The sequence below is a fragment of the Heterocephalus glaber genome, unplaced genomic scaffold (assembly GCF_053883595.1).
Source record: "Heterocephalus glaber isolate CG9 unplaced genomic scaffold, H.glaber_assembly_v1.0 deba00001509, whole genome shotgun sequence".
NCBI lineage: Eukaryota > Metazoa > Chordata > Mammalia > Rodentia > Bathyergidae > Heterocephalus > Heterocephalus glaber.
In genome coordinates this window covers 45171262-45396437 of record NW_028258325.1, presented here as the reverse complement: position 1 = coordinate 45396437, position 225176 = coordinate 45171262, and the positions used below count along the sequence as shown (strand labels likewise).

General features: G+C 37.7%; 3 protein-coding genes, 1 long non-coding RNA gene and 4 pseudogenes across 16 annotated transcripts; 5 read left to right on the top strand and 3 right to left on the bottom strand.

Moving 5' to 3' along the window:
• Positions 1-14891: 14891 nt before the first annotated feature.
• On the top strand, positions 14892-134756 carry Clock (clock circadian regulator). 10 transcript variants are annotated; one of them, XM_021262330.2, is made up of 25 exons: positions 15203-15341; positions 16260-16343; positions 50845-50978; positions 65906-65996; positions 66155-67056; positions 76605-76694; positions 79106-79165; positions 80118-80266; positions 83224-83315; positions 95296-95385; positions 99548-99668; positions 103415-103528; positions 103663-103781; positions 106345-106427; positions 106634-106740; positions 107674-107821; positions 108370-108445; positions 112958-113099; positions 114167-114267; positions 114773-114862; positions 118150-118302; positions 119330-119539; positions 120464-120669; positions 126190-126505; positions 129671-134756. In XM_021262330.2, exons 6-25 carry the CDS (start codon positions 76648-76650, stop codon positions 129848-129850), a joined length of 2604 nt encoding a protein of 867 aa, XP_021117989.1. In that variant the 5' UTR covers positions 15203-15341; positions 16260-16343; positions 50845-50978; positions 65906-65996; positions 66155-67056; positions 76605-76647; the 3' UTR covers positions 129851-134756. The 10 variants fall into 10 exon arrangements, with proteins under 10 accessions (XP_021117987.1, XP_012929407.1, XP_004849760.1 ...); XM_021262328.2 differs by lacking the exons at positions 15203-15341; positions 66155-67056 and adding an exon at positions 14892-15048; XM_021262329.2 differs by lacking the exon at positions 66155-67056.
• Positions 69534-74430, bottom strand: LOC147825157 (chromobox protein homolog 3 pseudogene; annotated as a pseudogene).
• Tmem165 (transmembrane protein 165) lies at positions 116640-165333 on the bottom strand. 3 transcript variants are annotated; one of them, XR_015441368.1, is made up of 8 exons: positions 164951-165333; positions 149759-149984; positions 145370-145545; positions 144646-144828; positions 139773-139878; positions 138946-139054; positions 137352-137424; positions 116640-120805 (listed from the first exon to the last, which is right to left on the bottom strand). XR_015441368.1 is itself a non-coding variant. In XM_087187677.1 (7 exons), the coding sequence occupies exons 1-6, from the start codon at positions 165242-165244 to the stop codon at positions 138978-138980; spliced, it is 1062 nt and encodes a 353-aa protein (XP_087043803.1). In that variant the 5' UTR covers positions 165245-165333; the 3' UTR covers positions 136622-137424; positions 138946-138977. The 3 variants fall into 3 exon arrangements, 2 of the variants coding, with proteins under 2 accessions (XP_087043803.1, XP_021117992.1); XM_087187677.1 differs by lacking the exon at positions 116640-120805 and having other exon boundaries at positions 136622-137424; XM_021262333.2 differs by lacking the exons at positions 116640-120805; positions 137352-137424 and having other exon boundaries at positions 138292-139054.
• LOC106009796 (ribosome biogenesis protein BRX1 homolog pseudogene) lies at positions 140751-142737 on the top strand (annotated as a pseudogene).
• Positions 144288-144405, top strand: LOC147825156 (U2 spliceosomal RNA; annotated as a pseudogene).
• LOC147825155 (U2 spliceosomal RNA) lies at positions 154309-154484 on the top strand (annotated as a pseudogene).
• A 35-nt stretch (positions 165334-165368) lies between the features above and the next one.
• LOC147825154 (uncharacterized) lies at positions 165369-187552 on the top strand. Its single transcript, XR_015441369.1, has 3 exons — positions 165369-165534; positions 184892-185135; positions 186870-187552. It is a non-coding gene; the product is annotated as an uncharacterized LOC147825154 (long non-coding RNA).
• Positions 180508-197206, bottom strand: Srd5a3 (steroid 5 alpha-reductase 3). Of its 2 annotated transcripts, XM_004849707.4 has the most exons (5): positions 196927-197206; positions 192105-192247; positions 187546-187743; positions 183737-183871; positions 180508-182895 (listed from the first exon to the last, which is right to left on the bottom strand). In XM_004849707.4, exons 1-5 carry the CDS (start codon positions 197145-197147, stop codon positions 182636-182638), a joined length of 957 nt encoding a protein of 318 aa, XP_004849764.1. In that variant the 5' UTR covers positions 197148-197206; the 3' UTR covers positions 180508-182635. The 2 variants fall into 2 exon arrangements, with proteins under 2 accessions (XP_004849764.1, XP_021117993.1); XM_021262334.2 differs by lacking the exon at positions 183737-183871.
• Positions 197207-225176: the final 27970 nt, after the last annotated feature.

Below are 225176 nucleotides of genomic sequence, written 5' to 3'. Positions count from 1 at the left end.
AAAATGCAAATATTATAAGTCCTCTGTATTGTCTTCTCACTTCCTAAGAGACTTATGAAAGAAAATAATGAAAGAGAACCAAGAAATTTTATTTAAGTAACATGTTTTTAATTCTACTATTTGGGGACCTCAAGTAAAAATTCTTATTTACCATTTGATTTTTCTTTGAAGTATCTTACCTATTAAAAAATTAACAACTTAATGACATAATACATTTTAAAGACTCTGAAAAGTACATAAGAAATATCCCTGTCTATTATTGCTTTGAATAGTTCTGTTAAGGTAGAAAATTACTAAGTCTTGTCATTAGTAAACTGTAGAATTATTAGAAGAGTATGACATGTAAGTTTCCAAATCCTGAGGAGAGGTGAGAAAAATACATTGTGGGACTTTTTTTTTGGTACTGGGGATTGATCTCAGGTCCTTGCGTTTGCAGGGCAGGCGGCGGCACCACTGAGCTAAATCCCCAGCTAACCTATGTTTTAAGAATTTATCATGAGAAAACAGAATTTTAGGACACTGTAGAAGACTTAAAGGATATCTCCTGTTGGCCTAATAATGAGCATCATTTATAGAGGAAAGGATGGTAAATCCATCACATAACAGTTCAGCAATATATTTTATTCTATTTGGTTTGTATTGGTGACCCATAATTCTGAATATGGATGTTCACTGATGCTTCTGAGAGAATCTAGACTAAGTTTAAATGCTTAGATTACAAAAATAAATTGGTGAGAAAGAAGACTTAGTTTTACATGGGGTCAACAAAAGGCTTTTTGTTACTACCAGTAGGGTAAGGAATCTTACATTCTGCAGAGAATCATGAAGTGGAAGGAGATTTGAGTAATACTTTATTTTACCAGATAAAGTAAAATCATGTCAGAGGTATAGTTACCCAGTTACATTGATTCATCTCCTAAACTACTTAAGAAATAGGTGGATAAATTCCTATCCAGGAATTATAGTTGTCAAATAAATGGTAGAGCCATATTATCATGAATTTACAATATATCTCTAATGCACATAAACATGAACGTTATTTTCCCCTCAAAACCAAACAAAAAATATTTCCCTAAGTGTAACCTTTTTCTTTTCTTTTCTTTTTGGTAAATATGTATTTACTAACCTTTTTAAAGTTAAAATTAACAAGTTAGTTGAGATAGAACATACATATTTCCCTCTGAACTCAGATCTACTAAGTGGCAGTTAAGTTTTTATCCACAAACACAGTTCTGAACACTTTCACATTTGGACAACAGAGACGACCATAAATAAACTCCTGGGCCCTCAACCTATTTTTTCATTGAAAGCATGATTTGTATTTTCTTTTGAGGCAGTCAGGGATATAAAAGAGGTTTTTGTTAAAAACAGTAACTCTTCACTTTGGGTACAGAGGCCCAGTAGGTAATTAAATGCAGAACAAAGCTTGACCTTCATTTCATAAAACTCTAGATCAAGTCCTTTTCAGCTCTGCATATAGAATGTTAGTCATTTAAGAAATTTGTCTGAAAGTTGGAAAAACAAAGCTTTTAATCTCTAAATTTACCTAGCCTACCTCATTACATTTTATTTTTTGTATTAAATTCTTCTATTGGTACATTGTAGGTATACAACACAATTACATTTCTCATTGGGAATTGTACCTTTACATAATGCATCTTGGTTCTTATTTTTTCCCCATTCCTAGCCCTCCCTTCACCCCCTCCACCCTTCCCTATTTACAAAGACTTTATTTCCATTTTTTCCATTTCTCAGCATTTTTCCTTTCCCTTCTTTCCTTTCCCCTGCCCCTCCCAATACCCCTACCCCTTTGGACCTTTTCTTACTATTTTACATTATCGATTATTCATTCTAATCATTGGTACATTTTAGGAATACAATATAATGACATTCATCATTGGAACTTTGCACCTTTACATAGTCTCTCTTGGTTCTTATTTTTCACCCTTGCCCAGCCCTCCCTTCAACCCCTCCAGTCCTCCCTATTTACAAAGATTTTGTTCCTATTTTTCCATTTCCTCATATTAATCTCATTCCCTTCTGTCCTTTCCCCTAGCCCTCCCACTTCCTTCCCCTTTGCCCCCTTTCTTCCTATTTCACATTACCTATTATACATTTAGTCCTTACTTACACTTTCAGTTTCTCACACCAGAGAAACTATTCAGTATTTACACATGTGTGTCCTATTTATTTCACTTAAGAGTATCGCCTCAATGTGCATCCACTTAGCTAGAAATGTCTCTAATTTCTCATTTTTTATGGCTGAGTAGTACTCCATTTTATTAAAAAAACACATTTTCTTTATCCAGTCTCCAGTCGATGGGCATTTGGGCTGTTTCCAAGTGTTAGCTATTACAAACTGTGCTGCTATGAACATGGGTGCACATATATCATTGTGGTATGATTCTTTTAATTCTTTGGGGAAGATCCCTAGCAGTGGAATAGCGGGGTCAAATGGGACTTCCAGTCCTAATTCTTTGAGGTATCTCCATACTGATTTCCACAGTGCTTGCACCAGTCTACACTCCCACCAGCAGTGGAGGAGGGTTCCTCTTTCCCCATAGCCATGCCAGCATTTGTTATTGGTTGATTTCATGCTAGCAGCCATTCTTTCTGGAATGAAATGCAATCTCAGCGTTGTTTTCATTTGCATCTCTCGAATGACCAGTGATGTTGAACCTTTTTTCATGTATTTATTTGCTATTTCTACTTCTTTGTCTAAGAAATGTCTGTTCATTTCAGATGCCCATTTTTGGATTGGGTCTTTAAAATTGGGAGGTCTGATCTTTTTAAGTTCTTTATAGATTCTAGATAGTAGACCTTTGTCTGAGGAAGAGCAGGTAAAGATTTTTTCCCACATTGTGGGTTGTCTCTTCACACCGCTGGTGCTTTCTCTTGCTGTGCAGAAGCTTTTTAATAAGAAGAGATCCCATTTGTTGATTGTTTGTGCTAGGTCACGGGCAACTGAGGTTTTGTTCATAAAATTGTTCCCTACACCGATGTCTTCAAGGGTTCTAGCTAACCTCTGTTCCAACTGGTTCAGATTTCTATTTTAATATTTAGATCTTTAATCCATTTTGATTTTAGTTTAGTGCATGGTGAGACATACAGGTCTAGTTTTAATCTTTGGCAAGTTGAAGCCCAATTTTTCCAGCACCATTTATTAAAGAGGCTATCTTTCCTCCAGTGAGGGTGTTTGGCTCCTTTGTCGAAGATGAGATGGCTGAGTGTGTCTGGTGTTGTTTCTGCATCTTCTAATCTGTTCCACTGGTCCTTGTGTCTGTTTCTTTGCCAGTACCATGCTGTTTTTCTCACAGTAGCTTTGTAGTAGAGTTGCAGGTTCGGGATTGTGGTACCCTCTGCCATGTCTCTGTTACCTAGAATTGCTTTTGCTATTCTGGGTCTCTTCTTGTTCCAAATGAATTTTTGGATTGTTTTCTCGAGGTCCATGAAGTAAGCTGCTGGGATCTCAACTGGAATTGCATTAAATCTATATAGCAGTTTTGGAAGTATGGCCATTTTCACTATATTAATCCTTCCTACCCAGGAGCATGGGATGTCTGTCCATTTTCTGATATCATCTTCAATCTCTCTTTTCAGAGTGCCATAGTTTTCAGAGAAGAGGTCTTTGATTTCTTTCGTTAGGATGATTCCTAGGTATTTCAGTTCTTTGGATCCTATTGTGAAAGGAATTATTTGCCCTATTTCTCTCTCAGTAAGTCTGTCATTGGTGTAGAGGAAAGCTATTGATTTTTGTGTGTTGACCTTCTAACCAGCTACTTGACTGAATTTGGTTATTAAGTCTAGAAGACTTTTGTGGCATTCTTGGGGTCTTCTATATAGAGTATCATGTCATCTGCAAATAATGACAATTTGACTTCTTCATTACCTATCTTTATTCCTTTTATTTCTTTCTCTTGTCTAATTGCCGTGGCTAATGTTTCCAGAACTATATTGAACAAGAGTGGTGATAGTGGACATCCTTGTCTTGTTCCTGATTTTACTGTGAAGGATTTCAGTTTTTGACGATTTAGTATGATATTGGCTGTTGGTTTTTCATAGATGGCTTTTATCAGTTTGAGGTAGAGACCATCTATTCCAATTTTTTGTAGGGTTTGTATCATAAATGCATGTTGGATTTTGTCAAATGCTTTTTCTGCAACTATGGAGATAATCATGTGGTTTTTGTCCTTGGCTCTATTGATATAGTGTATTACATTAATTGATTTTCATATATTGAACCATCCCTGCATCCTTGGGATGAATCCCACTTGATCAGGGTGTATGATCTTCTTGATGATCTTCTGCATTCTGTTTGCCAGTATCTTATTAAGGATTTTTGCATCTATGTTCATTAGTGAGATTGGCCTATAGTTCTCTTTTTCAGTTGGGTCTTTCTCTGCTTTAGGAATCAAGGTGATGCTTGCTGCCAGGAATGAATTTAGGAGTATTGCTTTCCTTTCAATTTCATTGAGGAGTTTAAACAGTAGTGGCAGCAGTTCCTCTCTAAATGTCTTGCAGAATTCAGCAGTGAAGCCATCAGGGCCCGGGCTTTTCTTAGTTGATAAGTTTTTAATTACATTTTCAATTTCATTGGTTGATATTGGGTTGTTCAGAATTTTTAGGTCTTCTTCGTTCAACTTTGGTAATTCATATGTATCTAGGAATCTGTCCATTTCTTCTGTATTGTCCATCTTATTGGTGTATAGTTTCTGGAAGTAGGTATTGATGATCCTCTGGATTTCTGCTGGGTCTGTTGTCATTTCACCCTTTTCATTCCTAATTGCATGGATTTGGGACTTTTCTTTCCTTTTTCTGACAAGATTGGCTAAAGCTTTGTCAATTTTGTTGATTCTTTTGAAGAACCAACTCTTGGCTTCATTGATATTTTGTATCATTCTCTTACTCTCCATTGCATTGATTTCTCCTCTGATCTTTATAGTTTCCTCCCTTGTATGAGCTTTGGGATTGTCCTGCTCTTCTTTTTCTAGAAGCTTGAGGTTCAGCATCAGGTTGTTTAATTGGGCTCGTTCTGTTTTCCTAATATGCATATTCACTGTTATGAATTTCCCTGGTAAGACTGCTTTCATTGTGTCCCATAGATTCTGATATGTTGCATTGTCATTGTCATTTAATTGAAGGAACTGTCTGATTTCTTCTTTAATTTCCTCTGTGACCCATTGGTTATTCAGAAGTGTGTTGTTCAATTTCCACGTGTTTATGAAATTTTTTAAGTTTCTTTTGCTATGGATCTCCAATTTCATCACACTATGGTCTGATAATATACAGGGGATAACTTCAATTCCTTTGCACTTACTTAAACATGTTCTATGTGTGAGTATGTGGTCTATTTTGGAGAATGACCCATGTGCAGCTGAGAAGAATGTGTATTCTGATTTTGTGGGGTGGAAGGCTCTGTAAACATCTGTTAAGTTCATTTGTTCAAGAGTTCGATTGAGTTCTAGTATTTCATTACTTATTTTTAGTCTAGTTGATCTATCTATTTGTGACAGTGGGGTGTTGAGGTCCCCCACTACAATTGTATTAGTGCATATATGACTTTTCATGTCCATTAGTATTTGTTTTATATAGTTGGGTGTGCTAGTGTTTGGTGCGTAGATATTTATGATTGTCATCTCTTCCTCTTGGATTCTTCCCTTTACAAGGATGTAGTGTCCTTCTTCATCTCTCTTAATCAGTGTTGGTTTGAAATCTACTTGATCTGCCAAGAGGATAGCTACTCCTGCTTTTTTTCGGGTTCCTGTCGCATGGAGTATTGTTTTCCACCCTTTAACTTTCAGTCTATGAGTTTCCTTTTGAATTGTGTTTCTTGTATGCAGCATATTGTAGGATTTTGCTTCTTGACCCATTCTGCCAGTCTATTTCTTTTGATTGGTGAATTGAGACCATTAACGTTGATGGTTATAACTGAAACGTATTGACTTGTCATTGCCATGACTTTTTCTTTTTGTTGGGTTCTCCTCCTTTACATTTAATTTCTTGTTGCGTCAGATGGGTTCATTCTGCTTTGCTTCCTGGGGTTGTGATCCTCAGTGTCTGTTCCTAGGATATTGTGTAAAATTCTTTGGAGTGCTGGTTTGGTATTCACCAAGTTCCTAAGGTGCTCTTTGTCATGAAAGTATCTTATTTCTCCATCCATTTTGAAAGATAGTTTTGCAGGGTACATCAATCTGGGTTGGAGGCTGTTTTCTTTTAGGGCTTGGAATATGTCACTCCAAGCTCTTCTTGCCTTGATGGTTTGTGTTGAGAAGTCTGCTGTGATTCTGCTGGGCTTTCCTTTGTATGTGATTTGTTTCTTTTCTCTGTTTGTGGAACTTTGTTCTTCTAGTGAGTTTCTGGAATCTTAAGTATTATATGCCTATGTATAGATTCTTTTTGATCAAGGCTATTTGGAGTCCTATATGCCTCACTTATCTGTATGTCAAGTTCTTTTCCCCTGCTTGGGAAGTTTTCTGCCATTACTTCTGTGAAGAGTTTTTTTATGTCATCTGCACTCTCTCCTGTTTCTTCTTTGACTCCAATCAGTCTTATGTTATTCTTCTTTGCATCATCTAGCAGCTGCTGGATTGATTTCTCATGGTCCCTTATAATTCAGAAGCAATTTTTCTTTTCCTGGTCACTAATTGAAATCTTATCTTCTATATCTGAAATTCTGTCCTCACATTGGCTCATTCTGCTGTGTAGACTTTCAGTGGAGTTTTTCATGTCCTGGAAATCTATTTGCATCTGTTTTATGGATTCCATTTGTTTCTTATGTTCACATTCCATCATGTTCCTTAGCTCCTCTCTAGGTTTATTAATCATGTCTTGCACTAGGGGCACAATTTCTCCTGTTATCTGAGAAATTATTTCTGATTTCATTTTTTCCAGATCCCCTTTTTTTGCCAGTTCAGTGGGTCCAGGTGGTTGAGTATCAGCGTGTTCCATCTCATTTCCCTTTGGGGTTGCTAGGTGATCTGGAAGTCTGGTTTTGAGACTTATTTACATGTTTTCTCATTTTGACTGGGGCGGGGGGGCTGTTAGTGCCTGCACAGATTACCTCCTCTGAGCTGGGTGAGGTGGGACAGGGGCCGGGAGCAGCGGTAGGGATGGTGACCCAAAAGCCCTTTTCTGTGGTCTGAGAGCAGCCAGAGGGATGGTGGCTGGGAAACCCCTTCCTCTGGACCAAGAGCAGTGGGATGTTGGCCCCGAAGCCCCTTCCTGTGGGCCAGGAGCAGCAGGACAGAAGGTGGCCCAAAAGCCCTTTCCTCTGGGCTGGGAGCAGCGGGAGGGATGGTGACTGGGAAGCCCCTTCCTCTGGACCAGGAGCAGTGGGAGGATGGCTCATAAGCCCCTACCTCTAGGCCGGGAACAGTGGGACTCAGTACCTTGGTCTGGTGGTCTGGTGTCCTCTGAGTCTTTGTAGTGTGGAATCAGGTGGCTGCCTGTCTGCAGTGGGGTGATTCGGTGTCTTCTGCGCAACTCAGGACCTCGGTAGGGCATGTACAGACCTGCCTGTCTGCAGCGGGCTGATTTGGCGTGTTCTGTGTGACTCAGGACCTCCTACCTCATTACCTTTTAAGACTCAGAACATCAGGTTAAGAGATTCAAGGGGACATTCAGCTTTGCTCTATAATCTCCACTGCCCTATACCTATGGTCACGCTGAAGTCCAGAGAGCCTCACATGACTGAAATTGCCCCTCAAGTCATGAAGATTCAGCTACTGGAAATCGAATAGCCACTCAAGCAATGCCAATTCCTCCAGAGCTGCAAAACCAGGAATGAGATAATGATCAATTGAAACCCAGCACAGCACAGCATCCCATAAAAGTGGTCTTCCTTCTTTTGTGAACAGGGCCACCTGATCCTCTTCATCAGTGTGTATACCCTATAGCTGCTCAAGCTGGAGTCCTTTCCCTATATTCTCTTAGATTGTTAGGGCACTCCTTGATCTTTGTCAGCTCTTGAAGCCAAAATCCCTTACCATTTTCTTACTTTCCAGTTAAAGTAAGTTAAATTCATGCTGTTGCTTTAGTTTTAACTTCCGTTAGTAAAATAGGGACACATGCTAGCCAGTGACAAAATCATAAAATTATACATTTTAGAACTGGCTTCCTGTTACTTCAGCCCTGCTCTTCTGCAAATGCATACACAGATTCTTCTAGCAAGGACTCATGCCTGCCATCACAGGTCACAACTACTTCCACACACTGCTTCATTTTATACATTCTCATTTAAGTAGGATATGAATATTTATCAGAATGTGAGAAAATATGCAATAATTTTCCATTTTATTGAATGAATTATTTGATGGGTAATATTAAAATGGTTGATATTCAACCTTTTTTTACACACAAAAATAGTTTATATATCTCAATTTGATATTTTTGTCTTGCCAACTGTGTTGTCTTGAAACTCTCTTCTCTACTTTATAGTGCTTTGTGTGGTCCTGGAATTAGCTGCATTTCCAGGGAGCTTGTTAGAAATGTATAACCTCTGGCCCTATCCCAGACAGAAGAGGAATTTTCATCTTAATGAGATCCCTAGGTGATTGGCATGTGAATTAAAATTTGAGAAGCACCAGCCACCAAATCCCTTAAAACTGGTTTTAGCTTGTTCTTCAGCTTTTACACCACACTGTAGATTATTAAATCTATCCAATTTGAAATTCCAATCTCAGTTCCAAGCTAAACATTCTCTGGTTGAACTTCTGACTCAAGGAACTCTGAAAATGAAAGGTGGGTTTTGTTTTTAACCAACTTGTTATCAGTCCTTTCTGGGCCCATCCCTCTAGTATTGGGGACTGGGAGGCAAGATAGAGATGTTTCTCTTAATTGTATAATCCACATCGCATCTAAATGCTTATTATTTAGTAAGGTACACTGAGTTATCCTGGAAATAGAGGCAACCTCCCACAGCACAGTCTCTCAACATGGGGGATCTATCAGTGTTAGTCTCCTACCTAATCTCTCAGATTCCTTCTCCAGGAGTTTATACACACTCTGCTTGCTAAAATGTCCTTCTCTCTCAAGTGTCAAGATGGTTCAAACCTGGACAGCACTTTCTACCCAGCATCATCAAACCATAGAAATTTACACATTCTTGCCATACCAAATGATGGATGTGCGGACTGTTTTACTTCAGCCCACTCCCTGGCCAGCTTTTTCTCTCCAAGTATCTCTCCTCCATTCAGGTAAGTACAGGCAATACCAACAAATCTGCTGGTCAATGAGCTACGGGGCTCCCCTTCTTTCAGTTACCTCATTTCTCTTGTCAATCCCTTTGGAACCTTATTCAGCTAACTTGGAGGGAAATGGGGCATATAAAGGAAAGGAAAAGCCATAGTATTTACCAGGAACCTAAGGTGTCAGTTCTCCCAAGTATTCCTCCCCTTTCCCAATATTGTGCCTATAATTGGTCTGTGAGTGAGTTGGAGGTTTGGGCTATGATAGATATGGTTTTGTTAAACTTTCAACTCTGCCTGAAGGAGTCAGTATCTGACACCAAATGTTGGCAGCTATTTAAAAGGCAAAATAACTTGATGCTCATCACTTCCTACTTTGTATTCAGCAACTTATACAGATATTTGCTCTATCTATTAACAGTGTTACATATTCTTGGGGTCCTCAAATACTGTTACAAGCACAGTATTAGTTGTATCATAACTCATGAACTGATTCCAGTTTGCCTCTCCATTATACTTTCATACATATTATTAAGGTTGCTTCTTGACAACAATCTACCTACAACAGTAATTTGGGATATAAATATGATCCTAAAATATTTTTTTCTAGAATGCTTTACTTTTCATTTCTATCATCTAATAATTTACGGACACTGTACACTGGTAAAACACGTGGTTCTTGCCTTTCTGGATATCATGAGGTAGTAGGAAAGAAAATAACATCAAACAAATACATAAATTTAAAAGTACAGGGAGGAATAATGGACATAATAAAAGGGAGTACCAGATATTATATGGGGGAAAGGTAGAACAGTGACCTACTTAAATAGTAAGATCTTTGAGACATGAAGGTTAAAAAGGTAAGAAGGGGGTCCTGGCAAGGGCACAGGAAGTGCCAAAGCCTGGAGAGATTAGCAAGAAATTGAAAGGAAGTTTCTGGGTGGGAGTATTATGGGAAGAAGAGAAAATGGTCAGATAAAAGGTTGGAGAGGAAGGTAGGGGCCAGATCAAATGGCCATAATAACAGTTTGGATGGAATATAAGTTTGGATGGAAATGATGTTTGTTTTTAAAGAAGAAACGTGACTCCACTTATATTTTCAAAAAAATATTGTTGAGGTTCTGTGAACAGATTGAAAGGAGCATCTGTATTTGAGATACCCTAAAAGAAGTATCAAGCAGGTAACTGGACACATGTGTTATGGCTTGTATCTAGATGTGCCCTCCCCTCTGAGCCTCATGTGCTCATAAAGTGGGGCTTTTTGGAGCTTGCTGGATCTAAGGTGTGTAATACTGGGATTACGTATGTGTGGTATTAAATTAGCCCACTGATTGGAATTAGCATAGTTCTGGTTGTGGCTGAATGGATTTACTGAAGACAGAAGCCCCACCCTTGGTGTAGGTGGTACCCAAAAAGCTTGTACCCTGTATCAGACAAAAGGGAAAGGCAGGCTTGCTATTTGCTGCTTCCTACCTTCTGCTTGCTACACCATGAACTGCTTCTCCTCTGTGATGTCCCTCTGCCATGCTGCCTTGCCTTGGAACCAGCTGATTATGGACTGGAACTTCTACAAACCACAAGCTGAAATAAACCTTTCCTCCTTTAACTTTAGGTGTCCGATTTTTGTCCTAGCAATGACAAAAGTAAGACAGATTCCGGGCACCAAAATCTGTCTTAGTTTCTTCTTTGTTGCTGGGACAAAATACCCAAGGCCCCCAAGTTAAAGGAGGAAAGGTTTATTTTAGTCCAGTTCGTAGATGTTTCAGTCTATGGTTGGCTGGCTCCAAGACAGGGCGGCATGACACTGGGACATGGCAGAAGAGAAAAGAGTCCATGGCAAGGGAAGCTGGAAGCTGGAAGCAGCAAGCAGCAAGCAGCAAGCAGCAAGCAGCAAACAGCAAACAGCAAACAGCAAACAGCAGCAACAGCAGCAGCAGCAGCAGCAGCAGCAGCAGCCGCCAAGATTCCCTTTCCCTTTTATCCCATTCAGGCTACAAGCCTTTTGGGTGGTACCACCCATGCCCAGGGTGAGGCTTCTCATTACCCACACCCAGAACTATGATAAACCAATTAGTGGACTAATCTGGTACTACACACCCTTAATCGCACTATCACACCCTCAACCCACATTCAGACACCATAGATTCAGCCACCTCCAAAAAGCCCTACCTATGACTGCATGAGGCTTTGGGGGAACATCTAGATACAAGGCAGAATAGTATGGAGCCCTAAGGAGAGGGAGGTATAGGCTGCAGGTAAAGTTCTGAGCCACTATAACCATTCCTAGAGTTCCAATTGGCAAAACTGCAAAAATCTACAACCATTATGCTTACCACCCAAAACACAATTTTCTGAAATGCTCATTCTTGTAACTTTTAAGTACTCCAGGGCTCAAACAAATTACTTGGTTTGGCATCCCTGTTTAGAAGCATTAGTGAGGATTTAAGACTAGACTTTTAACTATGAAGTCCATAATCCAGTATATTATATTGTATTTCCCTCTAAAGGATCTAGAAGAGTAACTGACTGTCATGTATGCTTTTAAAAAAAAAAAACCAGGCCGGGGATTTAGCTAACAACAAAAAAACTAACAACTTACCTTGTATATCCTGTTATGCATATCTCAAACTTTCTATTTTCTGATTCAACCTTAACTATAGTGGTAAAACTGGGAATGTCAATGAAAGGATGAAAAAGATAAAAAAGAATATACACTACTTTGTGACTGATGGAACACTGGGAGCTAAAGGAAGAATCTAAGCAAAGGAGACTTATTACCCAAAAAGGAATGTCAGTGATATAAAATATCAGGTCCTGTTTTACACACATACACACAAATATCAGTGGAAAAAGGAGTAGGAAATGCTCAGTTTAACTGGGGTAAATAGTTGAAAAAGTTAGAAATTCTCAGTTTTAAAGATACAAAGGCATTCTAGGAGTGAACAGAATGAATTGTGTTTAAAGAGAGAGTTTAGCCCGGGGAACATGTGAGTACAGGATCTATGAAATTATCTGGCAGGATTTCTGTTTTTGGAAACAGAATGTGGAAGAAGGAAAAGCTATTAGAATTAGCGTTTTTTTCTTGAAGAAATTAGGGAGGAAAAACAGTGGTTGTCAACTGAACTATGGGAAATATTCACACAGTAGCAGAGGGCGGAGTAAAAAAAGGAGATTATCGACAGGCCTTAGTAAATAATTAAACACAGAATGTGCAAGAGGGAGGAGTCAAAGATGAACATAGTTTGATCCTAGTAACTAAAAGGACAATGAAACCATTAAAAAGGGCAAAGGTATTTTCGAAGATCCATGTTCTAGAGCATGTGGAATATGAGAAAGGATCAATTTTCCTAGAATAAAATGCAAACACCCATCCTAAGAAAAGCATTCAGGCCTTGTTGGTTGGCTGCAAACTACTTTATCAGTATTATTATCTTGTCTCCTCCCTTCCTATCTACCACTGTCAGTTACTACTCTTAAATGAATCCCATTGATAGAAAACCTCTCACTGGTTGAAGCAATAAAACAAACACATCCAAGAATTTATTGAACTGAAATTTTCAGAAGAATTTAGTCCACATTGATTGTAGGGCATCAAACATGTCTACACTAAACCATCTTTGGATCTGCTTTTTTCCATGGTGTCTTCTATCTCATTAGTCCTGGAAGGAAAGAAACTCCAGGCTTCTCTCTAGATGTAAGTCCCCTGGAAAAGACCTAACACCTTCGAAACTAAGGCAGAGTTCAACTTTCAAATATGCTTTCTTCCTGGTGTACCGCCCAGATCTTATGGAGTGAGGGGAGAAGGGTTAGTTCTATGGGAGCATATTCAGAATGAACAGCAATGTCTACCAATGTCTACCAAAATCCCTTCCACCATGCAGTGGAGTAATTGACAAACCATGCTTTCCCGTTCCCCATGGAAGAAAAGATATCAGATGAAGCCAACTACTTGGGAGGCTGAAACAGAATTACAAGTTCAAGGCCAGCCTGGGCAACTTAGTGTGGGAGCCTGTCTCAAAATTAAAAAGGAAAAGGATAGAAGGGAATGGGATTAATATGAGAAAATGGAAAAATAGGAACAAAATCTTTGTAAATAGGGAGGAATGGAGGAGTTGAAGAGAGGGCTGGACAAGGGTGAAAAATAAGAACCAAGAGAGACTATGTAAAGGTGCAGATTTCCAATGATGAATGTCATTATATTGTATACCTAAAATGTACCAATGATTAGAATGAATAATTGATAATGCAAAATAGGAAGAAAAGGTCCAAGGGGTAGGGGTAGTGGAAGAGGCAGGGGAAAGGAAAGAAGGGAAAGGAAAAATGCTGAGAAATGGAAAAAATGGAAATAAAGTCTTTGTAAATAGGGAAGGGTGGAGGGGGTGAAGGGAGGGCTGGGAATGGGGAAAAAATAAGAACCAAGATGCATTATGTAAAGGTACAATTCCCAATGAGAAATGTAATTGTGTTGTATACCTAAAATGTACCAATAAAAGAATTTAACAACAACAACAACAACAAAAAAAATTAAAAAGGAGGGAGGGAAATGTAGGTGAGTGATACAGTGCATGCCAGCAAGCCCAAGGCCAAACAAAACACTTCACATGAAGGATCGGGATCTGATTTAAGTCCATCAATTTTAATTTTAGTTTTATTTTGAGTCAGGGTCTATGTCCTGGCCAGGAACTTGCTATCCTCCTGTCTGAATCTCTGAAATTTGTGTTGGGATTACAGGTGTTAACTACTAAACCTGGCGAGCTCCTCAATTTTGATGTCTTCTCTGAGAATACAGTAAGAATTTGAAATAGTTACTGGGATTAATGTTATCTTGGAGGATTTTACAGCCCAAAACCAGAAAAGCGCTATTTTTTTTAAAAACAAGATGCTTTTTACTTCAAGTCTAGATTCCTTAAAGCAAAAATTACTAAGAATAGAATCCTTTTTCAGTAATTTAGAAGCACATGACACGTGCTTTCCCACAGGGTCCAAGTGTGGGTAGCAAGGGAACCCCCGGCCAAGTTAGAAGTATTTACATGTCCCAACCAAGGGAACAGTGCAAATTAGGGCCCTACTTCATCCCCGTTGCCTCACCTCCCACCATCCATAATAATATGATTTGGGTTTTAATAAAAAGCCAGAGGTAAAACTACAAGTGAACAAATACTGTACATCTTGATTTTCCGTCTTCCCCTCCCAGCCCAGGGCGCCTGCTTGATCCCCAGGCCCAGCCACCTGTAAAGAAGCTACCCCAGCGGCGCTCCTGCCGGGAGCTGGGGAAGGGGTGTTCCCGGCGTTCAGGGACTTTCCCAACCTCCAGGGAGGAAGCCGAGTGTTGGGGACGTTTCCAACCAACTCTGACAAAGTGTAACTGCCGTCGGCAAAGTGTTTCGCTTTTCGAGGGAGCGAGTACTCCCTTTCTGGCCTCTAAATGCAGGAAGGGAGCTCTTCTCCTCCTCGCTCCCGGAATCCGCCGTAAAACCAAAGCCACTCCAACCTACCGCGCCTCCACCCCGCCAGGCCCCGCTTTCCCGATTTCCAGTAACCGGCGCCCTCCAAGCCGGCAGGGAAAGGGGTCTCATAGCTCCGAATTTCCCTGAGCGGCCGCAGAGTCCACCCGAGGGCCCGGACTCTTCCGCGCGGCTCCGCGGTGGCCCACGGAGAAAATCGCATGCGCACGGAGCCGCGGCGCGGAGGGCGAGCGCGAGGGGAGGAGCGAGCGCCGAGCGCAGGAGCCGGGGTCACTGACGACGCATGCGCCGGGAAGGAGCGCAATCACGGACTTGACCGCGGCTACCCGCTTAAAAAAGGAAACCCCGGACGGCGAGGGCGCGAAGGAAATCTGGCTGCCGCCGCGTGCGCGCTCCCGGTGAGTGCGCCCCACCGGGTGGGCCGGGGCCTGACGTCTACCGGTTGGCTTGCCTTGGCGGCGCATGCGTGCTCCCAGTGCCGGTGGAGGAGGGGAAGGGAAGGGAGGGGGAAGAGGAGGGCGGCAGTAGCGGTGAATTTGGGGGCAGGGTGGGGGGGCGTCACTCGCAGCCCCAGGTGCTGCTGGCGCTGGGAACCGCTTTGTCTCCGGGACGCAGCCGGTTAGTGGTTTCGAGGCGCCGAGGACAGTCCTGGGTGGTGAGGGAAGAAGCAGGACCCGCCGCAAGCCACACGGTGAGGGCGCGGGCCAGGGGAGGGAGCAGGGGGCGGTGTGTGGGGCCCGGGGGGGGGGCGGCCAAGGCAGGGGAGGCGGGTGCAGAAGCCCAAGTTTTGCTTCCCGCTGTAGCGTAGCTTTTCCCGGGAGTTGGGGCGAGGCCCGCCCGGGCTGAGGGGCTGTCGAGGGCAGTTGGGGTTACCTGCGGGGCAGGGGCGGGATTGGGGTGCGCGGCAAGGCAGGGGGCCAGAGGGCGCCCAGGCTGCAGCCGATTCCAGCGTCTGGGCGGCGAGCAAAGCCAGAACCGATGCCTACAGGGCTTTCGCCCGGGACCCGCTAGGCCTGTGACCCACTTTATTCCTGTCACCGTTCGGGCACGTTTGGAGCGGCGCCCAATGGGGCGCTGGGGCGGCCAGCTTCTCCGGGGAACCCCCGCCCTCCCGGCGCACGGCCCGCGCGCCATGGTGCGCAGTCCGAGCGGCTGCCGCCGCCGCCCGTGGGCTGGTTCCGTTAGTGGTCGTGGTTCCGGGACTTGTCTTCGGGGAACGCGCGGCTCGGGGCGCGGCGCCGGGCTTCGCTGCTTCCCTGGACCGGCGCCTGGCGCTCCTGGCGCTCGGGTCGCCGGGGCGGCTGGCGGTCTAGGTCCCTTTCCGCCTGCGGAGTTGGCCTCTCCCGAGATGGTCCTGGCGCTCCGGCGGTGTGTGCCATTTCCAGCGCGCAGCGTTGCAGAATCCCTGTTCTTTAGGGTGTTCTTCCCTGGTGTCGAAGCCGTCCTGTTAAAAGTAGTCAGGAGAATCTTTAAAGAGAAAGAGGTCTTGGCCTCTGACCTGGCAAATGACAGATCAACTCGTGCGCGGTTTCCTACTATTAGAATGCCATTCTGTGATTTAAGGCTTTCTAGCCTTCTCAAAAAACAAAAGCAGTGTTTTCTTTTACAGCCAAAGAAAAGCACAAGAAATAAAGAAACTTTTGCACTCATTGTTAATTCGGCTAATGTGCTGATCCCCGAAATCAAAGTAAAGGTAATTATGTTCGTAGATTCCGTTCTGATTTGTAGTTTAAAGTGATCAGAGCAAAAATTGTGTAATATTTCTCTTCCCCTACATATTTGAAAATAAAGTCTTAAAAGGATGTCTGAAAGATATTCCTTAGGACATCTCAAATCAAATTTGTTTTATAATCTTGTCGGAGGAAGAAAACTATTGTGTGAAGTAGTTGACTGAACAGATTGACATTAAAGGTTGGTTAGTCTGAAGAAGGTAGACTGAAAATGTGGTACAACTAGTCGTGATCAGTGATGAAAAAAGAATGAGGAAGCTTACTGTGTACTGACATGAAATGATCTCAAAAATCTGTCAAAGTGAAAAAAGCAAGGTGTAGAACAGCATGAATAGTGTTTTCTGTGTCGGGGTAACTACAGGGTTAAACTTGTTTCCTCTGCTTTGTGTAAAGATCCTGGGAGAATGATTACTGGAAAACTGATTTTTATAATATGTTCACTATTTTTCAGAAACTATTTTTACAATAAGGTCAAATATTAAGACAAAATTTTCCCTCTTTTTTAGAGAATTTACATTTAATCAGGTGCTTACCTTTTTAATTCTCATCATAGTGAAAAAAAGTATAGGTTGATTTACGTTCAAAATTTTGTGTACTAAAAGTTTGTATTAAAATATGATTTTATGTAAATAGTTAACTTTTTTCTTAATCTCTTCCCCTCAGTTATAAAAATGGCACATCCCACTGTAGAAAACTTACGAAACACTAAAAAAGTACAAATTAAATTTTAAAAATATTGGAAGCCCTACCACTGAGAGTACTCAATTTTAGTCTCCTGGAATATCTTTTTCCTTTCTCATCAGCCATTAGTGTATATTAAATGTATGTGCACTAACAGACATATAGGCTTAGAATGGATCTACTATAGTGCAAATTGTTCTACTTATTTAACAGTGAATCAGCATATTTTCATGTCACTATTTCTCTTCAACATTATTATTTTTAATAATTATGTAGTATTTTTCTGCGTTTTTGTAATAATTTATTTACCAGTGTTTCTTGGATACAAGTTTTCAATTTGTAAACTAGTACAAAATCAGGTAGATACTTAAAAAATTTCAATAGGATAGTCTTTGGAAGAATTAAAATTCAAATAGAATGATACTGAATTTCTATGGATAACATGATTAAACAGAAACTTTGTGCTTTTTGTTGAAAAAAATGCCATAAGTATGTAATAAGTTATCTAAGAATGATCCCTAATGATGAACTGAATTCAGAATTTTTTGTGATGATATATTTTACTTCTAAAGTATGTTTTGTTCGAATTGAATTAAACTAACTTTTCATTTCATAAGCATAAATCATTTGAGTAGCATGGCAGTCTGTGACATAATCTGAACACAATTAAAATTTGAGCTCTAACATTTCTTACAATGGCCTAAGTTCAAAGGAACTTTTTTAAAAGAATTTTTTAAATTGCTTGAGAAGCACTTCCTTAAATGGAAAGCCTAAATACCAACAAATAATCCTTTACCATCCAGGGGATTGTCATTAGCATTATGTGTTTCTGTGACGTTTCATTCAACTCCAGGGTATATAATATTAACGTGTGCTACATCTTCAAGTTTAAATTGGGAGAAAAAAAAACATTTTCAAGAGAAAGTACATAGGGTCTTAAAGTTTGATACAGTAATGTTAATGCATTGTCTATTCTTGGAAATTAAACACTTTGTCATTTTTAATAGTGACTTCCTTTTTAAAGCTTTATCAGGAAACTGGAAAATTTTTAGATGCTCACTGTTTTCTCTATTCTCAGTGACACTAACTACTTGTTAATCTGTTTTATTCTGAGTTGAGCTTCTTCTTACTTATTATCTGAAAATTAGTAGCAAAGAACAAACTAATAAGACCTTATGCTTACTTATATTTATAGCATGGTGTAGTGATTAAGAACACAGTGTTCTATAGCTAATCTGCTTGGTGTTCAAATCTTGGCCATATGTGGCTGTGTGACCTTATAAAAATTTTGTGTCTTTGATACTTCAGTTTCTCATCTGTAAAGTGAGGATAGAACAAACGATGTGGCTCAGTAGCTGCATGCACAAGAACCTGGTTTTAATGCCCAGCACAGATTCCTGAGGTGATGAATGATAATTATTCAAACAAATGTTTCTCATATAATTAAATGTTCAATGAATGCTAATGATTATTCCTATTGTTTTGGTAGTGTGTAGTCTAAGTAAGTTGCTTAGAGTTATATATTTGCACTGTGTAGCCCAGGCTGGCCTCAGACTCATGGTGATGCTCCTGCCTCAGCCTCTGGAATGCTGGAATTACAGGCAGGGGATATTGTGTATCTTTTTAAAACTTTTGCTGCCTGAAGTTTTTATTCACAAGACTGATATTCTTCTATGTTTAAAATTTAAATTGAAATAATATTAAAAGTCATTTAGGAAAAACACTTTCCAGGGTTTTCAAAAGGTTAGGACTTAAAATTTGTTTTGGGTGTGGTGGCACACACCTGTAATCCCAGCTCTCCAGAGGCTGAGGCAGGAGGATTGGTGTAAATTGAAGGCTAGCCTGGGCTACATAGTTAAAGGCCAGCCTGAATTACATAGTGAGACTCTGTCTCAAAAAAAAAAAAAATTGTTTTGCAACTTAAATAGTTCACTAGAAATTTCACAGATTTTTATTAGCACCAAGAAGAGAAGTCAAAGAAATTTTAGTGCTATAGTTTGAATCTTAAGTGCCCTCAGAGGTCCTTGTAGTATGTAGGCTTGCTGTCCTCAGGATGGTGCCCTTGGTGGTGCAGTCTGTAGGAGGCAGGGCCTAGTGGGAGGGCTTAGGTTGTTTGGGGGCTTGCCCTTGAAGGAGGTAACAGGAGAGAAGAGTTGTTTTCTGCCACATGTTCCCAACCATTGCCACCTGGCACCTCCATCCAAGCCTAAAAGCAATGAATTTTCTTGTGTGGAGTGGAACCTCTCAAATTGTGAGGCAAAATAACCTTTTTCTCTTTATAAGTTGATTGTCTCAACTATGTATTTGTTACAGTGACAGAAAGCTGGTGAAATTAGTGAAAAAAATACTTGGCTGAAAACTTGTATTTTTCAGAAAAGATGATGTAATTATGAAGGTGTCTTCCTTTCACCAATGTTTATTGTGTGAAGTAATTTAATATTACATATGTTTCTGAGTCTGTTACTTTGTTGGAGTTGATCATTAGGAAAATTTATAATACTGATCTTTTTCTTTTGGAAAAGGTTTTGTAGTTTTTGTAAAAGTGAGTTATGCAATTTAGAAAAAAGATAAAGTACCAAAAACTATTTTAAAAATCTGTGATGAAAAAAAAAATCACCTAAAGACTCAAGGGTAAGCTGCTATTTTAATTTTTTTTAAGGATTTTCTAAGGAGTGTGTGTGTGTGTGCGCGTATGTGTTTAAATATTAGCATTTTATAACAAGTGGAGTTTGTATAGATTTGTAAAAGTTTTCTTATTTCCTGAGTGCTGGTGAATAAACACATTTTTATTATTTTTATCTAGTTTTACTGTAGTTCATTTGCCTTTTTGCTAGTAATAGTTGAGTTTGTAACTACCACCAACTTTAAGATCATTATATATTGTCTCTTGAAAATTGTTTTTCTTTTTGGTTCATCTGCTTTTTATCTTCTTTTTAATACTGTAATTAATAGTGTCGTATAAATTAAGTTTTAATAGTTTAAGATACGTTAATACTTCTGCCATTCCCCAATAATCCCAGTTCCTTACGTACTTTAATTCCGTGTACAGTTTTTTTGTATTATTATCGTTTTGTGTTTTACTTACACATATATTCCCACAGACATTACTAGTATGGTTTTGAACAATGTTTATTCATAGTTACCTTTCCAGGGCTCTGGATATTTTCAGTTATAAACTTCTAAGTTGGTAGTTACTTTTTTAAAAAACGTTTAAAAACTTTTTTCCTTTCTTTTTTCCTTTCCTTTCATTGCTTTCTTCCTTTGTTTCTGTTAAAGTTAGCTATCAGTCTTTTTGAAAATAATGTGTCAGCTAAATGCTGCAGAAAAAAAGTATTTTTCTTTGGCTACTTTTAAGACTGCCTTAGTTCTGTAGCTAAAACAGACTCTTAGTTTTATGACTATTTTGTGTAAAGGTGTGGTTTTAGATATATTAGTTTATGTTCATACAGTTTTTTAAATCTAGCTTTTGGTGCCTTGTCGTTTTGGACAGTTCTCTTTCATTACCTCTTCAAGTATTCTCTGTCATTACCCCTTCTTCTTTTAGGATTTTAATTAAATGTAATATCTAATTATAATGTTATATACGTATGAAAAATTTTTTCTCTAAATTTCTGTTTGGATGGATATCTTCTATTTGCCTATCTTCTAAGACACCAACATGTCTCTTTAGTTCAAACCAATCTGTTGTGTTCTTAATTTTACATTGTAATTTTGAATTGTAGAAGTTCATTTGATGCTATTTTATAGTTTTGTTGTTGATCCCCCCAACATTGGGATTAAACCCAGGGCCTTGGCACAGAGGGGGCCCCCTGCCTTGTTGTTTTTTTTTTTTTGAGACAGGGTCTTGCTAAGTGATAAAGTTGCCCAGGCTGGGCTTGAACTCAAAATCCTCCTGTCTTAGTCTCCTAGAATGCTGGCATTATTATTTTATAGATTTTAATAGATTCTAATTTTCTTGGACATAGTTATTTAAATGCTTATTAATTCCAATATCTGCATCTTGAATTAGTCTGTTTATATTGTTTTTCTATTTGTTATTGATCATGGGGTGGTATGTTTCTGTCTCTTCACATATCTGCCAAGTTTTTCAAAGAACTTGTCCATTTCATTGAAGATATTGAATATACTGGAATAAAGCTGTTTTTAATAGTCTGCTATCTTTTTAATACCTATGGAAAATACTGTATAGTGAGTCTAATATTTGTATAACTTGTCCAGATTTAATACTGCTCCCGATACTGGTAATTTTGGTTTTCTTTTTCCTTTAGCAGTCTAGCTAGAGGTTTACTTTATTGAGATTTTTTTGAGTTAGGTTTTGATTTAACAGATTTTCTGCTTTTTATTTCCTTATTTCTTTCTGATCTTTAATATTTGCTTTCTTTAGTTTTCTTTGGGTTTAGTTTTTCTTTTTCTAGTTTCTTTAGAAGCTTAGGTCACTGATTTGTGGTATCTTTAAAATGTAAATGAGCTATTAATTTTGCTATAGGTGCTTATAACTTTTGATATATTGTTTTCAATCAATTCAAAATACTGTCAAATTTCTCTCTTTCTAAATTGGAAGCAGTCTTTGTAAATAGGGAGGGGTGGAGGGGTTGAAGGGACGGCAGGGGAAGGGGGAACAATAACCAAGAGAGATTATGTAAAGGTGCAAATTTCCAATGATGAATGTCATTATTTGTATACCTAAAATGTACCAATAAAATAAAATTAAAAAAAAACAACTTCTCTTTCTCTTTTTTTGGATGAGGTTCCCACTGTGTTTCTCAGGTTGCTTTCTAACCCCTTGGGGTGAAGTGATCCTTCTGCCTCTGTACTCTGCAGTAGGTGAACTGCAGACACATGCTATCAAGCCTGCCTCCCCTCCCCTTGTCTTTTCTTTCTTTTCTTTTCCTTTCTTTCTCTTTTTTCTTTCTCTCTCTCTCCCACCTTTTTCTTTTTTTGAGACATGGTCTTGCTTTGTAATTCAGGGTGGTTTTGACCTCACTGTGTTACCCAGGCTGGCCTCAAACTCACAGTGATCTTGCTCAGCCTCCCAAGTGCTGGTATTACAGATGTGTACCACCACATCCTGCTGATGCCTGGTTTTTGATGTCTTCCTTTATTTGTGGATTACCTGTACTGTAATTTTTGCTGATTGCACTGCACAGTACAGTACTGTAGTTTTATGTTCTGTTACACATTACAATGCTGCATGTAAGAGGCAAAGAAGAGCAACATCATCAAATTGGAGTTTCCTTTGATCATTTCTTTGTTCTGAATATTGTAATGTACATAAGATATACAATTCCACATTAGCGACCAATTTATTTAACCTAGTCACAGGAAGGGAATTGGATCCTTAAAGGAGGAATGTCTGTATTTAGCAGTATGTTACTTGGTTTCCGCTAGAGATCTTTCCCTTGTTCTTCATTTATTCCATTGCAATGAGATCCTTTTAAATTTATTGAGATTTATCATATAGCCCAGAGCATGGTCTATCATGGTAAATGCTTCATCTTTGAAAAGGATGTGTATTCTGTACTTACTGGGTGTTCTATAAATGTCAGTTAGGTCAAGCTGGTTGATTTGTGTATGCCTTTAATGAATGCCGGATTGTTTTAGACAGATGGAATAGGGAGTCAGTCACCTTAAATTAAAGGGATACTAGGTTGCTACTTTAGAGTTTGGTGTAACTATCTCTAATTTGCTCATTTCTCAAATATCTTTATAGAGCTTTCAGTTGAAAGCTTGGTGGTCTTTGTTCCTTTATAATACCAAATGTGGAAAAATTCACTTTGCTTTTTAAAGTTTCTCAGTTAGCTATTTAGCCTTTTCTCTGTAAGGCCTCAAACCCAGGGCCTCAAGCATGCACTTCTACCACTGAGCTGCCCTTCTTATAGGGAGATAGATCTTTTGCAAAATGGAAGAGCACCAAGGTGGGGGGGGTGTTAAAAAAAGAATTAAGATGTGTTATGTACATGTACCTACTCCCCATGAGGAATGTAATCATTATGTACTGCAGACATGTACTATCAGGTTGAGATTAGATCCTTCTATGCTTATATTCTTCAGGGTTTTTATCTTGAATGGATGTTGGATTTTGTCAGAGGCTTTTTCTGCTTCTATTGAGATGATCCATATGGGTTTTGCTTTTTGTTTACGTGGTACATTACATTTATTGATTTATGTACATTGAATCATCTTTGCATCCTGAGCGTGAAACCAGCTTAGTCATGGTTATGATCTTTTTAATGATTTGTTACATTGTTTGCCAGTCTCTTGTTGAGAATCTTTGCATCTGTGCTCATTAAAGAGATTGGCCTATAGCTTTTTTTGTTAAATTCTTGTCTGGTTTTGGTATCAGGGTAATGCTATCTTCCAGGAATAAGTTTAGAAGTAATACTTTCCTTTCAATTTCATTAAAAGTTTGAGAAATATTGGCAATTTATTTTCCTAAAGTTGTTGCAGAATTCAGAAGTGAATACATTAGGTGCTATGCTTAGTTGCTATACTTTTTATTTCTGTCTCAATTTCATTGCCTGTTATGGAGTGTTTAGTGTTATATCTTGGTTCAGTTTTGGCACTTCTTATACCTCTAGAAATCTGTTTATTCTATGTTTTCCAATTTATTGAAGTAAAGTTTTCAAAATAGTTACTTATAATCCCATGGATTTCAGGGGTATCTTTGCAATTTTTCCTAATTGCATTGATACTAGTTTTTTCTTTCCTTCTCATAAGTTTGGCTATGGTGTGTCTTATTTTGCCTGTTCTTTCAAAGAACTGACTCTTGGACTCATTAATTCTTCATTTTTTTTTAGTCTCAGTTTTTAAATTTTCATTCTACTCTTTATAATTTCCTACTTTGTACTAGTTTTGGATTCCAATTGTTCTTGTTTTTGTATGGACTTGAGTTCATTGTATGTTATTTGAGATTTCTCTGTTTTTCTGATGTGGCCATTCACAGCTATAAACTTCCTTCTTAGAGCTGCTTTCATTGTGTTCCTTAGGCTCTAGTATGTTTTATTGGCACTATCATTTGATTCTAGGAAGTAATTGACTTCTTCTGTGACCCATTGATTATTCAAGAGTGTATCATTTAATCTTCGGGTATGTACATAATTTCTGTGTTTTTTCTTGCCATTGATTTCTAGTTTCACTGCACTATGAACTGATAATGTGCATGGGATTCAGTCCAGTTGATCTGTTTATTTGTGAAAGTAGAATGTTGAATTTCCCCTCTATGATTGTTGACATTTATATGATCTTTTGTGTTTGGTTTTGTTTTATAAAGTCGTGTGTCAGTGTTAGATGCATAAATGTTTACAGTATTATCTTTTTCTGTTGAATTATCCCCTTTACCAGTATGTAGTGATTTTTTTTGCCTTTTCTGATCAGTTTTGGCTTGAAGTCTAATTTGTCTGAAAATAGATAGCTACTCCTGCTTGCTTCCAGGATCTTATTGTATGAAAAATTGTTTTCCATCCTTTGATCTTTAATCTGTGGGCTTCTTTAAATACTGTGTTTCTGGTATACAGTGTACTGTTGTGTTTATATTTTAATCCATTTGGCCAATTTGTATTTCTTGATTAGAGTACTTGAGACCATTTACACTGTTATTACTGAAAGTTCTTGACTGATTTCTGTCATTGTATTTTTTCTCTTGGTGATTCCTTTACTTTTTGCTTTTGCTTAACTGCTCACCCTACTTCTTTCAGTGGGTCCTCTGGCACTGATGTCTTCGTTGTCTCTGTCTAGGATATCGTTGAATATTGTTTTGTAGTTTTGGTTTAGCAGTCATGAATTTCCTAAGGTACTCTTTGTCACAGAAGGGCCTAATTTTACTCCATCAATTTTGAAAGGTAGTTTTGCAGGATAGATTCATCTGGGTTAAAAGATTTTTTTTTAAGGTTTGAAGAACTTCTCTCTAAGCTTTCCTGCCTTTAAAGTTTGTGTTGAGAGATTTGCATTAATTCTAGTAAGTTTACCTTTATAGGTGATTTGTTGTTTTTCTCTGACACTTTTAAAAATGTTGTCCTTGTGTTGGACTTCTAGGATTTTGAACACGATGTTTTATAGAGAAGTTCTTTGATTGTGGCTGTTTGCAGTTCTATATGCGTGTCTTACTTGTATGTTGCATTTTTTCCTCATACTTGGAAAGGTTTCTGCTGTTTTCTGTAAACAGATTTTTTTATGTCATTAATCTGTCTTCTAATTACTCTCTAGTTACAGTTAATTTAGATGAGTTTTATTTGTGTTATGTAACAGTTGTTGGATCCATTTTCCATGACCTCTTGTTTTTAAGGTATCTTTGAGTATATGGTCACCTGTACCAGCCCTTCTACTTTGTGATACTTCCCATACTGATCACTTCTCTTGACCATATTTTGAATAGAAATTTTTATCTCCTGGATTTCTGTTTGATACCTTTCATGGACTCTAATTCTTTACTAAATTTGTCATTTATATGTTATATCATTTTGGTTAGCTCAGCTAGATTTTTCTGTCTTCATCAATTAAACTTGCTGATCATTTCATTAATAAGTCCAATATCTATTTAATTATATCATCTTTGAGCTTGCTGAACATGTTATTAATCTGTTTTTGTTTCTTTTATCTCTTTGTACAATTCATTCGTTTAAGTTTTTATTTTCTCACCATCATTCCTTAATTGGATCACCTTTGGGGGAGTTAGGAGTTTTTTGGAAGCCTTATGTTAGCTTTTTTCATATTTTTTTTCCTTTTTTTATGTTGAGGATTGAGAATTGATTAGAATGGGAAGACTTTGTTGCTAGATCTTTTTAGTTAGCGTCTACTTCCCAGTGATGTGATTTTGGCTTTGGTTATGTTTTGATATTTATCTACCTTCTGAAATTACTCAGTTTAACGAGAGTGGACCTTGTAGCAGCATTGCAAGGTGAGAATCCTACTAGTTATATCATTATCAACAGATCCAGTCATATCACAATCCTGTACATTAAAAACTTGTTTTAATAATTGTACTGTTTTTTCAGTTCCCCATACAGACTATCCTGTACAACTAATGACAGGGAGACTGGAGTGTGATGGGAGGAAAAAGGTGGAAAGAAAGGAAAGGGTAAATCAGTAAATAGAGAGAAAAGAGAACTACCACTAGATGCAAAAACAGACAGGAGATCAGACTCTGTTGGAATTATTTTTATAGCTGGAGTAAAGAGCTCATGTTGAGGGTTTGAGAGAATATTTATGGAAACAGGAAAAGGGACACAGAGGGAGGCAAGTATAATTAGAGATTGAAAGAAGCTGCTAGAATGTCAGAGCCTGTTAATATGTTGATAGCCTATGTTTGGATCCTCTACACAGTTTTGGTGAGGGTTACTCTGACTTGTCCATGAAAGGTATTATTTAAAGCACTGCTTGTACTTATTCTTTTTTGCTGATGCATAGACAACTCCTGTATATTTGCTAGATGAAAGGAGGAAAAGAAGAGAGAGGAGATAAAGGGTAAGAAAGACAGGAGAAGAGAGAAAATAAAAATAAGAAAAACAAAACCCCACAGTTCTGTTCTGCAGTATGAGTTCAGCTGAGTGTCTCCCCCTCATTCTACCCCAGTTCACAAGTTGGGAAGCTTTGGCATGTAGGGAGGCTTGGGTAGATCCCTGGCTTGGCTCTTTCCTGCTCCCCTGTCCTCTGAGCATACTACAAGTTACTTCTCTACACCCTTCCCAGTCCACAACATGCTGTTATTGGAGGTCTCCAAGCTGGTCATCTCCTCCGAGGTACCTGTGAGACAGAAGGCTGTGGATCCTCGTGATTCTCTGAGCCTGCCTCCTTGTTGCCAGCCGCACTGTGGGCATGACCACCTGTAGGTCTTTGCCTTTGTTTTAGGATCCACCCTGCTCAGTTAATTGAAGGACAAGAGAGTACAGTGTGATTGGCTTAGTGTCCATTTTTCTGCTGATTTCTGCCAGGTCCTCCTTTTTTCCCATGCTGCTTAGCAGATCTTGTAGCTGCTTCCTATTCTTTCTGCACAAACCTTCTCCTCATGTGCCCCTGAACAACCTGTGGCCGGGGTCTACGTCTCTGCCCACATTGTTTCCTGTTTACTCTTCTCAAAGCAGCATTCTGCCACTTGAAAACTCTATGAAGCTTTAGGGCTTATTGTGTTTAGTATCCCATAGCAAAGGGTGATGAGGGCTCCCATGCAGGCACCTGATGGTGGGCATTGAGCAGGATGTCCCATGGGCACAGGACTCTCAGTGAGTCCTTTGGTTGAAGACTGGGCAAATGCCTATTCTAGAGTCAGTTTGGTCTGCTTTCTCCCCAGGGTCACATGGATCACAGATGCTGCCCACTCATACAGACTCTAAACCACAGTCTTGTTAGCAGTCAGATCAGGGTTTCTAATCAGCACTGTGTGCCTGTCTTCAGCTTGCCCAAGGTCCTGCCAGTGCCTTCAGATGCTGCTTACTGGCTTCAATTTCTCTGATGCCCTGGCCTGCAAATATCTTACTCATTGTGTACCTCTTCCTGGTGGGCCAGGCAAAAAGTTAACAGCCTTTACCAGCGGCCTGGCTGCTGTTGAGGTGCAGCTCCCTCCCTCAGAGTAAAACATACATCCTCTCCCAAGATGGTGTGTACATTGGACCCCAGGTATAGGGGTGCTAGGGTCCAGGCACAGTCTAGCTGTGTTTTTCTAAACTTCCCTGCTACTAGATTTGAATCTTGTGAGTTTCTCTTCCTGTTTGCCTTCCCATATCTGGCTTTCTTAATTTCAGTTTACCTGAGTGTTCTGGTGTACATCTCATTTTATAGTTTCTCCTTATATGTCTAGTGATACTTATTGTTGGCTCATGTTTATTGCTAAAGGAGTTTTTTGGATTTTTTTTGGTAGCTACTATTTGATTTCCTTTCTTGGGTAGATTTGTTTTCTGATTGCCATCTCGGAATGAGAAGGTGGACTGGCAATTCTTGGTACATAGGTGGACCATCTTGTTAGCTGGAAAGTTTAGATTAAGGGCACAAGATCAGGGAGCCTATTGTTAGAGTTAGGAGCATACCATATTGAGGTGGGCTTTATGCATACTAACATACACAACAAAAACCCCAGTTTCTTCCTGTATAGTTTGTTAAATGTCTTTAGCAAAGTGTACAGTCATCCTTCCATATCAGCAAGTTCTGCATCTGCAGATTCAGCCAACCATGGATAGAAAATATTTGGAAAAAAATTGTCTCTGTACTAAACATATACATACTTGTCATTCATTCCTTAATATTAGGTATTGTAACCAATAGTGTACAGGAAGATCTACGTAGATTATGTGAAAATACTACCCCATTTTACATGAAAAACTTGAGTATCTCTGGATTTTGGTATCTGGGGGTAGAACTAATCCCTTGTGGAAACCAAATACCACAGGCAACTGCATTTCAGTTTCTATGTATTTGGACTGTGGAAATCTGTGGAATTTGTGAATCTATAAGTTTGGGTTTGGGTTGTAGGGAGAGGTCTTTTATTTTTATAAAGATAAGTGCAAATATTTACAGATTAATGATATGACACAAGGAATAGCATGCTTTAATATTAGAAGAGGGAAAGGGGTTAGGGCAGTGATGGTGAACCTTTTAGAGCTTTCAATGATATAAACAGCCAGCTATAGCAAGTGTGTGCCGTAGGTTCACCACCACTAGGTTAGGGTATAGATAAAACAAGACAACTTCCTGAGTTAAAAGTCTTTGACGATAGTTGATAGGTATAGGAGAGTGGAGAGTTCATTATAGCAATCTGGATATTGATGTATAGAGCCCTTGCCTAGCATGCACAAGGTTCTGGGTTCAATTCCCAGTACTGGGGACAATTCTGTAGAAAAGAAAAGCATGTATTCTTTGGAGGAGGCTTTGGTTTCTTAAGAAATTAGAGAAAACTAGGTAACATGTAGTTGGCTTAAACATTTTCTGTCAATCACAAACTGATGTCATTCCTCTTCTAAATATATTTTATGTCTTAAAAGAAATTGTGCCTCTTTTTTGAGGGCCACATTCTGTTTTCTGTATACTTTAAATTCTGCCTAATAAGCCTTTTTATTACTCTTAAAAAAATAAAAATAAGACTGCCAAGTCTTTGAAAATTTGGAACAATTGACTTCCCTTCTTTTCTCTTTTATCTTCTCTGTTGAAGGAGAGAGGTCAGTTATTGTATATAACATTTCACACTTGTTTCATTGCTTCCTTTTGATGTCATTTTCCTTGTTCTTTCCTGTGTTAATGTAGACGAAGTTTGATCTAAGGCAGTGTTTCTTAACCTCATTATTTCACACTTAAGCCCCTTTAGACATTTTCCCCCTTATTATTTATCTCTTCCCCTCCCTAACCTGGGGCCAAATATACCACTGTGATTAGGAGGGCAAATTTAATTGACTATTTGTGTTTTGGTTTTTGTCTCTTTTGGTGTGACATTGCTGCTGTTAAAATTCTGGGTTCCTCCAGAAGAGACTTAGAATAGCAAAAGCCATTCTAGGCAACAGAGACATGATGAGAGTATCACAATCCCCAACCTGAAACTATACTACAAAGCCACTGTGATAAAACCAGCATGGTACTGGCTCCCGGCCCAGAGGAAGGGGCTTCTGGGCCACCATCCAGCCTGCCTCCCCCGGCCCAGAGGAAGGGGCTTTTGGGCCGCTGTCCATCCCACCACTCCCGGCCCAGAGGAAGGGGCTTGTGAGCCACTGTCCCGCTGCTCCCGGCCCAGAGGTAGGGGCTTCTGAGCCCATGTCCCACTGCTCCTGGCCCAGAGGAAGGGACTTCTGGGCCATCATCCAGCCCGCCGCTCCCAGCCGAGAGGAAGGGGCTTCCCAGCCACCATCTGTCCTGCCACTCAGCCCAGAGGAAAGGGCTTTTGGGCCGCCATCTGTCCCGCCCCTCCTGGCCCAGAGGAAGGGCCTTCGGAGCCGCTGTCCCCCCTCTCCCAGCTCAGAGAGGTGAGCCACGTGGGCACCAACAGCACGCCCCCTCCGCCCTAGGTCTAAAGACACATAAATAAGTCTCAAAACGAGACTTCCAGATCACCTACAACAGCCTCAAAGGGAAATGAGATGGAACACTCTGATACTCAACCACCTGGACCGACTGAACGGGCAACAAAAGAGGATCTGGAAAAAATGAAATCAGAAATAATTTCTCAGATGACAGAAGAGATTGTGCTCATAGTGCAAGACATGATTAATAAATCTAGACAAAAGCTGAGGAACATGATGGAATCCCAACATAGGAAACAAATGGAGTCCATAAAACAGAAGCAAATAGATTTCCAGGAGATGAAAAACTCCATTGAAACTCTACACAGCAGAATGAGTCAATGTGAGGACAGAATTTCAGATATAGAAGATAAGGTTGCAGTTAGTGACCATGAAAAGAAAAATTACTTCAAAATTGTAAGGGAACATGAGAAATCAATCCAGCAGCTGCTAGACAATGCAAAGTAGAATAACATAAGACTAATTGGAGTCAAAGAAGAAACAGGAGGGAGTGCAGATGACATAAAAAAACTCTTCACAGAAGTGATGGCAGAAAACTTCCCAAGCAGGGGAAAAGAACTTGACATACAGATAAGTGAGGCATATAGGACTCCAAATAGCCTTGATCAAAAAAAATCTCCACATAGGCATATAATTGTTAAGGTTCCAGAAACTCAGCAGAAGAACAAAGTTCTACAAACAGTTAAAGAAAAGAAACAAATCACATACAAAGGAAAGCCTATCAGAATCACAGCAGACTTCTCAACACAAACCATCAAGGCAAGAAGAGCTTGGAGTGACATATTCCAAGCCCTAAAAGAAAACAGCCTCCAACCCAGATTGATGTACCCTACAAAACTATCTTTCAAAACTGATGGAGAAATAAGATACTTTCATGACAGAGAGCACCTTAGGAACTTCATGAATACCAAACGAGCACTCCAAAGAATTTTACACAATATCCTAGGAACAGACACTGAGGATCACAACCCCAGGAAGCAAAGCAGAATGAACCCATCTGGCATGACAAGAAATTAAATGTAAAGGGGGAGAACCCAGCAAAAAGAAAAAGTCATGACAATGATAAGTCAGTACATTTCAGTTATAACCGTCAATGTTAATGGTCTCAATTCACCAATCAAAAGAAATAGACTGGCAGAATGGGTCAAGAAGCAAAATCCAACAATATGCTGCATATAAGAAACACACTTAATTCAAAAAGAAACTCATAGACTGAAAGTTAAAGGGTGGAAAACAATACTCCATGTGACAGGAACCCGAGAAAAAGCAGGAGTAGCTATCCTCTTGGCAGATCAAGTAGATTTCAAACCAACACTGATTAAGAGAGATGAAGAAGGACACTACATCCTTGTAAAGGGAAGAATCCAACAGGAAGAGTTGACAATCATAAATATCTATGCACCAAACACTAGCGCACCCAACTATATAAAACAAATACTAATGGACATGAAAAGTCATATATGCACTAATACAATTGTAGTGGGGGACCTCAACACCCCACTGTCACAAATAGATAGATCAACTAGACTAAAAATAAGTAATGAAATACTAGAACTCAATCGAACTCTTGAACAAATGAACTTAACAGATGTTTACAGAGTCTTCCACCCCACAAAATCAGAATACACATTCTTCTCAGCTGCACATGGGTCATTCTCCAAAATAGACCACATACTGACTCATAGAACATATTTAAGTAAGTGCAAAGGAACTGAAGTTATCCCCTGTATATTATCAGACCATAGTGCGATGAAATTGGAGATCCATAGCAAAAGAAACTCAAAAAATTTCATAAACACGTGGAAATTGAACAACACACTTCTGAATAACCAATGGGTCACAGAGGAAATTAAAGAAGAAATCAGACAGTTCCTTCAATTAAATGACAATGACAATGCAACATATCAGAATCTATGGAACACTATGAAAGCAGTCTTATGAGGGAAATTCATAGCAGTGAATACACATATTAGGAAAACAGAACAAGCCCAATTACAGAACCTGATACTGAACCTCAGGCTTCTAGAAAAAGAAGAACAGGACAACCCCAAAGCTCATACAAGGGAGGAAATTATAAAGGTCAGAGCAGAAATCAATGAAATGGAGACAGAATGGTACAAAAAAATCAATGAAGCCTAGAGTTTGTTCTTCAAAAGAATCAACAAAATTGACAAACCCTTAGCCAACCTTACCAGAGAAAGGAAAGAAAAGGCCCAAATCCATGCAATTAGGAATAAAAAGGGTGAAATTACAACAGACCCAGCAGAAATCCAGAGGATCATCAGTACCTCCTTCCAGAACCTATACACCAATAAGATGGAAAACAAAGAAGAAATGGACAGATTCCTAGATACCTATGAATTACCAAAGTTAAACGAAGAAGACCTAAAAATTCTAAACAGCCCAATATCAATCAATGAAATTAAAAACGTAATAAAAAACTTATCAACTAAGAAAAGCCAGGCCCTGATGGCTTCACTGCTGAATTCTACAAGACATTTAGAGAGGAACTGCTGCCACTGCTGTTTAAACTCTTCATTGAAATTGAAAGGGAAGAAATACTCGCAAATTCATTCCTGGAAGCAAGCATCACCTTGATCCCCAAAGCAGAAAAAGACCCAACCGAAGAAGAGAACTATAGGCCAATCTCACTAATGAACATAGATGCAGAAAAACTTAATAAGACAGTGCCAAATAGAATGCAGAAGATCATCAAGATCATACACCCTGATCAAGTGGGATTCATCCCCGGGATGCAGGGATGGTTCAACATATGCAAATCAGTCAGTGTAATACACTATATCAATAGAGCCAAGGACAAAAACCATATGATTATCTCCATAGACGCAGAAAAAGCATTTGACAAAATCCAACATGCATTTATGATAAAAACCCTACAAAAAATTGGAATAGATGGTCTCTACCTCAATCTGATAAAAGCCATCTATGAAAAACCAATAGCCAATATCATACTAAATGGTCAAAAACTGAAATCCTTCACAGTAAAATCAGGAACAAGACAAGGATGTTCACTATCACCACTCTCGTTCAATATAGTTTTGGAAACATTAGCCATGGCAATTAGACAAGAGAAAGGAATAAAGATAGGTAATGAAGAAGTCAAATTGTCCTTATTTGCAGATGACATGATACTCTATATAGAAGACCCCAAGAACGCCACAAAAGTCTTCTAGACTTAATAACCAAATTCAGTCAAGTAGCTGGTTGCAAAGTCAGCACACAAAAATCAATAGCTTTCCTTTACACGAATCACAGACTCGCTGAGAGAAAAATAGAGCAAATAATTCCTTTTACAAAAGCATCCAAAAGACTGAAATACCTAGGAATCAACCTAACAAAGGAAATCAAAGACCTCTTCTCTGAAAACTATAGCACTCTGAAAAGAGAGATTGAAGATGATATCAGAAAATGGACAGACATCCCCTGCTCCTGGGTAGGAAGGATTAATATAGTGAAAATGGGCATACTTCCAAAACTGCTATATAGATTTAATGCAATTCCAATTGAGATCCCAGCAGCATACTTCAAGGACCTTGAGAAAACAATCCAAAAATTCATTTGGAACAAGAAGAGACCCAGAATAGCAAAAGCAATTCTAAGTTACAGAGACATGGCAGGGGGTATCACAATCCCCAACCTGCAACTCTACTACAAAGCTACTGTGATAAAAAAACAGCATGGTACTGGCAAAGAAGCAGATCTGAGGACCAGTGGAACAGATTAGAAGATGCAGAAACAACACTAGACACACTCAGCCATCTCATCTTCGATAAAGGAACCAAACACCCTCACTGGAGGAAAGATAGCCTCTTTAATAAATGGTGCTGGAAAAATTGGGTTTCACCTTGCCAACGATTAAAACTAGACCTGTATCTCTTGCCATGCACTAAACTAAAATTGAAATGGATTAAAGATCTAAATATTAAAACAAATGCTGAACCGCCTGGAACAGAGATTAAGTAGAACTCTTGAAGACATTGGTGTAGGAAAAGATTTTATGAAGAAAACCTCAGTTGCCCATGAAGTAGCACAAACAGTCAACAAGTGGGATCTCTTCTTATTAAAAAGCTTCTGCACAGAAAGAGAAACCACCAGCATTGTGAAGAGACAACCCACAATGTGGGAGAAAAATCTTCACCTGCTCTTCCTCAGACAAAGGTCTACTATCTCGAATCTATAAAGATTTTAAAAAGATCAGACCTCCCAAATTTAAAGACGCAGTCTGAAAATGGGCATCTGAAATGAACAGACATTTGTCAAGACAAAAAAGTAGCAATAGCAGATAAATACATGAAAAAATGTTCAACATCACTGGTCATTCGAGCGATGCAAATGAAAACAATTCTGAGATTCCACCTCACTCCAGAAAGAATGGCTGCTATCATGAAATCAACCAATAACAAATGCTGGCGTGGCTGTGGGAAAGAGGAACCCTGCTCCACTGCTGGTGGGCGTGTAGACTGGTGCAAGCACTGTGGAAATCAGTATGGAGATCCCTCAAAGAACTAGGACTGGAAGTCCCATTTGACCCTGCTATTCCCCTGCTGGTTATCTTCCCCAAAGAATTAAAAGAATCATACCACAGTGATATATGTGGACCCATGTTCATAGCAACACAATTTGTAATAGCTAAAACTTGGAAACAGCCCAAATTCCCATCAACTGGAGACTGGATGAAGAAAATGTGGGCTTTTTTATAAAATGGAGTACTTCTCAGCCATACAAAATGAGAAATTAGAGACATTTATATCTAAATGTATGCACATAGAGGCGATATTGTTAAGAGAAATAAATAGGATAGACATGTATAAATACTGAATAGTTTCTCTGGTGTGAGAAACTGCAATTGTAAATAAGGACTAAAACGTATAATAGATAATGTGAATTAGGAAGAAAATGGGCAAAGGGGAAGGTGCAGTGGGAGAAGTAGGGGAACGGAAAGGGTAATGGAATTAATATGAGAAAATGGAAAGACGGAAACAAAATCTTTTTAAATAGGGAGGGATGGAGGGGTTGAGGTGAAGGCTGGGCAAGGGTGAAAAATAACCAAGAGAGTTTATGTAAAGGTGCAAAGTTCCAATGATGAATGTCATTATATTGTATACCTAAAAGGTACCAATGATTAGAATGCATAATCGATAATGCAAAATAGGAAGAAAAGGTCCAAAGGGGTAGAGGTATTGGGAGGGGCAGGGGAAAGGAAAGAAGGGAAAGGAAAGATCATGAGAAATGGAAAAAATGGAAATAAAGTCTTTGTAAATAGGGAAGGGTGGAGGGGGTGAAGGGAGGACTAGGAATTGGGAAAAAATAAGAACCAGGATTCATCATGTAAAGGTACACGTTCCCAATGAGAAATATAAATGTGTTGTATACCTAAAATGTACCAATAAAGGAATTTAATAAAAAAAAAAAACCTGCATGGTACTGGCAAAGAAACAGACGCACGGATCAGTGTAATAGATTAGAAGATGCAGAAACAACTCCAGACATACTCAGCCACCTCATCTTTGACAAAGGAGCCAGCCATCCTCACTGGAGGAAAGATAGCCTCTTTTTTTTTTTTTTTTGGTACTGGGATTCGTACTCCGGTCCTTGCACTTGGGCAGCAGGTGGCAAAACCACTGAGTTAAATCCCTGGCCCAAGATAGCCTCTTTAATAAATGTTATTGGAAAAACTGGATTTCAACCTGCCAAAGATTAAAACTAGACCCATATCTATCACCATGCACTAAACTAAGATCGAAGTGGCTTAAAGATCTAAATATTAAAACAAATACTGAACTTGCTGGAAGATAAGTTAGGTAGAACTCTTGAAGACATTAGCAGAGGAGAGGACCTTACGAACAAAACCTCAGTAGCTCGGGAACTAGCACAAAGAATCAACAAGTGGGATCTCATCTTACTAAAAAGCTTCTTAGGGCCCGGAATTTAACTCAGTGGTTCCACCGCCTGCCTTGGAAGTGCAAGGTCCCGAGTTCGATCCCCAGTACCAAAAAAAAAAAGACTTCTGCACTGCAAGAGAAACCACCAACAGGTCTAAGAGACAACCTACAAGGTGGGAAAATAATTTTATCAGCTCAGACAAAGGACTACTATCTAGAATATATAAAGAACTTAAAAAAATCAGACCCTCCAAATTAAAAAAACCCAGTTCAAAAATGGGCACATGAAATGAACAGACATTTCTCAGACAAAGAAGTAAAAGCAGCAAATAAACACATGAAAAAATGTTCAACATCATTGGTCATTTGGAGATGCAGATGAAAACAACACTGAGATTCCACCTCACCCCAGAAAGAATGGCTGCTATTAAGAAATCAACCAATAACAAATGTTGGTGGGGTTGTGGGGAGAAAACCGTCTCCATTGTTGGTAGGAGTGCAGACTGGTGCAACCACTGTGGAAATCAGTATGGAGATAACCTCAAAAATTAGGATTAGAGGTCCCATTTGACCCAACTATTCCTCTTTGGTTATCTTCCCAAAAGAAGTGATATATGCGCACCCATGTTTATAACAGCACAGTTTGTAATAGCTAAAACTTGGAAACAGCCTAATTTCCCATCAACTGGAGACTGGGTAAAGAAAATGTAGTGTTTTTTAAAAAAATAAAATGGAGTATTAGCCATAAAAATGAGAAATTAGAGACATTTATAGCTAAATGGATGCACATTGAGGACATACGCTTAAGTGAAATAAGTAGGACACACGTGTAAATACTGAATAGTTTCTCTGATATGAGAAACTGAAAGTGTAAATAAGGATTAAAATGAATAATTGATAATTTGAATTAGGAAGAAAAGGTCTAAAGGGGTAGGGGAAGTGCGAGGGGTAGGGGAAAGGAAAAAAGGGAAAGGAAAAAATATGAGATAAGAAATGGAAACAAAGGCTTTGCAAGTAGGGATGGGTGGAGGGGTTGAAGTGAGGGCAGGGGAATGGGGAAAAAATAAGAGGCAGGATACATTATGTTAAGGTACAAGTTCCCAATGATAAATGTAAATATATTGTATACCTAAAATGTACCAATAAAAGAATTTAAAAGAAAAAAAAATCTGGGTTCCTCATACTGGGTCACAGACTCCTATCCATACTTTTCTAATGAAAATATGTACTTTAGCATAATGGTAGCTGACTGTTCATCTCAGTAGCTGGGCTGGGGGAATATAGGAAGCAATCTTTGTGTTTACTCCTTTGATGCAGTGAATAGCAAGGTGTAATACACGTGTGTCAAAGTGTAAATGGGTGAGTTTTATGCACATTATGCACCGTGTTACAGTTTTGTATATTTATAATTTTTTATTACATATTTTCTTTCAATTTTTCACATAGAATAAGCCCATTTCAGCACAATATTGCACAAAAATGTGCTTTTACAACTTTGGGAGGAGGTTGAAAGTGAGTCAGGAGGTGACTCAACTTCCGATGATGATTTGGATCATATAAGCCAAAGAAGTTAGCAATATATGATAAATATGACAGAGAAGTACATAATGAAGACCTTGATTCAGATGAGGGAGAAAACAGTAATGTAAATAAATATTTGACTAATCACAATGCTACAAATTGGTCATACATACCTGAATGATACAATATTAGAACTAGGTGATGTTATTAGGTCTTTGCCAGGAGTGAAACCTATTGGACAGAATGTCAACACTGTGATTCAGTGTTGGAAATTGTAACAGATGATATGCTACAAGATGTTTTGAAATATACTAGTAATGAAATATAAGAAAACATCCTATATGCACCAATAGTAATACTCAAAATATATTTATCATGACACCTCTCTGTCTGTACTAAAGTCCTTCATAGAAGGACTTTATCACTAATTATCAGCTAATTATCAGCATCTAAAGGATTTATAGAGAAGTGACAGATGTGCCATTGAGATTTTTAGAACAATAACACTTAAGAGAGTTGGGTTCCTTCAGAATTACCTATGTTTGATGAAAAAAAGACCCACAGAGAAAGAAAAAAATCCAACAGTTTGGCTGCTGTTTGCTCATTTGTTGAAATCTTTGTTTCAAACTGTCAAGCAATTTATATGCCATCTGCATACATGACAGTTGACAAGCAACTTGGATGATTTTGTGGTTGTTGAAGCTTTGGGCAATGTATGCCAAGTAAACTTTCCAAATATAGTATAAAAATATATTCCCTGGTAGATGTGAAGCCATTTTACACCTTGAATTTAGAAATTTATTCTGGAACTCAGCCACCAGGTCTTTCTTTGTGCAGTAATAAACTGTATAACTGTGAGAACAGACTCATTGCACCAATTTCAGAAAGAAACTCAAACATCACAGTTGAAAATTGGTTCACTAGTTATCCATCAATGTTACATTTGCTAAAAGAACACCAGTTGACCAGCACAGGAACTATTCATAAGAACAAAGCAGAGATTCCTGAAAAATTTTTGCAAATTCATAGTAGAGAAATGTATAGTGCAATCTAGGGATTTCAGAAATATATAAATTGGCCTCCTCTATGGGGAAGAAAAAGTAGTATTGATACTATCAACATTACACCATGATGATAAAATTGATAGTGAGGCTGGGTATGGTGGTACATCCCTGTAATCCCAGCACTTGGGAGGCTGATGAGGCAGGAGAATCCTGTGAGTTCAAGGTCAGCCTGTGCTAAACAGTGAGTTCCAAGCTAATCTGGACCACATTATGGTGAAGAATAATAAAGTAATATTGATACTGTCAGTGTTACACTATGATGATGAGATTGGTAGTGAAGCCAGGAGTGATGACACATGCCTGTAATCCGAGCGCTAGGGAGGCTGAGGCAGGAGGATCCTGTAAGTACAGGGTCAGCTTGTGTTACATAATGAGTTCAAGACTAGCCTGGACTCTCAAGACAAACAAACAAAAAAGATTGACAGTGTATCTTCAACACAAATGAAACCAGAAATGGTCACATTTTACGACAAAACTAATTGTGGAGTAGATGTTGTTGATGATTTAGGTACACAGCTACTATGATGTCACTCAAAACACAAAATATTGGACAATGGTTATTTGACTCGATCCTAAACATGTGAGACATAAATAGTTTCATAGTTTACAAAGAAAATAACAAGCACAAAATACCACGGAGAAATTTTCTTAGAGCATTGGGACTGGAATTGATAAATGATCAGTTTACAACAGTGGGAGAATAGTATGTATCTGCCCAAAGAACTCCTCAAAAGAATCCTGAAGCAGATTGGTGAACAGACAGGTAAGACATCACAAGACCCTCCTAAGGAAACAGGAAGACCAGCAAGATGCCAAGTATGTCCTACCAAAGACAGAACAAAACACATGTCGTGTCATTGTAAGTGACACTTGTGTAGGGAACGTGCTGTTCTCTTCTGAAGACTGCCTGATGATTGAAGTAAAGATTATTTTTTGTGGAAGAGTTTTATTTGTATTTTCATTGTAGTTCACATAGGAATTTTTTTCTGCTGTTACTTTTTAGTAAGCCAACAGACAATTGATGTAGAAAATGTTGATGCTTATTCTGAACACTCAGTATGTGGTTGATATTTTATTTTATTGATATTTCATTTTCCTGCTAAGTGGACACTGTATAATATAATAGGAAATTCCTGACAAAAGAGGAAGACGAGAGAGTTGACAATTGTGATCTGCCAGAAAGGAAAGCTAAGCACACATGCTGTCAGTGTAAGCCAGACTTGTACATGGAACGTGCTGTTGTCACATGTGAAGACTGCCTTAGGTGTTAAAATTGAGGTAAAGATTATTTCTGTGGTAGAATTTTGTTTGTATTTTCGTTGTAGTTCACATGGGAATTTATTTCTGCTGTTATTTTTTAGATCCTGTAAGTAGGTAAAAGTTGATGTTGAAAATGTTGATGTTTATTCTAAATACTCATTACATATTTGATATTTTATTGTATTGATCTTTTAATTTTCTGCTGAGTGAACATTGTTTAATATAATAAAACTCATAAAATTACTAATTTATCAATAGAAATACTCCGAAAAATTAAATGTAGGGATTGCACACCCCCATAATGTGCCTTCCTTAAAAATTTGCCATGATGCCCTGGGAATGCAAAATCTAAAGGGTGCGTGAATTGTGATTTGATTCTTCTTTAACAAAAATATTCAGTATCTACAGTATATATTCACTATGTAGAGTGCCGCATATTTCTGTATAATAATTATCATTCTGTCTCACTCTTAGAGATGCTAAGATTAACCAGCAAGTTCCTTTGGTGACATTATGACCCATTGTGAAATTTCTCATCACTTTTTTAAATAATGGTTTTAGCATACATTGAGGATTATTACCTATTTATATTTTTTCTTTTGTTCTTATTAGTTGAAATTCTTTGAAGGATTAGCCCTCACTAATTAGATGTTTTTGCCTACCTTGAAATACAGCTGACTAAACAGGCAAGCAAAGTACTTTCTAAAAGTTCCTCTTACTTACAATTTTGATTAGCCCTTGGAATACCATCAGTAACTATTGGGTTTAATTTTATTAGTTAATTTTCTAGCAGTTCTAACTATTCAGGAGGACTATTTTATGAGTATTATTCTTTCTTAGAGGTCTTCCAGTGAATGATAACAAAATTTACTATTTAAAATGAGTAAAACTCATTCTCTCTTGCATTAGTTAATGTACTTCTAACATGATGATTTTATCATTCTAAAATTTTTTTATTACTCCTCAGTTAATTCCATTTTTCTTAAAAATACAATGTGGAAATGGAGAAGAATGATCAAATCATCTAAGAGAGAGTGGTAGAATATGGAAATGAATGCCACTATTGTGTTATTTTTTAGTTTTTAATATTTTTTATTGCCCAAAGTATTGTGTAATCTTTCAAGAAGTCAGAAACCTAGAAAGCTGGGCATGGTGGCACATGCCTATAATTCAAGTTTGAGCCTAGTCTTGGCTACATAGTGAGTTCAAGGCCAGCCTGAACTACATAGTGAGACCCTCTCTCAAAAAGCCAAAATCAAACAGACAGACATAAAAAAGAAACCTAGAGACATTATCTTTGTAGGTACCTTTTACCTATCATTGAGCACATTGATAATTTTGAAATTGTCATTTCTGCGTATTACAACAAGGAAGAAAAATGACAGGAAGATGTTTTATATCTCCTTGAGAAATCACAAGTTAATATACAGAGAAAAATAGCATTTCAGACTTTGTCCAGTAGACATTTAGTGTGAACCTATGGACCAGCATTGTTAATAGAAACTTAATGTGAACCACAAATGTAAGCTATATATGTAATTAAAGATGTATAATTAAAAATTTTAAAATAGGTCAAATTAATTAAGCAAAATCTTAGACTGTAATTGCTCAGATAATGATATCCAGATGAATTTTCCCAAATTAATCAGTTTGAATAATTATATTTCTAAAAATGTAGTTATGCTTATCTAGTTACTCATTTAACAAAAAGGAATATTTTCTGATGAGCCTGTACTATCTTATGTTGCTAAAACAACACTGATACTATTCTTGCATCTTTATGATGTTTACACACTAATATTTACTTGATAAATTTGAGGCTGACGTGCTTTTTATACACTAAGGTGATTGAAAAGAAATGATGTAAAAAAGAAAAGTTGTATTTTTTCTTTTAATTGGTGTTTATAAATTTAAATACAAGAAGTCTTATGATTTTGGAGCACAGAAGATGGTATCCTCTCTTTAACAAAACTTTAAGCCTTCATAGACTTACAGAAATTCTTAAACTACTGCATTTTGATGATGCAAGTACAAGAAGAGCTAGAACTGATAAGCTGGTAGGAAATTAGAAACATTAGAAATCTGGAGAGGTGTCAGATATACTTGAAATGTAGAGCTGTATCTGAAGTAGAGATGTATCTGGAGTAGAGATGTGTTTTGAAGTCTAGAATCAGTATAAGGTGAATATGCTAAAAATTTATCCATGAGCAATTAGTTGCTTTCAGAAGACAATACTCATGTACATATATTTTCAAAGTATGGAAAAAATTGAATAAAATTTTGCCTTTGATTTGTTGAATATTTTAAAATTTTAAAGTTTTTTATTTTCTCCCTTTCTTACATAAATTATTCATAAAATGATTTAAATTGAATAATTAGAATAGTACCCTTCTACTACTTAAAAAGACTTGAGAGGAAATAAAACTATGTATTTATGTGCACATTTGTTTACTTTAAATGTATATTATAAAATTATGTAGTTAGAGCAGTGGGATTCTTATGGTCTACAGTTTCAGTGGTTAAACAATAACCCAGTGATGGCGAACCTTTTAGAGCTTTCAGTGATAACAAACAGCCAGCTGTGGCATGCATGCCATAGGTTTGCTACCTCTGCAGTAACCAATGAGTAACCCAGAACAAGAGAGATCCACCAAGAGCGATAAATTATCTCTTTTTTGCTATTCTCACCTGGTGACCATGTGAAGGCACAGTATTTCCATAGTTATCTGGAGATTTCCTGCATGACTGAAAAATTAGCTGTAATTTTTAATGAAGCAGTAGATATTACAGCACTGCAGCACCTTTTATTTGCTTGACCTATTTCCTTGATTTGCTTCCCCTAATCTTGCTCCTCTGGAATTGCCAACTCTTCCTCCCCCAAATCATTAATCCGTAAATTTTGCCTGAGACTGTTTACTAAGGGATCAAGTCTGAAACATTTTGTACCAAAGCAGATCCTTGTAATGGTATTTTTAGTTGAATTGTTCACTAATTCAATCTGCATAACAGGGAAGTGATTACTGGTAGTAAATGGGGTGGTAATGACCCTTGGATGTAGTTGGCATCACAGTTCGAAAGCTTTCATCTGTGATTAATTGGTGTGAGGTTCTTGGAAGGCAGAGTGTTAGGGAGAAACAAGTGCTTCACTTGTAGGTGTGGAGGCAATGATAATTGTAAGGATTATGGTATAAGGTAATTGCTTCTGATTACTTGGTGACCTTACAAAAGAGGTCAGATTTAGGACAGTTTAAGGCCCACTTTGGAAGCCAGAGGGCTTCAGTGACATTTTTACAGATTCTTGTACTTTTGGCCTCAGGGAGATTGTGCTAGAAAACTGGCCCTTATATACAAATATATAACCTTGATAGGTCTCCTATGTCTGATTCAGGGCACTCATAGGGAAAGATGAGGACTCTGTGCCTAAGGATTTTGAACCCCACATTTCCTGCTGAAGTTTCTTGGCTAGGAGAAATATTTCCTTTCCCTTTGGCAGAGGATGGCACCCCCTACTCCCAGTCAAATCCCCAGTCACTGTTGAAGACTGTACAGTGATCTCATTCAAAGAAAGAACTTTGTTCAATGAAGTTTATTTTCAAGATCTGCCCCCCACTTTTAATTACCTTCTGGCCAGTGACTACAGCTAGAGTCTTAAGAGATCTGCAAATCCTACTCTGAAAATCTATCCTTTGTATGAAATGAGTTAGAGCACTGAAGTAATAAATACTAAGAGAAACCAGAGAAATGGGTGTGAGGAAAGTATTGGAGAGAGTAGGAGCAGGTTGGATAAAGAAAATTCATTGACATGAGGATTCTCATTGAAGACCAGAGGGATTTGTGATTCTTTAAAGTCATTGGAACTGCTTCTTATAACTTGTTTGTTGTCTTAATCCTTTTGCCTGCTATAACAAAATACCTTGGTCTAAGTGCCTTTTCCCCTCAATACTGGGGGCCAAGAAAGTACTGGGCATTGAACTAATTACACACTGAGCTACATCCCCAGCCCTTCTGAAAATTTTTTTTGAATTTTTTGATAGGGTCTCACTAAGTTGCCTGAGCTGAGCTTGAACTTGCAGTCCTCCCACCTCTCCCTCTCAGAGTGCTGGGACTACAGGCATGCCACAAGAAACATGCCTGGCTGATCTGCGTAATTTTTGTTTTTGTACTGGGGATTGAACTCAGGACCTTGTGCTTATGAGGCAGGTGTGGTGCCATTGAGCTAAATCCCTGGCCCTGACCTGAGTCATTTATAAACAAAAAAAATTGTTGTACACAATTCTGGAGGTACGGATGTCTAAAATTAAGATGCCAGCAGGTTCAGTATCTGGTTACGACTCATTTTCTGCTTCAAACATGATACCTTCTGTCTTTCTCAAATGAAGAAAAGGTAGAGTAAGCTTTTTTGGCCCTTTTTGTAAGGGCAGTAATCCCATTGATGAGGTTAGAGCCTTCATGACCTAATAATCACTCCTCAAAGTCCCATCTCTTAGTACATTGGAGATTAAGCTTCAGTATAAGAATGGGGGGGAGGTGTGCATACACATTCAGACCATAATACTGGTATAGTTCTTCAAAATGTAGGGTAGAATGAATACCTATAGTCAATCTTTTATAAAACAAAAACAATTTATGTCATGAGAAAATAAGAAATATCTGGAATTTCTCTAAAAAATTAACACCTTGTGTGAAAAACTTCGTATCTTCCATCTCCTCTCTGGCACTGGTTGGATAAATTCTCCCTTTTTTTCACCTGCCTGCATTCACTGCAATCAAGCCACATTGTCTTGTGGCTCTGCAGAAGGTTGGCAATGTACTACTCTTGATTGCTTTGTTTCCTTGTCTGCCTGGCATTCCTTTCACACTCTTCATATCCTGGCATTGAACCTTCTCTTCTCAGTGTCAGCATGCTGTCTTTCCCTTAGGTTTTCTTTTTAGAGCTGAAATGGTAGCTTCCAAAGGTCTTTGATCACCGCCTATAATATGAAATACATTTTATGTTGTGATCCAGTATACACAATACACTGGTGTATCTGAAACAATAGTTTTAGGAAACACCCTTAGCATTACTAGGTATCCTGTATGTACTCCCCCCCCCCCCCGCCCCGAGGCTGGTTATGATGGTCTATATATTGCTAGGGCAAAGGGCAAAAACATTTGTAAGTTTGTTAAGAGCCTGGATATAGTGTTCTCTATAAAGTTTGTACCAATTTATACTCCTAAAGGCAACCTAAGAGAGTAATGCCAAAGCCGACATTGTAAGTGCTTTGAGAATTCTACTCCTAGAACATATGACTTATTGGTGTCCTTAGACCTATATAACACCCACACTGCCTAGGGTTAGAGTATCTTGTGCTCAGCTTGCATCTTGTATCTCAGCTCTTTTTTCAGTTGTAGTAAGAGCATGAGAAAGAAACCTTCAGCTTTCCCTAAAGTCTTGCATCTTCATTTTGTTGTTGTTTGTTTTCATTAAATAATTTTCCAGTTTTTTTTCTTAAAGTATCCTAAAAAAGAATTTTGAAAAAAATTACTCTCTTATACATGAAATACGTTTAAATACTTTATTTGGATGTAATTATGGAATCACAAGAAGTTGCAAAGATTCTTTATAACCTGTACGTGGTTTTCCCACAGTTTACATGCTATGTAGCAGCAGTACAAAATAAAAACCAGGAAGTTGACATTGGTAGAATGTGTGTTCCTACTTTAGTTCATTTTATCATACATGTGGATTTGTACAACCACCATGGCAGTCAAGATACAGAATCAGTCTACTATCAGAATACTCACTTCGGTTACCCCCTTCTTCCTCCAAAATCTCTAGTTCCTTCATCTCTGTCACTTTAGGAATGACTCATAAATGAATCACATATGAAGTTTTGAGGTTTTTTTTTTTTCCACTCAGCACAAGGTCCATGAGGACCGTCCACATTGTTCCATGTATTGTTCTTTTAATTGCTGAGTATCATATCATGGTATAGGTGTATTGTAGCTTGTTTACCTATGTTTTGTAGGACACTTTCATTATTTCCAGCTTTTCATTGTTAAAACTAAGTTACTGTAGACAAATTGTTGTTTAGATCTAGTTTTCATTGCTTTGAGATAAATGCCAGAAGTATAATTGTTGGGTTGCCTGGTAAGTATATATTTAGATTTTTAAGAAACTGTCAAATTATTTTCTAGAATGACTGAACCACTTTACATTCCCAGCAGTGAATGAGAGATCCAGTTTCTTTACATCCTTATTAACATTTAGTATGTCACTATTTTTTATTTTTCTTCTCTAGTAGGTGTGTAACAGTAATAGTCCATGTAGTCTTACCATGCACTTCCCTAGTAATTGTTGAAGCTGAGCATCTTTTCATGTGCTTGTATGACATCCTTGTAATCTCTTCTTGTAAAATGTTTCATGTCTTTTGCTCCCTTTTTAATTGGACTGTTTGGTTTGTTATTATTGAGCTTTGAGGGTCCTTAATATATTCTATGTATGAATCTTTTTTTGTCAGATACATGCTTTGCAAGTACTTTCTCCCAGTCTGAACCTTGACCTTTCATCCTCTTAACTGAAACTTTCATAGAGCAAAAGTTCTAAATTTTGGTGAGGTCTAATTTGCTAATTTTTGTTCTTTTGTGCATTGCATTTTTGGAATCATGCCTAAGAACTTTTCACTATGTTCGTGAGGTCCTAAGATTTTCATCTTTTTTTCTAGAAGTTGTACAGTTTAATGTTCTGCATTTAAAGCTATATCGTATTTTGAGTTAATATTTGTATAGGGCTTGAAGTCAGATCAGGGTTCCTTGGGTCAAGATTCCTTTATTTGCTTATATCATTTGCTTCAACACCATTTGTTGAGGAGACAGACTGTCCTGTCTCCATTGAATTGCTTTTGCACTTCCACAAAAACTTTTCAATTTAATGTTAGGCCTATTCTATTTGACTGATCCACATGTCTGTCCCTTTGCCTTTCCATATAAATTTTAGAACAATGTTTTCTATATCTAAAAAATATCTTGGAATCTTGATAGGTGTTATATTAAATTTGCATACTATTTAGATTCTTTTTTCCATTCGTTTTGTAAAAGCTTCCAACATGGAAATCTGTCCTGTGGATGTTTTATTAGACTTATAACTAAATATTTGGTGTTTTGAGTGATTGTAAATGGTATTGCATCATTAATAAATGTGGGGTTCACAAAAGATTAATTTTTGTTAAATATATTGATTATAGTAGAATTTAAAGTATATACCTGTTATATTAATCTATATCAAATCTGTATAAGAATGAAAACGTGAGAGGAGAAAAGAGTGATGGTACATCATAACTTGTACTCTGGGTAAAAAACAATATAGATTTACTAATGAAAATATTTCTTAGAAATGTTCAGGGCCAGGGATTTAGCTCAGTGGTTCTGCTGCCTGCGTCACAAGCGCAAGATCCCAAGTTTGATCCCCAGTACAAAAAAAAAAAAGAAAGAAAGAAATGTTCAAAAAAGCACTGACTTTGATGTATGTTACTTTTATTTAAAGATATGACGTTGATTTGATACAAATAACAGTTCTTTTTACGTCCTTCATATCATACAAAAATCCCCAAGTTACAGACACAAGACAAAAGTGACTAATAGAACACATTTGATTTTATTTTTCTGAAAATGGTGAAAGCATACATCTTAAATTCAAATTCGAGATGCTTTTCAGGTCTTGACTTGTAAATACAGTAATTATAAAGATAAATTATTTAAGAGTCTGGCCATAAGCTTTTTACCTGAATGAACTAAGAAGTAGTTACCGCTAGTATTTATTATCATCATCATCTTATATTTTCATTAGATTCTTCCCAGATGAGTTTGTCAATGTAAGATTTTTTTCTAATTCTTGCTTTCCGAAGTTCTGATGTACTAGGCCAGTACCTACATTTTATTGTTGGGTATTGCCCTTAATAGTGTGTGGAACAAGGAAAATTAAGACTTTACTTTGAATGTATGATACCTCAATTGAAGTGTTTGAAAGTATTCCTTTGATTGGTGTTCTGAATGATGAAAAATTTAGGAAAATGCACTATAATAAAATTTTAGATTTGTGAAAGGGTTCTGTCTTTTTCTTGTGAAGCTGAAGGAGGAATATAAACTAGGGTTTAGGGAAGAACCAACATGATGACCTTGATATTCTAGTAACTGGCCAGTAACTATGGAAATTAAGGATCTGGACATTGATTCCCTTAAAACCATCTGGACCCCAGTGTGAAGACTCTTGGATTAAGATTTAATCTTTTATCATCAGGTTATAGATTTCAACTCTCTGCAGTGTAGTTTTCATCTATTATTTTCATAACTTTTACGCCCTTTAAAAGCTTTCATCATTATGCATTTCTGTGTGCTTCTTTTCTCTGCTCTCTTAAAGAGTCTTTTCCAGTCTTCCTATATTCATTAGAGCAGTTTTTTCTTTTTCTTTCTCCTTTAACAGGTGTGTGTATTTTTTTTATTTATGACCCACTCCTCTCAGTTTTTTATTTTCTTCTGTTCTATCACATTTTGTCCCATGTGGTTGTGGTTCCTTCTACATTCAAAACACATCTTAGGATATATTACAAAAATGTAATTGCCAACTGAAACAATCCTCATACTTTAATGACTAAAATGGAATGAGAGCCAGGTATGGTGGTACATGCCCATAATCTGAGTACACAGAGAGGCAGGAGAATCGCTGCAAGTTTGAACTGTATAGTGACTTGTCTCAAAACAAGACAAAACAAAAACTGAATGAGAGCAGAAATTTGATACATATTTTTCTCATTACAGGACATGTCTAACTGATCATAGAGAATGAATTGAAAGAGGAACGTAATTTCCTCAACACCATCTTTAATAAAACTGCTGGTTAAAAGAGAAATGTCCAGTTTCTGGTTTCTAGTCAGGCATGTAAGGAGCCCATCCCCAACAACAATGAACTGAACAAACTAAAAACTCAAGTGATCTTGTTAGAACCCTAAGAACACTAAAGTCACATGAGAAACTGCTGTGTTTCTACAGTTGGAGAGATAGAAAACCAAATAGAGAATCACAACCTATCAAAGTACAAACCCCTGTGGGGATCAATGACAAGGTAGGATAACCTAGGCAGTCATTGAGAGTTGCCAGAGGCTTACTGTGGACAAGTCTCAGGGACAAACCAGGGAGCCAGTCATGAGGTGATCCCTACACTTAGGAAAGTTTTACCAGGAATTCAGCCAGGTTTGTCATAGTAAATATTGGAGAGAATTCTGGTCTCCTTGTGCTTCTGGTAGGAGGAGATGAAAAGTAACCATTTTGAAATATATGAGAGGAGCATTTTCTTAACAGAATCTGACCATGGGAGAAATTGTTTAACCAAACTGTAACTGAAGTTGACCTGAGGAAGGAAAATTCCAAACTCCAGCCAATTCTTTCTGTGTCAAGAAAGGAAAACATCCAATTCCAGCTTCCTCTGGCTTTCTGAGCATGAGAGGGAACACCTAGCTTCAGCTCACTCTTAACCACGCTGTCCTCCCTAAGGTGGTGTAGGAGAAACTTGAAAGTACTTGTGAAGGTTCATAGTACAGAAGCACAGGTTCACTGAAAGTCTAAGACCTAAGTGTACTCTTAACCTCTCCCACCCTCACATGTACCATACCATAGTATCACGAAGGGCCTGTTTATGCTAGTTCAGTGTAAATAGTCCAGTACATATGTTCGACTGTTAAGAAAAATCAGCCTCAAATGAATTCAAGAGCTAGTTCCTTGAAAGCGTAAACAAAACAGACAACCCCCTAGCCAGCCTTACCAAAAAAAAGGAAAGAAAAGACACAAATTCATGCAATTAGAAATGAAAATGACAATCAAAATGGACACTGCCAAAATTCAGAAATTATCGGTAACTACTTGGAGAACCTATACTCTAATAAAAACTGAGATTTCAGAAGAAATGGGTAGATTCCTAGGTACATATGAACTACTGAAACTGAATCAAGAAGATATAAAAACTCTGAACAATCCAGTAATAGGCAGTTAAATTGAAGAATAGTAGCAAAACCTACCAACTAAGAGAAGCCCATATCCTGATGGATTTACTACCAAATTTTAAAAGAACTTTAGAGACCATTTAAGACCAATGCTCCTCAAATAATTAATGAATTTGAAAGTGATGGAGTACTCCCAGAGTCATTCCTAGAAGTTAGTATTACTCTGATTCCAGAACCAGAAAAAACAAACCAAAAGGAGAACTATAGGCCAATCTCTTTAGTGAACACAGATGCAAAAATCCTCAACAAGATTCTGGCAAACAGAATGCAGTAAATCTCAAAAAGATCATAAATCATGACCAAGTAGGATTCATCCCAGGGATGCAGAGATTTTTAAACATATACAAATCAATAAATATAATACATCAATCACATAAACAGAAGATTGTATTCACGCTTGCATTAAATGCCCCTCCTTTAGGAAACCTTTTCTAACAAACTCCCAGCAGACTAGTTTGTATTTCTATCGTGGTTTCTCTTCATATTTTTAGGGTCACTCAAGCTTTTCATCTCCTTTGGAGTTCCCCTCCAGATTGAGTTCTTCTAAGGCAGTGATGGCAAACCTTTTAGAGCTTTCAGTGCTGTAAACAGGCTGCTGCAGCACACGTGCTGTAGGTTCGCCACCACTGCCTTAAGGGTTGATAGGATCTGATAATGTTGATTGCCAGTTCATGACATATAGGAGTCTCCCAATAAATATCCTATACATGGATGAATGCACACACTGGATGCTGGGTGCAGATGCTTATAATCCCAGCTACTCTGAAGGCTGAGGTAGGAGGATCACAAATTTGAGGGCAGCCTGGGCAGCATAATAAGACTTTGTTTCAAAATAAAAATTTAAAAGGCTGGGGATGTAGCCCAGTGGTAGAGCATTTGTGTGGCACATAGGAAAACCCTGGGTGCAATACTCAATTTTTTTTTTAAAAAAGAAAAGCTTCAATGTTACTTAGAATTTGATTAGCATTATTTTAGCGACTGCCTTTATTTACAAAGTTGTTGTTTTTTCCAGTGAAGCTGCTGAAGCTCAGAAGCTGATTCTGTCACATTCTAAGATGCCTTCAGAAGATTCTCCGCACTGCCTAAATCAGTCTTTAGAGATTGGTGAATTTCACTAGATGTCACCAGTCTTCATTTTGAACTCAGGTATGCTAGCTTTTATCTTATAGTTTTCATTCTTATGAGGAGTAAAAATGTTACTGAAAAAATAATGGAAATCCACATGTATTTTAATTTTAGCAATTTCTGAAATTTCTCAAAGTTACTGCTCAAAAGTTAGAATTACAACTTCTTCTCTTTTCTGAGATATAAGAAGGTGACTGAAAAGTAGAATAAGAATCATTTACTTCCTGCCAGATTTTAGGTTCAAAGATAATGTGTCAGTTGCTGAGGTAAAAAAAGGGATGGTCACCTGCCTATAGTTCAGTATATAAGTGAGTTTCCATGAGGATTCTGCATACTACTAAATCCAGCCACCCATCTAATTTTGTGTGATTCATGAGCTAAAAAACAATGTTAATATTTTTAAATGGTTGAAAAAAATCCCTCAAAGAATACTAATTTGTAACATAAGAGAGTTTAGGTGAAAGTCAGATTTCATTGTTCATGAATAAAGCTTTATTAGAACATAGGCAGTTTTTTAAAAAATTGTGTTGTGTATGGCTGCTTTCAAGCTATAGTGACAGCTAACTGGGTGCCGCAGAGTCTTAAAGGGCCCAGAAAGCAAAATAAAACAAGAGCAACTAAAAATGTACTATATGGATGCTTTCTGAGTAAGTTAGTTGACGTTTTTTGTTCTGTGCAGTTGGAGAAGTATTTATAGTTTGAGTGCAAGGGTTTAAGAGATAAGTTAGGGAAACTTCCAGGGAGATGAGAGTTGGTTCTAGTTCTTAATGACTTCATTATGCCTTTTTCCACCCTGGAAAGTATAATCCATATGCTAATCGATTAACATGTACTTTTGTAAATCAAGAGAATTGGATTTTCCTATTATTTTTCTTTTAAAGTGGTTGTACATGGGAATAAGAAAGAAAATTAGTATAGTATTTTCAGTTTTACCAAGTTTTAATGTTATCTTAGTATTTGAAAACACTTAAAAAGGCAAAATATACTTTTTGTACGGTTTGGTTTTTTTACTGATGTATAAAGATTGCCCTTTATTTTTATTTATTTAGTTTTTATTTTGGTACTGGGGATCAAACTTGGGACCTTGCGCCTACGAGGCGATTGCCCTTTATTTTTATTTGTTTTGTTTTGTTTTTGGTAGCGGGGATTGAACTCAGGACCTTGCGTTTGTGAGGTATGCGGCGGAACCACTGAGCTAAATCCCTCGCCCTTGCCCTTTATTTTTAAATGGGAGAACTAATGTTTTATTTGGCAGCTAGTTGACTGATTCATTGTATCAGGACTAATGCTTCAAGGATGAAGGTACACTGTCCCTTTGAAGTGCGTGGATAGGCTCAGAGGGTAATGTTAAGGAACTCTTTGCAGACACAGGCAGGTTAAATAGTGTATTAGCAATGGAAGACCACAATTTTAGTATTTGCTTTCTTTTGTTGCTCTAGAACACTTATTAGTTCATGTGACCTTGAGCACATTCATCACTCTGTATCAGTTGCTTCATTTGGATAAAATAGGAGAAAATAATAACTTTCCTGTCTGAAAGCAGGAATTTTAGGATTTGCTAAATTGTAAATTTTCTGAGTAGACCCTCACGGTTAGCATAGGCCTGTGTTTGTTGAGTAAAAGAACAAGATCTATTTTAGTTCCACTCTCTTTTATATCTGCACGTAATTGCAGTAATTCCAGTTTCTTTAAGGATTGGTTTGGGGTATTTGTTAAGTGGAGGAAAATTTTTATGAAAACAGTAATTATCTGTAGATACATTCTTTATAGATACTGTCAAATCATTGGCCTTAGCCAGGTATGTGAACGTACACTTTTAATCCTAGCACTCAGGAGGCTGAGGCAGGAGGATCACAAGTTTGAGTCCAGCCTGGACTACATAGTGAATTCATGGCTGGCCTGAACTCTGTCTTTAAAAAGAAAACAAAACAAGCCGGGGATTTAGCTTAGTGGTTCCGCCACCTGCCTCGCAAGCACAAGGTCCCGAGTTCAATCCCCAGTAACAAACAAAAAAGAAAACAAAATTTTAAAAAAGCATTAGCCAGATGTGTTTGTATAAGTTGATTATATATTACTATTTTTTAAAAAATCTTAGTACACAAGATAAACTGCCAAGAGTTATTAGCCTTAAACCTAGAAGCTGCCTCATTGTAAAACTAATACACACACACACATACACACACACACACACGCACACACACAGGAACTCTTGGATAGGAAAGCTTTTGTGTATTTTCATCTAAGTCTTCTGAACTTTTTCCAGCTCTTCTACTGAACCTTTTTTCGTTAATGGAACTTTTGTGTATAGTTTCTTCAAGAACTCAACTTTTAAAACTTCATAGGATGTCATGATATTGTATAAAGATAAGATAGCATAAAATGTAGTGGAGGGAAACTGTTTCAGATTAAAGGGATCTTGGTTGACATGATAGCTAAAAGTGACACCAGACTTGACTAGATCTTGTATTGAAAGAGGAAAAAATTCTTGGAGGACACTTTTGGTCAGTGAAAAAGTTTAGAAAATAAACATTACATCATAATTTTGTATAATTGTTAAATTTCCTGAAGTTAGTAATTATACTCTGGTTACTTAAGATATGGTCTCTATTCTTAGTATACATTGAAGTATTGAGAAGTGAGAGGGCATTATATATTCATCTACTCAAATGATTCAGAAAATATGTGTATGTTTGTAATAAAGTAAATGAAACAGCATTAGCAATTGATGAATCTGAATAAAGGGTATACAGGAGTTCAGTGAAATATTCTTACAACTTTTCTGAAAGTTTGAATTATTTCCAAGTAGAAATTTTTAAAGAAACATCTTTAGCAGTTACACAAAAACCTGGAAATTATGTCCAATTACAATTACTTAGACTTTACCATTTACTTCCCTTAAAAATGTGCTTTATGATCCTGATATTTTTTTTCCAAAATGCTTTCACACATATCTTGACTATATAAAGGTACTGTTACTGAACAGAATTCTTTTTTGTTGTGTGTTTTATGATTAACTATGTGGTCCCCAGTGTGGACATCTTGTTCTATGATTTTTTTATTGCATTTAATACATTTATGACTTATAGTTTGCAAAATAGGTTTGATTATATTAATTTAGAGATAAAATTAAATATAACTTTCACATATAAAAATGCTCTGAAAAAATAAAAGTCTTTATATTAGTAGTATTCCTGATTATCTCCTCAATTTTTAAAATCATAAACCCATAAATACCAGTTAGAGTAGTTTAAAACTTTAAAATTGAGTGTTTGCTGTTAAGTTTTCATCTGTCCAATACTTCTTTTTAATATAATGTTTACTTCACTTAGTTTTATTAAACATTTATTACGTTTCCTTAGCGCCACAAAAATACTGTTTAACTGTTTGAGGGCCTGGCATGGGGGCATACTCCTATAATCCCAGCTACTTTGGAGGTAGGGCAGGAGGATCCTAAGTTGAAGGCCAGCCTGGCCAACCTAGTAAGACCTGTCTCAAAATAAAACCTTAAAGAAGGGCTGGGGATTAAGGTTAGTGGAAGAGTGCTTACCTAGCATACATGCAGCTCAGAGTTCAATCCCCATTGCACACATGCACGCACGCACGCATGCGCACACACACACACACACACACACACAGTGAGCCTGGTTTTAGTGTCATACACTTAATATAATATCAAAATTCAAGAATTAATATCTAATATAGTGTTTCTCAGAATTGTATTTATAATTGCAGACATTTTTGAGCATTTTCTTTCTTCAAGACAGGATATTCTAAGTACCTTACATTTAATAATTTACTTCATTTTCATAACAACCTTATGGTGACATATTTCCTTGATTTGAGACTTTTCAGTTCTGGCTAAAGCTAAGTTTACATCTTGAACTTTCATAGCCTCAAGATTTCTTCTTTTTTCAAATGTAGAGTGTGAGAACTATTGATCTGGAATTTAAGGTAGAAAAATTGATCACATATTTACATGAAGGAAGAAAAGTTTGCCATGTTGGAATTTTTTAATTTGTGAATATTGGCTTTAAGCTACGCTTTCTATCACTCTTATGATCCAAACACCAAACAGTTCTTCAGTAACTTGTGCTGAGAAAAGAAGTAAATATATGACTTTTTGTACTCAAGTAAGAGGCAGACTAATGTAAGAACTAACATTACTAAAATTTTCAATTTCACTGGCAGGTAAAATAACCAAAAAATTAAAATTTAAAAAAAATCAAGGGCCTTTTTATTAAATTGTAACGCAGATATAATAAAGTGCATAAATCCTGAGTGTCCCGTTATGAAGTTTTTTGAAGTCAACATCCATTTAACTGATATCAAGAACAAGATATAAAACATTTTCATCAATACCCCCCATTATTGCACACTCCCAAAGGTACTTTTACTCTAATTTCATTCACTATATACTATTGTCTATTTTTGAGTTCTGTGTCTAGCTTTTTATGATCTTGTTAATTATCCATGTTAATACATAAAGCGAAATACCTATTTTTTCCATTGCTGTGAGTACTTCATTGCATGGAGATAGCACAATTTATCCATTTTGCTGCTGATGAACATTTGGGGTGTTTACAGTTTTTGGCTATTATGAAAAACACTGCTGTGGCAGGTATGGTGGCAACTCACCTGTCTCAGTATTCAGGGAGGCTGAGCCAGGAGGATCGAAAGATTGACCCTAGCCCATGCAACTTAGTGAGACCTTGTCTCACAATAAAAAAAATAAGAAAAAACTGGGAAGCTCGGTAAAAAGGTCCTGGGTTCAGTCCCTAGTACTGCAGAAAACTAAATACTGCTGCAAACATTCTTGAGCATGTTTTTTGGTCTGCATATGTACATGTTCCTATTAGGTAGACATCTAAGAATTAAATTTCTGGATCAGAGGATATTTAGCTATTTAACTTTAGTAGGTTATTGTAGTTTTACAAAGTGTTTAAATTAATTTACATTCTCATCAGCAGTGTACAAAAATTCTTCTTACTTTTCATCCTTACCAACACTTGAAATTATTAGTATTTTTACTTTTAGCTCATCTGGTGTGTATATAGTGAGAATTTATTCATGATTTTATGAAGATTCATCACATTTTTGTATACCTGTTGCCCATTTGACTATTTGATGTCTTTTGCAGATTTTTCTTGTAACTTTTTATTAATACACATTTATAGTATATAATGATTACATTTATCGTGGGGGGGTTGGTGCATGTAACACATTTAAATTTTTTTTTTCATCCCCTACTTCTCCCATCTCTCCCTGCTCTTTCCCAACTCTTGATCCCTTTCCTCATTGGCACAAGCTCTGTTTTGTTATTTTTTCCATCCCCATTCCCTCGCACTATTATTTCCCTTCCTATTTGAAAAATATCTTCCTGCTTCCTCTTATCTGTCTTTTCTTTTGCTGTTTATTTGTATTTTGGGTTTCTCATATAAGAGAAACCATGGGGTATTTAAGCTTGTGTGCCTGATTTATTTCACTTTAATATTATGGTCTCAAGGTGTATCCATTTTTGTGATTCAAATTTATCCTTCGTTATGGCAGAGCAGTACTCCATTGTGTATAATAAATACCATATTTTCTTTATTCATCTGTTCATGAACATATAGGCCATTTTCAAGATTTTACACATTTTTCTGTTGGATTGCTTGTCTCGATTACCCCAGAAAGACGCCATTTTGGTTTGTTGGATTATATATTAAAAATATCTCCTATAGGATTTAGGTTGCTTCTTCACTATTTCAGTACTGTGTATTAATTTCTTAATCTTAGTAAAGTTCATTTTACCAAATTAACATTTTATGGTTGGTAGTTTTTGTGTTTTAAGAAATCTACTCCAAAGCTAAGGAGATATTCTTCCGTTTCTTTCTATAAATTTAATTGTTTTAACCATTACATTTAGTTCTATAAGATAGGATTCGTGGTTCATTTTTTTCTATATGGAAAGTCAAATGTTCTAGTATTCTATATTAAAAAGACTATCTTTTCCCTAGTGAGATGCGGTAGTACCCTTTGTTAATAATTCAGGTGACTTTTTATTTATGGATTTAGTTTTGGAATCATTTATCTTTCATTGGTCTGTTTGTCCCAGTCCCATACTTTAAAAATCATTATATTTTCATAGTAAGTCTTGATACCTAATAATTTAAATGTTATATTAATTTTATAATTTAAATCTTCCAACTTTGTTCTTCAGAATTGCCTTTGTTCTTAGTCATTTGATTAAGTTTAAAAATTTTGCTCTCAGCCTGTCTTTAGTCTCCTATATACCACTCCACCTCACGACCATTGCGGGGAGGGAACCTTGCTGGGATTTTGACTAGCTTAATGTAGAATTTATAAGTCAATTTGGATATATTGGACATGTTTCAATATTGAGACTTACAGTACATTAACCAGATTGTTACTACTGTATATTTATTTAGTACTGTTATAATTTCTCTCAGAATGTTTTTATTGTTTTGAAGTCTTAATGTTTTGTTAACTTTTTAAGATATGATAGTTACATTGTAGATATTTTTTAAAAACATGGACATTAGACCATTTACAGATGAAATGATACAGTGTTTGGGATTTGCCTCTAATAATTTAGGGAAGGGGTAAAAGAGTCAAGATTAGGGCCGGGGATTTAGCTCAGTGGTTCCACCGCCTGCCTCACAAGCACGAGGACCTGAGTTCGTTCCCAGGTACCAAAAAAAAAAAGAAGCAAGATTAGCCAAGAGTTAAAAATGGTTGAAAAAGTAGGTGATGGATATATGAGATTAATCACATTATTCTTTTTTACTTTATGTATTTTGAGGTTTTCCATAAAAGTAGGTTTAAGAAAATGTAATGAGGCCGAGCATGGTGGTACATGTCTGTAACTCTAGTCACTTGGGAGGATCACTTGAGCCCATGAGTTTGAGATCAGCTTGGGTGATACAGCAAAAGGCATCTTAAAAAAAACAGCAAAGAAGACTGTAATGTATGTAGTTTACCGAAATGTATAAATGTATGAGAAACCAAGAGTTCACAGTCATTCTTTAAAAAAAAAAGTATAGGCAGTATTCTGAAAATAATTGATAAATTAAAAAAAATCAACGATTTACTCATCTTTTTCTCTGCATATTATATTCCAAGATTACCAAGTAGGGAAAGTTTGTCTTTAGAAGATGACAGGTATTAATAAATTCTAGAGAAAAATAGGCATAGAAACTCATAATGCAACTTCCATTAAAATAATGATCAATGATTTATAAAGGTGAACATTGGTTGGAAATGGGTAAAATATAATGTATAAGTCAAAATATAGTGAGTCTGTCTCTTTGACTGCTTAGGATTAAAAACTCTGGGTAGAATACAACAGTCAACAACCTGAAGACTAAAAAGTAAACAGTAACAGACAGATTAAGAATGGAAGTCAGAACTTTAAGAATAGCTGTGTAGTGGTAAGCTTGTAAGTTTTCCTTTCTATGATCCAGCTTTAACAGAATGGGGCTGGATTGTAGCACTACCCACTAAGTAGAGCATTTGGCAGGAACTCTTTAAAGAGAAACCTCTTCTAGCCAGGGGACAAAGAAAAGTGAACTCCTCCTTTTTTCTGTTCCACCTGCCCTGAGACCACCTTATAAAGTCTCATGATTATGGTGGCACAAACGCTTAACCCTGAGGGGGGAAAATGCTCTTTCTTGCAAAGGGAATTTGGAAAGAACCTCTAGGAAGCTGGAGCATGATTTCATAACCCTAGAAGAAAGAGAGCCCTAATTGTATATCTGAAACCTAAAAGATCCCACTTCATCCAGGCTACTCAAGCTCAGAACAGACCCAAAGAAGCATAGCCAAGACTTAGTGAACTTGACTACAGTATAAACCATGGCTCAAATTCCAGATGGATCCCTGAGTGCTGCATGCAGAGAACGAACCTGAACAGCAACATAAAGGTTTTGAAAACTGAGCTTACATTGGAACTACTACCCACAAAAGGCAAGGCAGAACATCTAGCCTAAACTTAATTAAAAAATCAGATTCTCTAGTTGTTAATAGAACTAGAGCTCATGATCTTATTCAGAGTGTCTAGGATATAATCCAAAATTGCTTGGCAGGAGAATTTGACCATTTTTAAAGGGAAAAGGCAATAAACAGATACCAAGCCTGGGAAGATTCAAATGATGAAATTAGCAGAAAAAATCATCCAGTAGTTCATGCTTATGAAAGTAAACTTGAAATGAATGGACAGACCATGAGTTCATGGGATTTCCTTTCAATAGATAATTCCAAATCTTCCAATGAAAAATAGAAACTAGACAAAAAAAAGAATCAAATAGAAATTTAGAATGAAAAATACAATATATGAAGTAAAAATTTATTGTATGGACTCACTAGCAGAATGGAGATGACAGAGGAAAGAGTCAGTGAACTTGAAAGATAAATCAGAAGTCTCATCAAATCTTGTGTCATCTGTATCAAGAAAGAGTATCTTATCTGTTCTGTAATACTTGCTAAGCCCATATTGCATATTGAAACCTGGTCACAGGCCTTCTGGCTGTCACATTAATATGCCATCAACACATCATCATAGTCCTTATAATTAATTCTACTCACATGTTGCAAAGATCTATCTGTTCAGTTTAAGCATCTGCCTCACCACTTCATAGATTCAGTGTCTTTTGCTGTTATCCCAGACCTTTTCCTTGCATCGTAATGACTAAGTAATCTATCAGTGGAGTAAAATAATAATTAATCATCTAATGGACTAAATATATTCACATATATATTTCACATATTTTTTTTTTATTTGAAAGCTTTTCATATTCTTTTGGACATTAACAAATTTTGTCTTTCAGAAGAATATAGACCGTGTTACTACATAAAGTAGTGATAGATGTTAGTTGTGGTTGAATTCATGTAGCCTGAATATCCACATTATTTTTCAGTTCCCTTGAAGAAACATGGTACAGATAGTTCAGAAGTTAGGGACTTAATTACATAGAGATTTAGTCTTTTAACTATTAATAAATTATTCTTTGATGTTTTAGCTTTCCTTAAAAAATTTTTGCTTTCACCAAGAGAGACTTTTTTTTTCACTTTATTAAATTCTTTTATTGGTACATTGTAGGTATACAACACAATTACATTTCTCATTGGGAATTGTACCTTTACATAATGCATCTTGTTTCTTATTTTTTCCCCAAGAGAGACTTCTTGATTTGTGGTTTGTGGTAGACAAAATAAGGACCCTCCCAACGTGTCTCTGTTCTGATTCTCAGAACCCATGACTGTTAGGTTACACAACAAGGAAGAATTGAGGTTGCTAATCAGCTAGCCTTAAAATGAGGGACATTGTCCTGAATTATCTTGTATTTATAATCACAAAGGTTGTTATTAGGGAAGAGAGGGGGCATAAGAGACAGCAGCTTAAGGACTGGCTTGAAGATGAAAGAGGGAAACCATGAGCTGGGAGGAATGTAGGTGGCCTCTAGAAGCTTGAAAAGACAGAAAACATTCTCTGTTAGACCTTCCAGAAAAGAATGCAGCCCTCCTGATGCCTTGATGTAATCTCAGTGACTCACAGAACTGTGATGTAATAAATTGATGTTATTTTAATTCAGTAAGTTTGTGATAATTTATGATAGTCAATGGAAGCTAGTATATGGTGCCTCTGCTTAATTTTTCACTAATAATATGAAATTTATGTAGTGATTAGTTGAATTCTGATTTGAATGACAATGATTTTCTGTGAAGATCAATTTTAGTTTATTATATTAAGACATTTATGATTATAATATTTTGGACACTGATGTACAAGCCTTTGTCTATCCAGAGATCTTTGTTTTGTACTTTATAGGAATGGTGAGAAGTTTAGTGTAGCTAGAAAGAACCTGGTATGTTTACAGTGAGGGTAGAATGGGGAATGAAGCTAGAGAAATATATTAAAGTTAGAAAAGAAAGCATAAAACAAATGTTCAGACACCTTGGTTTCCCTTCAGCAAATTCTTCATTTTGTGTTATATGTACCTATACCAGTAGATAATATAAATTGGAATTACTAGTTTTTATTGTCTGCACTACATGAGCTATGTTAGAGTTCTAGACTCATAAATAATAATTACATTTGCCCTGGAATAGCTCCTGGAATGGTTTGTCCGACATGATAAATGTGCAAAGGATTCAATGGCCAAAAAAAACATGAAAAAAAAGAAAAGTAGCATTTCTGATAGAGAATGTTGACAACCTGACCAATTGTAAACTGTCACTGTGTTTGATTTTCCTGACCATCTCAATTAAACTCACCTTGCTCCTTTCTGCCTATACTGGGATGAGAAACTGATGATCCAACAAAGATAAGGAAAGTAGGAGAGGTGTTTTGGTGTTTTTTTGTTTTCTTTTAAAGTACAAAGAAAGGTCACAAAAAGCTTGTGTTTTTGTCCTTTTACATCAAATGAATCACATGCTATCCCAATTTATAGGCGGGGTTAGAGAGTAAAGTACTTGAAATTGAGACTGATAGGTGTGTGATTATTGGTAATGGTGAGTTCTAGGGTAACATCAGGAGAGTGGATGGGAGATAGAAGCACAAAATTGAGATTGAGGAACTGACTGACCAAGGTATTGGGGGAATCATTTTGTGTATTGAAATACTATACTAATACAGAACAGATTTTGAAGAGGGTAACATCCTCACTCAGGGCGTGAGACAGCTTATCCTGGGCATATGTGAATGGCCAAGATGAGTGGATAATTGCTGATACAGTCTGAAATTCAAAGCTGGGGTTTCAGGAAAGGGCAAAAGGAGAATAATTCAGAAATCAGAGTGAGTCCACTCCTTCCAGGGCCTGTTTATCTGAGACATGCAAGAGAAAATGTCCATCAGTTGAAAGGGCTTGAACAAGAACAGAACTCTTAAGAGGAAAGTGAGATTTCAGTGGTGAAAACAAAGGAAAGAGGAGATGTGGCAGAAGACACAGTGAAAGGATTTTGGAAATTAAGCGAGGAAGGGAGCGGGAGTGAGTGTCAGGATATATAGAGAGTGTTTAGGGATGAGAGTCCAGATGATACGGGATGATCTGGAAGTCTTGGGGTCTTGGTGACTGATATAAAAGGGATGTAGAGCATAATAGAATTTATTTAAATGATCTCCTAGGCAGATTGTTGTAAATGTTGAGAGAGGTTTGTGAGCAGCAGATTGATCAAGAGCAGCCAAAGATTTTAGGCCTATAATTCTGTTTCTGCCATATAAATTACCACAAACTTAATAGCTTAAAACAATACAGATTTATTGTTTTCAGTTTTAAGGCTCAGATGTCCAACAGGTATCTTGCTGTACTAAAATGAAGGTGTTTCAGGGCTGCATTCCTTAAGGACTCATGGATTACATGGGACCCACCTGATAATCCAGGACAATCTTGCCGTCTCAGGTTCCTTTATCTTGATTGTATCTGCAGAGTTCCTTCTTGCTATGTTGGCTAGCATAGACACAGGTTCCAGGGATTTACGGCATGAACCTGTTTTGAAGGCCATTATTTTGCATACCATAGAGTTCCCTTTTTCTTTTTAGTGGTGTTAGTCTGTAGAGGCTGAGATGATACAGGTATAGGGTCACGCTACCTGTCCAAGGTGTAGCTCACTCTGAGAGTTGAGTTCTTGAACCTTCAGGTTTATGTGGGGTGAATCAGAGACCAAGGACTGACTCAGGCCTCAGTGTCGTCTCATAAAAGCAGATTAAGGTACGTGTAGTCTGAGAGCCAAAACAGTTTACATGAATAGGGAACCTAAATATTATTTGCAGAAATGCACATAGTTGGAATAGGCTTATGGCACACTAAGAAAACTGTATTTTTTAGTTTTTGTAGCTCATGTCTTGACATTTGACAGGCTAGAGTTTTAGTGTCATATGATGTTTGTTTTGGCCAGAATCTTCTCTGGTTCTTAAAATTCATTTGGGAAGTGATTCTTGTTTTCACAGGTTAATTTTTAAGTTGGTTTTAGAAACTACTGTTGAGTCAAAAATGTTTTTAATCTTGCCAATATTTTACATCATATGTAAAGGTAGGTTAATGTATAGTCCAGTTTGGTGTCAAGTAAATTGAATACTGTTGCCTAATTTCATTTTTTCTCATACATTAAACAAGTAATTTTAGAAATACTTTACTCTTTACAAATTAAAAGTGCTCTTACAAATAATGATCTTTTCTGTTACAGTACAAAGTTAATTATCTGCAGAACCAAGTTAGAATTTTTCATAAATGGTGGTAAATGTAGTTAAGGATTATTGTTTGGATTTTATATACCAGTAAGTTAAATTTCAGCACTACTTTTAATTAATGTTGACAGATCCATCTGTCCTCAAAATATCTTATGATATTAAATTTAACAAATCTAGACTTCAAAGTAGGTTAATGGGTCAACAGGTTTTTGGGTTAGAGAAAAAAATTGTAGTTTCAGACTTTAACATCAAGTTCTTGAGTTAACCATTTTAATTAATTTAAAGAATTAGAAGAAATTAAAAGGGGTTTTCCTTTTAAATTACATGAGCAATAAACAGGAAAATAGTCTCTGTTACTCGTATTTTTGTTTTCTGGGATAGTTAACATGTATTTTATCTTCTTAGCCTTCTTACATATACCCAGAGCTTTTAGTAGTAGAATATTGAAAGCAAAAAGACACTATTTAAGTTTCTGATTATAAAAGTAATGCAAGGTCATCAGAGAAGTTTTAGAAACTACAAAATAACTCAAGAACAACCATTCTTCATACTGTGGGCATTTTTAGGTTTATTTATTTATGGTGTTGAACCCAAGGCCTTCGAAGTAAGCTACATCCCAACCACACACACACACCTAGTTTAAAATTTTGAGACAAGGTCTTCCTAGGTTCCCCAGGCTGGGCTTGAACTTACCATTCTCCTCTTTTTTTTTTTTTTTTTTGGTACTGGGGCTCAAACTCGGGACCTTGCACTTGCAAGGCAGGTTGCGGAGCCACTGAGCTAAATCCCTGGCCCTTAATGTTGGTTCCCTTTTTTTTTTTTTTTTTTTCCGTTCTCCTTGCCTCCACCTCCCAGAGTGCTGGGTTTATAGGTATGCACTACCATGCCCAATTAGGTTGCTGGCCTTATAGAATGAGCTTGCAAGTTTCCTGTTCAGCTTTTTGGAAAAGTCTGAGGAGGTTGGTGTTACTTCGTTCAGTGTTTGGTAATCAGCGAAGCCATTTGGTCCTTGGCTTTTCTTTGTTGAGAATTTACAAGTTAAGAGATCTGTTCAGATTTTCTGTTTCTTCATTATTCAGTTTTAGTTATCTATTTTGAGAAATTTGTCCCTTCTAGATTATCAGCTTGTTGCTGTATGATTTTTATGGTAGTCTTCTGCAATCTTTTCCCTTTCTGTGGCTTCAGTTATAATGTCTCTTTTTCATTTCTGATATGATTTGAATCTCTTCTCCTTGTTTCTGCTAATTTTGTTGTTCTTTTTTAAAAAAAAGTCTTAGTTTTGGTAATTTTTTTCTCTATTATATTTTCTCTGTTCTGGTCTTTACTTTTTCCTTTCTTCTGCTGACTGTTGGCTTAATTTGTTATTATTTTTGTAATTCTTTGAGGTACAAAATTAGGTTATGTAAGATTTTTCTTAATTTCTAATGTAGACATTTACTGCTATGAAATTCCCTCACTGTACTGGTTTTGCTGCATCTCATAAATTTTGGTATGTTGTGTTTTATTTGTCTCAAAATACTTTCTAATTTCACTTTTGATTTTTTTCCTTGACCCTTTGATTATTTAAGAGTGTGTTATTTAATTTTCATGTGTTTGTGAATTTTCCAGTTTTCTTCTATCTTGATTGCTGTTTTCATTCCATTGCAGTCAGAAAAAATACTTGGTATGATTTGAGTCTTGTTAAACATTTTTTGTGAACTAACATGTGACCTGTCCTAGATTATGTTCTCTGTGCACTTAAAAAGAATATGTATCAGGCTACTAATTGGGTAGAATGTTCTGTATATGTCTGTTAGACTTTTGGTCTGTAATGTTGTTCAAGTCTGTACTTTATTAATGTTCTGCCATCTGTAGATTGTTGAAAGGTGGAGTATTGAAATCACCTGTTGTGTAATTGTTTCTCTTTTCAGTTATGTTGACATTGCTTCTTATGTGTGGGTTCTCTGATGTTAATGCATGTACATTTACAATTGTTGTAACTTACAAATGAATTTTATATATAATATCCTACTTATGACAGGTTTTGACTTAAAGTCTATTTTGTCTTATATAAGTATAGCTAGCTACTCATGCCTTCCTTTGGTTAACCATTTTCATGGAATATTTTTTTCTATTTTTTTACGGTGAGCCTAAAATAAGTCTCTGATAGGTAGCATATAGCTGGGATTTTTAAAATCCAGTCAGCCAGTGTCTTTTGATTGGGGAGGTTAAATTCACGTAGATTTAAATTTGTTGCTGAAAGGAAATGTCTTGTTTTCTGTCTTGTAGCTGTCTTCTTCTTTTCCTTTGTTCCTTTTTTATCTTCCTTTACATTGTGTTGATTTTTTGGTATTATTCTTTCATTCTTTTCTCATTTTCTTTTGTATCCTCTGTATTTTCTTTGTGGTTACCCTGGGGCTTATATTTAAGCTGATAACTTCAACTGAATATGAAAACTGTACCTTTACTCTTCCCCCTTTTTTAATGGATGTCACAAATTACCTCCATTTATATCATGCATTTATTAACATATTTTTGTGATTATTTTTTAATACTTTTGTCTTTTAAATTATATACTAGAATTAAAAGTGATTTAGTTCATTCATGATTTTAAAGTTATTTTATTTTCTCTCAGAAGCAATTTATAGAACTTAAATTTTGTTAGGCATTTTTGTGACACAGCTCTAAATTTTGTTTAAAATTTTATACAAGTTGGATAAATAATATCCTTTTAAAATTTTATATAAGTCAGATAAATCTAACATTATCTTTCTTGTTTAAACAGAATTCTGAGATTGATGGTTGGTCATATAGAAGAAGCCCTTGAACCTATAGTTTTCTGAAAAATCAGTTCAAAAGACTGAAAAAGTACAAAGGTAAAGATAGGTGCATCTTAGAGGGCACCATAGAATATAATTTTTCCAAAATAGTGTATAAAAGAACCTATGAAGTATTTTGATGCACTAACTTGAGGAATGCTTAACAATTTTTTTCTTTTGTGTTAATTTATCCCAAAATGTTTGTTGTGCAACAGTTATGTCCAGGATACTACTTTAGCTAATTGGTATACAGTGATGAACAAGAAGATAGAAGCCATTCCTGCTCTCATGAGGATTGTGTTCTAGAGGAAGACAAATAGCAAACAAATGAGAAATTTGTGATTAGTATTGTACAGGGAATTGAATGATGTGATAGAGACTGGTGACTGCTTTTCATTAGGTAGTCAGAGAAGGCTCATTCAAAATGAGTCATTATATTTGAGTATAGAATGGCAAGAAGGAGTTAGACATGTGCAGATCTGACAAAAGAATAAGTATTCACACTCAACCATGTTTCTCGGTAGTGGAACAAGAGTGGTTATGGTATGCTTGAGGAACAGCGAGAGCAAATGTGACTGGAATATAGTGAGTAATGGGGAAAGTATAATAATCAATGCTTACTAGAGTCAGATGTAGAAGAGTGCAAGAGATTTGTCCACACTAGGGACCCGAAGAATCCAGCTGAGGGCCTGGATCCCACAGCAATGTCTGCACAAGTCCAGTGAAAGTCCTAGAGCCCATGGCAATGTGTTCCATGGGTCCAGCTGGAGGCCTAGGCCCCACAGCAATGTCTCCTGCAAGTCCATATCAAGGATCTGCACCAGGAAGGCCTAAAGGCCAGTGGTGGAAGCAAATTTGCACCAGTGAAGTGTAGAATCTGTGCCAGAAGTCCAAGGGATCTACACTGGAGCCAGGAAGCGACATTCAAGGTGAAGATCAGAGCTCCCCCAAAGAGAACAGCAGCCACCTCAGCAACAGTGAGGACCTGAGCTCCACCGATGACAAGAACAGCTGAGTTTGTATCAGGAAAACCAGCTGCGGCAAGCTTCTCCAGGAAAATCAACAGCATGCAATCTTCTCCCATTCTCCCTTTATGCCGTCCGGCAACAATCCTCAGGTGGGTCTTCCACGCCCAGAGCCACACTTGACTCAGTTCAACTGGCCTTCCCACTTAAGTTTACCAGTAGTTAATCCACAACAGAAAGTATATGGAGAGGAGAGTATATGGAGGTTAGGTTGGAAAAATTGAGGTGCAAATTTACTAAAGAGAGTCAAATATTTTGATTTGGCTATGATACTTAGAATACCTTTAAAATCTGTAGAAATGTTACAAAGATAGTGTGGATATATGACTACAGTTGAAAAATCTGCTGTAAGATCATGGATTTGAGCACTGGCAAATAGAAGTACTGAGAGTCAAATTTATGGATTAAATTGTCTCAGAAGTATGTATACAGAAATTGATATGGCCCTTCACTTGCCAATATTAATCAAAAAAGAAGCAGCAGCCAGTAAGATATGTGGCAAAGCAGAAAAATGTTCTGTCACAGAAACCAAGAAGAGAATATATTTAACAAATAGCAGCACTCATCTGTATCACATCTACTAAGAGTTCAAATAGAGTACAGTAAAGTAGCCATTAGATACGGCAACATGAATGTTTCCTATTAAGAATGAAAAATCTCAGTGAAGTGGTAGGAATGAAAGTCTAAGACTGATGAGTAGTGAGGCACTTCTAGTTAGATATGGCAAACAATACAATTAAATTTCATTTCTTTAAACACCATTAAAGCTTTTAGCCATAAATAAAAGGAGTTCTGCAAATGATAGACCCTCACAGACATCTGAAACTGAATCATTCTCAGAATCTGTAGCATGGGCAAGTGTGACTCTAGCTAGTGCTTCTGGATTGAAAGCATGAGTCATAGGGTAGTCCCCAACCAAAGTGTTTTGGCTATTCTTTTATTTCCACATTGTTTTGTTAATTTGATACCCTTTAGAGAGGTTTGCTCTGAGGGTACTCATTGTGACCTACATAACCATATGTCACTTCTTTTACCTTTCCCTTAAGTAAAGCATGTCTAATAATTGACTGGAAAAGTAGAAAAAAGATCTGGAGCTGAACTGTGAGAGATAATCTGAGGTTGTTCTGTTAGAAGGACCAAAAATAATTTGTGAACTATTGTTTAGCAGCAGCAAACCAGCCTAATAAAAAAATCAGTCTGTCTCTTAAACTATTTTGGATTTGCTCTTTTTATGGTCAATAAGGCCTTTCATAGATAATATAAACCCTAGTTCTTGAGGCAGGGTATCTTAGTCACTTTGTCACTGCTGGGACAAAATACTTAACACCCACAATTTAAAGTAGGAAAGGTTTATTTTGGATCATGTTTTTGAAGGAATCAGGCCATACATACTCAGCTGGTTCCAAGGTAGAAGCAGCATGGTAGAAGGGCCTAACCAGAAGAAAGTTGCTCCTCCCATGGCAGCCAGGGAAGCAGAGAAGGGAGGATCCTGGGATGGAGATATAAACTTTCATTTCACAGCCCCCGCTTTCTGACTAGGCCCCACCTCCTAACAGCACACATTCAGGTATGAACTCATCAATAGATGAGCACCCACTGATCAGCACCCGTGTGATCTATTCACTTTCTAAAACCCCACTTTGGAACATACATGATCCTTTGGGGGGAATATTTTCAGTCTAAAACATAAGGAGGAGGTGTTTTGTTATAGTTTGTCCAGTTTTCTACATTTTTTTTTTTGGTACTGGGATCAAACTCAGGACCTTGTCCTTGTGAAGCAGGTATGGTGCCACTGAGCTAAATCCCTGGCCCCAACTTTGTACCTTTAGAAAATCAAAGATACATGTTGATAGCTTATATGCATGTTAAGGTGTCTTATTAGCTCATATCTGGCCTTTTAAGTTTAAACTAAAGCTATCCTTTTTTAATTTACCTAAACTGGCTCTGTTACCTTTGTACCATTTTGTTTGTTTGTTTTTTCCTAGTGATAGGACCTATGTTATTACTGTATTTCTTTTGGACCAGGTGATCTTTAAATTTTCATGTAATTCTAAAATTCTATAGTTGTGTGTTCCATCTGCTGTTACCACAGACACTTAAATCACTATATTTTTCATAGTGTTAGTCCTTTTAATTCTTATCTTTGACTCACCTTATCATTTGAAGAATTCTTAGTCCTTCACAATCCCATTTCTGCAGCCATAACTACAAGTTTATTCTTCTAATGAAGGTTATTCTCTATTCCTCTTGTAAAAATACATTTAAAAAATTGGTAAAATTTTTTAGAATCTTCTGGTCTTAAAACACTTTTAATCTTCCCTATCTTAGAGTTACATATTAATTTACATTTTCTAAATTTTCAATAAAGTCAAAACTGTTAGCATATTTATCAGAATCAAGGTGATTATTCAGCATTTAACTCATGATTGTAGAGCATAAGAATTTTGTGTAAGTAAAACCTGCCTTATACTTTTCAGAAAGACTATACAATTTAGAGAAACAAAGTTTAGGCTTGTGATTCAGTTTGGAAGCAGCATCAGTCTATAAAGGTAACATGGTTCTTCTCTGTTTAACATATCTTCACCTCTCTGTCACTCCGGTTCTCACTTTATGCTCTAGTAATTAAAACTTCAAATTGTAAAGCCTAATTTTTCTATAAGGAAAATGCAGAACCTCTTGATTTTCCAAATATGATATTGTCTCATCTTGTGCATCTTGTGAAGACCTGTGCCTTTGCAGATTCTCATTCTTTTTGACTTAGAATTCTTTGAACTATTTGCTTTGACATCACATGGGGGTCTTGTGAAAAATGTAGATTCTGATTCAGTAGGATTGCGATGGAGGCTATGATCTGTCACTTAATAAGTTCTCAGAGGATGCTGATGGTCTGTAGATCATATTTTCAGTAACGAGAACCTTTAGTTTTTGGCAGACTCATTGTCATCCCGAGTATTTCCTCACTTTCTCCTCTCAGTTCCCATGAGTTTACCTAATTGTTCTTTCCCAGTAATGTCATTACAAAATATTTTTTTAATATAAAACTATTTATTGACCACTGCTCACCATTATTTACAATAAAGTAAACAATGTACGGTAGGATAACATTCTGACTACTACAAAGTTATTTTTCTGGCTTCTGCTGAAACAGTAACTCAAATACTGAAGATTGAGCCTACATGTAAGGAACAAATTGGGGTCAAGAAAAACATGCAGGTCAATAATTTAGATTATAAGTTTGTTCACTAATTTATTCTAGCAGGTCCTAAATTGTGACCACCTCTAGCCACTCAGTAGGTTTCCATGAGCAAAGTCTTAGACATCCACAAATCCTGACTTTGAGTACACATTTCAACTTGTTGTAAGGGAATGGGTCATGAGTAACCTTTAATGTTCCCTTAACAAGTTTTCCTTAGCTAATTCAAACAAACCACGTTGACTAGTTACCTTATTTGGGTGGGGAAGTTGTTGGTAGTGACACAACTTTTTTTCAGGAATTTTGCAAGCAAACTGCTGTATTTTTCTAACTAAACACAGATATGGATTCTGATATGGTTGCTTTGAAAATACCCACTTTAATCTGTCCAATTAACCACAGAATTATCTATCTAACTTGAAAAGTTGTGGCTTCGGGAAAACTTGCAGTTTAACTGTGTTTTATTTCTTAGGTTGCTCAGAATGATAGCATCTCAAACTTGAGCTTATTACCTATAGTTCTTATTTTGGTGAATGTTTAAAAACAAAACAAAAACCATTTACATAAGTATTTTATTTATACACAAACAAAAAATTCAGAATGGTCCTTAAGCATGTGAGCTAAAAATGAGTTCTGTTTTTGAGTTTGACTATGGATAATTTTCCCAATATTTAGAAAAGCAGAGGAAATATATCAGGCTATTAAATGCTGTTTTCTGATAAAGGAAGCAACTACAGAAAGCTTTTTATTTGTTCAAAGTAACCAGTGCTATTGATGCGAAGCAAAACTCAACAACTTCCCCAAATACTTTCAAAACCAACATATTAAACTTGATTTTCATTAGAATGCTGGGTTTTTTCACACTAGTGAATCAAACACTAAGACCCATTTATATATATATATATATATATATAAATGATGTAAGTTATTGAGCTTCATCTTCTGGACAAGAATCCCAAGTTAGTCTCTCTTCATAAAAAGCAGTTACAATTTGAGGACATTGCATATTTGCCTCTTTTGTCAGCACCAAGTCAGCCTCTTCTGAATCCATTTCATGAGAAACATCAATTCTCCATACTGTCTGTGGCACCAGTTATTCATTCAGGATCAAGACATCTGGCAAATCCTGTAGGTTTGTCAGCAGCGTCCCTTTTCTTCTTTGATTTGCTATCATCAGATTCACTGTCAGATAAAGATTTTCTTTTTGTATCGTCTTTTTCTTTACCAGCTTTTTGAGAATTAAGAAATGCTTCAATTAATTCTGGACAATCTAAATTTTCTTCAGGTTCCCGTGTATTGTCAGCATCTGTAAATCCCTTCCACTTCAGAAAATACTCCACCTTCCCATTCACTACACGACGACGGTCCAGTACTTTTTCTACCACAAATTCTTCAGGCTCTGCTTCCTCAACTTTTTTACTTTTTCCATTTTGTTTCTTTCCCATTTTTTGCAATGTAGTTTTATTGTAGGCCATTTTTTATTGCGGACTTGCAGAGCTATTCACCGCTTGGGATGCTCACGTCGTGGGTCCTCAGGGTCTTGGCCTGCGGGCCTACAGCCGCACTCACATCTGAGGAAAGGGGGCCAGGGTGCTTTGCAGGCTGGGGATGGGGGATGATGCTGCCCACACCTGGCGGCTGTGAGGGGTGGGGCATGGGGGAGGGAATTACAAAATATTTAACTTCATTATACTTTTTATTATAATAGTTTGTAGATTGTCTTTGCTCATTGCAAATTTTTATATACAGAGACTGTCTTTCATCCTTGTATTCCAAAAGCCTACCATACTGTTTAGCAGAAAATAGGGTTTTAACAGATGTTGTCCATTTGATGGTTTTATTACAGCCAATTTAGAATTATATAATCAAATTATATATTGAATATTAAGAATGGCCTTTTCATTTTGATTGTAATAAAATGAAAGTGAATTATGAATCTGAACTTTCCCCCATACTCTTTTTTAGAAGGAAAAGAAATCTCAAATGTGTCCTGCCCAAAGATGGGCTTCAAAATAATGTTCCAGTTGTTGTAACCTTTGCTACCTTGTGTGTGCCATGGTGTTTCTCCTCTTTGATGCATGTTTGCCATCCCAGCCTCAGAGCCAGCCAATTATGGACTGAAACCTCTACCAACTTCCTTTGGTAGAATATGAACAGGAAGAAATTTTCAAACTTGGACTAGGACATCTCAAGAAGGAAGAGGCAGAAATCCAGGCAGAACTTGAACATTTGCAAAGAGTCAGAAATCTTCACATATGGGAACTCAAAAGAATAAACAATGAAGATAATTCATGGTTCAAAGATCACCCAATGTTAAATGAAACATATTTATTACTTCATCTGCTTGGAAGAGGTGGCTTTACGTTCCCAGTGCACAAGAGGAGGCTTCCGGGCCACCGTAGCCACCTGGAAGCACAGAGGAGGTGAGCCGCTCCCAGCACACAAGAGGAGGCTTCCAGGCTGCCGTACCCCCCCCCCCCCCATGAGCACAGAGGAAGTGAGCCATTCCCAGTGCACAAGAGGAGGCTTCTGGGCCACCGGACTCCCCACCCTCCACGAGCACAGGTGCCAGCAGCCCCTGCTCCTGTTGAAATGAGAAGACATGTAAACAAGTTTCAAAACTATACTTCCAGATCACCTAAAGCAACCCCAAAGGGAAACAAGGTGGAACACTCTGATACTCAACCACCTGGACTCCCTGAACTGGCAACAAAAGAGGATCTGGAAAAAATGAAATCAGAAATAATTTCTCAGATAGCAACAGAGATTGTGCCCATAGTGCAAGATACGATTAATAAATCTAGAGAGGATACAGATTAAAAAATAGAGGAGCTGAGGAACATGATGGAATCCCAACATAGGAAACAAATGGAATCCATAAAACAGATGCAAACAGATTTCCAGGAATTAAAAACTCCATTGAAAGTCTAAGCAGCAGAATGAGCCAGTGTGAGGACAGAATTTCAGATATAAAAGATAAAATTGCAGGGCCGGGGATTTAGCTCAGTGGTTCTGGCGCCTTCCTTGCAAGCACAAGGTCCCAAGTTCAGTCCCCGGTACCAAAAAAAAAGATAAAATTGCAATTAGTGACCAGGAAAAGAAAAATTTGTTTACAATTGTAAGGGACCATGAGAAATCCAGCCGCTGCTAGACGATGCAAAGAAGAATAACATAAGACTGATTGGAGTCAGTGAAGAAACAGGAGAGAGTGCAGATGACATAAAAAAACTGTTCACAGAAGTGATGGCAGAAAACTTCCCAAGTAGGGAAAAAGAACTTGACATACAGATAAGTGAGGCATATAGGACTCCAAGTAGCTGTGATAAAAAAAATCTACACATAGGCATATAATAGTTAAGATTCCAGAAACCCAACAGAAGAACAAAATTCTACAAGCAGTTAGAGAAAAGAAACTAATCACATACAAAGGAAAGCCCATCAGAATCACAGCAGACTACTCAATGTAAACCCTCAAGGCAAGAAGAGCTCTGAGTGATACATTTCAAGCCCTAAAACATCCTCCAACCCAGATTAATGTGCCCTGCAAAACTATCTTTCAAAATTGATGGAGAAATAAGATACTTTCATGAAAAAGAGCACCTTAGGAACTTCATGAATACCAAACCAGCACTCCAAAAAATTTTAGACAATATCCTAGGAAAAGACGAGGATCGCAACCCCAGAAAGACCAGCAGAATGAATCTGTTGGGTGCGACAAGAAATTAAAAGCAAAGAGGGAGAATCCAACAAACAGAAAAAGTCATGACAGTGATAAATCAGTATGTATGAGTTATAACCATCAGTGTTAATGGTCTCGACTCACCAATCAAAAGAAATAGACTGGCAGAATGGGACAAGAAGCAAGATCCAACAATATGCTGCATACAAGAACCACATTTAATTCAAAAAGAAATTCATAGTTTGAAAGTTAAAGGGTGGAAAACAATACTCCATGTGACAGAACCCCCCCCCCCCCCAAAAAAAGCAGGAGTAGCTATCGTCTTTACAGATCAAGTGGATTTCAAATGAAAATCAAACACTCTGGTCCCAAGAATTTCAGATAAGGGATAGTCAACTTGTATTTACAAATCTATTGTGAACATGTGTTTTCATTCCTCTCAAATAAAAACTTAAGAACAGGACTGTTGGTTCTTAACAGTAATATGAGAAATTTCTATATTGTTTTCCAAAAGGGTTTTGTCATTTTACATTCACATTAACAGTCTTAGAAAGTTCTAACTGGTTTACACCTAGGCTGACATTTGTTCTTTTAAAACTTTTAATTTCATCTCCCTAATGAGTGTATAATTCAATCTTGTTATTGTACTGATTAGTATTTTTCTGATTCTAGAGTTGCACACCTTTCCTTGTGCTGTACTGGCTATTTATCATCTTCTTGTGTCTACTTTTTAATTGGATTGTCTATTAATGAGCTGTGAGAGTTCTTTATACATTCTGGTCATAGGTTATATGCATTATAAATATGGTCTGTTTAAGGACTACTTTTCATTTTCTTAATGATGTCATTTAAAGTTCTAAATTTTGATGGAATCTCATTTATCAATTTTTTTCTTTTATACATCATGTTTTTTATATCCTAGGAAATTCTTGCCTACCCTAAATTCATAAACATTATCCCTTATAATTTCTTGTTAAAGTTTTATAGTTTTAGTCTTTCATATTTAGGTTCGTAGATCCTTTCAGGTTATTTTTATGTATGGAAATAAAGGGTTGAGGTTAATTTTTTATATACGGATTCCAGGTGTTCTAGTGCCATTTGCTGAAAACACTATCTTTTCCTCTGCTCTTGAATTGAGTTTATGTTCTATAAAATGTTAATGTTAAATAATCTTTCAAAACTCAGTGGACCATATATGTGTGGTTCTATTTCTAGATTCTCAGTTTTATTCCAATGATCTATATGTCTTTCCTTATACCATCACTGCCTTGATTACTGTAACTTTAGAAGAAGTCTTAAAATTAGGTACTAAATGCCTTCCAACACTTTGTTTTTTTCTTTTTTACTTTTCTAGGTCCTTTGTACTCCTATATAATTTAAGTTTCAATATCCAATTCTTCATTTATAGCAAGTATACATAGAATTTTTATATATACCTGTGTTTTCTAATCCTGCTAAATTCAGATACAAGTTCTAGGGGCTCCTAGAGATTTCTTAGTATTTTCTCTGTAGATGATCATTTCATCTACATATAAAGATTTTGCTTCTACCTTGACAGTCCTTATCCTAATTGTGTCATTTTATTGCCAGACTATTTTGGTTTAGGCCTATGTTTCAAAGTTTAATGGACAGATGAAGAGTAGTCATATCTGCCCTTGTTCCCCACCTTAGGGAGAAAGCATTGTATCCTCTCCATTCATATAAGATGTTTTTGCTGAAAGTATGGAGTACATGTCTTTGATCTGTTGAGAAGGTTCTGTTCTACTTCTAGTCTCCTGATAGCTTTTACCTTGAACAGCTGTGTAATTTAGTCCAATACTTTTTAGCAAACAAGTGACAGGATCATATGACTTTTTCCTTTCCTCCGTTAAAATGATGACTTTTGGGGGTGGATCTTCCAATGCTGAACCAACATTGCCATCCCTATAATAAAACCGCTCTCTACATACTGCCAGATCTGACTTCTAATATTTTGTTTTGTTAAACAAATTTCTATCTATGTTCATACTTTTTTCTTCTATTGTCTTTATCCAGTTTTAGGATTAGCACAATGTTGAGTTCCTAAAATGAGGGGAGAAGTGTTCCTTCTTTTTTCTGCTTAAAATGTTTGATATAATTTATCAGTTAAAATGTATATGAGCCTGCCGTTGTCATATAGGTAGGTTTTCAAGCTAGGAATATACTTTCTTTAATAGGTGCTATTCAAATTTTAGATTTCCTCCAGAATTAGTTTCATTAATTTGTCTTCCAAGGTACTTCTTAGAAGTTGTCAAATCTATTTCAAAAAAAGATTTTTGTAATATGCTTTCTATATCCTTTTAAATTCTGTAAAATCTGTGGTAATGTCTTCTAGATCTTGATATTGTAATTTTAAAAATGTATAATTGATATTTTGTAATAGGAAGTAAAGGTCTAAAGGAGTGGGGAAGTGGGAGGGGTAGGGGAAAGGAAAGAAGGGCAAAGAAAAAATATGAGAAAAGGAAAAAATGGAAAAGTCTTTGCAAATAGGGAAAGGTGGAAGGGGTGAAGGGAGGGCAGGGGAAGGGGAAAAAGTAAGAACCAAGATACATCATGTAAAGGTAAAAGATCCTCATGATGAATGTAACTGTATTGTATACCTAAATTATACCAATAAACTTAATGGAAAAAAAAATAATGTTCCAACATTTTGAAGTCTCTAAGATAACAGTATAGTATTTGTCAAGCTAACTTTGTTTGTAGAAGTAAATTTTTAAGAACAATAATGGCTATTTTTTTTTCTACCCAAGGAGAAGTACAAATGTCTACCACAAGACGAAAACGTAGTGTGTTATGTTGTTTACCATAAGCTGTAGTAAAATGAGCTCGATTGTTGACAGGTATGTTTATAGACTTCTTTAAATTTTTGAATTATTTAAAACTATTTGGAAATTCACTATTAGAATATTTGTCCATATGATAGTAGGATTTTTTGACTTAAACATAATTACTATTTCAATTTCTGTACTGAACAACTGTAGTATAATAGTAAAGTATGTCAGTATTTTCAAGAGCCAAAGTTAATAATACTTAGCATGTCTTTTAGGTGGATATTGAATCACGGGTTTTAGTCATTTGATCAAAAGCTGTTTGGCATGAAATGGTAACAATTACGCTTGTTTCCTTGGCACCTCTAGAATGTCTTGGTGCTAATTCCATCCCTTCAGGTGTCTTAGCATTTGTGCCTGATAAGGTGCAACTAAAATTAGGATCACTAGTTGAACTGTAATGTTTGAACATCACTCTTGTGAAAAGGATGAACTTGATTTCCTAAATTTTAAGACTTCAAAAAAAATTTTAACATCTCTAATATTTGATGAGCCTAAATAGTTGATTTGTAATTTAATTGGTAGCATTGTTTTTTCTTTCTTAGGAGCACAAAAATAATAATGAGTCTTTGTCTTAAATTCGATGAAATGTAGTAATATTTTTAAAGCACCTACTATTGACAGCTGAAGTACAAAATATTTTTGTATTTCTAACCTCATAATCCATAAGATTTTACAGTAAGGTTAAATAATATGTTTAAGGTCACATAGCTGGTAAGTGATATGCTGTAATTTTAACTAGTGTTGGTTTGTCTGCCACTAAAGTTACGTACCTTTATTATAGTATACTGTGTGATTTATCCATGGAAAAAAAATTAAGAATTTTGGGGTTCCAGTTGCATGCAGAAGTGACTATTGACATCTGAAGGCAGCTACCCTTTTCTGTGAGCTACAAAGCGAAGATATATACTCTACCAGAGTGGTAGTAAATGTACAGCACATGTGCTGCAGTGGGCTGTTTTGTATCACTTAAAGCTCTAAAGGTTCGCCATTACTGCTGTACCAGAATATAAGACCTGAAGACAAGGAATGTCCTTAGAGAGACCTGCTTCATCATGACCATAGATTTGGACTATGCCCTAGTTAGAGATGGAATCTGTGAGAAATCTTTTCCTCAGAAAGATATTTCATCACTGCTCTAGAGGGATTAAACATGTTTTTGGTGTTATGCTTCTGAATGATTATAGACAGTATGACATCTTAGGATGACATGTGTGTTTGAACCTAAAGCAGTGATTATTAATATGGGTTCCTTATGTCTCTGAATATTATAGTTGTGGGCTTTCTCCTCAGAAAAATAATGCATATTCACACAAAATTTTTTATAAATGGGCCGGGGATTTAGCTCAGTAGTTCCGGTGCCTGCCTCACAAGCCCAAGGTCCTGAGTTCGATCCCCGGTGTCAAAAAAAAAATTTTTTTTTTTAAAGTAAATTTCTAGGCATAAATGGAATGCCAAAAATCTAGTCATGTAGCTCCATGAAACAAGATTTGTAGTTGATCTCAATAGTGAGTCCAACAGGCACTTTCTACGCTGTTGGCCTGTATAAGCCACAAAGTTGTGCATTTGGGAATGAATAATGCATATAAAGGTTCATAAACCACTGGAAACTGTTTAATATTACTGTGCCTTAGCTTAAGGAGTTAGCTACCAGCACTCTTGAGATAATTTATTAGAATCTTCTTACCTCACATCATCCCATTGCTAACCCTGCATTGTCACTTAGATCTTCCCTCAGTGTCTCTACTTCAACAAATCCTTCCCTATACTGAGACTAACAACTTAGTAAGTAAAATTAACACCTTAAAAAAAAAACCCGTTGTCACACATTTTCAAGTTTGTTCCTTTCCAGTAGAACATACAAGCTGTAAGAGAGCAGCTATATGTCTTAATCCTTGGTCTCTTAACCACATCCAAAACAGAAGAATCATGCACCTGAATGCTAATAAATATTTGTCAAATGGATCAGTAAATGAATGAAAATGTATAAGCTAATGTGATAGATTATGATGTTAATGAGTAATTTGTGGTTTTACAAATATGTCAAAAAAATTAAATTATGGTATTATATTTATTAAAAATAATTCCAAGTGAATAATTTTATACAATGGCAAATACTTTGACTTTCTGTAGGTTTTCACTGGTTATTAAGTTTGAAAAAACATTTAAGCTAGTTAAATTCTTGTTTAGCATGTTGTATACATATAGCTAAGTATAAATTAATATATGTAGAAAGCTTTAAAATATAATTAAATATAACTAAAATTTATTAGAAAACAGATTATGAGTTATTGAACTTGAATTTATGCAGTCCATTAACTTAACAGAAATTCTAGACTATAGCTGAGTGGATTTACCTGCCACTTTAGTGTTGCTATTACTTAGTGAATCTACTCTTACTTTGTCCACTTTTTTTCTTTTAGAGATGACAGTAGTATTTTTGATGGGTTGGTGGAAGAAGATGACAAGGACAAAGCCAAAAGGTAGTTTGATGTGAGATACAAGATAGTAAATAAGTGAAAAATATGTAAATTAAATTGTAAATAAAAAAAATTAATGATTTCCAAAAGCTGTCTCCATTAAGAATTTAGATAATGTTAGCAAAATAGAAGAGCTTAGATGATCAATATACAATTTATAAATTAAATACAATTATCCTCTTACCTTTTGGGAAACCATTATGCTTTGCTTAAACAAAAACAAAATTAGAAAATCTGACTTCACAAAGCAGATAATTGGTTAATTATAAGATGATTAATTGCTTTATAAACAATTGAATTTGTCTCAAAAGCTCTTTGTTTACTGGTTACAACTTAACACAGGATAGCAATAATTATTCATTTAGCACATATATTTAGAATGCTTACTATTTTAGAGATGTTATGTCAGAATCCTTAGACAAAAAATATGGGTCTGTATTTTAAGGGAGAGACAGATACCAAACCACTGCACTCTATTGGATCTAGCAGTACAGAGGAAGGAGTGTGAGTAATCCTGAGGGTAGAGAGGGTTTCAATTTTAGATTTTTGTTTATAATTTAAAACTTAAGCTAAATGGATGATGTTCTCCTAATTGATAATTGTTAATTTGTATTACACATATATACTTTTATAAAATATTAATCTTTATAAGCTTATGACTTTCCAAGCCTTGGTAGATATTAAATAAAATTTGCACTGTTCATGGTTTGTCTTTCCATTTTCATAAAAACATGCTTGTCAAATGCTTGATATATAAAAGTTGCTGTAGTGATAAACTGAGATGAAAAATTACTGCCCAAATTAACAGATATTGTTGGTGATTTAGGAAATATCTATTACCATCTATGTTTACAGCAGTATAGTATCATGTCCAAATTGAACACTATATAATACATGATATGAGTAATTAAGTGAATTGTTTAAAAACCACTTATTTAAATTTTTTTTTAATCAGGGTATCTAGAAACAAATCTGAAAAGAAACGTAGAGATCAATTTAATGTTCTCATTAAAGAACTGGGATCCATGCTTCCTGGAAATGCTAGAAAGATGGACAAATCTACTGTTTTGCAGAAGAGCATTGACTTTTTACGCAAACATAAAGGTAAATTTTTTTATTACTATAAGACTCTCCTTTAAAGCATAATGAATTAGAATCTTGGCAAGATTGATAAGATTATTTCCTCCGCTTTTTTTTTGTTTTTGTTTTTGGTGGTATGGGGGATTGAACCAGGGACCTTGTGCTTGCAACACAGATGTGGTGCCACTGAGCTAAATCCCTGGCCCCTCAGCTTTTTTTTTTAAGAAAGAGAAACCATGTGCCTTTTTAAGAAAGATTTATTGGTATAATCTTTCATTCAACAAACATTTATTTAGTGCCTTCTGTATTCCTGATCCTTATGATGCAGGGTAACATTCTTACCCTTTAACTCAAGCCAAGGGATACAAACATGTAAACAGATAGTTACAGTACAAATGATTATAATGTGGGTAGTGCTTGCAAATTTTAAACTTGCAGTGGGAGCACAGAGGAAAAGAATATGTCAGAGAAGACGTAAAAATAGTTACTTCAGTACTTTTCCTTTTAGATGAAAGAAAACATTTTCACAAAAAATAGAAAACATGTACAAATGCAGAGATGCAGGGGACTTCTTTTATCTGGAGTGTGTTCATGTTGGAAAGTTAGAGTTGTATTTGAAGGAAAGAAAAGAGCCAGATAATATAAGGACTTTATATATCATTTTAAAAAGTTATTTAGGTTTATATCTAGGAAATAAACACTTTTAAAATATATGTTCTGGGCCGGGGATTTAACTCAGTGGTTCCGCCATCTACCTCTCAAGTGCAAGGTCTCAAGTTCAATCCCTGGTACCAAAATAAATAAATTTTAAAAATATATGTTCACTGAAGAAAGTCACCTTGACCAAGTCAAAGATGAGTCATAAAAATACAAAGGCAGCTGGAGGCACAGCTCAGTAGTGGAATGCTTACCTGACATGCCAAAGGCCCTGAGTTTAGTCCTTAGCACTGGGGGAAAAAATAAAAATGTAAAGAATATTAAGTATTTTGGTGGCAGAGATACTAGAGTTTAAAAATACATAGAAGGACATTTCCTTTTTCAGATGCAAGTAGAACTGCAGAAATCTCTCCAAAGGAGAGCTAGTAACAAGTGTCTCTTTATATCTCCTATCTTCACTAGGTAATACATTACTAGACTAGTTTATGCTCTGCCACTCTTTGAAATTATTCTTTTCACTTTCACCAGTGACATTACTTACCCATCCTCAGTAAAACAAAGGGCTTTATCTTATACCTCAGCCTAATGTTCATCTCTGTGGAATTGGAAATTTTGATTCATCCTCCATTGGCTTGCTTTCATTAAATTGTATCACTTCTTCCCTTTCTTAAATGAAACTACCTTCTTTTCTTTCTTTTTGTACCTCTAAATGTGACTTTTCTCAAGGCCTATTCTTGTGCTTTTGCATTGTCTATACAATTTCCCTTGTTTATTTCATTCTATGACTTCGGCTATTATATCTCTATTAAATTACCAGTGCTTTATTTTCAGAGAAAATTTCAGCCTTATATTTCTAGATACTTCTTTTACCCATTCCCCCAAAATCAGTACATCTAAATTGAACTAATTTTTTTGGTCAGGTCACTTATTTTATTGCCACAACTGTCATTATATTTTACCTTTAGAAATATTTTCAGAAACTTTAGCACCTCGTTAGATGGCACACTCCCCTTAGACATTGTAGGAGTTGAATAAATGATTGTTGAATGAATGAAATAAAATGTATATATTTCCCCCTAAAAATAGAAGGTTAATTTTTATAGTATATTAGTTTTTTTCTTTAAAATTGGATATATAATTCTCTCAAAATGAAATTTATATTTAAGGGAATATAAATTTATATTTAAGAGAAACCCTTTAAATTTAAGGGAATTCTTAAATATTTATCACTCTAAAATAGGCCTATGTTTAACTAAACTTGATTGGGCTTTGCTTCTGGATTTAAATCCTTTTTCCTAAGTATGTATAACTGATCCAAATTTGAAAAACATGACTACTATATTCCATGAATTAGTAGCTGAGCTTTTTAGTTATTCTTCACATTACAGCATAGGCATTTAAATATACAGATTTTTCAGTGACAATTTAATATGCTATATTTGTAAGTCTGTCAATAAAAATATCAACATATAGTTTATACTTTTTACTACAAAATAAAGTATATTATGTCAAGTATAGCCTATGTCATACATTTTTATTCTGTCTAGTTGTAATATGTCTGCATTTAAAAATAGGAAAACATTTGTTACCTAAACAGTTCAGGTTGTATTATAAATAACTTTCCCTTAACTAGATCTATGAAAATTATATAGAAAAATAAATAATAATAACTCTGATAAATGTGTGCCCCATGTCAGATCTCCAAATTTTGGACCAGCTCCCTACCACTAAGAACATGAAGAAAGACACTAAGTAATGTCACTCTGGGCATATTACTATGAAGTTTTTGCCCAAAATCTTAATTTTGTCTCCTTGGTTAATTAAACAAAAGCACCTTTTGCTTAACAATGGCAGGCCTAAAAAAAAAAAAATGGCAGGCCTAAGATAATCTCTATTGAAAGCAGATTGACCCATTTCATTGGCTTCTTTCCTCCAGATTCACTACCTTATCTCTCTCTAGCTATCACCATTTGAATGGAATATTCTTGATTTAATCTGCTTGTTCTTATTAGTTTTTAGTCATTGTGTCTAGGAGGAAGCAATCTTAGGTTTATCAGCCATAAAAGGCTATCAAATATCAAAGCTCCCTAGGAAAAACAACCTGGAGAGAATTTTACCAAGGGGCCAAATATAAAGAGATAACTTCTCACATTAACTCAAATACTTCCTCATACCAAAACCTTCTCCTCTGCTGTGTAAACCAATAAATGTTAGTGCCTGTCATTCTTACCTCTAATTGGAGTGGAAAAGAGAAGGCAACTTGTAGGATTTTTATACTCTCCCACTGGTTGGAGTATACCACTAATGTGTCAATCTGTTTACAGAAATCACTGCACAGTCAGATGCTAGTGAAATTCGACAAGACTGGAAACCTACATTCCTTAGTAATGAAGAGTTTACACAATTAATGTTAGAGGTATGTCTAGATTTAATTTTTGAAAGTTTTGTTTTCCTCAAAAAAATGTCAGGAGTGTGATTAATTTTAGTGTAGTTTTAGCAGTATTATTAATACTGGAAAGTCTTAATTTTGTGTAAATGTAATCTACATATATATTCAGTTAAAATGTAAAATGGATCAAAGTATTGTAAGCAAATGATATTATGTGATAAAGTGGCACCAGATTTTCATATTTTCAGTATTTCAGTCTTTTGAGATGCTTACTAAAAGTCAGAAACTTTTATCTACTGAGTTCTTAGCCTGAGACTCTGCCAACTACATTCTAACAAAGAATAGAAAGTATTTTTCATCACATGTTAGATATTATTAAATAAGTGTATTTCAGTCCATGTGAGTTGCAGTAAACTTGGTGGCTTGTGAAAAACAAATTTATTTCTCATAGTTCTAAAGGCTGGAAAGTCTTAAGATCAAGGCACCAGCAGACTTCATGTTTGGTGAGAGTTCTTGACTCCTGGTTCATAAACAGTCATGGTGTGATAGTATCCTTGTGTGGCAGAAAGGGCAGAAGAGCTCCTTGAGGCCTCTTTCCTAAGGACAATAATTCTATTTATGAGAGTTCCACCTTCATTGCTTAATCATCTCCTGAAGGCCCCACCTGCAGTTACAGTCACATCGGGAATTAGGTTTCAACACAAGAATTTTGCAAAGGGACACTCAATCTACAATAGATTGAAATCTGCCTAAAATAAAATAACAAATGAAATATTGGAAAATATAAAAAAGTAAAATATACATTGAAAGGTAGCTGTTTTTTAAGTAGAAACTTTTAATAGGAAATGAGCAAATGTTCTGTGACCAAATTATTTTTTAAAAACACTTCAGAGCATTTTTGCTTGTTGTTGCAGAAGTTGATATCTCATACAGCCTATTCAAAAACTTACTAAAGGCCAATCTCACTAATGAACATAGATGCAAAAATCCTTACTAAGGTACTGCCAAATAGAATGCAGAAGATCATCAAGAAGATCATACAACTCTGACCAAGTGGGATTCATCCCAGGGATGCAGGGATGGTTCAACATATGCAAATCAATCAATGTAATACACTGTATCAATAGAGCCAAGGACAAAAATCATGTGATCATCTCAATAGATGTAGAAAAAACATTTGATAAAATCTAACATGCATTTATGATTAAAAAAAACCCTACCAAAAATCAGAATAGATGGTCTCTACCTCAATCTGATAAAAGCCATCTATGAAAAACCAACAGCCAATATCATGCTAAGTGGTCAAAAACTGAAATCCTTCACACCAAAATCAGGAACAAGACAAGAATGTCCACTATCACCAATCCTGTTCAATATAGTTTTGGAAACATTAGCCACAGCGATTAGACAAGAAAAAGAACAGGAATAAAGGTGGGAAATGAAGAAGTCAAATTATCATTATTTGCAGATGACATGATACTCTATACAGAAGACCCCAAGAATGCCATCAAAAGTCTTCTAGACTTAATAAGCAAATTTAGTAGAGTAGCTGGATATAAGGTCAACACACAAAAATCAATAGCTTTCCTCTACACAAACAACAGACTCACTGAGAAAGAAATAGGGCAAGCAGTTCCTTTCACAATAGCATCCAAAAGACTGAAATACCTAGGAATCAACTTAACAAAAGAAATCAAAGACCTCTTCTCTGAAGACTATATAGCACTCTGAAAAGAGAGATTGAAGATGATATCAGAAAATGGAAAGACATCCCCTGCTCCTGGCTAGAAAGGATCAACATAGTGAAAATGGCCATACTTCCAAAACTGCTATATAGATTCAATGCAATCCCAATTGAAATTCCTGCAGCATACTTTGCAGACCTTGAGAAAACAATCCAGAAATTCATTAGGAACAAGAAGAGACCCAGAACAGCAAAAGAATTCTAGGTAACAGAGACATGGCAGGGGGTATTATAACCCCCAACTTGAAACTATACTACAAAGCTACTGTGATTAAAAAAAACAACCAGCATGGTACTAGCAAAGAAACAGACCCGAAGCCCAGTGGAACAGATTAGAAGATGCAGAAACAACTCCAGACACACTAAGCCACCTCATCTTTGACAAAGGAGCCAAACACCCTCACTGGAGGAAAGATACCCCCTTTATCTGGAAAAAATTGGGTTCCAACTTGCCAAAGACTAAAACTAGACCTATATCTCTCACCATGCACTAAACTAAAATCGAAATGGATTAAAGATCTAAATATTAAAACAGAAACACTGAACTGGCTGGAACAGAGGTTAGGTTAGGTAGAACTCTTGAAGACACTGGTGTAGGAAAAGATGTTATGAACAAAACCTCAGTTGCCGGTGAACTAGCACAATCAGTCAACAAGTGGGATCTCTATCTCTTCTTTCTAAAAAGCTTCTGCACAGCAAGAGAAACCACTGACTGTGTGAAGAGACAACATGTGGGAAAAAATTTTCACCAGCTGTCCCTCAGACAAAGGTCTACTATCTAGAATCTATAAAGAACTTAAAACAATCACATCCCAAATTTAAAGACCCAATCCAAAAATGGGCATCTGAAATGAACAAACATTTCTCAAAGAAGTAGAAATATCAAATAAAGATATGAAAAAATGTTCAACATCACTGGTCATTCGAGAGATGGAAGTGAAAACAATGCCTAGATTCCTTCTCACCCCTGAAAGAATGACTGCTATCAAGAAATCAACCAATAACAAATGCTGGCGGGGTTGTGGGGAAGGAGGAACACTGCTCCACTGCTGGTGGGAGTGTAGACTGTTGCAACCACTATGGAGATACCTCAAAGAACTAGGACTGGAAGTCCCATTTGACCCAGCTGTTCCCCTGCTAAGTATCTTCCCCAAAGAATTAAAAGAATCATACCACAGTGATATATGTGCACCCATGTTCATAGCAGCACAGTTTCTAATAGCTAAAACTTGGAAACAGCCCAAATGCCCTCAACTGGAGACTGGATAAAGAAAATGCGGTTGTTTCATAAAATAGAATACTACTCAGCCATAAAAAACGAGCGATTAGAAACATTTATAGCTAAATGGATGCACATTGAGGCCATACTCTTAAGTGAAATAAATAGGACACACATGTAAATACCAAACAGTTTCTCTAGTGTGAGAAACTGTAAGTGTAAATAAGGACTAAAAGGTATAATAGGTAATGTAAAATAGGAGGAAAAGATGCAAAGTGGAAGGGGAAGTGAGAGGGGTAGGGGAAAGGAAAGAAGGGAATAGAATTAATATGAGAAAATAAAAAAATGTAAACAAAGTCTTTGTAAATAGGGAGGGGGTGGAGCGGTTGAAGGGAGGGCATGGGAAGGGGAAAAAAAATAAGAACCAAGAGAGATTATGTAAAGGTACAAAAAAAAAAAAAAATCCGGCCAGTTAATATATCACCTATAATACTAAGCCATGTGTAAGATTTAAAATTTACTTTCTTAGCGATTTTGACATATATAGTAAATTTTTAAAAAAGTTTTGAATCACTCATACCTACCAATTTTACTTTTCTACTTTTTCTTTCCTATGTACAATAGAACAGATATCATCTTTATACACAAAATATTCAAAGTTTAGTATCAAATTTCCATGAAATTATAATAGGAGATGGGCGGTTTACTTTGGAAGTAACAGTTAAAGACAAGAAAAATAGGTACATAAAAGGAAGTGCACATGGAAAGAATACAAGAATACAGTTGAAGGATATAGAGGTTTTAAAATAGTATATCCTGATCTCTATCCTATTTGTTTGGTTTTTATTAGTCTTACAGGATTCAACTATTGTGTCTTAGATGTCTTTGTATGTTTTTTAAAGGCTGAAGCGACATAGTCTTTTTGCAAATTGAGGTTTTTCTATTTATACTTTAATTAGAACAATTAACTGCTGAATAAGTATGTATTCAGCAGAAATGTTAGCGAATTTGTTGGAATATAGATATATTTTAAACATCTAATCTTATACTTTAAAACTGAAATATAACTGGGAAGTTTTCACATATTAACTAAGTCATTTTCACTTATTAATCCTCACAACCATATTATGCAGTAGTCACTGGTGTCTGTGTGTTCATAATAACCAGTATTATGAAGTAGACATTAATATTTCTTTCTTACTTTCGCATAAGGAAATCAAGGAACAGAGGCATTCTAAAACTTACCCAGGGTGACACAGCTGGGATTTATTACAGGCCAACTGGCCTCTGATCTCATTCCCTCAGCTAATGTGCACACTGCCTCTTACCAGATTTTTCTTTTCAGTGAAAGTTAGACATGACAAGAAATGTACAGCTCTGTGACAAGCTATTAGTTCTTTAAATTAGTGTATATTTAATTTACAAACCAAATAATAATTTCTGATTTTTTTCTCTAAAAATGTGTTGACAGTGTCAAAAATATTTCTTTAGATTTAATATAAAAACACGTAAACTGTTGTCGACAACAAAGAAAATATTGTATAATATTCTTGTGTAATAGTTTAATAAGATCATCTATGTTAATAAAAATTTCTTTGCTTTACTGGTAAGAAAAATTTCTTATAAATTAAAGAATTTGTATAATATCTACTTTCATTTATAACTTTAATGTAGGCAAACTACCTGGTTGTTAATAAACTAAACAGAAAAATGTTATCTTCAAATTTTTCTTCATAATGGAAAGATATTTTTATTAATCACTGAAGTGCATGTACATAAGTATCAAGGAAAAAGTTGAACCAGATTCTAGAGATTATGGCATTATAATAACAGAAAACTTAAATGTCTTTAAAATTTTGAAAATATAAATTCTTTCATGCTTATCCTCATAGATTTTAAGTTTACATTCCTGAAAATACTGCATTTATTTTTAATATCAAGTTTTTATTTTTAATGTGTCCAACTACATATGTTAAGATGAAGGATATGTATGTGTATGTGTATATATTCCATTCTGAGTCCAAATGTTTGCTCACATTTGATTTTACATGCTTAATTTAAGTCTTTCCAAATTTGCTGATTGAATATGAAAAAATGTGATTCACAAAGTAAGTGCAAAGGAATTGAAGTTATCCCTTGTGTATTATCAGACCATAGTGCGATGAAATTGGAGATCCATAGCAAAAGAAACTCAAAAAATTTCATAAACACGTGGAAATTGAACAACGCACTTCTGAATAACCAATGGGTCACAGAGGAAATTAAAGAAGAAATCAGTTCCTTCAATTAAATGACAATGACATTACAACATATCGGAATCTATGGGACACAATGAAAGCAGTCTTATGAGGGAAATTCATAGCGGTGAATACGCATATTAGGAAAACAGAATGAGCCCAATTAAACAAGCTGATGCTGAACCTCAAGCTTCTACAAAAAGAAGAGCAGGAAAACCCCAAAGCTCATACAAAGGAGGAAATTACAAAGATTAGAGGACAAATCAATGCAGTGGAGACTAAGAGAACGATACAAAAAATCAATGAATCCGAGAGTTGGTTCTTTGAAAAAATCAACAAAATTGACAAAGCTTTAGCCAACCTTGTCAGAAAAAGGAAAGAAAAGGCCCAAATCCATGCAATTAGGAATGAAAAGGGTGAAATGACAACAGACCCAGCAGAAATCCAGAGGATCATCAATACCTACTTCCAGAACCTATACGCCAATAAGATGGACAACACAGAAGAAATGGACAGATTCCTAGATACATACGAATTACCAAAGTTGAACGAGGAAGACCTAAAAATTCTGAACAACCCAATATCAACCAATGAAATTGAAAATGTAATTAAAAACTTATCAACTAAGAAAAGCCCGGGCCCTGATGGCTTCACTGCTGAATTCTGCAAGACATTTAGAGAGGAACTGCTGCCACTACTGTTTAAACTCTTCAATGAAATGGAAAGGGAAGCAATACTGCCAAATTCATTCCTGGTAGCAAGCATCACCTTGATCCCCAAAGCAAAGAAAGACCCAACTGAAAAAAGAGAACTATAGGCCAATCTCACTAATGAACATAGATGCAAAAATCCTTAATAAGATACTGGCAAACAGAATGCAGGAGATCATCAAGAAGATCATACACCCTGATCAAGTGGGATTCATCCCAGGGATGCAGGGATGGTTCAATATACGAAAATCAATGTAATACACTATATCAATAGAGCCAAGGACAAAAACCATATGATTATCTCCATAGATGCAGAAAAAGCATTTGACAAAATCCAACATGCATTTATGATAAAAACCCTACAAAAACTTGGAATAGATGGTCTCTACCTCAAACTGATAGAAGCCATCTATGAAAAACCAACAGCTAATATCATACTAAATCGTCAAGAACTGAAATCCTTCACAGTAAAATCAGGAACAAGACAAGGATGTCCACTATCACCACTCTTGTTCAATATAGTTCTGGAAACATTAGCCACGGCAATTAGACAAGAGAAAGAAATAAAAGGAATAAAGATAGGTAATGAAGAAGTCAAATTATCATTATTTGCAGATGACATGATACTCTATAGAGAAGACCCCAAGAACTCCACCAAAAGTCTTCTAGACTTAATAACCAGATTCAGTCAAGTAGCTGGTTACAAGGTCAACACACAAAAATCAATAGCTTTCCTCTACACCAATGACAGACTCACTGAGAGAGAAAAAGGGCAAATAATTCCTTTCACAATAGCATCCAAAAAACTGAAATACCTAGGAATCAGCCTAACAAAAGTAATCAAAGACCTCTTCTCTGAAAAGAGAGATTGAAGGTGATATCAGAAAATGGACAGACATCCCATGCTCCTGGGTAGGAAGGATTAATATAGTGAAAATGGCCATACTTCCAAAACTGCTATATAGATTTAATGCAATTCCAATTGAGATCCCAGCAGCATACCTCATGGACCTTGAGAAAACAATCCAAAAATTCATTTGGAACAAGAAGAGACCCAGAATAGCAAAAGCAATTCTAAGTTACAGAGACATGGCAGGGGGTATCACAATCCCCAACCTGCAACTCTACTACAAAGCTACTGTGATAAAAACAGCATGGTACTGGCAAAGAAACAGACCTGAGGACCAGTGGAACAGATTAGAAGATGCAGAAACAACGCCAGACACACTCAGCCATCTCGTCTTCAACAAGGGAGCCAAACACCCTCACTGGAGGGAAGATAGCCTCTTTAATAAATGGTGCTAGAAAAATTGGGCTTCAACTTGCCAAAGATTAAAACTAGACCTGTATCTCTCACCATGCACTAAACTAAAATCAAAATGGATTAAAGATCTAAATATTAAAATAGAAACTCTGAACCAGTTGGAACAGAGGGTTAGCTAGAACCCTTGAAGACATTGGTGTAGGAAGATTTTATGAACAAAACCTCAGTTGCCCGTGAAGTAGCACAAACAATCAACAAGTGGGATCTCTTCTTATTAAAAAGCTTCTGCACAGCAAGAGAAACCACCAGCAGTGTGAAGAGACAACCCACAGTGTGGGAAAAAAATCTTCACCTGCTCTTCCTCAGACAAAGGTCTACTATCTCGAATCTATAAAGAACTTAAAAAGATCAGGCCTCCCAAATTTAAAGACCCAATCCAAAAATGGGCATCTGAAATGAACAGACATTTCTCAGATAAAGAAGTAGAAATAGCAAATAAATACATGAAAAAATGTTCAACATCACTGGTCATTCGAGAGATGCAAATGAAAACAATGCTGAGATTCCACTTCATTCCAGAAAGAATGGCTGCTAGCATGAAATCAACCAATAACAAATGCTGACATGGCTGTGGGAAAAGAGGAACCCTGCTCCACTGCTGGTGGGTGTGTAGATTGGTGCAAGCACTGTGGAAATCAGTATGGAGATACCTCAAAGAACTAGGACTGGAAGTCCCATTTGACCCGCTATTCCACTGCTGGGGATCTTCCCCAAAGAATTAAAAGAATCATACCACAGTGATATATGTGCGCCCATGTTCATAGCAGCACAGTTTGTAATAGCTAAAACTTAAAAGCAGCCCAAATGCCCGTCAACTGGAGACTGGATAAAGAAAGTGTGCGTTTTTTTAATAAAATGGAGTACTACTCAGCCATACAAAATGAGAAATTAGAGACATTTATAGCTAAGTGGGTGCATGTTGAGGCGATAATCTTAAGTGAAATAAATAGGACACATGTGTAAATACCGAATAGTTTCTCTGGTGTGAGAAACTGAAAGTGTAAATAAGGACTAAATGTATAATAGGTAATGTGAAATAGGAAGAAAAGGGGTAAAGGGGTAGGAAGTGGGAGGGCTAGGGGAAAGGATAGAAGGGAATGGGATTAATATGAGGAAATGGAAAAATAGGCACAAAATCTTTGTAAATAGGGAGGACTGGAGGGGTTGAAGGGAGGGCTGGGCAAGGGTGAAAAATAAGAACCAAGAGAGACTATGTAAAGGTGCAAATTTCCAATGATGAATGTCATTATGTTGTATACCTAAAATGTACCAATGATTAGAATGAATAATCGATAATGTAAAATAGGAAGAAAAGGTCCAGAGGGGTAGGAGTAGTGGGAAGGGCAGGGGAAAGGAAAGAAGGGAAAGGAAAAATGCTGAGAAATGGAAAAAATGGAAATAAAGTCTTTGTAAATAGGGAGGGGTGGAGGGTGTGAAGGGAGGGCTAGGAATGGGGAAAAAATAAGAACCAAGATGCATTATGTAAAGGTACAATTCCCAATGAGAAATGTAATTGTGTTGTATACCTACAATGTACCAATAAAAGAATTTAATAAAAAAAAAAGAAATTCAACAGTGACCCAGTTCTATGAACATTAAAAAAAAAGAAAATCTGATTCACAAATCGAACTAGTTTTGTTGGGGTCAAATTCGTTTGGCTAGACTATAGCCTAGTTGTGATTTACTTGGCTAATCACATTGATGAGATTACAAATAAGCAAGCTACATATCATTTGCAGCAGAATTTTCTGAAGTAGGCTGTATCTTGGAATGTTACAGCTGCTCCCAGAAGTAGAAGAGATTAGATTGTTTAGCTGAAACTTAATTTTACCATGATGCCTGCAGAAGTTGCAGCTTGTCCACAGTCAGATAGCAAATTAATGGAAGATCTGGAATCAAGGTTTTAAAATTCGCTCACAACTTATGTGTTGGCTGTCTCTCTCCAGTTCTCCATTGTCCCCCACCCCTGCATCTGTTGGCTAAGGACTCTTTCTACTGTTGGAAGACTAGGAATAGGGAAGGCAATTAGAGCAGTTTGACCTGATCAGATCGTTTTAAAGCATCTATATGTGAAGTCATCTTCTAGTATATAGCTCAAAGCTCTCCAGTAATCCACACAGGATGGAGTAATGCTGTGTGTTAGCCTCATCTTTGTCGCAAATTCACAAAGAATATCTCTACCTGTCCCTAGAACTTCTGTTGCAAGCTTCCCCAGTCACTGTGTGTCAGATAGATATCAAGTCAGAAGACAAGGACTTTTAACTGTTGAGCCCTTTCCCTTTAGTTATAGAATGTTTGGGAGGGTTAAGAGTCATAGTCTTAGAATGAGGAGGGGGATGTTCTCTGTCTTAGTCTTTCACATCTCTCTAAATCTACACTCAAAAGATGTCTGTGCCCTTATTCCTTTTTTATGTCAAGACTTTGGCAAGATGCTGTTGGAGACTTTCCTGCTTATTCTCTGCCTGCTTTGAAAGAAGGGGAAAACAGACTTTAGAACTAGAAGTTGGATTAAGTTATTTATAGAGTTCTGATTTAAGTTCATTCTCTTCACAGAAGAGAACTTCACTTTGCTTTCTAAGGTGATACCGTCTAGCTTCACATGAGAAAAGTGTAGTTTTCTTAACATCATTTTTTCCCTACTCAAAGTAGTAGTAGTAAGATAATTATTAATTGAATAATACTGGCATCATACTACTTTTTAGTAATTCATGGATTGGCTCACATTCTAAGATTTTTTAACCACCCTGTCTCCCAAGTAACTAAAATTGGGTCTGTCTGAGCCATTGTAAAAGATAGGTATCTCCTCAGTATGAGTTCTCTCTACTGTCCAGATCTCTTTCCACCACTACTAGGGATGACAGTTGCTGCATATTAAACAATTATTTAGAATTAGAGGTTGCTTTTATTCTTAGGACTATAATTTATATACTACAGTATTTTTTTACCACACATAGATTAGATGTTTCAGATACTAGGATGACTTAAGATACACATGGATCTCTCAGAGGTTGCTGTTCTGAGAGAAAGTTCTTTACTTAAATGAGAAATGATCATCAGCTTCTCCCTGGACCTTCTCTTAGGCTGCACATACATTTGTTGTTGGTATTGTTTAATGCAGTTACTTGATACCTGGTTCCCTTAAAACTGTTAGCCAGCCTTCCTTTCCCTCTTCTCTCCTCTCCTCTCCTCTGCTCTCCCCTCCCCTCCCCTCCCCTCCCCTCTCCTCTCTTTTCTCCCCCCCCCCCCCGGGCTATGGTAGCTTTTGATCATTCACTCATTCTAAACACTTTGCAGTTTGAGTCACCTTCCTGTTGATGTAACTCTTCTGAAAAACCACCAAAAGTCATTTCTTATTTTCTTGTTTCTTGTCCTCTTTGATCTTTTACACTGAACCATCCTTCTTTTCACTGGCCTTGTCATATCCTCTTCCATTTTCTTCTTAACAGTATATTCTGTCTATATTAAAGAAAGAGCACCTGGGGCAGGCATTGTATGAGAATCAAGGCTTGTTTATGTAATGCTGGTGTACTTATGAGCAGGCTGAGTCCAAAGGGGAGTCAGTGCAGAGCAGGCAGAGAATAAAGAATTTAAAGGGAAGCGGAGGAGGGTAGTATTGCCTTGAGGAATTTGGGGGACGGATAGAGTGAGGCAGCGAGGCACTCTTCTCCAGATGACCATTGTCTTGTCTTTGTTCTTTAAGGCTTCCTGCACATCTGCCTCCAAGGCTTGTTGGTGCCCAGGCCACACACTCCAGCCTGCAAGGTTGCCTTACTCTCTGGGTGTGACACTGTCTTCTCCAGTTTTCTTTCACGTCATCCCCATGTACAGGCCATTCTTCTAAGGATTTATCTTTGACATACTTTTCTGTTTTGAAGCTCTCATTTCTCCAGCTGTCACTTAGGTGCCTAGGATTCTCAAATAAAAATAACTTTGAAAAATAAAAGAATATAATTGCTTTATTATTAGGTCATGTATCCTTTGCTTCAGTATCTCTTTTGAAGACATTCATATTTCTTAGTACTTAACTAATTCTTTCTTTTTTTCCTATTGCTACTAATTTAGTTCAGATTCTCATTAATTTCCCTAATCATCCCAAAGGCTATTGAGACTTATCGGACTCAGTTATTTGTAAAATATATTTTACATCTTCACGACTACTACTCTCATTACAGAACTTCCTGTCCTAAAATCTTCTGTTGGCTTCCCATTGTGTACAGCAGAAAATCTTTTAAGTTTTAACCTGGTATTCAAGACCTTTCATGATTTGGCCATAGCCAAATCAGAGTTTTTCAGCTTCATTTCCTACCACTCCATTCACTTTATTCCTCATGTAGCTTCCTACCTTTCAATCATACACTTCTCTCTTAATGTATCCAAAATAATAATACAGTAATGTGTTCTTTTGTCTGCCTAAGACATATTCTTGGTAGCATGTGTACTTTGGAAATGTTACCATCTTTAAATAAACCATACTGTATTTATGGTTGGATTTTATAGTATACATGGCAGTAAAGACAGAACATTAACTCCCTAACCTTAGAAACTAGTTGTCTAACAGATAACTGGAGAATGATTTTTTTTAACCAAAGAGTGATCTTCCCCCGCAGAAGCATGTAAAGATGCACAGAAATACATAGTAATGTACTATAAAGAGAAAAAGCTAGCATTATGACAGTACCTGATATTGCATTAAGTCTCTTGTCATTTATCTTATTTCTGACCTGTGAAATACTTTTTTCTTTTCATTTAACTGACCATTATGTTTAATTTCAGGCTCTTGATGGTTTTTTTTTAGCAATCATGACAGATGGAAGTATAATATATGTGTCTGAGAGTGTAACTTCATTACTTGAACACTTACCAGTAAGTATAAAAATCTTAAAATCTTTGTTATTTAATGCCTGTTTTAAATATTTTAAAGCACTAGAAAGTGGACCTGTACTTAGTACAGTGTTAAAAATGACTAAAGGGTGGGGATGAAAACTCTTAAGTATGTCTTGTTTTTGTTTTTGCTTTTTTGGTTTTTGAGGGTCTCACTGGTCTTGAACTCACTATGTAGTTTAGGCTGGCCTCAACCTCATGGTGACCCTCCTGCCTCAGCCTCCCAAGTGCTGAGATAACAGAAATGTGCCACCACACCCAGCCTTAAGTATGTCTTTGTTTTTAGCATTGCTGTTTTCTCAGATCAGTCATGACTAATTAATATGTAGTAACAATATTCAGCTGTTACTTGAAGAAACTCTTGTTCTTCTTGTCTTTATTCTAATGCTGACTTTTCAGTGTTTCCTTTTTAATTGGTCTCATGAAGTTGTTAGAACACAGCATATCATGAGAATAACCAAATTTCTACAAGACACTTGTTGCAGGTAGGAAAACTCATACATAATTTCCCAAAAAGAATGAGTTATAAAAACACTAAAAATAATCGATACAGAATTTGAGTCACTTGTAAGAAAATGAATGCACCTTGAAACTATGTGTTAAGTGAAATAACAGACACACAAGCTTTAAGTATCACTTGTTTTCTCATATATGAGAATCTCAAAGTATGAAAATAAAAGATAAATAATAGGAAACAGGGACATAGAACTTTTACAAAAAGGAACGACACCAAGAGATAGATGGGAGAGAAAGGGGATTTTTAAAAGAATTAAGATGTGTTATTTACATGTGCCAATTCCCCATGATAAATGTAATCATTATGTACTGCAAATATGTACTAATAAATTTTTTTAAGTTTAAAGGATAATAAAGTAATGAACATATGCAGTTCACTTTCAGTATGACCAAAAAAATAAAGAATTAGAAGTATATTGTATAATTTTGATTGGGATGATGAATACCTGAATTGTGGTTTGCTTTTTTTACTCAGCATGTATTTACTGAACATTTGTTCTGTCCCAAACACCATGCTAATGTGCTGTGCTGCAGTTGATGGTTTTAAAAATGAATTTACATATTTTATTTAAATATATTATTATCTGAGATGGGACCTGTGGTATAACTGTTATTATATCATTTGTAAATTATTCAATATTCCTTTCTTTTGAAAATTTCTAACACTGCAAAGTGAACGCCACAAAGAGATACTGCAAAGCAGTATTTCCTTCCCTCTGTTTATTCTCCTAGGAAACTTGTAAAAAAAATCCTTGTGTAACAAAAAAAGAAAAAGAATCCCTCTATATGATTAAGTAATTAATAAGTATAATTACATGCTTTTAAACCATATAAAATTGTATTGGTTTTTCTTTCAGTTATATATTTGTAGAAACTGTATAATTTTTTTATTTAGTAGTGGTATGCCAAAAACTAAAGGTATCTTAAGGAGGATGATTTAGAGAGATGTGATAGAACAAGGCAAAAAACATCCTCCTCATCCTATAAATCTTACCCCTCCACCACATTGAATAACTAAAGGGAAAGGGTTCATTAGTTCTCTATCTGATGCACAGTTATTGTTATATGATTACAGAGAAGGCTAATTTGAAAAAGTCAAGATTTTTGTACCTTATACCCAGGAATACAATTGCTAAAAATATTTTATATCCAAGCTGACCATGATGGCACATGCCTATCTCTGCACTCAGTGACAGAGGCAAATTTGAACCCAATCTGGGCAACTTAGTAACTTAGCAAAGCCCTGTCTCAAAAAATAAAAAGGGCTGGGGATCCAGTTCAGTGGGAGGATCCTAGGTTCAAACCCAGTACTGCCCCCCGCAAAAAATATCCAAAATTATATATGCAGTTTTTTCAAGGGAGCCTTGAGTCACTTTTAAGCAACTGTTGTCTGTAGGAGTCATTTGTTTAACTATCTTTTGTCTACCTAAAAGATAACTACAATAGTTACAATTTACACTAAATGATAATACTGATCTAATGTAGAAATATGTCATATAGCTAAATCAATAGTTTTTATATGAAAATGATTGACGGTAGCCGGGTGCACCGGCACATGCCTGTAATCCTAGCATGTGGGAGGCTGAGGCAGTAGGATCATTTCAAGTTCAAGGCCATCCTGAGCCACATAGTGAGTTCAAAGCCAGCCTGAACTGCACATCAAGACCAAGACAGAAAAAAAGAGTGAAAAAAAAGAATAGAATTGAGGGAAGTTAAAAGGTCCAGATAGCTACTATTTGCTTTTCTTCGCTCTGACCTATCTCAATATTTGAATAGTTGTTATGGTAACAGTAAGTATGATTAGCCTCATATAGAGACATTAAGTAAGTTTAATACTTCATGAAGTGGCAGGAGAAGCAGAGTGGTAGGAAAACATAGCTTGTGATCGTACTCTTGATATTAGCTATTCATATTTTTTCTCTGAATAGGAAATATCATATAAATTTATAGATAGAAAAAGGGTAAAAAAGGTCAAATCATAATTTGCTGAAATAGAAGAAACAGTCATTCTCAAAATGAAAGTTTTAGTTCTAATTTCAAATTTGTGTTTTATTTTTCTATCAGCTAGTTTTTGCATTCTTATCGGTACCTGTATTTTGGTACTTTAGTGTCAGTAAAACAGTTGTTTAGCATTTCTGTTACTTGTGCCTGAATTTTTAATTTTTTCTAGAAGGCTTTTCAGACTTCCAGAAGAATTCTTTATTAAATGTAACTGGAAGTCTGAAAAGCCGCATTTGTTTCCAGTTACATTTTTGGTGTGGTTAACCCTTAAGCCATTATCAAATAACTCTTTAGTCTAAAATCAGTTATTATACTAGTAACTATTATATGCAAGGCACAGAATTATTGTGCCTTGATTGGAAGGGAGGAAGATAAAGATTTAAGAGGTGGAGCCCTTTTATTCATTTATGGGGCAACAGGAAGTAGACATTAAAATAGCAAGTCTTTTTATGGGAAATGAATGATACAAGTAAGTACTAAAGGAATTTTATTTTTATTTTGGATTTTTATGTCAAGGGAATACTTTTTCAGAAAATAATTTGAAAGATGGAGGATACAGTTTTCTGAAAATTGAGAAAGGCTATTCCACTTAACAGGGCAGAATTTGAGGGCTAAGAGAAAAGACAGAAAGAATGTGAATGTGTGGCTTGTATGGCAAGTACACCTTCCCCATCCCCAGTGGCACTCTTTTGTTGTTACTATTTTTGTTTTGAAGCAGTGATGCTCTCTGCAGATGTGTAAAACAGGAGCACAAGAACGTGGAACTGCTCTGGTTGAATGTAGCCTACCTTCACAGCTCCTTCTCGTTCCCTTACCCTCCGCTGCCCTTGAGAATACCACCTCAGTATCTCTAAGACTCCACAGAGCAGTTTGAAAACGTAGAGAAATCAAGTAGAATGGACTGGACTCAGTAGAAAATGTGAAGTCACTGGAGTTTCCATTGGTACTTAAGGGGTTAGGAGGTATTTATTATGTATAACCATCTTTGATTCCATAGCCATCCCATAGAGTAGTCACCCTGACAGTTGTCACATAATCGCTGATTAATGACTCTTGATTAAAGCCGTATAATTAACAAGAATTATGCATAACATATTAGTTGCCCTTATTTACAAGACTTTTTGACAGTGGTTTACAGTATAAGATAGATGCTTAAAAATTATGAAATGAAAATGAAAGAACATGTTGGACAATTAAAGTATCCCAAAGTCAAATATCCTCTTCATTTAGCCTATTGCTTGTCCTTTGTGGTCATGAATGTCCCATTGTTTAATGTAGATTTGAAGAAATTGCAAAGTTGTGTTTTGTGGCCAATTAACTCTCTTAGCTCAGTTGTATTTTAAAATGTTCAAATTTGGTGAAACAGCTTTACAAATAATAAATCAGGCTTTCAAGGTTATATTGATCATGAATCTGATGACATTGGTATCAGAGGCATGAAGGTAGTGGTAATCACCTTCCAAGTTTTCAGTCTTGGTTTTTAGGAATGTAATCTGTAACTTGATGTGTGTTGGTTTTCACAGATAATTGAAAATCCTGTGATCCTCTGTTGTTTAATAGCAATTTTACATTTTTAAATGCCTCTTGAATTACTCAATTATTTTATTTTAAAAAATTTCTTTTTCAGTCTGATCTTGTAGATCAAAGTATATTTAATTTTATCCCAGAAGGGGAACATTCAGAGTTTTATAAAATACTCTCTACCCATCTGCTGGAAAGTGATTCATTAACTCCTGAATACTTAAAATGTAAGTAGTAACTGTTAAGCAAAAATTCAAATGTTATATTTAATAGCATTATCTTTTACCTTTGAAAGTTTATGAAAAAGGCTTCTTTTTTTCTTTTTCTTTTGTACCGGGGATCGAACTCAGGACCTTGAGCTTGTGAGGCAGGTGGTGGAACCACTGAGCTAAATCCGCAGCCCTGAAAAAGGCATTCTTAATTAAAATGTAACATTTTTCCATATAACCCTATTAGGTAATTTTTAAATATTAAAAAAGATTTATGAAATGGAATTATTTTCATATTTAAAGTCTAAAATCTGTTCTAGACTATAATAAAATATCCTGTTTATTATAATAAATATGAATAGTTGTACTACAGTTATGCCATACGTTACACAGAAATGGAACCTGGCAATATATTTTTAATTTTTAAATATTGTATTTAATAAGAGAAAATGAAACAGTCTCATTTTCCTTATTGTTAATCAATTGGGAGGCAAGTGCAGTGCCACTGAGCTAAATCCCTGGCCCCTATTGTTAATCAATTGGGCACTCAAACTGTGAGGACAGTTTCTATATTTCTTTAAAAATTATTAAATAAAAAGAAAAATTATTTGTTAAGCTGAATTTAAGAATCTTTTATTGGCTATATCTAGGGTGCCAGGCACTTGTGCTATATTATTAAAAAGTGCCAAGCATAGTGCAAAATAGTCCCTGTGATCAAGAAACCCAAAATGTTGTGGTATAATCAGATATTTCCACTTCACTGGGCAAATCAGTTTGAGTAGAATACTTCATTTTCTTCACTCGGTTTTACACTATGTAAGATTCAAAATTGTTGCATCACTCTTTGGCATTAGCTATTAGATATCGTTTATCTTTTTTATGGTTTTAAAATTCCATTTTTTCTAATAATGGCATTAATCATCTTAGAAGTTCTTTGTATTTAAATCCTCAAATTCTGTAATATACTAATATTTGATATGCATGCACTTAGCACATATACATATAAAATTTATATATGGAAGTTTATATATATGTATGTCTTTGATATGAATGGATAATCTTTCAGGGGGAGTTGAGAAAAACTAGAGACCTGGAGAATCCATTTAGAGCTTATGCTATGTATAATTGTTTTTAATCAAAATTGCATGACTTTGACCAATAAGTCAATCAAATCCAGTACTGAGGAGAAAGGATTTCAGCTAAATATAATAGATTTAGAAGCCTATTATATGCTTCCATGTAATATTCAAAGTCATGGATTGAATAGAATTGCTTGAGTAGTTGAGATTGATATATAGAATATTATTAGGAGAGAATTAGAAAGTTGGGGCCCTAAGAAATTGCAGGAGGACAGGGGGAAAAAAATTGGCTTTAAGATGCTCACAGAGGCAGAATTTTGAATGGAGTACTGAATCTAAGCCTCTGGTAGATTGGGACACTGAGGCAGGAGGACCATAAATTCAAACCCAGGTTGGGTAACTTAAAGTCCCTAAGCAATTCTCTGTCTCAAAGTAAACAAAAGCTATAGTGTGAAGGCCCTGGATTCAATCCATAGTATCAGGAAAGAAGGGGAGGGGAGGGTTGGGGAGGGGAGGGGGAGGGAAAGAGGAGAGAAAGAAAAAGGAAGAAAGAAAGGACAGGGAGAGAGAGAGAGAGAGACAGTGAGACAGTCAGTCAGTCAGTCTTTGCCAGAAAGATAGTCCTTAGGCTCTTGTTTCCAAAATCAGAGGTAAGGATAGTAGCAATACTTTTTTGACAGGAAAAGAAAAAAGCTTAGTTAAACGACTTGCTAATTGCCTGGCTGAACAGCTGTTACATAAAAGTTCTTCCCCTGGCAAAAAAGTACTTTATGCCAAAAGAATGAACACAAACACAAGTTAAAGCACAGGGGAAATTGCTTGGAAATTTCTCTAAGTCATTTTGGCCAAAGTGAAGATGAGGTGGTACAGATGATAGGATTTGGGTTTAGAGAAGAAAGTAGGAGCAGAATTACAAAGGGCTACTATTTCACCGTATGGGGTTTTGATTTTTACTTTTTACATCATGGAGAGCCAGTGAAGATTTGAGTGGTTTTATAGTGTGGGGAGGAAAAAATGCCTAGGGTAGAAAATTTTGATAAGGATCATACTGGAGACAAAAGGGGAAAATTGTACAGTTGTTACAATAGAAGTAAATTGGAGAGGAAAGTGTGAGGGTGCTAAGTAAATAAACTAAAATTTGATATGGTGGTGACCATGTCTGGGAGGATTTGAGGACAATGATGTTAGTTGGATTTTGAACCTGTTGAATTGATGATAAAACCATCTACTATGACAGTGAAAGAAGAACAGGGGCTTGAGGTAGTGAATGAAGGAGTTACTAGTCCTTGTGTAGAAGCAATGCAATAAAAGTATTAGATGAAGAATAGTAGGCAAGGATGAATCAGAGGTAAAAATGTAGAGGCATAAGGAGTAAATGTTAATTAGAAGCAAGGCCATTTGTGATTGTACTATACTGGGTTGATGATACTTAATGGTTAGAAAAAATGATTTGTGAGAGTTTCCTTGGTGAAATCAATAGCACATCTTAGTGCCAGATTAGTGTTGGGATTTGTAATGGGAACAGAAGAAGCCAAATTGACATGAAGAGAGGATAGAGAGACATGGTTTCTAACTTGAGAAATAAGCATACATAAGGCAAAGGGGGGAAACTGACTTAGGAAGAAAGAGAATAAATTCACTCTGAGATACTTTAAATTTAGTACATGTGCTGCCAAAGCAAGCACTGAGATATTTTAAATTTAAATCACTGATGGGACAGTCAAGTGGAAATGTCCTGAAAGCAAATAGTGATATAAGAATTTGTCTTATATAAAATGTTAGAGTTGGGGAGAAAGATATAGGAGTTAATAAGCGTTAATAGGAGTTAACCAATTTATAAAAGGATGGCGAAAGATCAAAATAAAAGAACCTCTGTGAAAGCCACTAGTTTGAAGATGGATTAGCAGAAGAGATAGGAATAGTCAGTAAGGTAGGAAGGAAAGTACAGATTATGGAAATGAGGGAATATGAATATTAAGAGCTAGAAACAGTACGGAAAAATTATTGAAGTTGTCAATGCAAATGTTAGTTCTCTCAGTAGAGTAGCTGTTGTGGTAAAGGCGTGAGGATGAAATCCAAAGTACATGACATTAAGGGAAATGAATACATAGAAACGAGTACAGAAAAGAGATCTGTGATACTAAAAAGTTCAGCATGATTATTCTTTGAGATGGAAAACCTGAAAAAATTTAAAATTGTAGAAAATAAGGATCCAAAAAAGAGGATTTTTTTTTTTTTGGTTTTTTTGGTACCAGGGATCGAACTCAGGACCTTGCACTTGCGAGGCAGGTGCGGTGCCACTGAGCTAAATCTCTAGCCCTGAGAAAAGAGAATTTGTAGGTGCTAAAGGAGTGAGTGAGAAGTGGCATGGCCCTGGTGCTAGAGAAGATGGGAAAGTCTGTTCACAGTGGAGATGCGGGAGTTAGCTTCAGAATGGGAAAGAATACCTTTCTTTCCTGAGATTATTGTGAAGAAAGAAAAGGAAGGGTAGATTAAAATGGAGAAACAATAAGTTGCTTGAATAAAATGATGTCATTGACTAAAGATACTCTACTTTTATGGACCAAGTAAAATACCTTTAATTGAAGACATCTGTTGGAGAAAACAGTTGTGAACTTATCCAACTTTTATAATCTTATTTCATGTGGTATATCACAGACATAATGATTTTTTATCACCTTTCAGCAAAAAACCAATTGGAATTCTGTTGTCATATGCTTCGAGGAACAATAGACCCAAAGGAGCCATCTACCTATGAATATGTGAGATTTATAGGAAATTTCAAATCTTTAAACAGCGGTAAGTCGAACTGCTTCTGTTACAATTTGGTGTAACTTGGTGTTTTTCTAAGCTCTTTTATATAGATGTTTGAATATGAATAAAACTAGGTTTTACTGGAATCACTGATGATACATCTTTCCTTACTGTTGTAGTTTCCACTTCAGCACATAATGGTTTTGAAGGAACCATACAGCGCACACATAGGCCTTCTTATGAAGATAGAGTTTGTTTTGTAGCTACTGTCAGGTTAGCTACACCTCAGTTCATCAAGGTATGTTTCTAATTTTAACTGCTCAGAGGAGATTTTATTCATATTATGAGAATTGTCTTTATGTAACTTTTTTGTTGTCTCCAGAATGACTGAAACCTCCTGCAGACATTGTAGTAGTAGTGGCTGTGAGTCATTAAGATATGCATGAGGTAGTATTTTTGAAACCATGAGTTATGAGAGCACTTGCTGAATATAACTAAATATCCTTTGCAGTTAACCAGTGGCTATATATAACCATTGCCCTACTTTTGTGCAGAATTTTAGGATGCGTTTTTGTGTATTATTCACTATCTTCATTAAAGGAAAAAAGTTTTTAAAAATAAGTAATTTGAAATGTACAGGTATCTTTTACTGCTTGCAGTTTACTTCTTAAATTTCAAAATTTAAATGTTTTTTTTTATTGGGCCCAACAAGCAGATAATTAGTAGGGAAGTGGGAAAATAAAAACTAAACAGTAGATGGAAAGGCTAAGATTTAAAATTTGGCAGACAGCATGGTTTAGGGTGAATTACCAAGTTGGCATTTAAAAAAATCTTAAAGCATTGTTTTGTTCTACTTGTTTTGTTTTTAGGAAATAATATCTGGCTAACATTGGAGCACTTACGACATGCTATACACTTAACATGCATTAACCTTTTTAATTTTTATAACAACTATATGAGTTAGATGCTATTATGATCTCCACTTAATATATTTGAAACCAAGACTTAGGGAAGTTAAGATGTTGCTTGCCAAAAGTTTAATCTATTAAATGATGGAACTGGGACTTTGATTCTTTTTCCTTCACACCTCAGCTCTTCACTGTTACATTGTGCTGCAGATAGTCTTTTAAGGACACAGACCAGAATTATGATATATTGTTTAGTCTGACCAGAACGTAAGGTTCCCATAGGTGGAGGGAGTAGAGATAGTGAGAAGTAAGTTTAGGAAAGTAATGGCCAGCAATATTGAACATTTTCTCATGTATTTCTGGGCCATTTGTATTTCTTCTCAGAAGTATCTGTTCATTTCATGTGTCCATTTTTAGATTGGGTCTTTTATTTGGGGGAGGTCTAATTTTTTTCAGTTCTTACTATATTCTAGATATTGAGCTGTAGCTGGAAAAATTTTTTTCCTGTTCTGTAGATTGTCTCTTTACTCTGTTGTGGTTTCCTTTGCTGTGCAGAAGCTTTTAAATGTGATATAATCCCATTTGTTAACGCTTGATGTTAATTTCTTGTGCAACTAGGGTCCTATTTAGAAAGTACTTACATACACTTACCACTTTAGGAGTTTTACTTACCTTATCTTGCAGGAAGTTAAGTGTTTCTGTTTTAATATGTAGATCTTTGATTGATTTTATGGCAATCATCAAGAAATCAAATAAAAGTGTTGGTGAGGCTGTAGTGAAAAAGGAACCCGCCTACATTGTTGGTAGAAATATAAACTAGTACAACTATTATGGAAATCAGTATCTAGATTCCTTAGAAAACTAAAAATAGAAATTCCTTTCTACCCAGCTTTTCTCTTAGTATCTTCCTGAAAGAGTTAGACATAATATTACAGGGATACATGCATACCTGTGTTTATAGCTGCCCAATTCACAATAGCCAAGTCTTAGAAGCAGCTTATATGTTCATTAACAGACAAATGGATACAGAAAATGTGGTAATTACCCACAATGGAATACTACTCTGCTATAAAGAAGAATGAATTTGAACCTTTAGTAGGAAAATGGATGGTCCTTGAAAATGTGTTAAGGGAAATAAATCAAACACAGAAACTTAAATACCATGTGGTTTCTCTGAAAGTACAAATTAAGAACAAAATAAAGGTACCTATAAAGATAGATAAAAGGCCAGAAGATGAATGGAGGGTCAATATAAAAAAAAGAATTAAGATATGTCATGTACATGTATCAAATACCTGCATTGAAAGCAACCATTATGTATTGCAGACATGTGTTACTAAATAAATTAAAAGGAAAAAAGGAAGCAAATTCCAGACATGAAATTTCTGTTTTCTTCTCCGTGAAGAGTACCTTGGATTTTTAAATAGCAAAATCATATAGTTATATTTAAGAAATGTGTAAAATGAGAAGTACTCACTGTGAAGCCTGCATTTCAGTTATTGCCACATTTAAAATTTTTATTTTTAATTTATTTTGTGTACGGGGGTTGGTGATAGAACAGAGGGCTTAGTTTATGCTAGGATGATGCTGCAGTGCTCAGCTATAATATCCCTAGCCCATCATATTTTTTAGTACTAAGAAATCCAAATGTGTTAAAAACGTGTTAAAGTAAAAGTTACCTATTTTAATATGATCCCCATCCCACCCCCATACTGAGGATTGAACACAGGGACTTTGCACTAAGCTCCATCCCCAGCCCCTTTTTTAATGTTTTAATTTTGGGACAGTGTCTCACTAAGTTGCCCAGGCTAGGCTTGCACTTGCAATCTTCCTGCCTCAGCCTCCCAGAGTGCTGAGGTTGGCCCTAATAATGACTTTTAAATCTTAACAGTATTAGGGGTCTTCTAAGGACAGGGAAATATCTTTAAATTTTAATTGTTAATTTACTTTCAGGAAATGTGTACTGTTGAAGAACCCAATGAAGAATTTACATCTAGACATAGTTTAGAATGGAAGTTTCTATTTCTAGATCACAGGTAACTTCATTTTTAAATTTCATGAAATGGTAATTATCATATGATTCTTGAAACTAATAGGATTTAAGGATAACCTTTTTTTTCTAATTAGAACTTTCAAATCTATTATCCATTTTTCAAAAAATAAAGCCCACTAAAATTGGTTTATAGTTGGAATGTTTCCTGCAGGAAAGTTACAGTCTTGATTGTTTTATTATGTAATTCAGGGCACCACCAATAATAGGATATTTGCCATTTGAAGTTCTGGGAACATCAGGCTATGATTACTATCATGTGGATGACCTAGAAAATCTGGCAAAATGTCATGAGCACTGTAAGTAGATTTTAATATTTCTGGTGGTAGTATCTTTTCAAAATCATATAAACAAAAATCTTGTCCTGCTAATGACAGGTGGTAAAATAAAGATGTATAACCATTTTTATAAATATGTAAAATAGGAACAAGTTTAATTTAAATTATATATATCTCAAAATATTCCAGTATATTTTAAAAATGAAAAATTTCCCATATTAACCACAGAACTCATTTTTTCCTTAACATCTGTTTAAAAAAGACTTTAGAATTTAAGAACTACGTAGTGCTTTGTGAAATACTACACTTAACAGTTACTTCAGTGAAGTTATTCTGATTTTTGTTAGTTAATTTAAAATTAAATGCCTCAAAAGTATACCTGACAGTATGTATGGGGAAAAAAATCTCAGATATTATTACTGCTGTTATCATCAGTACATCTAGGGAGGAGGTAGTCAGCAGTGTGAATCTTTGTATATTTGGAGGTGTATTGTGTATGAAAAGTGTGAAGTCAACAGTAACTGGCTATAAAGTTGACTCCTGTGTAAACCAAGTACAGTGGCACATGTCTATAATCCCAGCACCTTGGGAGGCTGAGGCAGGAGGATTACAAGTGCAAGCCCAGCCTCAGCAACTAAGCAGCCTAGCAAGACCTTGTCTCAGAATTTAAAACAAAATTTTTAAAGGGTTGAGAATCTAGCCTAGTGCAAAGGCCCTGGGTTCAATCCCCAGTACTGGGGAAAAAAGTTGGATATTGTGGAAGATCTGATAATTGCTTGAGATCTTAAGCTAGGTCTAAAGAATAGCATTTTCTTACAATTGATATATGTTTTTGAAATGCCAGAATAAATGTTGTATTATAGATTTAAATGTAAATGATTAGTTTTGGTTAAAAGACAAATTTTTCATAACTGAATATTGACAAAGAAAAAAAAATTTTTCTTTTCTTTTTAGTAATGCAATACGGGAAAGGTAAATCATGTTATTACAGGTTCCTGACCAAAGGGCAACAGTGGATTTGGCTTCAAACTCATTATTATATCACTTATCATCAGTGGAATTCAAGGCCGGAGTTTATTGTTTGTACACACACTGTAGTAAGGTAATAATTCTTTTAGAGAATTTCTGAAGTTCACTAACACCCTGTATAATGATTTTGACATTGTAATTTTTATTCATGACCTGTTGATAAATTACAAAGTGATCTTTTTTCCAGTTTTTAATATATCTTTCAGCGTATTATTAAATTTACTTACGGCATTATATAAATATAATATAGTAGTAGGTAGATGTATAATACTTGACATAAGTTTTGTTTTACACCAGAAGTTGTACTGTCTTTTATATACCAAACTCAGTCATGCAGAGGAAAAACTGGAGTAGATGAACATACTCTTCCTTAATCTATTTCTTCTTAATTTACCTGTTGTATAGTTGGGGAATATTTATAGTAGCATACAAAACTTTGAGTTACCTAGAAAAATGCAAACTGAATTAAGATAGAGATATTTTAGGTTTGTGTAACACATAGAAAATAGTCTAGAATTTGTGACGAACAAGTGAGACACATAACAAACACTGAATGCTTGCAGCTCCTCAGAATTTTAAAATAAATGCCCAACACTAAAATTTGATTCTTTCCATTTGTAGTTACGCAGAAGTAAGGGCTGAAAGACGACGAGAACTTGGTATTGAAGAGTCTCTTCCTGAGACAGCTGCTGACAAAGTATGTTTCTTAGTCTGTTTTTAAAAAGTTTATTTAATTTATTCCCAGTAAAACACAATCGATAGAGTAATTATTTTTTAAATATTTCATTTCCTCAGTTGTGACAGGGATATGATTATACTTTATTGTTTTTAATTTTAATTTAATATTTAAATTCTTATTTGCTTCTGAGAAAGAATTGAAAACCCTGACAATTAGCAATAATTAGGTGAGCAATATATGTGATCTCAGATTAACAAGTACCATTTTTACTAGTCTTTGATATGCTAGGCGCTGGCTAGGTTCTTTATGTGAATTATGAAATATGATTTACTCCCTGTTAGGGAATGTCCCTACTTTGAAAATATTGAAAGTGACCTCTCCTAAAGACACATACTGGGAAATTATAGTAGGAATTTGAACTCTGGTTCCTTTTTTATTATATCCTTTTTATTATATTACTCCAAAACAGTGATATAAAAAAGCACACATTTATTGTCTCATAGTCTGTGTGGGTTAGAAATCCAGGCACAGTTTAGCTGGACCCTCCGCTGCAGGATCCATAATGTGGCTACAGGGAAGGTGTCATTGGGGGCACCAGTCATCTCAGTGTTCATCTGGGGCAGAATTTATTTCCACCTCCCTCAGTGATTGTTGGCTCAATTTCTTCTTTTTTTGTTTTTTGTTTTTGTTTGTTTGTTTTTGTTGGGTCGCTTTTGTTCATCATGGGCAGTTGGACTGAGGGCATTGATTCCTTGACAGCCAGAGGCCACCCTCCTCCCTTTCTTTGTAGGTTACTCCTTCCAGCAGAGAAAGCATGCAAGAAAATTCAGAGAGAGAAAATGCCAGTAAAACAGGCATTTGTTTTTGTTTTTTAAAATGAGTTAAATAATAGCATGTTTTTATACTAATAAGAATGATCTGATGGAGAAAGAAAAAATGATGATGGGAGAGATAAGAAGTACAATTGTTACAGCAATTGCTTCTTGACTTTTTGGCTAAGATCAAGTGTAGACATGTTAGAGCAGTGTGCTGGACTAGGTGAGAGAAGATGGGATCTAGTACATAAGTGGAAAGATTGGGCTTAGCTATGGGGACAAATTATTTAGCCACAGGAGGTTGAATCTCCTCTCACTGGCTTTGTGATACCCACAATCTACAATTTTTTTTTTTTTTTTTTTTTGGTACTGGGGATCAAACTCGGTTCCTTGTGCTTAGGAGGCAGGCGGCGGAACCACTGAGCTAAATTCCTTGGCCAATCTACAATGTTTTTTTGTATCAAATCAAAAGAATAATGTTTTATGACAGATGAGAGGTATATCATGTTTAAATTCCAATGTTCATAAATAACATAGCCACACTCAACTGTTCACATATTGCCTGTAAGCTGCATTTATGCTGCAACAGCCACATTGAATAGTTGTGACAGTGACTGTATGGCCCACAAAGCCTAAAAGATTGACTCTCTGAAACAGCATTACAGAAAGATTTGGCTGGTCCATAATTTGCAGCAACCTGAGGAAAGGTAATGAAAATATCACATTTTCACAATCACACTCTAACTTTGTCTTTTTTCCCCTCTTGATCCAGCATAAATCTATGTTTCATTATTGTAACCATGTATATATCTTCAACTCCCTGGGTCCTCTCTCCCTTCTCTTGGCAAAATTTCAGTGCTAGTTAATCCAGCTGGTAAGTAAGTATGTAGAGTAGTGGGAGCTTATAGCAATACTGAGTGAAATAAGAACCAGAGTTACCAGCTAAGTGTCAGGTAAGAAAAGTTGCTGAAGGTTTAAGAAGAATGTCTTAAGAAGGTTTAAGAACCATGTTAAATAGTTGTGTAGGAAAGTGAATGTTGTAGGGAATTATAGTCATATATTTGAATTTGAAATTTTATTCTTACTAATAACAGCTCAAGGATATGATTAAGAATTAGTGTCTGAGGACTGGTGGGAGTCAAGATCTTTGGAGGAGAGCCCATCGGGGAAGAGAAAAGTCATGGTATTGAATATGTGACTATAGATAACCTTAGGATTATTAATTAATGAGAAATACTGAGCTGCCAGCTAAAATTTATTAAGGTACTTGCTGGAAAGTGACCACAAGGTCAGAGTTAGTGAGTTACATAATATGGTAATATGAGCTTTAGACCTGTGAGTTTGGGAAAAGGAGAAAAGTAAAGTGATCTGAAAACATCAGTAGGAGGACATCTCCTCTGGTTGTAAAGATAATGTAGTCTAAAAGCTGTGAGAGAGAAAACAGCCACCACTGATGAGACATAGAAGCAAAGTGGTGTCTTTCGGTGGGATCTGGGTTTTAATTAGAGTAAGGCATTGAAGGAGTGTTTACAGTCAAGATTGAGCACTTTAGTGAGGGGCACTGAAGGCAGGCAAAGGTTTCAGAGGCTGGGAAGCAATGAGATAAAATGGAGGGTGTGAAGACCTGAATAACAATTAGGGTAGAGAAGATAAAGCAATGAGTAACATTACTTCTTTGCTTTTGGGGGGTTTTTTATAGCACAGTTGAGAGAGGACAGGTTTAAGAACAGTAGAAAAGGCATGGGATGATTGAGTAAGACAGTGATTCCACCAAAAACATTTAACAGTGCTGGTACCTAGTATTGAGTGTCCATCTGAGGCTGGTGATCATTTTAGTGTGGCTGCAATTTTTTTCAGTGGTATCCTTAAACAAATGAGCTAGAAATAGAGGAAAGTGTGGTTTAACATGGCGTTTTAACTTTTACTGTTAGAAGTGCTATAGTGTTTGCTGGTGACAAGGCAGAGATTGAAATAGAGTTAGGAAGATTATTGGATGTGAGTTCTTAGCTGAGAGGCCAAAATCAGGTATTGAATGATTTGTCCATAGATATTAAAATCATAGAGAAAGATCAGAAATGGAGTGAAAAAGATCTTTTTTTTTTTTTGGTACTGGGGATTGAACTCAGGACCTTGCGCTTGCAAGGCAGGCGGTGGAACCACTGAGCTAAATCCCCAGCCCGTGAAGATGATTTTTGAGTAGTCAAATGCTGACTTCTAAAGATGCTTACAGTACTTTGTATAAACTAAAGTGTCATCTTTATTCTGTTTTTCGTTTAGACTTTCCTTTTTAAGTGGTAAAAATACACATAACAAAATTCCATTTCAGGGGTACAGTAGGAAGGGGAGATAAAAAGAATTCAGATGTTTATGTATATATACCAATTCCACACAGAAATATAATCATTATATACTGCAAACATATACTTAAAAAGGTGGTACAGTTCATTGTCATTAAGTACATTCCACCATCGTATACCTATCACCACTGCCCATGCCCAAAACTTTTTAATCTTCCCAAAATGTAACTCCATACATATTAAACAATTCCCCATTCCTCCCTCCTTCAGCCCTTGGCAACCACCACTTTACTTCATGTTTTTTAATTTGACTAGTCTATGTACCTCATAAAAGTGGAATTATACAGTATTTCTCCTTTCATAACATACTCATTTCACTCACCATAATGTCCTCTTGGTTCATCATGTGCATGTCTCAGAATTCTCCTTTTTTAAAAGTAGATAATATTCCATTCTATGTATATCCACATTTTGCTTATTTGTTCACCCATCAATGGATTCTTGGGTCATTTTCACCCTTTGGTCATTGTGAGGAATGCGACGATGAACAATTATGTACAAAAATAGCTGTTTGAGTTCCAGCTTTCTTTTCTTTTGGGTATGTACTCACATATCATAATACTTTGTTTAATTTGCGGGGGGGGGGACTGCCATACTGTTTTCCATAGTCACTGTGCTCTTTTTACCCTCAAGACACAAAAGTTCTAGTTTCTTCACAACCTTGACAATACTAGTTATTTTCTATTTTTTATTTTTTTTAGGTAATAGCCATTCTAATGGATGTGAGGTCATATCTCATTGTTGTTACAACTTGCATTTTCCTTACTGGTGAGGTTGAACATCTTTTCATGTGCTCAGTGGTCATTTGCAGATCTTCTTTGGAGAAATGTTTATTTTATACTTTACCCATTTTTAAATTAGGTGGTTTTTCCTTGTTCAATTATAGGACTTCTTTATACATTCTAGATATTAAATCCTTATTAGACAAGTATGATTTACAAATATTTCCTCCTACTCTGGGATTTTTAACCTTTTGATAGTGTTATTTGATGCACAAATTTAAATTTTGATGAAGCCAGTTTATTGGTAAATTTAATGTCATGAAACCTTTGCCTGATGTTTTCTTCAGGAGTTTTATAGTTGTTGATAGGTAGTTCTTTGATCTATGTTGATTTAATATTTTATATGGTGTAAGATAGTCTCTAATTTCAGTCTTTCTACTGTTTTTTTAAAATAGTGAAGCCAAAATTTTTGCACTATCAAAAATAAATTTTCATTTCTTTACCTATACTTTTGCCTTGTTATAGGTAAAAATAGAATTTTTAAATTTTTTATTATATCTTTTGGTTAGCAAGAAATACTACTAATTTGAGAGTGCTGAATTGAACTACAAGAAGACATTTTTCTCTGTCTCGTAGAGCCAAGATTCTGGGTCTGATAATCGAATAAACACGGTCAGTCTCAAAGAAGCATTGGAAAGGTTTGATCACAGCCCAACCCCTTCTGCCTCCTCCCGGAGTTCAAGAAAATCATCTCACACAGCAGTCTCAGACCCTTCCTGTGAGTATGTTGGCTTGGAGGCAGACTTCTGTAAAAGAGAGTATTTCTGAATTATTTATGTTTTATGTTAAATGATATCAGAATTTTTGGCAAAATACTTCTTTAAAGTTAAAATTTTTTACAATTTTTAAGTATATCTATCTACCTTTCCACTAAGAGGCACATTGTTTACCTTTAACAAAGAATTATTATCGAATGATCTATATAACATTTAGGTGGTAATGTTATTTTTAACCATTCCTCAAAAAGAAAGAAAAATTCTTTTTCACTGTAGAGCCAGTGTTCTATAGTTTGCTTTACGAAAGGTTTTTGTTATTGTTGTTTTGTTTTTTGGTATCAGGAATCAAACACCAGATCCTGTGCTTGCCAGGCAAGCGTGGTGCCACTGAGCTAAATCCCCGGCTCTGCTTTATGAAAGTTTTTTAGGGTCTGATTTTTATGAAGACTTACATAAGTCACTAAATTACAATTAGCCTGGACTGGAGATGTAGCTCAGTGGCACCACGCCTGCCTCGCAAGTGCAAGGTCCTGAGTTTGATTATGAATGTATGGGTCCACATCAGTAGAGTTAACTAACCATAGATAGAAAATGTTCCAAAAATATAACATCTCTACTAAAGAAGTACAGGCTATTTTTCTTGTCATTGTCCCTTTAAACAACACAGTACCACATTTATTTACATTGTCTTGGGAATTATTTAAGAATCTAGAGGTGATTTGAAGTATGCAGGAGAATGTACACAAGTTAAATGAAAATACTGTGCCATTTTATATAAGGGACTGGCGCATCCTAGGATTTTGGTATTCACAGGTGGTCCTGGAACCAATCCACTATACATATTGAGGGAAGGACTATAGTTACTGTATTTATATTAAGTCTATGTCAAATATTTTCTTTGTTTTTAAAAAAAGAATTAAAATTAATCTTATAGTCATTCATTTTACTTTTATTTTGTAAAACTAACTCAAAGACCATTTTTATTCACTGCAGTACATTTTGAGAGCAATGTTTGAAAACTGTATTTATGATTATTAATGCTATTCTGTTTTTCTTTGGCTAACTTCAGCAACACCAACAAAGATCCCAACGGATACTAGCACTCCTCCCAGACAGCATTTACCAACTCATGAAAAGATGGCACAAAGGAGATCATCATTTAGTAGTCAAGTAAGCTATTTAATTAATATTCTTTGGAAGAAAAGATTTACTGAAAAGGAAAAATTATCTAAATCTTAAGTTCATTGATTAATTATTGCTTTCTGTAAAGATCCAAATAGTTGATATGACACTTCTTCAAGGTCTGTCTGTTAATTTGTGAAGTGGTTGTCATACATTTTTACTATTTTTCAGGTAAAATGTTTTAGATTTTCTGTATGAAAAGCTGATAACTGAGAGCTGTTTTATATCTTAAGTTCAAATACCATTTGTCTTTTGTTAAGTCCAGCCAACTTTTACTTAGAGCTCATGCACGGTTCTGTGATAGATACACTGGAAGATAAAACGTAGATAAGGAACAGATTCTTTCAGTGTCAAGAGGGAGACAGCTGTACTCAGCTAACAGAAGTATGAAGCAAATTCTGAGTTTGTGATAAACATATCATGTCGCTGTTTCTGGTGGAAGTATGAGAATAAACATTACTTCAGTAATTTCAGTTATTTATTTTGCTTCTAGTCCATAAATTCCCAGTCTGTTGGTCCTTCTTTAACACAGCCAGTGATGTCTCAAGCTGCAAATTTACCAATTCCACAAGGCATGTCTCAGGTATTTTTTGTTTGTTTGTTTTAGTTGAGTACTTACGAATGATAAATTGCTTTTCAGCTAAAGTGATTACATAGTTATATACATATAGTTATATATAGTTTTTATATGTGTATAGTTATAGATGTAGTGGATTTTAAGTAGGGACATTTGGAGTATCTAGGGATATTTTTGTTTGTGGCAGTGGTTATGAGGTACCACTAACCCTTTGTGGATGTGGACCAGAGAAGTTAAGTGTCCTTTGGGATGCCTGACAGTTTGGTACAACAAAAAAGCATCCTGCTTAAAGTTACCATAACAAATCCCTGTCTTTTAAAGAAAAAAGACATGAAGATATTAAAGATGAAATATACCAGTTCATTTTATTCTTTCTATGGATATCAGAAGAGTTAACTTTATTCATTTATTAGTTCATTCATTCATATATGACAAATGTTGACAATATTTTTAGTAACCATATTAAAAGGCAATGAGGGGCCAGGGATTTAGCTCAGCGGTGCTGCCACCTGCCTCGCAAGCACAAGATACTGAGTTTGATCCTGGTACCCCTCCCCCCAAAAAAAGACAATGAGGAAACAACAGATGACCATGATACTGTATTATATATAGTCTATGCACATCATGTGGACCTTTTTTTTTTTTTTTTTGGTACCGGGGATTGAACTTGGGTCCTTGTGCTTGCACAACAGGCGGCAAAACCACGGAACTAAATCCCTGGCCCATGTGGACCCTTAATGCAGCCTGAGGAAGTGAAGGAAAACTTCCCAGGAGAATATTTGCCTGGCCTGCCAGAGAAAGGCTAAGTATAGAAATTAGGAAGACAAAGAAGAATAAATCTAAGAGCAATTCTTTGATCACAACTTCTCAACTTGTGATTTACAACTCATTCAATTTCTCAAATACATTAAAAATACTACTGTGTAGTAATAAATATACAATCATATAAAATCTTCTGGCCATTTTGTTTTTGTTTCTTATACTAGGGATGAAATGCAGGGCCTTGTGCATATTAGAAACGTGCTCTACCCCTGAGCTACATCCCCCAGCTTCTTTCACTGTTTTGTTTGGCATTAAATATCTAAACTTTGTAATCCTAATTTCTAGCAATATACTATTCATGTAAGATGTTTATAAAAGCATTCTAGTATTAAATATTATATTTAGGTGCAGCAGTTTTTAATCAGCATGAGTCATCAAATTCTAATTTGATATATTAGCAAATATTTCATGTAAATATTTAGACATACTTTCAATATTATTAGTTCTTTAATCTCAGGATACTGATTAAACATTTCTTAATGTTTTATAGGGGATACTTTTATGAAATAAATATGTACGATGTCAAAAATGTTAATAAGCATTCAAATCTCACATTCACAGTAAAACTAAACACTTTGCTTCTTTGTTCCGTGGTTTTATTTTCTGTTAAGATCTTGTATTCTGAATTTATCTCTATTTTTTTATTTGTACTTAACAGAAATCCTTTAAATGATGACAACATAAGGTTTACCTATAGGTTCAGATAACTTTACTTCAAATAAAAATACTTGTATAATAAATATAACATTTTTGACATATTTTAGAAGGGCTGAGAGAGAGTTGAGGCACTAATTTATAATTTCTCAAATGTAGTAGAATAGTATGTGATATTGCCTGGTTTCAACTTCAGAACTCAAAGTTGTATACGTTGAAAAGTAATACTCTGTATCCTTAATATAAACTTTTGAAGACAATAAAAAAGCATGGGAGAGGGGTGGTCTCACTTTTAAGTGCAGTTCACTGTAGACTATTTAACACAGATTTCCAATAAAATGAAACTCTTCCTACTCTTTTTTTTTTTTTTTTTTTTTTCCGGTACCAGGGATCGAAATCGGGACCTTTTGCTTGTGAGGCCAGCGCCAGAACCACTGAGCTAAATCCCCGGCCCAACTCTTATGTACTTAATAAATACAGAGTCCGCCAAAAAAATGTATACATCAGGAAAAGAAAACCTTGCATAAATATTTTAATATTAAATTTATTGAGACATCATGAGATTAATACATTACCTTTGGCCTCTACAATTACAACGGGTCCTCAAAGTGGTGGCCATCAGCTTCCAGAAACTTACTAGAATGGCGAACTGTTGAAATGTGTAGACATTTTTTTGGTGGATTCTTGTATTTATGAAAATAATCAAATGAGCCTGTGTTGACTTCGGAATGAATCATCAAATTGGGCTAAATTACAAGTAATAGAAAATAGAGAAATAAGGAAAACCCTGGAAGTAGAATAACTTTTTTCATTCACTGATTTGTTCATAATTGCTTAGTCTTTGAAAGCCTATGTTTCAAACTTCGGAGGACAGTATCAGTTGAAAATATGAGTGAAAGTAATAATACTGGTTATCTGTTAGGTTTTTGTTAACTTTGGGTAGTTCTGTTTATGTACACATAGAAGACATTTAGGGATAGCTCCAGGTTCAGGCTACATTTTAGTTTGTTAAAGAGCAGAAATGAAAGTAAGAGATAAGTAACATGTTCTAGTAAGTGATTGAGCCACATAATATGAGTTCAGGTCTTCTGACCTAAGGATGTACTGTACTTGTAATCAGCTATAGTCCACTCAGAAATCAAAAACATACCAGAAATTTGAAGAGGGATACTGTGGAAAATTAAGTAGTACCTAAAAGAAGGAAAGAGAATGTAAAGAACATAGGGAAGAGGAGATGTGGAGAGCAGGCACTAACTGTAAGTCAGAAGGAGAGCATCTAAGGAAGGGACAGAATTGGAAGCCCCCCAGCCTCTTAGTCACCTGTCCCCCATGCTAGGCTCATATTCAGATCTAGGTGTGTGATACAGAAGCTCACTGAGGTACCACAAAGGAGGGCCAGAGAGCAGGAAGCCACCTGCGGGGACTGGTGAAATTTGCTAGGAAGCTGCCCACTGGCATGTCACTGAGACTTGCTAGAAATCTGTCTGCCTACTTGCTGATGAGACTCATCACAGAGCTGCCCACTAGCACTTCTAACTTTAGAATGAGGAGGAAAGCACCAGAACCTGGAAAATAAGTGCTTTCTTTGGCAGTATCCTTCCAGCGCCATCTGCTGACCTAGCTAACTTTGTGCCTGCAGGTCCAAGGTCCCAAAGCAGATCAAAGATGGGCAGGTTAGAAGCTGAAAGGCAAGCAATACATCAATAACTGGCCTGGTACTGATAACCCATGATATACTGCTTACTTTTCATATTGCACAATTATGTGGAGCAAATAATTTAAAAATAAGTTTTACTTTTCCACATGTGGTATTTCAGTTTCAGTTTTCAGCTCAATTAGGAGCCATGCAGCATCTGAAAGACCAGTTGGAGCAACGGACACGGATGATAGAGGCAAATATTCATCGACAACAAGAAGAACTAAGGAAAATTCAAGAACAACTTCAAATGGTCCATGGTCAGGGGCTGCAGGTAAGTTATTTTTATATTTAAGTACAAAGTATCCCATTTGCATTTTGGTTTCCTAGGAAAATGGTTTTTTAATGCATTTTTATTGTTTGTATAAATTTTACAAAATATTGGGCTTAAATGTGATGTTTTCATACACATGCATATAGCACATTTTGATCTTATCCATCCCCTGCTCTCCTCCATTACCACTGCCCCATTCTCTTCCTTTTGTCTAAAATAGTCTGCCTTCTGTGGAAATTGCCTTTTTTAAAAAAATGAAAATTAGATGCATTTCACTAGTTCAGCAAATACCCATTGGTTACCTGCACAGTATGATTATACTTAATCCAAATACTCATTCCTAAGAATGGTTTCATTAACATCCTTATTTCTCAAGATTAATGAAGTCCTACTTTTAGTAAGTCAAATCTATTGTAAAAATTATATTTTACAGTAGCTTTGAGGTACAAAATTTGTAATAGTTTTAATAAAATACTAGTAGGTATGATTTGTATTCATCTGACTCAATCAACCAAGAACACCATTGTAGGAGAAATAAAAACTGCATTTGTCTGCTATCATAGATACTGAGTGATGGTAGATACAAACCTGCCAGTTTACAGAGCTTTGAGTAGCACTGAGATAAACTTGTTAACGGTTGGAAACATGCTAGCATTAGAATGGCTGGGAGAATGAATATGAAGTTTCATATTTTATTCAGTAATTATTACTAATTCTCCACTCAAAACTAGTTATGGTCTTGTTATTTGCCTTTTAAACTTAGTTTGAAATTTCATTTTTCTTATTTTCTTTTTTTGTTGGTTTGTTTTTGGTACCGGGTATCAAACTCGGGACCTTGCACTTGCAAGGCAGGCGGTGGAATTCTTATTTTCTTTTCATGCTGTCACTGTTCTTTATTTTTAAACTACAGAAGTCATTTAGGGCTGGGGATATAGCTCAGGGGTCGAGTTCTTGCCTCAGATGCTTCAGGGCAAGTTTAATTCGCAGTACTACCAAAAAATATTAAATGTAATTTTTGTTTTCAAAGATGTTTTTGCAACAGTCAAACCCTGGATTGAATTTTGGTTCTGTTCAACTTTCTTCTGGAAATACATCTGCTATCCAGCAGCTCACATCTATAAATATGCAAAGCCAGGTTGTTCCTGCCAACCAGATTCAAAGTGGAATGAGTGCTGGACACATGGGCACAAGTCAGCACCTGATGCAACAACAGACTTTACAAAGTACATCAACTCAGGTAATGTTGTCAAGTGCAGTCAGCCAGGGAGTAGCGTCCAGTGATTGAAATATGTACAGTGCTAAAACAGAAATAAATCTCTAATACTATCTTTTAAAATTTAATAGTAATTAGAATACATAATATTAAATATTAAAATATTTTTTGAAAAATTGTTATTAAATATTTTCAATATTTTGACATTCAAAAAATTTTACAATTTGTTTAAGGATCTAGTTTGGTAATTATAATGGGCCCTTATCATTTATATAGTCTCCTTTATGTTAAAAAGTTATGATTTGCAAATGAAGCAAACACATCACCACATGTGTGGAATATACTGGGTGTGGGGGGGATAGTGATGGTTTAACACATTCACCACAGGGCCAGGCAGCTTGAGCCACTCATGTTACATGCATGACTGTACCACTTGTACCAACAGTGCTACAAGCCACCTGATGGGACACTCATTGCATGTACCACCAGTGGGTCAAGCTACTAGGAATGTGTTAGTAAACACTGCAGAAAATTCTGGTAATTACTGTACATCTGTGACTATAAATGAAAAATATAAAAATATCTAATCATTGGTCACTCATTTAGGACATTTAACAGAAATCCTTTGTGTATATTTTCTCTAATCCCTGTTAACGATCACTCTCCTTATAGAATCATAGCTTCCCTTGCAGCAAGGAATTCAAGACTATTTCATTTTCAGTTACTACAAGTCATTTCTTTGTCTTTTGTGTTGTTTTATTTTTAAGAGAGGAGAGATTTAATTTTGGCTCAAAGGTTGCTCCTTTGGAATTAGAGTTTTCTCAAAGTAATATATCTTGGCACTGTTTCACTGTTAGGTCAGCAGTTGTTTAAACTGTAAATAGTGGAAGCAGACTTCCTAAATAACTTTGTTTAGTTAATCTCTCTGTAAAACCTTCTCTTTTCTAGCAAAGTCAACAGAGTGTACTGAGTGGGCACAGTCAACAAACATCTCTTCCCAGTCAGACGCAGAGCGCTCTTACGGCCCCACTGTATAACACGATGGTCATCTCTCAGCCTGCACCCGGGAGCATGGTCCAGATTCCATCCAGCATGTCACAGAACAGCACCCAGGGTGGTGCAGTAACCACATTCACTCAGGACAGACAAATAAGGTAGTTGTCATACCTCAGTTCTCATTTGCAGAGTTGAAAAGTGATTGCTTAAAAGCAGTAATTTGGGGCTAGGGATGTATTTCAGTATTAAAGCACTTACCTCACATGCACAGGGTCCTGAATTTAATTCCTAGCACTGCCAAAAAAAAAAGGGAATAATTTGATTTTTTTACATTTCTTGCTTACTGAAGCCATTGTTCTTATATTTGAAATCAAAGCACAAATATACTGTTGTTGGTTTTTTTGGTACTGGGGATTGAACTCGAGACCTTGTGCTTGCGAGACAAGCGGCTGGACCACTGAGCTAAATCCCCAGCCCACAAATCTGTTGTTTAAAGGCTTTATAATAAAAGAATAACTTCACATTTTATTTCTTGTCCAATAATGAGTTACCAAATATAATAGTATCCATATTCTGTAGCACATTGTTATACAAGGCCTATGATAGGCTTTGTGGCACTCTGAAACTTTTTTCAATACAGATATTAAAGTTTCATGTAATAACACCAGTTACTACAGCATACCTTTCTTAAGTGCTCAAAATAGCCATTCCTCTTTTTGTTTTAATGTATATTGGTATTGTCTTTCATTCCCCAGGTAATCAAAAGTGGGTTTTTAATAATTTGGTCAAGGGTCTATTGCTGATTAAGTCAGTGAGGAGGCAGCTCTGGACTCAAATGTGAGTGTCTGATTTCAAAGTTCAGCTGCTTAAACATGTACTACACTGAGCTTGTGTGCAGTATGCTAGAAAAATACCCTTCAGTGACTTCATATGGTATGAAAAAAATATATATATAGTGAATGCAGCTGCTGATTGCCATCCAGTAGAAAGGCGAGGGCCTTCAAAACAAGAAACAGTGCATTGAACCTTAGTAATAGTGGGTATGACAAGTTTTGGCTATGGTCCCATTCAGAAAATTTTAACTGCAGATTTGAACATGAGGTGAGTGAGTACGTGTTTTGACTGCCAGACAAAAATAACACCTTTTGTCGGTTTCATTAGATTTTGGGGTTTGTACCACTTTCAGAGTGCTGCTTTTTAGGACATGTCATCATGAGAGATGAAACTTGAGTCTATGGTTGTGGCCCTGAGACCAAAGTTCAGAGTTCTCAATGGAAATTACCCAGTTCTCCTCATGTAAAAAAAACTATGTCTGTTATGTTTTTTGACCTCTATATAAGCTGAGTTTATACCCAGGAACACTACAGTGACCTCTGAATATGATAGGGCTTACAGTGTGCAAAGAAAACAGCCTATGAAATGGGCAGTTTCATCCTCTGTCATGACAGTGCTGTGTCACACATCACTTCTGGTATGGTGGAAACTTCTGTCATATAAAAACATATAGTGTGCCCTTATCCACTTTATTCACCAGATCTGGCACGATTTGACTTGTGGCTGTTCCCCAAAGTCAAAGTAACCATGAGAGCACTGAGCAGCCCTGACAGCACAACAAAAAGCATGAAAAGGGTCTTCCAGAATTGCTTCAGAAAGCTACAAGAATGATGGGATGAGTGTATACGAAGCTGGGGAAGAGGGAGCATTTTGAGGGCAGTTAATAACAATGTGTCTTTTACTGTAATACATTTTTAAAATTTTGGTATTCACATTTTTTGATCACACCTTATATTTTAGTGAGGAGCCTAAATAGTTGACTTCGAAACAATTTTTTTAGAAATGTCATTCAAATACTGGAAAGATATCTTTTTTTTCTCCCCGGTATCGGGGATTGAACTCAGGACCTTACACTTGCAAGGCAGGCGCGGGGCCACTGAGCTATGTCCCCGACCCAGGAAGATATCTTTTAAAAACTATAAGATCTCTGTAGTCTTAAGTCTCCGATTTAATTTTTTAATTTTGTCTTTATTATCAAAAAGATCTAACACAGTGATCAAGATTTTGTACAATGAGTGTAAGGCACAGTGGTGCACACATGTAATCCCAGCACTTGGCTAGGCTGAGGCAGGAGGATCACAGTGAGTTAAAGGCCAGACTGACCAACATAGTGAGACTCTCAAAATAGAACAAAAAATGTTACACAAAGAGTAAAATGATTAAACACAAGATTAGAATATAACAGTTAACTTAGGAAACATGAAAAACAAGAGTTAATTCATAATAAATTGAATAAGGCTTAAAAAGCTCTCCCATTTCAAATGCTTTACATTTTTTCTTACTTTAACTACACTGTTCCTTTTATGTACAATACTTACTGTTGTATTAAGCAGTGTAAATTAAAATCATGCTAATAATATTCAGAATAAAGAATCTGCACCATTACTGAGGTAATGGGACCTGAGAGAAGTTTCCTCAATTTAAAGAGTCCAACTTATAGCTCTTATATTCTGAATGGAAGACTTACTGATGTGCTCCATAGAAATGCAAGGGGCTGATTTGTTTTTCTTTTTGTTAATGATTGAATCCAGGGCCTCCTACCTACGAAATACACATTCTATCACTGAACTATGCCTGCAGCCAGAGGCGTGATTGGAAAGCTTGAGAAGAAAGACATTAGCCACTTACCAGTCCAGTTATTTAAATACAAGATAACCAAAAATTGCATTTTTTCCCATTAAACTAAAATGCTTACCTGCATTTTTAATGAGTTTTTATACACACCTTTTTTGTTTGAGAGGGGAAACATAATTGAGCAAAAATTTAAGCCTACATACATTAGGTATAGCATAGTCTTTAACTCTATGGGAAAGGCCAGGCTAGCTAGTAGTAGGAAAGTAGTAAGTCAGTATTATTTAGTGGGATGAGCACTCCATCATTAATTACACTCCTTTGAAGGAGGAAGTGAGCAGTTTTATAGATTGAGGCAAGCAGATGAAGAGAGGAGAGAGTGAGTGTTCAGGAAAAAAGGCTTCACTGAGGAGCAGATGCTTGAGTTTGGGGTCGTAGAAGGTATTCTAGGCAAAGCAAAAACTACTTACTACTTACAAAGCCACAGAAGTATGAGTTGAACAAAATAAGTTAAAGAATGTCTTTTGAAGACGTAGGGGTAAAGGGAGGGGAAGGGGAAAGGAAAGAAGGGAAAGGAAAAATTATGAGAAAAGAAAAAAAATGGAAATGATGTCTATGTAAATAGGGAAGGGTGGAGGGGGTGAAGGGCACACAGGTAATGGGGAAAAAATAAGAACCAAGTTACATCATGTACAGGTACAAACATCCAATGATAAATATAAAATTGTATACCTAAAATGTACCAATAAAAGAACTTAAGGAAAAAAAAAAAAAGAATGTCTTTTGGTACCAGAGATGGATGAAGTATTCTCCTCACATTTATCAGTGAGCCTTTGGACATTTCACATACTAGTTTTGTTTAAGATAACAGAAATTGGCACTTAGCACTTCTGTGACTAAACACTTTCTAAATGTCACTTGTTTAAGCTTTCTTTATATGTAAAATTTTGTTTTTTGTTTTGGAAGTTTTTTGCACTTAAACATTTGAAGTATATAAAATACAGTGTTTTATTTCAAGATCTGGCATGAATCCAAAACATTTATTTTAGAGGCTGGGAGTTTAGCTCAGTAATACAGCACTTAACTAGCATGCAGGAGACCCTGGGTTCAGGTCCAGCCCTGCAACATAAAAGTACACATTTGTACTGTAAGAAGTTTACTGTTGTTGTGTATTTTAAACAGTGTGTACTGTAGTTATGATATGCTACAGTAAGTCATACCTCAGTTTCCTTGCTAAGATGGCCAATGTTGGAAACAAACTTCATCTCACAGAAAAGACAAACTAAACTACTATTGTTTCCCAAAGAGTCAGAATTGTTCTTGTTAAGACAGGAGGAAGAAGGAAGGAAAATTATAAATTCTAATACCGTGGGCATTGATAAATTTATAAAGCTAAAGTACTTTTTTTCATTATTAAGAGTGTCATTTGTTTTGAATTATGTTTATAAGATAAAGCTTTCAGTGTAAAATTTTTCTGTAAATGGAGTTTTTAAAAACTACCTTATGATAGCCTTAAGGGCCCATATGGTAAATGGACCATGTGCCACATGTATTGACTCCATAAAGTACCTAGTCATTTCATAAAATAACAAAGTTCATACTTTTTATGTTTAAAAAATTTTAATTGTAGTAAAATATATACAACAAAAAATTTATCACATTAACCTTTCAAAGTACGTATTTCTATGGTATTATTCACACAGTTGTTACTATTACCCCCAACCATCTCCAGAACTTTTTTCATTTTTCCAAACAGAAGCTTCATACTTCTTACCCATTGAAGTTTCCCAAACTTTCCCAACTACCTATCCTTGGCAACTGCCATTCTACTTTCTCTCTATATGAATTTGGCTGCTTTGAGTATTTTAAATAGATGGAATCACACAGTATTTGTCTTTTTGTTACTGGCCTATTTCACCTAGCATAATAATGTTCTAAGTTCATCTGTGTTGTAGCATTGTCAGAATTCCCTTTTTTAAGGTGGAATAATATACCATTATCAAAGGTGTATACCACACTGTTTACCCATTTTGCCTCTCAGTGGATACTTTGGATGTTTCCATTGTTTGGTTATTATGAATAAATGCTGTTATGAATATACAAGTATCTGAGTCCCTGCTCTCATTTCTTTTGTGTTGTATACACAGAAGTGAACTGCTTCATGAGATGATATTTTTTAATTTTTGAGGAACTGCCATATAGTTTTCCATAGTGGCCGAACCACTTCACATTCTGACCAGTAGTCTACAAAGGCTCCAGTTTTCCATATCTTTGCCAACACTGAGTACTTCCTGTTGTATTTTTCTATAAAATCCGTCTTATTGAGTATAATGTGCCTTTTCCTTGTGGTTTTGGTTTGCATTTCTCTAATAACTAGTGATGTTAGTACCTCTTCATATGTTCATTGGCCATTTGTATATCTCTTTTTAGAGAAATACCTATTCAAGCTTGACCTATGTCCATTTTTAAAATGAATTAATTATAACAGTTCTTCATGTGTTATGGTTTTGTGTTATGATAATCAGATTTATTAGATATATGATTTGCAGACATTTTCTCCCTTTAGTAGGTTACTTTTTTACTATGTTAATTTTGTTCTATGATGCCCAAATTTTTAATATCTGTTTTATTTTGTCACTTGTATTTTTGTTGTCATTGCCAGGTCCATTGTCAAGAAGCTTTCCTCCTGTTTTCTTTAAAGAGTTTATAGTTTTAGCTCTTATGTTTAGATTGATTTTGAATTAATTTTTGTATATGATGTGCGGTAAGAGTCCAACTTCATTCTTTTGAATATAAAATTTTTTTAAGTTGAGTTTTTGTTAGTCCTGTGTTTTTATTGTCATATGTTAATTTTGCTACATACATATTTTGTTTTGATGCTACCCCAAAGGGAATCTTTAAAAGACAGAAACAAAACAGGAATGTATAGCTTTTATAAAACTAAACTAGAATTATCATTGGGTATTATTTCAGATAAATGTTCAAATCACTGCCTTTTATGATGTATACCTTGTACATTTGACTTGATTTCTTTTCTTTCTTTCCTCTAACAGATTTTCTCAAGGTCAGCAACTTGTGACCAAATTAGTGACTGCTCCTGTAGCTTGTGGAGCAGTCATGGTACCTAGTACTATGCTTATGGGTCAGGTGGTGACTGCCTATCCTACTTTCACCACACAACAGCAGCAGGCACAGACTTTGTCGGTGACACAGCAGCAACAACAGCAGCAGCAACAACAGCAGCAGCAACAGCAACAGCAGCAGCAGCAGCAGCAGCAACAACAACAGAGTTCCCAGGAGCAGCAGCTTCCTTCAGTTCAGCAACCATCTCAGGCTCAGTTGACCCATCCACCACAGCAGTTTTTACAGGTAATTCTCCCCCTGGGGAAGCTGCCTCAAACCTGTTTACTTATCATGGAATTAGGGATTAAATGAACAGGTTTGCAGATAATCTGAAAAATCCCTAACAGTTTATTATGCAATTTAAATCTCTGTAAGATAGAATGCTTATGCTGATTAGCTATTTTTCTCTCCCTTGTTGAGTATTTGGAAGATTTGACTTTTAGCCCTGCCATGAACATACCCTGTTACTTGAATTGCTGAGTAGAGGAATGGTCTACTGCCCACAAGGGCACTTATGTTTGATTTTGGGCTTGAGTTTCTAGAATTAGAAGAAAGACCTCTTTTCTCTTATCTCTTTCTAGATACCCATCAAACTCTACTCTGAATAAGGCAGAGTTTTCAAAGAGAATTTCTTTATTAGCATAGGTCAATGGACAGAGAACCATTTAGTGACCAATCTGCAACACAAAACTCACTTATTAGAAAGTGCCAACACTGCAATTAAACCTGAATGCTGAGGTTTCAGTTTAGATAACAGAATCTTATCTGATGCTCAACTGCTAGGGGAACTTGCTGGTGTGCTGATAACAGACGTCATCACATACTGATATATGTGTTTTCTTAAATTACTTTGTTGGATTAAATTTTATTAGAATTTTTTCTTTCTAAATTAATGTCAGAGGAGAAACACAGTGAAGGTATAGTGTATATCATAGTTAGAAGTTGGGCTGTAGGATGAGGCCGCCCTGAAATTGAGCCGCTGCTACACCACACTGTGATCTGAGCAGGTTATTTAAACTTGCTAAACTTTATTTTTTTTTCCTTTTGGTTTGAGGTAGGGTCTTGCTATACAGTTCAGGCTGGCTTTGAATTCACTTGTAGCCCAGGCTGGCCTCGAACTCCCAGTGATTCTCCTGCTTCAGCCTTCTGAATGCTGGGATAGGCATGAGCCATCACATCTAGCTCTAAACCTTATAAAGTGCAAGTGATAATAGTTCAAACCTCATGGATTAAAAAAGACATGAAAATTGTTGAGCATACTATAAGACATACAGCTATCTGTCATTTATGACCACTGTGTTAACAAATGTAATAGATATTTAGATTAACCAAAAATCAGGCACAGATATCATGTGGGTAAATCATAGAGGATCTGCTTATCCATAAGATACAGAAGAAAGTCATCTAGGTCAGAGTGGTAAGCAAAGAAATTAACAAAACCAGTTTCTGGACCTCTGTGTCCTCACCGGAAAGTCTCATTATTTCCTTTCTGGCCTGGCTAGAGCAGTTTTGACTGCAGGTAACATTGATTTGTCCTGGAGACCACCTCATGTGGACCAGGCACATGTCATCAATTTCAGTTATAAGACACATGATACAATTAGGAGATACCATGGAGGATGGTATATATTCAGGCATAAATACAGTCTTAATTATTGCTGTGGTATTCTTTTTGTTTTGAGACAGGGTCTCACTATGTAGCTCAGGCTGGCCTTGAACTTACCGTATAATCCAAGCTGGACTTGAACTCATGGCAATTCTCCTGCCTCATGGCAATTCTCCTGCCTCAGTGCTGAGACTATAGGCTTGTGCTATCATGCCCCACTGCTCTGGTATTCTGATCCAAATATAATCCTTGTTCTAGTCATGTGAAACACAGGGTAGTTGCCTAAGTATCTCTTGAGTGTCATACTCACAGTCTCTTAGGGGAAATATAGCCAGTGAGACTCAGCAGAAGCTTAAAGGAGAGGTCGTGCCTTAAGATCCAGCTTCTGACCCTTCTTTTATCAAGGAAGGAACACCTCTAAAAGAATGAACATTCTGCCATACTCCCAAAAAGAAGCATCCCAGGGGGACCCATAAAGAAATAAAATAGGCAGTACTCTTCATAAATACATATTTACTGTTGAGTATATTTACTATATATAGTTTAGTTTTCCTAATTGTACTTCTGCTCCAAAATGCATCTCTGTTATGATCCTATAAGGCTTATAAATATCCTAAATTATTCTTTTATACAAACTTTTCCTAATAACAGAAAAAGAAAGCTGAAGTTCTTTGGGAATGCTTAATGACTATTAAGATTTAGGATCTGTCCTTTGTGTGTGTGTACATATCCTTCATACACATTTTACACATGTCATCCTCTATTTTAAAATTAAGAACCTTGCATGAAATATATTATCTTAAAACTGTACTTTTTTTTTTTTTGTACCAGGGACCTTGTGCTTGCGAGGCAAACGCAGCACCACTGAACTAAATCCCCAGCCCTAAAGCTGTACTTCTTTTTAAAAAATTAATTTTCTTTTTTATCCTGGAGTTATAGATTAGTGAACATGCCAGAAGTAAAAATAGTGTGAAACAGAACTCAAATACAGGGTTCCTCATACTGGTCCTGTACCTTTTTTGGTTTGTTTTTTTTTTTTTGGTGGCATCACACTGCTACATACAAGACTTATTTTGCTCACAATTTTTATGGTGCTTTTAAGTAATAATAACATTTAATATTTATAAAACCTAATGTAGTAGACACTGTTATTATTTTGTAAATGAAGAGCCTGAGACCTAGCGAAATAAAAAACTCGACCAAGTCACACATCTGTAGGCTGAGCAACCTGAGTTTAACCTACAATCTACTCACAGCCTGACTCTCAGCTGGCTTTGTTTCTTTAACCAGCAGATAGGCCTGTGCGCAAAAAGCATTGTCTATTTGCCACGAAGTATTTGTGACTAAGATAGTCACTGTGGTGCTCCACTATTATTGTGTTTAAAATCAGAGTCTTTAGGACATAAAGTGAAAGACTAATTGCCTTTATACTATGATATCTCAAGTCCAGCTGGGCACGATGGTGCACACCTATAATCCCAGCACTTGGGAGGCTGAGGCAGGAGCATTGCTGTGAATTTTGGACCAGCTGGGCTCCATAATGAGTTCAAGGCTAGTCTAAACTACATAGCAAGACCATCTCAAAACAAAACAAGAAAAAAGAAATCTCCAGCCCAGATATTCCTTTGTAAAATGAAACTCTTCTTTCAGAAAGAAAGCCTCATAAGTGTTTTCCAAAAATAAAGTCTTTAAATTAGAGGTGGAAAATGAGAAGTTAAAGATCTTGCCCCTGTAGACAATTTGAGTGAATCTTTTATGGACAGTGTAATGGGATAGAGATATTGCATAATCCATTTGTTTTTTAGACTTCTAGATTGCTCCATGGGAATCCCTCAACTCAGCTCATCCTCTCTGCTGCATTTCCACTACAGCAGAGCACCTTCCCTCAGTCACATCACCAGCAACACCAGTCCCAGCAACCGCAGCAACTTGGTCGTCATAGGACTGACAGTTTGACTGATCCTTCTAAGGTTCAACCGCAGTAGCACACATGCTTCCTCTCTGATGCCAAGGGAGGAAGGAGATGACCCAGAAAGAGCTGCTCAGATAACCTAAGGATAGGAGAAGTTCCAGCAGTTTCATGCAATGCAGTATTGAATGTTCTAGTTCGTGGATTAGTGGCAGGGAAAATGCTGCCTAGTGATATAGATGTACATTAAATACCAGCCAGCAGGAAGACGATTGTAGGGACATAGCCAATTCTGACAGTGTTTCAGTTGCCCGGATATTTTTGATGGAAAGAGTGTATTGCCAAACATTAAGGAGCTCAGCTATGAAATGATCTCCAGTGAATGCAAAAGGCATTAACAATGTTAGTAACTTCTGGTGGTTCTGTGCCTGTTACCTAGTGTTACCAAGGACACATCACTGCGCTGGGTTTGCTTACAATGATGCCATGAAGATAATCCAGGAGTCAAGTGTCCCTCACCCCAGTCACTCTCCCTTTTCACGTGATGATGGAAGTGTGATTACTTTCAGAATGTTGTGTAGGTTCAAAGTCTGTATGTATAGATACTGTAAAAATATGTATATGCCTGGGTGAAGGAGAGAAAGCAAACCATTGTGTGTGCTGCATGAAAGCATTGACTCTTCTTATGAGTACATTTCATTAGACTACCGCACCATGTACAAACTGATACATCAGCCTCTGTTTTTCCTTTTGTTTACAACACAGTAGTATTCTATTCACTTTTCCAGGGCACAAGTCTTTTTGTTCATACTTTGGCTGTGATGTCACAGTTTGTTCAGTGAGGTATGATGTGCTGCTGGGAATGAATCTTTTCTTTTTTTCAGGTTAAATTATTGATACAACAGATTTTCAAGTTATTCATAAATATCCCTCATTTCATTATTTTTCAGTTATGTTTGAAAATAGGATTTGCACTGCTTTACTTTAGGTGGTTGAGAGTTTGATCACATTTTTTGATGTATTTCATAGTTCGAAATATTTATGTAAATGGTTTTCAGCAAGCCTGAAAGTAATTTCAAGAATGTTTCAGTTATAGGAGTCAAGTTTGCACACAAAAGATTTAGGCACTTTTTAACATTCTCAATGGTGAGAATTTTAACTTTTAAGATTTGTTGGAATCTTTTTATTATCCTTCACAATTTCAGTGCTTCTTTTAGTCAGAAATAATTCAGGGTTATTTGAGGGGGGGGGACCCATAGTGCCTTGATTTTAATTCAGGTGATAACTCACCATCTTGAACTCATTGTCTGGTTGCAGTAGCAGCTTTGAAACCTTAGTACATTTTTAACAGCATGTGGGTGTCCATGTCATTATTCTCCTAAGTTCCTATGAAGGCTGCTGTGAGTCTTTTGAACTGGAGTACAAATAACTTAGAAAATAAAATAAGACAGCCTAACGCTGTCACAGTTACTAATGTGATCCCTAAATTAGTATCTTCCTTTAAAGCTAAATCATCACTTGAATATTTACTCAATATGATCTTGATATTCCTACAGAAGAGGGGTAAGAATTGGCTTTGCCTTTGCTTCAACACCAGGATATTTATAACTCACATGCTTTCTAAACGTGCACTAAGATTTCATTTGGCAGTATTACATTTTAAATGTAATAAATCCCAACACAAGTTATATATATTTTAAAAAGCGTTTTTTAGATTTTATGGTACTAATAATGAAATTTACAACTATAGATCAAAAGATTAGGAAAATTCCTTATTCAAATATAGAAAACTATTACTGATAAAAGGGAGAATAAGCATAAGAAACCAAAATTGGTCTACGGCCATCCCACCCTGAACACACCCAATCTTGTCTGATCTCAGAAACTAAGCAGGGTCAGGCCTGGTTAGTACTTGGAAGGGAGAAACCAAATTGACTTAAGAAAATGGATAACAGAGTTGAGGTTGTTAAATAGAAAAGGTTTTGAGCAATGAAAAATGGTAATGCGGAATGCTAAAGGGCTTGGGAATGCTGAGTCAATTTTTTGTCTTGTTTTTCTATTTAAAAAACCTATTTCTAGTCAATTAAATTAGAAAATAAATTAGACAAAACAACCAAAGAAAATTGTTACCTACCCTCCTCACAAAAGAAGTGTTGCTAGATACCAGTCACTAATTAACATACTGTGGAGGTATTATTCTAGCTAAATGATTACCCAGAAGATTCCCAACAGTCCTGTGAATACCAAGAATAGTTGTCAGGATGCATGTACCTGAGCATACAGACAAACAGATGTAAAATACTGCAACAGCATTGCTTTTCTCCCCTTCCAAATTGCCTTTCTCAACCATATGCTATTCCTTATAATGTACATTTGAGTTGTGCCTCATTTATTTGTTGGCAGTCTCTAGTGATAGGGATTTAGCTAACAAAAAAGATATGACGAAGCATTATATTAAGGTTTATCCTCTTAAGTACCATACTTAGAAGAAAGATCACGAACTGTGAATACTGTGTGCTTAACAAAAGCAATGCCCAACCCAAGCCAAAAGGTAAATTACTATACACTCACATTCTACTACCCCTACCCCCTTCAAATAATTTCCATCTTCACAGGTATTTTGAAATTCGGAATTTAAACAAAATTGGGAAATTTAAACAAAATTTTTCTTTATAATTTTTGTTCTTCACAGCTCATTTTTCCCCATTTTATATTAATGTTGCTAAATTTTTAAAAAACTAGCTCCTTTTTCTTCGCTGTCTGTGGAGAATTGTGTTGAAAAGCCAGTCATCAACTGCCTCTTCTTTACCTTTGGTTTCCTCTTGCTTCCGGTAAATTTGAGTTGCAAAGTTGTCCCTGCCCTCCCTCCCATGAAGTGAGCATTTAGATGAAGATTCAGCAGTTGTTTGTTCTTCATTCATTTCTGTAGCCAAAGTTAATTAAAATCCCAAATCTAAAGCATAAAAAGATACCAAATAGGAACTTTTCAGCTTTTCTCTCTGCTTTACTCTCAAAGGATTCAGTTGTTCTTAGAAACATTTTATTCTGGGTGACACTTTAAAGGAAAAATGCTAGCTGTGATACAGTTAGTTACCTTGCTTTGGACTGCTAAGGCCCTGGATCAGTCAGCATTACTTGACAAATATGAGACCTGCAAGGATTAATAATGTTGCTGCTGAGAGCAGTGTCAAACCAGAACTTAAGACACTTGAGTATTTTTTTTTCCTTAGTCGAAAATATGGGAGGAAAACCAGATGTGGTGGATGAGGGTAGCATGTTAAGTACTACCATTTCAAACTTCATCCTCAATTCAGGGGGTAATTTTAGAGTGCTGTACTCTGCTTTGTCAGTTAGATGTGGCTGAGGACTATACTAGTCATAAAAGGATGCCAGTGAATTTGAATTGCTTATTACAGTGCAGAATACTGAAAGTTTATTTGAATTCTTTAGATGTGCTATGTAGTGGTCATTGCCTTAAAGCAGTCTCTTAAAGTCAGTTAGGAGCACTGAAGCAGTTCAGCTCTATAAAGGGCATTGTGTTGACGGGAGATGAACCCTTGGTTCAAGAAGCCTTAGAAAGGAACCCTTAAAATAGTCTACACAGGTGGGAATTCTTTTCAACTGGATATTACTCCATGTGTCTGAAAATGTTTCCACTATGTTGAGGCAAACTTTTAAGTGGAATGCAGATGGCGTTTTTACTTTTGTATGTCTCTCTTTTCAATTTGGTGATTGAAGGTTTGTTGAACATTTGTGTAAAACTCATTCAAATCTATAACCTTTCTGACATCTGTGGCCCTGTTGTTAGTCCCGCAGGAATCCACAGACGGTATAAACACTGGATATTAATATTGCTGAGTGCATCTAGCCAGGTGTAAGCTGATTGGAACTTTTCAGTGGTGAAGAAACAGCACAAAGGCACTTGCCATTTTAATAGTACAATAATTAGAGAAAGGAGACCTTTTAAGTTTGGATTGGGTGAGCATTCTTCTAAAAGGAGCCTCTGAAGTAATTGCAAAGGAAAAGAGTTGACTATTTTTATAGCATATTTAATATATTTGTATATAACCATGAGTATAGTAGGACCCCTCCACATACCTCCCTCTTTTCTAATATCCTCCTCCTTTTGCCATAGCCCTAGTATAGCCTCATCCGCATGGGTAATGTGCCTATCGTCAGCCTACCAAAAGATAGTGCTGCTGCTTTTTGAGACAGGTGAGAAGACCAGAATCTCATGCCTGGGGATCCTTTATGGGAGGTATAGCACACACTTAAAACAACATACCACAGTCTAAAAGCATCATTTTGAAAGGTAACATGCACTTTATTGCAATTATTCATTTTGATAAAGTTTATTATCTTAGGCATTAACCATTTCTAAAGGATCCCCAAATCATCACTTAGGTGAAATTATAAACTGACACATTTCTGAGAAATGTTTAGATCCAGTGAACCATAGTAGGTTTATGGGAGTGATTTCATGGTAGCCAAATGAACTCTTGTTTTGAATGTGGTGGAGTCGAGACTGTAGATGCCTAGTTCCATTTAAACACTATTGTAAACCTATCTTGCCTATTGTGTGGACACCAAAAGAAACCAATGAGCCTGTTTATTTTCAGAGGTCTAGGAAAATTGCATCCATGTGAGTAGATGTACAGAATTAATCTAAAAGTGATTGGTAGTAATATTTAGAATAATTTCAAGAATTATTGAGTGTTTTAAATGTGCCCTGAAATGTTGGCATGTCATTTCAGCATTTCCATTTGACTGCTCTTATAATATTTTTGCACAAAAAGGACTGAGATTTCTACTTTGGTTGAAGAAAAAATACATAATTTGGTCTTATTTTAATGTCTCCTGTGGAAACACTAGGGATGAATTTTGTTGGTATAGTTATTAATTCAGGATATTTAAAAGTGTTTGAACAGATTACAAGAATTAAGCAAACTTGGATATTTAAAAATTAAAATACTTTTTTTTTCCATGTGACTGTTTTGCATTTTTTCCCCATTGTCATAACACTACATTCCTTGTTTTTCTTAAATAATACTTTGCAGGTTTTGAGTATTTAACAATGTTTTGTAAGCTGCCTGGGTTTTCCCAGGGAAATGTTCTTTAGTGAAATAGGAATCGTTACATAGTTTCTGAGACTATTAAGTGAAATTCTATCACCACCACCAGCAAACACTGAGGTGCTGCATTAAGTGACAATCAAAATAGTATTTATGACAGAATATAGAAAGTGGTTGAAAGCAGTTCTCTGGGTTTAATAAAATGGCTAAATATATTTATTTATATTTTTAAATATCTTTGCATTTTTCTCGGTGATTTCAGTGTTGTGTATTTAATTTGTGGTTTTGTTTTGCATCATCTTATATTTGGAGAACTGATTCTTACTTGGGGTGGACCCGCCCTTTTGCTGACTCCAAGAACAATCCAAATCTGTTTCATGTCAGGATGGCAATGGAGGGCCCAAATCCAGATGTCCCTGCACCTTCCTCCCATTCTCAATTCATTTGAGAAAAGAATTTTAAAAGGTAACTTCTTTAAACTCTGCTTCACACAGCTCCAACCTTTGTTCTGTTTTCACTTGCTGCCTTCTCTATTTTATGGGCACTTTTAATGTAACTGAATGAGTTATATCAGTTTTTATATCAGTACTTCTCCAACACAGCCGAAGGCCAGTATGGCAGAACCAGTGTGGCACATGTCGCCTCAGTTTTGCCCATTTGGGGAAATGTTAGTAAAATAATGGTTGTCATTATCATATCCATATTAAAGTCCTTATAGATGGGATACATACACACTGGAAACTTACAGAAAGTTTGCTGTCTTTATACAGTTGTAGTGGTATTCTTTTAAAACAAAACAAAACCTCCATACATAGCACTGTCCAATAAAGCAGTGATTGAGCATTTGAAGCCTAGACATTTGAAGATCTTTCTGCTCACACACATTGGAACCTAATCCTCTATTTCAGAGCTCCCAGAGTAGCTCTGGAGTCCCACAGGCGAGGTAAAACACACAGAAGGATCCCTCAGAGAATGGTAACTAAAACACAACAACCACAGGTTAGATTTAAGGATGTAAAAAATGTCTAACTCTGAAGGTTTTACTGGAAGAAATGCTGTTTTCAAATATATGCATTTAAATCTCTGAAGAAACAAACTGTGACATTGCTTTAAGTAATGTTTATTTTGAGTTGGTCTGTACTGGTACTAGGTCACTGCTGGCAGTGGCTGTATGAGTACTATGAAGTTAAAATGTAGGAAAAGCTGTTACCTTCAAATTGATGTGTCATAACTTGACAATCATCTTCAAGCAAAAAAAGATACATCATCCAGAAAATGTCCTTTTTTAAAATGTCAGCCTGAACAGCTATAATTTAAACCATTCTAGGACTATGTTGAAATCTACTGTACTATGGTTTAAGTTGGGGAAAGGTCTCAGTATGATACTTTCATATTCACTCTATGTAAAAATTGAAGCCCAAAGACAAGTTAAATCAGTGCTGTATTGAAGTTAGTGCAAAAAAAGAAAGTTTTATCTTTGTAAATTTTTAATTGTTAACAGCAATTGGTAGTTGTAAAAATATACACCAAATTCTTTCTAATGTTCTGCGTGGTTCTTAAGTGTGCTATTCTTGACGCTGCTGTCCTTACTGCTTGGTTCTTGATTTTAAATTAAAAAGTAGGTGTAGCCCGTCATTCTTTCCAAAGTGTGGAGCTGTAAATGGCTACTGACCCTGAGATAAGGCTTTTTTCTTCCTAAAGCAAACAATTGAAATCTAATTTACAGAAATAAGCACTGGCATTTTTCAAGTATTCTGCCAAAATCCTAAATTGCATTTAAACATGAAGGATAATGAATGGTTTTAACGGTGCTATATTAGGTTCTCTGATTTTTATGAGCTGTTTGGAAATATAATAGTGTATAAAATATGTGGCTCATTTTGTTACCAATTTAATATTGTCATTTAAATTTAGTTACCATTGGTTAATCTTGTTTTTCAAGCTATCCTTTGAGAAGAAAGTCAAAATGTGTTATTAGCCTACCTCCACTTGGGCCTCTTGCTGTATGATCACCTTTCCAGGTTTTGATGTGCATAGCTTTTAAAATATCTATGTACTATTATAATGCTCTTTCCCCATAGACTCTTGTAATGTATTCAAAACCTAAAATTATAGCAAAAAGAGCCAAGCAGTAGCATTGTGGGGTTTTTTGTAAATGTAAAAATACTTAGATCCAGACTTTGTTTCCTTCAATTTTAAAAATAAAAAATACCTCAGTGCTATGTTTTTCAGTATCACCTGCATTTCTCCAAAAGTAACACCTGCTTTATGTGGCACATAACTTGTAAGAATCACATTTTGGATTTTAAAGAAAGACTATTAAATATTTTAAAATCACTATCAATGACATTTTCCTTTTATTCAGTAGTGAAGCCTAACTACATTAGCAATTTTTACTGTGTGGCCTAGGTCTGATAAATTCCAAAATCTCTAAAGTTTCATCCTGTTATAAGATTGTGGTGTCTCAGAAAGCTGTGCTTGTTTTTCATGTATTAAGCTACTTACTATTGGGATCCGGCTTCCTGAACTGTCAAGTTCATCAGACTCTGGTATCCACTACTTTCTGCAAGGAATTATCCTGTTAGAAAAGAAATAGTAGTAATAACATCTAACCACAGAGAATAAACGTTGTACTATAGGGACCTAACTTGAAATTTCTCTTGAAGTGCTTTGTCATAAGTCATGAACATTGTGTTTTTCTACCCTGTAACACACTTTTTATGGTAAAGAAATCCTTAAAATGACCTTTTTCTTCATGATAGGTGCCACTCTATACTGGACATTTGCAAGCTACTTTCTAGTTGAGGCCACTTTTGGGTTTTTAGTGGTCAGCTCTCCTCAGAGTTGCTGTGCAGTGCTGGTTGATTAACTGGGCTTTTTCAGTCTCTTCAAATTACATTGTAGAATAGACCTTTACTGTAGCTCAGTAAACCTGAATTGCTCTGGGTCTGTTATCCTCCACACAAAGAACATGTGGACGTTTCTACAGAAAAATTGTCCTTCAGGTTTAGTGTTTCCACGTAAGATACTACAACATAAGCTGGGAGAAACCAACTGTTACATAACCTGGGTGGAGTGGTGAAGTTCAAATATACTTGAAGTAACAATGATTACCATTCAAGTTGCCATGACAAAATGAGGCAGCTTTAGCACAACGCTGCTCTGGCATTTAGCACAATTGCAGGCCCTGGAACTTAAAACTACCTGGTTTGACCTTCTGTCACCGTTGAGTAAGTTTTAGGGTTTTCTGTTATTTTTAAACTTGTATTAGTACCTACTATATGTCACAGAAATGTGAAGGTTAAGTAAGAGTGTTTTAGAATGAGAGGCTCCTGTTTAGCAACATTATCAGTGTTTTTACATCTACTTTAGAAATTGGCTTATAAATACTCATGTTGCCTATATAAGTTTATGGAAAGTAAGCTATATAACAAAGAAAAACAAGCACTGGTCATATCACTTTTATTTACATTTTATCTGTTACAGTTTATTCAGTATAGAAAAAATATGAATACATTCATAGTATTCTCTTTTAATTTGGTAATTCCATGTTGTCAAATATTGACTGCTTTTATATTGGGTGTCCTACCCAATAAAAAAATGAAGAACAGATCTCACAAACAGTTCTTGTATTGTGTTACTGGTATAATAGTAATACCATTTATTTGACTTTTAATTTTTTAAACAACCTAATTGTGAAAAGACTCAAGATTAAACTACTGTTTTCTGACCTAGGGAAATGTTTTAAAAAACAGATTAATCTATTCCCCAAGGAAAACTTTGAGGTCAGCATCTTAAAACACTTCAGTGACCAAAGAGAAAACATACACTCCTTATAAAGGGGTCATGCTAGAAGAAAATTAAGTGACCCCAATGTACCATGGTTCCATAGCCATAATGAGCATCATTATGTTGGGGGAAAATCCATACTTAAAAGGTTTCTTTTAAAAATCCATTTTACGTATAAAATCCATGACTTTTTTGGATGTAGTAATTTCATTAAGTGGGTCAAACTCACAAATCAATGCTACAAAATATAGTATTTTCCATTACTTTTAGTTATAGTGTACATTATATATAGCAAGACAAAAGTCACTACCTTGTACTAAATACCGATGAACAAATAGTTTGTTAAAAACCAGAATCAGGACTTATAAATAGTGCAGAAAATGCAAACGCCAAAAAAACGATGCCTCCTATGATTGTCACTAGAAGAGAAGAGAAAAAAAGTTAAATAAGGCAAAGTTCTATACTGATTCTATACTAACAAAATTCTAAGGAAGTCAGTGAAGATGCCTGTTATTCTTCTAATCTAGTAAACTATCCTTGAAAACTAGCACATTCACACAGCAAAGAACACAACACTCCTGACTGAGCAGGAAAAATCAGTTTCTCCTCTAGTACTGTTTTGGGAAATGACAAGATTATATTAAACTTGGTGCTGTCAAGCAACAGAATTATAACCCATCTTAAAACGTAATTACAAAAGAGAACGTTCACCAAACTAACAGAGTTTCAACTGTACACCTTATAGTTACTTGCAGCTGCATAGGACATTCTCAGCCGAATGAATATACATGGTCTCTATCTATGCTTGCCAGTCTGAAAACTTCTCATACTTCCGCATGGTAACTGGTTTACTAGCTTAAAAAAAATTATGTTAACAAAAAGCTACTATGGAATTCGATAATGCTTTTTTATGAATTTGTATTTTAGTAGCTTGTACACATGGGAAAAGCAGTCTGTGTTTCCGATAATAGATAATATTTAGAACCTCAAAAAGGTAATAACTAGACCCAGTATACTTCAGAAGTAAAAACTTAAAAGTTAATACCCTATTTTTAATCTCTCAGTGACTACAAAGAACAAATGACTTGCTTTTTAGTTTAAAAAGAACAAATGTTTTAAAAAATCAGAAGACCTTACCAGTTCTGACAGAGATTTTCTGTGCTATCATTCTTCCTCCAATTACTGCCAGTCCAGTGCATAAGCAGTGCCCCACTGTTCCACCCACGGCTACACCATAGGGATCCTGGAAGCAAAGACAGGAAGCATTATTAGTTTGGTAGTTTGAAATTAGGGTTGAACTTGCTCCTTGAGAAAAGTAACCCCTAAGCACCAAAAAAATGGAGATCCACCACAAAGATACAGTTCTAAAAATTAAAGTGTTGTAATTTTATGAGGGGTGGTAACCCTTCATACTTAAAGCAGTATGTACCAGTTATATCTATAACTAGACCTATAACAATAAAGTAGAAAAAAAAAACAGGAAAACTTGGCCATGTTTTGAGAAAACAGAAACCCTGGCTCCGTCTACTGCGTGCCCCACCCCCTCCCCAGTGCCAGGAACAAGATTTTCATCTGGAGGCAGTCAGTGGAGAAAAAGATAGCCCTAAAGAATGAGCAGGTGTTAGCAAATGATCTAATTTTGTTTGGGGAGGAAGGAACATGCTCAAGGGAAAAAAAGGCCAACAGGAAGACACAACCAACTGCAGAGTACGTCGGGATTCTTACAGAAAACCAATGAGGAGTAAGAAGAGTCCATCAGACAGGAGCTGGGTCATGAAGGAACCTAGGAGCTTGGAGTTCAGCCTTTGTCTGAGACACTGGCAGGTTTTTACAAGGGGAGTACCAGGACAGATTTATGCTTTAAAAGTCTAGTGGAGAGAATGAACTGGAAGAGAACAAGACTGGAAGGCAACATGACAGTGCTGGCCTGGATTGGCGGGGGGGAACAACATGCAGAGAAAAACTGGATGAATTTGAGAGAAAATGGGAGGCATAAAGCCTTTTGATCATAACAGGTTTCATGGCTATCAACAGAAATTAAAATTAGAGAAATTCAAGTTAGTCAAATTTGGTGTAAATAAACTCAGGGCCTGACTGTAATAACCCTGGGAAAGAATGCAGAAGGATGTTGGTGATGGAAAGGCAGCCCCAAGAGAACTACAGCAAGTTAGCAAGGGCTGCAGTGAGCTCAAGTAAAACAACAAAACCAACACTTCGCCCACAGGGTCAGAGATGAGTCCTGTGGGTTAAGTAAGCAGAAAGGAGCTGACCATGAGAAAAAATTGTGCATGCTAAAAATGTTCACAAGGCAGAACCGGAAGTACGGTCAAGAGGGAAGGTGGTGAGGCAAGATGGTGGCAAACAAGAGGAAGGACGGGGGGACTTGGCAGTTTCGGCAAAGAAGCCAAAAAGAAACAAGATGGCGAGGCTCCAGCTAAGTCATCTGCTGTGCCAGAGGAGATGGAAGAAGCAGAGAAGGACCATATCCCAGGTCCTGTTTGCAAGGGCAAGTGGAAAAATAAGGAACGGATTCTCATCTTTTCTTCCAGAGGAATAAATTTCAGAACAAGACATTTAATGCAAGACTTGAGAACGTTGATGCCTTATTCTAAAGCAGATACTAAAATGGATTGTAAAGATAAATTATTTGTGATTAATGAGGTCTGTGAAATGAAAAGCTGCAATAAATGCATCTATTTTGAAGCTAAGAAAAAACAAGATCTTTATATGTGGCTTTCGAATTCACCTCATGGGCCCTCTGCCAAATTCCTTGTTCAAAATATTCATACCCTAGCAGAACTGAAGATGACTGGAAACTGTTTGAAAGGTTCTCGTCTGATTTTGTCTTTTGACCCTGCTTTTGATGAATTGCCACATTATGCTTTGTTAAAAGAACTCTTAATTCAGATTTTTAGTATGCCATGATATCATCCCAAAAGCCAGCCATTTGTGGACCATGTGTTTACTTCCACCATTTTGGATAATAGGATATGGTTTCGGAACGTTCAGGTCATAGATGAAGATGCTCAACTTGTAGAAATAGGACCTTGTTTTGTCTTAAATCTGATATTTTTCAGGGAAGTTTTGGAGGACCAACTTTATATGAAAATCCTCACTACCAGTCACCAAACATGCATCGGCGTATCATAAGATCCATCACAGCTGCGAAATACCAAGAGAAACAGCAAGTAAAAGATGTGCAGAACCAGAGAAAGAGCCAAAGACTGTTCTTCCACACGATCCTACTGATGATGTTTTTGTTACACCAGCTGAGGAAAAACCAATAGAAATACAGTGGGTAAAACCAGAGCCAAAAGTCGATTTGAAAGCAAGGAAAAAAAGGATTTACAAAAGGCAAAGAAAATTGAAACACAAGATGAACAGTGGAAATGCAAAATGAATCAATGGATAACTAAGTTTTCCCAATATTGTATATTTATTTTGCATTCAGTGTGTAAATACATCTATTATCCTGGACTACTTTGTCTAATTTCTGTGCCATTTGAAAGAAAAAAATATCTTAGAATCAGTGGTGTTTATCTTTTTCTAAATAAAGCACTGTATCACAAAAAAATAAATAAAAATTAAAATGTTCACAAAACTGGGCTGTAAGACAAAGGTTTAAGTTATGTGAGGTGAGGGGGGAGCTGGGCAGAGGGACTTGGCACTATGATGGGTGGGGCTAAAATAGAGGACTTCTGTCTGCCAGTGCAGGCCAGGCCAGCTGCTGTGGTGTGGGCAGTGTATACGCACAGGGAGGAAATGGAAATGCTTTGAAGCATCTAAAGGAAAGGAAGGTAAGTCTAGCTGGGTGCAGTGGCACAGCACTATAATCCCAGCACTCTGGGAGGCTGAGGCAGGAGGACAGCAAAGCCAACCCAAGCCTGGGCAATTAAGTGACTTGGTAAAACCCTGTCTCACAAAATAAAAAGGGAAGCTGGGGATGTAGTTCAGTGTGAAGGCCCTGGGTTCAATCCCCAGTAACACATACACACACAGCGCATTTCCCAAGTTCTATCTATATATTAGGACCTCTAAAATTGCTACTCTATTTGAAAATGATACTTGAAATATCACTGATTAAAGAAAATAGTTCTTTTAATACAGGAGTCAGAGTCTTATTTTACACACTGTATCCTAAAACAAGAATTTATAATCAGGCAAATTTATTTGACTGAAACTTCTCCACTTCTCACCTATTACCTACTAACATCTCAGAAGACCTAGGAGTCTGTGAAATCCGATTTTGGAACATTAAGTTGTACTGGAAAGCAGAGGTACAGTTGCAGGCTGAAATGGATTGTACAAGGGTACTACATGGTTCATAAAGAATCTTAAAGGAGTGAAACCAGACTAACTCAGCTCTTCAAGAGCTCACTAATGCTGTGGTGCTGGTAGGGTGGATGGGTAGCTAAGAGCTGTGCTGGACACCCTACATGTGTTACCATCTGCAAGACAGGTAAACCCCACCTGCAGATGAAGAGACACGGGGAGGTGGAGTGAAGTGGTCACAGCAAGAGAATTAAACCCAGGCTGCATGTGCTGTGCTACTAGACCAAGTGTCCCACCAGAGAGCCAGGAGCCTTCCCAGGCCCCTGCCCTATAGGAGAGGGTACGGGGAAAACGCAGTGGTTCTGCCAGCACCACACACCTGGCAGAACCACACCATCAGGTCACTTACTTTGTTTTAAGTCCCAGCTCTGGTATCTGAAAGCCAATAAACGGCTAGAAATCAAGAATATAGGGCACAACCATTAAAGTAACATTTTAAAAGAAAGTTTGTTCTACAGTACTCAAATGAAAAGTAGCTCCTTTATTTTTTTTCTTCCCAAAACAGCATTTTTTAGGCTTCTCTGACAAAACAGCCTTTCCCAACTATCTTAGTCCTGGCCCTCAAAGACTGTATTTTTGACTACTACCTATGTTAAGGAATTTATTCTGTTATGGTAGCCATTTCCAAAGATTTAAAAACAATTTTAATCTGATATAGTTGATGTGAAACAGCAATATTAGTTAAGATCAGGAAGAGCCTAAATAGTAGATACAGCTTCCATTCCATAACCCTCTCCTCAGTAAATCTTTGTAAATCGGTGCACCTTGACAGATACAGTACCTCAGATAAAATAATATTCCCCTCAATAGAAAGGTTAAAAAAAAAAACAAAATAGGTGTCTTTTAAATTAAGTGACATTAAACAGCTATGTAAAAAATAAAGGGCTACAGAGCTGACAGCTGTAGTTCTAGTCCTGGTCCCACTCCCAGTCAACTTTGGTCCTCTAGCCACCCAATCTCTCTGAGTCTCTGGTTCTTTATCTATCGAGTAAAGCCTAGATGTAGAGGATCTGAGGTCTCTTCTGGCTTACTATTTATTTGGTATCAGTATTCTAGAGTTAAGACTTATCAAAAAATGATGCTGAAGAGTGAATACATGAAAAGCAACCCAGAAATGTGTAAATAATTGAACTGGTTCTCCTCTACTGGACAGGTCAGTTTGTTTCTAAATTTCCACTTGATTGCATTAAACATTTTTATAAGCAACCTGTGCAACATTCAGTTATTTCTTTAGCTATAAGGAACAGAAGAACCAAAAGTTATGCATTTTAAAAGGCCTTGGATACTTACTGCCAAACTGGCCTTTAATAATATTATACCACTTCTTCTCAGTCTTTTGGCTAAAATCAAGTGTAGTATCTGTTCTTATCAGTTTAATATTATACTAACTTATATTCAACAAGAATACCAACAAAAGTTCTGAGAAAAGCCAAGCCAAGAAAACAGCATGCCCCTCCAGCTTCATTAACATGAGAAAAAGTGTAATTTCTACTTATAAGAATTCTATCAGACTGCCAGCAGAAACTGAAGGCTAACTTGAGCAAGGGGCAAGGTGGATAGATGTAAAACCAGTCTAGACAGGAAACAATCCCTTGCCCAACAACTGTACAATGTTAGCAAAGTAACATTAATTATGTTTTAGTTTTAATATAAAAGAAGTCTCCCAAATGTCACTCACCTCTCTAGCTGCCAAAACAATTGTTGTGAGTTGAGAGCGATCTCCCCATTCTGCTAAGAATGTTAATGTAAGAGCTTGAACAAAAATGGGTGAAATAAAATGCAACCACTTTTTCTGAGGTATTGTTGTGCTTGTACCCGCTTCAACATCTCCGGGACCATTTAGGAGTTTGGTTCGTTGAAACTAAAACAAAAAATGACATTAATTCTAGGAAGCAAATAAAAATAGCACACCAAAAAAATCACTGAATCTTTTAAAAAGTGTATCAAGTCTATGGAACACACTCAAAAGAAACAAAATTTTTGGGAGCCCAAACTCCCCCACCCGCTTTGAACAACTAGTTTCAGGCAGCAACAAATGCTATATTCTCAATGCTTCTGTTCCTCTTCAACAAAATAAATGGTATTTACTGATCACTTACTGTCCCAGATGCTATGGAAGAAACATGTGAAAAATCAGTCCCTGCTTTTCAGGAGCTCAGAATCAGCCTAATTAAGGAATCTGATTGCCCATGTTCAGTATTCAACTCTCTGGTTCCTTCCTCTACCACATTAACACTACCCCAGAATCATATCACAAAGATAAGAATGGAAACCAAACAAAATAAACTATTTTTGTGAAGCCCACATGTATCATACAAATGTGGCCACTGAAAACCTCTGGGTATTGTTTATTCCTCAGTGAGTACCTTCTAGGCCATATTTGACAGGGCCATATGACTTACTTCTTCATCTTTCTTCTTTAATTCTGCTTGAACTTCTTCCAATTCCTCTTGACCCTCATCTGGACTCATCTTTAAGCCTTCCCGAAGCATTCTAATGCCAAAAATGGCAAATAATGCAGTTGAAACATAGTATGTGTACACTCTGGGGATGACTGTGGTGGCATAGCCAAACAAAACTGGAAGAAAATATGACGAACAGTGTATCTGGTTAACTGGTGAGTATCACAACTAACTGAAGAAGCTGCTAACTTCTAGAGGAATCATGGTTTACCACTGTTTGTCACTTATGTCATGAGGGCCTGGTGCTTGAAGTGGTTAGCTCTGATGGCCCCTAACGATGTCCTGTAAGGATTCCAAGATTTTTAACCTCGAAAGCATATTATATCCATATGTAATCCATATTCATCAAAAACTTTTTAATTATAAATATCTATAGCAGTGATGGCAAACCTTTCAGAGCTTTCAATGATAACCATAGGCTTGCCATCACTGCTCTACAGTAACAAACCATGACAATATTTTCATATAGCATGATTCAAACTTCTCCTTTTTGATTAAAAACATATTTTGAAAGAAAACTAAAAATTCCTTACGCATATGTGTGTATACACACAAACACAATATAGTCTTATATTTTCTAGCTCTGTCCACTGAAAAAGGCCAAGAAATAAAAACATCTCAGTAACAAAGAGCCCACCTTACACCCAGAACTAGGGTTCTAATACCACTCTCCATGAAAATGCTCCTCGGAGAAATGGCCAATTCTAAGACTAAGCAGAGATACAAGATGAACCTGCAATATGTTGTTATACTGGAAAGGAAAAGCAAACACAAATAATGAGAGCACGTCACAAGGAGGCAGTTGGTGAGGCTCTCATGGACCAAATCTGAGACAATGCAGTCCACAAAACAGTCTAATAATTAGTTAAAAACCTCTGAAAAAAGGATTAAAGAGTAAAAGACAAATAGGAGAGGAAAAAGTTCTGTGTATAGCAGAATGACAGAGCTCACTGGAAAATGTAAAGCTGAGAAGCAGAAGTCATCATTTTGCAAACATTGAAGGGAGATTAAGATTACATAAGAATCATGCTTAATCTATGAGAAGATTTTGATAAGGAAGACTACAGCCTTTATATTAGTTGCAAGACAGTATAAAAGAGAGATCTAGACTGGGAGATCAAAATGAACGCAATTTTATTTATGTAAGTCAAACAATTCTAAAGCAGTGTGCAAAAAGTTAATACGTGAATCTGAACAAAAGGTATATAGGTGTTCATTATCTAATTTGTATAGCTTTACGAATCTAAAATTATTTCCATGAAGTTCTAAAATTTCAAAAATGAAAGGCAGCAAACCTTTACAATCTCCTAAGCTTAGTTACCCCTTTATCCTCAGATATAACAACTGCCCTTATCCCACAGAAGGTATGTTCCAAGACACCCAGAGGATGCCTGAACCCTGGGATAGATCCAAACCCTATGTTCACTGGGCTTTTTCCTGTATAATATGCCTGGGGAGCACGGCCACATGATACCAGAATTAACCTTTCCTTCCTTGTCGTATGGACTGGTGTCACCACTTGGGCACTTTGGAGCATTAAGTAAAAAGAGAGTTACACAAGCACAGCACTGCAATACCACAACAGTCATTCTGAAAACTGAGACAACTGCTGGGTGATGATGGGTGCTGCATACAGCATGAAGATGCTGGACAAAGGGATGATTCATGGCCCAGGTGGGATGAAGTGCAATAGCAAGGTTTCACCATGCTACTCAGAACAGCATACAATTTAAATTTTTTTTCTGGGATTTTTACATTTAATATTTTCAGAGTACAGTTGACTGCAAATAACCAAAACTGCAAAAAGTGAAACCTCACATGACAGGACTACTATAATCTTTAAAAAGAAAAGTTATTTAGGGATATTTTTCCTTCTTGCCATCTCTACTGGGAGAAACATTATCACTTTTTTCTTCTCCTGATTATTGTGCCTATTGTCCTTTCTTTGGAAACCTTTCTTGACACTCAAATACTTTACTGACAACAGGACATTAAAATTAACAAAAATTTCAATTTTTCCAACCATTTTTAAATACATCCAGTTAAACAAGATACTTGTAAGTAAAAGATTAATCTGAATAAGGAGAGTAATTTGTTAAGTTTCAGAAAAGCCTTTTAGATATCTTGATGGTTTCCAGTTCTTTGTGTTCAGCAAAACTGACAGAAGACCATATTGAGCTGTCAGCTGATTAAATTGTTAAAAAATCATTTTGAGGAGAGATCACTGTATGGTTTTTAAAGAGTTTTGAACTGAGTGACATGGCTATCATAAATGTCTTCCCATCAACTTATTTACTGAAAACTTTCTCAGCCCTTCTATTTTCTCTTAGAAAAGATCAGTGTTGATACTAAACTTTATCTCACTCTAGCAACAAGTGATATTCATTCACAGACACACAAAATAGTTTAAAAATAATATCCCATTATATCATTAAGACATACATTTCCAGTCTTAAAAAACTGTTTATTTAGCTAGGTGTGGTAGTGCATACCTGTAATCCCAGCATTCTGGGAGCCTGAAGGCAGAAGGATTGCATTCAAGGCCAGCCAACTTAGTGACTTAGCAAGACCTGATCTCATAACAAAAAAGGGATGGAGATATAACGCAGTGCAGAGGCTGTTGGTTTGACCCTCAGTACCACAAAACAGTTTATGAGTTTTTCTCAAAGGAATGATGGTGATGGTAGGTATCAAGCTGTAATAGTGTTTAGAATCCACTGGGTATATTTTTAAACACTGTACCTGTCTTATTTTACACAATATACCAGAAATTACATTTTTGCAACTCCTTAAAATTTTTTTTTTTTTTGGTACCAGGGATTGAACTCGGGTCCTTGCGCTTGCACAGCAGGCGGTGAAACCACTGAGCTAAATCCCCGGCCCTTCAACTCCTTAAATTTATGATTAAAAAAATTTAGGTAACTTCAGTGTGACAGTGAGTAAATAATTTTTCAAAATGATTTTCAAGACCGCACAGGGAAAGGTTTGCAGAACCTGATACACACTATTTCAAGATCACAGGTGGGAAGGGCTGTCAGACAATGCTAGCAGCTAGAGGGAGACACAAGGCTGAGGACAAATGAGACACTGGATCCTGGCAGCAGAAGAGAAGGAACTGAACACGAAAGAGGCGGGGAGGACCACAGAGTGTGGTCGGAGAGGTTCCAGGCACAGAGAATACAGCCTTCTACCCATCCTTGAGGCTGGAAATTTCAGCAATACATTTCTCTGATTCTGTTCAAACTCATTCCAAATAAGTGATGTCTCCATTTGCAACTCTCCTCATTTCCTATCTCCTATAATCAACTTGCTATGCTCACTGAGGCAGCACATATACTAAAATACAATTAACTTGCTTCTAAAGAGAAAATTATGTTTTTATTAATAATTCCCATACTAATTTCCAAAGTGTGCAAAGTATTCAAATTATTTTCATTGTTAAAACACTCATTTTTATGCTTCTAACAACATGAACTTTTATCAAGGATGTAGGCACCAGGTAGCCAGAAACGAAACTTGCTCTGCACTGTAAGAAATAAGTCTATTAAAATTTAAGGCAAGCTGAAGGGAAGTGAATAACAAAGCACTCCAAATAGCATTAATAGACTATAACCCATGAGGTAGGCAGATAATCTCCATTTTACAGATAGAAATACTAAAGCTCAAAGAGATTAAATAACTTATGATTAGCCTAAAACAGGGCAGGTTACATTCAAACTCAAGTCTAGCTCAAAGAGAGAAAGCAATTATTTTCATCAAACCATACGGCTGCAGGTAGCTATGGAACCAGAGACTAAACTGTGTTAACCTAAACTCCTTATGATCTAAAGCTTTGAAAAACCAAAGCCTTTAAATTAATAAATGAAACAGTAACATATACAGGGAGTTCTAAGAACATTTTATTTCTTACCATAATGGGTAAGAATAGCTTCATAAAGCATATTAAACTGAAAGTTATTTCTCAGTTATTACCTACCAAGTGTCATTTAACAAGAAAATATGCAATTCTCTGTGGTCTTAAATCCTATTGCTAAAATATCAAATATGAATATGCAAATCTGAACTAAAAAGGAAAACAGCTGAGAAAGAATAAAAGGATAAAATACAGTGAATAAATGATGGAGTATGATTTTGGCTGAAAATAGCTAAAGATTTCATCTAAAAAGTACAATCTGGCTTTTAAGAATTTATGTACTGAAGCCATTTGCTGTTTACTAAATTCTAGAACATAAACCAAATTCCAATACAACTAGTTGAATGTTTCAAGGGCTCAATACTTACACACCATGTTCCCCTTAATTCAACAAACTCCCTGGGGGCTGCACTCACCTGATAAGCATGTCATGAGGGCCAAGGCAAGCATAGCACCAGCCAATACAGTCAAACGGTTATAGCGCATTGCCATGATGGCTGCTATGAAAAATGTCTTATCACCCAGTTCAGATACAATGATAACTGATATGGCAGCAACAAATGCATGAATAAATCCTAAATTAGTCTGAGTAGCTGGATCTTCTTTATTGGCATGAACTGGGACGGCTGGTGTAAATCCTTTCTGAAATAAAAAATAATTATCAGTTAACTGCTTTTAAAAAAACATTCAAAATTCTCTTATTTTGCATGTGAATTAAGATTGAGTTGGGGCTGGGGATTTAGCTCAGTGGTTCTGCCGCCTGCCTCGCAAGCGCAAGGACCCGAGTTCGATCCTCAGTACCAAAAAAAAAATTTAAAGATTGAGTTATTTTGTCATGATCATTATACTCACCATCTAAACACTTTGAAAGACATTAGTAAGGTCAGTAATCTTTGACAGTGGTTACTATAATGCAGATGTATAATTCTCTAAAACAATTTAAAAGAAATATAAGCAGGGCATGGAATCCCAGAACTCTAGGAAGTTGAGGCAAGAGTTTGAGCCCAGCTTGGGCAACTGAATGAAACTGTCTCAAAAAATAAAATGGGTTAGGAATATGTAGCTTAGTGCCAAGGCCCTGGATTCAATACCTAGCACAAAAAAACAAAAAAAAGTAAAGGCTAGCTCTAGCCATACATTAAACTTACCTTAGGCTAAGTATTTGTTATGTTAGCTTTTCACTACATCTCATTGAAATTTTTATTAGTAACTTGGGTGGAAGACTTGGGGTTTATCAAACACTCGAGTGACATGAAGCTGAGAGAAATCTCATTGACATTGTCAAGGAGAAAACAGGATCCAGCTCTCACAGGCTACCAAGGGTTAGCTCTAGCTAAGATAAGACTTAATATAACTGGATGTATGGGTGGTAGGTAATATAATGAAGTTAAAAAATATCCTAGAAGGTAAAGTGTCCTAATAAAAAGTCAAACCCAAATGTGTGGTGTATTAAGATGAAAATGTAACAAAGCTCCAGTGAGCAGTAAGCACTGTGCCTCATGGTGTAAGCGACAAGCCCATTGGTATTCAGTGCTGCTCAGCCCTTCCCCAATGTTCTGAACCCTCAGCTGCCAAGGAAGGAGATTCTATGGCCAGGACTTGGCAAGCTACTGCTGAGGCCAAATCCAGCCTGTGTGACTTAATGTATTTTACATTTTTAAAAGACTGTAAGAGAAAGGGGCAGGGGGACAGGGTCAGTGAGAAGATAAGAAGTATGAAAGAAGAGAGAAAGAAGGAAAAGAGTAACAGAAGATGTATACATCAGAAATCTTATGTAGCCAGCACAGAAGTGACCTGCGAAACCTAAAATGTTTACTATGTCTGGCTCATTACTAAAAAAGATTGCTGGTTCAGGCTCTAAAATAATCACATGACAGACTAGGACCGAGGTATCTCTGTTCAGTAACTGGAAAAGTCTGTGTGTGAGTCTACTCACTCTGTAAGGTCTCCAGAGGTCAGAATAAAGAGAGAGCCCCTGAAGTGGGCTGCAAGACAAGAAGGTAAACTCCCTTTCTCAATGTCTTAAGATAGGAACCGCCACTCACAGGAAATGGGCTATACAATGCTCTCAACCATGGCAACTGTGTCTCCCCAGGGGGCATGTGGTGATGTTTGGGCACATTTTTAGTTTTTACAACTAAAGGGGAAACTACTGGCATTTGGTACTGGGGAATCGAACTCAGGTCCTTGCGCTTGCGCAGCAGGCGGTGAAACCACTGAGCTAAATCCCTGGCAAACTACTGGCATTTGGTGGGTAGAAATATTGCTGAACATCTACAATGCCACCCACAATGAAGAATTACCTAGCTGAGATGTTAACAGTTCCCAGGTCAAGAAAAATCACTGGCTAGATAAGTCACTTCTAAGCATCAAAAGCTCATCTTTAATTAAGGCCTACAAATCTCCAGAAGCCTAGGAGATAAAGAAAAAGATGCTTACAAACAAGCCATTTTACTTTGGACAGAGTTAAAAAGAAGTAATATGTGTTACAAAAGCCCAGTCAGAGATGTCAGAGAGAAGAGTAAAATCCTAAATGTGTACGGTGCAGGTAGGTCATTCTTCAACAAATGAAACAACCTTGACTTCAAAATAACAGAGTAGAGATTAGAAAAATGTACACATCACTCACTTCTGAGCTACAGAGGAAATGTAACTGAGACAATCTTGGCAGCTGGCTCCTGCTCTAGCAGCAGTGTCAAGGGGCCCCAGAGCTACCATCACCATTTTGTTTCTAGCTGTGCTGATGTTCTTTACATCCTAACTCCTTTCTCTTCCAGTAGCCTACAAGCACGAAGCATCCTGAAGACAAAAGTTTTCAACTAGGCTACTTTAATACATTCTGGATAAACTTACATAAAGGAACTTTGTTAAGAAACATTGTTAAGATTCAGGATCTGAAATCCAAGAAAAATCTTAGGGCTGAATATATACCATTTATAATCAATCAGCCCCAAGCTCAAAATGTAAATGTTTACTTTTTAAATCAAATCACAGTAGTGATCAAAACTACATATTTTCATGATTTTATAACTTCCAATCATAAAACTTTGGCCACATTAGTCTCTGTTTCCCTGTCAAACACATAAGACAAAATAAAACTTGCCTGGAGAGTATGAAAAATAAAACAAAAAAGCTACATATTCTTAAAGCCCTCCTTAATTGAGAGCACAAGAAAATTCAATTTATAGTCAGTCCTGGAGAGCAAAACTCTTACTCTTAACCAACCATGGTGATAAGAACTGAAGACAAAATATCAGGGTACTGTGAAGATAGATTTTGTTTTTAAACTAAAATATTAACACATTCCTGTAAGCTTGAACCACAGATAATACATGCATGACTGTCCCATCAAGTGGTCTATATCACTGGTAATACAAATGGATCTAATCACTTTTGCTGATGTTTTTACTAATTAATACTAATAAAATTAATTTTAAAAATCACCCAATGGGACAGTCATGTAAGTACCACAGGTGGCTCAAGCCACCCAGCAGGGATATATGAATTATGGCTCTGTCCTAACATGTTAACCCGTCAGAAAATAATCAATTACCATTTATTTACTGCTCACAACATGCAAAAATTGCCTCTGTCTACTCCACTTACTCAGTGACAAGGTAGTGTGTTTAAATTTGTAGGCTCTGGAATTAGATTGCCTGGGTTCCTATCCAAGAATTACTGTGATCTTGGGCCACTAAGGTGAATCAACTTCTGTGATTCAAGTTGATGTACAAGAGATAACCATACCTCTTAGGATTGTTGTGATGCTTAAATTGAGTAAAAGGCCTTAGGATGGTGTCTAGTACACAGTAAGCACCCAGTTTTCATAGCACTACACATGACCAGCTTACTAATCTTCCTAAAACCAATTCAATATCATATCACTGTTTAAGAAACTGCAAGGATCTTTTTACAACTGCTGGTTAACTATGCAACACTTCCTACTTAATTATACACAAGTTTTCAAAATGAATCTCATATCCTCACGGATAAGCCGGAGTAGCACTGTTTAATGAAAAATAAAGCAAGTCACAAAAACAAGCCACATAATGTATCTTTACATTTTCTGACAGCGCATTTAAGAAAGTAAAAACACCCAGGTGTGGTGACACACAACTGCAATTCCAGCACTGAGAGGGAGAAGCAAAAAGATCATGTAAGATCCTGTCTCAAAATTTAAAGAGGGGAAGGGAGCCAGGACTAGGGAAAAAGCTCAGACACTTGCCTACTACATTTGAAGGCCTGGGTACAATCCCCAGTACTGCAAAAAAAAAAAAAAGGAAAAACAGTATAAGTGTTTTTAATAATACTTTAACCCAACACATCTCAAAATACTACTTTTTAAATTATAGGCAAATTATATCAAAATCAGTAATGAAATAGCTTAACATTCTTTTTTTCATACTGTTTTCAAATTCTGTGTATCTACTCCTACACTTGTTTCGTGTATACATACTAGGCGGTACTGCCTGAAAACAGGCTATTTCTGCTAACCACAAGCCACAGTCACCCAGACTACCCCTTCTCTCCTTTTCATAATCCCCCTAATTCATCCAGATTCCTCAAGATCTAACTCAAGGAGAGCTCGAGCAAGGCCTATCCCAGTAATTCTAGGCCTTAGTGTGATCTACCCTTCTAAAATAAAAGTAAATGCATACTATGGGCAATGAGTCAGGGCAGTTTCCATTTTAAGCTTAATATATCCCAGCGTGATGACACACACCTTTAATCCAGCCCTCTGGGAGAGGGGCAGGACTGCAAGTTCAAGCCCGACCTAGGCAATTTAGCAACATCCTGTCTCAAAAAACAGTTTGGGATGCAGATCAGTGTGAAGGTTCCTGCGTTCAATCCCCAGTACAGTAAAATTATAATAGTTATTATAATTAATAACTTATTGTTATCTACTATTTATAATTATAATAAATTATTAAATATGGAGGTAAAAGAATACAAATGTTCTATATATATCGCTTCTCGGCCTTTTGGCTAAGATTAAGTGTAGTAAAAATGTTCTATAGATACTAATATAAAATAGACATTTTAAGTTAAAAATATAATTGTATGTGTAGTTACATGTACTTAGGCAGGAGGGATAGGTCGGTATAATACAGAATGTACACCACTGTAAATGTACAACTGCAAATTCTCAAGAAACAAGTATCAGTGGACACTTTGAGGGAAGGAACCAAAATGACTAAAAAGGGGTCAGCAAACATTTTCTTAAATAATAAAATATGAGAAGCTTCAAGGGTCATATACTTTCTGTAATAATTACCCAAGTATGCTGCTGTAACTTGAGGGCAGCTGGAACCGGGGATTTAGCTCAGTGGTTCTGCCGCCTGCCTTGCAAGCACAAGGACCCAAGTTCGATCTCGGGTACCAAAAAAAAAAAAAAGAGTAGTGAGTTGAGGGCAGCTGTAGGTAATATTTAAATAAGTATGGCTCTGCTCCAATAAAATTTTACAAAACACAGGGAGCTGGGTGTGGTGGCACATGCCTATTCAGGAGGTTGAGGAAGGAGGATTGCAAGGTTGCCATTTTGAGAAACTTAAGACCCAGGCCTTTTTTTTTTTTTGAAGTTTAATTGACACAAATCACTATATATATGAGATACAGTGTGACAACTGTGCACATGTACACAGTGATGATCAAATCCAGGTAGTTAACATTTCTAGCTTCTTACACATTTATCGTTTCCTTGCAGGGAAGCCTAGGGGCTCTTCTGGTTTTGTTTTGTTTTTAATTTTATTGGTACCCTTTTAATATACGTAATGATCACATTCATCACAGGGAATTTGTACCTGTACATAATATATCTTGATTCTTTTTTTTCCCCCATTCCCTTCCTCTCCCTTCAATTCTTCTTGAAATAAAAAATGAAAAGGGGGCCGGGATTTAGCTCAGTGGTTTCGCCGGCTGCTCTGCTTTGCAAGCGCAAAGTCCCGAGTTTGATGCCCAATACTCCCCTCCCCGCAAAATTAAAAAGGTCTGGGGGTGTAGGTCAGTAATAGATCACTAGACTTCAATCCCCAGTACCACACACACACACACATACACACACACACACACACGAAGGCAGTCAGTGGTAAACTATAGTTTGTGACCCCTGAAATACAATGGCAGAGAAGAGAGATACCTCTCTGCATTCTTCTGTACCTTTGGGAATTTTTTTAATCATGCATCCAGCCACAGTTAACTGCTGTACACCACTTCAAAAACCTCTCATCCCAACCTCTTACTCCAGCTTCAGATCAATTCCTGGTAGGTGCTTGCTGGCCTTAGGCAGGTCCAACCAGAAGATACACTGCTCTGGAAAGTATTGATGAGGGGGACTCAGCAACATGACAGTGCAGCAGAGTACATGCATTCACCTCCTTTCCTTGACTGCCAGATTCCAGGCATATTCTGAGATCAGTGAGCAAACCATTGGATGACTGGTTGGGATATATGAACTGGGCCCAGAATGAAAATCCTATATATTTATAGACTAACTTAAGAGTCAAAGGGGAAGCCCTTCAAGTTTCTGATATGACACATAAATGTAATTAAGGCACTGTGATTATTAACAAGGCAGAGAATGGTAAATACCAGCTCCTTGACTACTAAGGTCAGTAATCTGAGACCAATGCTGAACAAATTAGAGAAGGAAAATTTATGCACCTGATGGAAAAAAAAATCAATAGGCCTTTAAAAGGGAAGAGGGGCAATCAAGAACAGCGGTGAGGATTTTTCCCAAATTGACAGAAATATTAGTACACCTAAAGTATGTGAGAAAGAGGAATAAAAATAAAAGAATCTGATTTTAGGTAAGCTTAATGTGGGGTGACAAGAAGCATTTCAAATGAAGGTTACCAAAAGGTCATCAGAAGTGGATCACGGAAGATTAGGATAGGACAGTCTCAAGGTATGTACCTGGTTGCCACAGCCTAAATCTGCCACATCATTTCAAGTAGATTTCCCATGGAGAAGGCAGAGATAAAACTCAAAAAATGAGCCTTATAAAGCCAGAGAGCTGTTTTTCACCCAAAATAGAAAAGAAGCAGGACTTACAATACTCATCTTGAATTACCTATGTCTTCAGGTTGTTCACAAGCAAGAAGTACACATAGGCTGTTTTTTATTCAGCTCAACACAAGACAGCTGTCTCATTCAATGTCCTGTAGTCCTCTCAAAGTTCATGGTATCACCAAACCTGACTCCCATTCACACTCTAAGAGCAAACCTCTCACTCTGTTAGTTCCCCCAGCCTTTTTTATCTGGCTCCCACCTGTCACCATGGACTTGTCTTTTCATTTCTTATTCCTGGGTACCTCTCTGTTGCTTTGAGCTGGGCTCCATTTTAACCCTTTGGAGGTAATATTATAGTTAAACCATTTCTCTGTTCCCAAAAAGGGAGGTGTCCCACAGTATTGCTATTATCATCTTGATATGATAGTCCTTTAGGGATCTGAGTACAAAACCACAATATCTTCTATTTCAAATATGGAAATTCTAATCTAATCATGTCCCAAATCTCTGTCTCTTGAATCATCTGGAGACTTCACACCTTACTAAATACTGTATGTCAAATCTAAAGAGAAATATTTAAATAATTATGTCTTTGCAATCCTAACTATGTATGAACCTAGTGGATAGTTTTTTAAATATCCACAGTAAAAACATATACTCATCTTCTTACACAAATACCTTAACATAAAATTTAAAAAAGCACATTAGTGCTAAAAAGTCTGAACAAGAAAGTGGATATAGTCTGGTGTGGTAGTGCACAGCTATAATCTCACTCTAGGTGAGGAGGATGGCAAGTTCAAGCCCAGCCTGGGCAACTAAGTGACTCAGTGAGACCTTATCTCAAAATAAAAAGACCCAGAGACTTAACTCATTGCAAGGCGGGGGGTTCGATCCCCAATAACGGGGTGGGGGGGGATTTGTAGAAACTAGTGAATATTTTGGTGAAGATGCTTCAGGACACCTCACATATAAAATGTTGTTTGTAGAATTTCAAACTACTAAAATACTATGCATCCTATTCTCTTAACTAGATTGTATTTACTGAAGATATTTTCTGCTCCAGTAAAGCTAATCCCCTAGTTAGAAGTTTGGTTTAAAACTGAAGAACAGAAACTAATGCAGTCAAGTAGAATTAAATGAATGGCTTCTCCCCGCTAAAATAGGAGAAACCTGTGAACATGTGTAAGCACGCAGGAAAGAAACAATAGAAAGTGAAAGAACAAATATACTGGAGAATATAAATACTAGAGGTCAGAGGCAAACAGGAATATTGACACATAGGACATATAGGAAGGTAAGTTTTGTCCAAAAGTAAAGAAGGCAGAAAGTATGAGCACAGAAGCAAATATTCAGATGCACATAGGAGGGTCAGATGCAAGGAGTGCAATTCCAATTTTGGTATTCCACCATTCAGTTACAATGTTTATACCACAGTAAGAAGATACTAGTGTGTTTCTTGGTACAAACACCACTACTTCAGTATTTAAGGACCATAATATGTGTGGTTCTATTTCTAGATTCTCTGTTTTATGCCAATGATCTATACGTCTTTCCTTATACCAGTACTGCCTTGATTACTATAGCTTTAGAAGAAGTCTTAAAATTAGGTACTAAATGTCTTCCAACAGTTTTTTTTTCTTTTTACTGTTCTAGGTCCTTTGTACTCCTACATAACTTTTAAATTTCAATATCCAATTCTTCATTTATAACAAGTATACATAGACCTGAATTTTTATATATACCTTGTGTTTTCTAATCCTGCTAAATTCAAATACAAATTGTAGGGGCTCCTAGAGATTTCTTAGTATTTTCTCTGTAGACGATCATTTCATCTACATATCAAGATTTTACTTCTTCACAAGAGCAAGGACCCAAGTTCGATCCTTGGTACCAAAAAAAAAGAAAAAAAAAGATTTTACTTCTACCTTGAAATACAAATAACATCTTGCTAACAGGATAAACAATTTGTAATTTAAAAAGAAAACTTGCTGAAGAGAACTTTCTACTGAAAGTTAAAATTTTAGTTCCAGGGGCCAGGGATTTAGCTCAGTGGTTCCGTTGCTTGCCTTGCAAGCACAAGGACCTGAGTTCAATCCCTGGTACCAAAAAAAGAATAAAAAATTTTAGTTCCAAACTAGAAAATTTTATGTATGTGTGGAAATATACATATATGTCTACATACACATATATATGTGCGTGTGTATCCTCATTTAGAAAGTATTCTTTTACACTTTCACAGTCCCCAAGAGAAAAAAAAAGACAACAAATAATTCCTACTCTGGCTCTAGAGTTCAAATGAATACAAATCTAACTGTACTGATACTGACAGACGCCTGCATCAGAATCTCCATCTACATATGATGAAACTAGAGGAAACACTTCAATCTACAGCCTGGTACCAAGAAAAAGACTGAAGGATAAACTTGAGTCATTTGTAGGAAAATGGATGTTGAGACCATAATGTTAAGTGAAATAAATCAGACACACAAGCTTAAATATCACATGGTTTCTTTTCTTTTTTTTTGGTACCGGGGATCGAACTCAGGACCTTGCGCTTGCACGGCAAGGGCCGGAACCACTGGGCTAAATCCCCAGCCCATCACATGATTTCTTATGAGGAATCAAAATATAAAGAGCAAAATAAAAAATAATAGGAAATAGGAAGATAGATCTTTGGCAAATAGGAAGGAGACCAAAAGGTGGAAGGGTTAGGGAGAGGTGGGGAAGAGGATAAAAGAATTCAGATGTCATGTACTGTACCAACTCCCTATGAGGAATGTGATCACTATGTACTGCAAACATGTATTATAAAAAAAAGTAAAATCTGGGGAAAAAAAAAAGATAATGTCAGACAGGAGGAAAAAGTTCCCATGTTGAGGAGGATGACTACGATTAACATCGTTTACTGTGGATTTCAAAATAAGCTAGAAGATTTTGAATGTTCTCAACACAAAGAAATAGTAAATGTTTGAGATGATGGGTATGCTAAATACCCTGACTACACAATGTATACAGTATGGAAATAACATTACCACAGTGCCCCAAATATATTCACTTATATGTCTATTAAAAAATAAAAATAATAAAACAAAGGGGGAAAAGTTACTTGACTAAATAATTTATCAACTAAAAGGTGAGAGTATTTGAAGACAAAGGAGTCAGAGGAAACAGCTTACAACTCCAGAACTATGTCAACACTACTGATATAAGGCCTGGAAAAGCTTTTCCAGAGGTTGTAAATGTGTGGAACTTAAAACAACGATGCCATAAACCTGCTTTCAAAAGACTGCATTAAAATTAAATAACATTCAGTATAGATTTTCACTATTATGCATTTTTATTTGTGAATAATTTAGTTTTTAGAATCATACTTTAGTTTTATTGTTATTTGTTAATTTATATTACAATATATATTTAACAATTACATTTTTTATAAAATACTTTTAATGAAAGTTTACCAGTTTTATTTTTATGAATATTAACATTCTGTAGTTTTTTTGTTTCAGACAGGATCACACTATGAATTCCAGGATGGCCTCAAGCTTGCTGCTTAAAAATTTTGTGGTAGGGCCGGGGATTTAGCTCAGTGGTTTCACCACCTGCTGCGCAAGCACAAGGACCCAAGTTCAATCCCCAGTACCAAAGAAAAAAGAAAAATTCTGTGGAAGGCACTATCATAGTTAAAAGATAGTAAGAGGGCTGGGGATTTAGCTCAGTGGTTCCGCCGCCTGCCTTGCAAGCACAAGGACCTGAGTTCAATCCCTGGTACTAAAAAAAAAACAACAAAAAAAAACAAAAAAAAAAAACATAAGAGAAATGCCAAGAAACAGTATAAAAATATGAAAGCAAGAACCTGTACTAGGTCAGGTAACAGGATTTTGTGGCTCTATCAACAGTGCTAGGCAACCAGAAGAGTTTTTTGAACTTCTATAACATGTAGTACATTGTAAATTTTATTAAATCTAGCAGCTTTCTCAACTAAAAAGAACTATGCGTCTTGCATACTCTGCCTGAGGAAGGAATAAGAAAAGAAAAATAGTAATAAGTGTCACTAGAAACATAAAATGAATAAAAGAAAGGATCCAAGAGATCAAAAGCACTTTTAAATGAGTTTGTACACTGGAATTTATTTGTGATTAAAAAAGTTCTCAGTCGATTCCTCCAACTTTTTTTTAACCCAACTATAGAGAAAAAGCACTCCCAATATAGAAGGCCCTATATATTTTTTTGTAATCATTTTTTTTCCTTAAATTCTTTTATTGGTACATTTTAGGTATACAATACATTTACATTTCTCATTGGGTGCTTGTACCTGTACATGATGTATTTTGGTTATTTTTTCCCCATTACCTGTGCACCCTTCACCCCATCCACCCTTCCCTATTTAACATAGACTTCATTGCCATTTTTTTCTTTTCTCATAGTTTTTCCTTTCCCTTCTTTCCTTTCCCCTTCCACTCCTACCACCCCTACCCCTTTGGATCTTTTCTTCCTATTTCAAATTATCAATTATTCGTATCATCATTCTAATCCTTATTTACACTTTCAGTTTCTCACACTAGAGAAACTATTCAATTTACACGTGTGTCCTATTTATTTCACTTGAGTATGGCCTCAGTATGCATCCACTTAGCTATAAATGTCTCTAGTTTCTCACTCTTTATGGCTGAGTAGTACTTCATTTTATTAAAAAACACATCTTCTTTATCCAGTTTCCAGTTGATGGGCACTTGGGCTGTTTCCAAGCTTTAGCTATTACAAACTGTGCCGCTATAAACATGGGTGCACATATATCACTGTGGTATGATTCTTTTAATTCTTTGGGGAAGATACCCAGCAGGGGAATAGCTGGGTCAAATGGGACCTCTAGCCCTAGTTCTTTGAGGTATCTCCATACTGATTTCCACAGTGGTTGCACCAGTCTGCACTCCCACCAACAATGGAGAAGAGTTCCTTAGAAAGCCCTATTTTTTTTGGTACCGGGGATCAAACTCGGGATCTTGCACTTGTAAGGCAGGCAGTGGAACCACTGAGCTAAATCCCTGGCCCCTAGAAAGCCCTATTTTAAAAGTTCAGCCACTTCACTTTAAAGCATCTCTAGAAGATACACCTACTTATTCATAATGTATCTTCCACCTGATGCCACAGTGCCATCAAAAGGCTAAATTTAAATCCCACCCTTTTAAAAGATCTTAAAAAATGCTGTAGTAGTGTAAAGTAAAAAATGAGTTGTATTAAAAGGTTATGTGAAAATACAACACTTTAATGATAACATTCTGCTATAAGAGATTAGAATAAATTTCCAGCTCAAAAGAACCACCAAGAAGATATGAAAATATTAAAGAAAAAAACATTATACTGTATATGCCCCTTCCATTTGGACCTAGTTTTAACGATAAGGATCCTTAAGACCAATTAGATGTAGTCACTGGACAAACTCTACCATTATGGCATTTACTTTACATGCTTAGATTTTTCCTAGCTTCCTAAAGAGGGTTATTAATAGCTATAGCTACTATTAACAGTTATACATACCACTATTTCTGTCTTAAAAATTGCAACATAAAAGCTGGGCACTATGGCACATGCCTTTAATCCCAGTTCCTCAGGAGGCTGAGGCAGGAGGATTGCAAGTTTGAGACCAATTTGAGCAACTTAGTGACAGTCTATCTCAAAGAGCTAAGAATGTAGCTCGACTTGCCTTGGGTTCAATCTCCAGTATCACAATAAGAAAAAAAAATCACAACATAAAATTTCAGTGAAATGCTTGAAGGTTACACGACCATCAATCTCTCACATGCAAAGTTACTTAACCCAAAAAGAGTTATTGTTTTAAAATTCAGTTCTCATACTGAGTTAAAAGATAATGAGCTAGACGATGAACACCAAGAATAAATGAATCAGGATTTGAGTTCAATTTCAGAAGTGGATGTGTGGAGCAGGTCAGCTGAAACAGGGAGACTAGAAGGGCTGTCTCAATGGCAGCCCCAGGCCTGACCTCCAGCTGGGAGAGATAGGGTGCACAGAGGGGAAGCGAATAGGAAGGCCCCTTTCCACTGCTCCTCACTGTGGACTAGAGACCCTGGCTTCTATCACGGTAAGTGACTCACGTTTCTTGTACACCTCTGACCTGATTTGCACTACACATTTCTGTTATCACAGGACATTTGTTACTCTTGAGTTCAAATGCTTCTTCTGATCTTTTTTTTTTTAATTTTATAAGAGCCCTAGAATTAACTACATAATCAGTTGAAACTAAATTTTCTAAACCAACACCAGGCTATTAATGGGTTAGTGGAATCCCAGTTGATTCATGTAAATAGCCAGTTTTTCCATACAGGTGCCTAGTAACTGATAAAAATGACATGCAGGGCTGGGGATTTAGCTCAGTGGTTTCGCCGCCTGCTGCGCAAGCGTGAGGATTCGAGTTCGATCCCTGGTACCAAAAAAAAAAAAAAAAAGACATGCAAATACTTCAATTTTACTGAGAAAATTAATAAAGGGCAAGAATAGGCAAACTCCGTACAGAAGAGACAAAAATGAGTAAGATATAACCAATCATATTCTCAGGACACTAAAAAATAGTGGTAGCAGATAAAATAGATGCACATATTAGGAAAATACGAAGCAGCCGACTATAAGTATAAACACAGACAGAAATTTAAAACAAACAAAAATACCCTCATGAAAGGGAGACAGGGAAAGGTAGGCATCTAGATCAAAGCCCTGTATCAGCACTTCCCAATTAACCATTAAATTAAATAGGTTAAAAGAGAATAACACAATGAGTGCTAAGAGCACTTGGTAAGACTGAGCAGGGTGGATTCTAATTTTAGTTCTGCTTGGAACTAGCTTGCAGCTCTGGGACATTAAACCATCACTCTTTCCTAAAGGGTTTCCTCATCCAAGAACAGGAAATGGCACCTGCTCTACCTGCTTCAACTGCTGTTGTGAGAAAATCAGATCACAGAATCTTTACTTCATGATAATTTTAAACCTTCTCATAGATGGCCAATTATTCAACTTGTTCCTGAGTATTTCCAATAAGGAGAATCTCATTATTTCTCAACATCAATTACTACATTCTGGACAGCTCTCTCAGTTCTTGCTGTGTGAAATGGCCATCCTCTGGTACTTACATAAAGAAAAAAAAAATACCAACAAAAAAACTGGAAAGGCCAAAGTAATAGACAATAATGTGAACAAATGAAAATCCACATTAGTCAGAAGAAAGAGAAATTACTTTAAACCAGGAAATTTTAAGGAAAGCTCCCCCAAAGAGTAGGTATCTGCCAGTCCTTGAAAGTAGAAAGAGTCCTGACCACAGGCTTCAAGCTGAGGCTTTCTTTCTTGAAAGTTTTTTGTCTGGGAGAGACAAGAGAGCACATGGCATATCACAGAGAGTTCTAGAAGCACTTTTTTTTTCAGGCTGGGGATGGAACATGGGGCATTAGAACTGAGCTACAACCCCAGCCCAAAGCAGCGTCTTGCTACATTGATAAACTCCCCAGGCTGGGATAGAACTTGCCTCAAGCTCCCAGGGTTCTGGGATCACTGACATAGGCCACCACGTCCGAATGAAGCAGGCTTTAAAAAAAAAAAAGTGTAGAATGTGAGAGAGGTAGTATTTGCTAAAAGGCCTGGGGGTTAACTGAGGCCAGATCATTAAGAAACCTAAATAACCATCCTATTAAGAAGGTTGGACTGAAATTAGTAGGCAGGGTCAATTCCAAGGTTTCTAAGAAGACGGAATTAAATGTTCAGTAAGATTACTTATGTGAAGATAAGACGATGTAAACAGGGGTGGAGGTGGGGGGTTAATGCCAGACTGACCCCTACTAGGAGACTAAAGTCCAGAATTCAGGAGTCGAAATTGGAAACAGAGAGAACGCCAAGAGACTAAGAAAGGATGGACTCTATTAACACAGATTAAAAAGTTAATTTATATCTGTTTACTGAAGATCAAACAAAATATACTTATAAATTCAGTTTTTGCATTCCAGACGGCTGCAGCACTCTGTACTGTCAAAAACTGATTCCTCCTCTGCGTTCATAAAGGCTGCTTCCAGCAAGCCAAAGCATGTCTTAAAATAGGGAGAGTCACGGATCATAATACACATATATTGTATTTGGCAAAAAAACAAGCCGTGCCAAGCTGAATTTGAGTAAGCTGTTTCTGAATAAGCTGTTTCACCAATGAAACGGTCGATGTGATTATCCTTAAGAGAATGAAGAAGAAAAGAAAGTCTCCTAGCTGCCCAGTGCTAGAAACTTTCTACTTGGGATGAGTGTTTCCAGCGTTTCCAGTTTGACATTGTAGATCACTAAGAGGCCCGATTCCCCAGCAGCATCCTGGTCCGCGAGATCAGAAAGGTTCACAGCAGGCTCCCTACTGGGCCCTCCCTTCCTTCTCCCCCTTCCCCTAAGAAGTTCCGCAAGGCCAGGCCTCGCTGGGAACCGGGTGCAGCCGGCCGCCTTCCTCCGGAGCTTAGGGGCGGCTCCCCTCCCCCAGCCGGCGCCCAGATCCCGGTACCCGGAGCAGCCGGCTCCGCAGCCGCGCGCCCCATCCCCCGCGTGCCGGCCCGGCCCGGCCTGCTCACCTCGGCCCGGGCCGGCTCGGGCCCCTGCACAGCCGCGGGCTGAGCCTGCAGCTGCTGGGCGGGCGCCGGTAGGTCGTTGTTCCGGTGGCTAAGGTCTTCGTCCGGGCCGGCCCGGACCTCTGCCGGAGCCCAGAGCAGCGCAACCAGCAGGAGCAAAAGCAGCCGGGGCGCCGAGAAGCGGCAGCTTCCCCGGGCCGCGGCCGCCATCCCTCCGGCCTCGCCGGCCTCGCACGGGCGCCGCGGGAGGAAGTGCCGGCGACGGGAAGCCTGGACGCCTAGCGGCGCGTCCGTCATGCCTCGCCGCCGCCGCTGCCGCTCAGCTAGCAGCCCGCACCATGCGGGAGGCGCGAGAGCAGGCGACAGGCTGGGGGCAGGCCCGGTCCGAAAGCGCCACTCTTCAGTCCCCACTCGTTGCGGCCGCAGGACTCTCACAGCGCTTCAGCGGGCCCAGCCCTAACTCCTAGCCCCGCCCCCTGGCCCTCACGGCCTCCTATTGGTCAGCGTTCTCCGCGGCGTCATGACGTCCAGGAGCAGGTTAAGGTGCGGCTCATGTGCTCCGCCCCCTGGGCTCGGCGCTCCGGCAGGTACTCTGCGCGCCCTTCCCCTCCCAGCATCCCTCCCGCCCCGGCCCCCCCCGACCCCCCCCCGACCCCCACCACCACAGTCCCAGGACTGCAGGGCTCTTCCGTAAGCCCCTTCTGGGCCTTCGGGCCTAATGCCCAGTCCGGTGCTTCCCTACTCTTAGCCTTTCCAGATGTCAGATGAGTTCCCGCGCCGTTAGTTAACGTGGCATTTGCCTGTAGGAACTGCACACGCTACCGGGTCCCGCACTCCCTCACCGATTCTCAGTGCGCCGCCACGACCACTGCGAAGAATGTTCTTAAGGGGTCACAATGCTATTAAGAGACCAAAAAAAAAAAAGTGCTCTAGAATCGGATTCGAAGATAACGGGGAAATTTTCAAACCTTATATGATATTGTTTACCTGTAAATACCAAAACCGCCTTAGCTGACATTGCCCTTGTCCTGGAATGCCTGTTTTGGGTGTCCTGGATTTGTGTTGCACTTTGGCTTGACTTTTTAAAAAAATGTTTGGCTTTTGAAATTAAGGGGGGGGGAGTGAGGTGGGCAAAACTAGAACCCAGGAGAAGATGGTTGATTTGGCTCGAGAAGACGTTTACACCTTATAAAAAGAAAACCAGAGCCACTTAGTTACCAGAAGCATGACGAGAGATTCAGCCCCTAATTAAAAAAAGGACAGTGCTAACCATGTACCAGACACTATTATAAGAACCTTACATACATTTGTATATATGTCTGCATACATTTGTATATATTTAATACCATAAAAAGCTAAGGAGAACAAGAAATTAATCCCCCAGCACAGCCTGTGGTACAGTGGGCAAACCTACTTTGAGTTCACGGGAATACCATGCTGTGTCACATGTTAGTAAAGCTGTTGTGGGTTGCTTCTTCCTGTCTGTAATTCCTTTCCTCCATTCTCTCCATGTATAGTACTCCAACTTGGAAAACCTGTTCAGGAAGCCTCTCTCCAACACCTCCCCTTACACAATTCATCACTTCCTTCTTCATGCTACACCCTATGCATGCTTCTGATATTGTGTAGGTAACCAGGGTAACTCCTACACAGTTTGGGTGCAACTATTGTGCCTCCTGGTTCACACTTCAAGTGCCAGTGTTTGAGCCCTCACAATGCCCTAATAATAGAACAGCCGGATGTCCAGCTGTCACCTCCTTTAGCCTTTAGCCTTTGGCCTTTAGTCCTTTAGCCACCTCTCCTTTATACATACAGGGTTTGCCTTGCTTAAGATAGACGTGAAAGGACCGGCTCCATCTAAAGACTGAGGCAGCAGGGCAGCTGTGGCAAAACTGGCCATGTGTCCTTGAATTCAGGGAGGTGTTTGACTTATTTTCCAGGGTTAGCTGCCTGCACTCCAGAACTTTCTTATAGGAAGGGCTCCTGGCCAAATTCTAGTGGAGAAGACGCATGGACGACAGAGGCAGGATGCTGAGGCACTGGCTACTGAGTGGGAATTAGCTCAGGGGCAAGGCAGCAAAGCTGTTTAGCAGAAGCTGTAAAGAAAACAAAGGGGAAGCCTTATCCCCCATGGGTAACTGACAGTGGGGTGAGCACACTGTCAAAGTCTGGGCCAGAGTATATTTTTCCTGCCCGATTCAATTTCACCCTGATCTCAGGGCCCTGTGGCTCTGCAAACTAAGCTTCAGGTATCAGATTTCAAAATGATTAGCTCTTTGTATTTCTACCCAGAGCTATTTCCTGGGTCTATACTCAGTGGGGCTAGATCAGGACTGGATCCAGCTTTTATCACCCAAAGAACTTATACCCATTATCTTTCTGTTCTTTGCTGGTGACTATTCCCTTAAAAAAAATAAAAAACAAAACTAGGGGCCGGGGATTTATCTCAGTGGTTGTCCTGAGTTCTATCTCCGGTACCGAAACAAAACAAAACTAATTACATACATAGTTTTTTCTATGTCTTTCTTGAAGAACAATTGAAGTTACTTGATCTATGCAGAAGGGTGTGGAAAGCTCAGTATTCTCAAGGCTACTGGCTTTTTGATGCCAGCCAATAGAGAAAAATATAATCCCTAGCAGATCTCTTGTGACTTAAATTCTACTGTGCATGCATTGCATGTTTCTATTTATTTATGTGTTTATCTTAGGGTTGGAGAGCAAACCCAGGACCTTATGCATATAAAGCACATGCTCTATCACCAAGGCATACCACAAACCTATTTTAATATTTTTTTATTCCTGCCTTGTGTTAGCTGGCTTTCTGTTACTGTAACAAATATCTGAGTTAATCAACTTAGAAAAGGTTTATTTTCAAAGTTGAGGCTCACAGTTTTGGATGTTTTAGTCCATGATCAGTTGGCCCTGTTGCTCTTGGAACTGTGGGAGCAAGAAGTATGTAACAGTGGGGAGCGTGTAGTATAGCAAAGCTGTCCACCTCATAGCTGGAAAATAAAAAAGAGAAAAAGGAAGGGTTTGGGATTCTGCCATTGCCTTTGACAGCTTGTCCCCAAAGACCAGAAGACCTCCTGTTAAACTCCAACTCTTAAATGTTTCTGTCACCTCCCAATAGTACTAAGCCTGGGACCAAGGCTTTAACACATGAGCTTTGGGGAACACCAAACTATAGCATACCTCTTTAGTTGGCCTTAAGGCTTCTAGATGGTAAGATTATGCCTTTTATCTTCATATTCCCAGCACCTAGCAGATAATCTAGTTCTGTGCCACAGCCGGGGCCTGTGTGGCTGAAGGGTCCACAGAGTAGCAATGTTGGTGGGAAATTAAGAAAAGGTTAAAAAAGAAAGATACAAAAGAACAAAGAGAAACAAAGTTGGGGCTCTAACTCCTGATGGGTGGAAAAGGGTAGAGATAAGGGAAGTGAAGGAGGAGGTAAAAGGGATGGTCTGTAATTGGAGCCAGGAGAGTAGCTATGGTCTGCAGGACAGCATACTTGTTGGTTTTCTGATGAATGGGGAATGGGCAGGGAGAAAGACAGTCCTCTTCTCAGCCAGGTCTTGCTCCACCATGCCCTCATCTTGCCTGTTCTCCTACCATGGGGCCCTGCCTCGTCGGTGGGAGGAAGTGAACAAAATGCCTGTTCCTTGTTCCACACCAGTCCCTGCCTCATCTGCCAGAGGAGACAAGTTAGGCCTGACCATGGTGATCTACATCACAGTGTTCTCAGCAGTTCTGGTAATTGTTATTACAATAGTATTAAATCTTTATTAAGTGTTTATTCTGACCCAGGCAGAATAGTATATTACAGTAGTGAATTATCTGACACAGAAAATAAGTTGTATTATCTCCAATTTTACAAATGAGAAATTTGAGACTTCAGTCAAGAAGTTTTCCCCAAATCACACAGCTAGTAAGTGGCAGAATTGTGCTTGGTTTTTTTATGTTGAATTTAATGGTGCCCTAGTTACTGAAAATCTAATTTATGGACTTCAAACACAAAGAACCAGCCAATTAATTCATGGTGAACATTTTCCTTACCTGTTAAAGAATGCCCTTTCACTACTCCAGATTTCTATAAGAACTATTTACAGGCCTCTCTAAATGCTTCAACCTTCCCACCTCTGATGACACAGAGTAAATATGGACAGTATAACTGGACATGTTGGAATTATCTCTGCTGCATTCTTCCTCTTGAGTGATGCAGCACACAGAAAGATATTATCTATTCCTCTCCCTGGGGGCCTGTCCCAAGCCCAGTGCTGCCTGCAGTTGCATAAGAATAGCTCTTGAATCTGGATGTCCATATTAGCCAGGCCTGCCTGGCTACCAGACCTAAAACCGTTCCTTCCACCCTGGCTGCTTATCTTATTCTCTGTTCTTATCCTGGACTTTTCAGAAACAGGGAAAGGGAAACCTATTTCCTGAGCTCTCAGAGACCATCCCCTGCATTCCCAGAATCGTCAAAGGGCAAAATAAAGTTTTATTTTATTTTACTTTTGGCTCTAAACAGTCTGTAAAGGCTGGTTAGCGAAGACATCAGGCAGGCAGAAATGATAAAAAGAGGAGAAAGCAGAAACCAAAAACCTCACACTGAGTAAGCTGAAGATCACTCAAAATTAAAGCAAGGATCTTGACAAATTAAAGCATAAGTTAAAGACAAATAGCAATTTGAAGCCTGTTTGACCTACTTAACTCTTTGAATCACATCTAGTATGTGAAATGAAGCCCAGGGCTTCCCATAGGCCCTTTGAAATGATGGGATCTGGAGAAGCTCAGCTGGTCCCAGGGAAATCCAAAACAGGTAGCATAAATTTGAAATGTTTCCTTCATTAAAGGCAGTTCAGAACTAACTCATAGAATTTCCTAGGATTCAACCTAGAAAAGCAGGTTGAAAATTTAAAATGGCCCATTCATCCAACTATTTGCTTGCCGTGTCTTTCTGGATGTTTCCCAGACATTTCAAACAAAGCACGGGCAAAACAGTTCTCTCGATAAAATCCTCTTCTCCCCTCAGAGTTCCCATCTTAGTAGAGGGAACAAGCATCAATCCTATAAGATTTCTAGAATTTCTTCAAACTCTACATCCAATCCACCAGCAAGTTTTGTTGTTTCTACCTCTAAAATAGATCCTAAATCTGCTCACTTCTATCTCTACTTTTACTACCTTGTCCAATCCAGGTGGCATTTCTCAGTTGCACTGTTAAATAACCTACTAATAGGTGTCCCCATTTCTGCTCTTGCCAATTTATAATCTGACTAGAGGCCAGAATAAGCTTTCAAGATTAAATAATTTTGTACACCTGCTTAAAATTCTCTAATGATTTCTAACTGCACTTAGGATAAAGTCCTAAGTCTCTCTAAATGCAAGTTCTATTTAATTCCTGCCTCCCTATGTGACCTCATCTCTTGGCTTTCTCCACCTCGTGTGCCATTCCCAGGACCTTTCTACCTCAGGACCTTTGTACTTGCTGTTTTCTGTTTTTACAACATGATTTTATCTTTAACTTCTAGGAACTTAAAGGAAGAAAATAAATCCAGTGAAGGCTCCAGACTAGACTGAATTGAGCAGTCATTATCCTGTTCTAGTCCATTGCTATGATGGGAAACATGACCCCAAGTTTAGAAGATAGTTGAAATTTTCAAAGGACAGGCCAGAAATCTAAATTTTTATATAAAATTCCTTAATACTTAAAAGTTGGCAGTTGTATCAAACTAGGATTATGTCTACTAAATATAACATTAAATCCCAAATAATATTAGCATAAATTACAAATATGTCCTTCATTAAAAATGGTTCAGAACGAATCCAGCAGCCCCACAAAGATCAGGGATCCAGGTTCCTCCCAGTTTTGTGCTCTGTCATTCTTAGCCTGTGATACTTATCCTCATAACGCAGTATAGGTGTAAGAGCTCTAGCATCTAAATCCCTGGTAGGAGGATGGAGGGCTAGCTGTAAAAAGGGGACAACTGCTATGTTTTAAGGAAGTATCACAGAGCACCTCTGCTTACATCCTATTGGCTAGCCCTTACCCTTTGCTACATCTAACTGCAAAGCAAATTGGGAAATGTAGTCTTTATGTCAGGGTCTTTAAGCACAGAGAACAAAAGGAGAAGAGTTATTGAGGGCAACCACTAATAGTCTAAGTTATGGTAGCTGTATCAGTAGTCAGGGGCTTCTGGAGAAACAGAACCAATAGGAGACACACAAGAAAATCTGAACTTTTGGGGGGTAGACCAGCAGGCTGGAAATCCAAGCAAAATTTTTATATTATAGTGTAGGAAGAATTCCTTCCTTTCCAGACAACTTCAGATTTTGCTCTCAAAACATTCAACTAATTCAATGAAACCCACCCACACTACTGAGGATAACATGTTTTATTTAAAGTCAACAGATTGTAGATGTTAACCACATCTAAAAAATATATTCACAGCAACATTTAGGCTAGTGTTTGAACAAAACACTGAGCCCCATAGCTTAGCCCAATTGACTCATAAAATTTACCATTACAGTAATTTAAAAATTTTTTTGAGAACTGCTGCAAAGCAATACCTATCTGTAAGCTTGGCTTGACTTGCAGGCTCCCAACATGTAGTATTTTCTTTAAATAATAGAGCAAGTAGCTTGGCCCCCTAAAGGTTACAGCCTAAATAAACCCTAACCCTATACCCATTGTGTAACTGGAAACACACACACCATAACAAGAACTCTGATGTGAAGGTACAAGGCCCTGCCCTTTGTGGGAGATTATGCATAAATAGCCCAGGGGTTTGTTCTTTTTAACCACTGTGTCAATGGGATCCTGTTCATAAACAAAACACTTTTCTCTCTAATCCTTTTCTAACTCATTAAATTATTTCCACTGTAAAACCCAAACTTTTGTTGCTGGGTAGTGATTTAGAGTCTATGGAGGGAGGGCTGAGAGGTGGAGATAATAAATTGGAGCCCACAAAGAGCCTATGGTTTTTTCAGCCTATGATTACCAACCAGTCCATTCCCCATCCCTCTCCTGACTGAGGAAGGTGACCTTTTTACTCTTTCACACAATTCTTTTTAACTTGTGTTTTCTTTCAACATTGACCTTGAAACAGCCTAGAAAATGGAGGCATGCTGCAAAATTGATTTGTCATTGATTTACAAGTAGGCTTTATATATCGTGAATATTTTTTGAATTTCTTATATGTATTATATGTATTATAATTTTTTTCCTAATTTTTAAAATGTTATGATGTTTTTCCTTGTAATGCTGTACATGCTTTCAGCTTGGCTGAGTACTGTATATTCAGGCAATGTAGGCACTAGACATGTGACTAAAATGGGCCCTCGAAAAGAACTGATGCATATCAGTTATATCTAATAGGAATCCATAATTTCACTAAAAGTTGGGATGATAGACCTAAAATTGTTTTGGGAAAATATGCATCTTTGTGATATTTCTTAATTCCTGCATAAATTAGTTTTATACAACAATCATCATACAAAAATAATGACAGTTATAATTCAGTGGATCTTTTTAGGAAGTAAACTTGGTTTATCTGGTGTAAGTTCTTTTCCCTGATTTCTCATTTTCAAAAGTAAGTCATTGTGATTTTGTTTCTCCTGCAAAGTTCACTGAGTCATTATTTCTGAAGAAATAAAAAATAGAAAGTGGGCCCATATCATTGTGGCCATTTAGCTAATCTTTGGGGAAAAATTAGCTCTGTAGCTTGCTATGCCTGAATTTGCCCCTTTTGAATGGATTTTGTACCTGTCAAACTCATGCTTTTGATAGCAAAACCCATAGTTTAAATGAGGATGCTATTCATTGAAGGCATTGTTCCAAATTGTTCTTTTGTGATATCAGTCTTGGACCAAAGTCAAACAAATTTTCCCTTATGCCAAATTTCTGCAGTACAGCCCATACTGGTCTTAGTCATTTTCTTTGTTGCTGGGACAAAATACACCCACAATTTAAAGGAAGAGAGGTTTATTTTGGCTTATGGTGTTAGAGGATTCGGTCCATGGTCGGCTGACTCCCAGGCAGGAAGGGGGATGATGGTAGAACGGTCGGGTAGGGAAAAGCTGCTCAAGTTATGGTGGCTACGAAGCAGAGAGAGAAGGGAGGAGTTGGGGAGGGAGTTATGCCCTTCCAGGTCAACACCCCACCCCTGTGGCCTCTTTTTCTAGACAGGCCCCACCTACTAACAGCACATTCAGCTATGGAGTCATGAGTGTATTAATCTACTGAATATAGTGCCTTTATGATCTATTCAACGTAAGACATGTTTAAAAAAAACCAAACCAAAACCAAAATTTAAAAACCTTCTCTTTTGCAGAATGTGATAATCTGTAAATGTAATTTCTGTTTTTGTTTTTGATTTTTGCAGTTTTGGAGATCAAACACAGGCAGGGCCTTGTGCATACTTGGCAAATGCTGTACCACTGAGCTATATCCCCATCCGTGTAACTGTGTGTGTGTGTGTGTGTGTGTGTGTGTATTTATTTTTTAAAATATGCTGCATCATCTCCCTACTGAAATGTATGCTCTTTGAAAGCAAGAATCTTGTCCCATATAACCTTATATTTCCCTCAGGGCCTACCTCTGTATGTTGCACATTGTAGATGTTAAGTAAATATGACTGAATAGATAAATTGCTCTTCTTCTATTTTTACAGCAGTAACATGTAGAGTTGGATATGAGCATTCCTTTTATTTAAGACATTGAACTAATCAAAGTTGATACAAGAACAACTTTGAGATGCTTGTCTGATCCAGGAAGAGGGTTATCATTAGTGTTTCCTGTAACTACTCCACAACTGTGTCCTTATGTAAACTTCATGAATGTGGTAAGAGAAACTGTCTGGCTTTGCCTGCTCTTATGGAGACTGGATGAGTCTCTTTTTTTCCCAGGAGGACCTAGTTCTTTTCAAGATCCAAGATGAAGATGGCATTATTATTTACTAAGAGTTTCCAAAGATAATTTTGTAATATTATCTAATATGAAAGACTGGTGACTAGGAAAACCTAATCAGAATACACCATGTGCAAGTGGGAGGTGCTGAGGGCAGACAGCAAGCATTATAATTTTTCCTGTAACTTTTTAAGAAATATTGTCCCTTGACAAATCAGGGAGCTATTGCTCCACCAAGTAGGACCAGTAATGGCCTTGAGGGTTTTTCTTAATTTCTTTACTATAAAAAAGTTTGAATTTTATCGTTAAGAAGGTACACCTTGTCAAGTCATGAAAATGAAAGGGAGGCCTAGGTACTGCACAATAGGTGAACCCGTGTACAGTGGCACATTCCTGTAATTCTTGTACTCTGGGAGACTGACGCAGGAGGATAGCAAATTTTAACCCAGCTAGGGCAATTTAGAAACTTAGAGAGCCCCTCTCTCAAAATAAAAATAAAATAAAAAGGACTAGGGATGTACTAGCTCAGTGTGTAGGCCCTGAGTTAAATCTCTAGTATGCAAAAATAGGCATGCCCTTCATGAATCTCAACCAATCAGTTTTAAGGTCTCGCCATACCCTCAAATGCCTTTTAATCTTGATGATAACTCTATATTGCATGAATAAGCAAAATCGATGACCATGCACGGCATGATTTGATGTTACTTATTCATTCTGGCACAGCCTCATAGTATCTGGTTCAATTACCACATGCCAATAAAGGCATTCCAGGGAATGCTAATACAATGAATAGTGTTAAAACCCCATTTATTTCTTAAATAGAACAAGAAGAAAACATAAGCACTTGACAATCTTGAGAAGGTTTTTTGAGAGTTATGCTGAACATAACTCCTGAGTGCAGGTCACTTGGCCCCTGCCCCACTCTCATGAGATGAGAGACATCCGAGACCGTGCCATTGTTCCTGTGGCTACCAGGGAAGTTGGAGACTTCTGCTGATGTGTGTGTGTGTGTTTGTGTGTGTGTGTGTGTGTGTGTGTGTGGAGTGTCACAAAAAGTGTCTCCGTTCTGCCAGGACCAGGAGCTCCCAGGCTTCCTGGACCTTCTGGAGGGCAAGTTTTCCAGGAGTTCCTCTCTGAGGACCCTGGCCTCCAAATTTGAGGTGAGATCTTTCTGGCCTGATGCTGGTCCACTTCCAGCATGCCACCGGAAGCTCGGCTAGCTCTGCCACAGCCTAGTGTTCTCCGGGTGGGCCTTGCAGATGGCGTGGGTGACTTTGAGAAACCAAAAGGTAAGGTTTCACATGGGTCCTGGAGGAAGACGGGTGGCCTAGAGTAGGAAGAACCCTGCCACCAGAGGGACAAGCCTCCCTCTGTGCTGTGCTATGAGAGAGGTACGTGGCCTACCTACACGCAGACTCACCGGATCTAGGACCAGGTCCCCAGCGCCAGCCCTAACCCCAACCCAGGCCCACGTGCCACCTGCCTGTGTGCTCATCGACTGAGACTCTACTGGCTTGTCCCCACTCCTGTCTCCTACTTGTGGTCTCAGGCTGCCAGCACAAACTCTGGCCCGCCACTTCCTCCTAAAGTGCAATGCGGGCTTGGCTTCTCTAGGAAATGTGAATCCACAGGTCACCAACTGCTTAAAAATAAAAATTCTTCTAAGAAGGGAAACCTGTTGAAGCACGTTACATTATAAATGTGGATAGAATAAAACGGTCTTGTACAACATGCTTGGGAATTTTAGGACAGAAAGAGGTGTGCAGTAAAGTTAGAGGATATAAGATCATCAAAGATATTACTGAGATTATAAATCACAGGCTCACATAGATTTAGGTAAATTTATAGTACAGTAAATTTTAGAAAAATCAGGGATGTTGCTTTTTTCTTTTCCTTCTCAATCTGGAAGCTTTGAAGCTTGGCTTCACGGAAAGAACCTAACAAAAATGTCATCTGCAAATAATGACAATTTAACTTCTTTTTTTCCTATCTTTATTCCTTTTATTTCTTTCTCTTGTCTAATTGCTGTGGCTAATGTTTCCAAAACTATATTGAACAGGAGTGGTGATAGTGGAGATCCTTGTCTTGTTCCTGATTTTGGTGTGAAGAATTTCAGTTTTTGACCATTTAGTGTGATATTGGCTGTTGGTTTTTCATAGATGGCTTCTATCAGATTGAGATAGAGACCATCTATTCCAATTTTCTGTAGGGTTTTTATCATGAATGTGTGTTGGATTTTGTTGAACGCTTTTTCTGCATCTATTGAGATGATCATATGGTTTTTGTCTTTGGCTGTATTAATATAATATATTACATTTATTGATTTGCATATGTTGAACCATCCCTAGAGCTAAAATGGAGTACTACTCAGCCATAAAGAATGAGAAACTAGAGACATTTATAATTAAATAGATGCACATTGAGGCCATATTCTTTTTATTTTTTCTTAAATTCTTTTATTGGTACATTTTAGGTATACAATACATTTACATTTATCATTGGGTGCTTGTACCTGTACATGATGTATTTTGGTTCTTGTTTTTTCCCCATTACCTGTGCTCCTTTCACCCCTTCCACCCTTCCCTATTTACATAGACTTCGTTTCCATTTTTTTCTTTTCTCATAATTTTTCCTTTCCCTTCTTTCCTTTCCCCTTCCCCTCCTACCACCCCTACCCCTTTGGACCTTTTCTTCCTATTTCAAATTATCAATTATTCATTTTAATCATCTTAAACCTTATTTACACTTTCAGTTTCTCACACTAGAGAAACTATTTGGTATTTACACATGTGTGTCCTATTTATTTCACTTAAGAGTATGGCCTCAATATGCATCCATTTAGCTATAAATGTCTCTAGTTTCTCATTCTTTATGGCTGAGTAGTACTCCATTTTATTAAAAAAACCCACCCCACATCTTTATCCAGTCTCCAGTTGATGGGTACTTGGGCTGTTTCCAACCTTTAGCTATTACAAACTGTGCTGCTATAAACATGGGTGACCATATATCACTGTGGTATGATTCTTTTAATTCTTTTGGGAAGATACCTAGCAGGGGAATAGCTGGGTCACATGGGACTTCCAGTCCTAGCTCTTTGAGGTATCTCCATACTGATTTCCACAGTGGTTGCACCATTCTGCACTCCCACCAACAATGGAGAAGGGGTCCTTTCTCCCCACACCCCTGATTATCCTGAAATCTAAAGTTTGTTTCCATGTTTTGAAAAGTAAAATCATGAAAAGAGACCCCATAGGCAATTTCAGATGAGATCGGGTGTGTCAGGGTAGTATGGCCGTTGACCTTATAGGCAATGTCGATGGAAAAGAAAGAAATTATAATTTGACCGAAACAATTAAGTGGGAGGAAGAGATCAAATACTGATTAATCCTGATAAACTGATCCTTTATAATCCTTGGCTATGGGCCACATTTTGCACTAATAATTTACTTGTATTTCATTAGGGGAGATTCAAAGGAGGGATAACATTATAGATGAACAAGTTAAATTCCTTCCCATTACTTGATTACACGGTTCCTCTGTCATGGGCTTTGTTTTTTTAAACCTCAAAAAATTTACACAATCTAAATGTCAAAAAAGTCATAATCCGACTGAGTTAATAGCCGATCACAGGGTGATAGGTCTACAGGTCAGGAAGCAAGAAATCTGAAAGTGCTGATTATTTTTTTTGTAAATTTATGGGAGGAACAAATATTAAAGACATAGTCTTTGAGTTAAAGACTAATCACTGTCCTCTAACCCAAACAGGTTTTTTTCCCCTTTTACTATGAGTGCCTATTAATTACAGAATGTTAGGCCTCAAGGATATATATATTTTTTGGTACCTGGATTCGAACTCAGGACCTTGCGTCTGCGAGGCAGGTGGTGGAACCACTGAGCTAAATCCCCGGCCCACAAGGACATATTTTGATCTTGTCTCTCCTCCCCATTACCCTTTTCAATACCCTCCTCCTCTCCCCTTTATTCCCTTCCTTTTGTCTAATAATAGTCTCCCTTCTATTTTTATGTCATACCAAACAGGTTTTAGTATTAATATTTGGAAGAGTAAATACTTTTATCTCAGTTTCCCATGAATGCTGCATTTTTCTTATAAAACCCGGTAAAGGATTTGGATGGTTTATGGAGTCCTAAACATTTCTTTTGACTGATTTCATTCCATTTCCTACTTCTCAGAATGGTTACCAGGTTTTTGGCAATCTGAATATACAAACGGATGATTGCTTTGTACACATGTCAATATAAACTGCATGTACTCTTTGTAAGGAAAATATAATGCAGTTCTTTCTGCAACAGGGTTTCAAAAAGTAAAGCTCAAGGCTGTCCTTGAACTTGTGATTCTCCTGCCTCAGCCTCACAAATAGCTGGGTTTACAGGCATGCTCTGTTGTAGCTGGAATGTTGCAATTTTAAATAGGGGGTCACCTTACTGAGGTTACTATGATATGCAGCTGCAGATGGTCCCCAGTAGCCCACATTTCCTGGTCTTGTGTAATCCTCTTCCTTTGAGTGTGGTTTTTGAGACAAGGTCTTGCTATGTAGTTCAGTCTGGCCTTGAATTGACTACGTAATCCAGGCTGACCTTGAATTTGTGATGATTCTCCTGCCTCAGCCTCCAGAGTGCTGGGATCATACCACCACACCTGGATTGAGTGTGGGTTTGACTAACAAAAATAGCATATGGCAAAAGTGACAGGATTTTATTCCCAAGATTAGGTTGCAAAGAGACTGTGTCTCCCTTCTTCTCTTGTTGGACATCCTGCATTGTTCTGATGGAAGCTGGTACCATGTTGTGAGAGTTTCAGTGAAAGCCCTCTGTGGCAGGGAACTGGGGAGGCCCTCATCAATGAGGAACTAAAGCCCCTAGTTCAAAAGCCCATTAAGAACTGAGTTCTGCTACCAGCCAGGTGGGTGAGTTTGCAGGCAGGGCCTCCCTGAGCCCATCTGTAGCTGAGCTTACAGATAAGCTCCCAGCCCTTGTAACACCTTGATTGCAGGGAGTTTTAAGACAAGAGGCACCAGCTGAGCTGCCTCTGTAATCACATCCCCAGAGACTACAGAGGGAGAGGCTGCAGCTCTGCCCACAGAGTAGGAGGAGGCAAGAGAGTTGAATACCAAGGACTGATTATGGTTTTCTTGGAACTTATGCCAGGAAAGATGAGAAGAGAGAACTTAGGAGTGGAAAGCGACAATGAAAACGTGATGAGACCCATAGACTAGAGGTCTCAGTGGGGTTGAAAAGTTGCTGGAGCTTTAGTACTGAAACAATGAGCTTGTCAGACAATACTGGTAGTCAGAAAGCAATCAAATTGTCTTTATTGAAGCTAGCAATTTGAACATTTTATTGTCTGGGCACCACTTTACCTACTAACTGCTAAGCTCCCCGGTTTGTGTGTGCGGTCTTACTTCTTCCTCCCAGTTTATTCTTGTAGCCCCTCTCAATGACATGATTGCATGAAATCAGGTCTTACTTGTGTTCAGTCTTTTTGAAGAAATCCAATATTATACTTTCCCAATTATGTGCATAGAGTAGTTCTTTAAAATACAGTCATTTGTGTGGATTAAATTTTCCTTCAAACCAATACATGGCTTTTTAGGAGAGATTGGCTATTTGAGAAAAAATGATGTATGTATCATATGCATTATTTATGGTTACTGTCACCCCCACTCTTTTTTGCCCACTTATCAGAAAAATCATAGTGTAGGATAAACTAAGAAACTTATTAAAACCAGATGATTTCTTTCTGATAAATAATGCAAAAGAAATGGCAAAAACTGCTTAGATATGTTAAAGGAGTGAAAAAAACTCCTAACTTTTTCTTTTACTCCTTTAGTCTTTAATGTATCAGTTCATTTTCAGATATGAGAGCCATTAATAGTTCTTGTGTCTCCAGGAGCACTCAGTTCTATAAAAGTTTTGTTTCCTTAAGCAGAGTACCTATTAAGCTGCATGCAAAAATATCTGCAAAGGCTTTTTGGGGGTAGAGATTCTAGCAATAACCACTCATTGAATACAGAACACATCCATGTGGAAATGAAATGCTCTGTGCTCACTGTAAGCCAATATTAAGTGTGTGGGATGAGTTATAACTTGGGGACTGAATGGAAACCGAGTCTCTTTCAACAGTTATAGTCAGTGGTGACCCCGGAAAATACAGTTGAGGTAGTTTAGGTTCATTTCCCCTAAACTTATGGTAGCTGAAAGTGAGGTTCAGGCTATTCCACAGTGCCAACAGGAAAGTCAGGAATCTCTACTTCTAAGCTATTTCTGGATCATCTTTGTGAAAAATTTGCAAATCTCTATGGTACTTTCCCTTTAGGCACAGGGAATATTTTCATGAGCACAGAACAGTCCTGGTGCTGCTTTCCAAGAAGCACAGCACAGTCCCCAGTTATGCTCTACCAATTAAGCTTTCAGGCAAGACCATGGAGTTTCATTCTTAACTTTTCTCTGAAGACTTCACTTTCTTTTATTTTCACCTAGAAATGCAATGTTTGGGGAAGAGACCGGGGTTAATGTGCAAGGAACAGTAAGGACTAGAAAAGGGAAACTGGAAAGCTCTCATAGCTCCATAGGGTCCTTTGTGGGGGGGACTGTATGTTACCTTTCCATTGCTGTGACAAAATGCATGACATACAACACTTAGAGGAAAATGTTTATTTTGGCTCACAGTTTCAGTCTATGGTCAGTTGGCTTTAAGGCAGAAACATGGCAGAATGGCACGGAAGAAGAAAGCTGATCATTTCATGGCCACCAGTAAGCATACAGAGGGTGAAAAAGCTAGTCAGAGGGGAATAGGTCTAGATAAGAATATACCCTTCCAAGTAACTCCCCCAGTGACCTGTGTGCTCCAACCAGGCCCCACCACCTAACAGTACTTTCAGCTCTGAATGGATTAATCCACTGATGAGATTAGTTGCCCCATGATCTAATCACTTTTTCAAAACCTCACCTCTAAACACATGAGCCTTTTGGGGAACATTTTTTAAATCAAAACTACAACAGGGACAGTCATTCTTTTACTTCAAAATATAAGATCCAGAACATTAGCCAAGTACTTAGTCTAACCAAGATTTAAAGTCACATGGTGAAGCAAAGTAGTTTTCTCCTAAACAATTTACTTAAAATCATGCATTCTATTTGTGTGAAAATTAACACCAAATTGAAAAATGCTTTACACTTTCAATGTAGAAATAGTTTTGTTCCTGAGTTCTGGTCCTGAGGATGATAAATAAATACAATGAGTTATGTTTTTTTATTTGACCAGACCAAGCAATGGAGTACTCTTAATTGAGTTGTATTTAATTGATGGGAAACAATGCTACATTAGAATTAATGTAAGAACTTCAGGATATGTTGTGATATGCATGCATTTAAAAGTTAGATTCAAAGGGCTAAGGGTGTAGCTCAGTGGTAGAGTACTTGCCTAGCATGTACAAGACCCTGGATTCCATCCCCAGGTCTGAACCCTCCCGCAAATTTCCATTCAGCAGCCTCACTTTCAACTCCAGGGATGGAAGTGGGGGAACACATTCTTCAGACTGCATTTGACATGTTTGGTTAATAATGAGGTTCTTTTGCCCATAGCAAGGTAATGCAAAACTTTAGTACTTAGTAGGGTATAATATGACATCTGCATAAAAGGAGTAATACCTCAGCTAGTAGGGCAGAAAATCATATGCTGTATGTGCAGGTTTTACTGTTGCTCAGGCTTAGTGTTATTTTTCAAGTTTTAGTTTCTTTCATACTGTGCATTTATTTCCCTTTGATGTACTCATGGATATGTTCCTTAACTAAGCTATTTTTTGTTTTTGGTACTGGAGATCCAACTCGGGTCCTTGCGCTTGCGCAGCAGGCAGTGAAACCACTGAGCTAAATCCCCGGCCCTTAACTAAGCTATTTTAAGTGTAAACTTAATTCTTAGTTCTTTATCCTCAGTTTCATTCTGCTAGGTGAAATGCACTCAGACAGACATTCCTTCAGTTTGAATGATTACTGATGAATGAGGCTTCACTACTGATCCAGATCATTAAAAAAGGCTTTTTACCAAAAAAAGGCTTTTTATGCATAAGTATAAAAATATTTTATTTTGTGAAGCTTTCACTTTTGAAGTACTTTCTTGAAAGGAATGTCAACAGAAAATTAAAGAAGTTTCAAAATGTCCCATTAGACAATGACTTGTGGGGAAGATGAAATGGCTTTTAATTGTTACATTACTGGAAATCTTTGTGGTAATATGGGAAAGTATAAACTAACTCCAAAAAACCCTCAGTTTTCCCTGATACCACTGGTGTAAAGTTACAAATTAATGTTACTTTTGAAGGCTAATTTGATTTTATGGAAATGTAATGAATATTTATGAAGCACCTACTAGATCCCTCATTATCTAGTCCAGTTCATTGCTCCCTAACAAGCAATCCCAGTTGATCTTGTCTGTTCTGTGGTGTATGTATGTGGGAGATGATGTTTGTACTCTTGGTTAGTGTGCTTGTGAGGTAGCCTGGAGAAGTCTTGTCTACTTTTGGTCACTTGGTTGGCTTTATAAGGCATTGCAGAAAGCAGACAGGCAACCGCAGGTCTGCCAGAAGCATTTCTTCTTTGAAGACATTCTGAAGGGTCATCTTCTTGGGGGGCATTGCTTTGCTTAATTGATGAATTCTTTTTGATGTAAAAGTAGGACACAGAATTTCAACCAGCCCTGTAGAAATTGCACTCTGGTCTCTGACTTCACACTGTCATCTAGCTGGCATTCTTTATGACTGAGGTTATCTTAAAACAAAAAAGGGAGGAAAGCTTTCCTATGCTTTGGATAGGAGACAAATTTGCTTTGGTAGAATTTGTGGCTGAGGAAAGCAGAAAGGGCCTGGCTGAAGAAGACGTATGTCACCACTAGCCACCAAGTTAAGTTGTGGAGCCCAAAGGTGACAGCCATGGAAATGTAGATCATTAGCTCTGCTAAGTAATTAGGGGAAGAAACATATTCAAACCAGTCTCCAAAAGGGATCCTGTGGTTGCAGTGAATAACCACTCCTGAAATGATAAAAGATGGCTTTGTGAGCATGTGAAGTCTTGAAAGTTTTACTTTACCCCCTAAATCATTTTGCTTATTTAAAGAAGAGTTTCACACACCTGTGTGCAAACCACCATCCTGTCACACTTCCACTGACAATCTACTATGTATCAGAAAGTCACGTGCTGAGGTTACATTGTCACTGTTCAGGAGCAAAAAGGACAGCCAGTTCTTCCAGCAACCTTCCACACCAGCCGCTAAGAGCTCAGACTGTGGAGTTAGGCCACCTGAGGTCAAACGTTGGCTCTCCTGCTTACTAGCCATGTAACTTCAGGTAACTACCTCATTTTCCCCATCTGTAAAATGATGATTAGACTATACTCATCTCATGTGGGAATTGTGAAGTGGTAGCATTTACAACAGGGCTTCACACAACAGGCACTGGATAAATATTAAATAATACATTTCCATTTTTAGTATTTCAAATAGCTGAGTGGAAACTACCTGTGATAAGTCAATATAAGCTAACTAGAAGGTCAAGCTGGTTTTGCTTGGCTGGCATGATACTAACTCTCCAGTAATATGAGCTCTCATATGTGGATCAATACACCTGTGCTGTGCAGTCCCCAAATGTGGGCACAGTACAGACTCACAGCTGTCAGGGCTGGTAGGGCCAGAGAGATTGTCAGAGAATGGCTTATTTTATAGATGGGAAGATCTAGCTGCAGAGAGGTGTCTTGTCAAAAATGAGTATCTGACAGAGATTAGTTAACTAGGGGAGGAAGGAAAGAATAAAGGAACACAGAGAACTAACTTCTGAGGTTTACCGACTGCATGCCGAGGTTATAAAAGAGATCTCACCTGCTTTGTTTCTCCTGAGCTTGCCGAGAATGACGTGGCACTTATACTGGTGGACAGATGACCAGATAAACATCATCATCCCAAGGATGTGGAACCACCGTGCTTGCATTAATGGATTTTTCCCTACTATATACACTATGGAAATAAGAATTATCTTATTAGCCAGCTCTGCAAAATTTCAGAGGCTTGGGGAATTTAAAAAAATCATACTACTCTGGTGTAATTTTGTTATGGTTTGTATCTAGATGTCCCCCTCCCCCTCCCCACCAAAAAAAGCCTTATGTAGTCACAGGTGGGGCTTTTTCAGAGGTGACTGGATCTAGAATGTGTGATTGATTCATGGTGCAATGCTAGGATTAAGGGTGAGTGATACTAAATCAGTTCACTGATTGGTTTAGTATCACCCCAATATCAGTAGCCTGGGTACAATATAAGGGACAGAAAGAGGCTTGTCTTATCCCTCACTTGCTTTGCTATCTTATGGCTGCCACGGACTGTTTCTCTTCTGCAATGCCTGTCTGCTATGCCACCCTGCCTTGGAGCCAGCTGATTATGGAGTGAAACCTCTAAGAACTGTGAGCTGAAAAAAACCTTTCCTCCTTTAACTCTCGGTGTCAAGTATATTGTCTTAGCATTGAGAAAAGTAACTAAGATAAATTTCCACTAGACTAGGGAGGTATGTTCCTCAGACAGGCACAGCTTCAGTAACTGGCAGCAGAGAAGTTCATGTTGATATCCTCTTGTTCCTCCTTCAAATACTTTAGGCACCATCTCCTTCAAATGTTCAGCTCCATTTTGTGTGATCTGCTCTTGTGTGTGATGAGACTCCCTTGTGTTTCCACTGCTAAGTCCCATTTTAAGTCTCCTTACGTTTAACTGTCAGGAGAACACTTTCTAAAGAAATCTCTCTCTGAGCTATCATCCTTAGCCCAGGTAAGGAGATCCTGGATGCAGAATGCAGAGTTGTCTGGTGCTGGCCAGTGAAGAAAGTCCTCACAGGTAAAGTCAGAGAGAAGGACTTATTACAAAGACTTATTACAAAGAACAGAAACACAAACCACAAGATGAACAATGGTTTCTCTTTCTGGATTAGAGAGATCCTCGTCTGGCATAGCATTTCCTGTATTACCTTTTTCCTTCTCCTCTGGCTACCAGGAAGGAAAGAAGGCAGCAGCCCACAGGAGGACATGAAGAGCATGCCACTGGCATCAGAAAAGCCACAGAAGGCCTCCCTATGACCAGCAGGATACAGCTGGCCTAGTCCATCTTCACTGAGGAGACAAAATTGTACATGGATAATACAGAAGAGTCTGGGATTCTGGAACCAAGAAGGAACCCCCGAAAGGTAAATTCAAGCAGGAGAACCAAGGATCGTCTTGTTTCCTAGGAACTTTTACAGGTGAGAGTCAGTGAGGATAGCTAATTACTAGTGAGAGCCCACCTGTGTCAATTTCTGCTGTCATCTTTTTAGTGTTCACTAAAAAGTTATATTTTTATAAGTTAAAAATAAGCAAAATATGAAAAATATAGTTTCAAATCTGATAGGCTTCAAAAGCAAGTAACTATAGGACTGAAAGTTAAAGTGAGCACCTAGGAGTTCACATCACTAACTACCATGTCCTCTACTCTATATGCAGAGGCATCACCTATGAGGAAACAAGAATTTGTAAGACTAAGGCCAGAATTACAATGCAGGGAAGAGAAGGGAAGGTGCATAAGCATACATTTATTCACTAATTACTGGGTGTCTGCTAAGCCCAGCTCTGCTGTAGGGACAAAGAATAAAGCAGCAAGCTAGGCAACATCCTAGATCTTAAGAAGCTTTGTTCTGGTTTACAGACCTTTTCACTTTCATATGGACCCTGAGAAATAAGTCTGTGCTCCTGTTTATGGAAGGAAATTCTGAGGTCAGAGAGATTCAGTAAGGCAGACGCAGGCCCTATGGATCCCCAAGCCCATGGTATTTCTATTAGACTCTGCAGCTGGCAAATCGCCCAATGAGTCTTCTCTCAAAGAATTACTGAAAATAGCTCTCCCTAAATCATCCCAAATGACCCCATATGACCCTTTGTTTATTTTGGTACCAGGGATTGAACTCGGGACCTCACAGTTTTGAGGCAGGCACTGGAACCACTGAGCTAAATCCCCAGCCCATCCAGATGACCTTCTGACATAAAAAAGAAAACAGATTCAGAAAAGTATTTAGAAAGTGCTTTGTGTGGGCACTTTGGCTGCCTCTCCTTGACTTTTTTATGAGGGAAGGAAGGATATGCAGTGTCAACAGAAGCTGACAGACTGAAAGCTAGTAGGTTACCAAAGAACTCTAGAAAGTTCCTTGGGTAAGAAACCAGGAATGACAGCTCATGCCTTGGTATTGGTAGAATGCGTGAATGCCACAGCTGAAAACCCAGGGAGGAAAAACTAACTTGAGTAAGTGCAGAGGAATTAGATGGAGAGATGCTGGCTGAGTGGCTGTGGCCAACAAGTAATTCATGAATTGAGCAATAATCCCTATTATAAAATCTTTTCTCTAGAGGGCCGGAGATTTGGCTCAGTGGTTCCGCCACCTGCCTGGCAAGTGCAAGGTTCTGAGTTCGATCCCCGGTACCAAAAAAAAAAAAATCTTTCCTCTAGAGACTGGGTTTGTAGCTCAGTGGTAGAGTTTACCTAGTATGTTCGAGACCCTGGGTTCAGGTTCTAGCAACCCCACCAAAAAAAAAATCCCAAACCAAAACCTACAACTTTCCTCTAACCAAAGAGGCTGTATTCAATAGAGAAAGGACCTTAAGGAGCACTGATTTCTCATGCCAGAATGAGACCTGAGGGGGAGGGAGGCTCACTCAGTGAGTGTTGGGAATATCTAGATCTTGATTGATCTCAATTTACAAGGACTAATGGGGCAACATTAGGAAAGATGAAGCCTAGGGCTCACAGAAAATGGTCAGGAAAGATCTATAGTGCCTAGGCTTAAGAATGCCAAGGTCAAGTTAACCTCTGCCCTAAAAACCCAATCACCCAAAATGATTTGAATTCTTTATAATACATATACACTGTTTTTACAAAAATGACATTCACTTAGGTAGACCCCCGCAGCCCCTAAATAAAGCAATAAACCACTTCTTTTCTTTCTCAGAAACAGAAGTTTGGCTTCCCTCTTCCTGGCTACAGAGACCTTTGAAACATTAAGTCCTCTTCCCTGCATGAGGCACAGCTTTGGTATAAGGGGAGCAATCACAAGAGCAAATGGCAATGAAACGGTTCCCACTCTCTCTTCCAATCAGGACTACTCACCAGGAGCACCTCTGCTCTCCTCTTCCAGGATTTACCCTGCACTATAACTTCCCCACCTCCGCCAGGCACCCCAGGAGGCTGAGGCTCCCCAAGGCCACTTCCTTTGCTGCCCCTTTCTCCTGCTCTCGGCCACTCCCCTGCTTCCTGTTCTGCACTTGGCCACACTCCCTCCCTTGCCACAGACTAGCCCCACGTGGCTCTGCTAGCTTCAGGCCCTCCAGGGAACCCCACACCCCATTTTGTCATCCTTAAGTTGAGCCTTGTGAACATTGTACACATTACTGTCTTCACAGAAGGCATGACTGCTTATGTTGGCTTCTTTAAGGCTTTAGCAATTACAGTTGATATACATATATGTTGGGCATGTTGACATTTTACATTGACTACTGGAGTCTAAGAAGCTTGAATGCAAAGTAGGTTGGGACAACTCCTAATTCTGGACTCCTGAGTGCTGTGTGGAGCCACGGCCTCATACAGCCTGTGCTCGCAGAGCCAGCGCCGAGGCAGGGGCCACTCACCATTCCTGCCATCCATTGGCACTTCGCTGATCACAGTCAGGCCGACGAGGACATAATAGACAAGGCCAAAACAATACTGCACAACATGGATCACGGCATTGGAGAAGACGCTGACATAGAAGCACTCGAAGAGTCTCCGCCAGCTGTGAAGCCACAGGAATAGGAGTACCAAGAAGACAGACAATGCCAGCTCACCACCTATAATTCAGAAGGCCACATGTTCAGCATCTCTCTTCTGGAGTTAAACCAAAGTTTTTTTCCCCCTACTATTAAACAAAGTATTAAATATGATTAGTTATGAAACTGCTTAAAAATCATCCAGTCTTAACACTTTCCTCTTTTAACTTTAATTTTTTTAAATGAATTTTATTGGTATATTTTAGGTATACAATATAATGACATTCATCATTGGGAAATTTGGACCTTTACATAATCTCTCTTGGTTCTTATTTTTTCCCCATTCCCCTGCCCTCCCTTCAACACCTCCATTCCTCCCTATTTACAAAGACTTTGTTTCCATTTTTTTCATTTTCTCATATTAATTCCATTCCCCTACCCCTCCCACTTCCCCTTCCCCTTTGCCCCTTTTCTTCCTATTTCACATTATCTATTATACCTTTTAGTCCTTATTGACACTTTCAGTTTCTCACACTAGAGAAACTATTGGTATTTACACATGTGTGTCCTATTTATTTCATTTAAGAGTATGGCCTCAATATGCATCCATTTTAGCAATAAATGTCTCTAATTTCTCATTTTTTATGGCTGAGTAGTACTCCATTTTATTAAAAAAACACATTTTCTTTATACAGTCTCCAGCTGATGGGCAATTGGGCTGCTTCCAAGTTTTAGCTATTACAAATTGTGGTGCTATGAACATGGATGCACATATATCACTGTGGTATGATTCTTTTAATTCTTTGGGGAAGATCCCCAGCAGGGGAATAGCTGGGTCAAATGGGACTTGCAGTCCTAGCTCTTTGAGGTATCTCCATACTGATTTCCACAGTGGTTGCACCAGTCTACACTCTCACCAGCAGTGGAGCAGGGTTCCTCTTTCCCCACACCCCTGCCAGCATTTGTTATTGACTGATTTCTTGATAGCAGCTGTTCTTTCTGGGGTGAGGTGGAATCTCAGCCTCATTTTCATTTGCATCTCTTGAATGACCAATGATGTTGAACATTTTTTTCATATGTTTATTTGCTGTTCATTTCAGATGCCCATTTTTGGATTGGGTCTTTAAATTTGGGAGGTCTGATTCTTAAATTTCTTTGTAGATTCTAGATAGTAGACCTTTGTCTGAGGGACAGCTGGTGAAAATTTTTTCCCACATTGTAGGTTGTCTCTTCACACTGTTGGTGGTATCTCTTGCTGTGCAGAAGCTTTTTAATAAGAAGAGATAGAGATCCCACTTGTTGATTGTTTGTGCTAGTTCACGGGCAACTGAGGTTCTGTTCATAAAATCTTTTCCTACACCGATGTCTTCAAGGGTTCTAGCTAACCTCTGTTCCAACTGGTTCAGAGTTTCTGTTTTAATATTTAGATCTTTAATCCATTTCGATTTTAGTTTAGTGCATGGTGAGAGATATAGGTCTAGTTTTAATCTTTGGCAAGTTGAAACCCAATTTTTCCAGCACCATTTATTAAAGAGACTATCTTTCCTCCAGTGAGGGTGTTTGGCTCCTTTATCAAAGATGAGATGGCTGAGTGTGTCTGGCATTGTTTCTGCATCTTCTAATCTGTTCCACTGGTCCTCAGGTCTATTTCTTTGCCAGTACCATGCTGTTCTTATCACAGTAGCTTTGTAGTATAGTTGCAAGTTGGGGGTTGTTATACTCCCTGCCATGTCTCTGTTGCCTAGAATTGCTTTTGGTACTCTAGGTCTCTTCTTGTTTCAAATGAATTTTTGGATTGTTTTCTTAAGGTCCATGAAGTATGCTGCTGGGATTTCAATTGGGATTGCACTGAATCTATATAGCAGTTTTGGAAGTATGGCCATTTTCACTATATTAATCCTTCCTACCCAGGAGCAGGGGATGTCTGTCCATTTTCTGATATCACCTTCAATCTCTCTTTTCAGAGTGCCATAGGTTTCAGAGAAGAGGTCTTTGATTTCTTTTGTTATGTTGATTCCTAGGTATTTCAGTTTTTTGGATGCTATTGTGAAAGGAATTATTTGCCCGATTTCTCTCTCAGTGAGTCTGTTGTTCGTGTAGAGGAAAGCTAATGATTTTTGTGTGCTGACCTTGTATACAGCTACTTGACTGAATTTGGTTATTAAGTCTAGAAGACTTTTGGTGGAGTTCTTGGGGTCTTCTATGTAGAGTATCATGTCATCTGCAAATGATGACAATTTGACTTCTTCATTTCCTATCTTTATTCCTTTTATTTCTTTCTCTTATCTAATTGCTGTGGCTAATGTTTCCAGAACTATATTGAACAGGAGTGGTGATAGTGGACATCCTTGTCCTGTTCCTGATATTAGTGTGAAGGATTTCAGTTTTTGACCATTTATATGATATTGACTGTTGGTTTTTCATAGATGGCTTTTATCAGATTGAGGTAGAGACCATTTATTCCAATTTTTTGTAGGGTTTTTATCATAAATGCGTGTTGGATTTTGTTGAATGCTTTACCTTCCTCTTTTTAGCAGTGAGGACATGGGTCAGTTGAAACCATGGAATTTGGCTCAAGATTATGCAGTAAATTAGTGATAGAGCAGGGCAAACAGCCATCTTGGCTCTGCTGCACCATGTGAAAGCCTCCCAGGGTATGTCACTGAGAAGGGGGCTCCACTCAGAACTCAGGGTCTGTGAGTGTCTGGCTCATGGTACAGCTGGATGCAACTAGGAAGAGTTCCCAGCTGGCCTCAGAACAATCCTACCTAGTGGAATTCCCAAGTATCCACAGAGGTAGAGGCAGGAATAAAAACACAGTTATGCATTTCTTTCCATACTGAAACAAAAAAGAGAAGGGCTTGGGGTATAGCTCAGGGGTAGAGCACTTCACTAGCACGCATGAGTCCCTGGGTTCATGCCTACTGAACACCTGAAAAACAACAAAAGCTTTCAGGGTGACAGTGAGCCCTGAAATCTACCTTCCTGCCAGTTTCTTATCCCTTGGTCACCACAAAAGTCTGAAAATAACTTTATTTTTAAGATAACATAAAACCTAGATTTTCTTTTTTTAAAAATGAGTAACACACAAGTCATAAGGCTACAGCAATGCATCTGACCCAATGAACCAACACTCAGATTAAGAAACGGAACATGGCCGGCATCCCTAATGTTCCTACCCAAGTACCACTCCCTCCTTCCCCCACCACAAGGCTACCTACCCCTGTCCTGACTTCTGTCAATGCAGATTAGCTTTGCTCTTTTTATATTTTCAATAAATTAACCTAGTTGTTAACTCTTTAGGAACAGATTAAAACAAACCCTCCCCAGCAAACAGTCCAAGCACTGATGTTTTAATGAGCGAGGGATGATTCGCTGTGGTACCTCCCTCCCAGCAAGATGTGCGTGGGTTTGTCCATTCTCCCTCTCTTTCTGTTTCTCTCTCTGCAGATTAATGGGTTTCATTTTGGCAGATTTGTACGTGCATGTAACATACTTTAATCATTCCCCATAACACCCCACATCCCGCCTTCCCCCTAGTTTCATATATAAGTTTTCTCTACTGATTCTTTCCCTTTTTTTTTTTTTTTTTGCAGCAAATTCTTTGTTGTACAGAAAAGGATTGTTCCTAGGGAGCTGGTGGTTTGGCTGCTGGAACAAAGGATAGAGACAAGGACAGAGAACAATTTGTTTCTAATTGTGCCTGACCTTAACTGAGGCCACAGCATGGCTTTCACCTTCAATTTTTATTTGCTTATTTGAGATGAGGTCTTGCTTTGTTGACAGGGCTGGTCCTGAATTCCTGGGCTCAAGTGACTCTCCTGCTTCAGCCTCCTGAGTGGCTGGGGCCACAGGTGTGCCCCACCACATCTGCTCTGGTTCCTTATTTAAAAACTGTTCTGCATATCCCTTATCTGCTGCTGAATGTGGCATATTTAAAGACCATTTTGTAAAAATCTGGCCCAAGTAATAGTAAATAACCCAAACTGTATAGCATAACAAACCTTTTCACATGTTTACTAGAAACTAATTTATAATCAAATTTCCATGAGTTCTGAGACATGATTTTGGCTGAATTGTATAAATGATAAATGTTGCAAGGCAAACCTGAAGGATCCTAAAAGCTTCCTCCTCATGTGTGCAGACTTCTCCATAAATTTGTCAGCAGTGCTGTACTAAAAATATTGAGGGACAACAGCCAGTCCTGGTCACTGCTCTGTGCTTGGGGGAAGTCAGGATTGGAGCGCTAACTGTGGGCTTGCCACAGTCTCGGTGAGGACTCGTGGACATCCCTGTATCCATCGAGTGGCAAAACTCTTTTGTCCTGACTTCAGGGGCCCTGGGGGGGTTGGTGCCTGAGAGAGGCAAGGATCGGAGCACAGCTGCCACAAGACAGCAGCCGGAGAACAAGCTGTAGTGCCGGGAGTGGCTGGGAGTCTTACCTTGGGACTGCGCCGCCCCAAGAATTCTGAGTAGACCATGAAGCCAGTTTGGCAAAGGCACTCCCAGGAACACAGACTGAGTAAGGAACCAAAGTAGGAAGCCATTCCACAGCACAGAGATGACATAGAAGTGAGAAAAATACCTGCAAAAGGAAAAGGAGTTAGGCTGTCACTAAGGTGGAATGGTGTTAAACTCTTACACAGGAAGATTATTTTTAGTTTCTCTATTCCCAGCTCTCAACCCAAAGTAGAGTTTAGCTTTTAAAAATAACTTGAATCCTTCATGTGTTCATATGTTTTAACATTTCCTTTTTCTTTTTTTGGTACTGCGGATCGAACTCGTGACCTTGCACTTTCGAGGCAGGCGGCAGAACCACTAAGCTAAATCCCTGGCCCTAACATTTCCTTTCCAATGTCAGCACCAGTTACCTTGTAAGAAAAAAAAAAAAAGGAGGCCTGTCTGAGATTACCAAGAACACAAGAGATCTTATTAACTTGGCCTGAGGGTCAGGGGGCAATCTCTCTTATCTCTGGTAAAAGAATTGGGCTCAAATTCCAAAAAAGAACGCCATAAGGTCTTGCAAAGAGAATCTAGGTTGTGCTAACATAAGCTAAATCTGTGAATATATCTGAGTTTTGAGCCAATACTGCAGTAGTAGCCACACAACTACTGCACAAGATTTGCACAGTCACAGACATAGGGCTAGAAGAAACCTTAAAGATTTTATGCTCCAGTGTTTTTCTGAATTATGCTGACCTAAATATAATGACAAATATTGCAATAATAAAAGTATTATTAACCATAGATAGGAACTCCTTACATTTTCTCAGACAACTATAGAGCCTACTTTGCAATGAACACATTTAGAAACTAAATATAAATACAACCAAAAAACCAATAAAATGAAATTATCGAGGTTAATTTAATGTGAAAGATGCTGACTGGTTAAAATGAAATCACCTAACGGCACACAATTGTCTCACATGTTCTTTGGAGGTCCACTTCCCTCTACTTTTCCTACTACTGGTTGAGTATTCCGTACCCTAAATGCTTGGGATCAAGTGTTTCAAACTGTATAATTTTTTTCAGAATTTGGAATATCTGCATATAAATTAATAGGTGTCTTGGGGACGAGACCTAAGTCTGAGCACTTTATGTGTCATGTGCACTCTTTGTACATATGCTGAAGATACTTTTATACAATATTTTTTAGCACACGAGTTTTGACTGTGATCTATCACATGAAGCCCAGTGTGGAATTTTTTCTACTTGGGGCATTATGTCAGCATGCAAAACGTTTTGGATACCGGAGCATTTTGGATTTTTGGATTAGCTTGCATTTTTCCTTTGTGTGAATCAATTCAAAACCTTTCTGACTCGACTGGGTACCCAGAGATCACCTGGCCTTCCCTGGTCTTCCATGGATCAATATTAAACCTCTCCTTCTGTTCTCTTTGGTCTGTGAAGAGCATGAGCTGGAGCCAAACAGGATTAAATGTAAGCTCAGGGGCTCCTCCAGATGAGCCAGTATTTGCTTGTAAGAGAACTCAACAGCCCCCCAGACCACACCCATAAGCCCAGTCTGACAAACTCTGATCTCATCTGATCAGGCACTGACCTTGAGATCCATATGGTAACAAGAAGGACAAATGGAAGTCCACAGCAGGGCTTCTTACCATTTCTTGGCAATAGGCCCCTTTATCAATCGGGCAAAGGCTACAGACCCCTCTCAAAGTGCTATTATAAGCATAAAATACATAGGAATTACAAAGTAAACCAATTACACTGATATATAGGTAATACAACTACTAAAAATCAAGTCTGTGATACAGTATTATGTATATTTCTTACATCAACAAGACAAACTGGGACAAAGTTGCAAGTACTGCTAATTCTGTTGTGATCTGTTGATTACATTTATGATTAAGGAAACGCTACATCTCAGCCGGAGGTTAGTGAAAATAATTATGTGCCTTGTTTCCATTTCCAGTTTGCCTTGCATTCTATCCAGGGGTCCTGCAACTGGTGAGCACCCCTGTAATTCAGGGAAAAAGCCTGGACAGCTCTCTTGGCCTCCAGAGCCCAATTCAGTTGCAGTGCTTTGATAGCGCTTAGAACCATTTTGAGATTTCAGAAACAGAAGTGCTTCCATATCCACTACTCTTATGGAAGTCTAGAGCTCATGTGCCAGCTCACCTATTTATTCCCTTTCTGGGAAATCAAAACTCTAAGAAGCAAAAGAAAACAAGAAAATCAACTGTAGCCTTAAAGAAAAAAAAAAAAAAACTGACCAGACATGGGCAATGGAAACAGACATTCTGGGAACTGATTTAAGGTTTTATTTTTAACTCTTTAGGAAAACAATTACAAACAAAATTACCTAAGTACCACCTTATGCACAGAAATGCGGTTTACAGCTACCTACTTGTAAGTGTTGAAATTACAGGCTTGCTTTCATCTTTAAGAGTGGTATTAAAGCCTGGGGATGTAGCTCAGTGGTAGAGCACTTGCCTAACATGTGAGGCCCTGGGCTTCATCCCCAACACTGCCAAAAAAAAAAAAAATAGTGCTATTAAAATTTGCACAAGGAAAAATATTTAAATATAAGCATGTAGGTTAAGATTACCAAATAGTTTCAAAGATGGACTAACCAAGCTCTTACTAAGCTCTTACCACCATCTGGGGATAAGTATTCTCAGTTGCTCTCTCATACATGACTCAGCTTTGCATGGTGTAAGACCATACCATGAAGCATACCACAGGTTAAGAGCTTGGGATGATCTTGATTCTGGCAGGGAGGGTCCAAGTCCCACCCACACTACCTACCAGCCCCGCACTATGTGGCAAATGACCTCTCCTGTGCCTGAGTGTGCATGTCTGTGAGCAGGAAGGACAGTGACATTTTCCTCATAGGTGTACCATAAGGATTAAATGAGCAAAGGCACTGCTGCAAGTAATAGCCATCATCTACGTGTTGGCACTTAGTCAACAGTGGTTACTGTGGCTAACAAACTACTAAGAGCTCTTTCATGTGCCCCTTGGCCAGTAATGCATTGGTTTTTTTCTCACTACAAGAATGATAAGCACATTGTCCATAGGACAGTGGAAAATACAGAGAAGTGTGAAGGATGCTACAGTCTCACTTCCACCTGTCTATTCCCCTTTTCATGTAAAAAAGAGAACAAAGTTTAAAAGGAGAGTAATATACTTTGTTCATCTTTTGGAGACATTTCCAGTTTTGATGCAAGTGCTCTTTTTTCCATCTGAATAAAAATGTGTTTCATGCTTGGCCTGGATTTGTTGTACCTTCTCCAGTACTTCAGAAATATTTACATTTAGGGAAAATGAACAGTAACCACCCCACAGCACTTTAATGCTCTAGAGGCTTTACGCTAGAATTCTGGGAGAAGAAAAAGGTGTACAGTATTTCACAAGATACTGGAGATTACAAGAAGTCCAAAGAGTACCACTGTTACAGGAATGAAGGGAAAGGCCCCAAGACTCTTTCTTGGCTGTCACACAATGACACTTGAGTTCTAACAGATTGAGAAAGAGAAGTGAGGGATGATTTTAAGTGTGCTCTTGCATCCAGGGATCCTAGCACCTTTTTCAAAATTTAGAAAATACATGTTTATAAAGTAGAAAATAACATCCTGCAATCAAATCTGATTAAGATGACAGGGATTTTTATTTAAAAAGAATGTTTAAGAAATAGGTTTGGCCAATGTCTTACAAATTTTTTCTTCCCAGCGCCTCTCATTCTTTACTGCTCAGAATGAGTTTTTCCCTCTTCAGTGTTGACACCTGATAGATCTTTCATCCACTGCATAATGGCACACACCTGTAATCCCCACACTCAGGAGGCTGAGGCAGGAGACTGCCCTGAGTTTAAGGCTAGCTTGGACAAAAAGAGAGAGACTCATCTAAAAAAAAAAAGGTAGGGCTTATCTAGGTTGAGGAACCTTTACACTTGGTCCCTTTGCTGTCTGTGGACCCAGGACCTGCTTATGGGTGTTTAAAAATCCATGATTTTTCCACTACTGTGGACTCTACCCACGGCCTTGAGCACACTTCATGTAGTTCACTCTACCAACGAGCTAAATCTTCAAACCCCTAGCGGTGTTTTAAAGATAACTCATTTTTAATCCATCAGAAACTATCAGATTCCTTCCAACTCATTTCTAAATGCGAACTTAGGGTGCATCTCAGAGACAAAAACACCGCTCTCTTTCTACTGTTAAGAATAGTATTTGGCAGCCTTCAATCCGCCAATCTCTGAGTTTTCCAATCTCTGTCCTGAATTCAAAGTAGAAAAAAGAAAAACTGCTAACAGGACTCGCAATCTCTGAATGAATTCTTTTTGATCCCAAGCACTTGCATTGAATTTGGTCTTGAAGTCTAGTGAAAGCCAAACAGATGGGGGTCGGCCTAAAACACGCCATCCTGGGCCACTTGTCGCGGTGCGGGTCCGGAGCGTCAGCGCGACCCCACCGTTGCCTGCTTTGTCCTGACCGCGAGGGGCCGGGGAGGCCAACGCGCCCGGGAGACAGAGGTGCCAAGCGCAGACCCCGCGAATTCCGGGGACCTCCGGTTGGACTGTGAGCCCCTACGTAGAGTGCGCAGGGGAGGGGAGGTGGGGACAAAGAAGGCCTGTCTGTCGCCCGGGACCGGGCCTAAATCGGATGTGCTACTTCCCGGGAGAGGCTCCGAGCAGCCTCAAGGTCCCGACCCGCGCGGTCACCGCTCGCGGCGGGCTCCCCGGGACCGCGGACGCCTCTGCTGCCCCCTGCCGGCTGCGCGGAGCAGGACCACCGCGGTTACCTCTTGGGGACATCAAAGGCGCGGTAGGCGGCTGGGCGCGCCGGCCCCACCAGCTTGGTCTTCCCGTAGCGGATCAGGTCCTGGAAGAGCGCGCAGTCCCGGAGCAGGCGGGGCGGCGCGAGCTGTAGCAGCAGGGTCAGCAGGAAGGCGGCAGCCAGCCCTAGCCACAACGCGCGCAGAGGGCTCAGCACCGAGAACGCGGCCCCCGCCCCGAGAGCCATGGCTTCCGCCCTGCCCGCCACCGCCCTCCTAGGACCTCCGCCCCCCCCCCGCCTCCACCGCGGGTGTCTGGGACGCCCTCGGGGGCGGGGACATGCCGGCCCCACCCAGGCCCCGCCCCCGGCCGCGCGCGCTCCCGGACAAAGCTCTAGCGGGCTGCTGCGGTTGGTTTAGGGCTAAACCGACACGCGGACTCCTCCCGGTGATTGAGCGGAAGCCTGCAAGACCGGGTACCTGCATTTCGTCCTCACCGGATCGTTTCCAGGGATAAAAGTGGAAGCATCCCTAACCGTCCCACTTTGGTGTACTTAGCTACATTGAGGCGCTCTAGCACGTTAGAATATCACAGAGCCACTGGCAAGATAGGTAAGAGAAGCACGAGCACACTGTCTGTGATAATGAAAAAGTGAAAAAAGCTGACTATAAATGCATAGGATTGCAAACAGCTGTTAATGTGAACGTGTCTGCGTGTGGATGAAGAAGGCAGGCCAGACACAAAAATGAATAGTTGTATTAGCATGTTGGAAACGTGTACAACGTGAACACGTAAAGTGGGAAATCATCAGAGTAATTGTACATGACAAAAAAAAGTAGGGAGAGCCCGACGTGGTGCACACACTTGTAATGCCAGCACTTGGGAGGCTGAGGAAGAAGGATAGAAAGTTGAAGGCTGGCCTGGGGTACATAATGAAGCCCTGTGTCCATACACCCAAAACAAAACGAAACAAGAAGAAAAGCCCTCAAAGCCTCCCAATAAAAACAAAAACATAGGTAGCTAAGGACTGCACTTCAGCAGCAGTCTCCTTCCCACTAGAGCTCCAGTCCTTGAAGCAAAGTTAGCTCTGTCAGCTACTTCTGATGTCTGCCGCTGTGTACTGGCAGTGCTATTTCTTGACTCATCAGGTTTAAATTTGATTATCTGTCACTAACTGGAAATGTAGCTCTTTTTTTTCCTATTAAGTTTATTGGTACATTTTAGGTATAAAATACAGTTGCAGTCATCACTGGGATCTTGTACCATTACATGAGTATCTTGGTTCTTATTTTTTTCCCCTTCCCCTGCCCTCCCTTCACCCCCTCCGCCCTTCCTTATTTGCAAAGACTTTGTTTCCATTTTTTTCCTTTTCTCATATTTTTTCTTTTCCCTTCTTTCCTTTCCCCTACCCCTCCCACTTCCCCTGCTCCTTTAGACCTTTTCTTCCTATTACACAATATCAATTATACATTTTTAAATTACAATATGAAGATCTAGGAGACATTACAACAGATTTTACAGATTTTAAAAGGATATAGAAAGCATATTACAAAAACCTTTTTTGAAATAAATTTGACAACTTCTAAGAAGTACCTTGGAAGACATTAATGAAACTAACTCTGGAGGAAATATAAAATTTGAATAGCACCTATTAAAGAAAGTATATTCCTAGCTTGAAAACCTACATATATGACAACAACAGGCTCATATACATTGTAACTGATAAATTATATCAAACATTTAAAGCAGAAAAAAAACGAACACTACTCCCCTCATTTTAGGAAATCAACATTGTGCTAATCCTAAAACTGGATAAAGATAATAGAAGAAAAAAGTATGAACATAGATAGAAATTTGTTTAACAAAACAAAATATTAGAAGTCAGATCTGGCAGTACGTAGAGAGTGGTTTTATTATAGGGATGGCAGTGTTGGTTCAGCATTGGAAGATCCACCCCTGTAAGTCATCATTTTAACGGAGGAAAGGAAAAAGTCATATGATCCTGTCTCTTGTTTGCAAAAAAGTATTGGACTAAATTGCACAGCTGTTCAAGGTAAAAGCTATCAGGAGACTAGAAGTAGAACAGAATCTTCTCAACAGATCAAATACATGTACTCCACACTTTCAGCAAAAATGCCTTATATGAATGGAGAAGATACAATGCTTTCTCCCTAAGGTGGGGAACAAGGGTAGATATGACTACTCTTCACCTGTCCATTAAACTTTGAAACACAGGCCTAAACCAAAATAGTCTGGCAATAAAATGACACAATTAGGATAGGATTGGCAAGGTAGAAGCAAAATCTTTATATGTAGATGAAATGATCATTTACAGAGAAAAATATAAGAAATCTCTAGGAGCCCTTAGAACTTGTATTTGAATTTAGCAGGATTAGAAAACCCAAAGTCTATATAAAAATTCAGGTCTGTGTATACTTGCTATAAATGAATTGGATATTGAAATTTAAAAGTTATGTAGGAGTAGGCAGGACCTAGAAAAAGAAAAAGAAAAAGAAAAAAAAAGTGTTGGAAGATGTTTAGTACCTAATTTTAAGACTTCCTCTAAAGCTACAGTAATCAAGGCAGTGTTGGTGTAAGGAAAGACATATAGATCATTGGAATAAAACAGAGAATCTAGAAATAGAACCACACATATGTAGTCCCCTGAGTTTTGAAAGATTATTTAACATTAACATTTTATAAAATATAAACTCAATTCAAGAGCTGAGGAAAAGATAGTGTTTTCAGCAAATGGCACTAGAACACCTGGTATCTGTATATAAAAAATTAACCTCAACCCTTTATTTCCAAACATAAAAATAACTTGAAAGGATCTATGAATCTAAATATGAAAGACTAAAACTATAAAACTTTAAGGAGAAATTATAAGGGAAAATGTTCATGAATTTAGGGTAGGCAAGAACTTCCTAGGATACAAAAAACATGATGTATAAAAGAAAAAAATTGATAAATCAGATTTCATCAAAATTTAGAACTTTAAATGACATCATTAAAATGAAAAGTAGTCCTTAAACAGACCATATTTACAATGCATATAACCTATGACCAGAATATATAAAGAACTCTTATAGCTCATTAATAGACAACCCAATTAAAAAGACGCAAGAAGATAATAAATAGCCAGTACAGCACAATGAAAGGTGTGCAACACTAGAATAAGAAAAATACTAATCCATAAAATAACAAGATTGAATTATACACTCATTAGGGAGATGAAGTTTAAAGTTTTAAAGGCCTTGTCATGACTTTTTCTTTTTGTTGGATTCTCCCCCTTTGCATTTAATTTGTCACACCCAATGGATCCATTCTGATAGGCATCCTGGGGTTGTGGTCCTCATTGTCTTTTCCTAGGATATTGTCTAAAATTTTTTGGAGTGTTGGATTGGTACTCATGAAGTTCCTAAGGTTCTCTTTATCATGAAAGTATCTTATTTCTTCATCAATTTTGAAAGATAGTTTTGCAGGGTACATCAATCTGGGTTGGAGGATGTTTTCCTTTAGGGCTTGAAATAAATCACTCCAAGCTCTTCCTGCCTTGAGGGTTTGCATTGAGAAGTCTGCTGTGATTCTGATGGGCTTTCCTTTGTATGTGATTTGTTTCTTTTCTCTCACTGCTTGTAGAATTTTGTTCCTCTGTTGGGTTTCTGGAATCCTAACTATTATATGCCTACATGTAGATTGTTTTTGTTCAAGGCTATTTGGAGTCCTATGTGCCTCATATATCTGTATGTCAAGTTCTTTTCCCCTGCTTGGGAAGTTTTCTGCCATCACTTCTGCAAACAGTTTTTTTTTATGTCATCTGCACTATCTCCTGTTTCTTCATTGACTCTAATCAGTCTTATGTTATTCTTCTTTGCATCATCTAGCAGCTGCTGGATTGATTTCTCATGGTCCCTTACAATTTTAAAGCAATTTTTCTTTTCCTGCTCACTGATTGCAATCTTATCTTCTATATCTGAAATTCTATCCTCACATTGGTTCATTCTGCTGCACAGACTTTCAATGGAGTTTTTAACCTCCTGGAAATCTGTTTTATGGATTTCATTTGTTTCCTATGTTGGGATTCCATCATGTTCCTCAGATCCTCTATTTTTTAAATCTGTGTCCTCTCTAGATTTATTAATCATGTCTTGCAGTATGGGCACAATCTCTGCTGTTATCTGAGAAATTATTTCTGATTTCATTTTTCCCAGATCCTCTTTTGTTGCCAGTTCAGAGAGTTCAGGTTGTTGAGTATCATATTGTTCCATCTCATTTCCCTTTGAGAAATGAGGTGTAGGTGACCTGGAAGTCTGTTTTTGAGGCTTGCTTATGTGTCTTCTCATTTCCACAGTGTGTGGGTGTGTGTATGCTGTTGGTATCTGCGGGGCTTACCTCCTTTGCCCTGGGAGCGGTGGAATGGCGGCCTGGGAGCCTACTCCTGGGTGCTGGCATTGGCTCAAATGTAGCTCTTTTATGTACGTTAAAAAGTCTTTAAAATGTAAATTTTCAAAAGTATTAGTGTATGTCTACTGTGTGGCAGGTCCCATTTTGGACATTCAGGGTAGAAAGGGTTACAGGACAAACGTCCCTGGCCACTTGAGCTTGCAGCCTTGAGATAAGGTCGGGGAGAGGGGAGAAGGGAGAGGTAGCCCACTTGGCCCCTTACCCCAGTGAGATACCCTATATGTGGGTGTAATATACATCAGGGAACTGTGTGGGCCAGATAGTGGGACTTGAAAAAATCCTTTGGATGTTTTCTTCTTTTTTTTGTTTTCAGTTTTGCTACTGGGGATTGAACCCAGGGCCTCATATATGCTGGGCAAGTGCTCTACCACTATATCCCCAGACTCTTTTGGAGATTGAATGTGCAGGTTTTTAGAGTCTTCCTTTTTTATTCAAGCTTACCTAAAGTTTTATAGCCAGGTGATAAGGGGTGGTCAAATAGGTGTTCCATGTAGGGCTGTGATGGCAAACCTTTTAGAGACCACGTGCCAAACTGCAACTCAAAACCCTTATTTATCGAGAAGTGCCAATACTGCAATTAAACCTGAAAACTGATGTTTTAGTTTAGAAAAGACAACTCATACATTAACATATTTTGTCTTAAAAGATAAACACAGTATCACACATGTGCCATAGGTTCGCCACCACTGATCTAAGGCAAAATAAGGCCTTTTTGTGTGATTCATGATCTCTTCTAGAGGAATCACCCTTTGTTTTTTCTTTGTTGTTCTTGGGTGAACTCCATTGAAATGCAGCTGGACTTTCTATGGCATCTTTCCAGAGAAGTCTCTTAGCATTGCAGGGACCAAGTGTCTTGGGTAGAAGGTTCTTTTATAGTTATCTGACCTGAAGAAAGAATCAAAATAAGATGGGGTGTGTGTTTGTGCACATGCGTGCATGTGTGCATGTGTGTGTGTGTGTGTTTGTGTGTGTGTGTGTATGTTGGAAACAGGAAAGTCTGAGGCTGGAGGAAAAGTTATCCCTTATGTTTTGGCTTGGAATTTAATAAGAGTACACTGCTCATATCCGGAGAGGACCCATAGGGTATTGGGGCACCCAGAGGGTAGTGGCTGAACAGGAAGTCATAACTCAAAGCCTGCTGAGAGCATTTGTAAATGTTTAAGTCCTTACAGGAAGGAGTTATTTCCAGTGTTGAAAACCAACATTTTGTTAGAATGATCATTGCCAGTATCAGCCAATGTTTTGGTCTTTAATTAATTAGCATCACTTAAGTGGCAGTGACATTCTTTCAGTTGCTCAGACCTAAAACTTTGGACTCAACATTGATTCCTGTCTTTCCCTCATGGCTTCTGCACAATCTGTCAGCAAATCCTGTTGTTGTACCTTCAAAATATAAATCCAAATTCAATCACCCTTAGAGTCATACTGAAAGCCCTAAGCCATAACAATGCATAAGAAAAGAAAAAATCTGAGGATTGCAAAATAAGAAACAAAACTATCACTATTTGAAGTTAATACTAAACTCCTATAATACATACTTCAATAGGGTCTCCAGATAAGCTGTTGGGACTAATAAAGGAGTTTGGTGAGGTTGCTGGAGACAAAAATCAATTTATAACTATTGATTTATAACTATATTCTTATATCACTGGGAAGCCAAGCCCTTTACTTCCTTGGTCCTCAATTCTTTGTGCCCTTGATAAAGGAATTTAATCAAGACACACAGGTGGCGGTGCTGAAATATAGGTAGAATCTATTGTAAAGTAGATAAAGAGTTACACCTTTAAGTGTGAAGGCAGGGAGTGCCACGAAGGCACCTGTGCCAAGTGTGAGTTTGGATACCTTTCCATGCATGCAAAAGTTACTCTTAGGGCTTGGGGAACTATGATGATTATCACTGCTTTGTTTACACAATGTATATGCTTATCAACATTTCCCTTAGGAGTTACTTTGGAATGTCAATATCTCAAAAATGTCTTCCTTATTCCTTTCAGGTGGTCAATATTCACTCAGGGGCCTTAATTATATAAGAATCTAAATCAGGTTTCAGCCCAAGGAAGGAGGGTCTTTAAAGAATGCTTCCTGTCCTTGTATCATTGGGTGCACATCATGACACCCAGGAATACTGCATGCCTTGTTTTGGAAATAAGTGGCTAAGTGGGTAGGCATTGGAAGGAACTCATACAACAACGTGTAACTTTAATGTTATTGTGCTCTGGGGGGTTGCTTTATTTCTGAGACCTAACAAATGATTATAAATGTATTGTACATTGAAGTCTTTGTTTCTTTACTTAACTATAACTGGCAGAGCATGATATTTTGGACCCCCTCCCCCTTTTGTCCCTCAGGCCTACTAATGTTTAACTACCTGCCTAAAATTTCCACTTTCAAGAATTGGGACCTGAAATCATTTAGGGTATTGGGGCAAGGATACCAAGTTCAAGTTCAAGGATATCAAGTTCAAGTTCTGGCTACTTCCTGCTGAGAAGGGGCATTGAAAGGAGAGATTTAGGGCCTCCACTCTTGCTGACTTTCAGGCTCAGTAGGTAGGTCAAGGGTTCTGATATACCTGGCTGGGCCAGAAGGGTACAGGACCATCTGAAGATGGATTGACTATAAAAAAGAAGAAAAAGTTTAGGAGACAGTTTATTATACAGTATATAGTCCAAATATAAGACTTATAAGAATGAAAACTGTAATGGTTATGAACCATTCTCACCAAGTTGAAGCAGGGAGCCAAACCCATATCTTTTCTCCAAAGCTTGGATTGGGATCTGACATGGCCAAGACTTCTTGTTTTAAGTCTTGCAAGGCAGGTCAGGGACAAAAAGCCCACAGAAGGAGTTAGTCAAAGGCGATGGCAATGGAATTCCCTATAACCAGTTTTATAAGGCCTCTTACATAGGCATCTTCATGTAAGAGCCTGTATCCCCTGGAAGCACAAATGAGCAGAAGGGTGATTATCATATAGGTTCTGATTAGGAAAAGAACACTCAAGATATATTTAGCCTTCTATTGGTAGATAGGGCAGGGATGGTGAGGCCTTTACTTAGTTGAACAGGTATTTGAAGCCTCCCAGTGGTAGGCTTTCTCAGGATGGTGGTGTCCCTGGATAAGCTTTCCCTTTCTAAGATTTGACTCAGGAATGATGGATCCAGCTGGCAATTCCTGGAACTTTGATAGCTGTTGGAGAATAAGGAAGTTCAGACAAAGGGCCTTTCCAAAGAGGAGCTAATTGTTGACCTTGTGGACCCTCCCTATAGGTTTTAGTGAGAACTAGTGATATCACGTTGATAGAGAGAGACCTTTGAGACTCTTGGGATGCTTGTGACAATACCCATAATCCATATTCTCATGTTTCCTGTTGGAAAATATTTAGTAGAGGTATATAATGGCCCAGGAATTGAGACTATAGTAGGAGGTCAATATATAAGAAAGGCCAATCATACAGCACTTCAAATGGGCTAAGGCCCAAGATGGCATACAAGATCGTAATAGCACTCTTGATAGAATTACCTTCCATGAGAAGTGAGTTTCTTGACATAACTTCTTTATGTAAAGTCTGAGTGTTTGGTTGACCTCATTCTACTTTGTCTGAGAACTGAGACCTTTAAGAAGGGTGGAGATAGTATTTAATTCCCAGGACTTTAGACTCAGGTTGTGTCTGTGGGAAATAAAGGATGGGCCATTGTCACTTTGAAAGGACTTAGGAAGTTACAATCTGGGGATAATTGAAGGACCCTAGTTAGCAAGACAGACTCCATATTGCTGCTGAACGACCCACCTGCCTGCCCTTTAGATGAACTCAAAAGGAGGAAGCTTAGAAACCTCCTCCCTCTAGAGTCTCTTAGAAACAACAATTAATCAACTATTGTTTTACAAATGTTCTAATAGCAGGACGTTCTGCTTCTGTACCTTTTGCTTGCTTTACTAGTTCTATCCCATAGGGGGGCCTAGAAACTGCTGGCCTCAAAGGTGTATAAAATATGTTAATCTCCCTCCAGTGGAGGCTCGAGTCCGATGCTCAGTTCGGGTCCCAGCTGGTAATAAACTCCTGTGTGGATTTAATATCGGTCTCTGGTTGGTTCTCTCTCACTGGGTATAACAATAATCTCTTGAAGAGGTGCTTTAGACACTTCTGTAGCCCTTCTAGACCTAGCTGGAAAAGGTGTAAGGTATAGATAAAAAGCTAGTATGTATTTAAACCCTTGGTAAGGAGGCAACTCGATATAATCAATTTGCCAGTTCTCACCTGGGTATTGCCTATGTCTGTGAGCTATAGCCACCAAAAGAGGGGGCTTAGATCTTTAGGGATTATGGAGAGTGAGTAAAGCACAGGTTTGTGAGATCTGGTCAATAGTCTTGTAAAGCTCTTTGCCACTAAAGACCTATTTGTACACCTGATGTAGTCAGTCTCTGCTAAATGACAGGAGTTGTGTGATTCCATAATAGTTTTCCATTTCCCTGATTGAAGGAGATGGGGGAGATTTCTTGATTTGGGCCATCTCTCTGACTCCTGAGTGTAATCATGAGCCAGGGCCCATGTGATCTCCAGAGTATAAATAGGAGAAGAAAGATTAGGTCCTGTTGTGCGGATTGGACTCAATGTAGGCTCATGAACTTGAGCTGCTTGCTTAGCTGCTGCATCAGCTCTTTGGTTTCCTAATGCCTCCTCATGGGTTCCTGACTGATGGCCTTTGTGGTGAATCACAGCTATTTCACCTGGCAAATGGGCAACTTCTAATAAAGCTAGTATGTGAAATCTGTATTTTATTGGACTATTTTTTGGCATTATGTAGCCTTTTTCTTTCCAAATAGCAGCATGCACATGTAGTACTAGAAAAGCATGTTTTGAATCAGTGTATAGTGTGGCTTTTTAAATTCTTACTGAATTCTAAAGCATGAGTCAAAATAATCAACTCAGCCTCTTGTCCTGCTGTCCCAGTGGGCAAGGGCCAGGCCTCAGTAATGTCTGTAAGAGAGACAATTATGTAGCCAGTTTTTCTTTTACCATTTTTTACATAGGAGCTACTGTCAGTAAACCAGATTACACCTGAGTTATCAAGAGGCCAGTCTGGTGAGTCTGTTGGGATAGCACAAGTCACATTAACAATATCGTGACAATTGGGGGCAACCTCAGTGTCATTTCCTTCATGATTACATGAACTGAACTCAGGAGTAGGGAGCAGAGTACAGGGTTGAGCTAAGAACATCTATGAAGCATTACCTCAGGATTATCAAGTAATAGGGCTTGGTAATGTAAAGGATGAGAGCCAGTGAGATCCTTTAAACTCTAACAGGGAAGTCACTTGATAAGGAGTGTAGACTGAGAGGGAAGAGCCCAAAGTAGGATTCCTCTACTAAAAGAACAGAATCATCTATTGGCATGATACAGCCTGGCCATCCATGGGCTGCTGTGTCCAGTCACCTTGATAAACATCCTACTGGACTTTGAACAGGCCCTAAAGCCTGGGTAAGGACCTTAAAGTCATACCTTCATGTTTGATTACCTATAACTGGAAAGAGTTGTCAGGTTGTGGTAGCCCCAAGACAGGGGCCTTGAGGAAAAAGGATTTTAATTTATCATAGGCTTTCTCTTGTTCCTATTCCTAGAATAGAAAAATTTGATAATTTTTTCCTTTTAGGAACTTGTACAGAGCTTCAGCCATTAGGCTATACACAGGGATCCATAGCTGACAGTAGCCTGTTAATTCTCAGAAAGCATAAAGTTGTTTTCTGATGCTAGGGGCCAGAAGGGCTTTGATGGCCTGTGTATCCTCTGCTGAAAAAGCTTGGTGCCCTGGGTTTAAAACAAATCCTGAACAGTGGATTCTTTGAAACACTAATTGGGCCTTGGGCTTTGAGACTCAATCTCCCCTGTCAGCCTAGAGATTTAAAGTCTCAATCAAATGATCTCAGGCCTCTGTTAGAGAGAGGGAACATATAAGAAGATTATTCATGTGTTGTGGGATAGCCCCATTTGTTAAGGTTAGGTCATTTAAATCTCTGGCTAAAGTGTGTCCAAAACTATGGGGACTCTCCCTAAACCCTTGGGGAAGGACCATATAGGAAAGCTGTTTGCTCCAACCCAGTTCATTAGTCTACTCAAAGGCAAGAAGGAATTGGGACTCAGGTATTACTGGAATGCAAAAGAAGGCATCCTTAAGGTCTAGGACTCTAAACCACTAGGTATTTTAAGAGATCTGTACAAGCAGAATATAGGGGCTAAAGACTACTGGATGTATAGGAATATAGTAACTGTCTTGTTTACAGTATGGAGATTGTGCACTAAATGGTAATCACTGTTGGTCTTCTTGACAGCTAAAATTGGGATATTACAAGGTGACTAGCAAAGCACCAAGAGCCGATAGTGAAGGAACTTACTTATTAAAGGTTGTAGTTCAGGCTTCAGGCCAAAGAAAATACTGTTTACAGTGTGAGAAGCCATGAGAATCTTTTGGCTTAGTCACTACAGGGGTAGAAGTAACAACCCTCCCAGTCATGTCATGAGCCCACACCTGGGGTCAATAGGAAGGTAAGTAAGGATAAAGTCACTGTCAGCATTTCTAGGAGAGGCAAACATTGTGATAATCATGGGGCTGTTAGTGAGCTAAAAATATTTTCAGCCCTTATCTTTGTTAACAAGCCTTGGCCCAGTAAGGAACAGGACATTCAGGGATTACCCAAAGAACATGGGTAAAGAGAAAATTATTCCATAAGCAACACAGAAGAGGAATAAAGAGTTTGGTCACCAGAGTCCCATTGATGTCCACAATCCAACAAGAGTTGGAAGCCAATTGTTTGGAGTAGGAGGAAAGAACAGAATAAAGGTTCTCGCCCCAAGAAGTAAGCTTAGGGATTTACCTGCACCATCAAATGTTACCTGAAGTTCCATCCTGCCGCTGATGGTGGTCAAACTGGGGACCAAGGGGAGCCTTGGGTTTCCCCATTCCAGGAGCACCATTTGGGGTGCTGGACTGGGGTTTCTTCAGTTCTGAAGACAGTAAGCCCTGCAGTATTCCATTTTACCACATTTAGGGCAAGGTAACTTAGGAGGTCAACTTGCTTTAGGGAAGTCTCTTATCCAGTGGCCTGTTTGCTGGAAGAAATGACATTTAGTAGTTGACATCCTTGGGGAAGGAGCTGGCAACTAACATTTGGTTGCCCTGTAATTCAGTAAGAAGCTATACATGCACTTTGTCCTCTTGTTTTTGTTTAATCTTAGCCTCTTTACCTCCTCTTTTTTCCTCTTCTATATCTTTGTTATAAAGAAACAGAGTTAGCAGCATTTAGTGGGTAATTAAGGGAGTTCCAGGTCCCCAAAACATTTTTTTTTTGTGATTTCCCCCTAATGACTGGAGTTGACTGGGCAAGCAACCTGTCTCTAAGGAAGACTCTGCCCTCACAGGAATGAGGGTCAATTATAGTATGCTTTCACATAGCCTCCTTAAGTCATTCAAGAAATGCTGTTGGGTTTTCATTTGGGTCCTGATCAATGGGGGCTAGCTTAGTATGATTTACTGGTTTGACTTTTCTGGCTTTTAGCCCTCCTAGAGTGCAGATTATAAAACCTCTGCATTTTCACCTATCATTAGGATCATTATAATCCCAAGTAGGACATCTATGGGAACAGCCTGAAGTCCTATAGGATATTCCTTGTCCAAGATACATATTCCATCAGCATAATACATAGCTCTTGGAGTTACTCAGGATCTTTTTGAATCTGTAAGAGTCTGTCTCAAAATGACACTGACATCCTTCCAAGATAGTTTGTAACTGTGAACAACATGTTGGAAAGATTCCATAATTTTTAGTCATCTTAAAAACTATCCCAATTCTGTTTGATTTTCATTAAGATCTGGAATAGCAAAATGTTGTTGAACTTTAATTGATTTGAATTCACCCCTAGCTTCTGAAGAGGGCACATGTATGCTGGCCTGGCCATGGTATTTGCCAGGGACCTCAAGTAAAAAGGAGCTGGCCCTTTTTGTCTGAGTTCTGAGCATTAGGCTTGTCCTCTTGGTTAGGAGATGGCCCAAGAAATGGAAAGTCACCTAAAGAAGGGGTATCAGTTTTATTTAGGAGAGCCATCACACCTGGATCTAATTTACATTGGGAATGTAAGTCAGGATTATCCTCTAAGCCAAAGAAAGTTTCTAACCGTTTTCCTGCCTTTTAGCAATAGATATCTAAATGGAGTATAGTATTATAAATCTCTTTTTCTTAGGTGTCTGGGGATCAAATCTATCATAGTTGTGTAGGATCCATCTGAGTGGTGAGTCAAAGGAAACCAACTTGGAATTACCTATCTCAACGAAAAAGAATACTGGATCAGAGAAAGCACTCCAAAAGGATAATAAAGTGGTAGTAGGAGTAAAGGTGTCCATTTTTCTTCACCTACAGCCTAGGGATTGTGTATAGCACATCTTTGCTGAGTCTTGGATCTGGGAGATTGGTCAGTCTCTACTACTGACCTTTGTGTTTTCTTTGTAACCAACAGATAACTCAGGGTCCCACTCATCCAATGATGTCCTGGCTTATACCCTATCAAATATCTATAGGGAAGGGGGCCTGACACTTATTTTCCAACACATAGAATGACACAACTGGAGTATAGTCATAGGATGCATCTAAGAGGCGAGCTAATAAAAAACCTACTAAGAATTATCATTTGTAAGGAACAAAATAAACACAGAAATAAAAAGTCATCCCTTTTTCTCCACTACTGCCTAAGGATTGAGTGTAATGTGTCTTGCCCAAGTCTCAGGTTTGTGTTCCCGGCCAGTCCGTACTACTGACTTTTGTGCTGTTTTTATAACTGATGGACAACTCAGAATGCCTCTCACAAAATGATGTGCTAGTTTGTTTCCTGTCAAGTAACTCTAGGGACAGGGACCTGACTCATTTCCTGATGTATAAACTGATATAAACTGTCTAACATATACCAAAAGATTATAGCAGTCTTTGGATCTGTTGGCACATAAGCCAGACTCAATCAATAGTCTACACAGAAGCAAAAGTACATTCAAAGCAGCATTATCACAGTAAAGTTAGCAAAGCTATTAACAGTATGCCATTTTATGACCAAATGCAGTGTTATCCCAAAAGTGGTGGAAGAGACAACAAAAACACAAAAGCCTAGGAAAAGATGCTGTTACACAGAGTAGAAAGAAAACAGGGACAAGCTTCATGAACACAACAGCCTGAAATATCATACTGACTATATTACCTTACCGAGGCATAAAGTGTTACATCCATGAGAACAATTGCAAGCCTATGAACTGTTGCAGCACATTCTCAACACAAGGAAAATGGAGGGTCAATAGTCTTAACTTGACAGAGTAGTGGGATCATGGGGGATCTAATCTTATCACTCAGTAAATCAGTGATCCAAGTCATCACACTAAAAGATATAACTAGGAAGTTGGGCTCTTCACTTCCTTGGCTGTTGGTTCTTTGTACTCTTGATGAAAGGATTCAGTCAAGACACAGGTGGTCATGCTGAATTTATTGTAGAATTTATTGTAAGGTAGATACAGAGTTACACCTTAAGCAAGAATCCAGGGAGTACCACAAAGACATCTGCACTGAATGCGAATTTGGATAATGTTTTATGCACGCAAAAGTTATTCTTGTGGTGCAGGGAACTGTGATGATTATCACTATTTTATTTACATGCTTATCAACATTTCTCTTAGGGGTTACTTTGAAATGTTGATATCTTAAGAGTGTCTTTCTTGTTCCTTCTAGGTGGCCAGTGTTCCTTCAGGGGCCTTAATCACGTAAGAATCTTAATCAGGTCTCAGCCCATGGAGAGAGGGTCTCTAAAGAATTCTCCCTTTTCTGATACCTTTGGGTGCAGGCCATGGTGCCTAGGAATGCTGTATGCCTTGTTTTCCAATTAGATGGCTAAGTGGCTAGATATCAGATAGGATGTGTGCAGTGTGTAACCTTAATATGTCATTGTGCTCTATGGGATTGCTTTCAGTCTGAGACCTAAGGTTATAAATGCATTATACATTGAAGTCTTTGTTTCTTTACTTAACTTCTTTTACTTAACTGTCAAACTATGCTGTTTTGGACCAGCTCTTTTGTCCCTCAGGCCCATTAATGTCTAACTATCTGCCTAACACTAGTAACAAACAGGAAATAAATGTTTTAAAGATACTTTACAGTGGCATGAATTCTTATGTGTATAGAAATATATCTAATAAAAGACATTTAAGACTTTGTCAAAGAACATAAAACATTGCTGATATTAAAAAATGCATTTAAAAGGGGAGAGATACTTAGCTTACAAATTGGATGACTCAGATTAGTTAAGATGACAATTTTCTCCAATATGATTTGTGTAATAAATATAAAATCAACTAAATGCCAACTTTTTGTTAAACTTAACAAAGTGATCCTAAAATTTATATGGAAGTGGGAAGGACTAAATGTTGCCAAGGCACTCCTTAAAGATGAAGATGTTGGAAGACTTGTTCTACAAGATATCAAGGCTAATGTGGAGTATAGTAATTGCACAGATACCAAAGCAGAGCCAAATGGACAATGGAACATAATGGTGAAACCAGCAACAGATCTTCACATATATAAACACTTGATATATGTTTGAGATTGTATGCTATATCAGTGTGGAAAGTATAAACTGCAATAAACAGAGCCAGAACAAACAAACAAACCCTAAGAGATGGAGATGAAGAAATGGGACTTCTTCCTTCTTCCATTCATGTAAATCAGTTTTTGGCACATTAAAGACCTAGTTTGAAAGGCAAAACAAAAATCTTCTAGTAGGTAATACAGGAGATATTTTCATGGTAAGGAAGTTTGTCTTATTTGAGAGATAAAAAAAGCAACTAGAGGAATATATCAACACATTTTGAAACATTAAAATTAAAATTTCTACATAGATAAAAGATACCATAGAGTGAAATATAAGGCACAGAGTAGGAAAAGTTATTTGCTACATATATAATCAATAAAGGATCAATATCCTACAGATTCCTTTAAGAGAAGAGAAATACTCCCCCCCCCCCAAAAAACTGGGCCAAAGACTTAGTGGGAATTTCCTAAATGTGTGAAAAAATGACCAATCACATTAATAATTAGGGAATTGTAAATTAAAATCATAACTAAATACAACCCTACATCAGAATAGTTAAAATTAAAACAATTGAAATCCTGAGTGTCAAAGCTTTGGAGCAATCAGAACTATCAAACATTGCTGAAATAGTATAAATTGTTGCAACCACTTTGGAAAACAGGCAAGCATTAACTGATAAAAGTGAAGACACTGTATCCCAGGACCCAGTAACTCCACTCCTTGGTGAATACCAGGGAAACACACACTCCTGTGCCACTCACAATAATACCAAACTGGAAAAATACAAATGTCCATCAGCTATAGAATGGATACATACAGTGCGGTATGGTCATCCACTCTACTACTAGAGCAATTAAAAAGGAATCCACTGTAGCTGCATGCTATATGGGTGAATCTCACAAACATAATGTATGAGGAAAGTCAAACCACGCAAGTACACATTGTATAATTTTATTTTCATATAATTTTAAGTTCAAAAGCCACAGAAGAGCAGAAATGGTTATTATAAGAGATAGATGATTTGTAAGTTTGTGTTTGGGAAATGATTATGTGCAGATTTCTGGAGTTCTGACAATGTATGGTGACTATTGGGGTATTTATAGTTATTATTATGGTGTATATTTATGTTTCATGCACTTGTATGTATGTTTATTTTATTTTGCAATAAAGATGTTAGAAAAGTATATTATTAACCTAAGCACTTCTCATCACACCATTTCTACTACCTTAATCCAAACCACTCTCCTCTCTCCACTGTATTACTGCTATAGCTTCTTAACTAGTCCCTGGTTCCCCTACTCTAATCCTTACAGTCCATTCTAAAAACAGTGATGAGAGTAATTCTGTTAAAGTGTAAGTAAATCATGTCACTCTTCTGCTCAAAATTCTCCATTTTGTCCCATGTCACTCATCAGACAATCCAAATCACACGTCCTGCCAAACCAAGTAACACTCCATCCCAATCTGCCTCTCTGAGTTCATGTCTTACCCTTTCCCTTGATAATCTATCTTTGCTGCAAAGGATTTATTTTCTTACAATTCTGATCGCTAGGAAATCCTAGATCAATGTCTGCCAGGTGAGTTTCTGGTGAGACTTCTCTTCCCTGCTTGTAGATGGTCATCTTCTCACTATGTCCTCATGTGACCTTTTATCCCTGTGTTCCAGACAGGAAAAAGAGTGAGTGAGCCCTCTGGTGTCCCTTCTTATAAGGACACTAATCTCCTATCAGACTCAGGGCCCCAGCCTTATAATCTCATTTAACCTCAGTTGCTCCCTAACTTTAAGCACAGTCACACGGAGTTAGGGTTTCAGTCTATAAATTTTGATACATCCGTTCAATTCATAACTCTGGCCTAGTGGTTACTCAAACACACCAAGCTCCAGTGCTTTCTTCATGGATTCTTCCCTCTGCCTGCCAGGTTCTTACTCCATATAATTGGATAAATTGCTCCTTCTCTGTGGTAAGAGATGATTTTCTTAGATTTTCAGTTTATAGCAGCAACCTCCTCCCATCTCCACTCCACACACTTCAAAGTGCTTGTCACTAAATACCATGTCATATGCACTTAATTTAAATTTTCTTCATCATTCTCATTAGAACATTAAGCACTATGAGGGACAAGATTTTTGCCCATTTGTTTACTAGAGCACGTTCAGCAACTAGAATAGTGCCTGGAATACAGGAGGCACTTGATAAGAAATATTCATGGATATTTGGACTTAGTTCCAACTGTGCTATATGTCTCCCAGTCTTTCTCCCATGTTATGGACTGAATTGGGCATTGCCCATCTCACAGTGCATATGTTGAAGTTCTGGATCCTAACTACCTTAGAATTTGACCTTATTTGGAGGTTTTGTTTTTTAAGATGAGTCCTTGCTAAGTTGCTCAGACTGGCCTCAAACTTGTGACCCTCCTGCCTCAGACTTCCAGATAGCTGGGTTTATAGGTGTGTGCAATGATGACTGGCTTTGAAATACAGTCTTGGCAGAGGTAATCAAGTTAAAATGAGGTCATTATGGTCAGCCTTAATCCAGTAGAACCATATCCTTATGAAAAGGTGGAGACTTGGGGCCAGACAAGGCCATAGAAAGAACATTATAGAAAGGCTGGAGTTATGCAGCTACAAGCCAAGAAAATATCAGAAGCTAGAAGAGAGATCTGGGCCATATCTTTCCCTTGAAGCCCTCAGAGGAAACCAACACTGCCAATACTTTGATTTTGGATGTCTAACCTCCAGAGCCGAGAGAACAATTCATTTTTGTTATTCAAGCCATGCAGTTTGCCATACTTTGTTGTGGCTCTAGCAAACTACTCAGATTTCCCCCAAAATAAGACCTACCTGGAAAAAAAATCAGCCTTGAAAACTAGAGATAAAAAAATGTCAGACCTAGTGAGGCTGTCCTTGCATTACCAGCCATCACAATTCCCTTGCTCGGGGACTACTATGTGAGTCAGGTAGTACCCAGCACCTATCTCATGGTGCGTGCTCCTCACCAGGAGGATGCTGAAGGAAGTGACTGTTACCTTCTCAGTGGAGACAGACTTGCAGCTACTTATTCTGAAAAGCTGATGAATGGTATCTCACCTTGTGGCTGAGGGTTTGTTATCAAATGCCATCACCCTGGACCCCTAGCACAATGCATCATAGAAGTCAAATACCATTTTTGGCCTGTTTATCCTGGACTTCCTCTTACTCCTGATCTTTCATCTTTTATATCTCTTTCTCAGGATTTTCCTCTCATCCATTCACAATCCTCTCTTTTGACTCACTTTCTTTGCAGTAGCCAGAGTGAATTGGGTGATGTTACTCCCCCTAAACTAGATTATCCAGGGGCTTTCTGTTATGGTAAGCATGAAATCCAGGCTTCTTACCAAGGAGTCCATCTCCTCATAAAGATGATAAGCATGAGAAGGGGATAGTGTGATTTTTTTTTGTATTAAATTCTTTTATTGGTACATTGTAGGTATACAACACAATTACATTTCTCACTGGGAATTGTACCTTTATATAATGCATCTTGGTTCTTATTTTTCCCCATTCCTAGCCCTCCCTTCATGCCCTCCACCCTTCCCTATTTACAAAGACTTTATTTCCATTTTTTCCATTTCTCATCATTTTTCCTTTCCCTTCTTTCCTTTCCCCTGCCCCTCCCAATACCTCTACCCCTTTGGACCTTTTCTTCCTATTTTACATTATCGATTATTCACTCTAATCATTGGTACATTTTAGGTATACAATATAATGACATTCATCATTGGAAATTTGCACCTTTACATAGTCTCTCTTGGTTCTTATTTTTCACCCTTGCCCAGCCCTCCCTTCAACCCCTCCAGTCCTCCCTATTTACAAAGATTTTGTGCCTATGTTTCCATTTCCTCATATTAATCCCATTCCCTTCTATCCTTTCCCCTAGCCCTCCCACTTCCTTCCCCTTTGCCCCTTTTCTTCCTATTTCACATTACCTATTATACATTTAGTCCTGATATACACTTTCAGTTTCTCACACCAGAGAAACTATTCAGTATTTACACATGTGTGTCCTATTTATTTCACTTAAGAATATCGCCTCAATGTGCATCCACTTAGCTAGAAATGTCTCTAAGTTCTCATTTTTTATGGCTGAGTAGTACTCCATTTTATTAAAAAACCACATTTTCTTGATCCAGTCTCCAGTTGATGGGCATTTGGGCTGTTTCCAAGTTTTAGCTATTACAAACTGTGCTGCTATGAACATGGGCGCACATATATCACTGTGGTATGATTCTTTTAATTCTTTGGGGAAGATCCCCAGCAGTGGAATAGCATGGTCAAATGGGACTTCCAGTCTTAGTTCTTTGAGGTATCTCCATACTGATTTCCACAGTGGTTGCACCAGTCTACACTCCCACCAGCAGTGGAGCAGGGTTCCTCTTTCACCACAGCCCTGCCAGCATTTGTTATTGGTTGATTTCATGCTAGCAGCCATTCTTTCTGGAATGAAGTGGAATCTCAGCGTTGTTTTCATTTGCATCTCTCGAATGACCAGTGATGTTGAACATTTTTTCATGTATTTATTTGCTGTCTCTACTTCTTTATCTGAGAAATGTCTGTTCATTTCAGATGCCCATTTTTGGATTGGGTCTTTAAATTTGGGAGGTCTGATCTTTTTAAGTTCTTTATAGATTCAAGATAGTAGACCTTTGTCTGAGGAAGAGCAGGTGAAGATTTTTTCCCACATTGTGAGTTGTCTCTTCACACTGCTGGTGGTTTCTCTTGCTGTGCAGAAGCCTTTTAATAAGAAGAGATCCCATTTGTTGATTGTTTGTGCTAGTTCACGGGCAACTGAAGTTTTGTTCATAAAATCTTTTCCTACACCGATGTCTTCAAGGGTTCTACCTAACCTCTGTTCCAACTGGTTCAGAGTTTCTATTTTAATATTTAGGTCTTTAATCCATTTTGATTTTAGTTTAGTGCATGGTGAGAGATACAGGTCTAGTTTTAATCTTTGGCAAGTTGAAACCCAATTTTTCTAGCACCATTTATTAAAGAGGCTATCTTTCCTCCAGTGAGGGTGTTTGGTTCCTTTGTCAAAGATGAGATGGCTGAATGTGTCTGGTGTTATTTCTGCATCTTCTAATCTGTTCCACTGGTCCTCAGGTCTGTTTCTTTGCCAGTACCATGCTGTTTTTATCACAGTAGCTTTGTAGTAGAGTTGCAGGTTGGGGATTGTGATACCCCCTGCCATGTCTCTGTTACCTAGAATTGCTTTTGCTATTCTGGGTCTCTTCTTGTTCCAAATGAATTTTTGGATTGTTTTCTCGAGGTCCATGAAGTATGCTGCTGGGATCTCAACTGGAATTGCATTAAATCTATATAGCTGTTTTGGAAGTATGGCCATTTTCACTATATTAATCCTTCCTACCCAGGAGCAGGGGATGTCTGTCCATTTTCTGATATCATCTTCAATCTCTCTTTTCAGAGTGCCATAGTTTTCAGAGAAGAGGTCTTTGATTTCTTTCGTTTGGATGATTCCCAGGTATTTCAGTTTTTTGGATGCTATTGTGAAAGGAACTATTTGCCCTATTTCTCTCTCAGTGAGTCTGTCATTGGTGTAGAGGAAAGCCATTGATTTTTGTGTGTTGACCTTGTAACCAGCTACTTGACTGAATCTGGTTATTAAGTCTAGAAGACTTTTGGTGGAGTTCTTGGGGTCTTCTATGTACAGTATCATGTGATCTGCAAATAATGACAATTTGACTTCTTCATTAGCTATCTTTATTCCTTTTATTTCTTTCTCTTGTCTAATTGCCGTGGCTAATGTTTCCAGAGCTATATTGAACAAAAGTGGTGATAGTGGACATCCTTGTTTTGTTCTTGATTTTAGTGTGAAGGATTTCAGTTTTTGACCATTTAGTATGATATTAGCTGTTGGTTTTTCACAGATGGCTTCTATCAGTTTGAGGTAGAGACCATCTATTCCAATTTTTTGTAGGGTTTGTATCATAAATGCATGTTGGATTTTGTCAAATGCTTTTTCTGCATCTATGGAGATAATCATATGGTTTCTGTCCTCGGCTCTATTGATATAGTGTATTACATTGATTGATTTTTGTATATTGAACCATCCCTGCCTCTCTGGGGTGAATCCCACTTGATCACGTTGTATGATCTTCTTGATGATCTTCTGCATTCTGTTTGCCATTATCTTATTAAGGATTTTTGCATCTATGTTCATTAGTGAGATTGGCCTATAGTTCTCCTTTTTGGTTGGGTCTTTCTCTGCTTTGGGGATCAAGGTGATGCTTGCTTCCAGGAATGAATTTGGGAGTTTTGCTTCCCTTTCAATTTCATTGAAGAGTTTAAACAGTAGTGGCAGTAGTTCCTCTCTAAATGTCTTGTAGAATTCAGCAGTGAAGCCATCAGGGCCCGGACTTTTCTTAGTTGATAAGTTTTTAATTACATTTTCAATTTGATTGGTTGATATTGGGTTGTTCAGAATTTTTAGGTCTTCTTTGTTCAACTTTGGTAATTCATATGTATCTAGGAATCTGTCCATTTCTTCTGTGTTGTCCATCTTATTGGCGTATAGGTTCTGGAAGTAGGTATTGATGATCCTCTAGATTTCTGCTGTGTCTGTTGTAATTTCACCCTTTTCATTCCTAATTGCATGGATTTGGGCCTTTTCTTTCCTTTTTCTGACAAGGTTGGCTAAAGGTTTGTCAATTTTGTTGATTCTTTTGAAGAACCAACTCTTAGCTTCATTGATTTTTGTATTGTTTTATTAGCCTCCATTGCATTGATTTCTCCTCTGATCTTTATAATTTCTTCCCTTGTATGAGCTTTGGGGTTGTCCTGCTCTTCTTTTTGTAGAAGCTTGAGGTTCAGCATCAGGTTGTTTAATTGGGCTTGTTCTGTTTTCCTAATATGTGTATTCACTGCTATGAATTTCCCTCATAAGACAGCTTTCACTGTGTCCCATAGATTCCGATATTTTGTATTGTCATTGTCATTTAATTGAAGGAACTGTCTGATTTCTTCTTTAATTTCCTCTGTGACCCATTGGTTATTCAGAAGTGTGTTGTTCAATTTCCACGTGTTTATGAAATTTTTGGAGTTTCTTTTGCTATGGATCTCCAATTTCATTGCACTATGGTCTGATAATGTACAGGGGATAACTTCAATTCCTTTGCACTTACTTAAACATGTTCTATGTGTGAGTATGTGGTCTATTTTTGAGAATGACCCATGTGCAGCTGAGAAGAATGTGTATTCTGATTTTGTGGGGTGGAAGGCTCTGTAAACATCTGTTAAGTTCATTTCTTCAAGAGTTTGATTGAGTTCTAGTATTTCATTACTTATTTTTAGTCTAGTTGATCTATCTATTGTGACAGTGGGGTGTTGAGGTCCCCCACTACAATTGTGTTAGTGCATAGATGGCTTTTCATGTCCTTTATTATTTGTTTTATATAGTTCAGTGCACTAGTGTTTGGTGCATAGATATTTATGATTGTCATCTCTTCCTCTTGGATTCTTCCCTTTACAAGGATGTAGTGTCCTTATTCATCTCTCTTAATCAGTGTTAGTTTGAAATCTACTTGATCTGCCAAGAGGATAGCTACTCCTGCTTTTTTTTGGGTTCCTGTCGCATGGAGTATTGTTTTCCACCCTTTAACTTTCAGTCTGTGAGTTTCCTTTTGAATTAAGTGTGTTTCTTGTCTGCAGCATATTGTAGGATTTTGCTTCTTGACCCATTCTGCCAGTCTATTTCTTTTGATTGGTGAATTGAGACCATTAACGTTGATGGTTATAACTGAAACGTATTGACTTGTCATTGCCATGACTTTTTCTTTTTGTTGGGTTCTCCTCCTTTACATTTAATTTCTTGTCATTCCAGATGAGATGGGTTCATTCTGCTTTGCTTCCTGGGGTTGTCATCCTCAATGTCTGTTCCTAGGATATTGTGTAAAATTCTTTGGAGTGCTGGTTTGGTATTCACGAAGTTCCTAAGGTGCTCTTTGTCATGAAAGTATCTTCTTTCTCCATCCATTTTGAAATGTAGTTTTGTAGGGTACATCAATCTGGGTTGGAGGCTGTTTTCTTTTAGTGCTTGGAATATGTCACTCCAAGCTCTTCTTGCCTTGATGGTTTGTGTTGAGAAGTCTGCTGTGATTCTGATGGACTTTCCTTTGTATGTGATTTGTTTCTTTTCTCTGACTGCTTGGAGAACTTTGTTCTTCTGTTGAGTTTCTGGAATCTTAACAATTATATGCCTATGTGTAGATTTTTTTTGACCAAGGCTATTCGGAGTCCTATATGCCTCACTTACCTGTATGTCAAGCTCTTTTCCCCTGCTTGGGAAGTTTTCTGCCATTATTTCTGTGAAGAGATTTTTTATGTCATCTGCACTCTCTCCTGTTTCTTCATTGGGCCCAATCAGTCTTATGTTATTCTTCTTTGCATCATCTAGCTGCTGCTGGATTGATTTCTCATGTTCCCTTATAATTTTGAAGCAATTTTTCTTTTCCTGGTCACTAATTGAAATCTTATCTTCTATATCTGAAATTCTGTCCTCACATTGGCTCATTCTGCTGTGTAGACTTTCAATGGAGTTTTTCATGTCCTGGAAATCTATTTGCATCTGTTTTATGGATTCCATTTGTTTCTTATGTTGGGATTCCATCATGTTCCTGAGCTCCTCTCTAGATTTATTAATCATGTCTTGCACTAGGGGCACAATTTCTCCTGTTATCTGAGAAATTATTTCTGATTTCATTTTTTCCAGATCCCCTTTTGTTGCCAGTTCAGTGGGTCCAGGTGGTTGAGTATCAGAGTGTTCCATCTCATTTCCCTTTGGGGTTGCTGTAGGTGATCTGGAAGTCTGGTTTTGAGACTTATTTCCATGTTTTCTCATTTCAACTGGGCTGGGGGCTGTTAGTGCCTGCACAGCTTACCTCCTCTGAGCTGGGAGAGGTGGGCCAGGGGCCGAGAGCAGAGGTAGGGATGGTGACCCAAAAGCCCTTTCCTGTGGGCTGGGAGCAGCGGGAGGGATGGTGGCCGGGAAGCCCCTTCCTCTGGATCAGGAGCAGTGGGATGGCGGCTCAGAAGCCCCTCCCTCTGGGCCGGGAGCGGTAGGAGGGATGGTGGCCTGGAAGCCCCTTCCTCTGGGCCAGGAGCAGTGGGACAGAAGGTGGCCCAAAAGCCCTTTCCTGTGGGCTGGGAGCAGCGGGAGGGATGGTGGCCGGGAAGCCCCTTCCTCTGGACCAGGAGCAGTGGGATGGCGGCTCAGAAGCCCCTCCCTCTGGGCCGGGATCGGTAGGAGGGATGGTGGCCTGGAAGTCCCTTCCTCTGGGCCAGGAGCAGCGGGACAGAAGGTGGCCCAAAAGCCCTTTCCTCTGGGCTGGGAGCAGTGGGAGGGATGGTGACCGGGAAGCCCTGTCCTGTGGACCAGGAGCAGTGGGACGACGGCTCAGAAACCCCTACCTCTGGGCTGGGAACAGCGGGACTCAGTACCTTGGTCTGGTGGTCTGGTGTCCTCTGCGTCTTTGTAGTGTGGAACCAGGTGGCTGCCTGTCTGTAGTGGGGTGATTCAGTGTCTTCTGAAGGACTCAGGACCTCCGTAGGGTGTGCACAGACCTGCCTGTCTGCAGTGGGCTGATTCGGCGTGCTCTGTGTGACTCAGGACCTCGGTAGGGCATCGATAGTGTGATTTGTAGTAGGCATACTGTGTGCCCTGGGGAAGCTTCCCTCCTTGGGCTTATGATTTGAGTAGATGTTTGCATTGATATGAAGCAAAAGATTTGGGAAAGAGGTCAGGGCTAGAGGTTTAGATATGGAAATCATTCAGAGAACTCAAGAAGAAATGAGAAAACTGAGAACTAAAATGGCAATAGAATCCAACTTGGGATACAAATAGCTAATACATTTAATAATACTTTCTAATCATCAGATCCTATTGCAAATGCTTTATATATTAACTTTTTAAAGCCTTAACCTTCTGAGATAGGTACTAGTTGCATTCCTTTAACAGAGGAAATAAAAGCAGAGAACTCAAAAGTTGCTCAAGATTTTTACTGTTACCTGGGTTCTGGGTTGCTGTGGGCTCTTACTAAAGATTCTTTCTAGGTTCTTGTCCTGAACAAAGAACCAGAGAAGACATGCATAATATGTAATGAGGTTTTATATTTATTAAAGACAGAAAAAGACATATGCTCTACAGAGTGAGTACAGAAGAATGGAAGCTAGCATTTTCTGATTGGTCCCAGGCCCAGGACTTGGGAACTGTTTTTCTGCACATATATCCTGGATATCTGTGACTGACAGGTCATACCCACATGCCCAGCTAGCTGGCGAAGGCCCTAACCTTCTGCCTCATTACCACAAATGAATGCTACAGTCCTATCAAAAAGAGAAAATGCACAGAGCTGGGGATATACCTTGGTGGTAGAATATATACTTAGCTTGTGCAAGGCCCGGGACTGAATCCCCAGCACCAAAACAAGAACAACAAAAACATGTAGTAAAATAAATACAAACAAATATGGTGTCAACTGAATTTACTGGTGCTGAAGAGAGTAACGGAGCCTTTGGTATCTTTCAAGGAACTGCTCTGACTTGGAAATGAAGTCTGTGCCCAATAGTGGGAATTGAGGTACGTCCTTTTCCTTCTTAGTGTTTTGTGATGGAGTTGTGTTCATAAATGCAGAGATGATGCACATACATTGCTATTTCTCGAAGATGACTCTGTAGAGGAATAAAGCCTGAAAGACAATAGACTTTATATTCATTCAATAAATCATCCACACATAAATGTTTTTGATTCCATATATCCCAGCCCCCACCTGTTGAGAATAATCTTTCTCCCCATCCTCCTACTTTAAACTTTCCCAATAAAGCATGTCTCAGATTTTGTTCACTTGATATTTTTTAAATCAATAGACTTATTATTTTGTTGTTCTTACACTGGGGATTGAATGCAGAGTCTTCTCATTGGGATAGTATCTCGCTAAGTTGCCCAAGTGGGGCTCAAACTTTCTATCCTCCTGCCTCAGCCTTGTAGAGTGCTGGGATTATAGGTATGCACCACCATGCCAGGCTTAGACTTAATCTTTTAAAAGCAGTTTTAGGTTTGTAGAAAAATAAGCAGAAATTATAAAAAGCTATATACTCCCTTACCCCCCACTCTTTATTATTCACATCTTCAATTAGAGTGGTATATTTGTTATAATTAATGGGCCAATATTTATTTAATTATTTATAGTTCATATTTTATAATTAATTATAAGTATTATAATTAATATTATTAATTATAGTCTATACTTTACACTGGGGTGTACTCTTAATGTTGTAAAGTCTATAGATTTGGAAAATGTATAATGTCCTGAATCAACTATTATAGTATCACATAGAATAGTTTCACTGTCCTAAAATTCCCCTGTGCTCTGTCTATTCTCTCTCCCAACCAACCCCTTGGAACTGCTGATCTTTTGACTGCCTTCATAATTTTGCCTTTTCCTGAATGTCATGCCACATAGCTGGAATCATGTAATATATGGTTTTTTCAGGTTGGATTTTTAAAGTTAGCAATATGCATTTAAGATTCCCTTACATCTTTTTGTGGCTTGATAGCTCATTTTTTGGTGTTAAATAATTTCCTATTGTGTGGATGAAACAGTTATGCCTTAGGATGTTTCATCTTAGATGAACCACATTGAAATGGTACCTTTTTATTCTCAGCGGCACAACTCTTACATGACTATGGCTAGTTTCTCTCCATCTGTCAAAGTTTCAGAAGGCCAAATTCCTGCTTGGTTGAAAGTCTTCCATCTGCTCTGACTTTTGACCTGGACACCTGCTGTACCCACTTTTGTAATCATTATAGTAAATGCATTCTAAAAGATCCCTCTTTCCACCTCTCTTTTGCCATACTCTATTCTCCCACATTTTTGAATTATCACAGTGGTTATAAAACTCTTATTTTTTTTTGGTCACTCACCTACACAGGGGTAGTTATTCAGTTGGGAGGGATTAACAAACTGACTGGAAAACTAGGAAAATGGTCATAGGAAAATATGTATGCACCTCAAACTTGGACTTCTTTTTCCACTTTAGTTAACACTAAATCTTACCAGTTTTACTTCTCAAAACTGGAAGAGAAGGGAGCATACACACCAATCAGTAGGATGCCAGAAATGAAGAAAAATGAATGCGGGACAGATACAATTTGAAAAGATAGTGTTTGAAAAAATTTCCAAATTGATTAAAAATGTGGTTCCAGGAAGATAGTGGAGCAGCAACAAAACAGCTTCTCTAAGATTTGGAGTCCTGACACTGGAATAGAGCAATGTGTGGAAGAGGAGAAGGAGGGACGTGGGTTCCAAGGATCCAGCAAGGATCTGAAGTGGGAATTGGAGCTCACAGGGAGAGCAAGGAGAGGGACCTCAATGCAGAAGAGGGAGGTGGCAAGTGGCACTTTCTCCCTGAGTCCTGGCTCATGGCAGAGGGGGGTGGCTCGAACCTGCCTTCAGGGGCATGGTGACTACTGGTGATTCCAGAGGCCTCCACAGCGAAGCTCAGCAGTGAATGCTGTGGATTGCAGTGGGTGGTGAGTGATTCCAGTCCGGTTTAGGCAGCCCCAGGAGGGAGTAATTTGAGGTCGCCGTTTTGGAAAGGCGTCAACTGAACTCAGGACTCAGGGCAGCAGTGGATTGACTCCATCTTGGGTCTGAGGTGCAGCTGTGGGAGACAACCAGGGTCAGGGAGCTGAGCTCAAGCCAGCAGGAGCCACCTGGAGTACTGTGGGCTGTACAACTCAGGTCCTAGCCTCACAGCCAGACACTGGAAGCAGCCTGGCCTTCAGTGGAGCTGACAATGCAGGCTTGCTGGGATTATCCACCACCCTGCTGTAATTCTACTGGAGGCTTGCTGGGCTCAACCAACATGGCTCTGGGCTCTGTGTGCTCCCTATGTCTATCAATGATAGCAGAGACATGCTCTGAAGTGGACTTTCTTTCTTCGCTTTTTTTCTTTTTCTTCATTGTTCTTGTTTTTATGAATGTGAACATTGTTTCTAGTTTTGTTGTTGTTGTTGTTTTGTTCTTGTTTCTGTTTCTTCCCTCTTTCTTTCCCTCCTGTCTTCTTCAACAATTTCCCAAAGCTTGTGTAATCTTCATTTGTTCTTCAGCCTTGCTTCTAACCTCTTTCTCTTCTTCTGTTTCTCTATT

Coding starts and splice junctions, on each gene's coding strand:
- Srd5a3 (XM_004849707.4), bottom strand. CDS start 197,147: ATGGCTCTCGGGGCGGGGGCCGCGTTCTCGGTGCTGAGCCCTCTGCGC. Junction 187,744..192,104: donor TGGGGCGGCGCAGTCCCAAG/GTAAGACTCCCA, acceptor TCTGAATTATAG/GTGGTGAGCTGGCATTGTCT. Junction 183,872..187,545: donor GCCAATGGATGGCAGGAATG/GTGAGTGGCCCC, acceptor TTATTTCCATAG/TGTATATAGTAGGGAAAAAT.
- Clock (XM_021262328.2), top strand. CDS start 76,648: ATGTTGTTTACCATAAGCTGTAGTAAAATGAGCTCGATTGTTGACAG. Junction 113,100..114,166: donor AGCAGTCTCAGACCCTTCCT/GTGAGTATGTTG, acceptor GGCTAACTTCAG/CAACACCAACAAAGATCCCA. Junction 126,506..129,670: donor CACCACAGCAGTTTTTACAG/GTAATTCTCCCC, acceptor TTTGTTTTTTAG/ACTTCTAGATTGCTCCATGG.
- Tmem165 (XM_087187677.1), bottom strand. CDS start 165,244: ATGACGGACGCGCCGCTAGGCGTCCAGGCTTCCCGTCGCCGGCACTTC. Junction 145,546..149,758: donor CCTCATGACATGCTTATCAG/GTGAGTGCAGCC, acceptor ATTTTCTTCCAG/TTTTGTTTGGCTATGCCACC. Junction 139,879..144,645: donor TTGTTTTGGCAGCTAGAGAG/GTGAGTGACATT, acceptor CTTTGCTTCCAG/GATCCCTATGGTGTAGCCGT.